This window comes from Nycticebus coucang, chromosome 10, assembly GCF_027406575.1.
Source record: "Nycticebus coucang isolate mNycCou1 chromosome 10, mNycCou1.pri, whole genome shotgun sequence".
Taxonomy (NCBI): Eukaryota; Metazoa; Chordata; class Mammalia; order Primates; family Lorisidae; genus Nycticebus; species Nycticebus coucang.
Window position 1 is genome coordinate 117,694,853 of NC_069789.1, and position 283,531 is coordinate 117,978,383.

At 48.0% G+C, this 283,531-nt stretch overlaps 9 protein-coding genes and 2 non-coding genes across 17 annotated transcripts in view; 5 read left to right on the forward strand and 6 right to left on the reverse strand.

Moving 5' to 3' along the window:
* Nucleotides 1–15,264: 15,264 nt before the first annotated feature.
* Nucleotides 15,265–21,251, reverse strand: SELENOW (selenoprotein W). Of its 3 annotated transcripts, none has more exons than XM_053604762.1 (7): nt 21,142–21,251; nt 20,749–20,868; nt 19,409–19,433; nt 19,244–19,297; nt 18,953–19,027; nt 18,752–18,850; nt 15,265–15,663 (listed from the first exon to the last, which is right to left on the reverse strand). In XM_053604762.1, the coding sequence occupies exons 2-6, from the start codon at nt 20,775–20,777 to the stop codon at nt 18,770–18,772; spliced, it is 264 nt and encodes an 87-aa protein (XP_053460737.1). In that variant the 5' UTR covers nt 20,778–20,868; nt 21,142–21,251; the 3' UTR covers nt 15,265–15,663; nt 18,752–18,769. The 3 variants fall into 3 exon arrangements, with proteins under 3 accessions (XP_053460737.1, XP_053460736.1, XP_053460735.1); XM_053604761.1 differs by having other exon boundaries at nt 21,021–21,156; XM_053604760.1 differs by lacking the exon at nt 21,142–21,251 and having other exon boundaries at nt 20,749–20,916.
* Nucleotides 21,252–42,710: 21,459 nt separating this feature from the next.
* LOC128597824 (U6 spliceosomal RNA) lies at nt 42,711–42,817 on the forward strand. Its single transcript, XR_008383382.1, has one exon. It is a non-coding gene; the product is annotated as a U6 spliceosomal RNA (small nuclear RNA).
* A 1,721-nt stretch (nt 42,818–44,538) lies between these two features.
* LOC128596569 (cysteine-rich PDZ-binding protein-like) lies at nt 44,539–44,994 on the forward strand (the record flags this gene model as incomplete). The annotated part of the gene is made up of 2 exons (XM_053606147.1): nt 44,539–44,766; nt 44,846–44,994. Coding segments are annotated over 2 exons (372 nt in total), but the record flags the coding sequence as incomplete, so codon positions are not given.
* Nucleotides 44,995–46,628: 1,634 nt separating this feature from the next.
* On the reverse strand, nt 46,629–54,496 carry NOP53 (NOP53 ribosome biogenesis factor). 3 transcript variants are annotated; one of them, XM_053604730.1, is made up of 13 exons: nt 53,898–54,496; nt 53,479–53,543; nt 52,728–52,836; nt 51,882–52,081; nt 51,403–51,473; nt 49,880–49,975; nt 48,854–48,958; nt 48,580–48,765; nt 48,291–48,466; nt 48,004–48,070; nt 47,237–47,313; nt 47,072–47,128; nt 46,629–46,775 (listed from the first exon to the last, which is right to left on the reverse strand). In XM_053604730.1, exons 1-13 carry the CDS (start codon nt 54,119–54,121, stop codon nt 46,769–46,771), a joined length of 1,440 nt encoding a protein of 479 aa, XP_053460705.1. In that variant the 5' UTR covers nt 54,122–54,496; the 3' UTR covers nt 46,629–46,768. The 3 variants fall into 3 exon arrangements, with proteins under 3 accessions (XP_053460705.1, XP_053460704.1, XP_053460706.1); XM_053604729.1 differs by lacking the exon at nt 46,629–46,775 and adding an exon at nt 46,805–46,975; XM_053604731.1 differs by lacking the exon at nt 46,629–46,775 and having other exon boundaries at nt 46,806–47,128.
* On the reverse strand, nt 47,854–47,965 carry LOC128598009 (small nucleolar RNA SNORD23). The gene has a single exon (XR_008383531.1). It is a non-coding gene; the product is annotated as a small nucleolar RNA SNORD23 (small nucleolar RNA).
* A 1,645-nt stretch (nt 54,497–56,141) lies between the features above and the next one.
* On the reverse strand, nt 56,142–77,193 carry EHD2 (EH domain containing 2). The gene is made up of 6 exons (XM_053604728.1): nt 77,017–77,193; nt 74,747–75,207; nt 73,363–73,460; nt 68,284–68,696; nt 61,282–61,446; nt 56,142–57,781 (listed from the first exon to the last, which is right to left on the reverse strand). The coding sequence occupies exons 2-6, from the start codon at nt 75,148–75,150 to the stop codon at nt 57,230–57,232; spliced, it is 1,632 nt and encodes a 543-aa protein (XP_053460703.1). The 5' UTR covers nt 75,151–75,207; nt 77,017–77,193; the 3' UTR covers nt 56,142–57,229.
* Nucleotides 77,194–83,493: 6,300 nt separating this feature from the next.
* Nucleotides 83,494–178,984, reverse strand: BICRA (BRD4 interacting chromatin remodeling complex associated protein). 3 transcript variants are annotated; one of them, XM_053604724.1, is made up of 15 exons: nt 178,822–178,984; nt 114,001–114,101; nt 111,889–111,934; nt 111,756–111,798; nt 109,447–109,512; nt 105,487–107,451; nt 104,842–105,003; nt 90,673–91,308; nt 90,329–90,509; nt 89,963–90,072; nt 89,024–89,085; nt 88,227–88,375; nt 87,978–88,072; nt 87,688–87,790; nt 83,494–86,243 (listed from the first exon to the last, which is right to left on the reverse strand). In XM_053604724.1, the coding sequence occupies exons 3-15, from the start codon at nt 111,927–111,929 to the stop codon at nt 85,159–85,161; spliced, it is 4,698 nt and encodes a 1,565-aa protein (XP_053460699.1). In that variant the 5' UTR covers nt 111,930–111,934; nt 114,001–114,101; nt 178,822–178,984; the 3' UTR covers nt 83,494–85,158. The 3 variants fall into 3 exon arrangements, with proteins under 3 accessions (XP_053460699.1, XP_053460701.1, XP_053460702.1); XM_053604726.1 differs by lacking the exon at nt 178,822–178,984 and adding an exon at nt 121,162–121,620; XM_053604727.1 differs by lacking the exon at nt 114,001–114,101.
* A 20,330-nt stretch (nt 178,985–199,314) lies between these two features.
* Nucleotides 199,315–201,770, reverse strand: LOC128596570 (nibrin-like). The gene is made up of 4 exons (XM_053606148.1): nt 201,732–201,770; nt 200,315–200,927; nt 199,635–200,034; nt 199,315–199,515 (listed from the first exon to the last, which is right to left on the reverse strand). Exons 1-4 carry the CDS (start codon nt 201,768–201,770, stop codon nt 199,365–199,367), a joined length of 1,203 nt encoding a protein of 400 aa, XP_053462123.1. The 3' UTR covers nt 199,315–199,364.
* Nucleotides 201,771–229,914: 28,144 nt separating this feature from the next.
* ZNF541 (zinc finger protein 541) lies at nt 229,915–254,355 on the forward strand. The gene is made up of 15 exons (XM_053607310.1): nt 229,915–230,221; nt 232,918–233,161; nt 235,575–237,429; nt 240,089–240,147; nt 240,415–240,574; nt 240,867–241,040; nt 241,932–242,256; nt 243,643–243,706; nt 244,305–244,447; nt 244,811–244,914; nt 246,934–247,009; nt 247,526–247,614; nt 253,124–253,264; nt 253,441–253,622; nt 253,741–254,355. The coding sequence occupies exons 1-15, from the start codon at nt 229,915–229,917 to the stop codon at nt 253,907–253,909; spliced, it is 4,092 nt and encodes a 1,363-aa protein (XP_053463285.1). The 3' UTR covers nt 253,910–254,355.
* Nucleotides 254,356–258,715: 4,360 nt separating this feature from the next.
* Nucleotides 258,716–283,531, forward strand: part of NAPA (NSF attachment protein alpha) — a 28,740-nt gene continuing 3,924 nt past the window's right edge. The window contains exons 1-7 of the mRNA XM_053605470.1: nt 258,716–259,043; nt 271,652–271,731; nt 275,727–275,843; nt 281,075–281,121; nt 282,344–282,421; nt 282,613–282,668; nt 282,755–282,839. Coding sequence (XP_053461445.1) covers nt 258,946–259,043; nt 271,652–271,731; nt 275,727–275,843; nt 281,075–281,121; nt 282,344–282,421; nt 282,613–282,668; nt 282,755–282,839 — 561 coding nt within the window. The 5' untranslated portion in view covers nt 258,716–258,945. The remainder of the gene's footprint in view (nt 259,044–271,651; nt 271,732–275,726; nt 275,844–281,074; nt 281,122–282,343; nt 282,422–282,612; nt 282,669–282,754; nt 282,840–283,531) is intronic.
* LOC128596091 (ubiquitin-conjugating enzyme E2 variant 2-like) lies at nt 261,735–262,911 on the forward strand. Its single transcript, XM_053605471.1, has one exon. It carries the CDS (start codon nt 261,750–261,752, stop codon nt 262,185–262,187), a length of 438 nt encoding a protein of 145 aa, XP_053461446.1. The 5' UTR covers nt 261,735–261,749; the 3' UTR covers nt 262,188–262,911.

The window sequence follows — 283,531 nt, forward strand, 5'->3', positions numbered from 1 at the left end:
AGGCAAGAGAATCACTTAAGCCCAGGAGTTGGAGGTTGCTGTGAGCTGTGATGCCACCGCACTCTACCCAGGGTCACAGCTTGAGGCTCTGTCTCAAAAAAAAAAAAAAAAATTATTTAACCAATTCTCTATTTTTTTAAATTTCTAATTAATATAAGGATACAATTAGGTTACACTATTTGCATTTATAAAATCTAAGTTTTAGCTGTGCCCTTTACCCAAGAAGCATGGCATACACTGTTCCCACTGGGAAGGATCACATGGACCTCCCCTCCCACCCTTGTCCCCCTTCTTGGATTTAATTGACTTTTTCTCTCAGGTGAACACTTGTTAATCTACAAGTTGCAAATTGGTATTGAGCACATGTGTTGCTTGTTTTCCCATTCTTGTGACATTTAGAAGAGTGTTTTCCAAATCCACCCAAGTTGTAATGAAGGATACAAAATTTTCATCTTTTTGTATCTGAATAATATCCCATGGTACACCCCTCTGCACACCCCAGCCATGCCCTCTCTATACCCCATTTTCTTTTTCTTTTTTTTTTTTTGTAGAGACAGAGTCTCACTTTATTGCCCTCGGTAGAGTGCCGTGGCCTCACACAGCTCACAGCAACCTCCAACTCCTGGACTTAAGCGATTCCCTTGCCTCAGCCTCCCAAGTAGCTGGGACTACAGGCGCCCGCCACAACACCCGGCTATTTTTTTGTTGCAGTTCAGCCGGGGCCGGGTTTGAACCCGCCACCCTTGGTATATGGGGCCGGCGCCCTACCGACTGAGCCACAGACGCCGCCCGAGACCCCCATCTCTTAAAACACACACAAAAAAAAGTCTAAAAGGTGTATCAAAAGAAGTTTTTTTTTCTTTTTACCGTGTGTGTGTGTGTGTGTGTGTGTAACAGGTTTGTGAGGAGTCAGTGAGTTCTTAGCACAATGACTAACAATGTCAAACTCCAACAATTTTCCTGTCTCTCAGTTCCTCCATCCCCATCTTCCTCACACCCTCTGCATTTATACTTTGTTTTATTTTATTTTTTAAATATGTGTGTGAAGCATATTCCCTCTTTCTATACCTCCCCCTTCCCCCTTCCCGCGTCCTCTGCCGCCCCCTACTGGCCACCCTGGCCCCCGCGGTCTCCCACAGCACAGTTCTCTGACCCTGTCCCGGTCCCATTTAGCAAATGTTCCAATCCTCTTAGGCTAGGCCAGCCTCAGCAGAGCAAAGAGAGAATTAGATCAGATTTGGAGGTGGGAGACACATGACAGGCTATGGGGGAGGGGGCGGGAACAGAAGGCTCGGACGAAACAAAAGCCCTTCTGCTAATCTGACAGACCCCAGTAGGGATAGAGCAGACACACTGAGCAGACCCGGGGCAAAGGCACACAGAGGGTTAGAATGAGTCTTCCACCCACAGAGGGGTGGACAGCGTTCTATCTCTCGACCACTGAGGGCCTGGGGATTCTGTTATGTCTCATCTAGATTTCTAGGTGCACAGATTATTGTTTCTAAAGAGCATTTCCCTCGGAAAGGAATCCGAGTTGCCTGGCACAAAGGCTGACTCACATCTTGCCTGGAACATCACATCAAGCCTGAAAATAGGAAGTTCCCAAAGTGGCCAGCACTCTGGATGGCTGAGGTGGGAGGATCACTTGAGGCCAGGAGTTCGAGACCAGCCTGAACAAGAGCAAGACCAAGTCTCTCCTAAAAATAGAAAAATTCAAACATACTGGTGGGAACCTGTAGTCCCTGCTACTTGAGAAGTGGAGGCAGGAGGATCACTTAAGCCCAGGAGTTTGAGGTTGCAGTGAGCTATGATGATGCCACAGCACTCTAGCCCAGATGACAGAGCAAGACTCTATCTCAAAAACAAAAACAAACAAACAAAAGGAGTAATGTCAGTATAATTCAGGTACCAACTTGAAGAAATCAAAGGTAGAACAATTTAAGCCTCAAAAGAAGAATAGCTGCAATGAATAGAAAGATATCAGATACATGGGTTCATGATGGTCCTCAGAAGAGAAAGGCCAGTAGAGGTGGCTCACACTTGTAATCCTAGCGCTTTGGGAGGCAGAGATGGATCACTTGAGGCCAGGAGTTCAAAACTAGCCTGAGCAACAGAGTAAGATCCCATCTTTATGAAAAATTAAAAACAAAAAATTCAAATTAGTTGGACATGATAGCATGTGCCTGTAGTCCCAGCTACTTAGAAGGCTGAGGTGGAAGGATTGCTTCAGCCAAAGAGGGAGGCTGCAGTGAGCTACTGTTATGTCACTGCATTCCAGTCTGGGTGACAGAGGAAGACCCTTGTATCTAAAAAAGAGAGACAGAAGGCCAAATGAGGTGGCTCATTCCTGTAATCCTAACACTCTGGGAGGCCAAGATGGGCAGATCCCTTGAGTTTAGAAGTTCAAGACCAGCCTGAGCAAGAGCAAGACTCCATGTCTACTAAAAATAGAAAAACTAGATGGGTGTTGTGGGAGGTGCCTGTAGTCCCAGCTATTTGTGAGGCTGAGGCAAGAGGATCACTTGAACTCAGGAATTTGAGGTTGCTGTGAGCTAGGCTGACATCACAGCATTCTACCCAGGGAGACAGAGTGAGATTGTCTCAAAAAAAAAAAAAGATGGGGGTTTGCTTCTGTTGATATGGTGAATAACGTTTATGGACTTGTGTAGTTAAACCAGCCTTGGATCCCTGGGATGAAACCTACTTGATCATGATGTATGACTTTTTTGATGATAAGCTGTAATTGATTGGCTAGGATTTTGTTGAGAATTTTTGCATCTATATTCATTAGTGAAATTGGTCTGAAATTCTCCTTTTTAGTTGGGTCTTTTCCTGGTTTTGGTATCAGGGTGATGTTTGCTGCATACAACATGTTGGGGAAGATTCCTTCCTCCTCAATTTTTTGCAATAATTTCTGCAGTATAGGAATAACCTCTTCTTTGAAAGTTTGATAGAATTCTGGTGTGAAGCCATCTGGACCAGGGCATTTTTTTGTTGGAAGATTTTTTTATTGTTTCTTTTATCTCATGCTTGAAATTGGTCTGTTCAGGAGATCTCTTTCATCTGGGCTAAGTCTAGGGAGAGGGTGTGATTCCAAATATTGATCCATTTTCTTCACATTGTCATATTTGGGGGAATAAAGTTTCTGGTAGTATTCAGAGATAGTCTCTTTTATCTCTGTGGCATCAGTTGTTATTTCCCCTTTATCATTTTTGATTGAGGTTACTGGAGATTTTACTTTTTTATTTCTAGTTAGTCTGGCCAAAGGTTTATCTGTTTTATTTATTTTTTCAAAAAATCAAATCCTTGTTTCATTAATTTTCTGAATGGTTCTTTTGTTTTCAATTTCATTAATCTCTGTTTTAATTTTGGATATTTCTTTTTTTCTGCTGGGTTTAGGCTTAGATTGTTCTTCTTTTTCCAATTCCATAAGATGGCTTGTGAGTTTGTTGATGCGCTGTCTTTCTGTTTTTCGAATGTAGCCTTCTAAAGCGATGTTTTCCACTCAGAACTGCTGCTGTATCCCACAGATTTTGGTAGCTTGTGTCTTCATTGTTGTTATACTTAAGGAAACCAATGATTTCCTTTTTTATTTCTTCCTGCACCCAATTGTGATTCAGCATAAGGTTGTTTAACTTGCATGCCTTTGTGTGAGGTTGAACGTTTTTGTTGGAGTTGAGTTCCACTTTTAGTGCCTTGTGGTCTGAGAAGATGCAAGGTAAAATTTCAATTCTTTTGATTCTGTTAAGGTTTGTTTTGTGTCCCAGGATATGATCAATTTTGGAGAATGTTCCATGGGACGATTAGAAGAAGGTATATTCTTTATCTTTGGGATGGAGTGTTCTATATACGTCTGTCAAACACAGTTGTTCTAGGGTGTCATTTAAACCAAAGCCCATATGATCCTCTCAATAGATGCAGAAAAAGCATTCGATAAAATCCAGCATCCTTTTCTAATTAGAACATTGAGGAGTACAGGCATAGGTGGGACATTTCTTAAACTGATTGAAGCTATCTATGACAAACCCCAGCTAATATTTTACTGAATGGAGTAAAACTGAAAGCTTTTCCTCTTAGAATTGGAACCAGACAAGGTTGTCCTCTGTCACTATTATTATTCAACATAGTGCTGGAAGTCCTAGCCAATACAATTAGGCAAGACAAGGAAATAAAGGGCATCCAAATGGGAGCAGTGAAGGTCAAACTCTCCTTCTTTGCTGATGATATGATCTTATACTTAGAGAACCCTAAAGACTCAACCACAAGACTCTTGGAAGTCATCAAAAAATACAGTAATGTCTCAGGATATAAAATCAATGTCTGCAAGTCAGTTGCCTTTGTATATGCCAACAACAGCCAAGATTAGAGGTTAATTAAGGACACAACTCCCTTCATCATAGCCCCAAAGAAAATTAAGTACTTAGGAATATATCTAATAAAAGAGGGGAAGAACCTCTATAAAGAAAATTATGAAACCCTAAGAAAGGAAATAGCAGAGGACTTTAACAAATGGAAGAACATACCATGCTCATGGCTGGGAAGAATCAACATTGTTAAAATATCTATACTTCCCAGAGCAATCTACCCACTCGAGGCTATCCCTATAAAAATACCAACATCCTATTTTCTTTTTTTTTTTTTTTTTTTTTTTTTTTTAGAGACAGAGTCTCACTTCATGGCCCTCGGTAGAGTGCCGTGGCCTCACACAGCTCACAGCAACCTCCAACTCCTGGGTTTAAGCGATTCTCCTGCCTCAGCCTCCCGAGTAGCTGGGACTACAGGCGCCCGCCACAACGCCCGGCTATTTTCTGGTTGCAGCTTGGCCGGGGCCGGGTTTGAACCCGCCACCCTCGGTATATGGGGCCGGCGCCCCACCGACTGAGCCACAGGCGCCGCCCCAACATCCTATTTTCAAGGATAGAAAAAATGGACTTGGAAAAAATGATTCTGCATTTTGTATGGAACGAGAAAAAAAACCCGTATAGATAAGGCAGTTCTTAGTAATAAAAACAAAGCCAGGGGTATCACCATACCACATGTTAGGCTGTACTATAAAGCCACAGTGGTCAGGACAGCATGGTACTGGCACAAAAATAGAGACATAGACATTTGGAATCGAATAGAAAACAGGAAATGAAATCAACAACCTTACGACCATTATTAATCTTCAATAAACCAAACAACAATGTCCACTGGGAGAAAGACTCCCTATTCAATAAATGGTGCTAGGACAACCAGATATCCACATATAAAAGACTGAAACTGGACCCGCACCTTTCTCCACTCACAAAAATTGATTCAAAATGGATAAAGGACTTAAATTTAAGGCATGAAATGATAAAAGTCCTCAAAGAAAGAATAGGAAAAACACTGGAAGATATCGGCCTGGGGAAAGACTTTATGACGAAGACAATAGCAACAACAGCTATAATAAACAAATGGGATTTCATTAAACTGTAAAGCTTCTGTACAGCCAAAGAGACAACAACCAAAGCAAATAGACAACCTACCCAATGGGAAAGGATATTTGCATATTTTTAATCAGACAAAAGCTTAATAACTAGGATCTATACAGAACTTAAATTAATTCACAAGAAAAAACCAACAATCCCATACATCAATGGGGAAGAGAGATGAACAGAACATTCTCTAAAGAAGACAAACGAATGGCTAGCAAACACATGAAAAAATGCTCATCATCCCTAATTATTAGAGAAATGCAAATTAAAACCACCCTGAGATATCATCTAACCCCAGCAAGAATGGCCCATATCACAAAATCTCAAAACTGCAGATGCTGGCACGAATGTGGAGAGAAAGGAGCACTTTCACACTGCTGATGGGACTGCAAACTAATACAACCTTTTTGGCAGGAAGTATGGAGAAACCTTAAAGAACTCGACCTAGACCTCTCATTTGATCCTGCAATTCCATTACTGGGCATCTATCCAGAAGGGAAAAAAAAATCTTTTATTATAAAGATACTTAAACTAGACTGTTTATCGCAGCTCAATGTGCAATTGCTAACATGTGGAAACAGCCTAAATGCCCCTCAACCCAGGAATGGATTGGCAAGCTGTGATATATGTATAACATGGAATACTATTCAGCCATTTAAACAAACGAAGATTTTGCAGCATTTGTATTAACCTGGATGGAGGTGGAACACCTTATTCTTAGTGAAGCATTACAGGAATGGCGAAGCATGAATCCAATGTATTCAACTTTGATATGAGGACAATTAATGACATGGTGGGGCATGGGGAAAGGGGAGAGCAGACAGAGAAGGAGGGAGAGGGTGAGAGAAAGGAAAAGAAAAAGAAAAGAAAATAGTGACTAATTCTCACATACATTGGATTTAATTTTGACCAAAGTATATTACTTGAACATTAATTTTTAATTCAACTTGTTAATATGTTGTTTAGAATATTGCATCCTCATTTATAAGTAAAACATGTTTGTAATTTCCCTTTATAATAATTTTTTTCCAATTTTAATATCAGGTGTATCCAGATAAAGTAGAATGATTTTGAAGTATTTCTCCTTTTTCTATTGTCTATAAGATTTGGCATGATCTGTTTTTTGAAATTATCTTTTATTTTTATTTATAAATATTAGTTGTCTATTTTTTGAGACTTTGGAAAGAAAATTAGAAGTTAATTGATGGCTCCATACTGAACCTCAGTCAAAGCATTCTATGATAGACATACTCTTATCTGACAATGTGAATGTTACTTTTTTTGCATTATTATTATTGCTCAATATTTCATTGCAGCAATTGTCTGATTTCTTTTCTGAATGAATTTATCTTCCTTCGTTCTTTACGAGGTTTTTGTTTCTAGTCCTTGTCTTAAACAGTTATTGTTATTAAATTTTAAGCCTTTTTAATTTTGTGAAGGCAAAAAGTGGAAACCAAATAATCACATGTATATGTACAGAGAAAATTTTTTTAAATAATTTTTTTGGTACTCAGTCAAATTATTTTTTGTTTGTATGAGAATGAATTAGAGGAGAACAGTAAGAGTGTAGGAGAGCTTCAGACAAGCTTCCCTCTCCGTCTTCCATTGCTTAAAGGAGTCAGGATTTCTTTTTGGAGTGATGAAATGTTTTGGAACTAAACAGTGATGATAGTTGCACAACACTGGGAATGTACTAAGTGATGCTGAATCAATCACACACTTTCGACCACTTGTATCTCTTTCTCTCTTTTATTTATTTATTTTTTTTAAGAGAGAGAGTCTCGTTTTATCGCCATCGGTAAAGTGCTGTAACCTCACAGCTCACAACAACCTCCAACTGCTGGGCTCAGGCGATTCTCTGGCCTCAGCCTCCCGAGTAGCTGGGACTATTAGCGCCCACCACAAAGCCCGGCTATTTTTTGTTGCAGTTTGGCCGGGGCCAAACTGCAACAAAAAATAGCCGGGCGTTGTGGCGGGCGCCTGTAGTTCCAGCTGCTTCGGAAGCTGAGAAAAGAGAATCGCCTGAGCCCGGGATTTGGAGGTTGCTGTGAGCTGTGTGACGCCACGGCACTCTACCAAGGGTGACAAAGTGAGACTCTGTCTCTACAAAAAAATAATAAAATAAAATAAAAGTGTCATGTCACCAAGTCAAAGACAGTGATATGATTCACTTGCCTATACTAAATCTCGACGGCCAGAAGTGGTTCCTGGTGACCCCCAACGACTCGTGGGGATCCACTGCGATTCCATAGTAATTCCGATCTGGGACGGTGATCTGACGGGAACTGAGAAGATGCAGTTCTCAGACTTGGCCACATGTCGTCGCCGTTAGAAAAGAATTTACTGTGTCGCCCAATTCCAGCTTTTTGTGACGTTCTAACCGAATTCTTCTCTTGAAGGTGTGAATTGGCTTGGTTAAGCCAAAATAGGGTCATGGCATTTTCAAGCATACGTTAAAATTGAAATCAAAGGTCCGTAGTAGATATATCTAGGGCGCACCAATTTTTCAAGTTCTCATTCGCCTCCTCGACATAAGAAGACCGGGTTTCCCAGCCAGGTTCTGCAGGTGGGCAGGGCTTTGTGGGAGGAGTTCCGCCACTGGGCGGGGCTGTGTAACATCCTGGCCAATGGACAATGACTAAAGGTGACTCGCTCACTCCCTGGCTGAGGCCTTTTTTTTTTTTTTTTTTGTAGAGACAGAGTCTCACTTTATGGCCCTCGGTAGAGTGCCGTGGCCTCAACCAGCTCACAGCAACCTCCAACTCCTGGGCCCAAGGGATTCTCTTGCCTCAGCCTCCCAAGTAGCTGGGACTACAGGCGCCCGCCACAACGCCCGGCTATTTTTTGGTTGCAGTTCAGCCGGGGCCGGGTTTGAACATGTCACCCTTAGTATATGGGGCCGGCGCCTTACCGACTGAGCCACAGGCGCCGCCCGCTGGCTGAGGCCTTTAAGAACCAAAGTAGGCTTCTCTAGTGTTCTTGCTTTGTCTACTGCAGATCCTGTGGGTCCAAGGACAGCCACAAGAGAATGATACCTCCATCATTGTACATCTGCTCTGTCCAATACGATGGCCACTAGCCACACATCACATACATTTGAATGTAAATTTAGATAAACTAAAATATATCATTCAGTTCCTCAGTCACACCACATTTCAAGTCCTCAGCAACAACAAGCCACTGGCTACCACGTTGGGCAGGGTAGATAGAAAAAATTTTCATCTCGCAGAAAGTTCTATTGGACAGCGTTGCTGAGTCTAGATCGCTCTGACCGGGTGACAGAGGACAGTTGCCCTGGAGAGGGCTTTGCCTGTGTTGTGTTAATCCATGGAGACTGGAGTTTGTTCTTGTTTCCACTGAAACATAGCCAACCTAACCTGGCCCTGCCAGATTTTTTTGTTTGAACAAAGAATCTAAGTCTTGTGTTATTTAAATTATCCACTGGTGCCAGGATGTGGCTTAGTTAACACATAGAATGAGCTGAGAATGATAATACCATACTGATCCCAAACATGAAACAAGCTGGCAAATGAGGTTATAGTCACCTTCTATTGAATTTCAATTGCTTGCGTGTCACTCTGTGATCTCTCTCTAGCTGACCTAGAACTACACCACCAAAGGATTTTTATACTAAGAGAGCCATCAGAATCGTTAAAAATAAAGACACTGTGGCATTTTCTTGTTGCTGTTGTGGACAGTCATCTTCTGGCTTTTCCTAGAAGTCATTGGGCATAGAGCCATGGAACACAGGTTTCATGGGTGACCAGCATTTGGCTGGGGGGGGAAATCATTTTATTTCTAGAACAGGTGGCTCAAAATTTGAAAATGAATCAGATTAGAATTGTATTTTATTTAACAAAAGTGTGTGCTTCATGGCTCTCGACAATTATAAAAACATTAAGTTCTTCAAACATTCAACTGTCTTCATGTGACCTTCTGCCAGATGTTATAACACATAGAAGTCACCCCTTATTTGAAGTTTCACTTTCCATAGTTTCAGTTACCCGTCATCAATCACGCTCAAAAATGTTCAAATAGAAAATTCCAGAAATAAAAAAAAAGGAAATTCCAGAAATAAACAATTTACAAGTTTTATTATTTTTTTGTGGGTTTTTTTTTTTTTTGTGGTTTTTGGCAGAGGCTGGGTTCGAACCTACCACCTCCAGCATATGGGACCGGCGCCCCATCCCTTTGAGCCACAGGCACCACCCAACAATTTACAAGTTTTAAATTACACACCACCCTGAGTAGCAAAATGAAATCTCCTACCTACCTTTCCGCTCCATCCTGCACAAATGGTGAATCCCCTCTTTGTCCAGCATATCCACATTCTATATGTCACCTGCCCATTAGTCACTTATTTGCTGTCTTGGTTATCAGATGAACTGCTACAGTATCGCAGTGCTTGTGTTCCAGTAACCCCTTTTTGTTTTTTTCTTTTTTTGTCACCTTTGGTAGAGTGCCGGGGCATCATAGCTCACAGCAACCTCAAAATCCTGGGCTCAAGCAATTCTCTTGCCTCAGCCTCCCAAGTAGCTGGGACTACAGGTGCCTGCCGCAACACCTGGCTATTTTTAGAGATGGGATCTCACTCTTGCTCAGGCTAGTCTTGAACCCGTGAGTTCAGGCAATCCACCCACCTCGGCCTCCCAGAGTGCTAGGATTATAGGCATGAGCCACCATGCCTGGCCTTAGTAACCCTTATTTTCATAATGTCCCCCAAAGCACAAAGGTAGTGATGCTGTCAACTTGGATGTGCTAAAGAGAAGCCATAAGTTTCATTTAAATGAAAAGGTGGGCCAGGTTCAGCGGCTCATGCTTATAACTCTAGCATTCTGGGAGGTCAAAGTCAGGGGGTCACTTGAGCTCAGGAGCTTGAGACCAACCTGAGCAAGAGTGAGACCCCCATCTCTACAAAAAACAGAAAAATAAGCCAGTGCGGTGGCATGTGCCTGTAGTCCCAACTACTCACAAGGTTGAGGCAGGAGGATTGCTTAAGCCCAAGAGTTTGAGACTACGGAGAGCTATGATGACACCACTGTACTACAGCCAGGGCAACAGAGTGAGACTTTGTCTCAAAAAAAAAAAAAAAAGTGAAAAGGTGAAAATTCTAAACTTAATAAGGAAAGGAAAAAAATCACATACTGGGGTTGCTAAGATCTACGGCAAGAAAAAATCTTATATCCTTGAAATTGTGAAGAAGAAAGAGAAATTTTACACTTAGTATACTCTATCTGCAGTTTCAGGCATCCACTGGGAGATCTTGAAATGTATCCCTGATGATAAGAGGGGACAATTGTGTTACTGTCGACCCAGCAATTCCACTCCTAGGTATATGTATGTCCAAAAGAACTGAAAACAGGTGTTCAAACAAAAACTTTCCCTTAAATGCGCATAAAAGCACTATTCACAATAGCCCATAGATGAAAACAATCTGAATAGCCATCAAATGAATAAAAACTGGAATTTTTGTTTTTTGAGACAGAGTCTCATTTTGTCACCCTTGGTAAAGTGTCATGGCATCATAGCTCACAGCAACCTCAAACTCCTGGGCTCAAGAGATTCTCTTGCCTCAGCCTCCCGAGTAGCCAGGACTACAGGTGCCCGCCACAACACCCAGCTATTTTTAGAGACAGGGTCTCGCTCTAGCTCAGGCTGGTCTCAAACCTGAGAGCTCAGGCAATCTTCCCACCTTGGCCTCCCAGAGTGCTAGGAATACAGGCATGAGCCACCACGCCTGGCCCAAGAATGGAATATTATTTAGCCATAAAAAATAATAAAACACTGATAGTTACCACATGGGTGAAACTTGAAGACACTGTGCAAAGTGAAAGAAGCCACAAAAGGCCATATATTGTATGACATCATCTATAGTGGTGGTTCTCAACCTTCCTAATGCCACGACCCTTTAATACAGTTCCTCACGTTGTGGTGACCCCCACACAAGAGGAGTGGTATCTCGGTTCCTAAGACCATGGGAAATATGTGTTTTCTGATGGTCTTGGGTGACCCCTGTGAGATGAGAAAGAATTGTTCGATCCCAAAGGGGTCGCAACCCAGCTTGAGAACCACTAAATAGGAGTTGCCTAGAATAGGCAAATCTGTAGAGAGAAAAAGTAGCAGTTTCATAGAGTTGGGAGGCTACAGGGATATGAAAGTTTCTCTTTGTGGTAATGAAGATGTTCTACGATTGATTGTGGATGATTGCATATATCTGTGATATACTAAAAACACATTAATTTGTGCACTTTAAATGGGTGAATCATATGGTATGTGAATTATAACTCATAAAGCTATTTTTAATTTCTATACTAACAAGGATCAATAAATCTTTTTTCTTTTTTTGAGACAGAATCTCACTCAGTTGCTCTAGGTAGAGTGCCGAGACATCATAGCTCACAGCAACCTCAAACTCTTGAGCTCAGGCAATCCTCTTACCTCAGCCTCCCAAGTAGCTAGGACTACAGGCACCCACCACCATGCCCAGCTAGTTTTTCTATTTTTAGTAGAGATGGGGTCTTGCTCTTGCTCAGGCTGGTCTCAAACTCCTAAGTTAAGCAATCCTCCGCTTCAGCCTCCCAACATGCTAGGACTACAGGCATGAGCCGCCATGCCTGGCTAATAAAGCTATTTTTAAAAGAAAAAGTATCATAGCTGAGGCTGTGACTTTTTCTTGTTTCCAGGCATATTCCCTCTCATCTTGATCATCTGACCAGTCTCTTCCAGACATGGTTTCATAGATGTTTCCAATCTAAACGCCTTAAAGACTGAGACCTTCACCTCACCTGGGCCACCCAATGGCCCACCTCAAACCATCAATCAGAGAGGAGAATTCGGGCACAATTTGACATGACTGTTTGACTGAAACTCTTTCCCAAGTTTTTCCAACAAGATTATTAGAATTCTCAATTTGTCAGTCAACAATTGGGTAGGAGATATCAAAACAAAACAGCAACGTCCTGGTGGATTTATACAGCTGCATTTTTGTTCACATATCTTAGTAATTTGAATCAGTTTTTTCAGGATCAGTAGATGCATGTAGGAGTTAACACAGTGGCCTGCAGTGAAAGGAGTTTTTGTTTTGTTTTGAGACAGTCTCACTTTGTAGCCCTCAGTAGAGTGCTGTGATGTCATAGCTCACAACAACCTCAAACTCCCAGGCTCAAGCGATTCTCTTACCTCAGCCTCTCACTCTTGCTCAGGCTGGTCTCGAACCCCCGAGCTCAGGAAATCCACCTGCCTCAGCCTCCCAGTGTGCTAGGACTACAGGCGTGAGCCACCATTCCCAGCTGTGAAAGTTTTTAAAGAAGTTGGTCCTGATTTTGAAATACCTTATTAATAGCCACCAGAACCCACTCTTTATACAATGTATTTTGAAGGAAGCATTTTATTGTTGTTGCAGTTTGGCTGGGGCTGGGTTTGAACCCACCACCCTCGGTATATGGGGCTGGCGTCCTACTCACTGAGCCACAGGTGCCACCCAAAGGAAGCATTTTAAACCTCAATGATTCACTCACATCTTTCTGGCCCACTTTGGAATCTACTTGAATAGTGAAATATCAAAATAGACTTCATAAAAAATAAACAGGCTGGGCGGCGCCTGTGGCTCAGGGAGCAGGGTGCCAGCCCCATATACCAATGGTGGTGGGTTCAAACCCAGCCCCAGCCAAACTGCAACAAAAAAAATAGCCGGGCGCTGTAGCAGGCGCCTGTAGTCCCAGCTACTGGGGAGGCTGAGGCAAGAGAATCGCCTAAACCCAGTAGTTGGAGGTTGCTGTGAGCTGTGATTTCATAGAACTCTAGCAAGGGTGATAAAGTGAGACTCTGTCTCTAAAAAAATAAATAAATAAATAAACAGGCTGAGCTTTGTACACAAGCAAGATGAAACTGAACAGACTACCATAGTTTTCACCATCTTGGCACATGAAATATTAATAGGTGGGCCTGTAAGACTTGCAGTCACTCCCCAGAGTCCTCCCACCAGTGAACTATTGATGTGATGGCTGGAGTTCCATTAGAGAATGACAGTGCAGTAAGAACTCCAACCTCAGCTGACACGGTATAGGAACAGCATAATGGCTTACAGCCAGCTTCTTGGAAGACTGTCCTTGAATCTTGGTAGAAGAGACTAATCAAACCCAACCAATTCCTAATCCACTTGTCAGGTGCTAAGGTCTCTGTAAGAGATCCATGCTACCCACTATAAGATGTCAATTCCCTGTTGCACCTGTCAGTTATTGCTGTGTAACAAACTACCCCCAAAGCTCAATGCCTACATCAGTTTGGTCTTTTGAGCTTTGGGGTGGGACAGGGTCTTACTCTTGTTACCTGGGCTACAGTGTGGTGGTATCAGGTGATCCTCCTGCCTCAGCCTCCCAAGTAGCTTGGACTACAGGACCACAGCACCACAACTGGCTAATTGGATTTTTTTTATTAGAGATGAGGTCTCCCTATTTTCCCTGTTGCCCAGGCTGGTCTTGAACTCCCAGCCTCAAGTGATGCTCCTGCCTCAAGCCTCCCAGAATGTTGGGATTACAAGCGTTTGAGTCACCTTACACAGCCAGTTCCTGCTTCGGACTGCCCATTCACCACAGTGGGGTAAATGAGGCTTGAAATTTGTCTAACACAAAGGTCTAGCCATGTTTCCTCAAAACTGAAAACAAACTGCCAATAACCTGCAGCTGACTGAACCGAAAGTCCTAATTCTTCACCGTCCCTGTCCCCACACACTTGGCCATGTGACTTTGCAATACCTCCCACCAAAATAAGGGCATGCATTAGCACATTTTACCATTCCTTGAATTTGGGTTCAGCTGTGTTACTTGGCCTATGAAATGTCAAGAGTGGAAAGGGCTCCATTGTAAGAACACACATGACCAAGGCTCAGTGTGCTCCCAGGACTCTCCAGAAAGCAAATGCTCTGAGACCCAAGGAGCTGCATGGCTTTTCGCAGCCCAAACCTTGGCAGTCTCATGGTACAAGTTCTGCCACATCCTCTTGTGGAAGAAATCACAAGCTGAGCCTGATTCAGGGGGAATAGAGTTGTTACAGGCTGACTGAGCCCCCTCCAAATTCTTACATTAAAACCCTAATTCCCAGGACCTTAGAACATGACTGTCCAGAGACAGGGCCTTTAAAGAGGTGAGGAAGTTTAAAACAAGGTCATGAGCATGGGCCCTAATCCAATCTGACTTGTGTCCTTATAAAAGGTCAAATAGACACCAGAGACGTGTGTACACACAGGAAGGGACCACGTGAGGACAGTGAGAACCAAGGAGGCCTCAGATGACACCAGCCCCTATAAGCACATTGAGCTCTGACTTCTGGCCTCCAAAACCCTGAGAAAATAAATTTCCCAGTCTGTGATATCTTGTTACAGCAGCCCTAGCTGACTAATATAAGTGTCAGAGGATTGGAGGGCATGGCAAAGTTTCTTATTTAAACAAAAGGTATGGAAAGTCAAGGTCTTCTTTATTTTTTTCAGATAGGGTCTCGTTCTGTTGTCCAGACGGGAAGGCAGTGGTCTCTAACTCCAGGGCTTAAATGATCTTCCTGCCTCAACCTCCGATTAGCTGGGACTACAGGCATCTACTGTCTCACTCAGCTGGGGTCTTTGCTTTAAGTTACAATCGCCGTGCCACCCGTTTCCTCCCTTGTACCTGTATGACCTCAGCATTGCTATAAGCGCTCACTTACCAGCAAAGGCACAGGTGAGCACACAACACGTGGTCACTGATTTCTGGGCCTGAAGCCTAAAGGGAGGTGGCTCTGAGAACACAGCAGGATACAATGGACATAGACACACTTGGCTAAACTCATCTGTTGTTTATTTTGACTGGAGAAGCACTGCAAACACTGCCAAAAACCCACCCTGATCCCTCTCTTGGCCTCCCTTTGAGCAGGAAGCCTGAGGCAAGACCTCCCACAGACTGGGGGGTTAGGGGGGGAGGGGCAAGAAAGGAGACATGGGGGGATGCAGGGAGAGATGGTGAAATCGGGGGACAGGGAAGGGGCAGGGTGGTGGGTAAAGGGATTCTGGGGGAAACACACACACTCTCCCACACAGGCAAAGACCAGGGGCCTCGATCTCCATCCCAAAACGGCAGCCACAGGAATGTCAAGGAAAGACCAGGCGTCCACGAGACATTTCAGTCCTTCCTGTCATGAAGCGTCTGCCACGAGGGGCTGGGTCAAGGTCCCTGAACTGTAGAAAGAAAAAGTGCAGGGGGGTCAGCTTGCTCAGACAGAGGCCAGCCAGGGGCCCAAGTACAAAGAGACAAGGAAGATAACAAAGGGAAATGCAGGCCCAGAGAGAAACTGAGGCACAAAGAAATGGGATGTCCCAGGAGGGCAAGAAATTGTAACCCAACAAAGCGAGCTGGGCTAAGACCTAGTCCTCAGCTGAGTCTGCAGTGAGGCACTGTGATGAGGAAAAGAGGCAGGTGGTTAGTACTGACCAGCAGCCAGCCACAAATGCCACAGAAAGCCCCATACCCACCCCACGGTAAAGCCTAGTGTCTAGAGAACCCAACAGTGGACGGTTTTCTTTGATACCTCGTCAGCCCGTTTGGGCCCAGAGTGTCCCATGCTGATGTCTGCTCCTTACCACTGACTGGTTTCCTTCCTGGGACAGGAGAGGATTCACCTTGCCCAGACCCTAGGAGGTCACTCTAAACTCCTGTAATGCTCTGCCTGAGTAAGAGAGTCTTGATCTACCTGGAGCCTTGGACCAGGCCAGATGGTCCATGCTAACAATATGATTCGTATCAGGGCTGCACATCACGCAGTATCAGCTTGATGTCTTGGGAGTGCAAATGTGGCTGGAGACTAAGGTCAGCCACACAGTGGGCAGCCATGTCTACGTGACCAATCTCCAATACAACCCTGGACATCAAGGCTCACATAAGCTTCCCTAATTAGCAAAATCTGATGCATGTTGTCACACATCACAACTGGGAGGATTCAGCACTATCCTCACCACACGCTGGAATACGGTAAGTGGAAGCACCTGGTCTCTCCCAGACTCTGCCCCATGAATTTCTCCCTTTGCTCAACTTAACCTGTACTTTTCACTGTAATAAACTATAACAACTTTGCCAAGTTTCCTGAGTCCTCGGTGGTCTTGGGGGTATCCTGAAACTGCACCCACAAAACATGCAAACAAGAATCAGACCATCTGGTTTTCTTCTCCTCTCCATTTTTTTTTTTTTTTTTTTTTTTTTTGAGACAGACAAGCTGTTGCCCTGGGTAGAGTACTGTGGCATCACAGCTCGCAGCAACCTCCAACTCTTGGGCTCAAGTGATTCTCCTGCCTCAGCCTCCCAAGTAGCTGGGACTACAGGCACCCGCCACAATGCCCAGCTATTTTTTTTTTTTTTTTGGTTGCAGCTGTCATTGTTGTTTGGCAGGCCCGGATTGAATTCAAACCCACCAGCTCAGGTGTATGTGGCTGGTGCCTTAGCTGCTTGAGCCTCAGCCACGGAGCCTTTTTTTTTTGGAGACAGAATGTCACTATGTCGCCCTTGGTAGAGTGCGGTGGTGTCACAGCTCACAGCAACCTCAAATTCTTGGGCTTAAGCGATTCTCTTGCCTCAGCCTCCCAAGTAGCTGGGACAACAGGCGCCCACCACAACGCGGGGCTATTTTTGTTGTCGTTGTCATTGTTTAGATGTCCAGGCCAGGATTGAACCCACCACCTTTGGTGTAGGTGGCTGGCACCGTAACCACTGTGCTAGGGGCACTGAGCCCCTCTCTCCCTTTTTCTTACATAAATCCCATTTTTGCTTACACTGGATGAAATCATCTATTGGTTAACCTTTTTGGAATCAAAGTAAATCTCTAGTTGAATTAAGACAAAGGTTTGAGCTATGGACAGGGTGGAATTGCCAGATGGTGCTTACAAAAGGGAGGTGCTCCATTTTATTTCTCAGGACTTCAAACCCTGCCATGGTGGCACCCGGCCCCACCCTCCTTATAGCAGTGGCCCACCATTTTTTCTGATATTGGGGGCAATTTACTTCCTCTCAGACTGCACATGAGGCAAGACATTATTTGTATTTCTGGACTATAAGACTTCCAATTTGCGTGTCCCAGCTGACATTGAACATGACCTCATTCTGCTCTGGTAAAGAATTCCAGGAAATGTAACTTCCGTTTAAAACATTTGAAACAAGTTTTCTGGCACAGAGCACGGTGGGAGCAGGTACACAGGTCCCCAGTGTACAGGGATGGCATTCTCCATCCTAGACCGCTAGGAGGTAGAAACTATACTGAAGTTCAGAGGAGGGTAGAATGTATGTTCTAGGTTCTCACGTCAGAAACCAGAACTTAGTTCTGGACTGGGCTAGGAACTGCAGCTTATCTGAAACATATTATTACAGCATCAAAACTGGAAAATCAGACTCAGAGGGTGCTGGAAAGCTGTTATATATTCCCATGGAAATTGCCACTTGTTCAGCAGTGATCAGGGTACAAACTAGTACTAGGCCTAGGGCGTAAGGACCTAGTCAGCTTCAGGAACAAGTCAACACCTGTGCTCAGGTGGGGCTGGTTCTCACTTCTCCAGTGCTGGGCTGGGAGAGGGCCTAGGTGTATGGTGTGCTGGGAGCTGGGAATGTAGTTCATTCTAGACCAGGCGTCCTCAAACTGCAGCCCCTAGGCCACATGAAGCGGTGTGAATTATATTTGTTCCCGTTTTGTTTTTTACTTCAAAATAAGATATGTGCAGTGTGCATAAGAATTTGTTCATAGTTTTGTTTTTCCAAACTATAGTCCGGCCCTCCAACGGTCTGAGGGACAGTGAATTGGCCCCCAGTTTAAAAAGTTTGAGGACACCTATTCTAGACTATGGGAATTAGGAGTCAGTTCTAGGGTAGTTTTGGAGCAGGTGATCAGTTTTAGAATTAGCTTTTGTTTCTATTCAGAGCCTGTTAACACTTAACAATCCAGACGAAAGTGCTGGACATGGGAATTCTGTCTCAAAAACATGCTGGGTCGTGGGCTGACACTCAGTCACATGGGTGCTGGGCTGGGTTCTGACAATGGGACAAAGCCAGGTTCTCAACTGTTGGGTCACTTCGACACTTTTCATTCCCAAATCAGATCTTCTTAGGGCAGTCCTCTGACCACGTTACCATCTCAGTTGTCATCCTGCACGACTCTAAGCCACTTACTCTGGGGACATAGCTGGTGTGTGCCCATCCTCCAGACCCTCCACCCTGGGCCAGGGAGTCACAGCATGAGGGGGCAAGTATCCAAAGAGTAGCATCCCCATCTCAGCAGGCACCCCTCACCTCTGCCTTTAGGGCACATTAGCCCCGAGCCAAGGCGGTTTTGATGGCAGCCACCAGTTTCAGAAATTTGCTCTCTGTGTCCACGTAGCCATCACCTCCCTAGGAAGGGGAGGAAGAAGGTAAGGGGTGAGCTAGAACCAAAACTTTAGCCCCAACCCCACACTAACCAAAAAATGAGGCAGGGCAGACAGATAGACATACCTTCTTGGAGTGAACCAACTTCCCTGCTACCATCACTTCGAAGAACCCAGTGGCCTGAGGAGTTCCCTCGCCGCACTGAGAAAAAGAGATACACTGAGAAAGGGAGAGATGTTGCAGGGGCTGAGATGTCCTCTTGGGGACACCCTCCTGCCTTCCCACAGAATGGACAACATAGGAGAAGGGGGCAGGGCCGACCTAACCCACCCACCCTGCTATCCAGGTCTGAGAAACAGACAAGCACCCCTGTTTGAGTCTTTCTGGGCTGTCTTGCTTTCCATCCCAGAAACTTACAATGTCCAGGCACCCAGGGAACTCATCTTCTAACTTCTTCTTGAGCTGAAGATACTAAGAACAGGGTGGGCAATCACAACAAAGTTCACACCAACCAGCCGCCCCGGGCATGCACTCTAGTCCTCCCCCCACCTCCAGGAATGCCTCCTGGTCATCCATCCTTACCTTGGACTTGTAGCCTCAAGCTCCACTGATAGGAGAGTCCAAGAGAGTGGGTCCAGGGGAGAGAGAAAGACAGGTGAGATAAAGAGGGACACAGGAGATAAAACAGAGGCAGTGATGGACACACCCCCAGGGAGGAGACAGATACCAGACCCATCAGGGGGTTGGGGAGGTGGGGGGCAGAGACACAATAAAGCGGAAGTCATCCAGACAGAGATACACAGATAAAGGAAACCCAAACCAAGCACAGGCGATGAGAGAGACAAGGGGAAGGCAGACAGAGATGAGCAAGTACAAGGAGACCAGAAGACAAAGAAGACAACAGGGATGGAAACAGAAGAACTAGATTAGATGTACAACGGGACAAATAAAACACCCAGCTCCCTCCCTGTGCCCTCGGCCCTAAGAAAAAGCCTGTTACTCCTGGACTCTAAACACCTTCCCAGTCCCAGGAGTGAAACACAAGCTTTCCCCAACCCCCAGTCAGGCTATTTAAGGACTGGAATCTGGTACACAGGCCTGGTGGGTGTCTCCAAATATCATTCCTGCCTCTGCTTTGTCAAGCAGGCAAAGACATTTCTAATGCTGGAACAGATCAGAATCCTGGGTGGGCATTACACATAGTACAGCCAAAGGACCCAGGTCCACGTTAGCCCTGGCTCCTGTGGTCTGGACCTCAAGCTACTAACCTGCCCCTCGCCCACTCCCAGCCTCAGTTTCCTAACCTGTAAGATGAAGCTAAAATTCCTCTCCCTGAAGGGGTTTCTGGGAAGGTAAATCCACCAAACATGTATTTATTAAGCACCTCCTGCATGCCAGTATAGTATGGGGGTGTGGTTTAAAGCACTTCATCCAAGACAGCTATTAAGGTCACCTCACCCACTACAGATGGGGAAATTGAGGCCAGAAATGGAGTGTGGTCAACAACCAAGGGAACCCACGGGGCAGAGGTCCAGAATATATCATTCAAGTCATTCTCGAACCTTCTCGCCCATGACTGTTCAGGCTATTGAGGGAGAGGAAATCTAAGGGTAGACGGAAGCTTAAGTCCCATCTCAGAACTGATCTCCACCCCCTTCCCCCACCCAAACCTCGGAGTTGGGTGTTTAAAACGGACACACACGCGTCTCAGTTCTACCTTTTACAATCTGAGATGCCCTGCATGTGACACTCCGGGAAAGGCGGCTCTGCAACCTCGGCACGCCACCACCCCCCACCCCACCCACGCTTGGCATCCCTCTTCTCGCCTCGGCGTCCCCAGGAGTCCTCCCAGCTACGCTAGCAGACCCGGACGCCAACACAGGCGGGGTCAAGGAAGAGGGACCTTTGGCCGCCGCACTTACCAATAAATAACTTGGACCTGGAGACCCATGGCTCCGGATAGCAGCCCCGCCACACAGTGGACACCTGCACCCACCGACCCGCCGCGCGAACCCGCGAGGTCTGCGCCCTCCGCCGCGCACCTGCGCAGAAAGGCCTGCGAGTCCGGGGTCGTGGCGCGAACCAAGGCGGGGAGGGGGGGTAGGAGCGGAGGGCGGAGAGGCGCCCAGGCAGGGACAACGGACCCTCAGTCCGTCCCGACAGACCCCCCCCTTGCCAGCATACTTCCTGTCACCTAGTTGAGCTAAGCACTCCGTCTCATAGAGGAAGTTCCTGGGAGAAGCCCTCCGCGCGGCCCTCCAGGTCTCCCCGGGTCGGAATGGTACGGCCCTGCCGGCAGGGTGCTCGGGACTAACCGCGCCCCGCCTCAAACCGAATTGGTCGCGGGCTTTTCCACGGCGTGGGCCTGCGGGGCGACGGGGCGGGAGTGCGAGGAGGCTGCGGTTCTTGGATCTCTCTCCCCGGGGGAGAGCGAGAGGGGCAAGGCCGCCCGGACGCGGGTTTTCCGCGGGCGCTCCTTGGCGCCCAACTGCCTTTTTTTTTTTTATTAAATCATAACTGTATACATTGATATGATCATGGGGCATCATACACTCGCTTCATAAACCATTTGACAGATTTTTATCACAGTGGTTAATATAGCCTTTCCGGCGTTATCTCAGTTACTGTGCCAAAACATTTACATTCTACATTTACCAAGTTTCGCAAATACCCCTGTAATATGCACCACAGGTGTGATCCAACTGCCTTATGAAGCCCGATGGTTGGACACGGCGCCGCTTTGTTGTTGCACAACTGGGTCTCTTACCCTGAACCCTCCTGCCGTCCCCGAAGGGAGGGGTTCGTGGAAACGGCTGGAACCAAGCAGCTGAGTTAAGGGGTTAGGGTGCGGCCGCCTCTCTCTGAGCTTCAGTTTCCTCCTCTGAAGATGGGCTTTATCGCCCACAAGAAAGGCTCGATCCGCCTGTACCGCATAACTACATGCAGGCCTGGTTCCCGGATACAGCGGTGGGGAAGTAGGCAAAGGCCCTGCTCTGGTGGGAGCGATTTGGCAGGTAGAGTTAAAGGGCGTGAAGCAGTGTAAGAATAGTACTTCCCTTCTGGGCTGATGTGAGCAAAGAGTGCATGCACCTAGAGAGAACCAGAACAGCGTCTGACACAATGAAAATTAACTCTGGGGCGGCGCCTGTGGCTCAGTGAGTAGGGCGCCAGCCCCATATGCCGAGGGTGGCGGGTTCAAACCCAGCCCCGGCCAAACTGCAACCAAAAAATAGCCGGGCGTTGTGGCGGGCGCCTGTAGTCCCAGCTGCTCGGGAGGCTGAGGCAAGAGAATCGCGTAAGCCCAAGAGTTAAGAGGTTGCTGTGAGCCGTGTGACGCCACGGCACTCTACCCGAGGGCGGTACAGTGAGACTCTGTCTCTACAAAAAAAAAAAAAAAGAAAATTAACTCTGGCTGGGGTCTTCCTGCCCCCCAACCTCCCGGCTTTTGTCTCCGGCCTCTCTGGGTCCTTAACCCGTTAGGATTGAGGGTAAGGCAAAGTTCAAGTTCCACTCCATCTTTGTCGCTGCCTGTGGACCTCTGAGCCCAGTCGTCTGGAGAGAATTTAATGAGTGAATTTATGCAGCGCACTTAACACAGGGCTGGGTAAAGAGTGGCCCATAAATAGAGTTCTCCTTCCTGGCTCCCAGGGCCCTGAGAACAAAAGCCCAAACGTTGGGCGGCACCTGTGTCTCAGTGGGTAGGGCACCAGCCCCATATATAGAGGGTGGCCGGTTTGAACCCGGCCCTGGCCAAACTGCAACAAAAAATAGCTGGGCGTTCTGGCGGGCGCCTGTAGTCCCAGCTACTGGGGAGGCTGAGGCAAGAGAGTCGCCTAAGCCCAGGAGTTGGATGTTGCTGTGAGTTGTGACGCCACAGCACTCTACGGACGGTGATAAAGTGAGACTCTGTCTCTTAAAAAAAAAAGCCCAAAACCCCCTTGCCTGGTCCCATGGTTCTGACCTTGCCCCATTTCTCCTTGCCCTAGCACCACTGCTCACTGTAGTTTCATCAAGGACCTCACCTGCTCTCCTTCCTGAGTCTAGGCTTTTGCATGTGCTGTTCCCACCCTCTCCTGCTGCCCTGACCTCCTCCAAGAATCAGCTCTAGTGCACTGTGGGGATTTCTGTGTATCAGTGGAAAACTATGCTTTGTCTAGAGTGCATGTGTATTAGTGTGCTCAGGATGTACACCAAAGTGCCACAGATTGAGTGGCCTAAGGATAAAGATGATCTGGAACCAGATCAAGGTGTGGACAGAGCTGGTTCCTTCTGTGGACCTTGAGACAGAATCTGTTCCATGCTTTCTGCCCAGCTACTCGTGTTTTGCTGGCAATCTTTTTTTTTTTTTTTTTTAGACAGAGTCTCACTTTGTCACTCTTGGTTGAGTTCTGTGGTATCATAGTTCACAGCAACCTCTTGGGCTCAAGCGATTCTCTTGTCTCACCCTCCCAAGTAACCAGGACTACAGGCGCCCACCATAACACCTGACTATTCTTTAGAGATGCGGTCTTGCTCTGGCTAAGACTGGTCTCAAACGTGTGAACTTAGGTGATCCGCCTACCTCAGTCTTCCGGAGTGCTGGGATTACAGGCGTGAGCCATCACGCCCAGCTGGCAATCTTTGATGTAAAGTCATCACCCTGATTTCGTCTGTCTACATGCAAGTTTCTAATTTTATGAGGACACCAGTCATGTTGGATTGGGAGTACACCCTACTCTATTTTGACTTCAACTAATTACATCTGCAGTGAGCCTGTTTCCAAATAAGATCACATTCTTAGGTATTGGGGGTTAAGACTTTTTTTTTTTTTTTGTCATCAGCAACCTTACCCCAACCTCAATACTCCTGTACTCAAGTGATACCCCTTGTCTCAACCTCACAAGTAGCTGGGACAACAGACACCTGCCACAATTCCCAGCTAGTTTTTCTATTTTTAGGAGTAATGGAAAAGCTGGTCAAGCTGGTCTTGAAATCCTGAGCTCAAACAGTCCATCTGCCTCAGCCTCTCAGAGTGCTAGGGCCACCACTCCCAGCCAGTATAGGCATTTTGGGAGGGTACACACCCAATTCAATCCATTTAGAGTGATTGATTCTATGGGATATATTTTGCAACTCTGTAAATTATAGATAAGCAACAACAGTGTAAAATAATTCTACAGACATGCTGGTGAGATGTATCTGGTGGAGGGACAACACTTTACCTCAAATATTTTCCCTACATTTGCACATTCATTTCAATATTTCTGATCTGTTGTGTCTTTTTTTTGTTGTTGTTGTTGTTGTGTCTTTTTTTTTTATTCTGTTCTGAATTTGTAACACTTGGCCAGATCCCTCACTAATAAGTTAAGTCAAATCTTTAACACATGGTAAATCTATAGGAGAGTCATGATTTTCCCTTTTTCCCTACTATTGTTAACAATACTGTCCTCCAGGAAACCTTCTCTGAGCCCCTTGAGCTGGGTCAGAGTCCCCTCTGTGGTCCTCCATCCCTGCCCCCACTACTCTGGTGGTCACAGGTCAGCGCCACCACTGATACCCCAGCACACCCAACAAGTGCCAGGCTCAATGTGGAAGATCAGAGGATGTTTTGTTGACCAGTGTCAGGGCTGAGAACTTGCCAGGGGCCTGGAGAGAAGGGACATTCACCCCTTCTGCCACTGGAAACAAAGAGGTATCTGTCACCCAGATGTGAGGGAAGTGGGAGGAATTAATGACCCTGGGCTGAGAATACATCTCTCTCTTTTCCTCTCTCTCTCTCATACACATACATACACACACAGATTAATGGTAACACACAAATGGTCACTTTCACCAGGCTACATAATGGCACATCCAGACTAACCCAACCCAGCCAGGGACACAAGACCACATGCACACACTGCAGTTTGGCCGGGGCTGGGTTTGAACCCATCACCATCAGTATATGGGGTCGGTGTCCTGCTCACTAAGCCACAGGCGCCGCCCTTTTTTTTGAGATGGGATCTTGCTCTGTCGCCCAGGCTAGAGTGCAGTGACATCATTGTAGCTCACCACAATCTCAAACTCCTCAATCCTCCTGCCTCAGCCCCCCAAGTAGCTGGGACTACAGGCGCCCACATAATGCCAGGCTAGGTTTTTCCTATTTTTTAGTAGAGATAGGGTCTCAATCTTGCTCAGGCTGGTCTTGAACTTCTAAGCTCAAATAATCCACCCCCCTTGGCTGCAGGCTGTTTTTTTTTGTTGTTGTTTGTTTGTTTGTTTTTGTTTTTATTTTTGAGACAGGGTCTCACTCACCCAGGCTGGAATGCAGTGTTGGGATCATAGCTCACTGTAGCCTTGAAATCCTGAGCTCACGGGATCTTCCTTCCTCAGCTTCCCAAGTACTTGGGACTGCAGGTACATGTCACAGTGCCTGCTTAATTTTTTGTGTGTAGAGGGGAGGTGTAGAGGTGAGGTCCCTGGCTACACCTCACCTCTACACACACAAAATTTTGTTGCATGTTAGGCAAAAGGTTTTAAGTGACCAGCCCCCAGTAAAGACTCTGGGTGCTCAGTTTCTAATGAACTTTGCTGGGCAGAAGCATGGCACACTGGCCAGAATCCCAGAGTGCTGGGATTGCAGATGTGAGCCACCATGCCCATGCCCAAGTTTTAAGAGTTCTTCACATGTTCTAGACATAAGTACTTTGTCTGACGGGTGGGATTTCTTTGGGTTTCATTTTTTTCAGGTATGCATTTTGTAAATATTCTTCCAGTCTGTGGCTTGCTTTTTCATTTTTGCAACAGTCTTTTCAAGAGCTAAAGATTTTTATTTTGGGGCGGCACCTGTGGCTCAACGAGTAAGGCACTGGCCCCATGCACCGAGAGTGGTGGGTTCAAACATGGCCCTGGCCAAACTGTAACAAAAAATAGACAGGCGTTGTGGTGGGTTCCTGTGGTCCCAGCTACTCAGCCCAGGAGTTGGAGATTGCTGTGAACTGTGACGCCACAGCATTCTACCGAGGGCAACAAAATAAGAGTCTGTCTCTAAAAAAAAAAAAAAGATTTTTATTTTGATGAAGTCCAATTTATTTTTTCTTTATTTAATTGTACTTGATGCTTTTTGTGTGTCACAGTTAAGGTGTCCATGTCAAAGTTTTGGTCACTAAGTCTTTCTCTTATGTTTTCTTTTTTTTTTTCTTTTCTTTTGTAGAGACAGAGTCTCACTGTACCGCCCTCGGGTAGAGTGCCGTGGCGTCACACGGCTCACAGCAACCTCTAACTCGGGCTTACGCGATTCTCTTGCCTCAGCCTCCCGAGTAGCTGGGACCACAGGCGCCCGCCACAACGCCCGGCTATTTTTTCTTTTTGTTGCAATTTGGCCGGGGCTGGGTTTGAACCCGCCACCCTCGGCATATGGGGCTGGCGCCCTACTCACTGAGCCACAGGCGCTGCCCTCTCTTATGTTTTCTAATAGAAGTTTTATAGTTTCAGTGCTTCTTTTAGATCTTACCTCCTTCCCAGCTTCCTATCTTATCTGATCAATTGCTGCCACATGGCCTCTTTGAGACAAAGATTCATGGGTATGGTGTTTCATTCCCATAATCCCAGCACTTTGGGAAGCCAAGACCAGAGGATTACTTGAGGCCAGGGAGTTTGAGACCAGCCTGAGTGACACAGCAAGACCTCACCTCTACACACACAAAAAATTAAGCAGGCACTGTGACATGTACCTGCAGTCCCAGGTACTTGGGAAGCTGAGGAAGAAAGATCCTGTGAGCTCAGGATTTCAAGGCTACAGCAAGCTATGATCTCAACACTGCACTCCAGCCTGGGTGAGTGAGATCCTGTCTCAAAAAAAAAAAAATTCAGCCTGCAGGTGCAGAGTAGGGGAGGCCTGAACAGTGTGCAGGATTGCCCCCCACCCCCACCCCCGCGGGCCACTTTTTATCTGGGAAATTAGCTGGTAAATAGCGCCCTCCTCTGGCACAAAACAATCCTAACTAATAAGTGGTTCAACATACCTAGACTATACAAAACAATGTGATTTTTGCTGAAGTCCCTAATTTCCTTTGGGAGCCTGAAATTTTGTTGCATGTTAGGCAAAGGGTTTTAAGTGACCAGCCCCCAGTAAAGACTCTGGGTGCTGAGTCTCTAATGAACTTTGCTGGGCAGAAACATGGCACACAGGCCAGGCACCCTGGCTCACATCTGTAATCCCAACATTCTGGGAGGCTGAGGTGGGTGGATCGATTGAGCTCAAAAGTTCAAGACCAACCTGAGCAAAAGTGAGACCCCATCTCTACTAAAAATAGAAACAGGCTGGGCACCCATGGCTCAGCGTCTAGGGCTCCAGGCACATACATCGGAGCTGGCAGGTTCCAACCCAGCCCGGGCCAGCAGAACAACAATGACAACTACAACAAAAAAATTGTTGTGGCGGGCGCCTGTAGTCCCAGTACTTGGGAGGCTGAGGCAAAAGAAATCACTTAAACCCAAGAGTTTGAAGTTGCTGTGAGCTGTGACACCACAGCTCTCTACCGAGGGCGACATAGTGAGATTCTGTCTTAAAAAATAAATAAGTAGGGAGAGGGAGGGGAGGAGAGGGGGGAGGATGGGTGGAGGGAGGGTAATCGGTGGGACCACACCTACATGCATCTTACAAGGGTACATGTGAAATTAACTAGGTGTAGAATATAAATGTCTTAACGCAATAACTAAGAAAATGCCGTGAAGGCTATGTTAACCAGTTTGATGAAAATATTTCAAATTGTATATAAGACCAGCACATTGTATCCCATGGTTGCATTAATGTACACAGCTATTGGCCGGGCGTGGTGGCTCACGCCTGTAGTCCCAGCGCTGTGGGAGGCCGAGGCGGGTGGATTGTCCGAGATCAGAGGTTCAAACCAGTATGAGCAGCAGTGAGCCAGAGTAAGACCCCGTCTCTACTAACAACATCAAAAACAGCCAGCACCGCCAGAGGAAGAAGAAAATGAACAAAAAAGGAGTACTTCAAACAAAGAAGAATGAACAAGCACACTGAAATTAAAAATAAAAAAATAAAATAAAAATAATAATGTAGGGCGGCGCCTGTGGCTCAGTGAGTAGGGCGCCGGCCCCATATGCTGAGGGTGGCGGGTTCAAACCCAGCCCCGGCCAAACTGCAACCAAAAAATGGCCGGGCGTTGTGGCTAGCGCCTGTGGTCCCAGCTACTCCGGAGGCTGAGGCAAGAGAATCGCTTCAGCCCAGGAGTTGGAGGTTGCTGTGAGCCGTGTGACGCCACGGCACTCTGCCCGAGGGCGGTACAGTGAGACTCTGTCTCTACAAAAAAAAAAAAATAATAATAATAATAATAATGTACACAGCTATGATTTAATAAAAATAAATAAATAAAAATAGAAACTCTAGCCAGGCATTATGGTAGGCTATAGTCCCAGCTGCTGGAGAGGCTGAGGCAGGAGGATCACTTGAGTCCAGGAGTTTGAGTTTGCTATGAGCTATGATGCCATGACACTTTACCCAGGTCATCAGAGCAAAACTCTGTCTCAAAAAAACAAACAAAAACAAAAACAAAACAAACAAAAAAAACCCATGGCACCCAAGTTGCTGTATTTTTGCTGCTGGGAAATTGCCCTATGTCACTCCTCAGGGGGTCATTTTTCCATGACCATCTGGTGTGCGTTCTTGCAATGTCACTGTAATAAATCAACCATATGCTGACTCCCATGAGTCCTCCCGGCAAATATCCCAATTTGGGGGTAGTTTGGGGTCCCTGATACACTGGGGACCCTGGTCAGGGCCAAGTGGAGAGGAGAAGATGGGAAAGGAAAAAATTAATAATAAACAACAAATCACTCCACACTGTTTCATTATTTGGAGGCTTGGGGGAGAAATGCTGGCAGGAATCATTTTATAAAATAAAAATTCTACCGCACTAGGTAAGGAAAGAATGGGCAGTTTTGACAGGCTTGGGATATAAGGCAAACTCCCATGTTTTAAAGGGTATGAATATAATGCAAACTCCAAGTGTACATTTCCATCTTAGGGATTTCCTCATTTTCCAGATTTTTACATGCAACTGTCTAATGGATGTCCGCACACGGGCATCTAAGGGGCCCTCAAAGCCAGGTTCTTGATTTCTCCCCTCCACTGCCCCTTACCCCAGAGCCCCATCTCAGGAAATGGCAACTCCGGACCAAGTCCAAAGACCCTGGAATCCCTCTGGTCTATATTTTCCCTCATACGTCCTCCAATTATGATGGACGTACTTAAAATATATTCCGGATGCTCCTCCCCGCCTCTACCTGCCACCTCAGGTGGGGCCGCCGTCACAGCTCACCTGGACTCGTCCGGCAGCCCTGCCTGTTCCCCACACGGCCGCCAGGGGACGCAGGTGCCCACGCACTGCCGCTGGCTCGCCCTCGCTGCGGGTGTGAATTGAACTCCTTGCCTTTTTGGGGGGAGGGAGGAGACAGTCTCACTCTGTTATCCGTACTGCTACAGTGCTGTGGCCTCACTGTAGCTCATAGCAACTTCAGCCTCCTGAGTTGAAGCGACTCCTCCTGCCTCAGCCTCCCAAGTAGCTAGGACTGCGGGCGCCCGCCACAACACCCGGCTAATTTTTCTATTTTTAATAGAGCTGGGGTCTTGCTCTTGGTCTCTAACTCCAGAGCACAAGAGATCCTCCCAGAGTGCTGGATCCTCCCAGAGTGAGACATAGTGTCCGGCCTGGCTCCTTGCTCTTCTGGGAACATAGCAGACATGCTTACAAACGTCTTTGTCCTTTTCCCCCACTTTTTTAAAAATTGAGGTAAAATTCACATAACATGAAATTAACCATGTTACAGCGTGTGTGATTCACAAAGTCTTTTCCTATTGGTCCTAAATCTTTTTTTTTTTTTTTTTTTTTTGAGACAGAGTCTCACTTTCTTGCTTGCCTTGAGTAGGGTACCATGGCATCAGCCTAACTCACAGCAACTTTAAATTCTTGGGCTCCAGCGATTCTCTTGCCTCAGCCTCCCCAGTAGTGGAACTACAGGCGCCCCCCTCCCCCAACACCTGGCTATTTTTAGAGATGGGAGTCTAGCTCTTGTTCAGGCTGGTCTTGAACTCCTGAGCTCAGGCAATCCTCTCTCCTTGGCCTCCCAGACTGCTAAGATCACAGGCATGAGTCACCAAACCCAGCCAGATAAATACATCTTTAAGAAATTATTTAGCAATCCTGGCTGGGTGTGGTCGCTCAGGCCTGCAATCCTAGCACTCTGGGAGACCAAGACGGGTGGATTGCTTGAGCTCAGGAGTTCCAGAGGAGCCTGAGCAAGAGCCAACCCCATGTCTACTAAAAATAGAAAAGGCAACTAGCATGGTGGCAAGTGCCTGTAGTCCGGAGGCTGAGACAGGAGGATCGCTTGAACCCGTAAGTTTGAGGTCGCTGTCAGCTAGGCTGAGGCCATGGCACTCTAGCCCAGAGGAAGAAAGGAAGAAAGGGAGGGTGGGAGGGAGGAAGGAAGGAAGGAAGGAGGGAAAGAAAGAAAAGAAATGATTTAGTAATCTTACTAAATGTCACTTAAATTAATGGATATTAATGATACAATTGTGAATATTATTTTCACAAAAACCATCTATAAAATGACATGCTCACAAGCATTTAAAACAATTGAATTGTGGGCAGCACCTGTGGCTCAAAGGAGCAGGGCACTGGCCCCATATGCTGGAGGTGGCGGGTTCAAACCCAGCCCCGGCCATAAAAACTGCAACAAAAAAAAAAAAACAATTGAATTGTGTAAAAACCTTATGTGAAACAGGAAAACAAATTCAGTTATATGTTAGCACTTATCTTTTTCTTTCTGAGATAATTCTTATCTCTCTCTGAGCAAGTACCAGGCAGCATAGAATTCAGGGGTGCTGGGGGTGGGGTTTCCATTTAATTTCCTGTTCAAACAAGCCTATGGCTGATAAGAAGCTAATTTACATTTGGCTTCTGAATGGAAAAGGGAAATGGCATATTTCAGATTTCAAGTTTTTTTTAAAGTAAGGCTTTGAGGCTCTTCTTCCAATGGGAGCAGGATTTTCCAAAACCCACTGAGTTCATTTGGTCAGGCTCCTTTATTTTGTAAGAGACATACTGCACCACCAACACAAGTGACAGGAATCTGTTGTGACTTATTCTGGTGAATGTGGTCCTCAAAGGAGCCATGACAAGTCATAATCACCCCAGACCAAGATGCAGGTCACTGGACCGGCGCAGTGGGTCACACCTATAATCCCAGCACTCTGGGAGGCTGAGGCAGGAGGATCTCTTAAACTCAGGAGTTTGAGACCAGCCTGAGCCAGAGTGAGACCCTGTCTCTACCCAAATAGGAAAACTATCTGGGCACTGTGGTAGACACCTGTAGTCCCAGCTACTTGGGAGGCTGAGGGAGGAAGATCAGTTGAACCCAGGAGTTTAAGGTGGCTATGAGCAAGGCTGAAGCCATAGCACTCTAGCCTGGGCAATAGAGTGAGACTCTGTCTCAAAAAAGAAAAGATGTATGTCAACGATGACAACTACAACTAAAAAATAGCCGGGCGTTGTGGCAGGTGCCTGTAGTCCCAGCTACTTGGGAGGCTGAGGCAAGAGAATCACTTAAGCCCAAGAGTTTGAGATTGCTGTGAGCTGTGATGCCACAGCCCTCTACCCAGGGCTACAGCTTGAGACTGTCTCAAACAAACAAACAAAAAAAGATGTAAATCATTTTCAGTTCCCCAAGTTTTTGCATGCATCCTCCCAGTCAATTAATCTCCCCACAAGGGTCACCATTGGCCTGAGTAACTTATCTCACCAAAGATTAGTTTGGCTTATTCTAGAAGTTTATGTACTTAGAATCATATAGTGTGTCCTCTTGATGTCTGGATTCTTTTTCTTCACTATAAAGCGAAGAATCTGTGGTGGATGTCTGAATGGATGGATGAGTGGATGAATAGAAGGAAGGCTAGATAGCCAGGCTGCAGAGATGAGAGGGTCAGCAGGTGGATGAGTGAGTGGATGGATAAATTGACAGATGTATAGATGGACCCATTGATGGATAAATTGGTGGATGGATAGATGGGAGGGTGATGGATGGGATCAGGCTTTGTCGCTTCTGCCTTGCTCTCTTGGAACACTTGCTGTGGAGTCAGCCCACTGCTGTGCCCTGGGGAAACTCAAGAGGACCATGTAAAGGGGCCCATTCAGAAAGAAGCTGTGACCTCCCACTCACAGGCAGCACCACCTTGCCAGATGTGGGTGAGAGCAGCCCGGCAGTAGATCCTCCAGTCCCACTCGAGTCTTCAGATGACTGCAGCTTCATGAGAAGCCCTGAGCCCAACCCAGCCACTGAGGACTTCCTGACCCAGAGAGAATATGAAAGAAAAGGGTTATTGTTGTTCTAAACCTCTAGGTTTTGAGATAATGTGTTACCAGCAAATGGATAGACAGATGGATACACAGAGAAACAGATAGATGAATGGATGGGCGGACGGACAGACAAATGAACAGACAGATGAATGGATGGATAAATGGGTTGATGGGTAAGTAGGTGAGTGGGGAGGAGTCCAGCCATGAGGAGCTTCCTCCAAGATGGAAAAAAAAAATTTTTTTTTTGAGACAGGGTCTCACTATGTTGCCCTGTAGAGTGTCATGGTGTCACAGCTCACAGCAACCTCAAACTCTTGGGCTTAAGCGATTCTCTTGCCTCAACCTCCCAAGTAACTGGGGCTACAGGTGTCCACCACAACACCTGGCTATTTTCATTGTTGTTGTTGTTGTCATTGTTGTTTAACAGGCTGGGCCAGGGTCGAATCCAGCAGCCCTGGTGCCTGTGGCCAGCGCCCTAACCACTGAACTACAGGCACCAAGCCAAGAGAGAAGAATTTTGAAATGGCAGCCACCCACTTTCTCTCTCTCGTCTCCTACCTTCCATAGCCCCTCCAGCTGTTCAGCACTCCCTGGACACCGGCAGCAACTGCTCCTGCCTCATGATTGATATTGGCTGGAGCTCCAGCTGGGGACAGTGAGACATGGTACTGCTCCTGGCAGCCACCCTGCGGCTTGGTGTCCACTGGGAAAGTGCCCAGACAGGGAGCTTCCCCCAAGTCAGAAGCAGCAGGAGGCTCCAATGATCAACTGCAAGGAGGCTGGAACTTATGACCTTCAGGTACCCAGAGCATCTCTGTCCACATGGGGCTGGGTATGGCCTGAACCCCAGTATAGTCATAGAGGTGCCTTCCGGTCTCCTAGGTATCTGTATCTTGACTTGAGAGAAGAGTGGAGAGAGTCACTCAGTTTTTAAATGCCATTCATTTGTTGAAGATATCAGGTTGGTTGAGTTCCTACAGTCTGGGATTGACTGATTTTATCCTGTGGTGTCATTTAACATACTTCTCTGTAAACTAGGAGTTAGATCTGGACTCTAGAATCTAGAAGCTTGATGAGACTCAGGTTCAATCAATCAGCTTGACTCCTTTGTGGGTGATGCTGTGTCCTTCTTAGGACGTCGCCTCCAGAGGCACCTGGCTTCTAGGTGTCCCTCTGTTAGTGACTGACCTGTGGGGGTCAGGTGGAGTCAGCCTGTTCCCTTCATTTAAAGTTCCCTGTTGAGGCTCGGTGCTCATAGCACAGTGGTTACAGCACCAGCCACATGCATGGAGGTTGGCAGGTTCGAACCTGGCCTGGGCCAGCTAAACAACAAAGACAACTGCAACAAAAAATAGCCAGGCGTTGTGGCAGGCGCCTGTAGTCCAAGATACTTGGGAAGCTGAGGCAAGAGAATCACTTAACCCCAAGAGTTTGAGGTTGCTGTGAGCAATGACGCCATTGCACTCTACGGAGGGCAACAAAGTGAGACTCTGTCTCTAAAAATAATAATAATAAAATTAAATTAAAAAATGAAGTTCCCTGTTGACCTTTCACCCCAGCTACTGATGACAGTTGCCCAAATCCATTATTTCATAATGTTTGAAAATGTTGATTTTCTAATTTTCTCATTCCTTCTGCATTTTTAGCTAGAATTCTTTTTTTTTTTTTTTTGTAGAGACAGAGTCTCACTTTATGGCCCTCAGTAAAGTGCCGTGGCATCACAGCTCACAGCAACCTCCAACTCCTGGGCTTAAGGGATTCTCTTGCCTCAGCCTCCCGAGTAGCTGAGACTACAGGCACCCGCCACAACGCCCGGCTATTTCTTTTTTGGTTGCAGTTTGGCCGGGGCCGGGTTTGAACCCACCACCCTCGGTATATGGGGCCGGCGCCTTACGGACTGAGCCACAGGCGCCGCCCTTAGAATTCTTTTATTAAAAAGATTTTCTAGGGTGGTGCCTGTGGCTCAAGGGGTAGGGCGCCAGTCCCATATGCCGGAGGTGGCGGGTTCAAACCCAGCCCCGGCCAAATAAACCAAAAAAAAAAAAAAAGATTTTCTAAGCCAGATATGATGGCACATGCCTATTGTCCCAGCTACTCTTGAGGCCGAGGTGGGAGGATCACTTAAGTTCAAGGCCATCCTGAGCAATGTAGGGAGACCCTGCCTCCAAAGGGATGGGAAAAATCTTCCTCTCATCAACTATTTGGTTTTCCACACATAGCAAGCACGAGATAAATTTTTTCAACTGACATTTGAACAGGTACACATTAGAGTATGTGGTAGTCTCCTCCCAGTTCCCACTGCCTTCCATCACCATGACAACCAGGAGGTGGGCTATCTCAGAAATAATGTAGTCCTCCCTGGGCATCTACTTTCTTTTCCTTTTTAACTCCTTATATAATAAACACTCATATAGCACTGCCAGTGTGCTGGGCACTGCTGTCAGCATTTACACACATTACCTCATTCAGTGCCAGACACTAATATTCTCTCTCCTGGGGCTCAGAGAGGTTACGTAAATTGCCCAAGGTCACCCAGCTGGTAAGAGGTGGAGTCAGGATTTGACTCTGGCTCAGAGGCCACACTATTAATCACTGTCCTGTATTGCCTGCCTCAGCAGAGTTTATTAAGTACCTTCTGTATGGAAGGTACATATCCTCCCCCTCCCCCCATTTAACAGTGAAGAGTGTTTAGAATATGAGAGGAAAATCATAGTTATCTGTTCATGGAGGACAGAGGGGAAAAACTGGATAAAGTAGACTTGGAAACAACCTCTCAGCTTTTTTTTTTTTTTTTTTTTAGACAGAGTCTCAAGCTATCACTCTGGCACTCAAGCTAGAGTGCTGTGGTATCACAGCTCACAGCAACCTCCAACTCCTAAGCTTAAGTGATTCTCTTGCCTCAGCCTCCTGAGTAGCTGGGCCTACAAGTGCTTGCCACAACACCCAGCTATTTTTTGGTCGTAGCTGTCATTGTTTGGCAGGCCCGGTCTGGATTCGACAGCTCAGGTGTATGTGGCTGGCGCCTTAGCCACTTGAGCTACAAGTGCCAAGCCAACCCCCCAGCTCTTAAGTGGGGAGTTGAGAATTGCTCTTAATTCTACTTCATATGGGTGGGAGAAGGAGGTAATCCTGGCTGATTTCCTGGAGTAGAGGGACTTGAGAGACAAAGGGGCAGGAACCAAGTGAGCTAAGGAAAGGGGAACAAGGCTGACATGCCAGGAAGAGAAAAGGCAAGGTGTCCAGACTTAAAGGCCAGGCTCAAGGTCCAGATGTGGTCTCACCTGACAGGGAGTAAAGGAGGAGTCTGGGGAGGACAATTGAGATGGGGCATCAGCCATGTTTTCTGAAACCAAGTTGTGATTGGTTTATACAATTGGCTCCAATAACTGAAAAGTCCAAGGGGAGGCTTCAGGCACAGCTGAATCTAGGTGCTCTGATGGCATCTCCCTGAGTCTGTCTCCCTCTATCTCCTGCCTCTTCTTCCTTAGGTTCCCTATAGCCAGCCACTGGCAGCTGGGGGCTAGAAGACCAGAGCCTCTATGTGGAATTCCAGGCCATCACAGCTGAGATTCTGACCCTAGGGTGGAATGATGCCTGGGTAAGGTCTCAACCTGGCAATTGTGGAAGAACAGGTGGAGGTATTCAGGGGTGAGTCCTGACACCCTTTGCCCACTGAAAAGCAACAATGGCTGTCCAGACAAACCTGTCTCAGCAACTTCTGGTCCCGCATAGCCAGAGACCCCTGCCCACCTCCAGACCTACTGACAGAACACATGTCCTTCTCTCCCACTAGCCCCTCCCCTTCAGCCCCCTCTCTCCCATCTCTCCAGGTTCAGGAGGCCTGCTCTCTGGTCCACCACCACCACCACCACAAGGTCCTGGTCAAGGCCAGATGGCAGGCATTTGTAGCCAGTGTGGACACCAGTCCACTCAAGCCTCATCAACTGACTCCAGACCACATCCCCCAGGTCCCCAGACACACTTCAAGGCAGACCTAGGAAGGGGTCCCCGGCCCATTCAGAAAGCAGCGCTACCCCTCTGATCCTCTCTAAGTCCCGCTGTCGTCCTGCTTGCTACCGCGTGGCCCTCTGAAGGGTCCTGAGCCAGGGGTGACAGGGGAATCAGGGCGCGCTAGAACCTCCCCGCCAATCTGGTTCCTGGTGTGGGCTCTCAGCGCCGCCTGGTGGCCACTTTCCACACCGCGATTCTCCTTGAACTTGGAAGACTGTTTCACAGTCCACACGACCCCTAGAGAATGGGTTGGTTAGAGTTCACGCAAAGGAGCAGGCAGCGCCAGGAGACTGCTCTCAGCACTGTCACCAGGGGCTCCTCTGCCCTGGATACCCTCCTCCCTCTACCTCCGGCCTTGTGGGATGGGGGAAAGGCGCATCCAGGTCCCCTCTGTGTGATTCTCTCCAGTACCTGCTGCCCCTTGCTCAGAGCCCAGTGCTGTGCCCTTGTCTCCCTCTCCTTCACTCCCCCAGCCCTCCCGCTTTTACCTTCCCCTCCGGTCCTCAGTCAAGTCCTCCAGTCCAACGCCACCTATTGACACTCCAGACCCTTCTAGCGGGTCCCCGGAGCTGACCCCTATGCCATCTTCCTGTGCAAGCTGAACAGGCGGCTCAGGCTTCATCCCGCCAAAGTTCAACCCGAGTTTCCCTGCGCCAAACCCTCTCTCAGTGGAGTGGTTCCTCCTGGGTTAACGTACCCAAACACTGTCTCACTCTGTCACCCTGGCTAGAGGGAAGTGGTGTCATCACAGCTTACTGCAACCCCAAACTTCTGGGTTCACACTATCCTCTTGCCTCAGCCTTCCAAGTAGCTGGGACTGCAGGTGCCCACCACCATGCCTGGCTAGTTTTTATACAGACGAGGTCTTGCTCTTGCTCAGGCTGATCTTGAACTTCTGAGTTCAAGGGATCTGCCTGCCTCAGGCTCCCGGAGTGCTGGGATTACAGGCGTGAGCCAGCGGCTGGCCCAAGGCCTTCTTTAATCCATTCATTCGCTTAGTTTTTGCTCATTCTCTCTCCGCCTCTGCATCTCTCCATTGGCCAAAAGGTGCTAGAGCTTTACTTTCTGGAATTTATGTTCTGGAAACCATCCATGCCCCGTGTCAGAACATCTCCAAATGTTCTGCCCAAAATATCCTTGCTCTCCTCCTGGTGCTCACCGCCATGTGCCAATCAGCGCATTCCAGAAGCAGATTACTCCTCCACTGAATGACCACCCTGGTCCAGTGGCCATCATCTCCCATTAGACTGTGGCAGTTGCTCCCCATTTCCCTTCCTATCTCCTGCTGTCTGTTCCCACCTGCTCAGCACCACCTTGCACAATGTGGCCTAGGTTGCATCATGGCCCTCACCTCCCACACTCTTGCCTTAGTTCACTTGGCTGTGGGCCTCCTGGCATCCCTGCCCTCTCCAAGCTTCCCAACCCCAGGGCCTTTGCACTTGCTATTCTTGCAACTCTGGGACCTCTTTCCTGCAATAGTCCCGTGGCTCCCTCCCTCATTTTATTAGTCTTTACACAAATGTCAACTCCTTGGAGAGGACACAGTATTTGGGTTGGTACCTGGGTGGACACAAATGGAAGGGATACTTCAAAGAAGCTGGATAGGACCTGGGTTAGAATCTCAAATCTAGGCAAGTCACTTTTCATCTCAGTCCTCAGGTTCCTCAGTTGTAAAATGGAACCACAAATTCTCCTATCTCACTGAAACTAGACGGACCTGCCACAGAGACAGTTTTCTACCTAGAGAACAAGGACTTTTTTAAATGACATTATTATTATAATCAAAGGAAAGGAATCCATGATGTTGCCACATTTCCAGCCTGGGGGACTTAATGTGAGTATTGTTGCAGAGTTTGGGTCACAGTCAACTCCTCACCCCCACCCTGCACAAGGGGCAGGCAAGGCACAAAGAGAGAGAGGCCTGTCTGTGCTCCTGCCTCATTCATGAAGGCTGCACCCACCTGATTCTTGGCAATTCTCTATGGCCTTGGATAAGCCCCTTACCCTCACTGAGCCACCATCATCTCTTTCAATAACAAATGCACATAGCAAATGTCAGCTTTTCACAGGAGCTTAGTTTTATTTTATATAGACCTTAGAAAGCTCTTAGAATTTTAAAAAATAATTTTCCTGATTATAAAATACATGGTTGTCTGGCTCGGCGCTTGTAGCTCAAGCGGCTAAGGCACCAGCCACATACACCAGAGTTGGTGGGTTCGAATCCAGCCCAGGCCTACCAAACAACAATGACAACTACAACCAAAAAATAGCCAGGTGTAGTGGCGGGATCCTGTAGTCCCAGCTACTTGAGAGGCTGAGGCAAGAGGATCACCTAAGCCCAGGAGTTGGAGGTTGCTGTGAGCTATGACACCACGGCACTCTACCCAGAGTGACAGCTTGAGGCTCTGTCTCAAAAAAAAAAAAAAAAATACATGATTGTCTCCAGCAGGGATCAGAGCCTAAAAAGAAACCACTCTGGGGTGTTTATTTATTTATAGACAGTCTCACTTTGTTGCCCTTTGTAGAGTGCTGTGGTGTCATCATAGCTCATAGCAACCTCAAACTCTTCAGCTCAAGTGATCCTCTTGCCTCAGCCTCCAGAGTAGCTGGGACTATGAGTGTCTGCCACACCACCAGGCCAGTTTTAGAGATAGGAGTCTCTCTCTTACTCAGGCAGGCAATCCACCCGCCTAGGCCTACCACAGCACTTGGCCCACTCCAGGTGGGGCTTTAAACAGGAGGGGCTTGAACACAGGGGCTTGAAAATTTTCAAAGACTGGAGGAGCAGGCCCTTAGGAATGACACCCAGGACAGCACAGAACCAGGAACGCTGCTGCCAGAACTGCTGGGCTCACAAAGGCCAGGACTGGGCCCACTCCTGCCATTCATGCCTCACGGGAGAACGTCTAATTGTGAGAACCTAATTCTCCACCCAGAATCCCAGATGCTAGGGAGTCTGGGGAAAATACTGCTGTTGCTTGTAGCCTCTGCTGAGAGGAGGATGGAAGTCAGCCCAGCCCACCCAGTGTCACTACAATCAACAACATGGTAGAAAATGGACAAATGCAGAGAAGCAGATGTGAGGGAGAAAAAAAATAATCCCCCATAGTCCACCAGCTGCAGGGTAGCCCCGTTAAGACTGTGGTGTGCATCCTCCCAAAATTATTTTCTATTTACTTAAAAACGTTTTCAAATTACACAGGATCATACCAAGTCCTTTTCCCCATTTAACATTCCTACGAGATAAAAGTATTTCCTCAGATCATTAAAAATCTTCCCAAAGGGGCGGCGCCTGTGGTTCAGTGAGTAGGGCGCCGGCCCCATATGCCGAGGGTGGCAGGTTCAAACCCAGCCCCGGCCAAACTGCAACCAAAAAATAGCCGGGCGTTGTGGCGGGCGCCTGTAGTCCCAGCTGCTCGGGAGGCTGAGGCAAGAGAATCGCGTAAGCCCAAGAGTTAAGAGGTTGCTGTGAGCCATGTGACGCCACGGCACTCTACCCGAGGGCGGTACAGTGAGACTCTGTCTCTACAAAAAAAAAAAAAAAATCTTCCCAAAGCTGTTTTTATAATGGCAGTGAAAAATATCCCATTGTACAGACACACCACTGACAAAAACGATTTTTCTATTAGTTTTGGGGCGTTTTTTGTTGTTGCAATTTGGCCAGGGCTGGGTTCAAACCCGCCACCCTCAGCATATGGGGCCAGCGCCCTACCTACTGAGCAACAGGCACCACCCTAGTTTTTGTTTTTAATGTTCCAGATAACACACCAGCAGACATCTTTGTGTATATGCCTTTTTCAAGAAATCTTTGTTCTAGCCGGGCGCAGTAGCTCACACCTGTAATCCTAGCACTCTGGGAGACCAAGGTGAGTGAATGACCTGAGCTCAGGAGTTCAAGACCAGCCTGAGCAAGAGCAAGACCCTATCTCTACTAAAAATAGAAAAATTAACCAGGTATGGTGGCAGGTGCCTGTAGTTCTAGCTACTCGGGAGGCTAAGGCAGGAGGATCACTTGAGCCCAGGAGTTTGAGATTACTGTGAGCTGGTTGATACCACAGCACTCTAGCCAGGATGACAGAGTAAGGCTGTCTAAAAATTAAAAAAAAAAAAGAAAAGAAAGAAAATTTTTGTCCATATTTTGAATTTCTATATTTTAGAATTTTTTTTTAATTTGTTGACTGACCCACTGCTAAGATGGATTTCTATTTTTTAAAAGGTTTGCTCCTTTATAGAAAATTTGGAAATGCTGGAAAACTATTAAGAAAAAGACTCCTCTGAGGGTGGCGCCTGTGGCTCAGTGAGTGGGGCTCCGGCCCCATATACCAAGGGTGGCTGGTACCCAGCCTCAGCTGAACTGCAACCAAAAAATAGCCGGGCGTTGTGGCAGGCGCCTGTAGTCCCAGCTGCTCGGGAGGCTGAGGCAGGAGAATCATGGAAGCCCAAGAGCTAGAGGTTGCTGTGAGTCCTGTGACATCATGGCATTCTACTGAAGGCAATAAAGTGAGACTCTGTCTCTACAAAAAAAAAAAAAAAAAGAAAGAAAGAAAGAAAGAAAAAGACTCCTCTGAAATCCCCCCACCCAACAGACTTTTGGCATTGGGCTTGGTCCAGTGAATGCCACCGTCCTGTTTGCTTTTTTCTACAAAGCACCAGAACATAAACACATGATGGGTATTTCCCATGCTTCTGACCCCTGTGTTAATGGCCGCAGAGGTCTTCCCTGAGTGGACAGGACCTGCCCTGTGTCTGTTACGACGTTTCCTCCCATTCTACAGAACAGACCTGCCTTTGCATTATGCCTTTCCCCAAATTTCCGGCCATTTCTGTAGGGCACATTCCCAAGAGTGCAGTCACTGGGCCAAAAAGTCAGAGCATTTGTGAAGAGTCTCTGGCACAAACTGCAAGTTTCCACATCTTTCTTCTCCCTCAACATAGTTAATAGCAAAAACTCACGAATGGCTTACTCTGTGCCAGGCCCTGTTCTGGTTGCTTTCATATGCAGACAGTGAGATAGGCACTATCTCTATGTCCATTTTAGAGATAGGGACGCTGAGGCAGACAAGGTCACACGGCCAGTATGTAATAGAGCTTGGAATTTAAAATCAGGAGGCCAGGATGCTAGCTCCTCATCCACGCTCTTCACGATCCTGAGCTGCTGCCTACAGGCGGTCTCCACTCCACAGCAGATGTCCCAACGTTCATTCAGCTACGACCCAACCGGTAGACAGTCTTTTCAATTTTTTTTTTTTTTTTTGGTTGCAGTTCGGCCGGGCCAGGTTTGAACCCGCCACCCTCGGTATATGGGGCCGGCACCTTACCGACCGAGCCACAGGTGCCACCCCCAAGTCTTTTCAATTTTTTCCTCACCATTGGAGGCAGATCCAGGTTTAGTGATGCCTGAAGCTTTTACAATTTGGGGGACCCTCTTTTGGAAAAATGTTACAAATCCAAAAGCAGATGCAGGGCCCTGGAAGGGATCCCAAAACCCCATTGTCCGTTATGCTCCATCAGCATCACAGTAAATCCCAATGTGCCTTTCCCCATTACTAGGAAAATCTTCAAACAACAAAGTAGAGGGAATTTTCCTATGAACATGCCTCTATCCCTCCACTTAGATTCTCCCTGAACCATTTCACTGCACTCGTTTCGTTGGACATGTGCCCATCCCCTATCGGCCCGTTTAATCCACCTTGTTTTCTGCATTCAAAGGAAGTTGCAGCCATGAGTGCACAGCAGCTTGCAAATCGTTAAGGAGTTCTCTACTGCTAAGTTGTCCTTTGGATGTAAAATTCAGATGTGAAACATAACTTAAGTGCACTAACACAAAGGTATCTTTGCTGTGGACACTGCTTTTGCACATGGGAACAGACGCATTTCCCCAAGCAGTTAAGGACCAAGAACTTCCTGAGGGCACTGCTAATGTATGTCCAAGCTGTAGAATTTGTCCTTGAGCAGCTGTGACCACCCTCACCCCCAAGTATCCATGTATCTGACAGCCAAATCTGGGCATCTCTCCATTTCCAGTAAGTTCCTCCACAGTCCCCAGCGTGGATTAACTGGGTCAGAGGCTGGAGGCTTATTGCTACTTGACAGGCGGCTTTCATTTTCACCTCTCCCTACTGGCCCTGTCATCCCTGTCCCCCACCCCCAAAACACATACACACATAAAGAGCTGTTTTCCTATCTGTAGGATATTTCTATTTTTATTTAAGATGGGAGAGGGGACAGAACAGCAGAAATAGCTCTTATAAAAGTCATGATGTTCTATGGGATATGGTGGGGAAAGCACTGACGTTAAAACGGCTCTCCCTGCACCCGTTTCTTTTATAAACTACTCACTCTATTTTTATCATCATATCCTAGAGAAACCTTCCCAAAGGCCATAATAAAAAATGAAGAAAAAAAAAACTAAAAACACTGAACACTTCTGCCTAGCAAAACACACCACATACAAAGTCAAAAGATAAAAACAACCTGGGAGAAATGCTTGTAACATCTATGACAGACATCAGATCCATAAAAAATAAAGAGTTAACGTGCTGGCTTCGGCAGCACATATACTAAAATTGGAACGATACAGAGAAGATTAGCATGGCCCATGCACAAGGATGACACACAAATTCGTGAAGCGTTCCATATTTAAAAATAAATAAATAAATAAAGAGCTAACACAAACAAGCAATAACAAAATGATAAAAAACCTAGGAGGAAAATGGCCAAAAGACTGGAACCAGTGCAGAAGAGGAATGTAGACATCCAGGCATATGAAAAGATGCTAAATCACACTGGTAACCAGGCACAATAAAATAAAAAGTGTCATCACTTAGTAGCATTTGTGAGGAATCAAGTGGGCTCCTGTGCTTCTGAGGAACAAAAATCAGCAGTGGCAGGCTCATGCCTATAATCCCAGCACTTTGGAAGGCCAAACCGGGATCACTTAAGGCCAGGAGTTTAGTACAGTAGTCTGGCAACATAGGGAGACCTCACCTCCACAAAGATTTTTTTTTTTTTTTTGTAGAGACAGAGTGTCACTTTATGGCCCTCGGTAGAGTGCCGTGGCCTCACACAGCTCACAGCAACCTCCAACTCTTGGGCTTAAGCGATACTCTTGCCTCAGCCTCCCGAGTAGCTGGGACTACAGGCGCCCGCCACAACGCCCGGCTATTTTTTGGTTGCAGTTTGGCCGGGGCCGGGTTTGAACCCGCCACCCTCGGTATATGGGGCCGGCGCCTTACGGACTGAGCCACAGGCGCCGCCCCACAAAGATATGTTTAAAATAGTGGGTGTGGCAATATGTACCTATAGTCTCAGCCACTCAGGAAGCTGAGGCAGGGGGACTGTCTGAGCCCAGGAGCTCAAGGTTACTGTCAGTGAGCTGTCATCAAGCCACTGTACCCCAGCCTAGGTGATAGAGCAAGATCCTACACCTCTAAAATCTAATCGAAATTTTTGTTGTTTTAAATCAATACAGCCTAGATAGAGAGCAATTTGGTTAAATCCACGTGCCTGCAGCCCAGACTCACTTTTCAGGTACTCATCCTATGGACACATGTGAAAGGCACATGGCCAAAGACATTTGTCCCAACACAAGAGCAGCAGCACAGGCCTGGGGAGGCATCACAGCACACTAACACAACAGTACTCTATACAGCTGTGAAAAAGGACAACTCTCTCTGTACTAACATAGAGTGAGCTCCAACAGGCACTAAAAAGTCAGCTATAGCACCACACATGGTGTGATCCTAAGAAACAGAAAAATCAAAATCATTCTATGTTCACAAGTACATGTAATTTACACACAGAATGCAACTATTCATACCAAACTGCAGTGCTAGGTCCCTGCTCAGAGATGGGTATGAATGGGAGGCAAAGGGCAAGGGTGACAGTCATATGTTTGGCAATGGATGATTTATAATAAGAACATAGTCCTTCATTTCTAATAAGGGTTTAAAAGATCTTTTAAAAACAGGTATAGGAGGCTCAGAACCTGTGGCTCAAGCAGCTAAGGTGCCAGCCACATGCACCTGAGCTGGCAGGTTCAAATCCAGCCCAGGCTTGCCAAGGATGGCTGCAACCAAAAAATAGCCGGGCGTCGTGGCAGGCGCCTGTAGTCCCAGCTATTTGGGAGGCAGAGGCAGAAGAATGGCTTGAGCCCTGGAGTTGGAGGTTGCTGTGAGCTGTGACGCCATGGCACTCTACCCAGGGTGACAGCTTGAGGCTCTGTCTCAAAAAAAAAAAAAAAAAATGGTACAGGGAAGGGAGGGAAGTAAATTTCATTTCCTCAACAGGCGAGAGGCAGGCTTCGAGGCAGAAAGTGGAGTGTCGTAACCCGGAAGTGGCCTCTTGCCCAGGCTGTAGTGTTGATGTTTCCAAGCGTTTGTTGCCTCTGCTGGTAGCGCGGAAGAATGGTGCGCAAAAAAACATGAAAAGAAACTTGGTACTGTTATCACTCCAGATACATGGAAGGATGGAGCTAGAAATACCACAGAAAGTGGTGGAAGAAAACTGAATGAAAATAAAGCCTTGACTTCAAAAAAAGCAAGATTTGATCCTTATGGAAAGAATAAGTTCTCGGGTGGCGCTTGTGGCTCAGTGAGTAGGGCGCCAGTCCCATATGCCGGAGGTGGCGGGTTCAAACCCAGCCCCGGCCAAAAAAAAAAAAAAGAATAAGTTCTCCACTTGCAAAATCTGTAAAACTTCTGTACACCAACCAGGTTCTCATTATTGCCAGGGCTGTGCCTACAAAAAGGCTATCTGCTCCATGTGTGGAAAAAAGGTTTTAGATACTAAAAACTTCAAGCAAACATCTGTCTAGACATATTGATGAAGTTTCTGGCTTTCTTTTTTTTTTTTTTTTTTTTTGGCCGGGGCTGGGCTTGAACCCGCCACCTCCGGCATATGGGACCGGCGCCCTACCCGTTGAGCCACAGGCGCCGCCAGTTTCTGGCTTTCTATGTGACTTTACTTTCTGCTTTGAATTTTCAAGGCGTAACATACATGTTCAACTTACAGAATAACATGTTTTTAGACAAATAATTAAGTTTAAACCAGAATGATTAGTATTCATTCTTTTGCTCTCAAGAACTTCTGAACAGCAGCAATGGAACTAGTCTTCTGCCTTAAGTGGTTCTTTTCTTTACAAGCATTTTATTGAACTAGAGTAAGTAGCAAATTTAATGAAAAAATTTCCCAATTCTGTAATGCATTTTTATTTAACATTATTGACATAATTCTTTTTTTTTTTTTTTTTTTGGTTTTTGGCCGGGGCTGGGTTTGAACCCGCCACCTCTGGCATATGGGACCGGCGCCCTACTCCTTGAGCCACAGGCACCGCCCTATTCACATAATTCTTATCCTCTCTCCCTTATTTATAAATAATACAAAAGTGAGAAGAAGATTACAGATATTTTGCTCCAAACTTGGTATACAGACTTGGAATTCTTCTCTCCTTTTGTTATTGGTGGCATAGTTCTTAGAATCAGTGGACTCTTAATTAATTGCAGTTTCACAGGATGATTAAAGGTTTGAAGCCATTATTCCTGAATGGCTCATTAATACTTAGCCCAAAACTAAATCAAAGACAAGTTGGATTTGTGATTTTTTAAATTTGTTCTTGAAGCCAAAGTGCCAGTTCTTCCCGTATATGAGTAAAAGCACAAATGAATACACTGAATTTCAGAAAAATATCCATGTGTAGTACACATATTATCTTGAATTTGTCATGAAAATCAAAAGAACATGTCTGTCCATATTGATGTATAATGAAAATGAATCATTACTCTTTAAAAAAAGCTCTTTGAAGCAAAACCAAACTTTTTTTACTTCCTCCCTTGTCTTCCAAAAAGAAATAAATAGAACAAAGCAAAAAAAAAAAAAGTGTTTCCTCATCTGTCTTTTTTTTTTTTTTTTTTTTTACAGACAGGGTCTCACTCTGTTGCCCTGGCTATAGGACAATGACACAATCACAGTGCACTGCGGCCTGCAATTCCCAGCCTCAACTGATCCTCTTGCCTTGGACTCCCCAAGAGCTGGGATCTCAGACCTGAGCCACAGCACCCAGCATTTCCTCAGCTTTTAATGAGAAATAACCATATTGTAAGGGTTCAATAGGCTGGTTAATCCATCTGCTTAAAAATACAGTAGAGACTTGGCCATGTCAGAGGCTGCCACCTTGCCTCTCCCCCCAGCAGTATGATGGGAGCTCTTTGTAACCTATGGCAGGAAGAAGTAGCTATCGCCGGAGTCAGAAATCCAGGGCAGATCTCGGCTTTGCCACTCCCTCACTCCCACTTCTGGACAGGCTGGGAGCCCTATCCCCCCAGCTTACTGTCCTTTTAGGATCTACCCACTCCGGCAATGGCCTGTCAGATGGGCCACAATTCAGTGAGTTGGCAGCCTTTCCACACACCCTGGGGTCCTTGCCAGGCCCTGGATGAAAAGAATGTTCTGGCACTTACATCCTTGTGCATCAAGGGAGATGTACAGAAACCTCAGAGAGAGAAGCTGCCTGTGGGAGGAAGATAAGGCACATACGCAGCCCATGGTATTGGTCAGAAGGTGCTTTATTGAAGGGAGGGGCTCCAGCATCCTGTAGTTATAACCTGGGGACAGAAGAAAGGGGTTGAGAGGAAGAGTACCCATGTCCTTGGCCACTTGACTCCCCTCTGCCCTTCAGTTTCCCTTTGGGGACCCCCCAGCCCGAATTCTGGGTTCAGGGCATCTGACTGTCACCTAGGCTGTGCCAAGGGAGCAATGCTCAATTGCTGGCCAAAACTGCTGCGTTTAGCAAAGACCCAGGGACCTGGTGGATGTCACAGAAGAGAAGGGGTCCTTTCTTTAGTTTGAGCTGGTCACAGCCAGCCCAGCCCACCCTGGCAGGGAAGGGGGTCCCACTCACTGGATCTCCCGGAATGCACGCTTCTCCACGAGCTTCACTTTGTACTTGCGCTTGAACCTGGAGAAGGGACAAGGAAGCAATCAGTGACTGATGACATCGCTAAGCTCAGCAGTAGATTCTGGATGCCCTCACCACCACCACCACAGTAGCCCTGGGGGCCCTCACTTGGCTCTTTCCCGAGGTTCGATCATATTCCTTCTCTGGAAACTCTTGAACCGGTCACAGAGGATGTTGCCCTCGGGCTGCAGGACAGAGAAGGAGGCCTCAGCAGGGCTGGCAGAAGCGCGATGGCCTTGGACTCCAAAGGGGTCCATGTGGGTCTCAGGCCCTGCAGCCTCCCTGGTGCTGCCTCCAGAGCAAAGCCTAGCCCTGAGCTCATGGCACTGACCCACAGCTGCCTCTGAACTGGGTATAGAGGAACCCACAGGACAGAGGCTGGTGAAGCATGGAAGAAGGAAGGCCAGGCAGAGGAACAACAATGCAAAGACCAGGTCAGAGGGAAAAGGCACACAGCCCATTAGACACAGCTGGCTGGAGCCCCCTGGCTGTGGGGAGGAGCTAGGCTTCATCCAGGGCACTGGGGAGTCATAGCAGGTTCTGAGCTGGGGAGGAACCAGGTCCTTACTGAGCTGTAAAATATCCCCTTAGTCCTGAAGAGATTGAGACAAGAACTGGGAGACCAGACTGTAGCAGAGACCAAGCTAGGAGGAAAGACCTTCTGAGGACCATAGGCCCAAACATCATCCAGCCCCTCATCCCAGGATCCCCAACTTAGGACCCTGTGCCCTCAGCCCCCAGGCCAATAGCCCAACCAGCCTGTCCCAGGGGCAGCCATGGTGTCACCCACAGCCCCTGGGGGGCACGGGGAGCAAGGATGGGTATCATCACTGGGCACAGGCCCCCCATAGCACAATGCCCTGGACAGCAAGTACCTTCAGGGTCCTGAGCGAGTCGGATAGCTCCGAGCTAAGCTGCACATCAATGTCAGGAGCCTGATACCTGGAGAGGAGAAGGGGGCATTTGGAGTAGGGTGAGTCAGCCCCTGACAGGTCAAGGACACCAAGTCCAAACCCTTCTCCTGGGGAATACTGGGCCTCTGAAAACCTAGGGCTTTGGGGTATCTCCCAGGAGAAGCCTCTTGGGCAAAGGCAGGAAGGCATTAGGATGTGGGGTCTGGGCTTTTCACCAGCCTCCCCCAGATCCCCAGCCCGGGCCTCACTTGAGCCGCCCCAGTCTGTGGGGCTTGTTGGCCTCAGCCAGCCGCTGGGCTTGCCGCCGCCTCCGCCGCAGCGCCAGCTCTTCCAGCCGCTGGGCCACTTGGGCCTTGATCCCTCGTAGCCGGAAGAGCTCCTGGTGCCGGATCCGGGCAGTTCGCATTGCAGCCTGCTGTGCCCGCTGTGGGACAGAATGGGGTCAAGGCCCAGCCAGTGCTACCCATCCCTGGAGGCTGCCAGCAAGACCCAGCAGGGATCAGAGGCAGCCCATGGGCAGCACGGCCAGGTGCTCACTAGGCTGCGGGCGGCCTTCTCCCGCCGCCGCTGCTGCTCTGTCTTCTTCTCAGCAGTGGCTAGGCGGATGGGTGGGGTACAGGCCTCAGCTTCTCCAGCCTCAGGGCTCTCACACATCTGGCCTGGCTCCCCCTCATCGTCAGACTCCTCCAATAGCCCCTGGCATAGCTCCCGGAATGTAGACTCCTGAGGGCAGAACAGCAGTGTCGGGGTGGGGGCGGATGGGGAGGAAAGGGGGTAGGCAGGTGCGAGGCTCACCTGGATGGCAGCTTACCTGGGTAGCAGCCTGCTCCCCAGCAGGCAGGGCCAGCTGCCGCTCCAGCTTCTCCACCTCCTTCTGCCGCTGCAGCTCCACCTCGTGGGCTGCAGAGAGAAGGGTCTGCACGGGAGGGTGGAGTTGGGTGAGGACTTCACAGACCTGACCCTCTTGCTCCCACCTGCCCTGGCCCCTTCTCTTCTCCCACCCTGCTCATGATGGCCAGAGGGAGCTTCTTAACTCTAATCCTCAGGGCTGTCCTGCTTGTCTCTGAGAAGCTGCCTGGTCTCCACCCTTTTGTTCCATATACATGAAGTATCCCAAATGGGCAAGTCCCTAGAGACAGGAAGCTTAGTGGTTGCCAAGGACTAAGGGAGATAGGGAATTGGGGAGCAATGGTGGATGGGCCTGAAGTTTCTCTAGGGGATGATTAAAACTCTAAAATTAACTGTGGTGTTTGCCAACTAGTCACTAAAAACCACTAGGTCACACATTTTTAGTGGGTGACTGCAAGGTTTATAAGTTGCAAAGCAGTTATGCAGACACAGAAACATAAAATAGACTGATCAGATGCCTCTTCCCACAGGGCCCACCCACGTCCGGTCCATGCTGAACAGACCAGAGTTAGTTGACCGCCCTTGGAATAGTGAGAGCCCTGTGACTGCTTCCTGTAGACACCACTGCCCAGAGGTGGCATGCTGCCCTCTACTGCCTGGCTAAGAGCCCTCTGCACCAACAACACTGAACCCTGCTTGAATCAGCATCCAGCCTCCACTGCTATCATCTCAATGTCTCCTCAGTAACCTGGCCGTGAGAACACATACTCCTCGTTCCCTCTGTTCACAACACCTGTGCTCAACATAGCCTGTTAATAAGAATAGGTCTGCTCCACACCAGACAATAAGCCTGTGAGGGCAGGCCTAAGGCTGTCTTGGTCATATCTGAGTCCCCAGCACCATCCAGCACAAGCCAAGCTCCTAGCAAGGGCATGCCAGCGAGTAGCAGAGCTCAACTGAGAAGGCTGGCCGGGCCTGGGCTGTGCACCTGGTGGTCTTCAAAGGATGGGTTGTAAGAGGCTCCAGCGGGCATCACCTCCACAGCGGGTGCCTGGGAGGGCTTGGTGTGGAGACGTGGTGGTCGCTAGGAAGACAGAGATAGGGCCTTTAGGAGATGATCAAGTAAAGTAATGAGAACTGTCCACTCCTGAATGGGATTAACACTAGATAAAAGACCCCTAGGAGACTTGAGCACACGTTTCACTTCCAGACTATCTGTATCCCTCCCTGTCTGGTCTCCACCCGAGCAAAGGCCCTGCTGGTCACTAACATAAGGCTGGGGGTCACCTGGATGTCCCCCAGGTTCTTGCCACACCAACTACCAGTAAGTCCTGGTGCTTCTGCCCTAGGATTTTGTCCCTGATTACCTCCAGCCCCACCCCAGCTGTCACAGGGCACTACCCTCATGCCCTTGACTCCCAGCATCTCTAGATCTATTCACCCACCTGGCCACAGTCCAACATCCTCAGTGGCCACCAAGATCCCACCACACCCCACTGAGAAAAACCCAGCCACTAGGCCTGCACTCCTTCCCCAACCACACTGGCCTCCCTCAGGGTTCTGAAAACATGCTCAGCCCTACCCTACATTTCTAGACTTGTTATGCCTCTAGACTGCAGGCTCTCTCCTCCGACCTCAGGGCGTGACTTGCTCCCTCAACCCTTCCCAGGTCTATAATCCCATAGGAAGTGTATTCTTTCTAGCTGAGGGCTCCCCTGTCCTCCCTAAATCATGTCCTGCTGACACATGGAACACTTTCCTGGAAGAAACAACTGCAGCCAAACCAATCTGCTGATAAGACAACCACCCCACCCCACCCCACCCCTTTATTCCTTGCTACATTCCAGTGCCCAGTAGGGAGAAGACCCCAATGCTCTAACACTTGGGATCCAGCAGCTCAAGATGAAGAAGGCTACACACAAATCAGAAACTGAAACAGACAATACACCTATCACAGGCCAGGCACTGTTTTCAGCCTTTTCATGCATCAACCCTTAAAATAGTCCTAACAGTCCCACAAGCCAAGCACAACTTTTTTTTTTTTTTTTTTTTGAGATAGAGTCTCACTTTATCACCCTCAATAGAGTGCTATGGCATCACAGCTCATAGCAACCTCCAGCAGCTCCTGGGCTTAGCCAATTCTCTTGCCTCAGCTTCCCGAGTAGCTACAAATACCCTCCATAACACTCCGCTATTTTTTTGTTGCGGTTTGGCTGGGGCTGGGTTCGAACCAGCCACCCTCAGTAGGCCAGTGCCCTACACACTGAGCCACAGATGCCACCCTGCCAAGCACAATTTCATCTGCATCTTACACAAGAAGGAACAGGACACAGACAAGTTGGGCCATTTTCCCAGATTAGCACCAGATTAGAGCTGGGACAGGAACCCAGGCCACCTGGCTCCCATATAGGGTTCTTGGTTACGGGAATGAGACCAAGCTCTGTGGCCCAAATGCAGAGCAGCTCCCATTGCCCCCAGCCCCTACGCAGCACCCCTACACACCATCCTCACCTTCACTCCTTTCTTCTTGGTCTGCTCCAGGAAAAACTCATCCTGGTCAACCAATGGCCTGTCCAGAGGATCTGTGGAGACAGAGAGGGCAGCTGCTGGGGGCTTTCTCAGCATGGGAGACAGCTATGGCCCCCTCCCTCCAATCCCTCTGCATTTCAAAAGGGTGGAACTAAAGCTCAGGAAAAGGAAGAACTGATTCTCAGACACCAAGGGGCCTTGAACAGCAGACAAAACCATGGCTGAACAGCATTCAGAAAGTAGAGATAGCCAAGGTTGAGGGCAGGAACCCTCAGAACTCAGGAAAGGAAGGCAGAAAGGGAGGAAAGTGCCCTTTCAGGATGTTCAACTCGGCTGGGAAATCATCAAAGCAATACCCGCATAGGACCCCGTTACACAGTGTGCTCTTATATAGTGCACAATACACACAAGTACATGTGACAGGCCTGTCCTTGTTCACAGGTGACAGCAGAATCACTCACTGTCTGGGGCCCAGAGATCGTAGAAGGGCCGCTCAACAGCATCCTGGGGGTCAGCCTTGACCTTGGCCACAGGTGGGTTGAGAATCCGGGCCTGGGCCCTGCGCACCTCCCGGGGCAGCTCGCCCTGCTTTGCCAGCTTCTCCCATAGCTGCTCCTTCCGCCTGAGCTTCTTGGAGTTGGGGACCTGGTGAACGAGGATGCTGGTTGGGGAGAGGTGGCACAGTGAGGTGGGTGGAATGGGTGAGGTGACAACCCAAGAAGCAGCCAGGTCTCCTTCTAATTGGGCTCCCCCACCATTCAGGCAGCTCCTTCTCCTGAAATCCCTCTCCAAAAGGCTGTACCTAGTCCCTTGTTCCGAGATCCCCCTCTCCCTAGGTCTGTTCCTAGCCTAGGCCTCTCTTCTGAGCTCCACACTTGCCTAGGCAATAGCCTTGTCCTAGGCATCCCTTAAGCACCTCACACCCACCACATCAAAACCAATGTTAGCATCACCTGAAAACCCATCCCTTTTCCCACATGTCCATCTCAGGGCAGCCTGGCTATGTCCTTGTTACCTGTCCACTCCCCCACCCCCGTGGCACTGAGCCTCTAGGCTCTGCCTGATGCACCTCCTAAACATGGCTCCCATCCATCCCCTCCTTTCTACCCTCAAAGTCCCCAGTTGGGTCCAGACCCATCCTTGCCTGCCTCAGCCCAAGAATCCTGGCGCCCAGTCTCACTCCCTCCAAAGCCCAAATCTGACCCCACTTTCCTCTCCCAATGACCCCCATCTATTGTCTGTCCCCAGAATCCTTTACAACCAGGATCTGGTGGGAAAGAAGGGCCTGAAAGTGTTGGCATACTCACTCTTTGGGGGCAGGGATCTTAGATGTGTTCTCAAGGATGAGATCAATCCGAAGAGGTTTCTTGAGAAGCAGAGACTTCTTCTGGACTTTGGTCCTCTTCTTTTTCAGTTCTGGGAGTGAGAGAAAGGAACAGTCAAGGCCTCAGGCCTTCCCACTACCAAGGATCAACAACCCCACACACCCCCACCCCCACCAACTTTCAGCTCCATTGGAGCCATGGTATCTATATCCCCAGTCATCTCAGTGCAGACTTGGGAGGTCCCAAGCCCTGACCCTCCATCACATCTATGTGCTGGGCCAGCAGGAGGGAGGTCCTATGCTATGGAGATCCTTCAAACTGTTGGGCTCAAGCGATCCTCCTGCCTCACCCTCCCAAGTAGCTGGGACTACAGGTGGCCACCACAATGCATTGCTAGTTTTAGAGGCAGAGTCTTGCACTTGTTCAGGCTGGTCTGGAACTCCTGAGCTCCAGCAACCCACCCGCCTCACCATCCCAGAATGCTAGGATCACTGATGTGAGCCACCACACCCAAGGCAGACACCTACCAAAACTTATCTGCACAAGGACATTACTGACACCTTAAAAAAAAAAAAAACCTTCCGTTTTAAAGTTAGTCTCTAGCTTGCTTTTTGTCCACCCGAGGTCTTCATGTTTATATTAAAGCTGGCCCTTTTTAGCAGGTTATTTGCCTTCCGAGCCATATCATTAACACAGATCTCAAAGGTTGCAGACCACGAAAGGTCCTCCTCACCTTTTTCCTTGAAGCCAGTGTCCACGAAGAAGAGTTTATCATCAGGGGCCTCTGACAACAAACCTCTGGGAGATGGAAACGCATTACATCAGCCAAAGATATTGGGGAGGAAACAGGTTTAACTTCACAGGGTCCAGCCTTCCTCGTAGGCTCACTAAGCCACCCTCTTCCCAACATGGGACTGTTCTAAGCTAAGGAATCGCCCCTCAGTTTACAGAGCTAGTACTTAAAATACATCAATTTCGCTAAATCTGCTGACTGTAGCTTCCCATCTTGAGTACCCAGCCAACACTGTCCATTTTCATGACAGTACCAGGGACAGATGCTTCTCAGCCTCCCGGAAGTCCCCCCAAGCTCGCTCTTCCAGCCCCAGGCAGCACAGAACTCGGTCCACCTTCCGGAAGTCCCGCCCCACGTACCCGCTTGTGCGTTCCTGCAACCGCACGTCCTCTAGGAACTGATCAACTTCCAGCCCCAGGGGCTCCTGAGCCAGCCGCCGCCAACCCCGCTTCTTATTTCTCGGGCCTCGCCGCCTCCGCCTTAGCGCCGGGTCCACCGAAGTAGGCCGCAGTCCCAGAAAGCCGGAATCTGCATTACTTTTCGAGCCGGGCCTACCACCGCCGCCGCTGCCCCCCGCCGCCATCTTGTCAGAGGAAGAAATCTGCCGCTGGTGCCTTTAAAAAGACCGTTTGAGGCGTGCGCGCGCAGATCTCCCAGCCTCTCTCGTGACGTACTTCCTGTGATAGCCATCTTGGTATAGTGGCGAAGAGGCAAGGAGGCTGCCATCTTGGCTAAGGATTAATGGCTCCTCCCTCCGTTCAACTTTCCAAGGTCTGCTGATTCCTTGCGCTAAGCGGCAGGGCGGTGGGGACTGAGGTTGTAAGTTCTTGGATCTCACCTAAGCAAAACACCTTTCCTTGCCTCCTCGGTCTTTGCGCAATCTGATTATTTTTTAATCTTTTTTTTTTTCCTTTTGAGACAGAGCCTCGCCCTGTCCTTCAAGTAGAGTGTGTGGGGTCAGCCTAGCTTACAGCAACCTCAAACTCCTGGGTTCAAGCGATCGTCCTCCCGAAAAGCTGGGACTAACGACGTGTGCCACCATGCCCGGCTAATTTTCCTGTTTTTTAGTAGAGACTCAAGGGATCCTATCCCCCTCGGCCATCCCAAAGAATCTCGTTTTCTTTTTTTTTTTTTTTTTTGTAGAGACAGAGTCTCACTTTATGGCCCTCGGTAGAGTGCCGTGGCCTCACACAGCTTACAGCAACCTCCAACTCCTGGGCTTAAGCGATTCTCTTGGCTCAGCCTCCCAAGTAGCTGGGACTACAGGCGCACGCAGCAACACCCAGCTATTTTTTGGTTGCAGTTTGGCCGGGGCCGGGTTTGAACCCGCCACCCTCGGTATACGGGGCCGGCGCCTTACCGACTGAGCCACAGGCGCCGCCCAGAATCTCGTTTTCTTAAAAGAGAAATAATCAGAACTATTAGTGGCAGATTCCGCACAAGACACGTTCCAATCTCAGCACGTTAGTCTTCTCAATGTTCAATCCCAGAATATTAACGATCGAAGAATTTAGGAATGTCGAAGTTGGAAGCACAGAGCATTATATTTGAGGGATGTTAGAAACATATTCTATTAGGACCCTAGAAGCGCTGACCGTGAATCTTTCATCTTGGACAAAATGCTTCACTGTGCCTCAGTTTCCTCGTTTGTATAATAAGGATGATAAAGGTACAGCTGCCCCACAGATTATTCTGAAGATTAAACCAAGATAATAAATGCAAAGCGCTGAAGGCTGTGTCGGGCATCTCAGTGTTAGCTATTGTTACCTCTTCGCCCCCTGAGACTCCATCTTAGAATCAACTTATCTTTGCTATTTACAAATAAGGAAGAAAACTCAGAGGCTCTTGGGTCCTGGCAACCATCCAAAGGGATGCAGGGCCTCAGAAAGGCCATTCTTAACTCACAAAGGAAAAAAGCACATGAGGGAAAGTGCCACACAGGTGGCACAGCGGAACTCAGCTGGATCCTGGAAATGACAAGCGCCAGAGAGATTTGGGCGCCTACCGCTTCAGGCAGGGTTTTCGACAAGCCTGCCGGGCATCTCAGTGTCCGCCAGAGGGCGCGGGGAGCCGCGAAACCGGGCTGGCGTGGGCGGGAAGAGCGCAAAGCCAGCGTGGCCCGGGCGCCTGGGTTGCTCCCTTGGGTGTGTGCGCGGGACGAGGCGCCGGTCCGCAGCATCACCTCCTCCCAGCTAGGAGCCCGCTTGTCTCTGGTGTTACGTGTCAGGGGTTGTGTACCCAGGTTGTATGAGTGCAGGATGAGGGGCAGGGCGGGGCGTGGGGAGGGGACCATGTGCTCAAGCTCACACTCACACCCCCCTCCTTCCCTATGCTTGGTTCCCAGGCCCCCGCGGTGGGAGGGGGGAGGGAGGGATGTCCCGGAGGGAGGGCCCCAGAGTAACTTTTCTTCGGAAAATATGCCGGCTGGCCCCTAGCCCGGGCCTGAGTCACCAGGCTCTGCTGCGTTGAGTCACGGACTCCACCCGGCCCTGAGAGCTCGGAGGGGACCTCCCCCCCACCCTAAGTCCTGGGCTAGGCTTCTCCTTCCCTGGTCCTGGGGGGAGAGGAGTTGATTCCTGACCCAAAAAAGCCTGACTGCGACACAGAAGCAGCCTTGGCTTTATTCGCTCTGTGGGGACTGTTCTGTTCACAGGCCTCTCCCAGGCATGGGGTGGGTCGGTGGTGGACGTGGGAATCCCAGGGAGAGGTATTGTCTCCACCCTTCTGCTCTTCCCCATCTTTTCCATGAGGTCCCCTGCCAGGGGGCAGTGAAGGCAGGAAAAGGCATGGGGCATCCCTTTAGGGATGGGGTGGGGGCTATAGCACCAAGAAAACCCCCTCCCCCATGACATCCCTGGAAAGGGGTCTAAAATAAAGCCCTGGGGCCTTCACATCTGGCAGAGGCTCCACTTAAATACGGACTGATGGCTGGTGGAGAGGACCACCAGCTGGGGGGGTGGGGGGTGGGCAGGCTGGGTGCTTCAATCCAGACACTTGGCCCCTTCAGTCCAAACAAGTGGCCCAGGACAGAAACACCTCCAAGCAGACTCAATCCTGGAGGAGCAAGGATGGAATAAGGTGGAAGAAGGGACTCTTGTGCCTGCTATGGGATCCCTAGCAGGGAAATGGGTGTGACCAGAATTGGGCTTTCCCGGAGGTGGGGTCTGAAGAGGGGTCCATTTGAGGAAGTAGGAGGTTGTGTCCCCCTTCTGAGCCCCCAGTGGTCCCAAGACCTGAGGATGTGATGGAGTTGGGCAGGAGGAAGTGGGGCAAGGGGACCTGCCCAGGATCAGCGTGTGTATGACTTTGTCCGTGCCCTCTACTGAGAATGTCCGCTCCACGATGGCACAACCATATCAGTTTTGTTCTCTGCTGCATCCCCAGTGCTCAGAACAGGGCTAGGCACATAGTAGGTGCTTAATAAATATCTGAGGACATGATGGATGGATGCGTGTGTGTATCAGTGTTGGCATGATGTGCCTGAGAGGTCAGAGGTGCGAAGCTTTGCCCCTCCTTTGTCCCCCACTAAACGCTTCAATTGGAGTGTGGCGGTAGCAGGAAGGGAAACCCCTGTCCTTACAGCTGGGTAGGGTGAGCGGGTAGGGTGTGCGTGAGCCAGGGCAGAGACATGCATGTAGCTGAGGGAGCCACAGAGGGGCCAGTGGGAGGAAATGCCCTCGATGGGGGTGGCTCACTCTGCAGAGCCCTTGTGGCGCCGCTTGGAGGGTGGCACAAGGCGACGGGGCAAGTTGGCAGGCAGCCCGTGGCCCTCAAGCTTGGCCTCAATGAGATGGCTGGCCAGAGCAAACTCCTCATCATCCAGCATGCCATCACGGTCAACGTCGCTCAGCTTCCAGATGCGCCCCAGCACTGAGTTGGGGAGCTTGGTACCCACCATCCAGGTCTTGGCCTTGGAGCCACTCAGCTTGCCATCAGCGGGCGCCAGGTTGTAGAAGATCTCGTCGTATTTGGACTTGTCCTTAGTCACCACCCACTCGATTTCGTCATCCGAGCCCTCCTCACCATCCTCCAGGGCCTCGTCGGGACCTCGCTCCACAAATGGGCCCATGTGGGTACCCTCGAAAGCACCCCCCTGCACACCCGCCTCGGTGCTCTCTAGCTCCTCCTGCCGCAGGAGGGGCATGAGCTTGGCGATGTCGTGTGTCAACATCTCATCCAGCGACTCCAGCAGCTTCGGCTTCAATGAATGAAACTTGGTGAAGTCGTGCGCCATCAGCATCTCCTGTGGTGGGGAGGGGGTGGAGACACCAAGAAGTCAGGGGTGCCGTCCTTGAGGCCCTCAGGCTGCAGGATGGCAGCTCTTTACCTACAGATGCAGAAATATTTGAATCTCTGAACAACCTGTATCATTTGGGCACCAACCACTCAGAAGACATTTAGGCAAAGCAGACTCGGAGGCCCTCCCCTGGGCCGCAGAATTTCTCGAGGGTAGGAAGGTCAGGGCCCTCTGATGACTCAGAGCAGCAGCTCTTTGCCAGCCAATAGAGAAAGATGTCTATATTTTAGCATCAGGTACAGCTTTCCCCTGCCCACACCTTCCACCTCACCCCAGCGCCTAGCCATTTTTCAGATTAAGAAAATTCATTTCTGGGTGGCGCCTGTGGCTCACTCGGTAAGGCGCCGGCCCCATATACCGAGGGTGGCGGGTTCAAACCCGGCCCCGGCCAAAACTGCAACCAAAAAATAGCCAGGCATTGTGGCGGGCGCCTGTAGTCCCAGCTACTCGGGAGGCTGAGGCAAGAGAATCGCTTAAGCCCAGGAGTTGGAGGTTGCTGTGAGCTGTGTGATGCCACGGCACTCTACCGAGGGCCATAAAGTGAGACTCTGCCTCTACAAAAAAAAAAGAAAATTCATTTCTAGCCGGGCGTTGTGGGGGGCGCCTGTAGTCCCAGCTACTCGGGAGGCTGAGGCAGGAGAATCGCTTAAGCCCAGGAGTTGGAGGTTGCTGTGAGCTGTGTCAGGCCACAGCACTCTACCGAGGGCCATAAAGTGAGACTCTATCTCTACAAAAAAAAAAAAAAATTCATTTCCGCAGGTTTCAGAAGAGGAACAAGAATCCATGACTGGAGTACAGGCAGATCTTCTAAAAGTATAAAAAGGGATTTTGTGACCACAGCAAGCTCGCAACTTAAAAAGGTGCTTTGGATGCTGATGGAAGATTAGACAGTGTCTTTGAATGTTAATAAATATCTGCAAATTAAAAAAAAAGAAAATTCATTTCCTGCTGGTGTTTCCAAACCACAAAGAGCACCGAGTGTCTGGCTGCCGTGTTAGGAGGTTATGCTTGGGAATGTCAGATCATTAGAGAATCCTAGGGTTACCCCCATCCCTGCCCCAACCAAGAAGTCATTTTGTGCTAGAGCAGCTATCAGAGTGGGTTGATGGCCAAACTGCTTCTGATATGGGCAACTCTGGGTCCCTTGTGCCAGGAGAGTCCCTGCAAGGGTGGCTTAATTTCACAGCTCCATGTGAATTTCCACTGCAGAGGCAGAGAGGCCATACCAGCTAGGGCGCGGGGCTCCCAGCTTCTACCCCAGCTCTGCCGTTAGGAGCTGTATGTCCTGAAGCAGGTGACTTCATCTCTCTGGGCCTTAGTTTCCACACTGGTAAAACAGGGGTGATAACCTTAGCACTCCTCTCATCTAAGGAACAGGGAAGCCCAAGCATTCATCTAGATCAGGCGTCCTCAAACTTTTTAAACAGGGGGCCAATTCACTGTCCCGCAGACCATCGGAGGGCCGAACTATAGTTTAAAAAAAAAAACAACTATGAACAAATTCCTATGCACACTGTACATATCCTATTTTGAAGTAAAAAACAAAACGGGAACAAATACAATTCACACCGCTTCATGTGGCCCGCACGCAGTTTGAGGACGCCTGATCTAAATAAAGTGCTCAATAAATGTCAGCGTAGTTAGCAGCTGCGATTCACCTAGCCCAGAAGTTCACAGCCAGTGTTAACGATGTTCCCCCAGGGGACTCTTGGCAATAGCCAAAGACATTTTTGATTCTCATGACTCAAGGGTGTTACTGCCACCCAGTAGGTAGAAGCCAGGGATGCTGCCAAACACCCCCAAATGCCAGGACAGTGCCCTCAAACCAAGGATTACAGACCTCAGGTGTCAGCACTACTGAGGTTGGGACTAGGTGCCAGGCTGTGCTGGGGGGTTGGAGTTAACTGATTCAGCACCCACGACAATACCTTATTGCTAATATAATTAATGCTCATTTTCCAACTGAAGAAACGGGCTCAGTAAAGCCATGACTTGTCCAACCTCACAGAGGCAGTAAGTGACTAAGGTGAAATTCACTCTACCAAAATCCCTCAGAGTCTGGGCTGAAAATATAGTTCAGATTTAAAAGTCACGTGCTGGCTGGGCAGGGTGGCTCATACCTAGTAATTCTAGCAAATCTGGGAGGCCGATGTGGGTGGATTGCTTGAACTCAGGAGTTCCAGCAAGACCCCATCTCTATTAAAAATGGACAAACTAGCTGTGCCCGATGGTTGGTGCCTGTAGTCCCAGCTCCTCAAGAGGCTGAGGCAAGCAGATCACTTGAGCCCAAGAGTTTGAGGTTGCTGTGAGCTATGATGCCACACTCTACCCAGGGTGACAGATTGAGACTGCCAAAAAAAAGAGTCGTGGGCTTTGGGCTGGGCACAGGGGCGCATATCTGTAGTCCAGGTCACTCAGGAAGGAGAGGTAGAGGACCACTTGTGGCCAAGAGTTGGAGGCTGCAGTGAGCTGTGGCCGCACTTGTGAACAGCCACTGCACTCCAGCCTGGGCAGCATAGTGAGACCTCATTCTAAGCAAATAAAAGTCACAGGCTGTAAATATCACCTTAACTCAAGAACAGAGGTCCAGCGTGGTGGTGGGGGGAGACTGGTCTCTGCCTGGACCTGTCCCCTCACTCATTTGGTCAGTCCTGCCCCTCTGACCTCTAGTGGCACTGTGTCTACTCTGTGCCACCACACTCAGATCCAGCTCTTTCTTTTCTTTTCTTTTCTTTTCTTTTCTTTTCTTTCTTTCTTTCTTTCTTTTCTTTTCTTTTCTTTTTCTTTCCTTCCTTCCTTCCTTCCTTCCTTCCTTCCTTCCTTCCTTCCTCCCTCCCTCCCTCCCTCCCTCCCTCTCTCTCTCTCTCTCTTCCTTTCCTTTCTTTCTTTCTCTCTCTCTCTTTCCTTCCTTCCTTCTTCTTTCCTTCTTCTTTCCTTCTTTCCTTCCTTCCTTCCTTCCTTTCCTTCCTTCTTTCCTTCCTTCCTTCCTCCCTCCCTTCCTTCCTTCCTTTCTTTCTTTCAAAAACAGTCTCACTCTGGGCCCTGGGTAGAGGCTGTGGCATCATAGCTCACAGCAACCTCAATCTACTGGACTTGACTGATCATCCTGCTCAGCCTCTCAAGTAGCAGAGACCACAGGCACCCATCACACCATTCAGCTGATTTTTCTATTTTTAGTAGAGATGGGGGTCTTGCTCTTGCTCAGGCTAGTCTCGAACTCCTGAGCTCAAACAATCCACCTTCCTCAGCCTCCCAGAGTCCTGGAATTACAGGCGGGAGCCATACTGCCTGCGCTGTTTCGGGTTTTTTCCTTCAGTCCCACATAAAACCATGCTCCTGAGGAACCATATGCAGGAAGTGCTTTCCATAATCTGCCATCCACCTTAGAGCTCACAGGAGTCTTCCTTCCCATCCCCACCCCTACTCCCTCCTGGGCAACCACCCACCTGCATCTTCTGGCAGTCAGGAAAATCCCCAGGAGATATGTGGTGCTCCAGCTGAATTTTAGCAAAGATGACGGGCAGTTTGAGGATCAGCTGTTTCTTCTTATTCTCCTTCCCGAACACAGAAGGCATCTCCTTCTTCAGGTAGCTGATGATGTAGGCATGAACCTGGGGGAGAAGAGGTCTCACCTGAGTCCCCTGGGGAGCTGGTTAAAACCCAGGGTGCCATGCACATCCCCAGAGTTTCTGATACACTTATCTGGGGTTGGGCTCGAGCGTTTGAACTTCTAACAAGTTCATAACTGTTGCTGCAAGTGGCAGGGCCACACTGTGCACCCCACCTCCTCACATGATGGGCCTCAACTGAGGCTCCTCCCATCTTCTAAGTGATCCCACCCCCTCCCAGTTTGAAACACCCCTCAAGCCACCCACTCCCAAATCTACACCCACTCCTCTCCTTGGAGTCCAAGACTCAGAGCTAATTGCCTCATCCATGTTCCTAGATATCTCCATGTCATGACCCCCTAAGTGGAATTTGGGCCCAGTCTCCAGAGCTGTGACACCCTCAGCTGGGCCCACCTCCAGAATCAGCACCCCTAGTCCTGCCTTCCCAGTTGAGGCCAGGAATCTGGAACTTATTCCTGCCTAGATTATTCTCTGTCCTCACTGGCCACATCCAACCTATCAATAAGCCCTTTTATTTTTGCCTCTTAAATCTCTGTCCTACTTCATTTTTCACCACCCCAGTGGCCACCACATTCATCCAGCCATCATCATCGCTTGCCTGGAGATACTCAAATGTCCCGATAGTGTCTCCTCTTGTCCAGACAGCCCTTCCTCCACTCAGCAGCAGCCCAAGCTAGGATTTTCAGGGATCAACGCCAAGCTCTGAGATGCTGCCGAGGCAGATGGATTGCCTGAGCTCACAGGTTCAATACCAGCCTTAGCAAGAGCAAGAACCCTGTCTCTAAAACAGCCAGACGTTGTGGGAGGTGCCTGTAGTCCCAGCTACTTGGGAGTCTGAGGCAAAAGGATCACTTAAACCCAAGAGTTTGAGACTGCTGTGAGCTATGACCCCACAGCACTCTATGAAGGGTGACCAAGTGAGACTCTGTCTCAAAAAAAAAAAAAACCTCCCAGTTTGCTTATCTAAGTTCAAAATTCCTACCATACCAACACAACCCTACAGCACCAATTCTCAAGATGTGGTCCAGGGAACCTCAGGGGTTCTCATGCTCGAAACGATTTTTATAATGACAACAATAGTAAGACTTGTTTGCCTTTTTCACTCTCATTTCTTCCCAAGCAGACAGACGGGAGTCTTTAAGAGGCAACAAGACCTGTGATACCACAATAGGCAAATAAAAAGACAGATATCAGAATCCAGAAGAAGCCAGACATTAAAGAGTTTTGCAGAAATGTAAAACAGATCCACTTCCCTTGCTTTTTTTTGAGGGGGGGGGAATTTGGAAAATTGTTAATTTTCATAAAATGTTATTTAGGTTAATAGGCAATAAGTTTATGACTGTTATTTATAAATTATCTTATACTATTATTACCATCTGTTCATTATAAATGAACATCAATAATTTGTTGATAACATTTATCATAAATCATTATATATTAATAATTATTGTTGATTAATATTATGATATTAAATAAATATGAAATGTTTTTAACTTTTAATACAATAAATATGCACATTTATTATTTAATCCATTTACATGCAAGCTCGTTAGAGTCTTCAATTGTTGTTTGTTTGTTTTTTTTTGAGACACAAACTCACTCTGTTGCCCTGGGTAGAGTGCTGTTGTGTCATAGCTCACAGCAACCTCAAACTCCTCTTGCCTCAGCCTCCTGAATAGATGGGACTACAGGTGTGCACCACTATGCCTAGCTATTTTTTCTATTTTTAATAGAGACAGGGTCTCTCTCTTGCTCAGGCTGATCTCGAACTCCTGAGCTCAAGCAATCCACCCAACCCACCCTGGCCTCCCAGAGTGCTAGGATTACAGGCATGGAACAATGAAACCAGCTAGTCTTCAATAATTTTTTGAGACAGAGTCTCACTTTGTTGCCCTTAGTAGGGTACCGGGGTGTCACAGCTCATAGCAACCTCTAGCTCTCTCAAGCGATTCTCTTGCCTCAGCCTCCTAAGTAACTGGGACTACAGGCACCCGCCACAACACCTGGCTATTTTACAGATGAAGTCTCACTCTGGCTCAGGCTGGTCTCGAACCTGTGAGCTCAGGCGATCCATCCACCTCAGCCTGCCAGAGTGCTAGGATTACGGGCATGTGCCACCATGCCCGGCCGTCATCGATAATTTTTAAGAGTATAAAGGGAGTAGGGAGTACTCCCAACTGTACTCCCAACTGCTTGGAGGCTAAGGTGTAAAGATCACCTGAGCCCATGAGTTTGAGACCAGCCCGGGCAGTACAGTGAGACCCTATCTCAAAAACAAACAAACAAACAAAAGGAAAAGGGGGTCTTGAGACCAAAAGGTTTGAATACTGCTGCTCTACACAGTCTGGCTTCTGCAGAATCATCCAACATCATCCCTCCCTATTCTACCTTCACTCACTAGGGCAGCTTCCTTACTCGCCCACCTTGCTTGCCCGGCACGCCAGTCTTCATCCCACCCCTGGATCTTTGCACACACCCCTTGCTTTGCCTGGAACTCTGCCCCAGTCTCCCCACAGTTGGCCCACTCAGCGTCCAAGAGTGTCATAGAAACTATCCTATGAGGACAAAGTGCCCCACACACCACCATCAGATTATTTTTAACTTTCACGTTTATTATTTTGTTCACAATTATTCTAACTCATCATTATTTTATTGTCAGTTTACTTATTCTGTCTCTCTCCATAGAAATATGAGCTCCATGAAGGCTAGGACCTTGTCTGTCCCCAATATCCAACAAAATGGGCAAGCAGCCAAGAAATGTTTCTGAAATAAACTAATGAACTTGGGAATTTTTGAGCCACAATCTCATAAGTTACTGAAAAAATAAACTAGGAGGGCAGAATAATTATTGGTATGTCTGTTTTTTGTAGGAAAACTCAACAATTAAATATACGTGCTTATATAAAAACAGAATATATCCAGAAAGAGATCCAAGAAACGACTTATGGGGGTTCCCTCTAGGGAAGAGAACCTTAGGGCTGGGGTGCCCACGGGTGGGAAAGAGCATGTCTGACACAGAATGAATGCTTTACCCTGAGATGGTCCTAAATGTTCAATAGAAAAGACTTGCTAAAAAAATTATTTTAGGCTCAGCGCTTATAGCTCAGCAGCCAGGGCGCCAGCCAGATACACTGGAGCAGGCAGGTCAGAACACGTCCCGGGCCTGCCAAACAACAATGACAACTACAACAAAAAAATAGCCGGGCGTTGTGGTGGGCGCCTATAGTCTCAGCTATTTGGGAGGCTGAGATAAGAGAATTGCTTACGCCCAAGAGTTTAAGGTTGCTGTGAGCTATGATGTCACAGCACTCTACCGAGGGCAACATAATGAGACTCTGTCTCAAAAAAAACAAAATTATTTTAGGGGCTGGGCATAAAAGCTAGACTCCTGTCTCTACTAAAAATGGAAAAACTAGTCAGGCGTTGTGGCAGATGCCTTTAGTCCCAGCTACTTGGGAGGCTGAGGCAAGAAGATCACTTGAGCCCAAGAGTTTGAGGTTGCTGAGAGTTAGGGTGATGCCACAGCTCTCTATCCACGGTGACAGAGAGAGACTGTCTCCAAAAACAAAAAAGAAAAAAAATTATTTTAAAGAGTCATAGGTTTAGAATGTTAATGCTAGTGGCCTCTGGCTGGTTCTGAATTCTTATCTCCTTCCACCCCTCAGTAGCCTGTCTCCTCCAGCCCTAGGCTCCTTGTTCAAGTGCATCACACATGTTGCTGCCTCAGGGCCTTTGCACTTGCTGTTCCCTTTGCATTGAACACTTTCCCACCAGATCTCCACACAGCTCTTCCCTGCCTCTCCTTTAGATCTCACTAAAATAGTCCCTCACCAGCCTCCCTTTGCTCTGCTTCATTTTCCTTCACAACCATTAATTTAATATCTGCTTCCCCAATAAAAAGTAATTCAAGCAGAGGAGCTTATCTGGTTTTGTGCCCTGCAGCATCCTCAGGGCCTAGAAGAGTATCAGAGCACGTTGTGAGAGCTCAGTGACTGTTGAATGAATGTCATTGGGCCACCTCAGAAAATTTTAGTCTGAAGGTTTAGGGCATCTGGGCCTCTTTAGAATCGGACCTTCCAGCCGGGTGCGGAGGCTCAAGCCTGTAATCCTAGCACTCTGGGAGGCTGAGGCAGGTGGATCACTTGAGTTTATGAGTTCGAAACCGGCTTGAGCAACAGCGAGATCCCATCTCTAAAAAATAGCAGATGCCTGTAGTCCCAGCCATTTGGGAGGCTGAGGCAAGAGGATCTCTTGAGTACAAGAGTTTGAGGTTGCTGTGAGGTATGACGCCACGGCACTCTACCAGGGGCAAGAAGGTGAGACTATGTCTCAAAATAAATAAATTAATTAATTAATTAAATAAAAATAAAAAATAGAATGGGACCTTCCCATGATCTTGGCCTTGTCTATCATAGCAACATGGAACTGCCCCTCTGGAAGTTATCACTTCAAGCAGAAGGGCAGAGTCAGAGGACATATCTATACCCTACATCATACAGATGGGGAAACCGAGGCCCAGAGGGATAGGGGTTAATGAGAATCCAGAAAGGCCCTGTACCGTTGGAGAACAAGAAGGGAGGTAAGCAGTGTGGCAGAAACATACGTGAGGTATGGGGAGGTATGACAAGAGGCAGGTGAAGGGCAGTGAGACTTGGTCACAGGGGACCCTGAATGTCATTCTCCCTTGTTCTGAGCGGCACTGGGGAGCCAGGGATGAATCTGCAGGAAGAGGGCGAAGGCGGGGCCTACAGGGCCAATCAGGGCAGGGGTGTGGTCAACCTGGTGGGTGGGGCCTGCAAGCAAGCCAATGGGGTAAAGGGACAGGGCCTAAAAGAGGCTTCATAGGGACCCCAGGAGAGAGAAGAGAGGAGGGAGGCTGGAGGGCGCTGATGGCTTTTCCAGAGAGGAAGCAGGAGAAGGTGCCAGGAAGAGATAAGGTGGGAGGGCCGGGGCGCGGGTCCCGGACTCCGGGGTTTGTCTGCGTTTCCGGAGCCGCCCCCCGCCTGGCGGGGGCACCAGGTGTCTGGCCCGGTCCCTCCCCTTTGTCCCGCAGCCCTGGGCTCTAGCTACTGTGGAGGAACGAAGCAGGGGGGACCCAGAAATGACCGGGAGGAAGACAGCGAAAGGAGAGAGAGAAGGAGGGAGAGGAGAGATAGAGAGAAATAGAGGAGGAGACACAGAGAAAGGAGAGAGAGAAGAAAAGGGAGTTAGAGAAAGAATAAGAGCCAGGGAAGGAAAGAAATAGAGAAAGGTAGTAAGGAGGGTAATTTGCGGGGGGGGTTCTCGTTCTCAAACACACACGAATGGGGAGGCGGGGCAGACACTCCTGAGCCTGCCTTGGCGAAGGAGAGAAAGGTGAATTCCACAGGTTCCAGGAGCAGCAGCCACAGTCCAGTCCACCCTGGGCAGCTCCCTCCCAAGAAGCATTCCTGGGGTGGGGGTGGGGGCTCTGACTCACTCCCTCTCCTCTGCTCCTCAAACCAATGCCTCAGGCTCCTCCACCCCCCAGAACCTTCTTGGCTTCTCAGCCTGCCCAGCTTCCTGCCCCACCTCCACCCTGGCAGCCTCCCCTGTGAATGTTCCATTCAGCCTCCCAAATCACTCTTAAACCAGTGCTCTTGTTTTCCTCTCCTGCCTCAAGTCCCACCCTGATCCAAGCGCCTCCTAGCACCACTGTCCTCTCCCTGGTCTCCAGCCCCTAGTCTCACGCACCTTGAATCTACCCTCCAGAAGGTAGATTTGAGTCTATTCCTGTCCTTCCCCTATGCTGACTCCTTCCATGGCTCCCCTTGCCCTGGAGACAAAACACAATCCTAGCCTCAAATTGAGTTACTTGCACTGTCTACCCTGGGTTCAACACTGACATTTTTCCTCAGGTGCCCTCTCCTTCAAGAAGCCCTCCATGACTCCCTATCCTCTACTTGGTCCCGGGCCTAACCAACATAGGTCATTATCATCTGGGGGTGAGTCTGTCTTCTCCCCAGGAGCCCCAGCAGGGCAAGGCCAGAATTGCCTTGGTCATTGCTGTGTCCCCAGCACCACCCAACAAAGAGCCGGGAACAGAGACGATTTTGTTAAATGTGAGTGTTTGTTTAATGTCATTCATTCAATAAATATTTACCGAGCACTCAATTCTGTTCCAGGCACTGAGAAAACAGCAATGAAAAAATTCAACAATCCCTCATTCTGTAGAACTTAAAATACAACTTAAGGAGGCAGACGGTAAATGCAGAAACCCCATGAATGGGTAACATCAGGCCAGGCAGCCATGATGCTATAAAGACAACTATAACAGAGTAAAGGATAAAGTGGGACTCACATGGGGGAAGTGACAGTCACAAAAAGGAAGGCAGGGTTGGCATTCCTGACAAGGGGACATTTGAGTAGAGGCTCAGCAGAAGTGAGAAGTGAGCCTTGTGGATAGCCAGCTGAGAGGGGCAAGGAGTGGGAAGAGGTTTCCAAGAGGAGGGAACAGCAAGTGCAAAGGCCCTGAGGTAGAATGGAGGTGGTCAGGGTGAAGTGCCCCGAATGATGGGAAGGGAATGGGAGGTGTGGACAGGTAAAGGAGTGGAGGAAGGAGACAACTTGTGGGCCACTGTGAGGACTTTTGCTCAGTGGCACTGGAGTCCTAAAGTACCCAAGGCATAATACAACCTGATGGTGGTAGGTGATGAGGGAAAGAATCCTAAGACAGAGGAGGCAGGGAGACACCAAGTAAACAGAAGCGCAAGGGCAGAGGAATGCATCGCCCTGAAGCAGGCCCTCCCACCTGGAAGAGAACTAATCTGGAAGGTAAATCCGGGCCGCAGTACAGCTTACCCGCACCAGCCTCGCCCTCTTCACCAGGTCATTGAGCTTGCGCAGGGCGGCGTGGCGGGGCAGGCCCTGGATGTCCCGGAAGAGGTCCTGCTCCTCCAGCTCAAAGAGGCGCCTGTTGTCCGGCACAAGGAGGGGCTGAGACCAGAAGGAGCCAATGTAGACTCGCAAAACCTCGGGTGTGCCCACCACCTTGCCCAGCGCCCACATGAGCGCCCCGTAGACCCGCATCAGCTGCTGCGTCTCCACCATGTCGGCCTTGTTCAGCACCACGCGGATCTTGTCCTCGTTGCCCCGCAGGGCATTGATGGCCTCGGAGAACTCGTCAGAGATCTCCAGCTTGTGCGCATCGAAGAGTAAGATGATGAGGTCCACGCGCTCCGCAAACCAGCGCAGCACGGCTGGGAAGTCGTAGCCTGGGGACGTGGGGGTAAGAGAGGCACCAGGGGCAGAAGTCAGACCCCACCCCCCTTCATTCCATCACCTGCGTTCCTTTGGACTGTACAGATGCTCAGGTTGTTAACTATTCAAATCCCCTAAAGGCGAAATGGCCGAGATCCCAAGTGTGTCACACTGCTCTGACTCCCTGGCACACAGAATTTGCCCCTCACTCTGGCTTCAGCCCCTCAAGCCATCTGGCTACAGGGGACAACACCCTCTCCACTTTTCATTCACTCATTGGACAGACATTAGTGGTGAGCATCCTTATGGGTGAAATAATGGAGTGTTTCCTATGAGACTTCCCTCCCTCAAACCTCCAAGGGCCTCTGTCACCCCAACTTCTCCCCTGGAACTGTCAGATCTCTCCCAAATCCAACACGGTCATGCTGGATAGCTATCTCCTTGCCGTGAGCAGATATTAAATAGTTTGAATTTATTTAATGATATTTACCAAGAAGAGTTATATGTGTGCCAGGCTCTGTCCTGGGAGCTGGAGATACCACAGAGAACACACAGACAAGGTTCTTGCCCTCTGGTACCCATCCCAGCAATTGGCTCCTGTGTCCCTTCGTTCATTCCTTTCACCATTCATTTCCTCATTCATCCACCTACCCATTTTTGCCTTTGCTTGTTCACTCATTCATTCAACAAGGGACACTTGCATGGACAGAGTAGAGTAATTGAGACCGCCTGCCTTAGCAGTCAAGAAGACCTACACGGGCGGCACCTGTGGCTCAAAGGGGTAGGACACCGGCCCCATATGCCGGAGGTGGCGGTTTGAAACCCAGCCCCGGCCAGAAACTGCAAAAAAAAAAAAAAAGAAGACCTACACTGTGGCCCAGTGGTTGTAGCTCAGTGGGTAGGACGGTGGCCACATTCACCGAGGCTGGCGTATGCTAAACAACATATGGGCCTGCTAAACAACAACACTGCAACCAAAAAATAGCAGGGGGTTGCGGAGGGTGCCTGTAGTCCCAGCTACTTGGGAGGCTGAGGCAAGAGAATCGCTTAAGCCCTAGAGTTTGAGGTTGCTGTGAGCTGTGACACCATGGGACTCTGTCTCAAAAAAAAAAAGACCTACACTGCAATCCCTGCAGTGGCCTCATCAGCTGTGTGGCCTTAGGCAAGTAGCTTAACCTCTCTGAACTTGCTTCCTCTTCTGGAAAATGGAAATTATAATAGAACCTATCTCATAGGACTGCTGTGCTGTGAATATTAAAAGAATATAAATGAGCTAATATATATCAAGAACTTAAAATAATGCCTGGCATTGAACCATACACCTAAAAAGGGTGAGCTTTGTGGTATGTAAATTATACCTCAACAAAACAGAGTTTTTCTTGTTTTTTTTTTTTGTTGTTTTTTGAGACAGAGCCTCAAGCTATCACCCTGGGTAGAGTGCTGTGGCATCACAGCTCATAGCAACCTCGAACTCTTGGGCTTAAGTGATTCTCTTGCCTCAGCCTCCCAAGTAGCTGGGACTACAGGCGCCCGCCACAATGCCCAGCTATTTTTTGGTTGTAGTTGTCATGGTTGTTTGGCGGGCCCCGGGCTGGATTCAAACCTGCCAGCTCTGGTGTATGTGGCTGGTGCCTCAACCGCTAGAGCTACAGGCGCTGAGCCTATTTTGTTTTTTTTTAAACAAACACCTGGGAGCTCTCAACAAGTATTAGTCATAGTGCATGGCAGACACTAGGCAGGATAGTCATTCAAGACTGTCCCCTGCATTGCCTGATCTGTGGTGGAGGCTGAGTAGCCCCAGCCCTATCCTTACAGGCTCACAGCCCACCGGGGACACAGACCAGTCCCTCAAGTGGCCTGGCTGCGAAGGGTTACCCAGGGAGCTGTGGGAGCCCAGAAGGGGTGTCTGACCCAGCCTGAGCAATCAGAGAAGGCTTCCCAGAGGAAAGAACATTGGGGGCCAGGGGTCATCATTGTGTTACCCCATGTCACATCGTCCAGGATGGAACTAATCTTTAGAACCCCAGAAGACAGACACTTTTATGACCCTATTTTTCAGATGAGGAAACTGAGGCACAGAAAGGTTAAAAAACTTACTCAAGACACACAGGGGGAAAGAGGTGACAGAGCAGGGACGCCATGCTCCATTGGGGAGCTGGTGCTCAGGCCCATCCTGCCTGGGAGGGAGCAGGCTCCTTGCTGGGGCTGCTGGGGATGGGGTGGGGGCATTGTTTGGGGGGAGGAAGGTCCAAGTCACTGGAGGGACAGCAGTCGGAGGCCTCCTTGCTCCCCAAAGTCTACACAAACACACACTCTGGCCTGGATTTGGAAAGTGTGTCTCATGGGGCAGGGAGGGGAGGTGAGAGGGAGGTTGAGTCAGCATAGGAATAAGAGACGTGGCAGAGAAACCCTGAGTGCACATAAGAAAAATAAGCATCGTTAGCTCTTATGTAGCACCTACTGTGCACCACATATTGTTCTAAGCGTTCTGCATGTTGTAACTAATTTAATCCTTATAGTAACCTGGGAGGCTAATATTAGTCCCATTTTACAGGTGAGAAAACTCAGGCACAGAGTGGTTAAGTGGCTTGCCTGCCCCAGGTCCCATCATTTAAAAGTAGCAGAGGACTGTGCTCTACTAAAGTCACACACACATGTGTTCATAGTTCTTCACACCGAGGCAGCCATACCTCTACACCAAGGCACACGTATGAGTACACAAAAAGACACATACAGCCACATCTAGCAGCACACATCTGGATACAACCCCGGCCAAGCACTACAAGACACAGGCTCTCAGACAGTTTATTCACAATCTGGGACCTGCATAGCTATTCGAGGCTGCACAATCACAAAGACACCATGAGATCCACACACAATCACAGTCACCAGCACGCACACACAGCACAGAGGCACACTTGCACATGCACCACCCTACAGGGACACACTCAGACTCACATAACCTTCAGGCTCTCCCAGACTCCAAGGCCCCCACATAGACATAAGCACACACAGAGTCACACAAAAGATACACTCCTGCACATACACGCTCACATCAGGGGCTGGAGATGCTGTCAGATGCAGTCACACTCAAAATCCCCTCAATCCTATCCTGCCCAATATTGCCACACACAGGTACAACCACACACACACACTATATCTGGGGCATCTCACACACAATGTCAGACTCATCCCCACAATTATATACCTTCCCAGACACACACCACATTACCCACACAGTTAGACAAAAGATATCCTTAGACACTGACACACACACACACATTTCACAATACAAGGTAGAGACACAATCAGTTGCACACAACCCCATGAAGTCCCTCTCAGTCCTACGATACAGTTCTTCACAGTCACATCCAGCCACAATTACAGGCACAAACAGACTTACACACACAAAGTCTCACATGCATAGACATACACACAATTCCACCAGGTCACACAGCCTCAGAGCCATGACCACGATTACACACATCCACCAATTCGTGCAGTCACACGCAAACACGTGGAGCCATCCACACCCAGCCATCCACTCACAACTTTCTCAGATATACACAGAGTGACACACACAGACACATCCACACCGAGAATAGGCCCTTTCCTCCTCTTCCTCTACCCTCAAGGCCAGGGTCCTAGACACCCACAGCCTTTGGATCCCCCCTCCTGGCACCCTTGCCCTGGCTTGGGGACCTGCTCCTTCTGGAAACCCCAGACTGAACCCCTGGGGTGGGAGCCCCAGGAATTCCTCCCGCTTCAGGCTGGCAGTGCAGCCTCCCAATCACTTCTGCAGCTGCCTCCTGCCTTTCTCCCATGGGGCCGCTGGACAACAGCCAAGGACACATAACCCTGGGCGCTCCTGCCCCGCCCCAGTCCCAGCCTCCCCACCAGTGCCTCCCAGTCCCCTCTGCCCCAAAATGCAGCCGCCTTTGCCCCAATTTCTGGCATCCAAGACCATGGGGGTGGAGGACAGAGATGTGGGGAGGAAATGGGGGGCGGAAGCATTGGTGCAGATTCTGAGCCCAGCTGGGTATGGGTGGGTGCGGCCAGCTCACCCAGAGGCCCCCCCTGGAATCCACCACCCCCCACCGCTGCCCCTGCACAGCTGTTTATAAATTCCAGGCCCTGCCTTGGCCTCTGCCCAGATTCCTCTCCCAGCCCCTTCTCAGCCCCATCTGCAACCCAGACTCAAAGCCAGGAGCTTGCATGGGCCCAGGGCCTCCCTGCCCAACTCTGCCTCATCCCTGGGTCTTGTGTCTCTCTGAATTGTGGCCTCGCCCTCCAAATCTCTGTCTCTTTTCATCTCTCTCTTTTCATCCTTACAACCAGCCCAGACATGCTGCTCCAGCCTGCTCCCACGTGCTCCCCCGCCTGCCTCCCCCACCCCTCAGTGAGTGCCAGCACCAAGCACTCATGGCCTTCCACTAGCTCCCTTCTGCTGCCCAGCCAGCTGGGTCACAGGCACAATTCCTAGCAGAGACCTGCCCCAGATCCAGAGGTCCAAGCCCCTAGTCCCTCCTCCCCCAGACCTAGGAGTCCAGGCCCAGCCCCTCCTCCCTCAGACCCAGGGTTTAGCCCCAGCCCCTTCTCCTTCAGAGCTGGGGTCCTGCCCCCCAGCCCCTTCCCCTCAGAGCCTCTTCTCCCCTAGACCCGGGAGTCCACCTCACTCACCTCGGCTCACTCTCTGTTTGGCACCAGATAGGATGCCTGGGGTGTCAATGATACTGATGCTCTCCAGGACCTGATTGGGGAGCTGAGCACACATGAACCTGGGGGCAGAGGGAAGGTCAGGGGTCAACCCAGGGAAGTGCAGAAGGACAGGTAATGTAAGAAGGGAAATCAGAACTACACAGCGGAGAACCAGATCCAGAGGAGAGGAGACTCTGGAAAGAGGAAGGGCAGATCAGGACAGAGAATTATTATATGTTTGTAAAAAATAATAGCTTATGTTCACTGAGCACCTACTTTGTGTTGGTACTAAGTCCTTATAACAACCCTATAGGCTGAGTGCAGTGGCTCAAACCTATAATCCTAACATTCTGGGAGGCTGAGGCAGGTGGATCATCTGAGCTCAGGAGTTCAAGACCAGCCTGCACAAGAGCCAGACCCCGTCTCTACTAAAAATAGAAAAACTATGTAGGTGTTGTGGTGGGTGCTGTAGTCCCAGTTACTTGGGAGGCTGAGGCAAGAGGATTGCTCAAGCCCAACAGTGTGAAGTTGCTGTGAGCTCATGGCACTCTACCCAGGGTGACAGAGTGAGACTCTGTCTCAAAAATAAATACACAAATGAATAAACAACCCAATAGAGTGGAGACTGTAGTTATCCCCATTTTCCAGACAAGGCTAAGAGAAGCACAAATAGGTTAAATCATTTGCCCAAGTCCACCCAGGTAGCCAGAAGCAGAGCCAGGATCTGAAGCCAGGCAGGTGGCTTCACTAGCTTAACTGCTCCACTAGAGAGGAGAGGAGAGCAGAGGCAGGAATGAGAAGAATCAGGTAGGTAGGGGTGTCCAATGTGCAGGTTTTGTAAGGACGTTTTATGCTTTTCTGTGGTATTAGATATAATGAAAAGTATGCACAGACTTTTCTTTTTTTTTGGCTAATCAGCTTTTGTTAGTGTTGGTGTATTTAATATATGACCTAAGACAACTCTTATTCTTTTTCTTTTCTTTTCTTTTTCTTTTTTTTTTGAGACACAGCCTCACTCTGTTGTCCTGGATACAGTACCATGGCATCATAGCTCACACCAACCTCGAACTATCCTGAGCTTGAGCAATCCTCTTGCCTCAGCCTCCCAAAGTAGCTGGGACTATAGATGCCTGCTACTATGCCTGGTTAGTCCCCCCCCCCACCATTTTTAGGGATTACCGGCGTGAGCAACCGCACTCACCTAACAATTCTTACACTTCCAATGTGTGACAGAGAAAAAATAAGGTTGGATACCCTGGCAGAGAGAAGGGAAATGGGGTTGAGAAGGAGAGAAACACAGTCAGGGATGGGACAGAGAGGGGGCTCTGGGATAGAAACATGTGCCTCTGGCTCATGGCTGCCACACCTGTTCAGGAAGGTGTTCCCAAAGGGGTTGAGCTTGCGGAAGGGCTTGTCCGGATCAACAACAAGGGCATTGCCGGGCACAGTGCCCTCAGTGTCACCATGCATAACAGCCACAAAGCAGTCGGTGGTGGGCTCTGGCCCCACGCGGGAGCCGGGCACCTCCTGCTCCAGCAGGTACTGGATAAAGCTGGTTTTGCCCGTGCTGTACTGGCCAGCCACGAGCACCATGGGCTTGCCATCAAAGTCGGCGTCCTCCAGGGCCGGCGAGTGGAAGGCCCCAAAGCGGTAGTGCTCCTCGAGGGGCAGCAGCTTTGTGCGGTACAGCTCCTTGAGGGCCGAGGTCACCGTGCGGATGGCCTCGGGCTGCTGGCCCCGGGCCCCACCCCGTTTCAGCCAGCTGAACATGGTGGCTACGTGCTGCCTGCTGGGCTCACAGGGAGAGATGCACAAGTGGAGAGCTGTCTGTGGGAAAAAGAAAGGGAATTGATGGTGGACTGCCTGGTGGAGGAGAAGGAAGGGGGGGCCAAAGGTAGAATGTCCTCCAGGTGGAGAGGAGGAGCAGAGAGCACCAATGGTGGTGGCAGAAGCAAGAGAAGAATTGTGGTGAACCAGCTACAGGAAGAGAAAGATTAATAGTGGTACGGGAGAAGGGGAATTGAGTGGAAGACCAACAGGGTGGACAAAAGGAAGGATGCAGAAACTGCCTGGAAGAAATGTGTTCCTTAATCTCTCATTTTCTTCTTCCCTTCTTCCATCATTTGACATATTTTCATTGAAATCATTCATTCCATTCTTCAGGAGCTGTAGACCCCCGGATGAGCCAGAGACCAGTCCTCACTCACCCAGAGTCCCAGTGAAAACCTGAGCGCCAAGCACTTAACGATGCCTGGGAAATACCAGACATCCAGAGGGGCCATGATAAAGCAACCACATGGTCAACAAGGCTCAGGGTAGGGCTGACTTCTGAGCTACTCCGTGAAATGCAGGAAAGGCAAGGGGATTTAGGCAGAGAGGATGGTGTGAGCAGCCAAAGCCTGCAGGTGAGGTCTTTGGGTGCTGGAAACTGTGAAATGTCTGGGTGGGTGGCTGGACACAGGAGCATGAGGAGGAGGGATGAGAAATGAATGGGGCTGAAGAGGTTGCCAGGGTGCACCCAAGTCATGAGCAGCTTTGGGCATTAACAAAAATAATCCAACATTTATGATCTGCATGCCAAACACTGTTTTAACTCATTTAATCTCATAAACTTGCAAAGTAGGTCTGTTATTATCTCCACTTTTCCTACAAGAAAATGGAGGCTCAGGAAAATAGCAATAACTTGCCCCAAATCACTTAGCTACAAAATGTTCAAGCTGGATCTTAAACTCAGGCAACCTGCCCTAAGAGCTTGTGTTCTTATTATAGGTCTAAGAAACTAAGTTAGTGAAGCAATAACCAACCCAGTGGCACTGTGCACCCCTAGCACCCAGACTGGGTTCTCTATAACCTTTTACTATCCTTTCATTCACTGTAGGATCTGTACTGATGTCCCCTCTTTCATTTCCAATAACGGTAACATATGTCTTTGCTCTTTAAAAAAAAGTCATGGACAGAGCTGGAAAAAAAAACCTCTTGATCAGCCTAAGTAGATGGTTATAATTTTATCCATCTTTTCAAAGGTCCAGCTTTCACTCTGATCAGTGTCTGCAGACACCATTCTATACTAAAAGAATCCAGGACTCTTTGGAGAAATGGCAGATTCCAGGGCTAGGGAAGGGAAGAATAAGTGAACCTGGATGGGATACTGGGGAAGTGCTCAAAGACTGACGGGCTGTGTCCCAGGGACCAACAGGCCCAGCTGGAAGGGGCTCCCACTGGCCAAAGACAGGATAATTTGAACATCAAAATAAGCCCAAATCATATGTGTTAACATCTGTAAAATCACAATGATACTCTTAAAAAGAGGGGAGAGATAAAGTAAAGGTAAGAGAGACAGGAGTGAGACCTGGGATATGGGCAGAGAGAGGAATCCCTGGGTAGTGTCCCAGGCAAACAGGGGTCTGGAGCGGAGTTGGGAAGGACTGGAGGAGACTGGAAAAGAGGGTAGCGCTGAGGATGGGGGTCACTGCCACAGACAGGGAGGGACTGGGGGAACACCGCAGGGAGGGGACGGTTACAGCCCGGGGGCGGGCAAGGACCGAGTTTTCGGCTAGCAGGGCAACACCTGGACCCCTGCAGGCTCGCGGGGTCCACGGAGCGGGTCGGGAACAGCTGCGGGCCAGGAGCACTCACCGACCGGGCGCGCTGGCGGCTGAGCGAGCGGGTGGGCTGGGCGGGGGTCCCGCAGGGATCCGAGGCGCCCACGGAGCGGCGTGTACTCGAGGTCGGGTCCGGAGCAGTCTCAGCCGGGTGGGGCTCGGGGCGGGGAGGATGGGAGGGAGCGGCTGGGGGGCGGATCGAGGCGCCCCCCCCAAATCAAGAGCCCGGCCTCTGGCGCCCCCTGGTGGGAACTGGTGAGGACGCCTCCGCGAGGCAGGCGGGAGGGAGGGCTTCCATTGGGTTCGAATTCGGCCTCCACCTCCGGCATTGGGCCCCTCCCCATCTCGATCTCCCTTCTTAACATGAATAACAACTGTTCCAGCAGCAGCAATAATAATAATAATAATAATTGTAAAACGTAAGTGAATTCATGAAACTCCTCTGCTCTCAACCCTCCCTGGCTCCCCTCTCTCTGAGTTAACAGCCACAGATTTCACCGTGGCCCACAAGGCCCAGCACGATCTGCCCACATCTCCCCATTTAGCCCTCTTCCCCTCCGGCCCCAGCCACGCTGGCCTTCTCTCTGTTCCTCGAAAATACCAGCAATCCTTCAACCCCAGGACCTCTGCACTTGCTGTCCCTCTGCACCTGTTCTGCTCCCGGCCTTCCGACCCAAGCAATACACATACCTCACTCCTTCCCCTCCCTCTGGCCTCTGCTCCAACATCACCTCCTTGGAGAAGCCCTCTCAGATCTCCCTGCCTGATCTAGGGTTCACCACCTAGCTGTGGCCCTGGGTAGAGTGCCGTAGCATCACAGCTCACAGCAATCTCCTACTCCTGGGCTCAAGCGATTCTCCTGCCTTTGCCTCCCAAGTAGCTGGGAAAACAGGCGCCTGCCACATTCCCGGCTATTTTTTGGTTGGAGCCGTCATTGTTGTTTGGCGGCCAGGCTGGATTCGAACCCGCCAGCTCAGGTGTATGTGGCTGGTGCTTTAGCCGCTTGAGCCACAGGCACCAAGCCACACCACCTAGCTCTTATTGCTGTTTTATTTTTCTCCACAGTCCTTACAACCACACAAGGCATTCTATATTTTTCTGCCTATTAGGTGACAGTCTCCCTCAGAAGAACACAAGCCCCGTCAGGGCAGGGATTTCCTGGTTCCCACTTCAGGGATTAAGTGGTTCCCTCTTGTGCCCTCAGCACCTACCAGGATGCCTGGCTTACCACAGGGCCAGTAAATATTTATGGAAAAAATCCCTAACATTGGTTGGCAGGGTGGCTCATGCCTGTAATCCTAGCACTCTGAGAGGCTGAGGCAGGAGGCTCATTTGAGCTCAGGAGTTCGAAACCAGCCTAAGCAAGAGAGAGACCTCGTCTCTACTAAAAACATAGAAAAATTAGGCAGGTATCATAGCAGGAGCCTGTATTCCCAGTTATTTGGGAGGATGAGGCAAGAGGATCATTTGAACCTAGAAGTTTGAGGTTGCTATGAGCTAGGCTGATGCCATAGCACTCTAGCCTGGGCAGAGTCAGACTCTGTCTCCAAATAAAATAAAATAAAAATAGAAAAACTAGCCAGGCATTGAGGCAGACATCTGTAGTCCCAACTACTTGGGAGACTGAGGCAGGAGGATCTCTTGAGCCCAGGAGTCTGAGGTTGCTGTGAGCTATGATGATGATGCCTCTCTTGACAGTACTCTACTCAAGGTGACAGAGTGAGACTGTCTCAAAAAAAAAAAAAAAAAAAAATCCCTGGCTAGGCACCTGGCGCCTGTAGCTCAAGCAGCTAAGGCGCCAGCCACATACATCAGAGCTGGCGGGTTCAAATCCAGCATGGGCCTGCCAAACAACGACAACTACCACCAACCAAAAAAAAAAAATAGCCGGGCGTTGTGGTGGGCGCCTGTAGTCCCACCTACTTGGGAGGCTAAGGCAAGAGAATCCCTTAAGCCCAGGAGTTGGAGGCTACTGTGAGCTGTGATGCCACTGCACTCTACCCAGGGTGAGAGCTTGAGGCTCTGTCTCAAAAAAAAATCCCTAACAATGACTGAGCTGTTCCTATTAGAGCAGACACCACTCTAAGCTCCTGGTACATATTATCTCAACAAATCATAATTTACCAAAGAACTAGGTACTGTTGTCCTCATTTTACAGATGAGACAGCTGAACCCAGAGCCTTGAATTCAGAAAACCCAGAGAGATTTTTCAGGGTTTACACTGCACCAGCCCATGTCAGGTACTTAAGAAATCAGTTCTTGGATTATACAGGTCTCTGAACCTCAGGGACTCAGAGCACACAAAAGCCTTAGGTCAAATCCTGCCCCTGATACTTGTGTGCTAGGGAAACCCAGGAAAGCAACTTTGCCTTTCTGCACCTCAGTTTCCCCATCTATAAAATGGGCCTTTATCTGTGCCCCACAAGAACACTTCCCTCGAGTCTTTGCTTGAATGGTGTCTCCTCAGAGAGCCCCCCTCTGATGCTCCCACTCAGCCTCCAACACGCCTGCCCTTGTTGCTACTTTATTTTCCTTCTTAGCACTTGTCACTATAGGACAGCTTACGTATGTTATTTACTTTTAACTTCCTCCAGAAGAATGTCAGCTTCCCAAGGGCAGCGATTTTTGTCTGTTTGGTTTACTGTTGTTGACCCAGTGCCTGGCACAAAGCAAAGACACATTCTTTTTTTTTTTTTTTTTTGGCCGGGGCTGGGTTTGAACCCACCACCTTTGGCATATGGGGCCGGTGCCCTACTCCTTGAGCCACAGGCGCTGCCCCAAAGACACATTCTTTTGTATTTATTCATTTATTTATTTTTGAGACAGAGTCTCTGTCACCAAGGCTAGAGTGCTATAGCATCACAGCTCACAGCAACCTCAAACTTAAGCTCAAGTGATTCTCTTACCTCAGACTCCCGAGTAGCTGGGACTACAGGCACCCACCACAATGCCCAGCTATTTTTTCTTTATTTAGTAGAGACAGGTCTTGCTCTTGCTCAGGTTGGTCTCTCTTGAAATCCTTGAGTTCAAGTGACACACGACCTCAGTCTCCCAGAGTGCTAGGATTGTGGGCATGAGCCACTGCACCTGGCCAAGAACCATTCTCTTTTTTAAAAATTTTATATAAAATATTTAATTAAAAAACTTTTTTTTTCAATAGAGTCTCAAGCTGTCACCCTGGGTAGAGTGCCATGGCGTCACAGTTCACAGCACCCTCAAACTCTTGGGCTTAAGCGATCCTCTTGCCTCAGCCTCCCAAGTAGCTGGGATTACAGGCACCCACCACAATGTCCGGCTATTATTATTTTTATTTTTTTTGTAGAGACAGAGTCTCACTGTACCGCCCTCTGGTAGGGTGCCGTGGCGTCACACTGCTCACAGCAACCTCTAACTCTTGGGCTTACGTGATTCTCCTGCCTCAGCCTCCCGAGCAGCTGGGACCACAGGCGCCCACCACAACGCCCGGCTATTTTTTTGTTGCAGTTTGGCCGGGGCTGGGTTTGAACCCGCCACCCTCGCCATATGGGGCCGGCGCCCTATTCACTGAGCCACAGGCACCGCCCATGTCCGGCTATTTTTTGGTTATGGTTGTCATTGTTGTTTGGCGGACCAGGGCTGGATTCAAACCCACCAGCTCCAGTGTATGTGGCTGGCACCTTAGCCGCTTGGGCTATAGGTGCTGAGCCTTAATTTAAAAACTTTTAATTTATTTTTTCTTGTAAGGAAATTATTATTCCAACTGGGTGGATCCCTGTTGTGTCCTCAGAGCCTACCAAGGTGCCTGACTCATTACAGGGGCTCAAACTCCTGGCCTCAAGCAATCTTCTTGCCTTTGCCTCAGCCTCCCAAAGTGCTGAGATTACCTTTTATGCTGCATTTAAATACATCATTCTAGGAAGGGGACTATGGAGTGAAAAAACACCTTGTCGACACCATCTTGCATCATTACATGCCATTTGAGCCCTGAATAACACTGGGGGACTGCCTGCTGTCTTGTCACGGGTCCCCCTGCTCTCTGAATTGGGGAGTCTCTAAGGTCCTGGGTTGTCATCAACTTTCCTGACGTCCTTGCAGCCACTGGTGCCACTTGCCCAAGGCACAATCTCATTTTTTCCCCCAGCTCCCTTCTTCCTCCTCTGTCAAAACTGAATGGAGAAATGCTTTTTTTTTTTTTTTTTTTATTCCTGGTACCACTACCACAATTTACAGGGCAACCTGATGTAATGAAAAGAAAAAGAGAAAAAGACAAAGCTACGACAGATAAAAGACCTCAGGAATGTACATCTAATTGACACTACATTGCATTAATCAATAGCTGCACTTTTTGCAAACTGTGGCTATGACAGTCCTGAACAAGTAGAGTTTCCTGTTTAAGCTGCAGTAACTTTTCTGACTACAGATCATCGTTCCTTCTGTGTGAAAGGAGAAATTCTGATATATGCTATAGCACAGAAGGACCTGGAAGATTATATGCCATGTGAAATAAGCCTCTCACAAAGGGATAAATACAACATGATGATTCCCCCTCATACAGGGTAGTCAAATTCATAGAGACAAAAAAGTAGAATGGCGGTTTCCAGAGGCTGGGGGAGGGAAGAATGGAGAGTTAGTATTTAATAGGTATAGAATTTCTCTTGGGGATCATGAGAAAGTTCTGGAGATGGATGGTGGTGATGGTTGCTGAGCAATGGACTTAACACGGTCCAACTGTACATTTAAAAGTGGCTAATATGGGGCAGCGCCTGTGGCTCAAAGGAGTAGGGCACTGGCCCCATATGCTGGAGGTGGCAGGTTCAAACCCAGCCCTGGCCAAAAACTGCAAAACAACAACAACAACAAAAAAAGTGGCTAATATGGAAACTTGCATATTATGCATGTTTTATGGCAATTTTTAAAAAAATAAATTTTAAAGGGTCAGTAGTCAAGTGGATAAAGCTTGGATGCGTTAGATTTGGGTCTGAGTTATGATCGGTGTCCAGGTGACTTGGTCAAGAGGTAACCATGAGCTGCTCTCTCATTTCTGGATGACGGGGAAATGAGCTGTGGGAAAGAAGAACCTACAGTCACAGAGCTGATGCTAGCATCTGGGAGCAGGCATCTCAGTCGGGCTCTGAGAGCTGTGTAGAAGCTCAGCTCAGTTTTGGCTTCCTCAGGGGCCCACTGGTCTCTGGCTGCTCCGTGCTCTGCTCGGAAAGGCCTTACTTTGGCGCTGTGCTCCCAGGAAGTGAGGTATGCTCCGGCCAGCCTGCCCTTACTATGTCTTCTGGGCCTCACTTTCCCCACCTGCAAGATGGGGTATCAGTTCCCACACAGGAACTGCCAAAGACCAAATAAGATAACCCACGTGGGGGCGGCGCCTGTGGCTCAGTGAGCAGGGAGCCGGCCCCATATACCGAGGGTGGCAGGTTCAAACCCAGCCCCGGCCAAACTGCAACAAAAAAATAGCCGGGCGTTGTGGCGCGCGCCTGTAGTCCCAGCTACTAGGGAGGCTGAGGCAGGAGAATCGCCTAAGCCCAGGAGTTGGAGGTTGCTGTGAGCCGTGTGACGCCACGGCACTCTACTGAGGGCAATAAAGTGAAACTCTGTCTCTACAAAAAAAAAAAAAAAAAAAGATAACCCACGTGGTTACGTGCTCAAAAACCTTATTCGGCGCCTTCCTTTCCTCCAAAGTCACCTTTCCAGAACCGAGGCCCAGGGTCTGTAAAAGTCATGAGCCAACCTTTGTGCATAGTTATAAGGAATCTATTGGGGCAGCGCCGCCGGGAGTTTGCCTTTTTCCTACCGTGTTTTATTTCACACTTAGGTCTGGAGCTGGGAAGGGAAATGGTCCATCCCTCTGCGACTCCGTATTTCAGCTTCCCACCCACAAATACTCCCGGGAGCCCGCAGAGAAACGGGGCACATCACCCAGGCCCACGCACTGTCACTACGCCCCTGGACTTGGTGCTGTGGCCTCCTCGCTGCGTTTGCTGTTTCCTCTCGCGTCCCTTGCCTGTTCCCCAGGCGGCCGCCAGAGGGCGCCAGCGAACCAACGTCAGCTCCGCACACTGGGTGGGTCCAGCCTCCCACAGATGAGAGCTAAATCATCGCTACAGGGAACACAAGGTCCTAACGATCAGGCTCCCTTTGTTCCCTCTGACCTTACCTCAGGACTTGTACCTCATCTCTCAGCCTCCACTCCCCCCCGCCCTCCCGCACTGGACTTTTCGCTGTTCCTCAGCACTCCCTGGGAAGCTCTCCTGCCTCCGGGCTTTGTACTGACTGTTCCTGCCCTTTGGATGCTCTTCCCCCAGAAACCCCCCATGTCTCCCTCCCTTTGTTCATGCATGTCTGTGCTCAAATGTCACCTTTCCTTTCTTTCTTTTTTTGTTTTGTAGAGACAGAGTCTCACTTTACCGCCCTCGGTAGAGTGCCATGACGTCACACGGCTCACAGCAACCTCCAGCTTTTGGGCTTACGTGATTCTCTTGTCTCAGCCTCCCGAGCAGCTGGGACTACAGGCGCCCGGCTGTTTTTTTGGTTGCAGTTTGGCCGAGGCCGGGTTTGAACCCTCTACCCTCGGTATATGGGGCCGGCGCCCTACTCACTGAGCCACAGGCGCCACCCTCGAATGTCACCTTTTCAAAGATACCTTCCCCTCCCATCTGATTCTGAAGGCCATAGTGTGCAGTTGTGCAGGTTGTTCACTGCACAAGGTGCTAACTGAAGGGAAGAGAGATGAGTAAACCCAGCTCAGGCTCTGCTCTCCAAATTCTCCGCCCAGGAGAAAGGGGTGATATTTCAAATGATGGTGTCCCAGGGATTAGCAGCTACCTTATCCACCCCCTTAGTATCATCAATTGTGTCCTCAAGAAAGGTATGTTCATGTCCTAACCCCTAGTACCTGTGAATGTGACCTCATTTGGAAATAAGGTCTCTGCAGATGTAACCAAGTCAGAACAAAGTCATGCTGGAGTAGAGTAGGCTGTGACCCAATATGGCTGGTGTTCTTAGAAGAGACAGAGGGGAAATGGCCAGATGCAGCCACAGTCAGGTACACTCGGGGCTACCAGAAACCGAGACAAGCTAGGGAAAATCCTCACCTGGGGTGTGGCCCTACCACCAAGCTGTTTCTATGCTTCAGGATTGGGAGAGAATAAATGTCTGTTGTCTTAAGCACCCTCCTCTTCCCCCATTTGTGGCACTTAGTTCTAGAAGCCCTAGGAGAGAGTAATAGAGCCCAAACACCAACCCTGAAATACTCAAAAGCAATGGGGCCAAGGGGGCATGAGTACAGTTTTAAAAAAAGGATCCATTTTTAATTTACAAGAGTTCTAAATGTACAGAATTCTCCTTTAAAAAAATTGTTATACACAATAAATACAGTACAAAAAAATTTATCTTACAGTACTAGTTTTGTCTCCAAGATTTCAAAATGTGGCGCAGGAGGCTGGAGGCAGGAAGAACACAGGGAAGACTGGCTGGGGAGGGGACCTGGTTTCTTGTTTTGCTCAGATTTCAAAGTAGAGGGGTAGGAGCTTAGGAAATCTCTCTCTCTCTCACTCACTCGAGCACAGTGTATGGAGACATAAGTCAGGCAGCTGGATGTGCACCCATGAAAACGACACAGGTGCCCCAGGGCACAGTGCTCCAAGAAGTTGGCTCCTACCATCCCTTCTCTGGTTTCCTTTTATAGCCCACCACCCCCTCTCTGATTTCCTTTAATAGCCCGTGGGGGCAGTGGGAAGAGGCTGAGCCTGTGTGGAAGGACCTGGCAGCTCCAAGTGCCCTTCCAATGTGACCCAGGAGCAACACGGACAAGACCATTACCTGGAGCAGTGAGAGCCACTAGGTGCCCCCACCCCTGGCAAACAAACACGTGTCCCCGGGACAGAGTGGTGGAGTGTGCCTGGAGGTGGGAAGAAACAGGAACTGACACACCAGATTGTCCCTCATTTGGCAAAGGGTACAGTTTACATGACAGCCCCTCCCCTAAATCCGACCCACCATCCCCAGCCCCCAACAACCCAGCTGAAGCAGGAGGCATGGAAAGAGGCCTTTGTGACTCAAATAACTTAGGCAAGAAAAACTGTCAGGGGATCCCCGGCTCGTGTCCCCAGGAGGCTGAGGTCAGATGCCCAGCTGCCCCTGGCGTCCGTGCAGAGCAAGTGATGGGGAAGGGAAGTCCAGCCGGGTGTTATCTGTTCAACGTCCTGGCGCCAAGGCCGCCGTTGTGACTGGAGGGCGGGTAGGCCTCGGGCCTGTGCAGGGGCGATGGGGAGGTGGGTGCGACTGCTGCCGGGGTGCCATGGGGATACGGGGGTGCGGGTGTCCGCCCAGGGGCCTGCTGGAGGTTCAGGATGCTGTCGATGGCACTCTGGAGGTGTTCCGTGAGCGTGTCGTCCTGCGGGCTGTCACTAGAGAAGCTGGCCTGGTCCACGTCGGGCGATTCAGACTTCCGCCGTTTGGCTGGGGGCAACGGGGGGGCCTCCCAGCCCGGATCCCCGCTACCCCCTCCCTGCCCGGCACTGGCCGTGGGCTCTGGTGGAGCCCCCTTCAGCACACGCTGGTATAGCTCGTCCTCCACTGCGGCCAGCTCACGGATGAGCCCACTGGTGGCTTCATCCACTTTGGTCGGCAGCGGTGCTGGGCTGCCGGCCCGGGCTCTGCCGCTCCCTGCACCTTCCAGGGCCCCGCTGCCTGGGGCCCCCACGTTCTCACGGTATGTCTTACGCAGGGGCAGGCGGGGGCAGTGGGGGGCCGGGGCAGACGGCCTGCGGTCAGTGGTGGCAGGCGGTGGATGGTCCACAGTGCCATTCATCTGGCCTGTGGGTGGGGGTGGTGGGGGCCGGGGCTGGGGCTCAGCCGCCTGCAGGGCCGGGGGTGGGTGGTGCACCGGGTCCAGCGCAGTGTTATGCACCACCTTGCTGCGCCCGGCCTCCTGCTTGATCTTGAGCTTGAGGCCGATGCGGCTCCGGGCCTCGTAGGTCTTGATGGGTGGGCGGCTGCGGGAGGGCATGGGCCCGTCCTCGTCGGTGTCCAGGGACCAGGCGGCAGAGGAGGATGAAGAGGACAGGGAGGACGATGCCCGGGCCCAGGTGACCGAAGGGGAACCGCCTGCCCCGCCATGCCGGATCACAAGCTTGGTGGGCAGGTGTGGAGGGGGCTGGGTGGAGGCACCGGGCGCTGAAGACGATGGGGGACCATGGCCTAGAAGCCGATGGCCCTCGGAAGAGGCTGCCACAGGGAGGCCCAGAGAGCGTGAGGAAGACACATACTCATCTGCCGAATCAGGGCACAGAAAACCCAGGGGGTTAGGAGGCAGCGGCGCACCTGCTGTGTTCCAGGCACTGAGCTGAGCAACCCCTCCTCAGATCCCCAGGATGCACTACTGGGTGACACCTTTATCTGCAATCCCCAACCAACACCCCACCCCCACTCTAAACCGCTTGCTTTAACATGCCACTGGCAATGAGAGGCTCATTTAGAAGATTCAATGAATTAGAAGAAAATAACAAGTTCAGTTCCTCAGTCATGCTGGCCACATTCCAGATGCTCAGTAGCCACACTAAGCACCAGTGGCTAGTGGCTCCTGTATGGAATGGCAGACACATAGGAGTTTCATCTCTGCAGAAAGCTCTGTTGGACAGTGCTAATTGTTTATATATATGAAAAAAATGGCGGAGGTATCTCATTTGATGACTTTATATAGTTTATATATATGAAAAAATGGGGGAAGTATCTCATTTGATGGCAAGACTTGGGGTGAAATGACATGAGGTTATTTATGGCCTTAATGTACCCCAGTCAGTCTGGATACCCATCTGTTTCACTGCAGAAATATCTAAGTGCCTGACCCCAGAGAGCTTCCCCAATGTTCCTAGACATTGTCTAGGGAGTGTATCACCTTTCTAAAAGCAAAAGAATTCCAGAATATGTAGGGCCTCAAAGGGTTTTAGGTCAAGGGATAATAAGCTGGTATAATCACCTCCATTTTACAGAGGAGGACACAGTGGCACAGAGAGGTTACTTCCCCAAGGCCACACAGTCAGTAAGCAGCAGAGCCAGGATTTGAACCAGAAGATCTGACTCAGAACTGTGCTTCTAACCACCAAACTGTCCCACCCTGCTGAAGACTACCCTGAGGCTTAAGAATTGCCCTGGGCCTCTCCTTTACCATGGCTAGCTTTTCACACCAATTTCTCCTTTAAGTACCAATGACTGCTTTAAAAAAATTAAGGTCCAGGGCTCAAGAACAAAGTAGAATGAAGGTATATGTGTGAGGACAGAAAGCAGGGACCATTCTTTTCTTAAGGGAAGCGCTGGACTTGATTGGCATTGAATGTGGGTCAGGACTGAGGGGATACTTTGGAAAATTGGCAGCTGGGATTTACATACTTTCCTGAAGATGGGAGACCAGGGTGAGGAACCTCAGGTGCAAAATTTAAGGAGATCCCCCTTCTGTCTTCTATCTATCCCCTGGAAATAGCAGAGTCTTCCCCCATCCCAGGATGGAGGGGGTGAAAGTAGAACAGGTGATGGAAGTACAAAACAGGGCTCTGGTCTGAAGCAAGAGGTCCCAGATGCTCCTACCGAAGGAAGGTGGAGCCCAGGCGCCACCTGGTGGTGGTGTAAGGTAAGGTCACACACCCCACTCCTGCCTCCAACCTAATTCTAGTGGTGTCCAGGAAGGGTGGGGACATCTCTCTCTCCCTTCCCTTCTCACCAGGCTTCTCCTTGGCCAGCTGTTTATCCAAGGCAAGGGTGGTCTTCTCCTCCTGAATGAACATTCGGTCGATCATTACCATCTCTGCCGAGGGGCTCACCCTCTGGGGGTGAGAGAAGAGAAATGGGCAAGTGAACAAGCAAGGAGGAGGGACACCAGAGACCCAGGGGGATGTGAGCAGCTTCCGAATAATCCTTGTGATCTGACTACATGCCTCCTTCCCAGCCTCCCTCCTGAAGCTAAGAGGAGGGCAAGGTCCCAACTGGGAAGGAAGGGGACTTTGACCCTACCCGGGACTCCTCCAGGAGCAAGAGACGGTATTTATTGAGCATGGCCTGGGTGCGTTTCAGCAGCTGCATGGAGACCGTCTCAAACTCCTCATCCACTGTGAGGAAGAGAAGAGATGCAGGGCTGGAGATATTGGGGTGCTGTGTTCTCCAAAGTCACAGAGCATGCACCCTTCCCCACCCCTTACAGTGCCCTGCTGGGCTGTATGGGGCCCTTCAGGACACATCGGGAGAGTCCTGGGGAGGCCTCACCTTTGTGGTAGTCATTGGGGGAGGGGAGGGCACCCTGGTAGACGTGGTAGGGCAGGAGGCGATGCAGGGCATCCTCGAAGGAGGGGAAGGCTGTCTTGTAGTCAGGGTGCAGGACTGAGCCCTGATGTTTGTGCAAATGCTCCAGGAAACTGAGGTTGGATGGGGAGAGACCACATACACACAGCTGGGGTTGAGGGCCAGGCAAAACCAGTGTCACTGACCCTTTGTCCCAGGCCACAGCTGAACACAACAACAAAGGGAAAAGGAATACTCCGAAGGCAAGTTAGCATGTGCTAAACGGGCTTGCTTGTCCCACTGAATCCCTGGCCAGGACCAAAGGAAGTAGATGCTGTCATTATCCTCCTTCTATAGAAGAAGAAACTGAGGCTGGGGGAAGTGAAGTGCAGTCACTCCCCACAGCACAGGAAAGAGGAAGAGAGAGAACGGGAGCCAGAGGCTCCCCGTGCTACTCTGCCTCCTGCCACTTGCTGAGTTTCCCTGTTATCATCTCCTCTCCCGGGAGACAAGCCCAACCCCACCTACCCCCTGCTAAAGACCAGCCGCCCCTGCGCACTGTGGGGCAGGGGCTCATTTACTGCTGTGTGCTCAACACGGACCACAGGCCTGGGCACTGAGCAAAGATACCCGTGCTGGGAGAAGGGGAGACTGAGGGTCTGAGGGAACTGCACAGCTACCCAGGGCTGCAGCTGGGACAGGCACTTAGGCCTGACCCCCTACTTCTGAAGGGTGCTCCACTCGACCCCCCAAAGCACAGGTGGAGACGTGTGGAGACTCACTTGGCTTCCTTGCTGGGCTGGAGCGTGGGGGGTTTCTTCAGGCTGCTCAACTTGCTCTCATACTTGTGGGGAGAGAGTCGGGTGAGAGGCATTGTGACAGGGAAGCCTTCCCCAGTGCCCTGACCCACTCTCTCCCTCCAGCATGGGACAAAGACTTCTCACCCGGGTGGGGGCCTAGCCCCAGCTTCGGGATCCCATGCCCATCAAACTAAATCTGCAGGGGAGGAGAGGGCGACAGGAAGGCAGGAGCCTCGACCTGGGTCCCCTCTGTCCCCTCGCAGGGGCTGCTTTCTAAGTATCTCACTCTCCATGACAGGTGGCTGGCTCCTCTCCCCCATGACAACTCCTCTGATCTACATGGTCTCTGTCCTCTTCGCACCCCTAGCTCATCTCATTTTGCCCCAGATTTCTTCATGGTCCCCCATCTTGGCCCAGGCACAGCTGGTCTCTGAGTCTCTCCCAATTTCTTGGGTCCTGTGCCCTCTGACCTTATGTTCTTTGCTTGCCTTCCCATCCCCTGCATACAACAGGTAGTCTCTGCCTTGTCTATTCTCAGTCTGGCCTCCCTGTCTCTCATCCACTGTCCCATCCAGTACTGACCTCTCCTGCCTGAGCTTGTAGCCTGGACCCTGCACCTCCTTCCTTGTCTCAGTGTTACCTGCTCCGCCCCTGGCAACCACCTCTTATACTGCCATCCAGCTGTCTGGGTGCCCCTCTGTCCCTGAGCAACTATCCTAGTGTTTCTGCCATCTCTAACCATCTGTCTGGGTCTCACACACCCCCTCCTGTCCCTGTCTGGCTGTTCTCAAGGTTTCAGCTGCTTCTCTCTGATGTTCCTATTTCATCCTATCCCCCTTATTCTTGGTGTCTCCCTGCCCTGTCGCAGTTTCCTGGCAACAACCAGGTCCTGCCCTTGCACTTGCTCTGGGGGCCTCTTACCTGCAGCCCGGAGGACTTCCCTGGCCCGGATGAAGCAGCCTTAGCCATACTCAGGGTTGGGAGGTTGCTGGCAAAAGCTTTATTCTCAGCAGGAAGCAGAGGAGGGAGGCCTGGGGGGTATAGGTGGAAGGATAGGGCCCAGGGTCACTGACACAAAGGCCCTTCCTCAAATGTGAGCCCCAATCCTGTATCCATTCCACTCTCCTCCTGCCCTTTGGCCTCCTCAGAGCTGGGGAGTCAGCCCTGCCTCCTACACCTTCCCTTGGTCCCCTGAGGTCTTAATGACACCCCCATTCATGGGACCCATAACTCTGCCCCAGCCCATCCTCCCTGCTCTCAGCCCCCACCCACACAACTCTCCCCTACCTGCAGTGGCCATGGGTGCCGGGGCAGTGGCATGGCTGGGGGCAGTGGGGGTCCCGGAGGGGGCCTGCCCGCTGACCAGCACAGAGGCAGTGGGGCTGGCGAGGGGCCCCAGATTGGCGGAGGTCTGTGGGGTGCTGGGCCCCCCCCCAGCCTTGTTCTGGAGAATGATTCCGGACGGCACCTGAGGAGGGATAGGTGGTTGAGGGGTGGGGGGCATAGGCTAGGAGTGGGGGCAGCCAGGGGGCCAGGGCTGGGGATGAACAGAAAACCATAAAGCAAGAGGGACTCCGATCTGACTGAGTGGGCAGGGGCAGGGGAAGTTAGTGGTTCCTGCCTGCGATTACCTGGTGAAATCTTTCGAGAAGAGCCTTCGGTTGGGGCAGCGCTGGGAAGGGGGTGGTCACCATCTGGAAGGTCCGAGGAGGCGGTGGGGGGGGCACTGCAGGCTCAGGGACAAGGTGAAGGGTCGGTGGGGGTGTGGGGGACTTGTGGGGCCCCTGGCTGGGTGGGAATTGGAGTTGGAAATCTGACGGTGTAGGGGCTGACAACCTGGTAGACGTCTCGGAGGAGGAGGCCACAGCAGAGGTGGTAGAGGTCTGAGGGAGGTGGGGGGCTGGGGGTAGCGGCGCCTCAGGTGGCTGGGATGGGGGGCGCAGAGGGGGTTGGGGTGGCCCTGGTGTGGTGGGGGCTGGGGTGCTGGCAGGTGTGGGGACACCCAGCTGGTTCTGAATGACAAAGATACCAGGCAGAGTAGGGGTGGCCTGGGGTGGAGGGCAAGGGTGCAGGGCTGGCTCTGAGGGTGGGCGGGACACACTCTGGGGTTGGGAGGGCGGGCGGGAGTGGGGGCGGGAAGGTGGGCGGGAAGGGGGCCTGGCAGGGTGTGGGGAGGGCATATGGGGGCTGTCTCCCAGAGGGGCCTGGTGAGGTAGTGACGGGGACGAGGACGGGCCTGGACCCTTCAGTGGAGCTGCTGCCGGGATCTGGGCATGGGAGGGAGGCAGAGGGAAGGGGGCAGGGGTCAGAACCAACCTTTGCACCCACTGCCCCAAGACACTGGAGGCCCAGTCATGCTCGCTACAAACCCCTTTCTCAGCCCAAGCTCATCCTAAGGACCTCTCCAGGGCTACCCACCCCTTCCCCTTTTCCCAAGGCCCAAGCCAATCCCCCTAAACACCCTTCTCCTACAGCCTCCAGTCCCGTCCCCGCCCCCCCCAACTCCCCAGAGGGCAAGCCCTGCAGGGTGGGGCGGCAGCAGCAGAGGAAGCAGCAGGGGTGGTGGTGGTGGCAGCAGTGGCAGCAGCAGCAGCAGCGGTGGCAGCGGCAGGGACACCACGCCAGCTGCCCAGCCAGAGGGCAAGAGGGCTGGGACAGCAATACAGCAGTAGGGAGGGAGGGGCAGGCAGGCCAGCATCAAGGAAGCTGGCCCCACCCGCCTATCCAGCTAAGTTAAGGCAAAGATAGCAGCATAGGGGCCTGTGCTGTGTACAGGGCCACAGGGGCTGCTGAGTAGGACAGCAACTGAGGGGGAAGGGCCAGGCCTGAGTTCACAACCGCAGGGTGGGTCGGGGGACTCCGAGTGCTGGCACAGCCTCTACATATCCAGGACACCTGCCTGCATGTGCCTGTGTAGCTGTGGCTGCAGGCCCGGCTGGGAGCCACACGAACTCACAGGTACAGGTGCGTGTGTGCACACATACCACACGTTGGAGAGGCCTGTGTCTGCATGCACATGCCAGCAATCCAGGAGCCAGCTCTGCAGAATGCACACAGCCACCTCACTAAGACACAGAGCAAGCACCTTGCTCCTCTGCACCCTCCTCCCCAGGAATCCTAACAGCAGCAGCCACTGTGTAACCAGTGAGCGCCACCACTGGGCTGGCACCATATGCTCGCTCGCTGCTACAGAACCAACATCTTAGTCACAGCTCATGCTGACCCAGTGCATAGGGCTGGCCACCTGCACTGGTCCACGTGATCCCTCCATGGCCTTAAGAGCAGTGATCACACTGGGCCCATTTCACAGACAATAAACTGAGGCCAAGGAGCCAAAATGTTCAGAGTCTCAGATGTTAGAAGTGGAGCTGGGACTGAAGCCTAACATTTGTGCTCATCTTGTCACCTTAATGCTACCCAATGACTTCTGGGCTGCTTCAAAAAGCTGATGGAAGAGGACCCAGGTGACCTACCCAAGGCCACAGTCCAAAGCTCGATCTCTTTGCATGATTTCTGAATTATCACTAGCTTTGACCTCCAAGTCCTGGGATCCTTCCAGCAGCTCCCTTTACAAACTTGGCCCTGAATAACTTCTAGCAGTTAAAAAAACAAAACAAGAACCCAATCTATTCATCCATTCTGACATCCCCGAAGGTTTACCATCTCCAAGGAGAAATCAGAGAATAGCCCTTGGTTCTTGTGCAAGACTGGTGGAATTGTCCCCTAGACAACACTTCTGGAAGACAGCTTGGCCTGGGGACTTGGAAAGAGTTACAACCTTTGATCTAATAATTTCCCCTTCAGGTATCTCTGATAAAGAACATTCAGATGGTCTGGCAAGGTGGCTCACTATAATCTCAGTGCTTTGAGAGACCAAGGTAAGAGTATATCACCTGAGACCAGGATTTGAGACCAGACTGGGCAACATAGAGAGATCTCATCTCTATAAAAAAAAAAAAAGTAAAAATAAAAAATTAGGCAAGCCTGGTGGTACAGACCTGCTGTCCCAGCTACTGAGGAGGGTAAGGCAGGAGGATCACTTTAGCCCAAGAGTTTAAGGCTCCAGTGAGTTATGACCTGGCCACTGCACTCCAGCCTGGACAAGAGAGTGAGACCCTGTCTCCAAGAGAAAAAGAAAAAAAGAAAAAGAATAGAAGCCAGGCACGGTGGCTCACCCCTGTAATCCTAGCACTCTGGAAGGCTGAGGCAGGTGGATTGCCTGAGCTCAGGAGTTCGAGACCAGCCTGAGCAAGAAAGAGACCCAGTCACTACTAAAAATAGAAAAATTAGTCAGGAGTAGTAGTTGTGGTATCTATAGCCACTTGGGATGCTGAGGCAAGAGCATAGCTTTGAGCTGAAGAGTTTGAGGTTTCTGTAAGCTATGATGCCATAGCACTCTACCAAGGGAGACAAAGTGAGATGCTGTCTCAATTAAAAAAAAAAAAAAAAAGAATAGAGAATGTCTTTGTTCTCAAGGGCTGAAATGTTATACCAAAATATTAAGGAATACAAGGACATAACAGGTGCAACTTACTCTTGAACAATTCAGAAAAAAATGTGTACACATGAGAGAGCTAATGATAAAGCTAATGTAGCAAAGGTTTACAATGAGTAAATGTGGGGTGGGACCAGCCTCCCAACAACCCCCAACAATCCCCACCTCCTTGTATTCAGTCTTCCATCCCCACATCGTTCTGGAGTTATTCCCTGTGGCCAACAGAATTGAGCAGAAGTGATTACATGTCACTTCCAAGACTAGGTTATAAAAAAAGACTATGGCTCCCACACTGAGCACTCTCCATCTCTTTCTGCTGGGTCATTCAATTTGAAGGAAGCAACATACACCCAGGCTGGTGGGTTCAAAACTGGCACTGGCCAGCTAAACTACAATGACAACTGCAACAAAAAATAGCCAGGCATTGTGGTGGGTGCCTGTAGTCCAAGCTACTTGAGAAACTGAGGCAGGAGGATCACTTGAGCCCAAGAGTTTGAGGTTGCTATGAGCTGTGATGCCACAGCACTCTACCTAGGGGGACAGAGTAAGACTCTGACTCAAAAAAAAAAAAATATATATATATATATATATATATAAAATTAATACATCTGGCTAAAATAAAGAGCTTGCTAAAGAGCAAACCACTCCCATGAAACTTTTTGTATATTTGAAATAAGAAATTTAAAAATGCCAAAAACAATATATATTTTTTGGGTGGCACCTGTGGCTCAGTGGGTAGGGCGCCGGCCCTATATACTGAGAGTGGCGGGTTCAAACCCAGCCCCGGCCAAACTGCAACAAAGAAATGGCCAGGTGTTCTGGCGGGCACCTGTAGTCCCAGCAACTCAGGAGGCTGAGGCAAGAGAATCGCCTAAGCCCAGGAGTTGGAGGTTGCTATGAGCTGTGATGCCACAGCACTCTAATGAGGGCAATAAAGTGAGACTCTGTCTCTAAAAAATATATATATACACATACATGTTTGTGTGTGTATCTCATTCTCACGAAAAATGCAGACATGCCCACACTTCAGAAACAAAGTCACAAGCCAAATGACACGGTGGGAGAAATGTCTACAACTCCCAGCACAGACAAAGCTCATCTTTCTCACACATAAAGAACCTCTAGAAATCACTCAGAACTGATGAGAGAAGGGAGCCAAAGGAGATGATCCCACAGTGCACAGAAAAGGAAACACAAAAGGCCTAAGTATTTGAAGGGATGTTCAACCTGACTATAACAAGAGAAATACATATTAAAAGCACCCTAGGGTACCATTTTTCACCCATCAGATTAGCAATACGCCAGATGTCTAGAAAAGACACTCAGACACATTGCCCCAAGGGTCTAAACCTGTGCAATTTGCTACAACTCTAGGAAAACGTCATTTAGCAGTAGCTATCCAAATTACAAACGCAGACCGCTTTGATTGAGCAAACAGCCTTTCAAGAAGTGACCAAATACATTGGCACATGTGAGAAATGGCAGGTGAATCAGTGGTTTCCTGCAGCTCTGTGTGGAAAGTCAAAAAAATGGCCTACTGTGGGAGATGAGTAATGGTCCCGCTACTCAGAGGGAAATTAACAGAGGAAGGAGGAAACTCTCCATTGCTGCTAAAGTACGTGTATAATGGGTTATCTTCTGGACATATCCATATTTGCACTCGGCTGTGTATGCACCAAGAGCCGGAAGGGTTGACAAAAGTAAGTTCCTGTAGTTACCTGCTGGGGTGGTGGGTAGAAATGAGGCAGCAATGGGCTGGAGACATAGAATGGTCCCTATACTTTGAAAAATATCTGTTTACTTTTTTTTTTTTTTGAGACAGAGCCTCAAGCTGTCACCCTGGGTAGAGTGCCATGGCATCACAGCTCACAGAACCTCCAACTCCTGGGCTCAAGCGATTCTCCTGCCTCTGCCTCCCAAGTAGCTGGGACTACAGGTGTCTCCCAAAATGCCTGGCTATTTTTTGGTTGCAGCTATCATTGTTGTTTGGCAGGCCCGGGCTGGGTTCGAACCCTCCAGCTCAGGTGTATGTGGCTGGCACCTTAGCCGCTTGAGCCATAGGCACTAAGCCTTTTTAATTTTTTTTTTTTTTTTTTTTTGAGGCAGAGTCTTACCCTGCTGCCTAGAGAACCATGGCATCAGCCTAGCTCACAGCAACCTTAATTCCTGGGCTCAAGCGATCTTCATGCCTCATCCTCCCAAATAGCTAAGAACTATAGGCACCCCTCACAACACCCACCTAATTTTTGTATTTTTAATAGAGACAGGGTCTCATTCTTGCTCAGGCTGGTCTTGAACTCCTGAGCTCAAGGGATCTTCCTGCCTGAGCCTCCCAGAGTGCTAGGATCACAGGCATGAGCCCTCACACCTGTCTTAAAAAATATTTTTTGATGATTAAAGCATGTGAATAAAATCCCTAATTTAAAAGGTTTTAACTAGACAAAGGGAAAAAGACCAAAAGAAAAGTCCATACCAAAATATTACCAATTGCTTGTACACAGTGGTATTACAAGTGATTGGTTTTTCTTAATTCTTTTCTGTATTTTCTAAATTCTCTAAATGAGCATGAAATTATTTTTATAATCTTTTTGAAAATAATCTTTAAAAAAAAAAAAAAAAAACTACCAGGCGGCGCCTGTGGCTCAAGGAGTAGGGCGCCAGTCCCATATGCTGGAGGTGGCGGGTTCAAACCCATCCCCGGCCTAAAAACACACACACACACACACACACACACACACACACACACAAAAAAAAAAAAAAACTACCACATGAATGTATGAGTGTATTATTTACCAAGAGTTTTTTTTTTTTTAAGTGATAGGGTCTTGCTATACTGCTCAGGCTACAACTGATTTTGCTACAACTCTAGGAAAACGTCATTTAGCAGTAGCTATTCAAATTACAAACGCAGACCTGCTTTGATTGAAAATTGTGGGCTCAAAATTGTGGGCTCAAGTGATCCTCCTGACTCAGCCTCCCTAGTAGCCACAGCATCCAGTTACCAAGAGATTTCAATTACCCTGTGTACAGATGGCAAGGTGCTCAACCTCATGCATAATTAGAGAAAAGCACAGGAGGTGTGTCACTTTCCAGGCTGGTGAAGATACAGGAAGAAGCCCTAGATTGGCCAAATTTTGAGGAGGATCCACTGGTCAGTGCTTTCCATAAAATTTTTGGATGTTACCCTCTAAATCCGGCAATTCTATTTCTAGAAATCTACCATACAAGCACTTTCACATGTGTGCAAAGCTTGGCGCAAGGATATTTGTAGGAATGCTGTTTGTTAACTATTTGTATTAGGAAACTATTTGTATTCATGAAAAAGGGAGTGAATAAATAAATAAATCATGGCGTGTTTGTATTATGAAATGCAGTAAAGACATCAAAAGAAAGAGGCATGGCTCATGCCTATAATCCCAGCACTCTGGGAGGCCGAGGCAGGTGGATTGCCTGAGCTCATGAGTTGGAGACCAGCCTGAGCCAGAGTGAGACCTCATCTCTAAAAACAGCCAGGAGTTGTGGTGGGCACTTATAGTCCCAGCTACTTCGGAGGCTGAGGCAAGAGAATCGCTCAAGCCCAAGAGTTTGAGTTTGCTGTGAGCTGTGATGCCACAGCACTCACTCTATCAAGGGCGACAAAGTGAGACTCTGTCTCAAAAAAAAAAAAAAAAAAAAAAAAAAAGAGGCAAATCTACAGCCCACAAGCTAAGAATAGTTTTTACATTTTTAAATAGTTGGGGGAAAAAACTGCCAAGAAGAATAACATTTTGTGACTCATGAAAACTATATGAAATTTAAATTTCTATGTCCATAAATAAAGTTTTATTGGCACATTCTCATGCTCATTCATTTACCTATGGTCTATAGTTGCTTCTGTCAAGAGACCATATGACTCACAAAGCCTAAAATGTTTGCTATTGGCTCTTTATAGAAAGTTGGCCTGCTCAAGACCAGCCTAAGCAAGAGCGAGACCCCATATGTGCCAAAAATAGAAAAATTAACCAGGTGCTGTGGTAGGCATCCCTAGTCTTAGCCTCCCTACCCTGGAGGCTGAGGCAGAAGGATCACTTGAATCTAGAAGTTTGGGGTTGCTGTGACCTAGGCTGACACCATGGCACCCTACCCCAGGTATCAAAGTGAGATTCTGTCTCTCTCTCTTTTTTTTTTTTTTTGTAGAGACAGAGTCTCACTTTATGGCCTTCAGTAGAGTGCCATGGCATCACACAGCTCACAGCAGCCTCCAACTCCTGGGCTTAAGCAATTCTCTTGCCTTAGCCTCCCAAGTAGCTGGGACTACAGGCACCTGCCACAACGCCTGGCTATTGAGATTCTGTCTCTCAAAAAAAAAAAAAAAAAAGTAACATAATAGTAATTGAAAAAAAAAGACACAAAATTACATAGCAAATATGCCGAGTATAAAAAATAAAAAAAAATAAAAAAATAAAAAGTCTGGGGCGGCACCTGTGGCTCAAAGGAGTAGGGTGCCAGCTCCATATATCGGAGGTGGTGGGTTCAAACCCCAGCCCTGGCCAAAAACTGCAAAAAAAAGTCTGTCTGGAAAAATTAATAAAAAAATAAAAATAAAGTCAGCCTGGCTTCTTTCTCTTCGTAGTTCTTCCAACATACCCAAAAGTTCTAACATAAAGGGTATCCCAAAAGTTGGCCATAAAGTTGCCATACATGGAGAAAATGGGAAATGATAGCTAATTGTACCTTTATTTACAAAATATCCATTATAAGGCGATTGCACTAATGTACACAGCTATGATTTAACAATAAAAAAAGGAAAAAAAATCCATTATAAAATTTTACAAAGAGTGGCCAAAAAGTAGAAAATGTTTTGTAAATATTCTGTAGAATTTTGTAATCAATATTTTGTAGATAGGCCCAGCGCCTGTGGCTCAAGCGGCTAAGGCACCAGCCACGTACACCTGAGCTGCCAGCCTGGGCCGCCAAACAACAATGTTGGCTGCAACCAAAAAATAGCTGGGCGTTGTGGCGGGCACCTGTAGTCCCAGCTACTTGGGCGGCAGCGGCAAGAGAATCGCTTAAGGCCAGGAGTTGGAGGTTGCTTTGAGCCGTGATGCCATGGCACTCTACCCAGGGCGACAGGTTGAGGCTCTGTCTCAAAAAAAAAATAATAATAATAAAATATTTCGTTGATAAAGACATACTGAGCTACAACTTCCCATTTTCCCTATGTATGGAGACTTCATGGGTAACTTTTGGGACACCCTCTTTATATACTTATTAATTGATTTAACCCCTAAAGCTGTACAAAGTAGCTACTGTGACTATCATCCTCGTTTTACAGGTAAGGAAACTGAGGCACAGAGAGGTAAGCAACTTGCCTAACGTCAAAGAGCCTGTATGTGGGAGGGCTGAGATTCCACTGTCCCCATGTCTAACTCTCACACCACAATGATCTCCCCAGATTGTGGTTTGCAAATTCCACAGCGTGCCCCTTAGCAATGGCTAGAGTCCTTCTAGTGGGCTGCAACCCACATTTAAAGAAAACAGAGGAAGCATGATAGTAAAGGCCAGTGTGCATCACATGGTAATGACAGGCATTAATTTTGTGAAACACAGAGGCTGTTGGATTTATCTGGGTCCAGAGTCCACTGAGTTCAAAGTGCGGAGTTCAGATAATCAGGGAGTGCCGCATATGCGCACAACAGTGGTTCTCAATCTGGGTGATTCTGTGCTCCCAGAGGACATGTGGCTGTCCACCCAGCCATCCACCCACTTGCTCACTGACATTCAGGGAGCACCTCTGGCATGCCAGGCATTGCTGTGGGCACAGCTGCTGCAGAGGAATGACCTGCCCTGAGTCTTGCCTGCACTGGCCTGCCTGTGACTAAGAATCTGTTCATGTGCACACCTGCCTGGCACACCGACCTTCCTTCTCAAAGGTCATCATGACCATCACTGCTCATGTTAGCTGAACAATGGCTCTGGGTGGGGCCACTGAGTGAGGTCTGCAGCCTTATTACCATTTCACAGGTAACTAAACCATGCCTGAGAGAGCTGGAATAAGTAGAGCCGGGAGTCACGCCCAAGTCTGCCATTCTCAAGACCTCAGTTTCTCCAGCAGCAAACTCTCAGAGTTGAACCCAGACCCTACCACTTAGCAGCTGAGTAACCTTGGGCAAGCTAATTACACAAGCATTTCTCTCTGTGCTTCTGTTTCCTCATCTGTAAAATGAGGATAATACTGCTACCTACTTCGTGGAGGCAGCTGTGAGACGTACATGAGAGAAAGCTTGCAGAGTGCTTAGAAAATAGCACTGAGAAATAGAAATGCCATTATTCATACCACAACCCCCTCCTCCTCATGCCTCCAGTCCATAAGGAAGTGCCAAACTGCCCCCTGATCCCTTCAATTTCTGTCATCACTGCTACCATCCTGGTCTTTTTTTTCTTTTTCAGACAGAGTCTCACTCTGTCACCCTGGGGTTGAGTGCCCTGGCATCAGAGCTCACAGAAACCTCAAACTCTTGGGCTCAAGTGATCCTCTTCCTTGGCCTCCCAAGGAGCTGGGACTGTAAGTGCCTGCCACCACACCTGGCTAGTTTTTATATTTTTAGTAGAGACAGGTCTTGCTCTGCTCAGGTTGGTCTTGAACTCCTGAGCTCGAGCAATCTACCCCGCGTGGCCTCCCAGAGTGCTTGGATTACAGGCATGAGCTGCCGCTCCTGGCCACCACCCTGGTTTTCCACTGCTCACCTTGTCCCTAAACGTCTGTACCAGCTACCGCACAGACTTCTACTTGTGCTTCCCACCAAACCATTTTCCAATGGCAACCAGAGGGGTCACTGAAAATCAAGTAACAGACCATGCCATGTCCTGACTGGAAACTCTGTTGGTTTCAAGGTCTGAACTCATGTACCACCCCCCTCCCCACCTCAGGGACTCCTGACATCTCCAACCCTCTCTCCTTCCTCCTCTCCAGCCTCTTTCCATTCCTTGAGCATCCCAAGCTCATCACTGCCTCAGGACCTTTGCATATACTGTCTGTCCCACCCCCAACCTTCCCTCGCAAGGCTCCTGCCCCATACTGTTCTCTACGAAGTTGTTCCTTCTTCCTTTAGGCCTCAGCTTAAATGCTTCCCCCTTCCAGAGGCCTTTCCACCAACACCCCCTAAGGTGGGCACCCTCTGCTGCACTCCTTGCCACAGTCAATGCTTCCATCTGTCAGGCTACTGGCCTGCGGGTCATTTATGTCTCTCCCTCTTTGATTTCACAATGGTGTCCTCGACAAAGAGCCAGCATGCAGAGGGCACCTGTATGATGGCTGAGCTGAGTTCACTCCCCCATTCACTTATTCAACAAATGCTCAGTGGGTGCCCACCAGGTGCCAGGCACTATCTGGCCACTGTGGAGACAGCAGGGACAGAAGGGACAACTCCGTCTCATGAGTTTACACTGCAGCGAGGAGAGCAGGGCAGTAAACCGGGAACACAAATAGGCAGCCAGATGGTGAGGGAGGAAATGGGTGGACTATTCATCCTGGTTGGTCTGGGACTGCCTGTTTTATTGTATTATTATTATTATCTTTTAAACCAAAAAGACAGGGTTTATTAACAGGAAGATTGATAAGCAAAAGAGAGGGAAGAGAACCACCTCTGACAACGGAAGGGAGGAATCCAAGTGAGAAGCCCCCACTGCTCAGTTTTAAAAGTGAAACCCTTGCACCTGAGAACCCCTTTAGTACTGGGTAAACTAGGACAGCTGGTCACCTTAGGAGGGAGCCTAGAAAAACACCTGGCACACAACGGGTGCTCAGTGACGCCTGCTGAATGTGCAACACTGAAATGGCAGCACCACAAAAACACCCTCACCCAGCTTGAACCACAGCACTTGAAGGAAGGGACTTGAACCATCCCTGCATTAAGCAGAGGATGGGAGGCTGAGAGAGAGGAAGTCACTAGCTGGGAGCACCCAGGCCTGCGTCTGACTCATCTTAGAAACAGTCTCTCAGGGGGGCGCCTGTGGCGCAGTGAGCAGGGTGCCGGCCCCATATACCGAGGGTGGCGGGTTCAAACCCAGACCCGGCCAAACTGCAACAACAACAAAAAAAGAAACAGTCTCTCAGAGGCCGGAGGGCTCCCTGCCTCTTGTGCCCCCCTACTCCTGCCTGTCTTTTTCCTCCATTTGGAGATGATCCGGCACCATCCTAAGCCCATGTCCCTCTGGATGACAAATCTGTGCTGGCCCCATAATAATAGTTAAAAATAGTAATAATATCAAACATTTCTCAAGTGCTTACTTCACGGTAAGTGTATACGGTCTGACAATTAAGTTCGTGAACTTATCACCGTACACTTATATTGGCAGCACAATATAAACAGCTCAATAAGGTTTTAATAACCTTGGCATATCAGCATTTCACAGCTGTGTTTGTGTTGATGTGTGGCAGTGTCTTACTGAGTGGTCTTCATTATTGTCATTGAATGCTTTGTGTACTATTAAGAGAATGTTAGAGCTTGAATTACAACAACAAACAAACATTGACTTTTTTTTTTTTTTTTTTGAGAAACAGTTTCACTTTGTCATCCTTGGTAGAGAGCTATGGCATCATAGATCACAGCAAACTCAAACTCTTGAGCTTGAGCAATCCTCCTGCCTCAGCCTCCCAAGTAGCTGGGACAAGAGGAGCCCACCACAACACCTGACTAGTTTTTCTATTTTTAGGAAAGACAAAGTCTTGCTCTTGCTTAGACTGGTCTCGAACTCCTGAGCTCAAGCAATTCACCTGCCTCAGCCTCTCAGAGTGCTGGGATTACAGGTGTGAGCCACTGCACTGGCCTCAACATTAACTTTCTTGTTAAACTTGATGACAGTGAAAGTGAAATCAGGGACATGTTAGTGCAAGTTTACGAGGATAATGCCATGAAGAAAACAGCAGTGTACAAATGGATTAAACATTTTTCTGAGGGGAGAGAAAGAGTCACTGATGAAGAGAGGTCAGGGTGGCCAATAACAAGCAGAACTGACAAAAACATTGCAAAAATTCATCAAACTACATTAAAATCTTTGGCTGACTGTGAAAAGCATAGCAGACCAAGTAAACGTCATTAGAGAAACAGGAAAACCTTAACTGAAAATCATGGCAGAAGAAAGGTGTGGCTCTCGGGCGGCGCCTGTGGCTCAGTGAGCAGGGCACCGGCCCCATATACCGAGGATGGCGGGTTCAAACCCAGCCCCGGCCAAACTGCAACAAAAAATAGCCGGGCGTTGTGGCGGCGCCTGTAGTCCCAGCTACTCGGGAGGCTGAGGCAGGGGAATCGCCTAAGCCCAGGAGTTGGAGGTTGCTGTGAGCTGTGTGACGCCACGGCACTCTACCGAGGGCAATAAAGTGAAACTCTGTCTCTACAAAAAAAATAAATAAATAAAAATAAAAAAAAAAGAAAGGTGTGGCTCTCCCATCATGACAATGCACCAGCTCAACAGCACTGCCTGTGAAAGAGTTTTTAGCCAAATAAAAACTGCATTGGAACACCCAGTAAACAAATAACTGCATTGGAACACCCTCCCTACTCACCTGATCTGGCCCCCAATGACGTTTTTCTTCACCCAAAGATAAAGGAAATACTAAAAGCAAAACATTTTGATGACATTCAGAACATCAAGGTAATATGATAACAGCTCTGATGGCTATTCCAGAAAAAGAGTTCCAAAATGGCTTTGAAGGGTGGACGAGGTGCCAGTGTCAATGTGTAACTTTCCAAGGAGTACTTCCAAACTGACCATAGTGATATTCAGCAATTCGGTATGTAGCACTTCGTTTTAGGATGAGTTCACAAACTTAATTGTGAGACCTAACCCTAACCCTACCAACTCTTTACTCCACTTAAGCACTACCCCACAACCCCAAAATATCTGTTGATGGAAATGAAGAAACTGGTTGCTCAAGATTATGTGGTACGTGGCAGAGCCTGCAAGTGAAATCTCGACTGTTCAAGGCCAGAGCCATGCTGGTTTTTGTCATCCTGGCCCTAACTGATGTTACTGTCTCCTCTTTCTGTCTATCCATCAGTCCTTTTTGAACAAGTACAACATCCACTGCTCCAGAATAGAAGGGTAGCCCTCCCTAACTTCCCATGTGCTTATGACTTACACAAGACAAAAGGCTAATTCTCCTAACATGCAAAAAGTTTCTACAAATCAACAAGAAAATGACCAGTAACCCAAATTTTAAAATGACAAGTTATGACCTGACAGTCAAATAGTACAGAAAGTACAAATAGCTCTTAAGGATATGAAAACCTGTCCCACTTGATTCACACTAAAAGAAATGCAAATTAAAACAAAAGAAAATACTATTTCTCATCCCTCCAGAATGGCCAAGTTCAAATACCAGCACGAGTATAGGAAAACAAGCACAAATTGTACATTGCTAATGAAGGTTAAGCCAATTCGTACTCTACAGAGAGCAATTTGGCAATATCTATCAAAAATAAATGCATATGCCTTTAGACCCATCAATTTCCTTTTTAAAAACTTATCCTAAAAAGTAACATATATAAAAAGTCATTCCTTATAGCTTTGTTCATAACAGCCAAAGATTGGGTGTGACTTATAAGCCTAACAAGGACTGATAAAATAACAGTACATCCATACAGTGGAATAACATGCAGCCATATAAAAGAATGAATCATGGTCCCCAAGATCAAATTTTAAACGTTAAAAGCAAAGTGCAAAACCGCAGAGTATGCTATTATTTTTATAAAAATGGAAGGAAAATAATCCGCACATGATTTTACTTGCCTATACACAGAAAAGGAATGTAAAAAACCACTCTAGAGGGTCCTCAGGAAGCTAAGATTCAGAAGAAGTGGGCTTTTCACTATGTACTTTTTTGTATCTTTTTGAAATATGAACTATCTGAACTTATAAAGATGAGAAAATTAGGGCGGCGCCTGTGGCTCAAAGGGGTAGAGTGCTAGCCCCATATGCCAGAGGTGGTTGGTTCAAACCCAGCCCTGGCCAAAAACTGTAAAAAACAAAACAAAACAAAAAAAAAAGATGAGAAAATTATCACTTTCAGAAATAATCAATTTCCTGTTGTTTCTTGTATCCCTGCCTAGAGTGTGGGCTCCCCCAGGGGTGGCCCTGGTCTCAAGTATCCACAATCATTAGGAGATACTCAGGGACTATCTGTGGAGCAGGGGGGCCTGAGAGAGAGCCATGGTCCTAGTCAGCGATACAAGGGTGCAGGCAGGACAGAGAGCAAGGAGGACAGCGGGCAGAGGGTGCAGCCAGGTCTGAGCTGAGGACAGAGGCTGCCAGGGGATTTGTCTACCTGGGGGGCCGGAGCTGGGGAGGCCTGGCTGTCGAGGCCAGCTCCTTTGGCGACGGGGGTGGCCAGGGCTGGGTCTTGGGCAGGAGGCGGGGCGCTGACTATGACCGAGGCGGGCACGGAGAGGTGGGGGCCCTCTGCGGAGAGGGGCTGCTGGCTCCTCTCCTGCAACACGCAGCCCGCACACGGTCAGAAGATTGCCCCACGGGCCCTCAGCCTCCCCACTTGAGACCAGTGCCCCTAGTGCCGTTCCCCGGACTCCAGAGAAGGGGGTTGTAAGCAGTGGGCAGGAGGGGTGCCGGGTGCTGGGCACAAACCAGCAGCACATTACATAAATGCCTGTCAGCCCCTCCCCCTTGTCTGCCTTTTCTTGCCCCACCCACCCAACCCTCTGTCCTTGGGCTGCCCACTCCCTCTCTGAGACCCCTCTTCTTGTCTGTCAGCTTGTCTCCCTTTGCCAGCTTGGCTGGCCCCTCACCCCTTGGGCTGCCTCCATGGGCCACCTGTGTCATCACTGAGATGCTCTCCCCAACCCACAAGACCATCTCTGCTGGCTGCCTCAGCAGCACCCAATTTCAGCTCCCGGCCCCTCTTGCGGCCTCCCCTCCCCTGGCACCTGCTTCCTTGGCCCCACCCAGCCCTGGTTACCTGGGGCAGGAACATCTGCAGAGAGTCCTGAGTGAGGATGGCCGTGGCTGTGGCAGAAGGTGGCTGCCCCAGGACAATCTTCTCTGGGCTGGATGCCAGGCCTGGGCTGGGCTGAGGGGTGGTGGCCTGGGGCGGGGCAGTGGCCTGTGGGGTGGGGGCCTGAGGGGGCTGCTGCACCTGTGGCTGTTGGAGGCCCAGGGGTAGTGGTGTACTGACTGCTGGGGGAACCTGAGGGGTGGGCTGCACCGTAAGGACAGGTGCAGCCTCCCCTGTGGTGGCAGTGGCAGGGGTGGCTGGCTGCACCAGCCCATCCGGGGTGTTGAGCATAGCCACAGCACTAGGGGGCAGCGTGACCCCCTGGAGGACGGTAGTGGCTGTGGGGCCGGCAGGGGCCGGTTGGCTCTGTGTGGGCAGGCTACCCGTGGCCAGCGACACGGGCATCTGGAAGAGTGCTGGCTGTCCCACCTGGATGGGGGCGGCCGAGAGGATGTGGGCTGCGCTGTGGGCCCCAGAGTGGGGGGCCAGCACGGGGCCCAGGCTCAGCGGGCCTGCCAGGTTCTGGTTGGTGAGGATGGGGTTTGCAATGAGCTGCCCACCCGCATGGGGGGCTGCAGCTGCCAGGATCTGCCCACCCACATTGGCAGGAAGGGCTGAGAGCGGCTGAGGGAGCTGAACTGCAGGCGTGCCTGGCAGCAGGAACTGGTTCTGGCCTGGCAGCATATGCTGGGCAGGGATGACGATGCTGCTGCCTTGATTAAGGAGGTGGACACTCATGGGCTTGCTCAGGGCTCCAGGGGGCTGAGGTGGAACAGCCCCTGTTGTGGTGGCTGGAGGCTGCTTGAAGACATTTGCCTGCAGAGCAGGTGCCGGGAAGCCCGATAGCACCACATTCTGGCCCGCTTTGCCCGCCGCCATGAAAGTCAGGTTCTGGGGGGCCTTGGGCTGCTGCGGGAGGCCCCCGGGCTCACCCTGGATGGTGAGTGTGGCACCTGTTGGGGTGAACGGCTTAGGTGTCAGCTGGTAGAGCTTGGGGGGCAGCACACCGGTGGGCTTGGGCTGGATGGGTGTGGGGGTACGATGAAGGATCACGTTAGGTGCAGGGACCAGCGGTGATGTGCCGAGGCCCGGGGCCACCGCCAGTGGCTGTCCTGAGGGCGCTCCAGTGGCTGCTGCTGTGGCAGCCCCTGCTCCTCCGAACATAGAGTTTCCATTGAGCGTGGTGGCCACAGCGGCTGAGAGGTTCTTCTGGATGACCAGGCCAGCCCCCTGTGGGGAGACACCAGCCGACGCCAAGGTCACTGGCTCCGAGGGGCCAGCTGCCGAGGCCAGGTAGCCACTGACAGGTACCTGTTTGGCCAAGAGCTGGGAGGTGGGTGTGTTGAGTGCCATAACAGGCTGGCCCACCACCTGGATTGGCGCCAGGCCGAGCGTAGCAGCAGTGGCACCCCCAGGGCTGCCATTGGGCAGGCCTTGGAGGCCTGGGATAGGCTGCAGGGTCACATTGCCCAGGCCCACAGGCTGCAGAAAGGGCTGGACGCTCAGGGCCTTGTTGACCACATCCTGGGGTGGCACTAGGGCCTGGTGGGTCAGCACAGTGGGTGGGGCCTGCAGCCCCAGGAGGTCAGTACTGCCTGGGAAGAGGGCCTGAGGCCCTGTGGCCACGGTGGCTGCTCCTCCAGCACCTGTTGGGCCTGCCCCGCCATCTGCGGGCTGCAATGTGGGCAGCTGGAAGGGGCCCAGGTCCAGCTCGGCCTCAGCCTCAAGCGTCTGCTCGGTGATGTTGGCCTCTTGGAGGCTTTGTTGTAGAATGTCACAGGGCTGGTCGGCTCCCCCGCTGCCCCCACTTCCACCCCCTGTTGCAGGAGAGCCCAGGATGTCATCTTCCAGAAAGTCTAGATCCACGCTGGGGGCTGGCTGGCTGGGCTCTGGGTTCAGGTGGTTGCCAGAAGCTTCTTGTACATGGAGCTGGAAGCCAGGTAGGGTGGGAAAGAAAGAGCTAAGGTTAGCAAAGGGTTGGGCTGCGGCCACTGCTGCAGCAAACAACACTCAGGTGGCAGGGCAGCCAAGTTCAAGAAAGAACATTCCATCTGCAGGTGGCTGGACCTGGGATCAAATCTCAGCTCTGCCAGGGCTTGGCTGTGCAACCTGAGGCTTGCTTATCTAACTCAGTTTCTTCATCTGTACCCATCAGAAGACTGTAACAAAAACAATTTTTTAAATAGCCATACAGGGCCTACAACACTTATTAGTGATTCCAAAACCTTAAAGCTCTAAAACCCAAGAATGTTTTCATAATTCTTTGGCAGCAAAACTTAACCCTAACTGACGTGGCCCTTTGGGTAGACCATATTTCTTCATGTCATATGACTTCATAAATTCAGCCATCAAAAGTGAGTGTGTAACGTTACATAGGGCATGAATACCATATCGCCTTTTCAGAATCTGGAAAATTCTGAAGTCTCAAACACACTGGACCTCCAAAGGTTTCTGATAAAGAATTGTAGTCGCTGGACTAAAAATCATGTTGGTGGCAACAGCTACCACCTGTAGGTTTATACGCCAACTGTGCCATAAATCCAATGCTTTTTAAATGTTTCCCATGCTGTCCCAGAGCACCCGGATAAGTATGTGCACACACATAATGAGCAATACTTCAGCTATGCCACCTAATCTCCACTGATATCTGACCAGATAATACATCAAAGCCTACAGTTTCAAAGAGTCTGATTAATCTAAGTGGAGGGCTCCTAGCAGTGCCTGGCAGGTACTTGGGAAACATCATCTATCATTGTTATTGTTATTATTATCGTGAGTGTTGTTAAAAACAATGCTGCTCTCTCCCTCATTTCACAGAGGGGACACTTCTTGGTGAGTGCAGAGGAGTGGCTAATGGGACAATACTCCAACTTAGCCCTAACTGAGGACTGCAGGCCCCCATGCCCCTCTGACTTTAACAACTAAATGCTCATAACCTGCCTCCCAGGATGGCTGTGAAAATTCCCTGACATCATGTATGGGGAATGCTCAGAACTGGACCAGGGACCATATGGGTGTGAAAACATGGTAATGATAAAAGTAAGTATCGCAAAATAACAACCATATAGGGTCATCGTGGCTATTGGGTCTATAAATGTGGTAACACTGACATGATACATAACTGGTATGTTTCTGGATTTAATCATTTATATTATGAAAGACAAATTATTTGTAATATACTATTAAAGTGTTGTGAGAACTACATAAAAATGACCATAAAGAGCCTAGCATATGATAATCGTTACCATGATGAAGAGGGAAGAAGGAGGGGAAGGAAAGGAGGGACAGACAGAGGGGGAGGGAGAGGGAGGGAGGGAGGGATGGGAGGAGAGCGGCATGGCTGGCACTTGGTGCAGGGATCGGCATAGCCAGGCACCGCAGGTGCTACTATTAAAAGCCTTCTGCATTCCCCATTCTGGAGCTTTGCTTCACTGTCCAAGTGGAGACGGTGGTCTGTGGGTGAGGAGGCCCCTCCCCTGGTCTCGCACAGCCCCATGGCTGAGTCAGGGCAGGACTCAGATCGCCCCTAACCGCCCCCCCCCCCAAGAGGAATGTCCCTGCTAGACCCTGAAGCTTGCATCTGCCTCACCTCTCCAGAACTGCTCTGCACCAGCTGGCCTTCAAGGCCCCAAGGCCTTGGGGACCCTCACCAGCTCCTTCTGCAAGGACTTGGCCACCTTTACCCACATCACTGACCCCCTACCAGGGTCTGCCACCTCTGCTCTCTCCTGCACAATCAGGGTACTCTTGCAGCCATGGTCCCAGCTGCCAACCATGAGCTTCCAGTGACTGTCCCCTGCCCTCCTCTTGCCCAAGCCTCTCAGGAAGACAAGCCCAAGCCTCCCCTCTGACCTCCAGGGCCTCCCTCCCACTGGCTGCCTTCACAGACTACTTGGGTAATGACTGGGAGCCATGGCCACTTACCCCAGGACCTTCATAGAAGGCACTTTGGGCCTCCCCAGGATTATCCAGGAGGTCATCACTGTCGAGCTGCAATGAGACCCACCCCCACCCAAGATCAAAGTCAGCAGTCTAGGTCCATGCTCTAGAGCAGAAATCAGTTTAGGGTTACTCAGGGCAAACAGACAAGGGGTAAAATGGAAAGGGTTGGAGGCACAGCAAACTCTGTCCCCAGAAAAAAGGCCCCAAAGAAAAACGGCCTCAAAGAAACCCAAGGTGCCCCCAACACCATGTCCCCTAGGCTGGTCTCTGAAGCTTGCCTGATGTGCCTGCCTTGAACTTGAGAATCCTGCCTCTATACCCTTGCCCAAGCTGCACCCTTTGCCTTGGCCCCTGTGTCTCTTTGGCAGCACATCCACACATGCCTCCTCCTCCCAACAACTGTTTGCCCCCACCTCTTTTTTTTTGTTGTTGTTTTGAGACAGAGTCTCACTATGTCACCCTCAGTAGAGGACCGCAGCGTCACAGCTCACAGCAACCTCAAACTCTTGGGCTTAAGCAATTCTCTTGCCTTAGCCTCCCAAGTAGCTGGGACTACAGGTACCCGCCACAATAACTGGCTATTTTGTTGTTGTTGTCGTTGTTTAGCAGGCCTGGGTGGGGTTCGTACTCACAAGCCTTGGTGTATGTGGCCGGTGCCCTAAACCACTAAGCTACAGGCACCGAGCCTGCTCACCCCTTCTTAATAACTGCTCTTCTCTCCACGCAGTCCAGCGCCTGGTATGCCTCTCCATCTAGGTGCCTAGCACACCCATACTGTGCCCATCTCTGGGAGGGCAGGGACCTGCTCTGACTTCCAGGGCACCTTCAACACCCAGAACAGACCCTGGACTGCACATATACACCCAGTGAACATCTGTCTGTGGCTGAGGCCTCCCTAATTTCTTCAACTGGATTTCTCTCCACAACCCCAATTTCTATCTCCAATATTACCACCTGGACTTCTGGCATCTGCCCCAAACTCTCAACCTCAGAAAATAGCACCATAATCCACTCAGTTGCTCAGGTCAAAATCCAGGAGTCATTCGGGACACACTCTCTCCCTCAACATCTAATCCATCAGCAAGTCTAGTTGATTCTACCTCTCAAACAGATCCCAAATCCAGTGTCTCACACATGATCCACTGCCTACACAGTGGCCCAGCCACCATCATCCTACCGCACTCACCTCTTACTCTACAAATTATTTGATACTCCTTGTGGAATTCAAGTCCCATTTGGAGGGCGGGACTAGGTCACTGAAGGCACTGTGGCTTCCACCTTGCTGGGAAGAACAGCTGCAATGTCGTGAGGACACTTCAGCAGCACTATAGACAGGCCCACATGGTGAGCAACTGAGGCTTTCTGCCAACAGCCACAGGAATGAGTCACCATAGAGGCACATCTGTCAGCTACAGACCTTCAGATGACTGCAGTCTCAGTCCACATCTTGACAACAACCTCAGAGTCCCTCAGCTGGAACCACTCAGCTAAGCTATTCCCAGATTCCTGACCCCCAGACGCTGTGAGAGCTGTGATAACTGTTTAAGTCAATACATGTTTGGAGACTCTCTTACACAGCCATAGATAATTAATACAACTCCTCAGAGCTCAATAGACTTCTTTCATTCCCCCACTTAGTGCCATTCTCCAGGGAACAAACTGAATATGACCTTCTCCTGCTTAAGAACCTATCAGAACTGCCTGATTTTGATTTTCACAATGAAAATCAAAACTCTTCTATCAAGGTCTTCCAGGGCTGCATAATCTGGTGACTTCTGTCTACTACTATCTCACCTCCTACTAGTTTCCCCTTCAGTTCAGCCCCACCAGCTTTCTTTCTGTTCCTTGTGCCTGCCAAACTCTTTTCCCTCTCTGCACTTGTTCTTCCTCCTACCGGAAACATTGTGGCATTTCGTTCTGCAGGTCTCACCTTCAGTGTTACCTCCTTAGGGTCACTCTTTCTGACCAAACTGCACCCCATGCATTTTTTTTAAACCTTTTTTTGTTGTGCAAGTGACATTATTATTTTTTACCATTCTCAGCATGGTGCTTTTCACCATTACCATTATCAGTTACTAGTTTCTTTGTTCACCAAAGAGACATATATGGTAATGAGGGCAGGGGCTGACCATCAGCTTTGCTCACTGCCATAACTTCAGTGCCTGGTTCATATAGAAGGCCCGGCACAGATGTCCACTGAATCAAGGTGATATATCTCTCACTATTTCTCACATCTAATCATGCCCCCCATACCCCCAGTGGGGAATGCCTCTCCCTGCTCCAGGACTTACCTTCTCAGATCCATGCAGGAAGTCATTGAGGGCCTGAGGGTCACTGGAAAAAAGACAAGAAGAGATACTGAGGAGGTAAGGAGCTGGGGAGGGGTGGGCAGGGAAGGGCGGGAGTGGGAAGCCCATTACTCACCAAATCACGTCTAGTAAGCATCTCCCATCCTCATCATCCATCGCCACTGGATGGGGTGGGGTCAGGAAGAGGGTGAGGGAGACAAGGTTAGATTTCTGCAGCTTGCCCAGCCCCCTCCCTTCAGGGGAGCCCCCTGGAGGGGTCAGAGTTTCTCCTCCCTTGAGTCCAAGGGGCGGATGGGGGTGAGGTACACCTCCCAGGTGTCTTCCCAAAAACTCCTGACTGGGGACAGCTTCCTTTCCCTCCCTTCCCCAACCCAAACTCCCCCAGCACTTGAAGATGATGCTAATGATGACGACGATGATGGTATCAACCAGGACTAAGTGAGCCTTGGTTGTGTGCTTCACACACATTTAACTAAATGGAGCCTCCTGGTACCCATGATGGGGGCCTGCCATCCCCATTTTGCAGATGAGTGACTAGAGGTACTGAAACAGTCACCCTCCATCTCCAGTAAGTAGGCAGCTGAGCCAGGTGTGAGCCGAGGGAGTGGCTCCTGAGCCCAAGCTCTTCACCACCAGGCTGCCCTGCCTCCCTGCACACAGGGCCCCACCCAGGCTGGGTGTGGTATGAGGGGTGGAGGGAAGGAAGGGACAAGCGAGCAAGAAAGGCCATATGGCTTAAGGCTCTGGGCTTCTCTGGAAGACGAGTATGGGGTGGTTCCTGAGAAGGAAGGGTGGGGGGGAGCTGAGGCAGAAGCAAAGGAGAGATACCATAAGGACAGGCACTCTGAACCTAGAAGCCACTGGCGGTGGGTGAGTCTCACTGTCAGAATGATGAGGATGAGGACGGCTAACGTTTGCTGAGTGCTTGCCATGTGCCAGGCACCATCTAAGCACCTCACCAACGTTAGCTTGTTTGACTCTCATGGAAGGGATATTGCCAGTCCCACTTCATACCCAAGGAAACTGATGCTCTTTACCATCTGCCCATTCAGGCTTCCCTCCCTCCATTCATTCATCTCTCCAACCTTCCAAACGTCCCTCCATCCATCTACCTACCCATCCCTCTCTTCCTCCAGCCTTACCACACCGCCATCCACCCATCTTTCCCTTCTGCCAAATACCCGAACCAATCCATCCTTCCATCCACCCATCCTCCCAATGATTCCCACACCCTCTCCCAACCTCTCCCCCAGCATACTCAGGTGTTTCCAAGCCCTTAGCCCCAGCTGAACTTCCCTAATAGGGACCTCCTAATTGCCACCCCTAACTCCCAAATCCTCAGGTGCTCTGTGACATAATGAAGAGTCTCACACAAGGACCTCCCACAGTAGGTTAGGGGTCTTTTCTAAGCAGTGCTGTGAGGAATCTGGTGAATATTGCTTTTTTTTTTGTAGAGACAGAGTCTCACTTTATGGCCCTAGGTAGAGTGCTGTGGCCTCACACAGCTCACAGGAACCTCCAACTCCTGGGGTTAAGGGATTCTCTTGCCTCAGCCTCCCGAGCAGCTGGGACTACAGGCGCCCGCCACAACGCCCGGCTATTTTTTGGTTGCAGTTTGGCCAGGTTCAGGTTTGAACCCGCCACCCTCGGTATATGGGGCCGGTGCCTTACCGACTGAGCCACGGGCGCCGCCCTGAATCTGGTGAATATTAAAGCACACAACCTCTTGCCAGAAATACACACATGGGTGAAGAATGTTACACACAGTTCCCCAGGGCACATGGATACCCCTCCTGTTTGTAGCAAAAACACTTATGTCCCTGGAGCCCCACACACCATGGGGACTGTCCCCAGAGAGGCCCCCCAGGCTCCTGCTGCTACATTGGAGGTGGTGAGGATGGGCTCTCATCTGCTCTGTTCCTCTGCCCTGCCATGCTTCCTTCTCCCTGTACTCCCAGGTCTGTAGCCTATGAGTCCCTGCCCTTCATAACCAGCCCACAGAAGGCACAAAAAGGTAAGATGAGCAAAGAATCTGGAGGAAAGGGGTAGGGGAGAGACCCTCCTGGCAGTGGCATGACCCAGAAGCCCAGGCAGGAGAGAGAAGAGCTGAACCAGGCTCTCCCAAAAAGGAATGTTCCTTCCTCATCCAAGGGCCAAGGGGAGTCCCAGGGAGGTGGGATGAGGACAACTGCCCTCCAGGAATGAACTGGGATCCTTCCCTGGTTACCTGCGCTACAAACGAATCATGAAGGGAAGGAGGGGCTGTCCACTCCAGGTCTATGCGGGGCCCCCAGCTGGGGACTTGAAGAGGGTCCTTTCGGGGGCCAGCTGCGGAGACAGAATGAGAAAGAGAGACTGTGAGTGAGAACACTGGTGATAAGGAAGAAGACATCAATGGCGGCGCCTGTGGCTCAAGGAGTAGGGCGCCGGTCCCATATGCCGGAGGTGGCGGGTTCAAACCCAGCCCCGGCCAAAAATCACAAAAAAAAAAAAAAAAAAAAGAAAAAGACATCAAGACAGAGATACACAGAGTCTCATGCCTGTAACCCTAGCATGCTGGGAGGCCAAGGCAGGTGGATCGCCTGAGCTCAGGAGTTTGAGACTAGCCTGAGCAAGTCTTACTAAAAATAGAAAAACTAGCCAGACATTGTGGTGGGTGCCTGTAGTCCCAGCTACTCAGGAGGCTGAGGCAAGAGGATCACTTTAGCCCAAGAGTTTGAGGTTACTGTGAGCTATGATGCCACAGTACTCTACCCAGGGCAACAGACTGAGACTCTTATCTCAAAATAAATAAACAAACAGATTAAAAAACAATTAAAAAAAAAAAGACACACTGGTTGGGTGCCTATAGCTCAGTAGTTAGGGTGCCGGCCACATACACCAGGGCTGGTGGGTTCAAATCCAGCCCGGGCCTGCTAAACAATAACAACTGCAACAAAAACAACAAAAAAAATAGCCAGGCGCCTGTAGTCCCAGCTACTTGGGAGGCTGAGGCAAGAGAATCGCTTAAGCCCAACAGTTAGAGTTTACTGTGATCTGTGATGCCACAGTACTCTACCGAGGGTGACAAAGTGAGACTCTCTCTCAAAATAAATAAATAAATAAAATAAAAGACACACGATATGGGGGGACACAGTGGGGAGGTGGACTAAGGGGAGAGGAGGAGAGAAGACAAAGAGAGGGTTGGAAAGACAATGTTAAAATGGAAGTAAGAAAGGAAAGGACAAAATGCAAGCTTGAAATCACACAGAACATGGTATATAGCACATGCATACAACATACTGCAGCATATAAATGACACTACATCGTTCACTGGCACTTCTGTCCAATAAAACACAGCCAATCATTGCTATTTGCAAAACCAATGGGAACACTGAGTCAGCCAATCCTGAGCCCCTGCTCCTAAGGAAATGCAGGGCTAGGTCCGGCCAACCTCTGGACACAATGTTCTCATCAACCAATCAATGCATTGCCTGGTTGTATGTGTATTTTGGTTTAAAGACACCTTTTTTAACACACATTGTTGATTCCTTTACAGTGAGCTCACAGCCAGCAGGACGATAATTCCCACCTGAATGACACTTCTCCAATACGCACATTTTCTCATGTGACAGCCTTCCTGCCCTTCCACACTATGCTTGCAAGCTATTTGGTTAAGTAACCAATGAAAAGCGCAAAGATGTGAAAAATGTGGTACGCAATAAATCAGTGATTTTCAACCACAGCATACTATGAAAATTTTTGAAGAGCATCAATTAAATTATTTTCTTTTCTTTTTTTTTGAGACAGAGTCTCACTTTATCATCCTTGGTACAGTGACGTGGTGTCACAGCTCACAGCAATCTCCAACTCTTGGGCTTAAGTGATTCTCCTGCCTCAGCCTCCCAACTAGCTGGGACTATAGGCGCCCGCCACAATGCCTGGTTATTTTTTTGTTGCAGTTTGGCCAGGGTGGGGTTTGAACCCACCACCTTCGGTATATGGGGCCGGCACCCTACCCACTGAGCCACAGGCACTGCTCAATTAAATTATTTTCAAAAGAAGTTCAAAGCACACTAAGTATATTCTTTTTATTACTCCTTTCTTGATCAACATAATTTAAGTGTGCTGCAGAAGTTTAACTATAGGTTCGAATGTGCTGTAAGATAAAAAGGCTGAAAACACTGCAATAGATTGTGAAAAGGACACTAGTTTGCAACATGAGCTGAAATGAGAAAACGGAGGGTCGCCTTGTTTCACCTTGGCTGGGAATGTGCAAGTTGGGCAGCCCAGTGTGTTTCACTGCTCTACATACTTCTGCAACTGACTAGGAAGGCATCATTTAGGAGTTACAAAGGTTAGTGAGTAGGTGAATTCGCAAATGCAGACTCTATGAAGCATAAGGATAATAAGGATAATCATGAGGTCACAGGCCCTCTATGTGCTGGGCATTGGCTTAAGTACTCCGTGTATTATTAACTCATTTCACCTCCGCTAAATCTCTACACAGCAGGTGCTTTTGTTATCAGTATTCTGTAGATAAGGAGCCAGGGCAGAGGTTAGTAATATGTCCAAGATCTCGCAAGCAGTATGGGGCCAGACTAGAATCTCAGCCTTAACAGGCCCACTCCAGAGGCCCCGCCTTTAACCACCACCCCACAGATGATCCTTTCATTGTGATATATATTTTTTCTCCATTTATTTATTTTTTAAGAGATGAGGTCTTCCTATGTTGTCCAAGCTGGTCTTCAATGCCTGGCCTCAAGTGATCCTCCCAACTTAGGCCTCCCAAAATACTGGGATTACAGGCCTGAGCCACTGTGCCTGCCCTTGTCGTGATAGTTCTTTTTTAAGATCTAAAGCAGGGCGGCACCTGTGGCTCAGTGAGTAGGGCGCTGGCCCCATATACCGAGGACGGTGGGTTAAAAAACCTGGCCCTGGCCAAACTGCAACAACAACAACAACAACAAAAAAAAGCCGAGCGTTGTGGCGGGCGCCTGTAGTCCCAGCTACTCAGGAGGCTGAGGCAAGAGAACTGCCTAGCCCAGGAGTTGGAGGTTGCTGTGAGCTGTTGACACCACGGCACTCTACCAAGTGAATGAAGGAGACTCTGTCTCAAAGAAAAAATAAAAAAAGATCTGAAGCAAATATGGCAAAAATGTTATAATACTATCAAGAGGCAAGGTGACAGGGGTGTGCATGTCTTTGTTATCATTTTATGAACGACTAGGGGGGGCTTCAGATTTGAAAAAGCAATAAAGAGACAGGTGTGGAAGAGGGAGGAAGGAATGGTGGCTGACACTGAAGAGCTCAAAAAAAAAGGAAATTTAAAAAAGGCAGGGTACAATGACTCATGCCTATAATTCTAGCACTTCTGGAGGCTGAGGTAGGAGGATCACTTGAGCTCAGGAATCCAAGACCAGCCAGTGCAGTATAGCAAGATGCCATCTCTACAAAAAAAAAAAAAAAAAAAGAAGAAAAGAAAAAGAAAGAAAGAAAAGAAAAGAAAAATTAGCCTTGCATGGTGGTTTTGTGCCCACAGTCTCAACTACTCCAGAGGCCAAGGCAGGGGTTTGTTTGAACCCAAGAGATTGAGGCCGCAGTGAGCTATGATGACTCCACTGCCCTCTAGGTCAGGCAACGGACTTCTCAAAACAAACGCACAAACTAAGAGGAAGGAACTGAAGTGGAGAGCAGCTTCCCCTCTTCCTCTCATGTCCCCAGACCCTAGAAAGATCTAGAAGGCCCTGGAACACAGGATTGTTTCCACCTGAAATCTGGGTGCACTGCTCCTGGCCTGGAAGCATTTACAGGCTCCCTACATGGCTTCAAGTTCATTCCTTCCTCCTCCCAGTCTGGGTGTGGTCCAACCTCTGTAAATTTCAGACCTGCAGAATTAGAAACAGGAGCGGTGTGTTTTCTGAACAGGGCTTCTCCAAACAGGATCGGAGGGAGAATTTTGAGGGTGAGGCTCTAGAGTTCTCTGTGAGAATTTTTTGTGTTTTCACCCTGATGGCAACATTAAAGAAATGAAAGGAGAACTTCCTGGGAAGAAGGAAAATGTTCTTCATTGTCACCCAGATGTGGGTTACTTGAGTGTCCAAAATTTAACACCTCAGATTTGTGTATTTCTTTTTCTTTTTTTTTTTTTTTTTTGTAGAGACAGAGTTTCACTTTATTGCCCTCCGTAGAGTGCTGTGGCGTCACACAGCTCATAGCAACCTCCAACTCCTGGGCTTAGGCGATTCTCTTGCCTCAGCCTCCCGAGCAGCTGGGACTACAGGCGCCCGCCACAACGCCCGGCTATTTTTTGGTTGCAGTTTGGCCGGGGCTGGGTTTGAACCCGCCACCCTCGGTATATGGGGCCGGCGCCCTGCTCACTGAGCCACAGGCGCCACCCAGATTTGTGTATTTCAATGCATATACATTTTACTTTAAAAATACAGTAAAAGGGCAGTGCCTGGTTCCTGTGACACCACAGCACTCTACCGAGGGTGACAAAGTAAGACTCTGTTTCAAAAAATAAATAAATAAAAATAAAAATAAAAATACAGTGAAAAAGATAATCCTGGAGAGGTAGTGAGTGGATGAAACAAGAACAGCAGGTTGTTGAAAACTGTTAAAGCAGGTGATAGGTACCTGGGGGCTTTGTTATACTGTTTTGTCTACTTGATATATTTTAGAAAGTTTCCACAATGAAAAGAAAAAAATATGTTAATAATAGTCCCCAGCTTCTCAACCTAATGCTGTTTGCCACTTGTCACCCCTTATGTGGTTTTGGAAGAGTTAATGGATCATATGCTTTAGCTAGGAGTTATGGACATGGTCCTAATGAAACTGATTCAAGGCACTGAGTCTCCTGAATCCTTCCAACTGCCCTGATATATATATAGTTTTTGACACATAGTTTCACTTGATGTCCCTTGGTAGAGTGCTGTGGCATCTTAGCTCACAGCAACCCCAAAACTCTTGGGTTCAAGAGATCCTCTTGCCTCAGCCTCCCAAGTAGCTGGGACTACAGGCGCCTGCCACAACACCCAGCTACTTTTTAGAGATGGGATCTTGCTCTGGCTCAGGCTGGTCTCAAACCTGTGACCTCAAGCAATCCACCCACTTCGATCTCCCAAGTGCTAGGATCACAGGAGTGAGCCACTGTGCCCAGCCCCCCAACTGCCCTGATATTACCCCATTTTCCAGATGCGATAAAGGAGACTTGAAAAGAGCAGGTGTGGGGACACTACAGAGCAAACTCCATGTGACTATGTGCACTGGGCTCACGACATGTTTTGCAGCTTCCAGCCAGTAGGCAAAGGGTGCCTTCAAAGACATAAATGGACCCACCAACTGTTGAAAGAGAATTCGAACACTGTCTGGGTAGCTAATGATACTAAGGAATCATGATTAAAGTTCTAAATATAATAACAACATCATTTTATATTTTTATTTAAAGGGTTCCTGCCCTTTACAGATACATCCTGAAATATTTAGTGGTGAAATTACAGACTACCTGCAATTTACTGCAAAACAATATAGTGAAGGGGGCACAACGACCTGTGCTGTCAAATATAGTTGCCACTAATCACATGTAGCTATGTACATTTAATTAAAGTTAATTAAAATTAAATGACATTGGGACAAAAGATTTGAAGAGACATTTCTCTAAAGAAGACACACCACAGTCAATAAGCATATAAAAAGATGCTCGGTATCACTAATCATTAGGGAAATACAATCAAAACTATAATGAATCAAGTAAAATGAAAACGTCAAACTCATTAGATGGCTATCATAAAAAAAAACCAACAACAAAAAACAGAAAACAGCAAATATTGGCAAGGAGATGGAGAAACTGGATCGCCTGTGCACTGCTGGTGGGAATACACAACATACGATGGAGTAGCCATCCGTGTTAATAGTAGAATTCCTCCATGATCCAACATGTCCAGAAAGCAGACTCCAAAAGAAATGCTGGTAGTAGCATTATTTTTTTACAATTACTAACCAGTAGAAGCAGGCCATGAGTGGTGGCTCACACCTATAAACCTAACGAGCGCTCTGGGAGGCCAGGCAGCTGGAGCCTAGCCTGAGCAAGATCAAAACCCCCATCTCTACTAAAAAATAGAAAAGTAGCTGGGCACTGTGGTGGGCGCCTATAGTCCCAGCTACTCAGGAGGCTGACGCAAGAGGATCTCTTGAGCCCAGGAATTTGAGGTTGCTGTTAGCTATGATGCCATAGCGCTCTACCCAGGGCAACAGCGTGAGATTGTCTGAAAAAAAAGGTAGAAGCAACTCAAATGTCCACTGACATAGGAAGAGATAAATGTGGCACATACATGCAACTCAATTAAGGAGGAAAGTTTTGGCTCATATTACAAGATGGATGAATTTTGAGGACATTATGCGAAGGGAAATAAGTCAGTCACAAAAAGACAAATCCTGTACCAGTGGTTCTCAACCTTCCTAATGCTGCTACCCTTTAATACATTCCTCATGTTGGCTTGTCGCCTGTGGCTCAAGTGGCTAAGGCGCCAGCCACGTACACCGGAGCTGACGGGTTCGAATCCAGCCCGGGCCTGCCAAACAACAGTGACAGCTACAACCGAAAAACAGCAGGGCGTTTTTCGGACTATAGCCTGTAGTCCCAGCTACTTGGGAGGCGGAGGCAGGAGAATCCCTTGAGCCCAGGAGTTGGAGGTTGCTGTGAGCTGTGATGCCACTGCACTCTACCTAGGGTGACAGCTTGAGGCTCTGTCTCAAAAAAAAAAAAAATACATTCCTCATGTTGTGGTGACCCCCCAACCATAAAATTATTTTCGTTGCTACTTCATAACTGTAATTTTGCTACTGTTACGAATCGTAATGTAAATATCTGATATGCAGGATGGGCTTAGGTGACCCCTGTGAAAGGGTCGTTCGACCCCTAAAGGGGTCGCGACCCACAGGTCGAGAACCACTGTCCTATACGATCTCACTTATATCATGTACCTAGAAACAGAAAACAGAATGGTAGTTGCCAGGGCCAGGGGCGAGGGGGAAACAGGGAATTAGTATTTAATGGGTACAGAGTTTCATTGGAAAAATGAAAAGAATTCTGGCGATAAATGATGGTGATGGCTGCCCAACAACATGAATTAACTACCATTGAACCACATGCTTAAAAATGAGTAAGCTGGTAAATTCTATGTTCTGTGTATTTTACCACAATAAAAAATGACTGGGGGAAAAGGGCAATTAGGAACATCAAAGTTAAAAAGGTACTTAAAGTTGAAAAATTTAATGAAATTAGACATTTAGTTCTCAGTCATGCTAGCCACATTCCAAGTGTTCAATAGCCACATGGGGCTGGTAGCTGCTGGAGTGGGTGAGTAGATCCGGGACATTTCTTCTTTTTTTTGAGACTGAGTCTCACCTTGTCACCCTCAGTAGAGTACCATGGCGTCACAGCTTACAGCAACTTCAAACACCTGGGCTCAAGCCATTCTCTTGCCTCAGGCTTCCAAGTAGCTGGGACTACAGGCACCTGACCCAATGCCTGGCTATTTTTAGAGACGGGGTCTCGCTCTTGCTCAAGCTGGTCTCGAACCTGTGAGCCCAGGCAATCCACGCCTCTCAGCTTCCCAGAGTGCTAGGATTACAGGCATGAGCCGCCACACCTGGCCTGATTTGGAACATTTCTATCAGGATAGGTAGTTCCACTGGACAGCATGGGTCTGCAAGAGTGGGGAGAAAATGAACAGTGGTGGGGTTGGTTCCTAGTGGGGCTGCGGGCACACGTGTTTTATTATTCTACTTATTGTACATTTGAAATTTTCTATAATAAAACAATTTTATTTAAATTCACTATTGGTCAGGTATGAGGGGGCTTATGCCTATAATCCTAGTACTCTGGGAGGCCTACGAGGGAGGATACATTGAACTTAGGAGTTTAAAGACTAGCCTGAGCAAAAGCAAGATCCTGTCCCTACTAAAAATAGAAAAAATAACTGGATATGTGGTGGGCGCCTATAGTCCCAGGTACTTGGGGCACTGAAGCAGGAGGATCACTTTAGCCTAGAAGTTTGAAGCTGCTATGAGGTATGATGCCAGGGCACTCTACCAAGGGCATAGTAGAATGAGACTCTCTCAAAAACAAACAGGCTTGGTGCCTGTAGCTCAGTGGTTAGGGTGCCAGCCACAAACACCAGGGCTGGCAGGTTCGAACCCGGCCCGGGCCTACTACACAACAATGACAACTACAACAAAAAAATAGCTGGGCATTGTGGCAGACACCTATAGTCCCAGCTACTTGGGTGGCTGAGGCAAGAGAATCGCTTAAGCACAAGAGTTAGAGGTTGCTGTAAGCTGTTACACCACAGCACTCTACCCAGGTCAACATAGTGAGACTCTGTCTCAAAAACAAACAAATAGGCTTGGTGCCTGTAGCTCAGTGGGGAGGGTGCCAGCCACATGCACTGGAGCTGGCGGGTTTGAATCCAGCCCAGGCCTGCCAAACAACAGTGACAACTACAACCAAAAAACAGCAGGGCATTGTGGAGGGCGCCTATAGTCCCAGCTACTTGGGAGGCTGAGGCAAGAGAATTGCTTAAGCCCAAGAGTTTGAGATGGCTGTGAGCTGTGATGCCATAGCACTCTACCAGAGGAGACAGCTTGAGACTCTGTCTCAAAAAAAAAAAATAAATAAATAACAACAAACAAACAAAACTTCACTATCAAATACCATTCATCTGTCTGATGGTTTAGTTGTGTACTGTCTGTCTCTCCTACCAGAATGTCAGCCCTACCAGGGCAAGGAATTCTGTCTGTTTTGTGCCCTGTGAGAGCTCCAGAGCCTGCATGGTGTGTGGCATACAGTAGATCAGCATTTCTGAAATGAATGAATGAATTCAAAGAGGAAGTTCAACAGATCCAGTCATTTATTCAAGAGGCAGCCTGCTGAAAGGGGCATTTATTAAGCCCCTACTGTGAGTGTGGTATGGGAGGCGCTAAGGATAGTCAACCACAAAAGCAGACCTAGTCCTTGGCCTTGGAGAGCATAGCCAGGGATGGCATTAGGGACCCTTCCTCTGTCCCCAGACATTTTTGAAAGCTTTTGAAAAAGTGGCTAGGCTGGGGGTGGGAGAGTCCGAAATTAGTGTACAGAGTTACCAATCCAAAACTGTCAAAGTACCCCTCAGCAAGCATTGGTAGGTCCCTTCCTGTGAAAGATTCTACTTCCTGCAGGCATGGCCACAGGAGTGGACATCCTGTATCCCTTCAGAGCAGAAGCTTTATGAGGCAACACATGGTCCACTCAAGTCCCAGAACAGGATGGACATAAGGACAGAGCCATAATCAATCCACAAGCAAGAAACAAACCTCTGTGAGCCACTGTGACCAGGCCCTGCTTGTTACTGCAGCATAAGGCAACCAACACTGATGGGGACACCCTGAAGAGCTCAGCACCCTGAATGCCAGATTCCTCTAGATCCCTGGCGAAGTGGAAATAATGGCACAGCACATTTCACAGAAACAGAGACTCAACACACTTGCTCCGAACCACAATGTGGGGCAAGAATTCGAACTCAGACCTTGTGTTTCTGAAAACCTCATTCTTCACCACCATGCTATAAAAAGCAGGGAAGGCTGGGCCTGAAAACCACAAGCAGCACTAGAGAACAGTGATGATGCAACAATGACACAGTGTCCTTCCAGAAAATCGTGTGAATTCCTCCTCCACTTATAATGCAATCAGAGTTTTGCGCTGTCATCAGGAGTTGTATGGAAGCCAGGCTGCCTAGCAGGATACAGAATTAAAAGTCTCTGCTAAGCTCCAGAAACAGGCTAATTTTAATTTCCCAATGCGAATTTGAGTAACCCTCAGGTTACTTGCAAGTAATCAAAATGAAAGTCTACAAAACCGTATCATTCACTGACAGGAAGTGAAGATGATGTGGCAAACTCTACTTGTTGCTTTCCCAAAGCGTTTCCCCATTTCTCCGCCTCCCTTGCTCACAGAAGCTTGATGCTGTGAGGGTAACACTTGCCAAGTCTAAGATGTAAACAAAGACAGTTCTGAGCCAGTCTTTTCCAAACTATGGGTTACGCCTCTGAAGTCTGTGAAATCAAATTAGCAGATTGTGACCAGGGATTTCTTTAGAAAAGTAAATACTACGGAGTAACATGGAATGAAAATATGAAAGTATATCACACACAGTAAGAGTAAGTATTATTTTGTGAAATTGATCTCAATGATGTGCATCTGTATACATAATATAAACAAACAAATATATTGTGTACTGTAAGCTGTGGTCAACTTAAGAGAGCCTTAAAATAATTAATTGCACTAAACCAAGGGCACTCCTATCTTCTTTATCAAAAACTCCCTTTTCCCCTATAATCCTAGCACTCTGGGAGGCTGAGCTGGGTGGATTACTTGAGCTCAGGAGTTCGAGACCAGACTGAGCAAGAGACTCCATCTCTAAAAACCAGCTGGGCGTTGTGGCAGGTGCCTGTAGTCTTAGCTACTCAGGAGGCTAAGGCAAGAGAAACGCTTGAGTCCAAGAGTTTGAGGTTGCTGTCAGCTATGATACCATAGTATTCTACAGAGGGCAACAAAGTGTGCCTCTGTAAAGAAAGAAAGAAAAGGAAGGGAGGGAGGGAGGGAAAGAAAGGAAAGAAAAGAAAAAGAAACGAAAGAAACTCACTTTCCTAGCCTCCCTTATAGCTAGCGCAGCCACAGTTCTGCATATAATAAAAGTCAAAGTATACAGACTCGGGTTCTGCTCAATGAGATTTTCTGGGAGAACTCTGGGAGACCTTTCCAGAAAACGAAAACACAGTTTCTCCAGAAAGAAAGTCTTTGGTCCCAGTTTCCAACTTAGAATATAATTGAGATGACTAGAGCTGTGGCAGCCATTTTGCAACCATGAGGCAACAACCCTGAGGCTGATAAGCCCACCTGCAGAGGAGGGATGTTGGGAGGAAAAAAGGCTGGGTTCTTAATAACTCTTCATGGGCTGCCGACCTTCAAACTTCTCAATCTTTACAGCTTAATCAACTATTTGTTTTTCTAGTATCTGCAGCCAAACACAACCAGACACAAAAGAGCTTCCATTTCTAGATATCTTTGCAACCCATCACAAGGATCATCACAGCGTATCATGGGTCAAAGATTGTACATTGCGAATCACTGATTGAGAAGAGAGGCCCAGCAAAATGGGAAAGGGCTGGTGAAAAGGGGATCTGAAACAAAGGCCATTGTGGTTGATTGCAAAAGCGACCAGCAATTCTTCTGCTTCCTGCTCCCATATTCTTTGTAGTTCTTTTTCTTTCTTTTCTTTCTTTTTTTTTTTTAGAGATAGAGTCTCACTTTATCGCTCTCTGTAGAGTGCCATGGTGTCACTGCGCACAGCAAACTCCAACTCCTGGGCTTAGGCGATTCTCTTGCCTCAGCCTCCCAAGTAGCTGGGACTACAGGAACCCGCTACATCCCCGGCTATTTTTTTGTTGCAGTTTGGCCTGGGCCGGGTTTGAACCCACCACCCTCGGTATATAGGGCCGGCACCCTACCCACTGAGCCACAGACACCGCCCCTTTGTAGCTCTTCTTATCAAGGGACAGGGTCTACTCTTCTACTCCTTGACTCTGGGCTGGCTTCTTGCCCTCCTTGGCTGACACAATGTGGTGGACATGATGTGTGTGTTTCTGAGCCTGGCACACTTCCACTCTTTGCCCAGTTGCCACATGAAGAAGCCCAGGCTAGCCTGCTGTGGACATGACCCTCATCCATGTCACCCCAGCTAACAGCCAGCCAAGACCTAGAAGCAGAGCCACCTAGCTGACCTAGGGCTCAGCACAGATTCCTCAGCCAAGAACAGAAGTACCCAGCTATGCCCAAGTCCAAATTCGAACCATTAGGACAAAGGTTTTGCTTTAAGTTGCTGTGGCAGACTCAATATTTTCCAAAGATGGCTACAACCATATATCTAATCCCACATGACCTTCTATAATGTGATCATGCTCATGGATTTTGTGAGTCAGGAATCTGACATGACACAGTGGGTCTCTGTACCTACTGTTAAAATACTTAGTCTTCCCTTGAAACGAGGAGCTTATGTGACTACTTCTATCAGTACAGTGCAACTGTGTGACTTCTGAGGCTAGGTCATTAAAGGAGATTCGAATTCAGTTTCTGCCCAACTTGCCCACCAAGACACTTACCTGCAAGCCTGGAGCTGCCATCCTAGAAGTCTGACTATTCTGAAGCTGCCCTGCTAGCCCTGGAGAAAACCACTAGGTGCTCTGGTTGACAGTCTTGCCTTCAGGTCACCCCAGCTCCAAAGCCAAGCATGTGTGTGAATGAGCTTTTACCCACAGCCTGAATCACCTCTAACCTTTGAGTCATCCCAACAAAGACCCCAGACATTGTGGAACAGAGACCCACTGTTTCATGTCAAACTCTTGACTCACAAAATCCATGCATGTAACACAATAGTTCCTTTAAGGCCTGCTACAATAATCTGTTAAACAGTAATAATAACCATAACAGCATCTAAGCGTTTGGGCTATTTATAATGTAGCAAGAGCTAACTGACACAGCTCTCTTTGATGACTAGGGACCAACCTTGATCCCACATCTGTTTCATCCAATTCTTACGCTTTCCCATCCTAAATCTCTGCAGGCTATCCCCTCCTCTCCATGACCACTATTCTAGCCCAAATGTAGGCCTCATCATTTCTCTTTTCACCTATCTATCCACCCAGCCTATGTTAACATTTACCTTGTTCACAAATGGCAGCAGCCATTGTTAAGCTACTCAAAAACATCTGGGCACGGTGGCGCATATCTGTAATTCCAGCAATTTGTGAGGCTGAGGTAGGAGGATCACTTGAGTCTAGGAGTTCAAAATCAGCCTGAACAATATAACAAGACCCTACCTCTACCTAAATAAAAAAAATTTAATGAGGGCGGCGCCTGTGACTCAGTCGGTAAGGCGCCGGCCCCATATACTGAGGCAAGAGAATCGCTTAAGCCCAGGAGTTGGAGGTTGCTATGAGCTGTGTGAGGCCACGGCATTCTACTGAGGGCCATAAAATGAGACTCTGTCTCTACAAAAAAAAAAAAAAAAAAAATTTAATGAAATGCTCAAAAATTCTTTACCAACAGGTAAAGAAATGCTATCCCAGGGTGGTGCCTGTGGCTCAGTGAGTAGGGCGCCGGCCCCATATACCAAGGGTGGTGGGTTTGAACCCGGCCCCAGCCAAAGTTCAACAAAAAATAGCTGGGCATTATGGTGGGCACCTGTAGTCCCAGCTATTCGGGAGGCTGAGGCAAGAGAATCATCTAGGCCCAGGAGTCAGAGGTTGCTGTGAGCTGTGACACCACGGCACTCTACTGAGGGCAATAAAGTGAGACTCAGTCTCTAAATAAATAAATTAAAATAATAAAACAGAAAAAAAAGAAATGCTCTCCCAAGCAGCCTTGGTACTTCTTTTTTTTTTTTTGAGACAGTCTTACTATATCACCCTTGGTAGAGTGCTATTGTGTCCCAGCTCACAGCAACCTCAAACTCTTGGGCTTAAGTGATTCTCTCGCCTCAGCCTCCCAAGTAGCTGGGACTACAGGTGTCTGCCACAGTGCCTGGTTATTTTTCTGTTGCAGTTGTCATTGTTGTTTAGCTGGACCGGGCCAGGTTCAAACCCGCCAGCGTGGGTGCATGTGACTGGTGCGGTAACCAGTGTGCTATGGGCGCAGAGCCGGTACTTCTTGTATTCCTGTCCCATGCTGGGCACTAAGATACAGCAGTGGTCAAAAGTAGGTGGCTACCTTCAATCAAAACATCAATCAAGCCACGCACAGAGTCTGTCTCCCCTGGCCTGTTCCCTGCAGGTTCTGTTCCTCTGTGCCAGCCACCAGGCTAACTCACCCAAAGCACAAGTCCAACCCCAGCATGGGAACCTTCCAAGGACTTCCTTGACATATGAGGTGGTCCAGGCTCTGTCCCATGTACCCTCAGCTTCCACCACCTCCCACTTCATCATCACAGCCAAGGTTGTTGAGCACTTACTAAGTGCCAGCTACTGTTTCAAGTGCTTCATCTTACTTCATTTTATTCTCGCAACAATGCTATAAGGCAAATGCCATTATTCTCATGGTCATTTCATAGATGAGGAAACTGAGGCAGAAAAGGGTCAAGTAACTTGCCCAAGGCCACCCGGTTAGCAGAATGGCCAAGCCAGGATTTGAACCCAGAATCAAATACCCAGGCCAGGAACTATATTGTGGTGCCAGCCTAGCCACCTCCCTGCCAGCCCACCCTACCAGGTATGTACTTCCTGCACTCCCCTTATGGGTACCCAGCTCCTCCAGTAGCCCAGCTGGGCCCTCTTCTCTTTTATTTATTTGTTTATTTATTTTGGTAGAGACAGAGTCTACTTTACCGCCCTCAGTAGAGTGCCATGACATCACAGGACTCACAGCAACCTCCAGCTCTTGGGCTTCTGCGATTCTCCTGCCTCAGCCTATAGAGCGGCTGGGACTACAGGCGCTTGCCACAACACCCAGCTATTTTTTTGTTGCAGTTCAGCCAGGGCTGGGTTTGAACCTGCCACCCTTGGTATATAGGGCCGGCACCCTACTCACTGAGCCACAGGCGCCACCCCCTCTTCTCTTACACTCTCCCAAAACACTGTAGATGAGTATGTTTCGTCTCTGCACCTTGGTCAGACAGGCAAATCCAATAATGCATTCCCGCCATGATATCTGGAAGTTAAGCTCTTATGATGCATTTCCAAGGTTATGTGTAGTGTGTTGAATGGTGGGCCCCCAAGACATTCCAGAACCTGAGGCCATTTTAATTTGGAAAGAAGGGTCTTTGAAGATGTAATTAAGTTAATAATGTTGAGATGAGATTGTCCTGAATTAGCGGGGTGGGCCCTAAATCCAATGGTAAGTGTCTTCTTTTTTTGAGACAGAATCTCACTCTGTCCCCCTGGATACAGTGTCGCAGCATCATAGCTAACAGCAACCTCAAATTCTTGGGCTCAAGAGATCCTCTTGCCTCAGTCTCCAAAGTAGCTAGGACTACAGGCACCTACCATGACACCCAGCTAGTTTTTTAATAGACGAGGCCTCGTTCTTATTCTGGCTGGTCTTGAACTCCGAAACTCAAGCAACCCACCCACCTCGACTTCCCAGAGTGCTAGGATTCCAGGCGTGAGCCACCACACCAAGCAGATAGTGTCCTTTTAACAGAACAGAAGACTAAGTGAAGGTGGTGGCAGAGATTAGCATTAGGCACCAAAGAGCCATGGAACACGTGAGACATCAGCAGCTAGACAAAGAAGGACTCTTCCCTCAAGCCTTCAGAGGAAGCACAGCTCTGATTACCCTGGTAGACCTGCTAACACCTTAATTTTGTAGTTTTTGAACTATTAGAGAATCAGCTCCCGTTTTAAGGCATCACATTTGGGGTATCTATTACAGCCACAACAGGAAATAATAGAGCACCTAAGTTTATAAGACAGAAGTACATAACACATACTGGGTGTAGAAGATGTGTGTGTGTGCCATCATATACAGTTGCACAGCTTGTTCACCGCAACCAGACAAAGGGGCAAGTGGGGTCTCAAATCCAATCTATGTTTTGCTCACACTTGAGAGAAGGATGGCATCTGCCTGACAAAAGGAGTCCCCTTTCCTAATTCATATAAAGGAGACTCCACAAGTTATGTCATGTGTTAATTGCATGCAAAGGCTGAGTAAGAGCTAGCTGGGCAGTGAATGTGGAGCCACTTACATGATGTGACTATTCTAAAGCCAGAAAAGGAAAACAAGAAAAAAATGTTGATTCTTCACCCACCCCACCCCCCCCCTTTTGGGGAAGACAGAGAAAGAGCAATTTGAAGAGCAATTAAAATCCACACCATCTTTGTTTTAAGTGACCTTTAGAGTTCTAAAATCACTGAATTAGTTTAACTACATAAAAGCGTGCTCCATAAAGCCTGAATTGCTCATAAAGTGACTGGTGCCTAGCTCCTAATAGCCCAGTTTATACAGGCAGTTACACAGCAGAAATGTTTCATGCATTTTCTCTTTTCCCTTTTTACCATTCGATGCTATTCTAAATACAGCTACAAACCTGCAGCCTTGCCAAGAAAACCAGGTATCACAAAAGGTTCTCAATTTTTCTCAACGCTGGCTTATGAGAAATGGAAAGACCCTGAGAAATAGTGAAACAATAGGCAGTCAGGGTGGGTGAAGGGAACACAAAAGAAATGATTATCCTCAATGGACCCAGCGCCTCCAGTGCCATCAAGCTATGGAGAAAGCTTCTGAGTTCCGGAAAAAAATAAAGCAAGAGAAGCAAAGGGAAACAAAACTCCCAGAGACAACCCACACATTTGTGGACCACTGGTTTCCAAACTCTAGTCTGCACCTGAATCACCAATACACACTAGATTCTGGAATGAGCAGGTCTGCGTTGGGGCCTTAGACTCTACGTCTCTAGCAAGTTTCCAGTGATGCTGATACTGCTGGCACATAGAACCCACTTGGAGAACCACTGCTCTAGAAGCATCTGTCTCTTTAGTCTTTTTCCTTCTGGGATTCTTGTTCTCATATCAAACACAAGCCACCAATTCCTGGACAACGTCCACACCCCTGACAAAGTGGCCTCGTGGAGACCTCTCTGAGGCTCAGGAGGGCTTAAGAAGTTGTCCAGGGTCCAATAACCACTCCCAAGCCTGCCAAACTGGTACACAGAACTGGGATTTGGTTTCACTCAAGATGCCCTCAAGAGGATGAATCACAATGACTGAAGGCCCTTGTCCCTTAGCCAGAAACTTCCTTTCTTAGACTCCTTTGCAGCTAAGTGTGGGCACAGGAAAAATCTTCAGTTAGATAAAAAGCAAGGCTCTTTGTCTTGGGACTGCTTGCCCCTGCTTCTTTGCTTCTTTGCTTCTTCCTCCTGCTTAAAAGGCAGTTGTGAGCATGATGACAATGACTGGTACCACAGCAGCCATTATGCACTCCTGAGAGGAGTCCAAGAGAAACAGGGACACGGACAGAGTGGCCTGGCAATCTTTAGCTGTCAGATATCGCCGGAATGGCCTGCTAAATGTCTTGCTCCAGAAGAGAATTAAAAGCCTGGATGACCAAATACACACCAACTCTACGATCCAACAATTCCACTCCAAGATATTTACTTGAGAGAAATGAAAACTGTCCACAAGAAAACACTTGCACAAAAATTGTCATAGCAGCCTTACTCACAAAAGTCCCCAACCAGAAACAGTTCAGACAATCATCAATTGATAAATAGATAAACAAACTGTGATAGAGCTACACAAAGGAATATTGTCTCAGCAATAAAAGGGAATGAACTTCTGCTAAGGGTAACAACACACATGGATCTCAAATGAACCCTGGTGACACAGGAAGACAGGAAGACCACACACTGTATGGGTCCATTTGTGTAAAGTGCTGAAACATGAAGAACTTATTTACAGCGGGGACGAAAAACAGAGGTAGTGGTTACCTTTAGGGAGAGGAAGAGAGTATCATTCACTGGGAAGGGCCGTGAAAGAAACTTTGTGATGATAGAAATGTTCTGTATCTACATTTGGGTGATGCTTACACAGGGAATATTTGTCAAAATCCATCAAGCTGTGCACTTAAGTTTTGTGCATTTTACTGTACATAAATTATATCCCAGTAAAGCACAGCTGGTGTGTAAAAAAGAAATCTGTGTGTGAGTGATTCTCGTTATTTGAGCTAGTTGTCTTTTCTAAAGTCACTGCAGACACTGAATTAGCAAATATTGACCCATTCTTCCTAGGGAAATACAAGGTTAGGTTCCTGTGAGCCACTGGTCACAATATTTTTATCAACTGATCAATACATAACCTTGCTTTATGTGTATTCCTGATTAAAGACAACTTATTTAATGTATATTGATGATTCATGTATACTGACCTCATGGCCAACAGCACATGACTCACACCTGAATGATGCTTCTCTAACACACATATTCTCTCCATCACAGCCTTCTCAAGCTTACAACACCAGACAGCACTCCAGCACCAAGCTGGGGACCTTTTAAACAGTGACATCATAAAGGACCAAAATATGAAAAATGTGCCACCAAACAGATCTTGGAAAGGACACTGTTTGCAGCATGAGATGGTAAGAAGCGGAGAGAGTGCTGGCTTGTTTGACTCAGCTGGGGACATATATGAGGGGATTCACATTTCCTGCCACCCTGGGCATGTCTGCAAATGAATGGGAAAGCGCTGCAAGTACTGGTTTGTGGGTCACAAATATGTTTTATGAGTACATAAATTTGCAAACATGGCACCCTTGAATAATGAGGGTCTGCCGTGAGTGGCAGATTACAATGCATTTTCCCTTTAGCCGGCTGCTTCATTTTGGGGAATGTAACCCCAGCTACAGTCGGCATGTCCAAAAGTATATATTTAGGAGGTTTTACAGCAGTATTTTTTACATCTCGTGCTACAAACTGTGTCCTTTCCAAGGTCTATTTAGTGGCACATTTTTTTGAGACAGAGTCTCACTCTGTCGCCCTGGGTAGAGTGCCATGGCATCATTATAGCTCACAGCAACCTCACACTCTTGGGCTCAAGTGATCCTGTTGCCTCAGCCTCCAGAGGAGCTAGGAGTACCAGCACAATGCCCAGCTAGTTTTTCTATGTTTTTAGTAGAAAGGGGGTCTCATTCTTGCTCAGACTGGTCTGGAACTCCCAAGCTCAAGAGATCTACCTGCCTTGGCCTCCCAGAGTGCTGGGATTACAGATGTGAGCCACCACGCCCAGCCTACAGCAGTATTTCTAGTAGCAAAGTATTGGAAACAACCCACTGGTCATCAGTAATAAACAGGTTAAAGAAGCTATGGTCACCTCCAAGGAGAGCACTCCGCAGCTGGAAGAAAGAGAACAGGTATACAAAGACCAGCGAGCACAGGAAGAGGCTCAGCATCATCAGCCACTAGAGAAATGCAAAACCAAACCATTAGATACTGCTTCACACCCATCAGGACGGCTACAGTCAGAAAGACAGAAAATAACAAGTGTTAGTGAGGACGCAGAGAAATCAGAACACTCCACTCTGTTGGTGAGGATGCAGCTCCTGTGGAAACCCATCTGGCAGATGCTCAAAAAATTAAATACAAAGTTACCATATGACCCAGCAATTCTAATCCCAAGAGAAAGGAAAACAGATGTCTACCTAAAAACTGATACCCAAATAACCAGAGCCACATTATTCGTAAAAGCCAAAAGGTGGAAATAATCCAGATGCCCATCAATGGGTGAAAGGACAGACAATATTTGCACATCCACAGAACGGAACCTCATCCAGCCATGAGAAGGAACGGAGTGCTCACGCGCGCTATGACACAGACGGCCCCCGAAAACACACCAAGTGAAGGAAGCCAGACACCAAAGGCCACACGTTCTATGATTCCATTTATATGAAATGTCCAGAATAGACAGATCCATAGAGACAGAAAGCAGATTAGCGGTTGCCAAGGGCTGCAGGAAGGGAAGAATTTGAAGCGATTGCTTACAGAGTACAGAGTTTCTTCTGGGATGATGAAAATATTCTAAAATTGATTGTGGTGACCGTTAGACAACTCTGTCAATATACTAAAAACCATTGAACTGTACACTTTTTTTCTTTGAGACATAGTCTCACTCTGACGCCCAGGATGGAATACCATGGTGTCATAGCTCACAGCAGCCTCAAGGTCCTGGGCTCAAGCAATCTTCCTGCCTCAGCCTACCTACTAGTTAGAACTACAGGTGCCACCACACCTGGCTAATTTTTCTATTTTTAGTAGAGACGGGGACTGGTTCTTGCTCAAGTTGGTCTAGAACTCCTGAGCTCAAGCAATCCTCCTGTCTCAGCCTTCTAGAGTGCTAGGATTACAGGCATGAGCCTGACCTTGAATTGTACACTTTCGATGGGTGAAGGTTATGGTATATAAATCACGTATCAATAAAGAGAAGTCATTAAAAAGGTGTGTGTGGGGGGTGTTCTCTGTTCTCTGTGTACTGAAAGGGAAAGATCTCCCAAAGTATTGTTTTGTTTTTTTTGTAGAGACAGAGTCTCACTTTATGGCCCTGGGTAGGGTGCCGTGGCATCACACAGCTCACAGCAACCTCCAACTCCTGGGCTTAAGCGATTCTCTTGCCTCAGCCTCCCGAGTAGCTGGGACTACAGGCGCCCGCCACAACGCCCAGCTATTTTTTTTTTGGTTGCAGTTCAGCCGGGGCCAGGTTTGAACCTGCCACCCTCGGTATATGGGGCCGGCGCCTTACCAACTGAGCCACAGACGCCGCCCTCCCAAAGTATTGTTAATATGGAAAAGTAAAATACAGGGTGGCACCTGTGGCTCAGCAGGTAGGGCGCCGGTCCCATATGCCGGAGGTGGCGGGTTCAAACCCAGCCCCGGCCAAATTAAAAAAAAAAAAAAAAAAGGAAAAGTAAAATACAGAACAGCCGTATAAAATGTTGCCATCTGCTTAGAGAGAGGGTGAAGGAGAAAGGATACATATTCTTTTTTTTTTGTAGAGACAGAGCCTTACTTTACCACCCTGGGTAGAGTGCCATGACATCACAGGACTCACAGCATCCTCCAGCTCTTCGGCTTACGTGATTCTCCTGCCTCAGCCTCCAGAGCAGCTGGGACTACAGGCGCCGGCCACAACGCCTGGCTATTTTTTTGTTGCAGTTTGGTTGGGGCTGGGTTTGAACGCGCCACCCTCAGTATGTGGGGCCGGTGCCCTACCCACTGAGCCACAGGCGCCGCCCAAGGATACATATTCTGAATGTTTTTATACGTGTAAAGAACTTCAGGAAGGATCTGGGTGACACCAAACACACTGATTAACTATGAGGGGACTTAGCAGATGGAAACAAAGAGAGGAGGGAGACATCTATAAAAATAGATGTCTGTCTTTCAAATTAATTTTTGCTTTTTCAGCTATGCGAATGCATTTGCCATTGCAAAAAGTAAATTTAAAAAAATTTTAGTGAAGGGTGGCGCCTGTGGCTCAAGGAGTAGGGCGCCGGTCCTATATGCCGGAGGTGGCGGGTTCAAACCCAGCCCTGGCCAAAAAAAAAATTTTATTGAAAATAATACAAGATTGGGTGGCGCCTGTGGCTCAAGGAGTGGGGTGCAGGTCCCATGTGCCAGAGGTGGCAGGTTCAAACCCAGCCCCGGCCAAAAACCAAAAAAAAAAAAAAAAGAAAATAATACAAGATTATTTAAGCCATCAGTACTGAGATCAACGGCAAAGCCATGCAGTGGTAAAATGTAGAACCCAGGTTCTGAGGACACAAAGCCTTCACTCCTTTCCAAGACACCCCACTGCCTCATTTCTGATGTCTACAACAACGCCGGACAACTTTCCTTCTCTCCACCCTTCAGTGCCAAAAACAGTTTCCTTCCTGGATTTGGCATGAGCCTTTCTAATTACTGCCCAATTTCTCCCACACACCACGCAAGACAGAAAAACCTGAGAGTCCAGAGAAGTGACAACAATCCAATATCTGTGCCAGAAGCTGGCAGGGAGTTGGGCTGGCAGAGCGCCAGGCTTAGAGCAGACACCTGCAGATGCAGATCTGGCGAAGTTCAAACATTCCAGTCCAAGAATGGACCCAAGCGAGCCATGGGCTTGTAAGTGCCTGAGAGACAAGAGTGGGGCCGTCTGCGGAATTAGCCAACTCCGGCTGACTCCAAGATGCCTTCATCCTCCAAGTTTCTTAATAACTCCACCCCACCCTTCTCTAGGTCTTAGAAGCAGCACAAACTGCCCAACCCTCTCTTGCTTGCTGCCTAGAGGACTGCAGGGACTCCTAACAGGCCTCTGCTTCCTGTCTGGCCCCTTCTTGTCCCCCGCTTGGCAATTGGGTGATCTTCCTTATTTAAGGTCATGTGTCCCCCTTCTCAGGACTCTCCACTGCTCCCTACTGCCTCATTGAGGAAAGCCAAATGCTATCCAGGCAGTGCTGGGGCAACAGCAGTGAGGAAGACAGACAACCCTGCCCTCCTGGAGCTCATATTCTGCTGGAGGGAGACAGAGGCCCTGTCCTGAAGATCAGACAATGGCAAAGAGGCAAAAACAACAGAAAAGCAGATAGGGAGACTGGGGGCTTTGAGCTAAAGCAGTCAGGATGGGGCCAGGCAAAGTGGCTCACACCTATAATCCCAGCATGTTGAGAGGCCAAGGTAGGAAGATTACTTTAGCCCAGGAGTTTGAGGCTGCAGTGAGCAATGACACCAGGGCACTCCAGCCAGGGCAACAAAGTGAGACTTGGTCTCAAAAAGAAAAAAAAGGCCGGGTGTGATGGGTCACTCTTGTAATCCCAGAACTCTGGGAGGCCGAGGTGGGTGGATTGCTTGAGCCCACAAATTGAAGTTCGAGACCAGCCTGAGGAAAAAGCGAGACCCTGTCTCTACTAAAAACAGAAAAACTGGTTCAGCGTCCATAGTAAAGTGGTTACGGTGCCAGCCACATGCACCGAGGCTGGTAGGTTCAAACCTGGCCCGGGCCTGCTAAACAACAATGACAACTGCAACAGAAAAATAGCTGGGCGTTGTGGCAGGTGCCTATTTTCTCAGCTACTTGGGAGGCTGAGGCAAGAGAATCGCTTAAGCCCAAGAGTTTGAGGTTGCTGTGAGCTGTGATGCCACAGCTCTCTACTGAGGGCAATATAGTGAGACTCTGTCTCAACAAAAAAATAAATAAATAAAAAATAGAAAAACTGAGGCAAGAGGATTGCTTGAGCCCAAGAGCTGGAGGTTGTTGTGAGCTATGATGCCATGGCACTCTACTCTACCCTGGGCAACAGCTTAAGACTCTGTCTAAAAAAAAAAAGTTAACACCAGCCAATACTGGGTAGAAGGCAGAGGGGACTGCTATACTAACTTTGCGACTTTTCTGTAAACCTAAGCTTATTCCAAAACAAAAAGTTTTTTGTTTTGTTTTGTTTTGTTTTTTTTTGAGATAGTCCTCAAGCTGTCACCCTGGGTAGAGCGCCATAGCGTCACAGCTCACAGCAACCTCCAACTCTTGGGCTTAAGCGATTCTCTTGCCTCAGCCTCCCAAGTACCTGGGACTACAGGCACCTGCTACAATGCTGGCTATTTTTTGTTGTTGTTGCAGTTGTCATAGTTGTTTTAGCTGGCCCAGACTGGGTTTAAACCCACCAGCCTCGATGTATGTGGCCGGCACCCTACCCAGTGAGTGACAGGCACAGCCAAAAAACAAAAAGTTTTAATTAAAAATAGGGCGGCGCCTGTGGCTCAGTGAGTAGGGCGCCGGCCCCATATGCCGAGGGTGGCGGGTTCAAACCCAGCCCCATATGCCGAGGGTGGCGGGTTCAAACCCAGCCCCGGCCAAACTGCAACAGAAAAATAGCCGGGCGTTGTGGTGGGCGCCTGTAGTCCCAGCTGCTCGGGAGGCTGAGGCAAGAGAATCGCGTAAGCCCAAGAGTTAGAGGTTGCTGTGAGCAGTGTGACGCCACGGCACTCTACCCGAGGGCGGTACAGTGAGACTCTGTCTCTACAAAAAAAAAAATAATAATAAAATAAAAAGCAGGCTTGGCGCCTGTGGCTCAAGCAGCTAAGGCGCCAGGCACATACACCTGAACTGGCAGGTTTGAATCCAGCCCAGGCCCGCCAAACAACAATGATGGCTGCAACCAAAAAATAACCAGGCATTGTGGCAGGTGCCTTTAGTCCCAGCTACTTGGGAGGCGGAGGCAGGAGAATCGCCTGAGCCCAGGAGTTGGAGGTTGCTGTGAGCTGTGATGTAACAGCACTCTACCCAGGGTGACAGAATGAGGCTCTGTCTCAAAAAACAATAATAATAATAATAAATAAAATAAAAAACAAAGCTCAACAATTTTGAATAAACCTAAAGAAAAAAAAAGTGTTGGAGACACAACTCTGACTTGCTGCCTCCTGGGAGGCACTGAGCTGGCCCCTGAGCCTGCCCTACATGGCTTTACAACAAGGCTGTATGTCCTGTGGCCTTCCTGTCGGACCCTACCAGGTTCTGCCCACTCTGTCTCCCTGATTCTGCCCTCATTCCACAATCTCATCCGCACACAGCAGCTAAAGACATCCTGTTAAAACCCAGGTCAGCTCGAGTCCCTCCTCTGCTCAGAGCCCTCCAATGGCTCCCACTCACTCAGATCAAATCCCAAGACATTGCCGCAGCCCCAGGTCCTGCATAATCTGCCCCCATCCCTTATCTGCCGCCCCCACCTGCCCTCTCCCCTTCATTCACTACCCTCCTATCACATTGACCTCCTTACTATTCCTTCCACACACCAGATACACACTTGCCTCAGGACCTTTGCACATGCTGCTGTATTTGCTTTTGCCCTCAGTTGTCACCAGGTCTGTGTGGCTAACCTGACTCCATCCACAATTAACAATCCTACTCCTCACCCAGCACTTTCATCCCCCTCTCCTGCTTTGCTTTCTTTGGAAGTACTGATCACTACTTGACAGGCCCCTGCCTATCTCCCTCAGGAGAAGCTGAGCTCCAGGTTTCTGTGGGTTTTGTTCACTTTGTGTAAATTTACTGACCACCCACAGGTGATGCTGAACAGAGGAGGTGCCTACCCCAAGGCTGGGAAGGGCTGGGGAGGACACATGCATAGGCTGGACAGACATCAAGGTCTGGGCTCAAAATGCAGAGTGAAACACACTGATGGGAGTAAGGCCCGAGGGACCCAGAGGGGACTTGTTAGCTGGAGGAGGAAGACCAGGTGAAAGATCTTAGGGGAGGGTCACAGCCCAGCTGGCCATTGCAGGGCTCAGAGAAGCCCAGTCCTTTGGGGAACGCTGTGAAATAGGGCTGTGCGCATATGCAAGCACATGCACATGTGTGTGTTGAGCTGAGCCGACCCCTTGCACTTGACTGAGAGCCTCCATGCTGAGCTCACCAGGAGCTCATTTCTGGAGATTTTTGTAGGCACTCTGGAGATTTAGGAGCTGAGCAGAAAGAAGGCAGTTCAGAGAGACAGAACATGCAGGAGCTCCACGAGGACTTATGCACCCTCCCCGCACTGCATACCAACGCCTGAGTAAATTAATCCACTCAGTCTATACCAGTGGTTCCTGCCCTGGAAATGCCAGGAGCTCCCTGCCAATAATGAAGACAACCCAAAATGCAAGGGCAAATGTGCAACCCCAGGGGACAACACCCCGTCCTCCATGAACCATGGTCTTCATGGCTAGACCCTCAAGCTCAACCAGACACCCGCCATGGTAGACAGGATCCCCACGTGCTGTGGACAAGGAGTGGACAAGTCTGGACTGAGGACCTGGACATCTCATCTGCAGGTCCCATGGAAGAGCACATTTCTCAAGACCACAGGGCAAGCGTTCAAGAGCCAGAACCAGCAGCAGAGATGCAAGAGTGGCTTCCAATCCTCATCTGAAAAGGAGGATTCTAGAACATAAAATCTAGGCCACACACATGCCCAGAAGGGTGGAGGGCCTGCGAGTAATTTTTACCTACTACTTAGCTTTGTCCAGACCCTGGGGCTACTCGCTGTGTAATTCCAACTTTATGAATAATGGGGTGGAGGTGGACCACAAAACATGTTCTAGAATGTTCATAGCACCCCAGAACTGGAAACAACCCAGATGCCTATTAACAGGAGAATGCACGAGTAATCAAGACGGTAGAAAAACTGGAGTCCTCACGCATTGCTGGTGGGAATGGAAAATAGTGCAGCCACCGAGACATGCCATAGCTTGTACCACCATCATGCTGAGTGGACAAGGCCAGATGCAAGAGGGCACATATTGTATGAATATGTTTTCATGAAACGTCTGAACTAGGCAAATCTACAGAAAGTAGATTCAGGGTTCTCCAGTGGCTGCGATGGAGGGGAGAATTGACTGGTGACAGCTAAGGGATAAAAATAATCTCAAATTGATTAGGGTGATGGTTACAACTCTGGGAACATACTATAAACCATGGAATTGTACACTTTGAGTGGGTGAGTTGTTGGTATGTAAATTATATCTCAATAAAGTTGTTTTAAAAAAGAGTACAAAGGCCAGACATGGTGGCTCACTCCTGTAATCCTAGCACTCTGGGAGGCTAAGGCAGGTAGACTGCCTGAGCTCAGGAGTTCAAGACCAGCCTGAGCAAGAGCAAGACCTCGTCTCTCCTAAAAATAGAAAAATTAGCCAGGAGTTGTGGTGTGTGCCTGTAGTCCCAGCTACTTGGGAGGCTGAGGCAAAAGCATCGCTTAAGCCCAAGAGTTTGGGGTTGCTGTGAGCTATGACAATACCACAGCACTCTACCCAGGGTGACAGAGTGAGACTCTGCCTTAAAAAAAAAAGAGGGAGGGTGGCACCTGTGGCTCAAAGGAGTAGGGCGCCAGCCCCATATGCTGGAGGTGGTGGGTTCAAACCCAGCCCTGGCCAAAAACGGCAAAAAAAATAAGAGGGTGGCGCCTATGGCTCAAAGGAGTAGGGCATGGGCCCCATATGCCGAGGTCACAGGTTCAAACCCAGCCCCAGCCAAAACTACAAAAAAAAAAAAAAAAAAAAAGACCCAGTTTAAAAAAAAAAAAGAAAAGAAAAGAGGATGGCGCCTGTGGCTCAGTGAGTAGGGCACCAGCCCCATATACCTAGGGTGACGGGTTCAAACCCAGCCCCGGCCAAACTGCAAGAACAACAACAAAAAAATTACTGGGCATTGTGATGGGCGCCTGTAGTCCCAGCTACTTGGGAGGCTGAGGCAGGAGAATAACCTAAGCCCAGGAGTTGGAGGTTGCTGTGAGCTGTGACGCCACAGCACTCTACCGAGGGCAACAAAGTGAGACTCTGTCTCTTAAAAAAAAGAAAGAAAAGAAAAGAAAGAGCGTAAGTGTTACTTTACAATTGCTAGATAGAACATACATATTTTACATTTTTCTGTATGAAACTTCAAGTTACTTCACCTCAATTTACCTCAGTTTCCACTTTGCCAGTAATCATGTCATCTTATCAGGATCATCAGGAGGATTAAATGAATTAATATGAGTGAAGTACATGATTTGAGGCTCCTGCGATGTGCTAGAGAAGTGAACACTATTACCAGGAGTGGCTGCTATTCTCAAATCCTCAGGCTCAAACCTTAAAAAAACACAGGGGAAAAAAATGTATACATGTACGTGTGTGCCGGTGTGCGTGTATGTGCAAGCACATGTGCATGTTGAGCCACGCCCTTGCACTTGACTGACAGCCTCTGTGCTGAGCTCACCAGGAGCAGGTGATTTCTGTAGATTTTTCAGGTGCTCTGGAGATCTAGGGATGTTTTTAGCAGGAACCCAGCTCTGCTCCTCCAGGACCCTGGTCCCCACATTGTGGGACAGAAACCCTCAGTGGGCAAAGCATTCCTCGTGTACCTGCTGGCCCCTGGCTGAGCTTTATCTCCCCTCAGTTTCCATCTCGCCTTCAGCTCTCAAAATATGTCTCTCTTGTCAACTGGGCAAGAATTAATGCCCGAGGGAGAGGGGAAGAACAAATCAATTCAGAGGACGTAGGCCCCTATGTTAGCACAGTTGCTCTCCGCCAGGGGTGGTCACTGCTGCCTGTTCTCTGCATTTTTGGAACTTTGTATGTTGCAGTTTCTTTCTAATCTCGCCACCCCCTCTGCCCTGCCCCCCTTTCCTTTTTTGTTCCTTGGAAGAATCTTCTACAATTTGTTTAAAGAGACTGCATTTTTCTTTAACCTTTTCTTGAAATGACATGTTCCCAAAATGCACATAAGTGCGATGGATTGTCAAAGTGAATACATCAGCCACCAGAACAAGAAGACGACCAGTCTGCCAGAATGTTCCTTTTTAAGGAAGAACCTCAGGGTGGTTAAGAATGCAGACTCTGAACATTACAAGCAGGGACACATAAACTGAATTTCACTGTGAAGAAACATCAGACAAACCCAAATTGAGGGATGTCCTACAAAATAACTGGCCTGGACCTTTCTAAGATGTCAATGTCACCAAACACAAAGAAAGACTGAGAAAGCATTCCAGAATGAAGGGAATGAAAGAGACAAGACAACTAAACCCAACTCGTGTGATCTCGAATCGCGTCCTATATTGGGGTGAGGGGGAGGACACAGCTCTAAAGGACAGTATTAGAAAGGACGAAACTGGAATAGGAAGAACAGGCCAGGCTGGGCACAGTGGCTCACTCCTTGCACTCTGGGAGGCTGAGGCAGGTGGATTGCTTGAGCTAAGGAGTTCAAAACCACCCTGAGTGAGAACGGACCCCTTCTCTACTAAAACTAGAAAAAAATTAGCCTGGTGTGTGGTGGGCCCCTGTAGTCCCAGGTACTGGGGAGGCTGAGCCAGGGGGTGTCGCTTGAGCCCAAGAGTTTGAGGTTGCTGTGAGCTAGACTGATGCCACTGCATTCTACCCAGGGAAACAGAGTGAGACTCTGTCTGAATTAAAAAAAAAAAAGAGAGTACGCTAGATAACAGTATTGTACAATTATTCAGAAATACACACTGAAGTGTCAAGGGGCAAAACAGCATGTGGTATGAATCCTCTACTCAAATAGGTTAGGAGAAATAAAGATGTGTGTGCTGTGTGTGCATGTGTAGAATTCAGGTAACTGGTCTATTTTCCACACAAGTAAACTGACTCATAGATAGAAAACCTTTTGCACTACTGATCTGTAGAGAAAAGGGCTGGAAATAAAAAGGTAACGTGGCAAATTGTTAAAAGTTGGTGAATATGGTAATCTTAGAACTCTGGGAGAGCAAGGAGAGTGGATTGCCTGAGAGCTCAGGAGTTTTAGACCAGTCTGAGCAAGAGCGAGACCTCATCTCTATGAAAAATAGAAAAACTAGCAGGGTGTTGTAGTGGGCACCTATAGTTCCAGTTACTGGAGAGGCTGAGGCAAGGCGGGGGGGGGGGGAATTGCTTGAGCCCGGGGGTTTGAGGTTGCTGTGAGCTATATAATCCACAGCACTCTACCCAGGGCGACAGGGTGAAACTCTATCTAAAAAATGTTGGTAAACGTAGATAAAGGTTGCTCTCTATCACACCATGTGCTTTGTGGCTTTGTAACCTGGAGTGAGTTGCTTTACCTCTCTGTGCCTCAGTTTTTAGGTCTATAAAACAGACATCAGGGGCAGCGCCTATGGCTCAGTCGGTAAGGCGCCAGCCCCATATACCGAGGGTGGCGGGTTCAAACCCGGCCCCGGCCAAACTGCAATCAAAAAATAGCCGGATGTTGTGGCGGGCGCCTGTAGTCCCAGCTACTCGGGAGGCTGAGGCAAGAGAATCACTTAAGCCCAGGAGTTGGAGGTTCCTGTGAGCTGTGTGAGGCCACGGCACTCTACCCAGGGCCATAAAGTGACACTGTCTCTACAAAAAATAAAAAAATAAAACAGACATCAGAATAAAATTTAATCACCTCCCAGGCGGGTGGTGTTCAGGCTGAACGTGCATGTGGGTGTTTCACAGCTGACCTGGCTTCTGACAAGGCTCTGGACGCTTAAGTATTCTCTACATCAGCCCTGCTTACAGGGCTATTTCAAGATTTAATGAGTCCATCAGCCTGATATGGAAAACACTCAATCAATGTTAACTGTTATTACCACTGCAAAGAAACCAAAACTATGAAAATTTATGCTTTGTTTTCTCAGCTAAAGCAAAGGCAGGTCAGAGTCAGATAATGTGGCTACTCCCAAGTGTGTCTGTTCACGGCCACCCAATGGGAGACTGGTCCCCAACCCCTTATCAGAGTCTACCTGATGCCAGAGACCTCAGTGACAGCACCACGAGCAGCCTTGGCATGAAGAATGGATTAGGGCTGGATGCTGGGGATACTGCGATAGGGCAAAATGTCACAGGCAATGGATGTCCCTCCACAGCTTGGGCTGAGTAGCCACGATGCAGAAAGAGCCACATTCAAAACCCATCACTTTGTCAGTCAGAGGTGGCAAACCAGAGACCCCAGATGTATTTGGGTTGGTTCACACAGAATTACTTTTGTTGGCAAAAGTTTAGCAATAGGAAAAAATGTTTTTAAAAAATAATCAGGTTTCTGGTTTTTCTTGGAAAATTAGAGTGTCTAACCTAAACTGAAAGGCAACTGACCCCTTTTGTCAGGGAGGGGGGTCTTCAGCCATCCTCAGCATTCCTCACTCTCAAAGTATAAGCATTCGTGCTACGCCCAGCCTGGTCCAGGCATCTCTGGACCCCCAGGACTCTGGGGCTGTAGCCCTGGCTTTCTGCACAGCTGTGAAATCTTGTGCCAATGGTGTTCTGTCTGAGATCCTCAGCTCTCCCACCTGAAAAATGGGCCAGTTGCACCTGAACCCTTGCAGGATTAACTCGAGGATAAAACCAAACTACCCAATGGGAAGCAGCTGGTGCAGAGGTGGCCCCTGACAACCCTAATTCCCACCTCACTGTGTAAGGAATCAAGCGTTATTTCTAGAAAGAGTAAAGGGGTCAAGGCTCTTACACTACTTCCTAAGATCAGAGCCCAAGAACATGGGAATAACCAGATGTCCACCAATGGATGAATGGGCCAGGAATGTCCAGACTTTTTTTTTTTTTTTGCTGCTGCACATCAGAAGAAGGGTTGCCTTTGGCCATGTATACTTGGGAGGCTGAGGCAAAGAGGATCACTTAAGCCCAAGAGTTTGAGATGAGCTATGACGCCTTAGCACTCTATCAAGGATATCTAAGATTCAAAGTGAGACTCTGGCTCACAAAATAAATAAATAAATACATAAACACGAATGAAAGCTGATGAGCAAAAAAAAAAAGGTATGGACATAATTTTCACAGTATCAACACCACAGATAAGCAAAACAGGTCTCGGGTGGCGCCTGTGGCTCAAGGAGTAGGGCGCCAGTCCCATATGCCGGAGGTGGCGGGTTCAAACCTAGGCCTGGCCAAAAATAATAATAATAATAATAATAAAAGCAAAACAGGTCTCAAATAATCTGTGTGTGGCCCAAGGGCTGCAGGTTGGACACCTCTGGAACAATATGTGGTATACCCATACTATGGAATATTATTTGGCCACGGAAAGGAATGAGACACTAATACAAGCTGCAACCTGGATGGCCCATGGAAACAGGATGCTAAATGAAAGCCAGCCACCAAGGACCACATACTGTATGATTCGATTTATATGGATGTCTAAAATAAACAAACGCATAGAGACAGAAAGCAGATTAGTGGTTGTCAGCAACCTGGACAGGAGGATTGGAGGTGAAGGCTAAGGGGTGTGGGGTTTCTTTTTGGGGGTGATGAAATGTTTGTAAACTGATTGTGGTGATGATTATACAACTCTGTGAATATAAAAAAGCCAGTGAAATGTATGCTTTCAAGGGGCGAATTTTATGATATGTGAATGCTATCTCAATAAAGCCATGGTTTTTAAAGTATCAGAGGAGGAAGAAATAAGTAGTGTTCAGAGACATCTGGGTTGGGACACAGGCTGGGAGCTGGCAAGCTGGCCAGGAATCGTGGCACCTTTACCTTAGCTAGGGCCTCAGTTGCTGCCTACCACTTGGGAAAACCAGCAGAATCTCCCAAAAGGACCTGGCATGTGTCTTTCCAACTTTAAAGAACATACTTACTGTGAATAATGAGAATTGACTCTTAATAGGCAAACCAAACAAAGTGGAAGAAAATGTTTGCAACATGTTTACCAGAAAAAGGATATATTCAGTATATATCCTACAGCTCAATAAAAACAACAAACAACCCAATTTAAAAATGAGCAAAAGAAGATAAACAAATGGCCCATAAGCCAATGGGATATTCAACATTTTTAGTTATCAGGGATATTAAAACCACAACCATGAAATACCACTGCATGCATACCCCTTAGAATATCTAACATTCAAAAGACTGGCAACAGCAAGTGGTGGGGAAGATGTGGAGCAACCAGATTGCTCATACGTTGCTGGAGGGAATGTAAAATGCGACAACCCCTTTGGAAAACAGTTTGGCAGTTCCTAACAAAGTTAAACATACCCTTGCCACCCAATCCTGTCTACTCCTGGTATTTACCCAAGAAAAACAACAGTGTATGTTCACACAAAGACTTGGACAAACATTCAAGCAGTATCATTTTCAGCAGCCAAACAATACAAACAACCCAAAGATCCATCAACAGGTAAATGAATTAACAAATTGTGACATATCCATGCAATGGAATATTGCTCAGCAATAAGGAACTAATCACTAGTACACACAACATGGGTGAATCTTAAAATTATGCTTCGTGATAGAAGCTAGACACGAAAGAGTACATTCTGTGTGATTATACTTGTAATAACTCTAGAAAAGACAAATTGAAATTCAGTAAAGTTGAAGTATATGAGATTAACGTATAAAAATCATTACATTTCTATACATGTACAGAATTTATAGATGAGAACTCTTATGACAATGAACTATACAAAAAAGAAACTGAGAAACAATCCCAGCTGGGTGTGGTGGTTCACACCTGTAAACCTAGCACTTTGAGGACTGAGGTGGAAGGATGGTTTGAGGTCAGGAGTTTGAGGTTGCAATGAGCTATGATTATGCCACCACCCTCTAGTCCAGATGAGAACCTATCTCAAAAAAAAAATTCACAACAGCACAAAAAGAATGAAATAGGCTGGGCGTGGTGGCTCACACCTGTAACCCTAGCAGTCTGGGAAGCCAAGGCGAGTAAACTGCTTGAGCTCAGAAGTTCGATACCAGCCTGAGCAAGGCTGATACCCCCATCTCTAAAAAATAGCTGGGTGTTGTGGCAGGCACCTGTAGTCCCAGCTACTCAGGAGGCTGAGACAAGAGAATTGCTTGAGCCCAAGAATTTGAGGTTGCTGTGAACTACGACACCAAGGCATTCCACCAAGGGCAACAAAGTTAGACTCTGCCTCAAAAGAAAAAGAAAGAAATTTAACCAAGAAGGTGAAAGATCTGTACAATAAAAGCTATAACACATGATGAAAGAAAATGTAGGAAAACACAAATAAATGTAAAGATATCCCATGGTCATAGATTGGAATACTTAATGTTGTTAGAAAGTACATATCACTGAAAGCAATCCATAGAGTCAATGTAATCCCTATCAAAATTCCGATGGTATTTTTCACAGAAATAGAGAAACAAATCCTAATATTTGCATGAAGCCACAGAAGATCCTGAAGAGCTGAAGCAATTATGAGAGAAAAGAACAAAGCTGTAGGCATCACACACCCTGAATTTATTACAAAAGACAAATTAAATCTACAGTTACAGAAATCACATTATATTGCCTGAACTGGAGGTAGGCAGGACTGATTGCCTATACCCCTTTGGGGTGACAGAAATTTTTTTATCTTGATAGTGGTAATGGTTACACACTTATCAAATTGCATCCAATAATACTTTTTAAATGGATGCATCACACAAATTATACTTAAGTAAAGTTCACTTTAAATAAAATAATGACTCCAGGCTCAGCGCCCGTAGCACAGTGGTTACGGCATCAGCCACATACACCGAGGATGGCAGGCTCGAACCTGGCCTGGGCCAGCTAAACAACAATGACAATTGCAACAAAAAATAGCCAGGCATTGTGGCAGGCGCCTATAGTCCCACCTACTTGGGAGGCTGAGGCAAGAGAATCACTTATGCCCAAGAGTTTGAGGTTGCTGCAAGCTATGATGCCTGGCACTCTACTAAGGGTGACATAGTGAGACTCTGTCTCAAAAAAAAAAAAAAAAAAAAGACTCCATACCTGCCAGCTCAAATCCTGGCTCTCATGCTTACTGGCTGTGATATTGGGCAAGTATTTTCACTTGCTGTCCTTTCTGCTAGAAACACTCTTCCTGACTCCCTCATCTCCTATAAGTCTTCGTTCAAATGTCACCTTTTCAGCAAAGACTGGTTTATTAAAATGACCGCTTGTTCTGCCACCCCTCTCCACCCTATTCCCTCTCTTTTTCTCCACAGCACTCAGCACTTTGACAGATCCTATCATGAATCTTCCCCCATCAGCAGGTCAACTCCTCAAAGGCAGAGATCTTTGGCTTGGTTGTTACATATCCCCCACTCCTAAAACAGGCCTGGCATTCAGCAAGTCACTGTTGAATAAGTTGACAAAGGGATATATGTTACTCCCATTTCAGAATGTGAATTGTTAAAATGCTCAATAATGGATCCTTGTTGATAACAGACTGGTGCTAACCTAAGTGTCCAGCAAAGGGGGATTGGTTCACTGGGTTAGGGCCTTCTAATGGAATACTATGCAGCTGTGAAAGAGACCAAACTTAATAAATTAGAACCTCCTAGATAGAATTATCAAAAGAAAAAGACAAAGGGCAGAACAGTGTTAGAGTATCCTTCAGTGAGAGAGAGAGAGAGACTTCTACATGCATAGAACATCTCTTTGGAAAGGGGCCCAAAAATTCTAACCATGTTGCCTCTGGGAGGGAGGAGACTTGTCATTAGAAATCTTTGGTACCATCTGAGTTTTGTACTTGGGCATGTGTTCCCTAGTCCAAAAATAAAAAATAAAATAGATGCATACAATTGTAAAAGCCCCCAAGAAAAGCTGTTTTCCTATCACGGGGCCTATCCCCACATCTTCCCTCAAGCTAGATTAGAAGATCAGGCTGTCCCTTCTGCCCTCTCCCCTGGGGTGGGTGGGCAGGACAGGCTGAGGCCTCCCTGAAGCTGGGAACAGAGGCCTCCCACAGGCCTGCCCAGAGCTCCCTGGAAATTACTTCCAGACTCATGGTCCAGGGCTGGCTAAGGCTGGGGGAGGGGGGATTCACAAAGAATGAACAGGAGGAGGAAAGGAGTGCAGAGGAGGGGGAAGAGGCTTGGCATGCGTGTGGGAACACAATGGAGTGACAGATCTGGGCAGGGGGAAGCTGGAAATGCCATCTTAAACCTTGGCTGAAGAAATGGTCACTAAGCAGCTTTATTCATTAACAGCCAAAGGGGAAAACCATGCAAATATCCACTGATGGTGGATTCCATTGGCCAATGAAATATTACTCAGCCACAAAAAGGAATGAGGCAGTGACATACAGGGGGCAAGGGACAGACCTAGAAATGAGATGCAGTGCTGAAGACGCCAGGCACAAAACATACTATGATCACATTTCTATGAAATATCCAGGATAGGAAAATCCATGTAGATAGAAAACGGATTCATGTTGCCAGGGTAGAGGGGCAGGGGAGAATGCAGAGTGACTACTTATTACAGAGTAATTTTTAGGGTCATAAAAATTTTCTAGAACTAGATAGAAGTGAAGGATGCACAACTCTCCAGATACATTAAAAACCGCTGAATTATATACTCAAAATGGGTAAATTTTATGGTACACAAAATATGTCTCAATAAAGCTGTTTAAAAAATTTAAGCAGGGAGCTAGGGGGATGGAAGAGCCTGTCACAAGGCCCACTCCACCACCCACACCCCAACTCTCAACTCCCACCTATGTGTTCACTCGGGGCATCTCCCCTGGACACGCACCCCACAGGCCATGCCCCCACCCCAACACACAGAGGTGTGATCATCAGGCAGCACCAGGGGCCCCAGTCTCCAATCTTGGTTGTATGTATCTCCTGGGTGTCCCCTACACAATTCAGGTGGGTCTCCCAGTTCATCGTGGGCTGCTTTTCTTCTATGCCCACCACTGGCTAAGAACAGTAAGAGGGGAGCAAGCTTCGGACTCCTGTTCCATCCACCACATACCCCCCACCCAAAGCCAAAAAAGGCCCAACGAGATGTAGAAAATGCGATGTGCCAGTTTGCAGAGTGTCCTAAGTATGTAAAGTGCTGACCTGAGAAGCACAGATATCTTTACACTTAGAAAAAAATAAAAGCCCAGGCTCAGTGCTTTGGGTGGTTACAAAGCAGCCAGCCACATATACTGGCGGGTTCTAACCTGGCTGGGGCCAGCTAAACAACAATGACAACTGCAACAAAAAACAGCCGGGCATTGTGGTGGGCGCCTGTAGTCTCAACTACTTGGGAGGCTGAGGCAAGAGAATTGCTTAAGCCCAGGAGTTGGAGGTTGCTGTGAGCTGTGACACCACGGCATGACAGACGTAGTGAGACTCTGTCTCAAAAAAACACACCCAAACCAGAAATCTTTACACACTAATAAAAAGTAAACAGAAAGAGAGAAAACCAGACTCAGGCCAGTGCAGTGGTTCATACCTTGTAATCCCAGCACTCTGGAAAGCTGAGGCGGGTGGATTGCTTGAGCTCAGGAGTTTGATATCAGCCTGAGCAAGAGCAAGAGACCCAGTCTCTACTAAAAATAGAAAAACTAGCCGGGAGTTGTGGCAAACACGTTGTAGTCCCAGCTACTCAGAAGGCTGAGGCAAGGGCATCACTTGAGCCCAAGAGTTCAAGATTGCTGTGAGCTGATGCCACAGCACTCTACCAAAGGCAACAGAATAAGACTCTTGTCTCAAAAAAAAAAAAAAAACAGACTCACACTTGAGAGACTGAAGTAGGGAAAGGATTGGAGGGGACCCCAACCTGTGCTCTGTGGTCCTTCAGGTGGTTGAGCTGATTGTGAGTTAAGATTTAACACAGGTATTAAACAGGGAAGAGACAAAAACCCGTGTTGTTCCTAGCAACTCTTTTATGAAATAATCTATCTGTAGACTATCAGATAGATTATTTCATAATTTAGAAATCGAATAGATAGAATGTTCCCACTTTCAAGCAAGTAAGCTACTGATTCTACCCAATCCTGGGAAAGGTTCCAGCTTCTCTCCCTCCCACCTCACCTGCCCCTCTAATACCACAGCCCATCCATGTTCAATTCACCTTCCCCAAATGCTGACTTATGGAAACTGCTTTCCAGGTGAGCAAGGGGAAAAAAATACAAAACCTTTGATTCATTCACTCAGCAAATATTTAGTGGGCACCTACTAAAGAAAGACTCAGGCTCTTAGGAGACCCCTCATGTAGCTGAATTCTCCTATAAGAATCAAACCATACATTAGGAAACAAATTCCTCTTGACTAATACTGGCTGGTGGTATGTGGTGAGGAGAATATAACATAAGATAAAGAAATGGGTTATGGGGAAGTTTCAATTTTAAATTTACGCTATTTAAAATGTACATATTATTAGGGCCCACAAGTCAAAAAGTCAGGAAATAGCTGACCCTGATGCTCCCACCCAGAACTGAGTTCTTTAAGTAAGGTATTGAGGGAAGCTGCCTCAGCAAAGGTTAACACTGATAAACAGAGACCACAACAAAGTGAAAGAGACTCAAGTAAATATGTGGGAGAAAGACTCTCAGGTTGAGGGAAGAGCCTGTGGAAAGGCCCTGAGGCAGGAGTGTACCCAGAGGGTTCCCAGAGCAACTAGAAGATCACTGCAAGGTGGGGAGTGTTGGAAGTGACACCACAGAGGCTCTGTGTGGGTGGGTGGGGGGGCGTTTGTTGGGGGATGGGGTCTGGGCAGAGACCACTGTAGGATGAATGGATTTTGTTCCATGTTCAAACCTTCTGTACTGTCTCAATGACTCTAATGTGCTTCCCAAACTGGGTCTGGGACCCGTGGAGAATTAAAGTTGTATTCTCAGGAGCCCAGAAGTTGCTGAAGTTGCTCATATAGTTCAAATTCTCTCAAATTTCCATTTCTATTCCTAGAGTTTTTTAAACTGCAAACTGCAGTAGCAACCTTTGAGGAGTATGGAAATCAATGTAGCAGGTCTCAGCCATCACTTGAGCAAACAAAGAAAAAAATAAAATTTGAAAATTGTATTGCTGAAGGACTCAAAGGCCAACTGGGCTAAGCAAAACTTTTGCTTCAGGTGTGCCTGTTTGCATCCATCCCTCCTGGGTTGTAGTATAAAATGTACAACAAACACCCCCCCCACCCACCCACACAGAGCCTCTGTGGTGTCACTTCCAACACTCCCCACCTTGCAGTGATCTTCTAGTTGCTCTGGGAACCCTCTGGGTACACTCCTGCCTCAGGGCCTTTCCACAGGCTCTTCCCTCAACCTGAGAGTCTTTCTCCCACATATTTACTTGAGTCTCTTTCACTTTGTTGTGGTCTCTGTTTATCAGTGTTAACCTTTGCTGAGGTAGCTTCCCTCAATACCTTACTTACTATTACTGGGGGCTGCAAGTCAAAAAGTCAGGAAAACAGCTGGTCCAGATGTCCCACACAGACTGAGTCCTTCCCATCCACCACACTGGCCCTGTCAGAGTTTACAAACTTGTGCCCACTGTGGAGAACTGCCATTCCTTCTTAGGCGCACTGCTGGACTTCGATTCCCAGCGTTCCTTGCAATCAGGGCAGTAATATGGCCTCTGGCCAAAGGAACCCAGGTGGAAGTGATTTCCTTCCTCCCTACTCTTTCCTCATCTACAATGGACTCCACAGACTCAGGGGAGGGCAGGGCCACAAAAAGGAAGACGTCTGCTTCCCTCAGTGAGTTCCCATGAGGCCTCCCAAACAGGAGCACCCTCACTGGTCGATGACATACACAAGAACTTTCACCATTTTTGTCACAGCAGCTAGCATGGCCTGTGCCCGCAGGAGTCCCCACAAGAAGGCTGGATGAGTCAGCAGTTGGCTATATGGAGAACTTTTTATAGAAGTTTCAGGAAGAGAGGAAAGGAAACAGTTTCCCCATGCCTCAAGGTACAAGTACAATAGGATGCCAAACTCAGCGGAAGCTCTGGTGATACTCAGAGCTACATCCAAAGCTAGAGGCTTAGTGTCCACAAAGCGTTCTAGCCACATCAAATTTGTATTTTGTAAAGAGATGTAAGCCACAATCAAGGCCTGACCTGTGTCTCCAGCCCAATTCCACACCAATAATAAGAGTCTCCATTTATGAACCGCCATTACAATGAACAAGGAACGAAGACTGGGCACCTTCATCATCTTTCTAGGACAGCCCTGCAGAGTAGGTACTTCTATTCCCATCTTACAGATGAGAAGGGCTGAGGCTTACAGGGGCTGCCCTGACAAGAACTACACTTCACCAGGGGCCTGTATACTTTTTCTTTTTTTTTTGAGACAGAGTAGAATGCCATGGCATCATCATAGCTCTCAGCAGCCTCAAGCTCCTCAGCTCAAGTGATCCTCTTGCCTCAGCCTCCCAAGCAGTTAGGCCTACAGATGCCCCACCACCACCACCACATTCAGCTAGTTTTTCTATTTTTAGTAGAGACAGTGTCTTGCTCAGGATGGTCTCAAACTCCTGAGCTCAAGCAATCCAGCCACCTTGACCTCCCAGAGTGCTAGGATTACAGATGTGAGCCACCACAACTGGCCCCAGCCTGCCATGCTTTTAAATGCTCAATTCACACATCAGCCTAGAACAGAAGGAGCCTAGAATAGAAGCTCAAGGAGGGGAAGAACGACGCCCACTTCATCTGCATGTGGTAGGTATGCAATAAATATTTGTCAAATTAATGAACAAACAGCCCCTTTTTATTCCTTTTTATAGACAAGGCAATGAGGATCAGAGAAAGTCACCGACGCAAGGTCACCCAGGAACTGAGTGACAGAACCGGGTTTCAGTCAAGATCTGACCCTACCCCTCCACCCCACCCCCACCCACCCCCACCAAGCACTCAGCCAGCCTACTCTGCCAGCTGGTCCCTGTAGCTCCCCACACCCACCTAAAGCCTGCAGACTAGCCCAAGCTCTTAAACTTCTGGGCCTTTTTTCGGATGTTCCAAACTTCCCTTCACCCCCACACAGTTCCTTTTGGCTCACTCAAATCCTTCAAAGTTCCTCGTTGAATAAATATTCATACATTTAGTAATTAAGTACTGAGGCCCTGCTATATGCCAGGCTTTGTTCTAAAAGCTAAGGGGATAGCTATAACAAAACAAAGATCCCTGTTCAGTTAGAGCTCACATTATTTTGTGGAGGCAGAGAAGAACAATAACAACATATATTAAGTATTTATAAGTACTTAATTTACATGTATTTGATTTATATCTATTGAATAAAAATGTTATACAGGAGTGGCCAAAATATGTATACACATTTTAAGAAAGGAAAAAACTATCATGTGGAGCACCTCTTATAATTGTAGAAGTTAGATGTGACTTGAGTATTACAAACTTATTACAGTTTTTTCCTTTCTTAAAATATGTACACATTTTTCTGGCACTGTCTGTATATGATGATTTATAAGTACTACAGCTTTTTTCCTTTCTTAAAATGTGTATACAGTTTTTTGGCACTCTCATATGATATGCTACATTAAATTATCTTATAAATATTTTAAAATATGGTTATATGTAAAATCAATATAAATGTAAAATAGATGGCATGTCAGAAATTAAGTGCTATGAAGTACGAGCAGTCAGAGAGAAGAGTTAAGGGAACAGCAATTTTAAACAGGGAGACAAGAGTGGGCTTGGCTGAGGAACGGGGAGGGAAGATCACCAGACATGGAAACAGCAAGTGCAAAGGCCCTGAGGTGGGATACATGTCTGGCTTGAGAAAGGTCAGTGTGACTGAAACAGAATGGGTGAGGGAAGAAGAGTCAGTGGAAGACAAAGTTAGAGGGAAAGTGAAAAGCCAGACCGTGCATTAAAAATAAAAATACAGGGCGGCGCCTGTGGCTCAAGAAGTAGGGCGCCGGTCCCATATGCCGGAGGTGGCAGGTTCAAACCCAGCCCAGGCCAAAAACCACACACACACACAAAAAAAATAAAAATACAAGTTGAGTATCCCTTATCCAAAATGCTGGACGAGAGGTCTTTTAGATTTCTGATATTTTTTTTAGATTCTGAAATATCTTCATACATAATGAAATATCTTGGGGATGGGAACCAAGTTTAAACATGAAATTCACATATACGTATTATACAGTATAAGTAATCTTTTTTTTTTGTAGAGACAGAGTTTCACTCTACCGCCCTCAGTAGAGTGCTGTGGCGTCACACAGCTCACAGCAACCTCCAACTCCTGGGCTTAGGCGATTCTCCTGCCTCAGCCTCCCGAGCAGCTGGGACTACAGGCGCCCACCACAACGCCCAGCTATTTTTTTTTATTTTTTTTTCAGTATAAGTAATCTTATACAATTTTTTTTAATGATTTTATGCCTGAAACAAGGTTTGTGTACAGTGAACCATCAGAAAGCAAAGGTGTCAGGCCAGCTGGCCCGTTGGTTCACATCTATAATCCTAACACTCTGGGAGACCAAGGCAGATGGATCACCTGAGTTCAAGAGTTTGAGACCAGTCTGAGCAAGAGTGAGACCCCCTCTCTACTAAAAATAGAAAAATTAGCCAGGCATAGTGGCGGGCACCTGTAATCCCAGATACTTGGGAGGCTGAGGCAGGAGCATCACTTATGCCCAAGAGTTTGAGGTTGCTGTGAGCTATAATAATGCCACAGCACTCTACGCAAGGCAACAGAGTGAAACTCTGTCTCAAAAAAAAAGCAAGCCATAATTGTACAGGGGTTTTCAATTAAAAAAAAAAAAAGGTTCAGCACCTGTAGCTCAAGCGGCTAAGGTGTCAGGCACATACACCAGAGCTGGTGGATTCAAATCCAGCCCAGGACTGTCAAACAACAATGACAACTACAACAAAAAAATAGCCAGGAGTTGTGGCGGGCACCTATAATCCCAGCTACTTTGGAGGCTGAGGCAAGAGAATCGCTTAAGCCCAGGAGTCTGAGGTTCCTGTGAGCTGTGATGCCATAGCACTCTACCCAGGGCGATAGCTTGAGGTTCTGTCTCAAAAAAAAAACAACAAGAGCAAGAGTTGACAGGCAGAATCAAGAGTGTTGCCAAATTATTTGGCCAGATAGCCGGGAGAATGAACCCAGCATTTACTAAGATGGTGACAAGGTGGAGCAGAGTGGGCTTTATTTTTGTTTTTGTGTATGTGAGGTATAGCAGATCAGGAGCTCAGGATTGAACGCATTAAGTTTGAGGAGTTTGGCAAAGTGGTAGAGCCTGGAGTCAAAAGGCAAGTAACCCAGGGAAACATGAAGATCCCTGCCTATCTGTTTTTCCTGAATGCCTCCCCTCAAGCCACTCAGAAGGCCCAGGCCTCCCTCTTGGTTCCTACCAAACTGGGTCTGGCCAACGTGGCTTCTTCCTGGTCCCACAGGAGCACCTTGTGTCCAGGGCAGGCCCTGTCTAGCCCATAATCACATTCTCCCTCCCCCTCATCACCAGCTTGGGTCTGGCTCAGACTCCAGGCTCTGAGCCTTCAGGGAATAGGCTTCCAGAAACCATCCTGCCCAGTCCTACCACCCAGCCTGCAGAATTGATCGAAGTCTAACTCCATTGCTTGTTCTAAATTGTCTGGCAGGGGCCGGAGAACTGAGTAGTAAACACAATAGAACACAGGGCTGGGAGATACCGAACAGTGTGTTCAATATGCAACCAGGGTGTACAAAGAGGAAAAATAGAATTTATATTCGTACAGGTCAACAATCTTTTATTTGAAACCATTAAAGTGAGAAGTGTTCTGAAATGTAGCTTTCCAAACTTTGCAGGATAATAGGGTGTGTTCATGTTGTTTACAAAACACCCCAGCAGACTCCAGGGTAGCACCCTGCAATCAAATGGTAATATTTCTGCAGCCAAACATACAAATATTCACGTGGTGCTGGATAAAGACAGACCATAAATAGCCTGGCATCAGGGCTGGTCTTGTAGCCTGATGAGTCACTGTGGGTGAGCTGCCGTTATCATTACTGATGCTGCTGCTGGCACACCGACACCGGGTCCTGTCCCTGCTGTTATATTAATCACAGGGAAAGAGTCTTTGTTCACTAAACTGGGTGCTTTCCAAAGACCTGGGATGGGGAAGCCCCTTGAGCTCTGTCTGGGTCAGACAAAGTTGGCTTCAAATTCCTACTTGGCTATTTCCTGACCCCGGGGAACTGTCCTCACTTCTCCAGAGTACACCCCTAAGAGACGAGGAAGGATTTGCTTGTTGCCTATAAATGAAAAATATTAACAAAAAAAATAAGAGCAATAATAATAAGAATAGCTAACCTTTTTCAACCCTTAACTGTGGTCCAGGAAGAATGCTAAACACTCTGCTGCCATCAGTCCTCCTCTACGGGAGGATCATTTGTCTGAGGAAGGAGAGACTTGGGGATTCAAGCACAAGTTTTTCCTGACACAGGTAAGCCAAACCCAAAACGTGGTCAAGCCTGCCCCTAATGCTAGGCGGACCCGTTCCTAAAGTTGAGATCACCTCGCACCGTGCTGATAAATTTTAATTGTCAAACATTGCCGATCCCTTAAGTTCTGCCCCTCACTGAGTCCTCCCAAACAAGCCCCGTGAGGGAGGCACTATTATTTTACTCCTCAACTCGACCCCAGCATGTCCCACGGTGATGGGACATGGGTCCCTAGACCAATAATGTCCACCTCTTGATCACCCTTCCTGCAGTGGATTAATCGGATACAGCCAACTCTCACATCATCCAGCGTGGGCCAGGCCTCCTTCTGCCACCCAGAATATTCTCTTGCTTTTGTTTTGTTCCCTCTGAAAACCTCACCTTCTTTTGAGACCAGAGATAGGCCTCAAAGACTGAAAGTTATTAAGCAGCTGAACCCAAGCTGATTCCTGCCAGTGTCCCTGGAGTCCAACACAGGTCGCTGAAAAACTCTGGATGCTGTGTGCCAGGGGTGAGAATGGTGAAGCCTTTCTGGAATGCAACTTCACAGGGCCTACCAAAGTCTAAGTGCATGCTCCCCTTTGCTTTAGCAATTCCTCTTCCAGGAATCTGGCTGGTAGAAACACTCTTGCATAAGCGGCCCAAGGTATGGATATAAAAATGTCAGGCTGGGTCACTCCCCAGCTCAAAACCCTCCTGTGACTCCCATCTCACTCAGAATCAAATCTGAAGTCCTAGTCAAAGACACAGAATGGAAACTCTAAAGCACTAAAGTGGTATTGCTACCAAACTAAAAGAGGAGATAAAATGGAATAGTAAAATATTCAATTTAGGGCCAGGTGCAGCAGCTCACGCCTATAATCCTAGCACTCCAGGAGGTCGAGGCAGGAGGATCCCTTGAGCTCAGGAGTTTGAGATTAGCCTGAGCAAGAGTGAGACCCCCATCTCTACTAAAATAGAAAAATTAGCCAGGTGTTGTGGTGGGTGCCTGTAGTCCCAGCTACTCTGGAGGCTGAGGCAAGAGGATCGCTTGAGCCCAAGAGTTTGAAGCTGCTATGAGCTATAACACCACAGCACTCCAGCCTGGGCAACAGAGTGAGACTGTGTCTCAAAAAACAAATCAATTTAAAGGAGGCAGGAAAAGAGAAAAAAAAATGAACAAAGAGATAAACAGAAAACAAATAGCAAAGTTGGACATTTAAACACAACTACATCAATAATTCATCAAACTCACTGTCCACTATGAGCAGGCTCACACAACATTTGAGCATTTCAAATATAGCGAGTCTAAACCAAGATGTGCCGCAGTGTAAAACACACACCAGATTTTGAAAACTTAGTGTGAAAAAAGAAAAAAAACTATATAACAAGTGTTGGCAAGGATGTGGAGAAATTGGAACACACGGAAATGGAAGGTGGGAATGTAAAACAACGCAGTCGCTGCGGAAAACTGTGTCATGGTTCCTCAGAAAGTTAAACATGTAACTACCATATGACCTAGTAACTCCCCTCTTAGATATATACCCAACAAACAGAGAGCAAGGAGTCAAACAAATATTTAAACAACAGTGTTCACAGCAGCATTGTTCCCAATAGCCAAAGAGTAGACACAACTCCTGTATCCACTAAGAAATGAACGATCCATTCAGTGGAATATTACTTAGCCATAAAAGGAAATTCTAATGCACGCTACAATGTGGATGGACCTTGAAGACATTATGTTAAGTGAAAGCAGCCAGACGAGAAAGGACAGATAGTGTACAATTCCTCTTATATGAGGTACTTGGAACAGATCAATATAGAGTAGAATAGGAGTTACCAGGGAGCGGAAGGAAGTGACGATACAGAGTTATTATTTAATAGGCACAGAATTTCTGTTTGGAATGATGAACAAATTCCGGGAAGGAATGGTGGTTATGGTTGCAAAACACTGTGAATGTTTGTAATGTACTTAATTATACACTTAAAAAATCATCAAAATGGTACATTTTAAGTCATGGGGTTTTTACCACAATGAAGAGACTGTATAATATCACATCAATGACTTCTACATTGATTACATGTTGAAATGGTAACATTTTTGATATACTGGGTTACATAAACTACATCAGTTTTCCCTGTTTTGGCCGGGAGCAGTGGCTCACACCTGTAATCCTAGCACTCCAGGAAGCCAAGGTGGGTGGATTGCCTAAGCTCCCAAGTTCAAGACCACCTTGAGCTAGAGCAAGACCTCATCTCTAAAAAATAGCCAGGCGTTGTGCCAGGCACCTGTAGTTCCAGCTACTTGGGAGGCCAAGGCAAGAAAATTGCTTAAGCCCAAGAGTTTGAGGTTGCTGTGAGCTGTGACGCCATAGCACTCAACCAATGGTGACAAAGTGAGACTCCGTTTCAAAAAAAATTTTTTCCCTGTTTCTTTTTACTGTAGCTACTAGAAAATTGTAAATAATATATAAGTGGCTCAAATTTTATTTCTATTGGACAGCACTGGTCTCAACATTCCAATCATCAAGAACAGATTATTAAACTATATGTTTCTACACTCAAAGGCGAGGCAAGGTAGCTCACCCCTGTAATCCTAGCACTCTGGGAGGCCAACGTGAGTGGATCACCTGAGGTTGAGAGTTCAAGACCAAACTGAGCAAGAGCAAGACCCATCTCTAAAATCTAGCTGAGTGTCTTGGCAGGCACCTGTAGTCTCACCTGCTTGGGAGGCTGAGGCAAGAGAATCACTTGAGTCCAAGAGTATGAGGTTGCTGTAAGCTATGATGCCACACACTTTACTGAGGACAACAAACTGAGACTCTGTCTCAAAACAAACAAACAAAAAGTCCCAAACATAAACTACAATTTCGAAAACAGAAATAAGGAAAGGCCCGGTGGCTGCCACCTGAAATTTTAGCCCTCTGGAAGACCAAGGTGGAAGAATCCCTTGAGCTCAGGAGTTTGAAACTCACCTGAGCAAGAACGAGACCCCGTCTCTACTAAAAATAGAAAAATTAGCCCGGTTTTGCGATGGCACTCTACCTAGGGTGACAGAGTGAGACTCTGTCTCAAAAACAAACAAAGAAAAAATATCAAGTAATGAGTGTCAGTGAGGAAGCAGAAACTGAAACCCTTATACCCTGATAGGAATGTAAAATGGTACAACCACTGGGGTAAAATTAGCAAGGCACGGTGGTTCTTATAGTTCCAGCTACTTGGCAGTTGAGGCAAGAGATCTGGAAATCTGTTATGCAATGATACAAAGGAGTTTAATGCTACCAAACCATATACTCAAAAATGATGGTAAATTTTATGTTATGTTTTTTTTTAATCACAATTTTAAAAAAAGATACAAAGGTTGGGCGGCACCTGTGGCTCAAGGAGTAGGGTGCCAGCCCCATATACCAGGGGTGGTGAGTTCAAGCCTAGCCCAAAACTGCAAAAAAATAAAAAATAAAAAAGATACAAAGCTCACAGCAAAAATTGGAGTGAAACCTAAAATACATCCATGTTTGTTTGTTTTTTGTAGAGACAGAGTCTCACTTTACCGCCCTCAGTAGAGTGCCATGACGTCACAGGACTCACAGCAACCTCCAGCTCTTGGGCTTTCACTATTCTCCTGCCTCAGCCTCCCGAGCAGCTGGGACTACAGGCACCCACCACAACACTCGGCTATTTTTTTGGTTGCAGTTCAGCCGGACTGGGTTTGAACCCGCCACCCTCGGTATATGGGGCTGGCGCCCTACTCACTGAGCCACAGCGCCACCCACATCCATGTATTTTAACTACGGAATATTCCACAGCTGCTACAAGAATGGGGTTCTAGATTGTGGACCTGGAAATAACTCTAATACATTTGTTCAGTTTTAAAAAACAAGGTGTAGAAGAATTTGTAGAGTATGATTTTGTGATCAACAGGAAAAAATAGGCTGGGAGAGGTGGCTCATGCCATGGTGTCTGGATTTTTTTTTTTTTTTGGTAGAGACAGAGTCTCACTTTATGGCCCTCGGTAGAGTGCCATGGCCTCACACAGCTCACAGCAACCTCCAACTCCTGGGCTTAAGCGATTCTCTTGCCTCAGCTTCCCAAGTAGCTGGGACTACAGGCGCCCGCCACAACGCCTGGCTATTTTTTGTTTGCAGTTTGGCCGGGGCCGGGCTTGAACCCGTCACCCTCGGTATATGGGGCCGGCGCCCTACCAACTGAGCCACAGGCGCCGCCCGGCTCATGCCATTAATCCCAGCACATTGGGAAGTCAAGGGAGGAGGATCACATAAGACCATCATGGGCAAGATAATAAGACTCAAAACTTTAAACATTAGCCAGCCATAATGGAATACAACTGTAATCCCAGCTATTAAGGAGGCTGAGGCAAGAAGATTCCTTAAGTCCAAGAGTTGGAGCCTGCAGTGAGCTATGATCACGCCACTGTGGCAGTGATCTAACTCTGTCTCTAATATTAAAAAAAAAGAGAGTAAAAAATTTAGTCATAAAGAGGGGAGGCTGACGAATATACTCCAAACTCCCCACAGAAGTCACGTTTGAGAAAGTGAGGAAGATGGGATGGTGAAAAGACCATTCACAGTAAGCATTACATGATTTTTTTCTAAGTATAATAATGAATACAGACCTGACCTCAAATTGGCAAACCCCAAAGCAACAAGCTAAGGAATCGTATTTTAATATTTTAAAATATATTAAATCATGTTTAATCCAATGTCCCATCTGCTTTTGCAGAACTATTGAAGCAACTCAGAAATGGCTGGAAAACCACTCCATACCTTGCTACTCAAACTGTGGTCACAACTGCAACCTCACCTGAGAGCTTGCTAGAAATGCAGAGACTGACTTCGAAGCTGCATTTTAACAGCATCCCCAAGGAATTCATGTGCACATTCAAGTTTGAGAAACTGCTTACAGCACAGCCCCATTTATCAACACCAGCAGGGGTCCTCAAACTACGACCTGGCCCGCGGGCCACATGAGGCGGTGTGATTGTATTTGTTCTCGTTTTGCTTTTTTACTTCAAAATAAGATATGTGCAGTGTGTATAGGAATTTGTTCATATATATTTTTTTAAACTATAGTCCGGCCCTCCAACGGTCTGAGGGACAGTGAACTGGCCCCGTTTAAAAAGTTTGAGGACCCCAATAACAGTGACCACAGTTGATAGTAATAGCAATCAGCATTTACAAAATCAACATTATGTGCTGGTCACTACACAATACATCACCTCAATGAAACTCCACAACCTGGGCGGTGCCTGTGGCTCAGTGAGTAGGGAGCCGGCCCCCATACCCTAGGTGGCGGGTTCGAACCCAGCCCCGGCCCAAACTGCAACAAAAAAATAGCCGGGCGTTGTGGTGGGTGCCTGTAGTTCCAGCTGTTCAGGGGGTTGAGGCAAGAGAATTGCCTAAGCCCAGAAGTTCAAGGTTGCTGTGAGCTATGACACCATGGCACTCTACCGAGGGCAACAAAATGAGACTCTGTCTCTTAAAAAAAGAAAAAAACAGAAACTCCACAACCATCCCTACCAGGTATGTGTTTCAAGTCTGTGGTGGCCAATCCGTAATCCCAACCTCCAAAATCTTATTGTTTTTCTTTGTTTGGACAGAGTCTCACTCTGTTGCCTCCACCTAGCTCACAACAACCTCAGACTCCTGGGCTCAAATGATCCTCCTGCCTCAGCCTCCCAAGTAGCTGGGACTACAGGTGCTCACCACAATGGCCAGCTAATTTTTCTTTTTTTTTTTTGTAGAGACAGAGTCTCGCTGTACCGCCCTCGGTAGAGTGCCGTGGCGTCACACGGCTCACAGCAACCTCTAACTCTTGGGCTTACGCAATTCTCTTGCCTCAGCCTCCCGAGCAGCTGGGACTACAGGCGCCCGCCACAACGCCCAGCTATTTTTTTGTTGCAGTTTGTCCGGGGCTGGGTTTGAACCCGCCACCCTCGGCATATGGGGCCGGCGCCCTACTCACTGAGCCACAGGCGCCGCCTAATTTTTCTATTTTTAGTAGAGACGGGGTCTTGTTTTTGCTCAGGCTAGTCTCTAACGCCCACCCTCAAACAATCCTACCTACCACCTTGGCCTCCCAGAGCGCTAGGAAAAGAGGTGTCAGCCACCTGACCCAGAATTCTTTTTTTTTTTTTTTTTTTTGCAGTTTTTGGCCGGGGCTGGGTTTGAACCCACAACCTCCGATATATGGGACCGGTGCCCTACTCCTTGAGCCACAGGCGCTGCCCTCCGGCTCAGACTTCTAAAAATCTTTAGAGGAAAAAGAAGTCATCCTTTTTTTCTCTCCAAATTGCTGTGAGGCAAAGCTGAACTGCAACGAGTGTCCTTAGGTATCCCCTTTAGTGTCAACAGCCACGGATATGTAATTTACTATAGAAATGCTGGTGTATTTGTGGATGGGAAGTTTCTCCTCCTTGCCAGGGATGTTCCACATTGTCCTGTGTGTGCTCCAGTCTGCAACTGGCTGAACTCTGAAACACCTATGAGGCCAGTTACTGCCATAAATGCAGCTCTTCCATTGGCACATGGATGTCATCTATTTAATCTCCAGGAAGGCAGGGAGCTTCTCTAGCTGACTAGGGAGATTGAGGCTGAGGGAGGTGGGGTCCTTGCTCCAAGGCAGATGGACTTCCTGAGTCCAGAACCTACACCCCAGCGTCTTCACTGACTCACCCTAGTGCATCACCCAACCTCTTGAGCTCATCAACATATCCATCATCTGCAGGAAGCTGGGTGGCCACAGTTACACCAAAGGAACAAAGAAGGAGCAGAGCCTTGGCCATCACTCAGCAACAACCTGGGTGGGCTCCAGGGCAAGGGGCAGGAGGGCAGCTTCCTGCCTGCAGGCTATGGGCTTTCTTGTCTTGGTCCCTATACCAAAGAGGCAGCCAAGCTTGATGAATACAAACCCAGACTCTGAGGCCAGACCCCCCAGTGGGAGTTCCCACCCTGCCACCAAGCTGCTGTGAGACACTGGGCAAGTCACTTAACTGCTCTGTGCCTCAGTTTCCTCATTTGTAAAATGGAGATGCTTAGTGCATGCCTCCTGTACATGGATGCATCTCCTACACAAGAGCCTGGGCTGGGGTGAGCCAACGGAAGTGCTGGCTGCTGTCACAATCTGTGGAAGGATCTTAACAGGATCCATAATCCTTCCCCAAGTATGTGTTTCTTTTTTTTTTTGGTAGAGACAGAGTCTCACTTTATGGCCCTCGGTAGAGTGCCGTGGCGTCACACGGCTCACAGCAACCTCCAACTCCTGGGCTTAAGCGATTCTCTTGCCTCTGCCTCCCGAGTAGCTGGGCCAAGTGTGTGTTTCTCTAGGGAAATGTCTATGGCCTCTGAGCACATTCCTAAAAAGACCTGAGCTCCTCCTTCCCCTAAATTAAGAACCACCACATGCTCATAGGACCCAGGGCCCAAAAGACACAAAAGGCACCTCTCCAAGCACAGGCAGGCTGCCCACCAAACGTCTCCTGTCCAACAGCTCCAATGCTGCAGTCCGCACAGCCCCCTCTCCTCCAGGGTCTTCCAGCAGGCCCAGGCTGGCCTCCTGATGGCACAAACGCACCCTCTCTTCCTTACCTCTTTTTCTTTTTTTTTTTTTTTTTTATTGCAGTTTGGCCGGGGCTGGGTTTGAACCCACCATCCTCAGTATATGGGGTCGGCACCCTACTGACTGAGCCACAGGCGCTGCCCCTTCCTTACCTCTTGACCTGTGAGGAAATTTCACTCCTGAGCCCAACCCAGCATCACTCATTTCTGCCTCTTCTAGAATCTTTCCTCAAATTCTTTCCTTTTCTCTCCTAAGCCTCAAAGTCTGCTCAGTTCCTATCCTTCAAAGTCCAATCTCAAGTGCTCCTGCCCTCACACCCTGTGTAAAGCCACTCAGTCCCTCATTCATTTAGTAAATATTGATTATGAGGTAATTTGGAGTCAGAGCCTGGGATGTGTCCTAAGCTGAGTAGAATGAAAGAAATTGGACAGGGGAGTCAGGAAAGGCTGTCCAGAAGAGGGGGCATTGGAGACCTGGGAGATGAGGGGCCTAGAGGCAGGAAGTCTAAGCACGCTTCCTTTGTGCTTCAAAGATACTGTATTTTTTCTTATTATTAAATCATAGCTGTGTACATTAATGCGATCATGGGCAAAGATACTGTATTTTTTACAAATGAAAGGTTTGTGTCCACTGTTTCTGGTAGGTCTATCTGCTGCAAGTCACTTTCCAACAGCCTACGCTCACCTCGTGTCTCTGTTAGCATTTCTTAGTAATAAAGTACCTTTTATTTAAAGTATGTATATTGTTTCGGGTTTTTGTTTTTGTTTTGAGACAGAGTCTTACTATGTGGACCTCAATAGGGCACTGTGGTGTCACAGCTCACAGCAACCTCAAACTCTTGGGCTTAAGCTATTCTCTTGCCTCAGCCTCCTGAGTAGCTTTTTTGGTTGCAGTTGTCATTGTTGTTTAGCTGGCCCTGGCCAGGGTTGAACCCACCAGCTTCGGTGTATGTGGCTGGCGCCCTACTCACTGAGTTACGGGCACCCAGCCTATATATATATATATATATATATATATTTTTTTTTTTTTTTTTTTAATACATAATGCTGGCCGTGTGGTGGCTCACGCCTATAATCCTGGCACTACTGAGAGGTCAAGGAGGGTGGATCATGTGAGCTCAGGAGATCAAAACCAGCCTAAGCAAGAGCAAGACCCCCGTCTCTACTAAAAACAGAAAAACTAGCTGAGGGTTGTGATGGGTGCCTATAGTCCCAGCTACTAGGGAGACTGAGGTAGGAGGATCACTTTACCCCGAGTTTGAGATTGCTATGATTTGGGATCACACCACAGCACTCCACCCAGGGTGACAGAGTGAGACTCTGTCTCAAAAAAAAACAGACATAATGATACTGCACTCTTACACAGACATAATGGTACCATGTAAACATAACTTTTACGTGTACTACGGAAGACACTTGTTTGACAGCCCAGGATAAGGTGGGGAGGCAGGACCAAGTTTGGTGTGAGGAAGGGAAGAGGGAAGCAGAGGAGGTCGTAAAGTAGGGAGGTAAGTCCAGGCTGAGCTGATTCCACAGGGCAAGATGAGAAGTTTTTACCTGAGGGCACCAGGGAGTCACAGAGGGTGACAAGATTGTTTTTGTATCGCCCTCAGTGCTATGGTGTCACAGCTCACAGCAACCTCCAAATCCTGGGCTTACGCGATTCCCCTGACTCAGCCTCCCCAGCAGCTGGGACTACAGGTGCCCACCACAACACCTGGCTATTTTTTGTTGCAGTTTGGTTGGGGCTGGGTTCAAACCGCCACTCTCAGTATATGGGGCCGGTGCCCTACCTACTGAGCCACAGGCACCGCACAAGATTGTTTTTTAAAAATCACTGGCTGCCTCTGGTTGGCCTGTCTTCCTTCTAGAAGCCATCCCTTGTCCACAGCTCACCACACTCCAGTCTAGCTCCACCCTAACATAACCATCAAACTTAGGAGATTTTGCTTCCAGAACACCTGCATCCAGCCCACGAAACCTGACTTGAGTCCATCTAAGCTAAGGCCTTTTTGGAAACTACCCCTTTTGCTCCTGAGAGGCTGACCTCTACTTACTGCCAGGCAGCCACCTGGGTGGATTCTCAATCCTCCTTCCTTCTTCCTCTGTTCTTGGGACATCACTTATCACTCACTGGGGATCCCTACAATTCATTCGCTCATCCTCTCTCTCCACTCTGCATCTCTCCCTCCACCACTCTCTGGGGTCTGTGTTCCCCACACCTGTCTCAAGAAAGAGCACATCCTTCCACCACTGGCTTAGGCCAATAACCTTGGATCATGCAACTCCCTTTCTCTTACCACCATCAACAGAACCTGAGCATTCCCTGTCCCAGCCCCAATGTCTCAGGCCCAGGAAACATCAGCTGGTCTTTGTGCAAAGCATCTCAGGCTCTACATGACTTCTCTCTCCTAGGAATAATCTTGAGCCCAAAGCCTGCCCCGGATGCCCCCTCCTCCAAGAAGTCTTCTCAGATGTCACAACGTACTTCAAAAGTGATGCCTCCTTCCAGCCACCTGGGGCTGAGTGTCTTAGGAGGAAGGGAGTGTTCCTGCCTTATCTGCTTCCTAGCTGCAAAGGGCAGAGCTCTGAATATTTAAGCCCAAGGGGGAAGCACAGGCCTCAGGCCAAGCAGACGGAGGCCTGCAATAAGGGTGTGAGTCTGCATTACCCAATAGAAGCCTGCATAAACCATTAACCAGCAGCATGCAAATCCCTGCTAGGCTGTGTGACCTTGAATGAGTCACTTTACTTCTCCACCTCTTAGACAGGGAGATGATGACAACCTGGGGGTCTGCCCTGGGGGTGGGGGGGGAGAATTTTCAGTAAACATTGCTGACTGCAGCCCATAGAACACCAAAGCAAAGAGAAAAGCAACAGATACAGAGACAAGTAACAACATGAGTGGTACCTACAAAGCACTGAGCAAAAAAGCAGCAGGAGGAATATAAGAAATACCCTTTGTATAAAGCAAAACCCTACCACACAACTGGCGGGTGCAGGTAAACAAAGAAGATACATACTAAATACCATGGCAGGTTGCCAAGAGGGAGGAGGAGAGAATGGGAGTAAAAGGGAATCTTATCAATATAAATATCTATTTTCATATATACAGTTTTATTACATATTATTATATAATAATATATGAGTAAATACACATAAACATCCCAACACACACTTTTTTAAAGCAAACTTGTGTTACAAACTAGGCCTGTGAGGCCTATAATTGTAGCACTCTGGGAGGCCTGAGGTAGAGGGCCTCCCATCGCTTGAGGTCAAGAGTTCAAGACCAGCCTGAACAAGACCCCACACACACACTCCACCTCCAACTCTACTAAAAATTTAAAAATTAGCCAGGCATTATGGCATGTGCCTGTGGTCCTAGCTACTTGGGATTCTGAGGCAGGAGGATTGCTTGAGCCCAAGAGTTTAAGACCAGCATGAGACAAGAGCCAAGACTCCGTCTCTACTAAAAATAGAAGAATTGACTGGGCATTGTAGTGAGCATCTGTAGTCAGAGCTACTGGGAGGCTGAGGTAGGAGGATCACTTCAGCCCAGGCGTCTGAGGTTGCTGTGAGCTGGGCTGTTGCTACAGCACTCTAGCCAGGTTGAAACAGGGAGACCCTATCTCAAAAAGTAGTAACAATAAAAAGGAGACTTTTGTTAGAAACTGAATTAAATAAATCTCAATTATGCTACAGTCTGGCCAAAGGCTCTTTATTCCCAAAAGCTGGCTCGGTGTCCTCTGAGGTATGGCTTCTTGCTTCTTAAAAGTATAAATTAAAAAACAGGATTACAGAAGGGGACGTGCTCAGAAAGGAACAAAAGGCTAGGCAGATGTCAAGGAATTCTGTCTTTCAGCTAAGGAAACAGAAATGTGACTAAGGGGCACAGAATAGCCATAAGACTGAGGTAGCCAACCGCAGTGGGGGTGAAGACTCCTACTGCACTGTATCCTGAGATGCACATTTTTCACATTTTACCACCTCTGAAAAGGAGGGTCAATCTTCCAACTGACGGCTGCTAAGTCCATAAAATACACCATGTCTGGCTTCTGCTCACAGCTGAACTGCTGGAGAAGCGCCTGGACCCAGAGAGTCTCAGTTTTCCCGCTAACAGTGGGCCTGCCACCAATCCTGACCTGCCTCGAAGGTTCTGGTTCATTCCCTCTTTGAACAACATTCAAGGAACAGGCACTGAACTCCAGGCTCACACTGAGGCACTGGGGAGGAGGCCAGGGTTGGGGTGGGCAGTATCCATGGACAGAAGGCCGAGTGTTGCTCCGACATCCACAGCTGCCTTCACAGGGTTCTGGGCCTGCTAGTGGCACTTTACTGGTACAAGGAGACTTTGAGGGGTGGACTGTCTGTGCAGTGATGGGGCTTAATCAAATGCTGACTCCTGGGCCCACACACAGGATTCCCAGAAGGTGGGTCTGGGTGGAGCCCAGGATGAGCATTTTTCACAAACATTTCTGGTCATTTGGAAGCAAGTGGGTCAGTTTTTGAGAAATAGAAAGGGACTCCAAAGATAAGTGTCCTGCTCCCCTTTCTCTACTCCTGTGACACATCTATCATTCATCCAACAAACATCTACAGAGCTCCCACTGCATCCCAGAAGAATGTAGAACACGGGAGCGTACCCCTCCTTACTCATCTTCTGCAGTTTACAGGCTTGTGAGAAAGCCAACCTTGAAGAAATAAATGCTCGCAGGAAAGAATCTTTCTTTTCTCTTTCTTTTTTTTTTTTTTTTTTGACACAGAGTGTCACTCTATCACCTTGGGTAGAGTGCCCTGGCGTCATAGCTCACAGCAACCTCAAACTCCTAGGCTCAAGTGATCCTCCTGCCTCAGCCTCCCAAATAGCTGGGACTATAGGCACCTTCCATAATGTCCAGTTAGTTTTTCTTTATTTACTGGAGATGAGGTCTCATCTTGCTTAGTTTGGTCTTGAATGCCTAAGCTCAGGCAATCCACCTGCCTCAGCCTCTCAGAGCACTAGGATTACAGGTATGAGCCAATGCACCAGGCTAGGGAAGAAATTTTTTCTGTTGTTTTGTTTTGTTTTCTTGAGACAGAGTCTCACTATGTTGCAAAGGGCAGAGCTGGGTGTGTTTAAGGACTCTCAGCAGAGTGCCAGTGCCATGGCGTTACAGCTCACAGCAACCTCAAACTCTTGGGCTTAAGTGATTCTCTTGGCTCAGCCTCCCAAATAGCTGGGACTACCGGTGCCCACCACAACACCAGCATTTTTTGGTTGTAGTTGTCGTTGTTTAGCAGGCCCAGGCCAGGTTTGAACCCATCAGTCCCAGTACATGTGGCTGCCGCCCTAACCACTGAGCTATGGGTGCCGAGCTTCTTTTTTTTTTCCCCCAGAGTCTCACTTTGTCACCCTCAGTAGAGTGCTGTAGCATCATAACTCACAGCAACCTCAAACTCTTAGTCAAGCAATCCTCTTGCCTCAGGCTCCCAAGTAGCTGGGACTACAGGCATTCATCACAACGATGAGCTAGTTTTGGGTCTCACTTTTGTTCAGGATGATCTCAACTCGTGAGCTCAGTCCACCCGCCTCGGCCTCCCAGAGTACTGGAATTACAGGCATAAGCCACCACGCTCAGGAAGAATTTTTGAAAGGTGGCCACTCCTAATACCCCAAAACATTAGTGAATTGCAAAGGATGATGCTGAGCCCAAGGCGTTCAACCCAGAGAACGACACACCATAGGATCCCAGGTCTCTGAACTTCTAGAAAGGCAAACCAGACCCACAGTGTCACAGCAGGTCCGTGACTGCTTCCAGGAGAGGGTGCTAACTGGGAAGGGACACACGGGAACATTCTGGCAGTGATGCGAACATGCTTCACCTATAGCAGTCACGACTCATGGAAGGCATACTTAAACCCGGTGCGTGTCACTGTATATAAATCACCCCAACAAGGGCGGGGGGGGGGAATATATAAATAAACTTTCCATGAGAAGGGACGTTTACACACAAAAGCAAGACATCATTGAGCACGTTCTATGGAAAGAAATAAGGCCAGTGTGGCAAGGACTCACAAAGCTAGACCATCTTCACTGAAGTTGGGCACTGGGTGTGTTTAAGGACAGTGAAGCACCATGTAGGCTGGTTGACAGGGAGGAGGGAAGTCATAGTCTGGGGAACTGTCACAAGCCATCCCCCAAGGTAAGGGGCTATGGGCAATGAGAGGCAGCATCTATCCTCTAGAAAGGTGGTCCCAGGGAGCTTCACCCACTTCCTTGGACACTGGGTCAACTTCCAGCTCCAGCCTATTGAAGCCACCAAGGGCTCCCTCAAGGGCCCCCGGGGTCATTAACAAGAGTCCCACAGCCTTAGATGGATACTCCTGCTCAACCCAGCTCTCAAGGTTGCCAGGCTGGGCCACAGGGGACATAAGAAGCTGGGAGGAGGTTACCTGGAAGTTAGCAGCCTCCTCCAAGCTCAGAAGCACTCTGAAGAGAGCATGTGGGAAGAGTGAGCCTCGCAAGGGGGTATCAACCCATTCTCCACCCTCTTAAACCCTATAAAGAATGTTTCTGTCCCCCACCTGAGGAGTATACCCAGAAGCAATAACTAACAACATTAACAATAACAACCACTTACTCTGAGCCAGGTACCTACAGAACATTTTCCACAGGAGACCCTTTTTGTCCCCCTTGGTAGAATGCTGTGGTGTCACAGCTCACAGCAACCTCAAACTCTTGGGCTCAAGCAATTCTCTTGCCTCAACCTCTTGAGTAGCTGGGACTACAGGCACCTACCACAATGCCTGGCTATTTTTAGAGATGAGGTTTTGCTCTTGCTTAGGCTGGTCTCAAACCCATGAGCTCAGGGCAATCCACCGCCTCGGCCTCCCAGAGTGCTAGGATTACAGGCATGAGCCACCGTGCCCGGCCACAAGACCCTTATTTAATAATAAGCTTCTCAAAAGAAGTGTCTGTTATTACTCCTGTACTTCTGGTTCTCTAATCTGGACTTAGAGTCCACTGAGTCCATTGCCACTGAGTCACAAGGTCAGAAGGGACAGAAATGGTACTTGAACCCAGGCAGCTGACCTAGGTGTCCATCACTCTGGGTCATCCCATTGGTCCACCCCCTGCTGCCGGCCCCACTCTGACTTCCCCTTTATGAGAACAATTTCTGCACATCACAGCAGAACCTATACCCCATGTTCCACATATCTAAGCATGAACTCCCGAACCTGTGTAATCAGAAACAACCCCCAGAGTTTGAGGCCTGGGGGAACTCACCAAGGTCCCTAGAGGGAAAACAAAGCCCACTCCCTGTGGCCTCGGTTTCCCCAACCAATCTGTGAATAGGCTTAATGTCACCTCCCTCACAGAACAGGACAGACTCTGGAGACGGTAAAGCAGATTCTAGATCCCAGAAATAGTAACATCATTAATAACAATAGTAATAAAGTTGAAATGACACATATCTGAAATTTGCTTTAAAAGATTAAAGCAAAATAGAAAAGAATGTATGTGCAGCATACGGGAGGGGATAATGGAGGAAAAAAGATCAGAAGAAAATTGTTGCAAAAGCTGGTGATGGTTACACAGGGGTTGGTTATGCTATTCTCTCAACTCTTACAGGTGCTTTCAAATTTCCATAAGGCCTGGCACAGTGGCTCATGCCTATAATCCCAGCATTTTGGGAGGCCAAGATAGAAGGACTGCTTGAGGCAAAGAGTTTGAGACCAGCCTGTGCAATACAGCAAGGTCCTGTCTCTACTAAAAATTAGCAGGGTGTGACAGCATGAGCCTGTAGTCCCAGCTGTTCTGGAGGCTGAAGTGGGAACATCACTTGAGGCCAGGAATTAAGGTTACAGTGAACTATGATCGCTCCATTGCACCCCCGCCTAGATGACAGACTAAGACCCTGTCTCTAAAAATAAAAAATAAAAGGCCAGGCACAGTGCCTGACGCCTGTAATCCTAGCACTCGGGGAGGCCAAGGTGGGTGGATTGCTTGAGCTCAGAAGTTCAATACCAGCCTGAACAAGAGTGAGACACCATCTCTACTAAAAATAGAAAAACTAGCTGGGCATTGTGACATGTGCCTATAGTCCCAGCTACTCAGGAGGCTGAGGCCAGAGGATCACTTGAGCCCAAGACTTTGAGGTTACTATAAGATATGACGCCAGTATACTCTACTGAGGGTGACAAAATGAGACTCTGTCTCTAAATAAATAAATAAAATTTCCATGATAAAAAGTTGAAAAAAATAATAAGCAAAGTGAATCTTCAATGAGCACGCCTTCCAGTTAAGTCCTGTCCTAAAAGCTTTTGGCATCTTTACTCATTGAAGGAAGCTTCAGAAACACCCAACCAAAGAGGGAAGTTTTGTTACAGAAGAGGAAAAGAGGAAACTGAGGCCCACAAGGGCATTTGATTGCTTTGGATGTTACCCTCTGTTTAAAATGCCAACATTGATTGTCCAGGGTTTGGGGGAAAGGCAACAGGACCTTGGGTATCTGATCTCACAGGGGACATTGTTATTTGATAATAATAACAATGATAATAACGGCCACTAACATTCTTTGAGCCCTTTCTCTACACCAGGCTTTGTGTTAAACACTGAATATCCATGAGCATGCCTGAGGCAGGTTTCCTCTCATGCCCATTCTTCTTGTTGAGGAAACTGAGGCACAGAACAGGGAAGCCCTGTCTATGCCCAATGCCAGAGAAGCCTGCTATATGCCCTCTGCTGCCATGAAGATTAGAATGCCAACACTGGGGTGGCGCCTGTGGCTCAAGGAGTAGGGCACCGGTCCCATATGCTGGAGGTGGCGGGTTCAAACCCAGCCCCGGCCAAAAACCACAAAAAAAAAAAAAAAAAAAAAAGAATGCCAACATTGTTCCTCATGTGCCTTTCAGAAACACAATGGGGAACTTTCAGAGTGGAGGAGTCTGCATGGGTCCCATGGGAGAACAGTAATCATAGTGAAAACAACAGCAACAGCATTTGCTAGCTCCTGAGAGCCTACTGTATGCACAGCTTAGGATGCATTGCTTTGTGCGGCCCTCACAACAGACTCTACAAGGGAGACATGAGGGGTCCATTTCACAGACAAGGAAACCAAACCCTGAAAAGGGATCACTTGCTGAAGGACACACTGCAATTAAGAAAAAAAGGCAGCCTTCAGTCTAGTTGGGGGGTTCATGGCCAGTTGGGGGGTTCATGGCCCAGTAGGCTGAAAAGACTCCAGGAGAAAGAACTCCCTAAGGACAGATGACACGACAGGACCCATGCACTTTATGGTTGTTACTGAAGCCTTACTCCAACCTTCCAAAGTGGTATGAGAGGAATCCTTTTGATAGCAGGGGGAACCGAGGCCCAGAGCCAGCAAACTCCCTTGTCCACAGCCACTCAGACAGCAAGTGGCAGAGCCAGAATTCAAAATGACAGTCAAGTTCCAGAGCTCATGCTCCTGACCTCTACATCAAGTGGCAAGCACGTGACGCAGGCTATGGGCAAAAGGAAGAGGTAAGGGGTCAATGGAGGCAAAGACACACAGCGATGGGAGATGCAGCCCAGCAGACAGGTTGCATGAGAGTGAACGGGAGACACACCGACACCTTCCTCTAAGATGCAGCACCACAGGTGCCTCCTAAGAGCTGCCAAAAGACAAATCACATTCCCTTGGTCCAGCAACCCCACTTCCAGGAGTCCTTCCCACAGGCATGACCATTTCCCAGTAAGACATGTGGACACGTGCCTTTCAGCTCTACATGTAGAAATGTCCAGAAACATGTCTAAGTTCCTTATAGTGAACGAGGACCTATGGGTAGGGTCTCCCAGGGAGATGAAGCAGAAAATCAACATGCAGAGCAATTGCAGAGCATGCTACCATCTATATAAATGAATAGCTGTGAAGACATACATGTACATGCATATAAAGGTGTGGCCCTGGCAAGGGGAACTGGGGGACTAGGGCTGCTTGGGAGGGTGAAGGGGGACACTTATTATCTTGGGTATTTTGAATCTGTCCCATGTGCATGTATCACTTAGAAAAAAAGAAAGAGGGAAAGGCAGAGAGAGAAAGAAGTTGCTTCTTCCTTGGAGTCTTTTCAGACCACCCAGACAGAATTAATCAAACCCCACAATAGCTAATCCAAGGCTTCTCCTTCTCCTGGACTGGGTCCCAGTGTCATAACTGATCCCTAGACACAGGACAGCACACAGTAGGCCCTCAGGAAGTTTAATTGGGAACAATTAAAGAAACAAGGACGCCCTCTGCTTTTGCCAACAGCCATGCAACATCCCCAAATGAATACATACACTCATACACAAAACTAATTGTCACCAAACTAGAAATGCCTCAGAAAACTCTCCCTTTCCACTGGGGGAACCCACATGTCATTGAGACACAAAGGCTTCAGTCAACTGGGACAAAACTCTAATGGTGGTATCGGGCAGGAGAGAGTGCTAGGGAAGGAACTAGAGGTAATCCCTGTGGACCATTCACTCTAACACTTCCCATGCGTCTCTGGTGTGGCACAGGACCCATCCTATGGGGAGATAACTCAGGCAGGGATATGAAGGGGTGAATGGAGGGGCAATTCATTTTGGGGGAGAGAGCCGCTTACACCATGGATGCAGCTCAGATGACTGTTCTTGTTCCCATTAAATGAGGGTGCCTAGAATACGGGGTAGGAGGGGGGGAAGACTCAGAAAATACCAAGGCAAGATAACCATGCTCCCCACCCCTCTCCCCTGCAGGGGCGGGAGAGGGGAAAAGGCAGCCCCTTGCTGCCTTCCAAGCCCAGGCTGGCTGGAAAGGAATGCCATGTTTTCCTGTTTCCAATTAACTTCCCCCACCAGCAGCCCTCTGCATTCTTGAAACCAGGATTCAAGGCAGCCTTCTGGGTGGAGCTGCAGGGTGGGGTGAGGGGATGGGTGGCTGGGGGGGACCCTTGTGGCTGGACCTGGGGCTAAAAGGCAGCCCACAGGAACCTGGGGAAGCACACACACCCCAGGACCTCCCCCATCCTAGGTCTCTTGACAGCTGAACCCCTGACCTTTCCACAGCCTGAGGCAGACCCCACATCCTGAGGGAAGGTTAGAGAAGGTCTGGAGGCCTCTGGGAAGGAAGTCAGCAGGAAGGGGTGGGGCACAGGACTGCCCCCCTTTGGCCTTACTCAGGCTGCTCCCACCTCACCCCAAAAGATCAGTTCTGGCTTTCAGCGAAGGCTCAACCTTAAAGGATCTGTGTCTTCCCTAAAACCCCTCTTCTCCTTTTCCCCCATCTCCAAGAATTATCACTTATCATGCCTGTCATCCCATCAAGGAAGATATCTGCACATAGAGGAGCAAAGGCCACACCTCAAAACCCCTGAGACTAGATCCTAACAGGCACCATCTCCCCAGCTCTGTTGACAAACATGGACTGCCACGCAACCCCTGCAGTTGGGATTAGAACACATTTCTCCAGGCCTCAATTTCCTCATCTGTAAAATGGCAACATCTGTATTATTTCCCTCCATGGGTGAGCTGGGCCCTCACCAGTCCCTCTCCCTCAGCCCTCAGACTCCACAGCTATATGGGGACTCAGCAACTCGTGCTGAAGAGGTAGGGTCCCTGTCCCCAGGGTCTTCAAGGAGGAAGTGTCACTCAAGTGGAAGTATTTGTTTATAGGTGGCCTTCTCCCAATACAGAGAATTCTGAGGCAGAAACTTCAGCCTTTATACTTAAATGCTCAGCACCAAACATTCCTCCCCCAAGCCTGTAGACGCTCACTGCCTACCCTGTCTGCTGAATGATAAATACAAATAATTATTTGGATAATACTTTCTTTCACCTTGAGGTCAGTTACAGGAACTGTAATTATCTCCATTTGTAGATGAGGAAACTAAGAACTAGCCAGTTAAATGACCTAAGGTTACAGACTGGATCAGGCCAAGGGGAAAAGGAAGAAAGTTCTCAACCAGCTGCATTAGAGTCATGGTGGGTCACAAAGAAACAGCAGGTCATAGGGCAGAGGAACAGCAACAACAATCCCAAACAGTTCAGCTTTTCTCTGAGCAGGGCTGAGTAACAGCAAATGGAGCCAGGCACCCACTCAGATGAAGTGGAGAGGATGACAGTGGGGCCAGCTCCCAGGGGACCACTGGCCAAGCCTGGGGGACCACTGGCCAAGCCCTCACTTGACTCACAAACCTCTACTCTCAGCTCCAGCAGGCACATGCTATGTTCTAGACACAAGTGAAAGGATCCTGCCCTTACCTCAGCTCCCAGCTGCTCCTCATCTCTTCCCCAAACCAAATCTCAGAGGGAAAAAATCTGGCAGCTCCTTACAGCTATTAATCTGTATCTGAGACCCAGGTTAACTGAAGTCAAAGGGACAAAGTGCCAAAGGAGGGGACAGAAGAGCCTAACGGTTCTGAGCTAAATTTGGAGAAATTCCAGGTGGTTACAGATTGGGGCACTCACTGTATGATTCAGGACTGTGTGATCCTGGGAAAGCCCTTTAACCTCTCCCAGCCTCCATTAACCTGTCTGGTAAATGGGAATAATAATTGTCTCTACTTTTCTTCCTCCTTGGATTGTGGCCAGTGTATAATGCACCTAGCAGAAGCAACGCTCCCTGGGTAGGGAGATACTGTTATTTCCGCCTGTGGGGGGAGGTTGTGGGAAAGCAGGGGAGGTAAACATGCCCCATAAGTCCCCCCAGTGCATGGGAAGAAGGAGGTTCCTGAGCTGTCCGCCTCCCATATTTCACATCACCCAGGGTAGGTCAGAGTTGACAAAAACCCCCACCCCCACCCCAGCTGCAGGGAGAAGTTAAAAGCACAGAGAGTTTATCATAAATCTCGGGCCTTGGAGCCTTGGGTGTTTCTACAGTTTCCCTGACAAGTGCCCCCAGTAAGAAGGTGTAAGGGAAATAAAAACACTCAATACATCCCCAGATTTTTATTATATTATGCGGCGGTGACAAAAGGGGATGACGGTCTAGATATTATGATTGTCATGAACTGCAGCCCAGCACCAGAGGACTGGGACCTGTCACCCAGGCCTCCCCCACGGAGCTGACACGCCAGCCTCTGACCCCACCTCCCGGGAAGTTCAGCTGCTCAGAACCACAAAGCAAAACAAAGGGGCGCGGAGAGGAAGGAGGCATAGAGCCTTCCAATCACCGCTGGCGCCCGAGCCGAGTCCGAGCCCAAGCCCTCCCGCGGCACCTCGCCCGACTCTCGGCGGCTCGCGGCTCGCGGTGGCCCAAGGCCCGGGCAACCTCTGGTCCCTTGTCTCCCCGCGGCTGCCCGTGACAGGAGTCGGGGAAGCAGCCGAGGGGCAGCTAGGGATGGGAAAACCAGATGGCTCCATCCCTCCTCCCTCCTCCTCCATCCCTCCCTCCGGGTGCCCACGGCCAGGCCGCCCTCCGCAGGGGCCCGGGGAGGCCGCGGGCCCAGCTCGTTCCAGCTCACCCCAGGGAAAGGGTTGCCTTTGTCTAAAGGTCACCACCCGAGCGCGGTGCCCGGGCTGGGCCTGGTGCCTCCCATTCCCAGGCCGAGGGGGTGGAGATGGGGGGCCGCCCCAAATCTCGGGAGGTGACAGAAGTGGCTCACCTTCCCCCCTACCCCCCCTCGTAACGGCCCCCTCTGGGATTAGCCAGCTGGGGGTGGGGGAGGGGGTCAACTTCTTTCATTGCTGGGGGCTGGGGGCCAAGTCAACTCTTTTCATTGTTAAGGGGCGGTGAGGAGGGGGACACCCAGTGGCCTCTTCCCCCATCCATCCCTCCTCAGCTTGCCAGAGGCCCCGTATCTCCTCGGCACCCACGGGAAGGATTTGGGGAGGGGGCGCAGGGGACGCGCTGAAGGGGGAGATGAAGGCTCGCCGCCTCTAGCCGGGAAATCACCACCCGCTGCCCCGTTGCACTCGTCTTCCCCGTAAGGCGGGGAGCAGGGCGAGGGGAGGGGGCACAGAGGCCGGGGGGGGTCTCCCCGCCCCTCCCCCCGTGGAACGTTAGGTCTCGTTTTTCCGCCGCTCCATTGTATCCCCGGCAGCCGGCGGGAGGGCCGGGGAGACACCGGGCGCCGGGTTTGGGCAAGGAAGCCGGGAGTGGGGGGGGTCCCCACAGGATCGGGGCGGCGGTGACGGTGGGAGAGACGCGGAGTGGGGGGGACGCCGGTGGTGGTGGGCGCCGAGCAGAAAAAAAAAGAGGCAGCGGGCGCTGCGCCCCGGTTGGGGGGCTGAGTGTGAGTGTCGGGGGGGTGGGTTCGGCCCTGGCTCCGGCTCCCCCCACACACACCCTCGCCGCCAACCCCCACTCCCCCTTCGCTTTTGCGCCCTGTCACAGCCCCGACTCGCAGGTAGAGAGAGTTAAGAGATTTAAAGAGAAATTGCTACATTGTGAGAAACTCACCCTGATGTTTGAGCAGCCGTCCGCGCGGGGTCTCCGAGACGGCCCCGCACGGGCTGCAAAGGGAGGACCCAGAAGGGGCCGACCGGCCGGGCCGGTCAGCGCACTGCCTGATCGCATGGCGGCCGCTCGGCAGCTGCCGCCGGGCCCCTGCCGCCGCCCCGCGCCGCGGCCCGCGCGCCCCGGGCCCGCGCCCGCTCCGGGGAGCGCCCCTCGGGTGTGCAAAAAAAAAAAATTTTTTTTTAATTAAATGTAAAAGAAAAAAATCCTTGCAGGTTTTGTGTTCCGCCCCCCCTTCCTCCTTCTCCTCCTCCTCCCTCCGCCCTCGCCGGGGGATGGGCTTGAGGAGGCCCCACCCCACGCCTCAGCGAACCAGCCCCAGCCGGGCTAGGCCGAGCGGCGGGCCTGGGAGCGAATGGGAGGCTGCGGGCGTCCGGGGAGGGTGCCCTTCTCACCAGCGCCGCCCCCTCCCCCAGCCCCAGTCCTGAGGGTTTGGGGGCGCGCCAGCCCAGACTCCGGGGTAGTAGGTCGACGGCTTCGAGCAGTGCTCTGGGTGTTGGGGATGGGGAAGCTAAAAGGACTCGAGCTTCCAGACCCCCGACGCCCATTCTGCCTGGGGAGGGGGCGCCGTGCGCCCTGGGCGCTCCCCCGACGCGGGGGCGGTCGCCCAGCAGGACTAGTCCAGCCGGAGCAGTGAATGTTCGAAAAGATAGCGGGAGTCAAGGATGGACGAGGAGGGAAGTCCCTCGGAGGTGGGACCGCGAAGGAGCCTGGAGGCCGAGCTGACAGGGAGAAAGGCGACGGCTGGGACTTTGGGGCGACAGACCGGTCCCCGGGCGTGGCTTGATCACTCACCCCAGTACGTCTCTGCCGAGCCGCGATGCGGCAAGCTAAGCAGGTCGCTCCAGCTTCTGAGGCTCCTCGAGGCCTCTACGGCGCGCAGGCCTATCCGGCGCGCAGACGGGATTCCCAGAAGCCCCAGGACGCCTTGGTAGTGTTGGGTCCGCTTCCGCCCCACCAGGCCCGTGAACGCCCTGCCGGCGGGACACTGCGATTCAGGTGTTGATTCAGAGAACAGTCAGTGCCCCTGTGTGTGCTGCGCTGTGCTGGGGTCTCAGTGGGCACCCAGACCACTGGGTCTGTCCCTCCGGGGCGCACAGGCCAGGGGGATTTATGTTCTGGTCTCTTTATTCCTTCCAGAGCCCGGCAAAACCCTGGCACACAGTAGTGCCCGATAAATGTGTATTGAATAAATGAGTCATTGGGATGTATCTGTTTGCATTTATCCTATTCTTTTGGCGGTGTTACCCATAATGTTTTCTTGAAGTAGATTTCTTTCTTGCTTTTTTATAAATATAATTGTGGGAGACTACAGAGGGTAGGGACCCAGGGAGCCCCTGGTTCATTCACATCCTGCCTTTGTGACTTAACTTGCCGTGTGAGTTGGGCAAAGTACTTCACCTCTCTGCTTCCATTTCCTCATTAGGAGGAATGAGCTTCGGAGAGTGGCACCTGACAGGAAGCGTCAGATAACTGCTGGCTGGGTTTTTTTTTGGGGGGGGGGGTTTGAGACAGAGTCTCACTATGTCGCCCTCGGTAGAGTGCGGTTACATCACAGCTCACAACAACCTCAAACTCTTGGGCTTAAGCGATTCTCTTGCCTTAGCCTTATAAGTAGCTGGGACTACAGGCACCCGCCGTAACGCCCGGCTCGAACCCGCCAACCTAGTATATGTGGCTGGCGCCGTAACCACTGGGCTACGGGCGCCAAGCCAATGCAGGCTGTTATTAATACTATTGATGATTATTATGTAAGAAGGAAGTATTAATTCCGGAAGTGAACACACGCTTTACCTCAAACTCTAAATACGTTGCTCATTCACTGCCCACTGGAGGCATGCAGACCCCTCTGGAAAACAGCAATATAAACATGACTTTTTTTTTTTTTTTTTTTTGCAGTTTTCGCTGGGGTCGGGCTTGAACCTGCGACCCCCGTATATGGGGCTGGCGCCCTACTCCTTGAGCCACAGGTGCCACCCCCACCTCTTTTTTTTTTTTTTACTATTTTTTTTTTTTTTTTGTAGAGACAGAGTCTCACTGTACCGCCCTCGGGTAGAGTGCCATGGCGTCACACGGCTTACAGCAACCTCTAACTCTTGGGCTTATGCGATTCTCTTGCCTCAGCCTCCCAAGTAGCTGGGACTACACGTAATGACTATTTTTATGTTGTCTCCCTTTCTTATCTCTGCACTTCTCTTTCCCACAGTTGATTGAGCTGCACTTGTAAGTGTTAACTTTCAGTGAGCACAGTGTTTCTTTGCGGGGCAGGGCAGAGTCTCCATTGCCCTGGTAGAGGGCCATGGTGTCATACCTCACAACAACCTCAAACTCTTGGGCTCAAGCAATCCTCTTGCCTTAGTCTCCCGAGTAGGTGGGTCAACAGGCAGCCACCAATACGCCTGGCTAGTTTTTCTATTTTCAGTAGAGACAGTCTCACTTTTGATCAGGCTGGTCTCAAACTCCTAAGCTCAGTCAATCCACCCAACTTGGTCTCCCAGGATTACAGGCATGAGCATGGTGTTTCTTTTTTATTATTATTATTATTATTATTTTCCAGTTTTTGGCTGGGGCTGGGTTTGAACCCTCCACCTCTGGCATATGGGACCGGCGCCCTACTCCTTTGAGCCACAGGCACCGCCTGAGCATGGTGTTTCTAACCAGAACTGCCCACAGGGGAGAGACCATTAGTTAACTGCCATCTTACAATATAAAAAACTAAATTGGCTGGAGAGGAGAAGTGGTTTGCCTAAGGTCATGAGACCAGGAAGTGAACCCAAGCCTGAAGGCTTCACTGCAACAGCCATCCAGAATGAAGGCAGGTAGCACTTGTATATCTGTCATAGCTGCCAGTCCCTAGGGACTCAGAACTTGGGTTGCTGACTTTGTTTTTATTCGTAGGAGAAGTATTTTTTGAATAGTGTGCACCAAGGATCCAGTGATACTGCCACTAACCTGGTCCCTGCATCCCACACAGCTAGCTCACAGTCTATTAGGCAAAACAGACAATGAACAAGTAAGCAAATAAGTCACTTAGCCTCAGTTTACCACCCTAGTCATGCCCTGTGTGACATGACCCAGGTGTCTTTGGTGCATTATAGTATATCCCCCACTGCTAGAACAGTACCTGACACTTAGTCAATGCTCAAGAAAGGTTTACTAGGGCTTGGCACTTATAGCTCAGTGGTGAGGGCGCCAGCCACATGCAATGGAGCTGGTTTAGTAGGCCTGGGCCTACTAAAACAAAAACTAGCTGGTCATTGTGGTGGTGTGGCCAGTGCCTGTAGACACAGCTACTCGGGAGGCTGAGGCCAGAGAATCGCTTGAACCCAAGAGTTTGAGGTTGCTGTGAGCTGTGACATCACAGCTCGCTACTGAGGGCGACATAGTGAGACTCTGTCTCCAAAAACAAAAAAAGGTTTACTAGGTCAGGCACAGTGGCTCACACCTCTAATCCTAGCATTCTGGGAGGCCCAGGCAGGTAGATTGCTTGAGCTCACGAGTTAGAGACCAGCCTGAGCAAAAGCAAGACCCCGCCTCTACTAAAATAGAAAAACGGAGGCAAGAGATTCGCTTGAGCCCAGGAGTTGGATATTGCTATGAGCTGTGACTCCACAGCACTCCAGGGTGACAGCTTGAGACTCTGTCTCAAAAATAAAAAAAGAAAGGTTTACTAAACAGAGATAATACCCACCCTCTTCATGCAAATACCTAATCTCTTAGGAAGCTGGTCTCTAGGCCACTGCCACTTGGAATGGCCCTGATCTAGGTATGGAGAAAACAAACAAAAAGCAGCCCCAAATCTAGCCATGGCTAACAAAGCCCTGGGAGACTAAACATGTCTTTCCTGTTCTCCTGTGGCCTGTGGCATCCTGGACGTCCTGTCCAACCTTCAGAGTTTATGGTGAGTGTTGTCCCCATTGCTCTAGAATAGGTGGGCAAGGTCAGGAAATGCCTCCTGGTCAGAGGCAGCAAAAGGATGACTAAAAGCCAGTGCTGGGGGTCAATATAAGCCCCAATGGAAAGAGACCTGCTGTCCTTTGGGAGAATATGTCCCTTCCCTTAGAGAATCAATGCAACTTGTGAGTCCCAGGTTAAGGATTGAGTTGGACACTGAGACCCAGACAAATTCCTCGACTTGTCTTAGGGCCATGCAGGCAGGATGGGGACTAACCCAGTACACTCAGGTGTTATGTCGCTGAGTCACCAGGTGAGCCTAGGGCAAGTCACTTCTCTAGTGCCATAATTTTCTCATCTGTTCAATGGGAGTATAATCCCCCCCCCCATTTTATTATGAAAGTATTCAAACATGGAAAAGCAAAAGAAATATCATGTTACTTACTCTACTTGCCTTATCACACTCCTTTGCATCTATCCATCCACCAAATCCATCTTATTGTTTTATGCATTTCAAAGTAAGTTGCAGATATCTCTTTACTTCTCCCTCAACACATCAATATGTGCATATCATTAACCAGGCAATTGTTTTTCTGTTTTTTTGTTTTTTTGTAGAGACAGAGTCTCACTTTATCGCCCTTGGTAGAGTGCCGTGGCCTCACACAGCTCACAGCAACCTCCAACTCCTGGGCTTAAGCGATTCTCTTGCCTCAGCCTCCCGAGTAGCTGGGACTACAGGCGCTCGCCACAGCGCCCAGCTATTTTTTGGTTGCAGTTTGGCCGGGGCCGGGTTTGAACCCGCCACCCTCGGTATATGGGGCCGGCGCCTTACCGACTGAGCCACAGGCGCCACCCTAACCAGGCAATTGTAACTCCTCAATCTGATGAATACTCCAAAGACTGTAATAACAAACTTCTGGGCCAGGTACTGGTTTTCATTTAAATCTCAGTTCTATCCTGACCCCATTTGTGATGGAGAAACCTAAGAAACTTATGTTCAGAAAAAGTAAGGACCTAGATCACAGACATAAAACCCAGCTCTCTTTGTCCCCAGTGTCCAGACTTTCTGATAAGATTCAATGGGACAATGGTCATTGAAGCTATTTTGAGAAAAGGACAAAGCAGCATCCAGATGTGAGGAAATTAGGACTAGAGAAGACACACCTACCCTTTCTCCACCAGCAAAGATGCTGCATCCTGTGTTCAGCAGGGCTCTTGGCACAGAGCCCTTGCCTGCCAATTGGGGGTTTAATCCCATTCAAGGTCACCATTATTTCCTTTCTCCTAACACAAGGCTGGACAGGTGAAGGACAACTCACAAATGTTTGCTGAATGAATAAAGGGATCCAGAAGGGGTTGCTGTAAAGCAAATGACTTCAATAGGTCCCTGGAGCCACTCAACCCTAGACATTGGGCCTGGGGTTACGAAAACCCCATGGTCTCAGCCCCAATATGAGCTTGGATTTCTGGGCCATTCATCTCAACGTTTAGTGGAGTGTTTTAATTATAGTGCAACTGAAAAGGAAAGGCAGGAAACTCATTTTTCATGGAAGGGTCCAGTATATTGGAAAATGGTCCTTTCATTTCCCAGGGGTCTAATGCTCTTTCCCACATCCTGGCCTCTGACTCCAAGTTCCTCTTCCTCTTCTAGCCAGCCAGCTCGGAGAAAGCTCCACTTCCCACCACATACAACAGCATCTTCTGTCCACTTGCACTTCTAGCTCAGGTTCTCCCAACCAGGTACTGTTACCTTCACCCCTAACTGAGCCCAGTAGCCTTGCCCATATCCAGCAGGACACTAATCAATGTCTGGCTTCACGGCAATCTCTCTAGGGATGATGGGAAAGGGATGTTTTTTCCTTTCTTCCTTTCTTTTTATATTATTTATTTATTTGAGACAGAGTCTCAAGCTGTTGCCCTGGGTAGAGTGCCGTGGTGGCATCACAGCTCACAGCAACTCAATTCTCTTGCCTCAGCCTCCCAAGTAGATGGGACTACAGGCGCTCACCACAACGCCCAGCTATTTTTTGTTGAAGTTGTCATTGTTGTTTTAGCTGGCCCAGGCCAGGTTTGAACCCACCAGCCTGGGCGTATGTGGCTGGCACCCTACCCACTGAGCTACAAGCGCTGCCTTATTTATTTATTTTTTTGAGACAGAGTCTCACTTTATCGCCCTTGGTAGAGTGCCGTTACATCACAACTCACAGCAACCTCCAATTCTTGGGCTTAAGTGATTCTCTTGCCTCAGCCTCCCAAGTAGCTGCGACCACAGGCACCCACCACAATGCCCCGCTATTTTTTGGTTGCAGTTGTCACTGTGGTTTAACAGGCCTAGGCCAGACTCAAACGTGCCAGCCTCATGCATGTGGCCAATGCCCACCCACTGAGCTACGGGCCCCGAGCCTCTTCCTTTCTTTTTAAATAAGTGGTTGAGCCTAGAAAAGTCAAAACAATGCCCTTTGTGGCTCCTCTGAGCTCTGGAGGCTGTAAAGTTGAAAACTTTGCCAAGTTGTTTCTCTCCATTTGGGAGGTAGTGTTCCCAGGTGCTACAGGTAGTTCTAGTTTTCAACTGAGTAGCACACATCATGCATGCATTTTCCCATATGTATTTAACACTTCGATAACAAGGGGAAATAAATGAAAGCCTTGTCCAATCCTAAAACACACCTGTAGACCCATACAGGTTTCGTTAAATGGGGGTGAAGACAGAAAGTTTTCATCAAAACCTTCACCGGATCTGGGTTTTAGCAGCCAGGCAGGGGAAGGAAGGGGGAACCAGAGGGCATGGATTCCGAAGCGATTGCTGCCCTCTGGCCACACACTTCAAATGTGGCTGGTACTGCGTAACGTTCTGACCTGGGCCTGCGCGGAGCGCCAAGACCCAGAGCAGAGGCAAAATCAGGCAGCTGCGCGCCCAGCCCCGCCTCGGGTCCTCAGCGTGGCAAGTGCGGGGAAGAAATCTGGGCGCCTATTGGCCCAAGTGCAGAGGCGGGGCCACGGCTCCGTCCCGCCCCTACCCCCTCCGCCGGGTTAAATGGGCCTTGCGCTTGCCGGAGGGGGAGAATTATTCATTGAGAGGCGGGGCCTCGGTTTGTTTACACACTACGATTGGCTGAATTTGAATCAGGCCTACTGCGGGCTGGCTGCGGGGCGGGGCTCTAGAGGGCTGTGGCCACTGCCTGACAGCTTCGAGGAGGCCGGGCTGGTCCAGGATACACCACTCAAGAGCTGGACATCGCTCAAGAGCTGGGCGACTCAGGAGATGGGGTATATTTGACAGATTCAGGGAGAGGAGACAGGTTGAGGATTTCTCCAGTTTCATGATAAAGGCTAACCAAGGGGGGTGGGGGTAAGTAGTATCGTTTTTGTTTGTTTTCATGAAAAGAAAAACCTAAAAATCTGGAAACAACCTAGTTGTCCCTCATTAAATAAGCTGTGTTCGGGCCCACAGTGGGACACGAAGTTGCCAAGTAGGCAGGGACACATGAACTGACCGGCAACGAGCTCTGTATTTAGATATGGCGGGGGTGGGGGCAGCAAAGGGAGCAAAATGTATAAAATTTTAAAAGGTAGGGCAGTGCCTGTGGCTCAGTGAGTAGGGCGTCAGCGCTCATATACCGAGGGTGGCGGGTTCAAACCCGACCCCGGCCAAACTACAACAAAAAAATAGCCGGGCGTTGTGGCGAGTGCCTGCACTCCCAGCTCCTCGGGAGGCTGAGGTAAAAGAATCACCTACGCCCAAGAGCTGGAGCTTGCTGTGAGCTGTGACGCCACAGCTCTCTAAAGTGAGACTCTGTCTCAAAAAAAAAAAATTAAAAGGTAGGGATGAAAAAAGTCAGGCTTTTGCTTATTAAATGCACAGAACCGCTTCAAAAGCAGAAACAAACTGGTAACAGCAGCTGCCTGTGGTTGAGTGAGACATCAATATATGGATGGTATATCTTTTTGTGCCTTTGTAAAATTTGAGTCTTTTTATCCCCTATTAAAAGAAAAACACATAAAGTACATTTAAAATTAGGTTCTGAGAACTCTCTCCTTTCAACCACGTGCCGCGCTGCTACTCCCCCAGGAAGACTCTTGATCCTACTGTAGAGACTGTGCTCACACACACACACCTGCACCCTCTGAACCTCGCAATGGTATTGGAGGTTGGAAACCCGCTGAGAGTAAGTTTTTTCATCTACAGGATATTATTACTTATGCACCACCAGAGAGATATCCTGACCCAACTAAAAGTGGCTTTATTTATTTGTTGCTTTAAGGGATTTAGTAATCACTGCACATTCGACATTCCAACTTCTGGGGAGGGACCCTTCCTTGCTGATGCTTGGGGAAGGGTGAGCAGGAGAAAGGCTCCCAGGCCATCTTTGGAAAAAGAAGAGAATGTCAGAACTCGGAGAGTTCCTTTAAGAATGGAAGCCTGGCCCGGCGCGGTGGCTCAAGCCTGTAATACTAGCACTCTGTGAGGCTGAAGCCGAGGGGAGTGGAGAGTGGATTGCCTGAGCTCACAGGTTCGAGACCAGCCTGACCCAGAGAGATACCTCATCTCTAAAAAATAGCCGGGGGTTGTGGCAGGCACCTGTAGTCCCAGCTACTGAAGAGTCTGAGGCAAGAGAATTGTTTTTTATTTATTAAAGTACTTTTGAGGTTGCTGTGAGCTATGATGCCACAGCACTCTACTGAGAGACACAAGTGAGTCTCTGTCTCCAAAGATAGAAAGGAAGCCAGTTTCAGCCACTCAACAAGACTGGCTGAAGAATATAGTTGGCCAAGTTTTGACTTCTATTACTCTGCACCTGGAGATGAGAATGAGAAGACTGCCTGCCACCTGGGGCACTGAAGTCAGGACTTTTGGTCTGTTACAAATCTCACTTGTAAAGACCCCATCCCTCACCTCTGCCCCCTAAAGATTGGCTGTGGGATTTGTGAAAGCTTGTTGGGATGGCTATGAAAGTCACCCATGACTAGAGTGAACATTTGGCAGGCTGTGATATTCTTATTCTTCTTCTTCTTTTTTTTTTTTTTTTGAGACAGAGTCTCACTGTTTTGGCCAAGAGAGAGTGTTGTGGCATCAGCCAGCCTAGTTCACAGCAACCTCGAACTCCTAATTTTCTACATTTTTTTCCTTTCTTTCAGACAGAGTCACTCTGTCACCCAGGCTAGAATGCTATAGCATCATCACTCACAGCAACCTCAAACTCCTGGGTTTAAGAGATCCTCTTGTTTCAGCCTGCCAAGTAGCTGGGACTACAGGTGCCCGCCACAACGCCCAGCTACTTTTTGTTGCAGTTTGGCAACAGAGGCAAGAGAATCGCTTAAGCCCAAGAGCTGGAGGTTGCTGTGATCTGTGATGCCATGGCACTCTACCGAGGGCAACAAAGTGAAACTCTGTCTCAAAAAAAAAAAAAATGGAATTAAGTATTGATATTTGCTACAGCATATATGGACCTTGAAAATATTATGCTGAGTGAAAAAAGCTAGGCACAAGCCAGGTGCGGTGGCTCACTCATGTAATCCTAGCACTTGGGAGGCCAAGGCAGGTGGCTTGCGTGAGCTCATGGGTTCGAGACCAGCGTGAGCCAGAGAGAGACCTTGTCTCTAAAAAAAGAAAATAAATAGCCGGGCATTGTGGTGGGTGCCTGTAGTCCCAGCAACTTGAGAGGCTGAGGAAAGAGAATCACTTGAGCCCATGAATTTGAGGTTGCTGTGACCTATCACACCACAGCACTCTACGAAGGGTGACAAAGTGAGACTCTGTCTCAAAAAATAAAAAAAATTAAAAAAACCCAGGCACAAAAGGCCATGTATATCCTATGATTCCATTTATATGAAAGGTCCAGAATAGGCAAACCCATAGAAACAGAAAGCAGATGGGTGGTTGGAGGTGGGGGGCTGGAGAGAGGCTAGGTGGCTTCCTTTTGTAGTAAGGGAGAAGTTGTGTAATTAGAAAGTGGTTATGGCTGTACAGTTTTCTGAATATACTTAATGCCACAGAATTGTGCACTTTAAAAATAGTTAAGATGGCTCATTCACTAGCGCAGTAGCTCACACCTGTAATCCTAGCACTCTGGCAGGCCGAGGCTGGTGTATTGCTTGAGCTCCTGAGTTGGAGATCAGCCTGAGCAAGAGAGACCCCATCTCTAGTAAAAATATAAAAATAAGGCAAGAGTCATGGCAGGCACCTGTAGTCCCAGCTACTCAGAAGGCTGAGGCAAGAGGATCGCTTGAGCCCAGGATTATGAGGTTGCTGTAAGGTATGATGCCACGGCATTCTATCCAGGGCTACAGAGTGAGAGTCTCTCTCTCTCTCTCTCTCTCTCTCTCTCTCTCTCTCTCCTCTTTCACAGTTAAGATGGTAAATTTTATGTGTACTTTCAGAATTTTAAAAACATTTTTACAAAGGTGGTGAAAAAGCAGAGGTATTGCATGTATATAATTTTCAAAATAATACCTATGCTAGAAGAGTCAAATATAGCTAGGAGGGGCTGGTGGAGGGCAAGAATGGAAAGATCTAGGGAGATAATGGTAGAATGAGGTCTGGTGAACAAAATAAATGTTTGCACTCTGTGGGAGTTACTGAGGGACCCTGGGCATGGGGGAGTCCTGGGGCTATGGGAACCCAGAGCAGGCACCTGACCCAGCTTCTCCAGGTTCTCAGAAGGTTTCCTGAAGGAGGAGAAGGATAAGAGAGACTTTGACAGGCAGAGGTGGTGCGAAGAGGTGTGAGAACATAGCAATAGACAAACCCAGTTTCTCCCAGTACACTTTCAGAACAAACTTCTTCCCCACACGTTAAAAAAGCAGTCACTTCCGCATGGACACCAGCTAAGGTAGCCTCTGATTCAATTCAATTCTGATGCTACCTGGAAGGAGTCTCAGATCCCAGGGTGAAGGGCTCAGTCCCACAAGGCTGTCACCTATTCCAGTGCCCATCACAAGCTCCAGGTTGGTTCACCTGTGCTTCTGACTATAAGCCAGGCTTCCCATATCTTCCCCCTTGGGTTCAATTAATTTTCTGGAGCACCTCAATAGAACTCAGAGAAACACGTTTATCATTTTATTATAAAGGATTTTACAAAGGATACATGTGAAGAGAGGCACAGAGGAACTGTGGGATATGGGCACGGAGCTTCCATGCCCTCTCTGGGCAATCCACCCTCCGGGAACATCCACTTCTTCAAGTCTCTGGAGATCTTTTGGGTTTTATGAGGGCTTCATTATGTAGGCATGATTGATTAAACCATTGGTCATTGGTGATCCACTTAACTTTTAGCCCCTCTTTCTTCCCAGGAGTTTGAGGGGTAGGGCTGAAAGTCCAAACCCTCTAACTGTCATTCTGGTAACTGTCATTCTGGTCCCTATCTTGAAGCTATCTAGAGGTGGCCAGCCATTAGCCAAATTATTAACATACAAAGACACTTATCACTTTGGTGATTCCAGGGCTTTTAAGGAAATTTATACCAGGAAATAGTAAAAACCACATTCTGTCTATATGTCACAGTATCACGGGTGTGTGTGTTTAGGTGTGTGTTGGTTTTCTGGGCCCAGAAGAGAGAGGGAGGCTAGGGTTTCTAAACACTTGACACTCCCCTGATTAAAACCCTGTTTGGCTCCCCAGCGCTCTCAGGGGAAAGTCCACACTTTGGTAGCTTGGCATCTGTTCATTAACTCATATTTCCTGGGTACCTGCTCTAAGCCTGCCCTGCAGAGGTAGTGCCAGGGACACAGCAGTGACCAAGACAGGCTTAGCCCTGTCCTTGTGGAGTTCACATCCCAGTAGGGGAGGCAAACACAAGGCAAATTATTCCCCTGTGATGGGTACAAGCCCAGGGGCTGCTACCAGTGGTCAGGCAAAATTAGCATCCCCTCCCCAGGGCTTCCCAACTTCTATTAACATTATTTCTAAAGGACCTAAAGGTCTATTTCACAATTTTGCAGAGCTCTGCCTTTACTACCCATACCTTTAATTTGTTCTTTCAACCAATGTATTCTTTTTTCCTTAAATGGGTTCCCACAGGGCTACCTTAGACTCACCCTAATCAACGAGAGCCATAAAATCACAGATGTGATGGGCTAGTTCCTTTTTAAAATTTTTTTTTGCTAATATGCATTAAAAGACACGCACAACTATTAAAATGAGCCACCTCAATCATTTCAAATACTACTTTGAGAACCAGTGACCTAGACTAGGGGTTGGGGGAACTTCCTAGAGGAAGTCAATTGTAAGTTGAGACTTTCGAGATGAATAGTTAGTCCAGCAAGAGTGAAAGTCTGAGCAAGTACAGGAAGGCAGGCCCGGGGCTGGAACATCAGCAGCTTGGTGGAGAAGGAGTGAGGGACAGGGTATCCTTGCAGGTTCACCACAGATTTGGGGTTGACCTCAAAGGCAATACACAGTCATTAAGGTATTTGCTGTTGTCGTTGTTTTCTTGTTTGAGACAGAGTCTCACTCTGTCACCCTAGGCAGAGTGCCATGGTGACATCACAGCTCACAGCAACCTCAAACTCTTGGGCTCAAACCATTCTCTTACTTTAGCCTCTTGAGGAGGTGGCACTACAGGCACCTGCTAGTTTTTCTATTATTAGTGGAGATGGAGTCTTGCTCAGGTTGGTCTTGAACTCCTGAGCACAAGCAATCCAGCCTTGGCCTCCCAGAGTGCTGGGATTACAGGTCTGAGCCACCGACAACCTATTGGAAAAACAGCCCATTGTTGTTTTTTAATCGGAATGTAATTTGCATACTATAGGATTTATTATTTTAAAGTGTATAATTCAATGGTTTTTCATATATTCACAATACTGTGTACCCATCATCACTATGTTGTTTCAGCACCTCGGAAGACCGTGTACCCATTAGCAGTCATAGTTCACAGCAACCTCAAACTCTTGGGCTCAATGGATCCTCTGGCCTCAGCTTCTGAGGACCTGTAGCCAGGACTATAGGCGCCTGCCACAACTGCCTAGCAATTTTTTTTTTAAATAAACATGGGGTCTCACTGTTGCTCAGGCTGCTCTCAAACTCCTGGGCTCAAGCAATCCTCCAGCCTCAGCCTCCCAGAGTGCTAGGATTATAGGAGTGAGCCACTATACCCGGCCTAGCAGTCACTTGCTATCTTGCCTCCTGTCAGCGTAGGTAGCCCCTAATCTACTTTCTGCCTCTACTTATTTGCCTGTTTTAGACACTTAATATAAATGGAGTCATATAATATGTGGTCTTCTGTGTCTGTCTTCTTTCACCTAGCACAATGTTTTCATCCATGTTGTAGCATGTACCACTACTCATTTCTTTTTTTTTTTTATTTCTTTTCTTTTCTTTTTTTTTTTTGAGATCAGGGTCTTGCTGTTTGCCCAGGCTAAAGTGCAGCAGCCTCCAATTTCTGGATTCAAGTGATCCTCCTGCCTCAGCTTCCTGAGTACCTGTAGCTGGGACTACAGATGCCCAACACCCACCTGGCTAATTTTGCTATTTTTTTCTAGAGATGGAGTCTTACTCTTGCTCAGACTGGTCTCGAACTCCTGGCCTCAGGCAATCTTCCTGCCTTGGCCTCCCAAAGTACTAGGATTACAGGCATGAGCCACCGAGTCTGGTTACTCATTCCTTTTTATGGCTGAATAATATCTCATCACCTGGCTACACCACATTTTGTTTATCCATTCATTTGCTGATGGACATTTGGTTTATATCTACTTTGACTATTATGAGCATGCTGCTATGAACATGTATTAATAGGTTTTTGGGTGACCATATGTTGTCATTTCCCTTGGGTATCTACCTAGGAGTGGAATGAATGGTTTATTTATATTATTGCTTTTGCCAGCAATAATTTCATATACTTACAGAAAACTAACAAAAAGGGTAAAAAGAGGTAGATTCACCAGCAAGTAATATTCTCATTCTTTCCTGAATGTCTGAGAGGTAGTTGAAGACATCATGTTCCTCGATCTCTAAATCCTTTGGCATGAACAAAGACATTCTCTTTAAAAACCCCAGAGCAAGTATCAAAATAAGGAAATGTAACACTGATACAATAATACTATTGTTTGAACTACAAATTCAAATCCATTTGTCTCAATAAAGTTCTTTATAGCAATGTTTTCCCCAGTCCAGGATTCAATTCAGGATCATACATTGCTTCGAATCACATGGCTGAAGGAGCTTAGGAAGGGGAAACTGGTAATCAGCTTTACCCTTTCCTGGAATTCCTTTGGTTGATACTGGTAGAATAGATTGGAGGGAGAATAAGAGGTGACTAAAGGGGCCAGGGAGAAAGCTGGTGCTCAAAATCAGAAAGAGAAACTTAGGAGTCAGAAGCAATTCAGTTCAAATCTTGGCCAAATTATTCAAGAACTGTGGCCTTGGGCAGGTGATTGAAGCCTCAGTTGTCTCATCAGAAAAATGGGACTGGGGTGGCGCCTGTAGCTCAAAGGAGTAGGGCACCAGCCCCATATGCCAGAGGTGGTGGGTTCAAACCCAGCCCCGGCCAAAAACTGTAAAAAAAAAAAAAAAAGAAAGAAAGAAAAATGGGACTAATCCCTGGGGTTGCTGTGAGATTAGATATGCTGAGCATAGACCATGCACATGGCATGGAAATAATTTCCCAGCCAGGCACAGTGGCTCATGCCTGTAATCCTACCACTTTGGGAGTCTAAGGCGGGTGGGTTGCTTGAACTGAACAGTTTAGGAGACTAGCCTGAACAAGAGTGAGACCCTAGCTCTACTAAAAACAGAAAAACTAGCCAGGTGTTGTGGCCTGTAGTCCCAGCTACTCAGGAGGCTTAGGCAAGAGGATTGCTAGAACCCAAGAGTTTTGCTGTGAACTATGATACTATGGTCCTCAACCCAGGGCAACAGAGTAAGACTGTTTAAAACAAAAACAAAAACAATTTCCCGACACTATCCTGTCCTTGCCATTTATTCTGGTCAATTACCACACCCCAGAATACATTTTTGATCCTCACAACAAACACTTACAGGTGAGTATGATTATCATCTCTACTTTATGGAGGAGGAAACTGAGGCATAGAGAGGTAAAGTCACTCCTCTGAGGCCACCAGCTAGTTCGCAACAGAACTAGGAGGGAGACCCAGGGCCTCCTCCCAATCCCCCGTCTGGATGAGAGGTGATTGTGGTCTAGACCAGCATAGAGATGTGGGGATGGAAACAAGAGGACTGGCCCACAAAAAGGTAAAACAGTGACTGACTGGGAAGATGGAAGAAGTCCAGGTTGAACTTTTCATGAGTACTGAAGAAAGAGCACTTTCTGGCTCAGTGCCCATAGCACAGTGTTTACAGCACCGACCACATGCACTGAGGGTGGTTCAAACCGGGCCTGGGCCTGCTAAACAACAATGACAACTGCAACAACAACAAAAAAATAGCCAGGCGTTCTGGCAGGTGCCTGTAGTCCCAGCTACTTGGGAGGCTGAGGTAAGAGAATTTCTTAAGTCCAAGAGTTGGAGATTTCTGTGAGTTGTGACACCATGGCACTCTACCAAGGGCAACATAGTGAGACAAAGTCTCACAAAAAAGAGAAAGAAAAAGTACTTTTTTTGAGGCAGGCCCTTTGCCCTGTTGCTTTGCTGCTCCTCCCAATAAGAAATGGAGTCTGGTTAAGGCTCAATGGCTGGCACCTGTAATCCCAGCACTCTAGGAGGTTGAAGTGGGTAGATTGCTTAAGCTCAGGAGTTGAAGACCAGCCTGAGCAAGATCAAGAACCTGTCTCTACTAAAAATAGAATAACTAAGTAGGTGTTGTGGGACATGCCTATAGTCCTAGCTACTCCAGAGGCTGACACAAGAGGATTGCTCAAGCCCAAGAGTTTGAGGTTGCTGTCAGCTATGATGCTACAGCACACTACCCAATGTGACAGAGTGAGACTCTGTCTCAAAAAAGAAAGAAAAAATGCAAAAAAATTAAAAAAACAGAAATGAAGTCTGTTTCCCCCTCTTCTAAACCCAGGCCAGCCTTGCACCTTGCTTTGGCTAGTAGAACACAGCAGAAGTGAGAATGTACCAGCTCCAAGACGAAACCTTGGCCTTTTCATACTTCTCTTCTCTCTCTTATTCCTCTGTCTTTGCCTTGAGAACATGCCTGGGCCAGTTGACAGAGGAATGTAAAAGAAAGGCAAAGAAAGATTGAGTCATTCCAACTGAAACCATTCTAAACCAGCCAGTCTATAGTTAACCTTCCAGAGGACCACAGAGCCATGAACAAACCTAGCCAAGGTCTGCTGAACCTGACCCAGGTCAGCAGGACTATCCTGATGAAATTCATGTGAGAAAAAAAATTATTTAATGGTTGATTTACATCTCTATGTTTTAGGATATCTTGTTACACAGCTGTAGCTAACTAATACAAAAGAGATATGATGATCAGAGATCATCACGACATGGCCAACACATAACAGCCTGGGAGCTCATGCCATGGAGTAAGTGAGAGCTATTATTATCATTTGAGAAAAGAGATCACAGCTCAATTTATAATCACCAAGATGTGGAAACAACCTAAACGCCCATCAATGCAGGGATGAATTAATAAACTGTGGTATATGTATACCATGGACTATAATTCAGGCATAAAAAGATGGGGACTTTACATCTTTTGTATTAACCTGGGTGGAGTTGAAACAAGTTCCTCTTAGTAAAGTATCACAAAGATGAAAAAGCAAGTATCCGATGTACTCAATTCTAATATGAAGCCACTAGACAAACTAATACACGCTCACGTAAGAGAAAAACTCAATTCAATTCAAGCTAGGAGGAGAGGAAGGAGGAAGAGGGAACCGGGAGCAGGGAGGGGATTGGTGTGCTCCCACTTAATGGGCAAAAGGTAAGGGTAATGTGGCCTATCTCTTGGGTGGGGGACACAACTACAATAGGGACTCTACCAAAAAATGCAAACATTGTAACCTCTTTTTACCCTCACAGTAATCTAAAATTTAAAAAAAGAACAACAACAAAAAAATGCCCTGCCAAGCATGGTGGCTCACACCTATAATCCTAGCATGCTGGGAGGCTGAGGCAGAAGGATGGCTTGAGGTCAGGAGTTTGAAACCAGCCTGAGCAAGAGCAAGACCCTGTCCCCACTAAAAATAGAAAAGCTAGCTGGGCACTGTGGCAGGCACTTGTAGTCCCAGTTACTCAGGAGGCTGAGGCATGAGGATCACTTGAGCCCAAGAATTTGAGGTGGCTGTGAGCTAAGATGCCCCAGCCTCTACCCTGAGTGACAGAGTGAGATTTTATTAAAAAAAAAAAAAAAATACAGACCGGGCATGGTGCCTCATGCCTGTAATCCTAGCATTCTGGGAGACAGAGGCAGGTGGATCACTTGAGCTCAGGAGTTCAAGACCAGTCTGAGCAAGAGCAAGACTCCATCTCTAGCCGGGTATTGTGGCAGGTGCCTAGTAGTCCCAGCTACTCAGGAGGCTGAGGCAAGAGGATTGCTCAAGCCCAAGAGTTTAAGGTTGCTGTGAGTTATGACACCACAGCACTCTACCAAGTGTGACAAAGTGAGACTCTGTCTCAAATAAACAAACAAAATACTTGCACAATGTATTGTGCACAATGGCACAAAAAGCATTGACACATGCTACAACACTGGGAGCCTTGAAAACATGTGAAGCAAAAGAAGGCAGACAGAAAAGGCCACATATGATTCTGTGTATATGAAATGTTCAGAATAGGCAAATCTAAAGAGACAGATAGCAGATTAGTGGTTGTCAGGGACTGAGGGAGGATGGGCAGAGGCAGGGAGAGGATGTGACGGCTGACCAGCCACGAAGTGTCCTTTTGGAGTGATGAAAATATTTTGTGACTAGGTAGATGTGATAATGATGTGAATGTACTACGTGGCACTGAATCATCCACTTCAGAATGGTGCATTTTATGTTATGTGAACTTTATGTCAAGATTAACAATAATGGTCATAAGTAAGAGTTTGCTTTTGAGACGTTGCCTTTGAGATACCTGTGGGATATCTATGTGGAGAAGCCAGTGGGCAGTTGTATCTACCTGTGAAGAATTCTGAGTCTAGCCATATATATTTGGGAGTGGACAGAGAAGAGACCCTCAAACTGAGCCTTGAAAAACTCTTAGTATTTCAATGTCAAGTGGGGAAGGAAACTGCAAAGGATACTTGGAATCTGAGCCCAGATTTCCTGGAAGCTGAGACCTAGTTAGAGATTCGATGTGGTTTTTTGAGGGTGAGCTCCTGGGCAACAGCTGAGGAAAGTTGGGTCAAGTATCTCCTATTTCTATGGGGAGTTTGAGCTTGAGGCCAGTCAGCCATACCTGGTCAGTCAGACATTGGCCATGGGCGACCCAGGGGCACCTCCTCGGGGAGGGGGTTTGTCTGAGAGTGATTTTTTCTGCAGAGCGACAGCTTCGAGCCATCAGAAGCCAGAGGGTAGGAGAGCAGGGCAGGGTAGGGTGCCAACAGTGACTTCTCACTAGGAGAATAGGCTAGTGAGGCACCAAGGCAACCAGAGGGGACCAATGAACACTCAGACTGCTGAGGGTCTCCTAAGATGTCCTAGAACCTGTCCTTCAGACATAGCAACATGGAGGAACTGCACAAAAAGCCACATGGAGAGAGCTGAAGAAGGAAGAGAGTGTTTTATTTGTATGTTCTGATGATATCTGAAGCATCTATCACCAAACAAGATTTGTCAGAGACTAGCAGTTTTGAATTCATTTATTTATTTCAAAAGTGTTGATTGATGCCTATAGTCCCAGCTACCAGGGAGGCTAAGGCAAGAGGATTACTTGAGCCCAGGAATTTGAAGTTGCAATGAGCCATGATCCACCTAAAAAAAAATGCACCATAATCCCTTCATCTCCTTGAACATTGCACTTAGAGTTCACACTGCTCTTCTTGTTTCACGATTTTTAAAAAACATTGATTTCCGTCTTTCCTTCCTTCCTTCTTTCCCTTTTACTTTTCTCCCTCCTTCCTTCCTTTTTTTGTTGTTAGGATCAGTATCCACACAAAATCCTTGAATTGTTGCTAAAGTCTCTTTTAGTCTATAGGTTTCCTCAAGGAAGGGATTCATTAAAAGGGGGTGGCGAGGAGAGGCAGGAGCATTGGGGATAGTGATGGGCATGATTTAGGGATAGTGATGAGCGTGGTCTGGTAGAGGAGAAAAAGATGGATGATAAAGGTAGGAGAGAGAAGGAGGAGGGGGAGGAATAGGAGGAGCTATAGAAGCAGAAGGAGGGAGAAAGATAGAAGGGAAGGAGCAAAAGAGTGAAGGAAGGAAGGAAAACCTCAGTTTTTGAGGGGGGGAATGGGACCCAGGGTTTGGAGGATTGAAAAGGCTTCCTTTGGGAGGGGACAATGAAATGGAAGACAAGAGGGGGCATGTACCCCGAAGATGGGTTACAAGGGGGTTCTCCTCCGATGGTTTCTATTTGCACAGGGAAGTGTGGGATGTGCTTATCAGGTGGAGGGCAGTCAGGGTGGGAAACACAAGCACACTGTAGATGATGTGGAGAGATTGCCATGTGCCTGCTTGAGGTCTGTGCTTTCTCCAATTCAGGTAAAACCCGTCAGGCTGGCTGGGTGGTTTCTTCCTGTTGCTGTTTAGCTGGCAGAGAAGACAGTGATGGCAGGAGTTTGGCCAGATGAATTCTTTGGAGGACAAGAGGAGTGAGGAGTTTGAAAGTGCTTGAGGGAAGTGATTCAAAGATGAATCATGGAAAACAGGGCTGAGGAAAGGGAATAGGTGAAGACGACAAAAAGGGGTGGTGGAGAGGAGGATCTTGAGGCCAGGGTGGAACCTCTCTGAAGAGCCTCTTCTCCCTTAGCTTGGCTGGGCCTTTCCTTTTATTGGTTTTCTTTCCACTCCCCTGGTTCCTCCTTTTTGGTGCACTTGCTGGTTGACTTCTCCTCTGATGCCTATACTTCTCAGAGTGCCAATCTGGGCCCCCTTGAACTCTCTTTCTGCAGTTCACAGACCCTACCAAACCTCAGTTTAAAATGCTCAGATAGTTTTCCAGGCTCTCAGGAAGGTGAGTGCAGCATGAGCAGCAGTGTCCCAATCTGCCGAAAAGCTCAGGTGGTCTGCATGCAGGTGGCGGGGAGAGGGAGAAAATAGAGAGGATCCCAGGCAGCTTCAACCACCACTGTCCCAGGGAGAGCAGGTGGGGATTGCACTTCTGAAAGGGCAGGTTTTCCTACAGCTGTAGTGGTTAGTCCCCAACCTGAGAACATACAAGCATCGCCAGGGTAGCTTTAAATCAAAACAATGCCTGGGACACATGGCTGATCTTCTTTTTTTTTTTTTTTTTTGAGACAGAGTCTCACTCTGTCACCCTGGGTAGAGTGCTATGGTGTCATAGCTCACAGCAACCTCAAACTCCTAGGCTCAAGCAATCATTCTTGCATCCTGAGTAGCTGGGACTGCAAGTGCCTGCCACTACATCTTGGCTAATTTCTCTCTCTCTCTTTTTTTTTTTCTGAGTTTTGTGCATTTTATTTAACAAATTTAGGCAATAAAATATTTGTAACTCAAATCTCCTTTATATGCTATATTTATATCCCAGGAATCCTTGCTAGGAAAGGTTTTTCCAAGGCTTCTTCCTAAAATCCTCAGTTATCTTTTCCTTCTTATATTAGGATTATATCTAAAAAGATCATCAGCAAGAGACTCTTCTTTTGCATGTTGATTTTGCACCTCCATTTCCTGCCTTAACCACTCTTCTAATTCTGTATTCTTTCCAGCATGATGAGCTATAAGATCTGATTCTTCTGGAAAACTTAACCTTTTGTATTTGTATGTTTTGTTATGGGTTGGTTCTTTTGCTGCCTGTTTGTGGTCTATATGTAGGATAGTTTAGTTCCAAAAAAAAAAAAAAGATCTGATCCTCCAATGATGTGTGGAAGTCTTCCTGCCCCAGGAAAATTGACCTTCTTGAATTTATTGAAATTCTTTAGTTGACCATAATCATTATTTATACCAGATAGATTGCTGCAAGGATAGTCTTTAACCAGTGATCTAAATTCAGTTAATAACACGTTTCTTGGAAGCATCTCACTTCTGTCCTGCAGTACAATATTGTTAGATACTTCTTCTTTTTTCATTGACCATGGTGATTCTTTCTTGAGCTCACATTTCTTCCTGACTTCATTTTCTTGGGATATTTTGTTATTTTCTGATATTGCTTTCTCATTAAAAGTGTCATTTGTTTCTATATCCATTTTTGGCCTTTTTCTAATACTGACATCTTCCTCTTGTTTTTGAACTTTCATTTCAATTTGTAACTCTGGTTTTGTGTTTTTTTTTGTTGTTGTTGTTGTTGTTTTTTGTAGAGACAGAGTCTCATTTTATGGCCCTCGGTAGAGGGCCGTGGCCTCATACAGCTCACAGCAACCTCCAACTCCTGGGCTTAAGCGATTCTCTTGCCTCAGCCTCCCGAGTAGCTGGGACTACAGGCGCCCGCCACAACGCCCGGCTATTTTTTGGTTGCAGTTTTGGCCGGGGCCGGATTTGAACCCTCCACCCTCGGTATATGGGGCCGGCGCCTTACCGACTGAGCCACAGGCGCCACCCAGGTTTTGTGTTTTTGAATAACTCTTCCAATACTTCATCTTCTATAGCCAAATCATCAATTTCTTTTCTTTTATTTAATCTTAGCTTTTCTGTAGAACAGGATATATTGGCAGAATTTTTCACACTGAATTTTAAATCTGCTTCTGTAAATAAATTATCAGATTTTTTGTCCACAGATTCATTCTGAGATAAATGCTGCTCCTTATTTTTCCATATTAAGGGTATAGTAGGTTGTGTTTCTTCTAAAAGAGAACAAGACATCTCTATTCTTGCTGATTTGCATGAAGATATTTCTTGATTTTCTTCATCCCTTTTCCTTTTTTTGGTAAGTGGCCGAAAGTAGTTTATGACGGAGTTGTTCTGCTGCTGCTGCGAAGCTTGATCTCTTCCATTTATAGCTGGAAATTTAGTTGGTGAAAGCTGATAGTTCAGGATTTTCACCTTAGCTTGAGTATTTGAAAGTACAATATTATTATAATTATTATTATTATTATTATTAGTTGTTTTGGAAGGTTCCTTCATAGTGGGGCATTCTTGTGAAAGCATTCTGAGATACTGTTCCTTTCTGCTGATTTTGATTTCTTTCGACCTTTCCCTGTCTCTCTCCTTTTTTTTTTTTTTTTTGCAGTTTTTGGCCAGGGCCGGGTTTGAACCCTCCATCTCTGGTATATGGGGCCATCGCCCTACTCCTAGAGCCACAGGCACCACCCTAATTTTTCTATTTTTAATAGGGACGGGGGTCTCACTCTTACTTAGGCTGTTCTCGAACTCCTGAGCTCAAGCAATCCATCCGCCTCAGCCTCCCAGAGTGCTAGGATTACAGGCGTCAGCCACAGCACTGGCTCACAGGCCTGATCTATTAATTCAGAGTCTCTGGGGATGAGGCTAGGCTAGCTGGCCCTTGGAAGGTGCATTTTCCACTACACCATTATCTTGGGAGCTAGTTGTGTAAAATTTGGTCACACCAAGGGGAGAAGCTGTTGGAAGATGGTGAGTCTGTCCCCCCAGCAGAGTCTCTGTCTTTGCAATTTCCTATAATCAACCTTGAAACAGCTCTAATTGTCTTCTGGAATATTACTGAAGTGAGACTTTGGGGTACAGTTGGGGAAGTCTGAATATATGCTGTGTATTAAATAACATCACTGAATGAATCCCAGTGTTATGTGGGCTTCTATTCTAGCCAAACCTAAGTGGGAACCATACATGGAAGGGAGTTCTTTGAAAGGTGGTTCCAGCTTTATATTCCTTGATTATATAAAGCCATGGCAGGCCCACAGGGACATTTGTGTGGATGTCGATCAGAGTGTGTCTCTTCCTTGCAAAGGACCCTTTTGTGGATTTCATCAACTTCATATATACCACCCATGCTCCTTCCCAGGGCCCACCAACCTCTGGCTAGCCCTCACCTACCATGCCTGCCTCAACCTTCAGCTTGCTTGCCCTGGCCATGCCAACTCTCTTTGAGCTCCTCAGGCCTCCTTTTGGCATCATGACCTTGGTATTTGAAATTCCTTTTGCTGTAATTCTCACAGTAGACCTCTGTGTGACCAGCATCTCTCAACCTTTAGGTCTGAGATAGAGCATGGTGGCTCACACCTGTAATCCTAGCACTCTGAGAGGCTGAAGGCAGGTGGATCGCTTGAGCTCAAGAGTTAAGACCAGCTTGTGCAGGCCAGGCATGGTGGCTCATGCTGTAATCCCAGCACTCTGGGAGGCTGAGGCGGGTGGATTGCCTGAGCTTATAGATTCAAGACCAGCCTGAGCAAAAGCGAAACCCCATCTCTAAAAATAGCCAGGTGTTGTGGCAGGTGCCTATAGTCTCAGCTACTTGGGAGGCTGAGGCAAGAGAATCACATAAACCCAAGAGTTTGAGGTTGCTGTGAGCTATGAGGTATAGAAATGGCAGAGTGAGACCCCATCTCTACTAAAAATAGAAAAATTAGTTGGGTATCATGGCAGGTGCTAGTCAGGCGCTGTGGGGTACACCTGTAGTTCCAGCTATCGGAAGGCTGAGACAGGATGGCTTGAGTTCAAGAGTTTGAGGTTGCTATGAGCTATGAGGCAAGGAAGGGCATTCAACCCAGGGTGAGAGTTTTTTTGTCTCACAAAAAGAATTAAAAGAACCTTACATATGTTAATTCACTAAATCCTTAAAAACACCCTATGAGGCAGATACCATAATTACCCCCTTTCCCATATGCGTATACCAAGGCTGGGAGAGACTAAGTTACTGATGGAGAAGTCAGGACTGTAAGATCTAGGTTTGAATTCTGGCTCCCAACTCATTAGCTGCATGGCGGTATGGAGTGAGTCAGGCAATTTCTTCCAAACTGCCATTTCTATACCTCAGATGGGGACAATGACCCATCTGACTGAGAGGACACAAAGAGACAATGGGAAGACTTTCAAGAAAACCCTTGCTGAATAGTGAACTGTAGATCATATGCTAATGATTAAACAGCTGGGAGGGAAGCCAGCAGTCTGGGCAGGGAACACAGCTGAGGCAAAGGCCCAGCTGCCTCACATGGGGACAGGAAGAGTGTGGCTTGTTTGTGACCTGAATCCTGGAGGCCTCAGGGAGCAGCCTTTCTCATTATGGTCCTTAGTATATGTGCTGTAGTACTCAGCAAAGGGACCCCTAAAGGCCCCTAACTGTCTCAGCCTGAGTGCCCGCACGTCTCAACATCCCCCCACCTTGGGTTAATTCTGAGAACAGGTTTCAGAACAAGGAAGTTCCCTGAGTTCTCAAAAACTCCTAGCTACAGGTAAAACAATGGTAGAACTTACTCCAACCCCCTAGCAATGGCTAAACAATGGTGGAAAGCTTACTCAAGCAAAAGTTCCCAAGCCAAGTTTGTTCCCATGCCAGCTGCCAAGATGTAACCCCCTGAGCCAACCAGCCCCCCTGACTGTAACCCCACCCCAGCTACCCCCTGAGCCAGCTAACTGCCATGTTTTGCTTCTGTTTCTGGTTGCTTGCATGGCAAAAAAAGTAGTATAAAAGTCAGCCTGCTCCTTATTTTGGGGCCGTTTGCCCTTCGGGCGGTGACCCACCTGCACAGCTATAATAAATCACTGCAGTCCCCTGCACCATCTGATTTATACCTGAAGTGGGGTCCAAGTTTTTCTTCCAGGTGGCAAATGAGTACAACAGTGCCATGACTTGGTGGCCACCTGGCAAGAGACTCCTCTGATCGTCCTGGCTCACCTGGATGGGGCAGAAGACACTGACAGAGTCAGCTCCCTGGAGCAGGTCTTTCCACCACTAAGACGTGTCCTATTAGCTCTAATAGAGCCTCAGAAGCCCCCAAATCCTCCAGAGAAAACTCACCTCAATTTAGGAAAGTGCAACAGGATGCTAGAACTGCAAAGGACCAGAGACATCATGTGATCCAACCCTTTCAATGTTTCCAAATTGGGAAATTGAGGCCCTGAGAGGGCAAGGGACTTGCCCAAAGTCACACAGCAAGTCAGTGGCAGAAACAGGGCCAGAGTCAACTCTCCTACTTCCCAGACCTGCGCTTCCCCCCCCTCCTCTTGGGTTTGGATATGGAGTGATCTGGTTGAGTGTGCATTGGGCAGGCTGGGGGAAACAGGGACTGCCAGCCACCATGCACTAAAAAGAGGATTAGGTGCTATTTGCCTTGACAATGAACAACCACCACCATGCTACTAATTCTTTTCAACTTTGACATTTGGCCATTTTAATAAATAACTGCTTCAACTAAGTATTTACTAAGTTGCCATTATGTCCCCAGTGATGAACTGCAGACCTGGAGAGTTTACAGAAAAGGCCCCAAGAAATAGCCCCATCTTTTGTAGTTGTATGTGAGATTGGAGAGATAAGAGACTTAAAATAACAAAGATCAACTGTTAAGGTTAGGAATTAGCCATCCTTAAAAACAAGGCATGAGGGCGGCGCCTGTGGCTCAGCGGGTAGGGCGCCGGCCCCACATGCCGAGGGTGGTGGGTTCAAACCCGGCCCCGGCCAAACTGCAACAAAAAAATAGCTGGGCGTTGTGGCGGGCGCCTGTAATCCCAGCTACTTGGGAGGCTGAGGCAAGAGAATCACCTAAGCCTAGGAGTTGGAGGTTGCTGTGAGCTGTGTGACGCCACGGCACTCTACCAAGGGTGATAAAGTGAGACTCTGTCTCTACAAAAAAAAAAACAAAAAACAAGGCATGAAGGTAATTCTCTGCCACACCTCCATTATCTTATCATAAACTCCTGTTTGTCCTTAGGGATCCTCTCTAGACTATTTCTTTTTGTCCTCCAGTAAGACATTTAACACACATTCCTTTTACAAATATCGAATGCCTGCTCTGTGCGTGTGCCCAGCAGTGAACAAGCAGACACCTTCCCTGATCTCAAGGAGTTTCCCTTCTCCTGAGGAAGACAGGCAATAAATAAGGAAAGAAACAACAAGTTAATTTCGGAGAGATATGGGCTATAAAAAGAGAGAAAGAGAAAAGAGATAATATGATAGAGAAGATGTGGGTGCTGTAGAAGGTTGTGTGGCTCCCCAGACCAGCGGCCCTGGCAGCTTGTCAGCAATGCAGAAGCACTGGTCCCATTCCAGACCTCCTCAATCAGCTCTGCATTTTAGCAAGATCCCACATGCCCCTTAAGGGTTGAGAAAGAATGCCTGAGATAATGTGACCCATGAAGGCTTCTTGGAGGAGGTGGCATTTGGATTGAGACTGGACTTTTTTTCCTTTTCTTTGAGACTGAGTCTCACTCTGCCCCAGGCTACAGTGCTGTGTTGTGTTTTTAGCCTAGCTCATAGCAGCTTCAAATTCGTAGGCTCAAGTGATGTTCCTGCCTCAGCCTCCTGAGTAGCTGGGACTATTGGCACCCAATAGTGATGCCAAGTTCACATGGCACCCATGATGCCTAGTGAACTTTTCTATTTTTGGTAGAGAAGGGGTCTCACTCTTGCCCAGGCTGGTCTCAAACTCCTGAGCAAAAGTGATCCACCAGCCTCAGCTTCCCAGAGTGCTAGGATTATACTCATATGTAAAGTTCATAAAACATTACCCAAGCACACAGTACGGGTGAGTCTGAGGCTGCTTTTGCTGAATGTCTGACTCCAGATCTCAGGCTACTTCCTTCCACGGCATGCTCTGGGCTCTGGCAAGACGCTGGTCTTCCCTACCTTTATTTAACTGACCCATCCAAATATCTCCTGTTTCCTTCCTTCCTTCCTTCCTTCCTTCCTTCCTTTTCTTCTTTCCTTTCGAAACGGTTTCACTATGTCACCCTTGGTAGAGTGCCGTGGTGTCACAGTTCACAGCAACCTCAAACTCTTGGGCTTAAGCAATTCTCTTGCCTCAGTGTCCCAAATAGCTGGGACTACAAGCCCCTGTCACAACGCCTGGCTCTTTTTTGTTGCAATTGTCATTGTTGTTTTAGCTGAACTGGGCCAGGTTTGAACCCACCAGCCCCGGTGTCTATGACCTGCACTGTAACCACTGTGCTATGGGCGCAAAGACCTTTCTTTCCTTTCTTTTCTTTCTTTCCCTCCTTCCCTCCCTCCCTCTCTCTCTCTTTCTTTCTTTGACAGAGTCTCACTCTGTTACCCTGGGATTGGGCCATGGTGTCATAGCTCACAGCAGCCTCAAACTCCTGTGTTTCCATGATCCTCTTGCCTTAGCCTCCTGAGTAGCTGGGACTACAGGCGCTGTCCACGATGCCTGGCCAGTTTTTTCTATTTTTAATAGAGATGAGGTCTTGGCGCTTGCTCAGGTCTCGAACTCTTGAGCTCAGGCAAGCCGCTAGACTCCGTCTCCCAAAGTGTTAAAACTATAGGCGTGAGCCACCATGGCCAGCCTATAGTTGGTACTTTCACATACGTTTTGCATGAATATCCCTTTACTTGCAGAATTATAATTGTAGAACACAATCTTCAGGCAGAAAAAGTTAATTTAATGAATATATTTTAATTTAATTTTAATCAATACACTTTAATTAACATATCTTATATTAATTTAATTTAATTTTATTTTATTGTTTTTTTATTTTTCCACCATACACTGGTTTTATATACCATTTGACAAATTTTCATCACACTGGTTAACATAGCCTTCCTGGCATTTTCTTAGGTATTGTGTTCAGACATTTATATTCTACATTTAGTAAATTTCACATGTACCCTTATAAGATGCACTGTAGATGTGGTCCCACCAATTACCCTCCCCTTATATTAATTTTAATCAGCACATTTTAATTTACCTTTAATCACTAAGCTTTCATTTAATTAATACATTTTCATTTAATTAAAAAGTTGTTTTTTTTTCAGTGACAGTGGTCTTACTGTGTTACCCTGGTTAGAATTCAGTAGCACTGTCATAGCTTACTGCGGCCTCCAACTCCTGACCTCCAAAGATCCTTCTGCCTCAGCTTCCTGAGTAGCTAGAATTATAGGAATGCACCTATAATTTTTATTTTTATGTTCTGTAGAGATGGGGGGTCTTGCTATGTTGCATAGGCTGGTATCGAACTCCTGATCTCAAGTGATATTCCTGCTTAAGCCTCAGAAAGCGCTGTGCCTTCATTTAGTTTTAATGGATACTTTTTTTTTTTTTTTTTTGAGACAGAGCCTCAAGCTGTTGCCCTGGGTAGAGCGCAGTGGCATCACAGCTCACAGCAACCTCCAACTCCTGGGCTCAAGCGATTCTCCTGCTCCACCTCCCAAGTAGCTGGGACTACAAGCGCCCACCACAACGCTGTTTTTTGGTTGCAGCCAAGTTTGTTGTCTGGCAGGCCCAGGCTGGATTCGAACCTGCCAGCTCTGGTCTATGTGGCTGGCTCCTTAGCTGCTTGAGCCATAGGCGCCCAGCCAAATGGATACTTTTTTTTTTTTTTTGAGACAGAGTCTCAAGCTGTTGCCCTCAGTAGAGTGCCATGGTGTCATAGTTCACAGCAACCTCCAAACTCCAGGGCTCAAGCGATTCTTTTGCCTCAGCCTCCCAAATAGCTGGGACTATAGGCATCCGCCACAATGCCTGGCTATTTTTTGGTTGTAGTTGTCATTGTTGTTTGTTGTTTGGCAGGCCAGGGCTGGATTTGAAGCCGCCAGCTCTGGTGTATGTGGCTGGTGCCCTACCCGTTTGAGCTACAGGTGCGGAGGTATCACCCTAGCTCACAGCAACCTCAAACTCCTGGGTTCAAGTGATCCTCCTGTCTCAGCTTCCCAAGTAACTACAGGCACCTGCCACTATGCTCGGCTAATTTTTTCTATTTTCAGTAGAGACAGGGTCTCAGTCTTATTGAGACTGGTCTTGAACTCCTGAACTCAAATGATCCTCTTGCCTTGGCCTCCCAGAATATTAGGATTGCAGCCATAAGACAGTGCGCCCAACCAATATGTACCTTTTCAGATTGGATTCTTTCTCTTAGTAATATGCATCTAATGTTCTCCTTTGTCTTTTTATGGCTTGATAGCTCATTTTTCTTAACACTGAGTAATGTTCCTGTGTCTGGATGTACTACAGTTATGTATTATTTACCTACTGAGGGACATCTTGGTTGCATCCAAGTTTTGGCCGTTATGAATAAGGACTGCTGTAAATACCCATGTGCAGGGTTTGGTGTGGACAGAAGTTTTCCATTCCTTTGGGTAAATACCAATGAACAGATTGCCGGACTGTATGGTAAGAGCATGTTTAGTTTTGTCAGAAACTGCCAAACTGTCTTCCAAAGGGGCTGTACCATTCTGCATCCCCTCTAGCAATGAACGAGGGCTCCTGTTGTTCCACATCCTCGCTGGGATTTTTTGTAGTTGTCAGTGTTCTGGATTTTGGCCATGCTAATAAGTAGTTAGTGGTACCTCATTGTTGTTTCAATTTGCATTTTCCTGATGACCTGTGGAGTATATTTTCATATGCTTATTTGCCATCTGTGCATCTTCTTTGGTGAGGTATCTATCACCAAAGAAGAATATACTCCACAGGTATCTATGACCTGTGGAGTATATTTTCATATGCTTATTTGCCATCTGTGCATCTTCTTTGGTGAGGTCTTTGGCCCATTTAAAAAAATGTTTTGAGACAGAATCTCACTTTGTCACCCCTGGTAGAGTACTGTGGTGTCATAGTTCATAGCAACCTCAAACTCTTGGGCTCAAGTGATCTTCCTTTCCTGCCTCTGCTTCCTGAGTACCTGGGATTACAGGCAACTGCCACCACACCCAGGTGATTTTTCTATTTTTCTTTTTTTTTCTTTTTTTATTTTTCTATTTTTCATAAAGATGGAGTCCTGCTCTTGCTGAAGTTGGTCCCAAACTCCTGAGCTCAAGTGATTCTTCTACCTTGGCCTCCCAGAGTGCTAGGATTACAGGTATGAACCACTGTGCCCACCCAGTCTCAGTTTTGTTTGAGGTGGTAACGTGACCAGTTCCCAGGGATCTGTCGTGATTGGCCCAAGCCTGTTCTATCAATCCTTTTCTCTTGACAATTACTTGCTCTACCAGTCTCCCTTGCAGCTGTGGTTGGGTATGTGACACTTTGCTTGTGGATAGCAATGTGTGGAGAATTTCTGAAAAACACTGAATTCGTTTTTCACTGTGTCACTAGCAAGCATCAGAGCTCAGTGGACTATCATAATAGGCATTTATTGCTCATGCATCTGGAATCAACTGGAGGGGCACCAGGCAGCCCTGTTGATCTTGGTGGGACTTGCTCCCATGCTGACACTCAGTGGCTGTCAGTGGCTGTCAAGTGATCTAGGCTGGCCTAGGTGACTAAAGCAACTAGAGTCTGCTCCACGTGTGTCTCTCTCATCCTCTAGCAGACCAGCCTGGGCATGTTCTCAGGGTGACGGCAGAAACCCAGGAGTGAGCAATCCCAATTGCACAAGCCCAACTGAAACGTCTGCTGCCGCCAGATCTGCTAAGAATCCATTGGCCAAGGAAAGTCCTGTGGCTAAGCCCAGAGCCAGAATATGAGGCCACAGCAAAGTCATAAGTCAGGGGCTGTGGATGGAGGGATGGAAGAAAAGGGACATTTTTGCATCCCATCACAGAAAACTTCTCTTTTTGGATAAAGACATTGAACTCGTAAGAGGAAAGTCTTTTGTATTGCTCTCCTGTTTTCCCACTTGGAACAATGGAGCAAACATATGATCCTTGAAACTGCAGCAGTAGACCCAAAGAAAAGGACCATGACGTGGCTAAGCTGCAGAACCCACCCTAAGCTGCTCATCTCCAGCCATTGTTATTAGCTGAGTGTTCTTTTTTTTTTTTTTTTGAGACAGAGCCTCAAGCTGTTGCCCTGGGTAGAGTGCTGCGGCATCACAGCTCACAGCAACCTCCAACTCCTGGGCTTAAGTGATTCTCTTGCCTCAGCCTCCCAAGTAGCTGGTACTACAGGCACCCGCCACAACACCCAGCTATTTTTTTTGTTGTAGTTGTTGGGTAAATATCAATGAACAGATTGCTGGAGTGTATGGTAAGAGCACGTTCAGTTTTGTCAGAAACTGCCAAACTGTCTTCCAAAAGGGCTGTAAGATTCTGTCATTGTTGTTTTGGCAGGCCCAGGCTGGATTTGAACCCGCCAGCTCTGTCGTATGTGGCTGGTGCCTTAGCCGCTTGAGCTACATGCACTGAACCTGAGTGTTCATTTTTCTTGTAGTTGAACTCATCTTTGTGGATATACTATAATTTCAGACCGGTTGAGCAGGCATCTTGTCCAGAAATGCCTACCCTTTCCCCAGGCTCTACTGCAGCCCTTGATATTGGTCTTTTCCAAGTGCAGTGACAGCTCCATTACGCATCTTAAGAGCTGGAGTTCTAGGCCAGGCGCAGTGGCTCATGCCTGTAATCCTAGCACTCTGGGAGGCCAACGCAGGTGGATTGCCTGAGCTCAGAAGTTCGAGACCAGCCTGAACTAGAGCGAGACCTGGTCTCTAGAAATAGCTGGGTGTGGTGGTGGGTGCCTACAGTCCCAGCTACTCAGGAGGCTGAGCAAGAGGATTAGTTGAGCCCAAGAGTTTGGTTGCTATGAGCTATGATGCCACAGCCCTCTACTGAGGGTGAAACTCTGTCTCAAAACAAACAAAAAGAGTTGAGGTTCTGTGTCCTCCTTGAATCCCAGCAGGCTTGTGACTATAGTAGAAGTGACCAGTGATGGTTTGAATTTTGTTCCCCATCCCCAATTCCTACCTTGAAGTCCTAACTCCCAGGACTTTCCTGACTTTCTTAGGAAATGAGGCTGTTGCAGTGAAGTTGAGGTCCTATCAGAGTAGGGTGGTCCTCTAATCTAACGACACTGGTGTCCTTACATATGAAGAGGAAATTCGCACACAGATATGCACACAGGGAGAATACCATGTAAAGATGAGATCAGGGTGCTATTTCTATAAGGCAAGAAATGCCAAAGAGAGCTAGCAAGTCATCGGAAACTGGAAGAGAGGCCAGCTTCTCCTTCATACCCCTCAGGAGGAATGAAGTCAGCTGACATGTTCTTGTTGCAGCTGTAACCTCCAGAACTGTAAGACACTAAATTTCTTTATTGTGAGACAATAAAGTACCCAATGGTTGTACTTTGTTAACTCCAGCCCTGGGAAAAGAACATGACTCCATGTGACTTTTGAAGCAAGGTCATAAAAAGGCAATATAGTTTCTGTTTTGCTTTCTTGGCACACTCACCTTTGGATCTCTGAAGTCCTGTGCAAGAAGTTGCGGTGCCTTGAGGCTGCTATGTTGGGAGGAAGCCCAGGCCATGCAGAAATGCCATGTATTGGTGTTCTAGACAATAGCCCCAGTCTCACTCTGTTGCCCAGGCTGGAATGCTGTGGCACCAGCCTAGCTCACAACAACCTCAAATCCTGAGCTGGAGTTATGCTCCTGAGTCTCCAGAGTAGCTGGGACTAGAGGTGCCTGCCCCAACATCCAGCTAGTTTTTCTATTTTTAGTGTGTGTGGGGTGTCTCACTATTGCATAGGCTGGTGTCAACTCCTGAGCTAAAACAATCCTCCTGCCTCAGACTCTCAGAGTGCTAGGGTTAGAGGCATGAGCCACCACACCCAGCCTAGGACTATACATTTGTTGAAACTACAGAAACGTGGATATATTTCCATTAACTAAATTCTGGTCTTTGTTGAGTTTTTCACTAGTTTTTTCACTAATGTCCTTTTAATTTTTCCCCCGTTCTAGGATCATTCAATCCAGGATCCAGAATCCAATCCAGGATTTTTTTCTATTACAAATGTTGCTGCTCATGACTATTGCTTTTTTTTTTTTTTTGAGACAGAGCCCGAAGCTATCACCCTGGGGAGTGCGGTGGCGTCACAGCTCACAGCAACCTCCAACTCCTGGGCTCAAGCGATTCTCCTGCCTCCACCTCCCAAGTAGCTGGGACTACAAGCAACTGCCACAACGCCCGGCTATTTTTTGGTTGCAGCCATCATTGTTTGACTGGCCTGGGCTGGATTTGAACCCGCCAGCTCAGGTGTATGTGGCTGGCTCCTTAGCCGCTTGAGCCACAGGCGCTAAGCCGCTCATGACTATTCTTGGGTACATCTCCTTGTGCACATGATCAGGAATTTCTGTGAAGTCAACTCCTGGGTGTGCAATTTGCCAATGTGATGGTACCCATTTTACCAGTACCGTATGAGTTCCTCTTGCTTCACTAAACAGAAAACATTTAAAAATTTACCAAATTGGTGTGCGTACCACAGTATCTATGGTATTAAATGTGCATTCCCTGGTTTTTGTGGCTCTCATTTCATGTTTCCTTTTGTCTGAAGTGACTCTTCACGTCTTTTATTCTTTTTTTATTGGCTTGTCATATTTGTAGGCCTTTAAAATAGATTCTGAATGCTATTTGTGTGTGCGTTGTGTTGCAACTGACTTCTTTGTCCATAAACTGTTCATTGTTTATCAAAGGATAGAAAAATGCTAATTTATTTCAGGAGCTTGAATCCTGGCTTTTTTTCACTAAACTCTTACCTATCCAGTGGCTAGGGTCCTTATTTCCTCCATGAAGGAATAGCTTACATGGTTGAAACTAAGTATTTTCCTAAATGCGTGCTAACTAAAGGAAGAATTCCTCCTAAATTGTTTCTGGGTGTTTAATTCTTACCTTAGCATGACCCTACAGGGCTCTATAGGATCTATCCCTACTTTCTTCTTTCCTTTATTCACATGGTTCTAGCCACACTGGTGTCTTTTTATTTTTATTTTTCAGGGTAACAAAGATAGATTTTATTTAGGAAAAACAAAGAGAAAGTTTAGAGCACTTTCAAAGGGAGTTGGAAGTGGGTCCCTCTCCCTGAAGGAGAAAAGGTGAGAGAGACCCACACTGGCGTCTTTTAAAGGGATCTCCCATCTTCCTGCCTCAGGACCTTTGAACTTGCTATTCTCCTATTCCCTCAGATATTTTTGTAGTTCCTTCCTCATTTCCTGCAAGTCTCTGCTCAATACAATCTAACCAGAGGCCTATACTAACCTGTCTAAAATAGCACCCTCTGATACTCTCTATCTTCTTTCCTTTATTTTTCTTCAAAGTATACCACATTGTATTATAGATGTATGCTTATAGAAGTATACTTGTAGTCCCCCCAGGTATGCTGTCCATTACCAGAGCCATTAGTTACATGCCTGGAAATGGCACTGCTTTGGATTTAGATGTCCTGTTCATGTAAAATACTGTCTACACTGGATTATTTTTTTTTTGACACAGAGTTTCACTGTGCCCTCAGTAGAGTGCTGTAGTATCATAGCTCACAGCATCCTCAAATTCCTAGGCTCAAGTGATTCTCCGGTCTCAGCCTCCTAAGTAGCTGGGACTACAGGCACCTACCACAATGCCCAGCTAGTTTTTTAGAGATGGAGTCTTGCTTTTCTTTTTTTTTCCACCTTGTTGCCCTTGGTTGAGTGCCATAGTGTCATAGCTCACAGCAACCTCAAACTCTTGGGTTCAAGTGATTCTCTTGCTTCAGCCTCCCAAATAGCAGAGGTGCCCGCCACAATGCCCGGCTATTTTTAGAGATGGGGGTCTCACTCTTGCTCAGGCTAGGGTCTTCCTCTTGCTCAGGCTGGTCTCAAACTCCTCAGCTCAAGCAATCCACCCATCTCGGCCTCCCAAAGACTACACTGGATTTTACACAGAGGTGTAAATTATCTTATTAACAACTTTAATAATGATACCATGTTGAAATAATATTTGGGGTAAAATATACTATTAAAATTAATGTCACCTATTTACTTTTTTTAAAAAACACAGCTGCTACAAAATGTAACACTACGAATGGGACTGGTGCTTGAAGCTTGAAGCTCTGTATTTCCATCAGACGATACTGCTCTAGTTTGTCTGACCCAGACACTGTATACAGCTCAGCACCTAGTACATATTTGCTAAATGAAGAAAACCAAAAGCAGAATGGCAGACTTTCTTCTGTCCTGTTTTTCTCCCATAAATCAATTTTCAAGAAAACTTTATTAAGGTGTAATTCACATAAAATCACCCATTTAAGACGTGTAATTCCACACTCTGTAGTCCCAGCTACTTGGGAGGCTGAGGCAGGAGGATCTCTTGAGCCCAGGAGTCTGAGTTTATGATCCCTGACACTACTGCACTCTACCCAGGGTGACAGAGTGAATTGTATAATTAACTACACTAGAACTTTTGCAAATTGACCACCCAAAAGACTGTAACAAACTAGTCAATATAAGGAACTAGACCTACTGTACTGATAGGTCCATGTGTTGCGTGTTAGTCTATGAAAATTAGGTCACCTTAAGGAGGTGGTCAATGTAGGAAGGTGATCACCTATAGAGGTTCTACTATATTTTTAGTCCACTTACTGAGTTGTGCAACCAGCACCAAAACCCAGTTTCAGACTACTTCCATCACCCAAGAAGATCCATTTTAGGATAACGGTTAGTGCCTCCCCACCAGTAAGCACCAATCTGCTTTCAGTCTCCATAGATCTTTGGAGTTCAATTTCTTCTCTTTTCTCTCTCTCTTTTTTTTGGACACAAAGTCTCACCTTGTCCCCTTGGAGTAGGTGCTTTGGGGTCATAGCTCACAGCAACCTCAAACTCTTGGGCTCAAACAATCCTCTTGTCTCAGCCTCCCCAGTAGCTAGGACTGCAGGTGCCCTCCACCACGTCCCATGTCCTGGCTAGTTTTTTTTTTTTTTTGGCAGTTTTTGGCCGGGGCTGGGTTTGAACCTGCCACCTCCGGCACATGGGGCCGGCGCCCTACTCCTTTGAGCCACAGGCACCGCCTTAGTTTTTCTATTTTTATTGTTTTCGTTTGTTTGTTTGTTTTTTGAGACAGTCTCACTATGTAGCCCTTGGTAAAACGCTGTATCGTCACAGCTCACAGCAACCTCAAACTCTTGGGCTTAAGCGATTCTCTTGCCTCAGCACCCCAGGTAGCTGGGGCTACCGGCGCCCGCCACAATATCCGGCTATTTTCTTGTTGCAGCTGTCATTGTTGTTTAGCTGGCCCAGGGCCCAGCTCAAACCCACCAGCTTCAGTGCATGGGGCTGGCACGGAACCACTGTGCTAGAGTCAAGTTTTTCTATTTTTAGTACAGACTGGGTCTCGAACTCCTGAGCTCCTCGGATCCTCCTACCTCAGCCTCCCAGAGTGCTGGGATTACAGGTGTGAGCCACGGCGCCCGGCCTAAGACTCCCTGACTCAGTTGCCCAGAATTCAAGCTCTTTGGCCAGTCGCTCACCGGTCCACTCTCCCTCAACACAGAACAGGGCCCACAGACCACCCGCGTTTGCTCAGAGACGGGAGGAGCAGCTCGCGTCCCCGCCTACCGCTTTCAAACCGCAGCACGCTGGGGCAGGACAGGGCAGGGCTCCGAGACTCCCGCGCCCGCCCCCTCGGAAACACGCGGGGCGGAGTTCCGGGCTCCGCGATGCCGCGGGCCCGGCCACCCCTGCGGGCGTGCGGGGAGCTAAGGACGCTACCACCGCGTTCTAACACCGCCCTCCAGAAACAATGGCCAGAGCCGCGGAACTCTCAAACTCGTGGTACGGGTCAAGTGGAGCTATCCCCGTTTCCCCGCCCGGTAGCCTCCTCCCCTCCAGGCCCTTCCCGGGCACCGCCTTCACCCTCTCCCGCCCTCAACCGCCCCCTTGCCAAAATGGCGACCAACCGCCTCCTTTCCCGCCCGCGCAGGCCCCGCCCCTCGCTCGGCCCCGCCCCCCAGAGAGCCGCTGAGCCTGCGCGGCTGGGCGGCACGCGCCGGGAGCCCGGGCGGCGCGCGGCGGGCGCGAGGGCCCTCTGGGCTGTGCGAGGCTGCCCGCAGCCTCGTTCACTGGCCCGCGCCACAAGTGAGCAAGGCCTCCGGGAGCGGACCTGGCTACGCGTGCGCGCCGGGCGGGCTGGCAGCGCGGAGGAGGCCGGGGAGGGGGCAGCTGGGAGCCCCGCAGGCGCGAGGCACGAGGCTCGAGGCCCGGCGCGCGAGCCCCCGGGGGCGGGTAAAACCCGGTTGCTGCTGCCCCTGCCCCCTCCTTTTCCTCCCTATGCCCCCTTTCCTGCCCTTTCCTCTTTTTTTATCCCCTCCCCCTTTTACAATCTCATTCGTTTCTGTATTTCTGTTTTAGGGGGTCCATCGCCCTTTCGAGGGGCGCAGCAGGCGCGGCAGGCGCCCGGCTCCCCGCGTCACGCACGCACCTTGTGCACCCCAACAGCTCCGGGCCCCGCTGCAGCCCCGCAGCCCCTTCCTTCTTGGAGAAGACTCTCCTCAGGGGCCCTTGGTCCGCTGCACCCCCTTTTCTTTCCCATCCCGCCCCCCAGGCCCCAACTGCCCCCTCGCAGCCCCCCAGCTCGCGCCGCAGGCCCTACCCGACCTCCGCACTTTCTGCATCGCGGCCTTGCATTCGCTGCCCCCTTCCAGGCCCCTTCTGCTAAAAATCCTCCTCGGTAGTCCCACTTTAGGGGACCTAGATTTGTCACATTTTAGAATCTTTCAGGAAAACCAAAAATCTCTCCTATCTTCCTCGATTACATCCCTCTCCCTCCTTTTAGGAACTTCCTCTAGCAAAAAAATTACTATTTTTTTAACCAAGATTTTTTTCCCCTCCATTCGGTATCACTACCAGCAAAATTTTTTTCTTACCAACTAAAGTCTCACTTTTTGGAATATCTTTCCACTTACAACAAATCAACTCAATCCTCCCACTTTCTCTCTTGTCTAGTATTTATGTTTCCAATCCCCAGCCCCAACTTTGCAACGAAAATCCCTTTTCATCACCAATTCCATCCTAATTAAGTTGCTCCCATTAAAACCTTCCCAGCATTGAGGAAATAAGGAAAAAAGAATTCATTTTCCTCTTACCAAAAACACCTTTCCTTCCCACTTTGATCTCTCGTTTGTATTACTTTCTTCCTTCTTCCAAAAAAATTACCCCTCTCCCTAATTTCACACTTGTGTCTCCTATCTTTTGGGACCCAACTTCTGACTGTACCTCCCTTTCCACCACCTGATTTCAGGGCAAAAGAAATTGAATGTGTTCTGAATTTACCACCCAGTGTTCCAGGAGGAAATATCCAATGGTCTGATTGTCACCTGAACCCCCTTCCTGTGGGGCCTAAACTGGGCTCTTCTATTCCCCGGAGAGTCACTCACTTATTCTTCTCCTGGTGAGTTTCCCCACTTTGTTTCTATCCAGACACCTACTTTGTCAGGTGGATCCCTTTCTTTTTCAGAAGGGTTTCTGATCAATCTGAGAGTTTCTGTACCAATGGTGAGACAATGTAAGTTGAAGTTTTGGGATGTCAGATAAGGAAAATGGTTATTTATTATTGACTTCTTTGAAAGAAAGCAGACATATATTAAGATTGATGTATGTTTCATTGTTCGTGTTTGTTGCAAAGGAGGTTTTTCCTTCTCTAGCTTAGGGTAGCAGCTCAGATACTTACAGGGGATGGGCAGATAAAGGAGGGTAGTAGTAGAAATTGTGGCAATTGTGTGAACCATCTAAATGATGTCAGCCAGTGGAAATGGCCAAGTGGAATTGCATGCCCGCTGGCCACCAGTTTGGAATTTTAGATTTAGCTTTTCCTTCTGTGTTTGATACATAACTGCTCAGGGACATGCATACACATACGATTTTTTCTCTTCAGAGCAGCAGTTCTCAAACTTTCGCTCTTAAGACTAAAAAATTTCCACTAAAAAATTATTGAGGAACCTGAAGAGTTTTTGTTTATGTGAACTGTACTGATTTTTGTTTTCTGCATTAGACGTTTAAAATAATAAGCTTTCCAAATATTTATTAATTGATTTTAAAAGAGTAACAATAAACCAATTCTATATGAACACAATTGACTTTTTAATTAAAAAGCTGTTTTGGGAAAAAAATGTGGAAAAAATGGCATTGATTTACATTCTCACAATTACCTGGTTCTCATATCTGCTTCTTGGTATCTCTTGAAATACCATGTCTTGTAGTGTCTAGAAAACCTCACTAGAAAATGAAAAAGGCAAGATGGCTAGATATTATTATGAAAATACTTTTGGGCGGTGCCTGTGCTCAGTGGGCAGGGCATTGGCCCCATATACCAAGAATGGCGCATTCGGACCCGCCCCGGCCAAACTGCAACAAAAAATAGCCCGGCGTTGTGGTGGGCGCCTGTAGTCCCAGCTACTCAGGAGGTTGAGGCCAGAGAATCACCTAAGCCCAGGAGTTGGAGGTTGCTGTGAGCTTTGACGCTTCAGCACTCTACTGAGGGCAATAAAGTGAGACTTCGTCTCTAAAAAGAAAAGAAAGAAAAAGAAAATACTTTTGACCTTGCAGACCTCCCAAAAGACTCCTGAGGACCCCAAAGTGTTCCCCCATCCACCTCTCTATGAAAATTGCTATTTTAGATTTTAATGCTTGCTTGCATTTTCTGTTAGAATCACCTTTGGGGGGAGGCAAGAAATGTTGATGACTATATTCTTATTTAACTTTAGTTAAGTCTGTGTAAGGATTTTTTGTTGTAAATATTCCTTTGATTCCTTCATATGTTTTCTCTTTCCCATCCTAAGCTTTAAATCTACTCTTAATGTGCAATCAGAGAAAATGAGTTAACTTTCCAGTTAAAATTTTATATTGGTTACACTGCATAGGAGGAATTCTTTCTTGATTGTTCAACTTAAGAATGTAAGTGCAGGGCGGCGCCTGTGGCTCAGTGAGTAGGGCGCCGGCCCCATATGCCGAGGGTGGCGGGTTCGGACCCAGCCCCGGCCAAACTGCAACAGAAAAATAGCCGGGCGTTGTGGCGGGCGCCTGTAGTCCCAGCTACTCGGGAGGCTGAGGCAAGAGAATCGCTTAAGCCCAGGAGTTGGAGGTTGCTGTGAGCCGTGTGATGCCACGGCACTCTACCCGAGGGCGGTACAGTGAGACTCTGTCTCCACAAAAAAAAAAAAAAAAAAAAGAATGTAAGTGCAAAGTGTAAGGCAGGACTTTCAAGCTGAAGTGTGTAATAGCAGAATGGAGTGGTTAAGTGGAAGAACTTTGTAATTAGACTATCTGAGGTGGTCTTAATTCTTTTTATTGTTGTTGAGACAGAGTCTCAATGTCGCCTTCAGTAGACTATGGTAGCATCACAGCTCACAGCAACCTCAAACTTCTGGACTTAAGCGATTCTCTGGCCTCAGCTTCCAAAGTAGCTGGGACTACAGGCTCCTGCCACAATGCCTGGCTATTTTTTGTTGCAGTTGTCATTGTTGTTTTAGCTGCCCCGGGCTGGGTTCAAACCTGCCACCCTCACTGTATGTGGCTGGCGCTGTAAGCACTGCTGTGGCCGCTGAGCCAGGTCTTAACTCTTGATTTTGGACAAGTTACTTAACTTCTTTGAACTTTATTTACTCATCCATGAAATAGGGTTAATAATACAGTATATGCCTCAAGGTGGTGGTGTGTAAATTAAATAAGATGATATGTAAGTGATTACAGTAGTACCTAGCATATAATAAAACTTCAATAAATCTTTGCTGTTATTATTGTTATAATGATATTATAAGGGTCAGGCAGGAAGTGAGAACTGGAGGCCACAGCCCTGTCCAGAGATGACATTTTTCCCCAGCTCTAGCTTATTATTAACTGTTAGGAAATACCAAATCGAATAATTTTCAAGAAAACCCAGAAATACACAAATAGATCGGTGAAATCTTCTCATTTAAAAAAAGTTTTGGTGACTAATCCAAATACTATGTAGGCCAAACAGAATGGGTCTAGAGTTTACGATAATATTTAGAATAAGAAATTAAGGAAAGAAATTGCATAGCTAGAGTAAAAGCTGCAAGTATCCCTCTGAGTTCCCAGCAACCTCACATTACTCAGACTCTCCTGGGTAATGTGGGTACAGAGAGGGAAATGAGAAGCTAGTGCTTAGGGTGGGGTAGAAAAGGCTGGCAGAACAATAGCTTGGAGCTTTTCAAAAAGAGAAGAGGTGGCACAATGGAATCCTGTCATCAATGGAAAAGATGCTAAGATCCTTCTGTGCTCAGAGTTCTGTGCCAGGCAAGATGCTATGAGAAGTATAGACACAAAAGGCAGAGTCCCAGATATTCTAGAGCTTATAGTCTGGCGAAAATAGAAGAATCTGAAAGATAATTAACTTCTGAGGCCATGTAGAATAAGCGTTAAGCAGAATGTCAGACGTGTTTGTCAGAATTCAGAGAAAGTGGAAACAGTCTTAAAACTTTGTTATGTTGTGATATTGAAGCCTGAGTTTGGAGAGTTTCATTTAGTAGGCTTAAGGGGGGTTGGGCAAGGGAAACTGCACAAATTGGAGTCACAAACTCAGATGCCTCCAGGGGCTTGGCAGGCCATATAAATGAAGTGGGAGGGTGTGAGGAATAAGGAGTGGTGGAGACGGTGGCAAACTAGAGTCACATGCCCTGTGTAGAGGTAGCTGCAACTTCAAAGATTCAGCCACTTGTTGCCTTGCAGAAATACAGACTTGATATTGACAGAGCCTCATATATTTTACCTTTCAGATTTTTAAATAAAAGTTGGATGGCTGGGCATGGTGGTTATGCCTATAATCCCAGCACTCTGGGAGACCGAGGCCGGTGGATTTCTTGAATTGAGGAGTTCATGACCAGCCTGAGCAAGAGTGAGACCCTGTCTCTAAAAATAGCCAGGCATTGTAGTGGGCACCTTGTAATCCCAGCGACTCAGGAAGCTGAAGCAAGAAAATCACTTGAGCCCAAGAGTTTGAGGTTAATGTGAGCTATGATGCTGAGGTACTTGACCCCGGGGTGACTGAATGAGACTATCTCAAAAAAATAAAAAGTCAGAAAGTTTAGGCTGGGTGCGGTGGCTCACAGCTGTAATACCAGCACTTTGGGAGGTCAAGGTGGAGGATTGCTTGAGGTCAGGAGTTGAGGACCTGTTTGAGAGCAAGTGAGGCCCCATCTCTACAAAAAGATAGAAAAGTTTGCTGGTGTGTACCTATATAGTCCCAGCTACTCAGGAGATTGAGGCAGGAGGATCCCTTGAGCCCAGGAGTGTGAAAGTTACAGTGACCTACCATGACACTACTGCACTCTAGCCTGGGCAATAGTGTAAGACCTGTCTCCAAAAAAAATGTTAGAAAGCCTAACTTTAATGAGAAATCTCTAGATCTGCAGTGTCCAATGCAGTAGCTGTTTAGTCACTTACAGTTATTTAGATTTAAATTTCATTAAAATTAAATAGTTTAATTTCTCAGTGGTTTTAGCTGCATTTCTAAGTGCTCAACAGGAATATGAAGCTGGTGACTATAATATTAGTGAGGGTTTGGAACATTTCTACCAGCACAAGAAGTTCTTTTGGACAATGTTGGTCTGTATTTTTCATCTGGATAACTAATTGAAAATTTTAAATAGGCTGCAGGCTAAATAAAATATCTTTGTAGACCAAGTGTGCATTCAGATTATTCCCTTCCCTTCTCTCTACCCTCAAACAATATCACAGTAAATATTATTTGCCATTTGTGGACTTACTTCTACAGTCTATAACCATGTGGTAGGTTACTGTACTGGTCCCAAAAAGTTATAGCATTTCATGGGAGATCCTTTTGTCCCCTTTCCCCCAGAAGTCATGGAATGATGGGCCTTTTCTTGGTTTGTTTTTGTTTTTGTTTTTGTTTTTTGTAGAGACAGAGTTTCACTTTATTGCCCTCGGTAGAGTGCCGTGGCATCACACAACTCATACAACCTCCAACTCCTGGGCTTAGGCGATTCTCCTGTCTCAGCCTCCCGAGTAGCTGGGACTACAGGTGCCCGCCACAACGCCCGGCTATTTTTTGGTTTGGTTTTGTTTTTTAGAGTCAGACTCACACTATATTGCCTAGCCTAAAGTGCAGTGGTTACTCATAGGCACAGTCATCATGCACTATAGCTTTGACTCCTGAGCTCAAGCAGTCCTTCCACCTCAGCCTTCTTTTTTTTTTTTTTTTTTGTGGAGACAGAGTCTCACTTTACCGCCCTCGGTAGAGTGCCATGACGTCACAGGACTCACAGCAAAACTCCAGCTCTTGGGCTTACGTGATTTTCTTCCGTCCGCCTCCTGAGCAGCTGGGACTATAGGCGCCCGCCACAACACCCGGCTATTTTTTTTGTTGTTGCAGTTTGTCCGGGGCTGGGTTTGAACCTGGCACCCTCAGTATATGGGGCCGGCGCCCTACTCACTGAGCCACAGACACCACCCCCACCTCAGCCTTCTTGAGTAGGCTGGGACTACGGGCACACACCACTGTGCCTGTCTGGTGAGCCTTATCGATTGATTGATTGATTGATTGATTGATTAATTGAGACAGGGTTGAGTGATGGGGTGTCATAGCTCACAGCAACCTCAAACTCTTGGCTCAAGCGATTCTCTTACCTCAGCTCCTGAGTGGCTGGGACTACAAGTGCCCACCACCACATCTGGCTAGTTTTTTTTTTTTTTTTTTTTTTTTTTTAAGAGATGGGGTCTTGTTCTTGCTCAGGCTTGTCTCCAACTCCTGAGCTCAGGCAGTCCACCCATCGTGGTTTCCCAGAGTGCTAGGATTACAGGCATGAGCCACTGCCGCCACCACCACCACACCTGGTGGTGGGCCTTTTTTAAAAGAAATGAATTAAAATTGCTGCAGATCCCCAGTGTTGACTTTAATTGATTTTTAAACTAGTAAGGCATAAATGATGATAAAAGAACATAAGTTTCTAAAACTTATAGCTCTTGTACAGCTATAAAGTCAAAATTAATTTGCAAATTAAATGCAAAGCAACCAAACTGATGTAATTCAAATTACTCTAATGAGAGGGATGCTATTTCTTAAAATTTAACTGCTCCTTGAAACAGTTACTTTGTTGACTGCCCTGTTTGGCCCTTTTGCATTTGGCAGGCCTTGTTATGTCTCAATTCCCCATCCCTTTTCTCAATTTGAACTGCAGCAAAACCTTCCTTTGTACCATGTCAGTTGGCCTCTAGTTGAGCCCAAAGACATGGTGATGTGCCAAATCCACCTCTGTGCTCTTCTCATTAGCCTTTAGCAGTTGAAGTAGGCCTTTTTGGTGTGAATATAGTCAAAAACACATGCAGGTATTGAAACCATGTGGTGGTACTCAGGTATGAGTTAGTCATCTAATGATCCAGATACACTGTTTTTTTTTCCTTTGAGGTTCTCAAAGTGAAAACAGAATTATAAAATTCTTAGAAAGAGTATCTTATTTGCATTTTTTAAAATTTTATTATTTTATTTTATTTTATTTTTGAGACAGAGTCTCACTCTTGTTACCCTGACTAGAGTGCCTTGGCATCATAGCTCACAGCAATCTCCAACTCCTGGGATCAAGTGATCCCCTTGCCTCAGCCTCCTGAGTAGCTGGGACTACAGGCACCTACCATCACACCCAGCTAGTTTTTCTATTTTTAGTAGAGACAGGGTCTCAGTCTTGCTCAGAGTTGTCTCAAACTCCTGAGCTCAAGCACTCCCCCTGCCTTGGCCTCCCAGAGTGCTAGCATTACAGGTGCCGGCCCTACATTTATTTATTTTAGAGTCTGGGTGTCTCTCTATCACCTAGGCTGGAGCGCAGTGGCCCAATCCATGGTCATAGGTCACTGTAGCCTTGAACTCCTGGGTTAAAGCAAGCCTCTGGAGTAACTGGGACTAGAGGCATGTACCAGCACACGCAACTAATTTTTTATATTTTTAGTAAAGGTAGGGTCTATATTGCCTAGGCTGACTTCGAACTCCTGGCCTCAAGTGATCCTTCCACTTCAGCTTCCCAAAGTACTGGGATTATAGGCATGTGCCACCACACCAGGCCTGGAAATAATATTCAGACCCTTGGAAATGTCTACCAGGTAGCAGAGGGCCACAAATTCTGCTTTACAGGGACTAGTAGGGTGCTTTGTACTTAGAAGGTGCTAGAACTCTTAACTAAATCTAATTGATTTGTCAACAGAACAAGAGCAAGTTCAGTATCAGCTGAGAGGGTTTACTGGAAAAGCATGTAGATATCAAAGCATGGCCTTTGGACTCGTGGCTTGCCTGCCTGAGGTTATAACTAGACCAGTTTGTTCTACAAACTATAAAATATGGTGGTATCTTGGAAAGCAGGTGATTCAGCCTTCTGGGAATGGAAAGACATTCTCTCTTCCCTCCACTCTAGTGTCTTATGTGTTTTCAAGTTTAACTGGAGCAGCGCAATATACAGTTTAGGTAATAGGGAATTAGTACTGTGTAGTGTGTAACACTACCAGTGCTGAAGTCAAAATATCTGGGTTTAGATCTGGTTCAACTACCTGTTAGGTATGTGACTTTGGACAAAGTAGTCTCTTTTCTCATCTGTAAAATGGAAATAACAGAACTTACCTTCAGATTGTTGTGAGGAGTAAGTTAATGCATAGTAAAGCACTTGGTATGATACCTGAGATGGAGAAATTGCTTAAGAAATAAGATTTTTTTTTTTTTTGCAGTTTTTGGCCAGGGCTGGGTTTGAACCCACCACCTCAGCATATGGGGCCAGCGCCTTACTCCTTTAGCCACAGGTGCCACCCAAAAATACGATTTTTATTAGCTTACTTTTACTATAGAGATTTGAGGGAGGAGATGAGTTCTTTCTTCCATGGAGTACTAAAAACAAGTTTGTAGCAACACTGCAGAAGAAACTTTGGAACTGGTGGAGAAATTCATTTTGACTACCAATCCATACTCCGTTCTCTGCTTTTTGGAAACTCCCAAAGCTCTGAGAATCTTGAGGCATCTCAAATCTCATTTGGTGGCCAAACCTGAACTCATACATGGTTTACTTTGAGTAGTCATAGGTGTTGATGCAGAAATAATGATTTGGTTACCAGGTACTGCCCCAGGTACTGCTGTGGGTTAGTTAGCATGGGATATATGCATTGATTTACCTTTCTAAAATTCTGAATTCTGAAACTCAGCAGGGTCCCAGGATTATAGACTTGTATTCAACTTTTAATTTCTGTTTCCTCAGTATGCTACATACACATAGACAAGCAAGTAGGCATGTAATGTGAAATACAGACATTGCGAGTTCCACTCTTCTTTTATATATCAACATGAAACGTTTTTAAAAAATAGAAACTAGTGGCCTAGAAATCTAGGCCAAACTCCAGTTATTTCAGGATGCACTAGATTTGTTATCAATGAATCGTCAAGCATTTATTAAACCTCTAGATGAGAGCAGTCAGAAATGTAAATAACCCAAATATTTATTGGCAAGTGAATGGATAAACAAAATGTGTTATATCCAGGCAGTGGAACATGATGCAGCCATAGAAATAAATGAAGTTCTGACACATGCTGCAACATGGATAAACCCTGGAAATGCTATGTTCAGTGAAAGAAGCCAGACACAAACATCCATGTATCATATGATTTCATTTGTGAAGTGGGTGGCCCTCCGAATGGGCCATAAATGTTGCTGAAAAACTGGACATTTTGAGTATTATAATCTGTTGACTCTGAGAATAAGATTCTTCTCCCCATTCCTGCCCTCAAGGATGGTTGGTTCTGCTTGTGGTGGGTTATAATCATTTGGTGGCTTTTCCAAACTATTTTTGTAAAGACTGTGTTCTTTGTTGGGCATGGCTGGGGAAGTCTTTTCTGTTGTTTAGTGGTCATCTAGTGACCTAACCCAGGTTTACTTAAACTGGAGCAAAAAATTAAAAAATCTCTTAGTCTTTGTGGCTGGGCATGCCTTCAGTGCTCAGCCAGGCAGTGTGCAGCCCTGCCTTTGCCTGAACTTCCTGCTCACACAGAGAGAAAGTCAGCCAGAGGGGAGAGCGTAGAGCCTTCTCAGGTCTTTTCTGAGCAAGCACCCACCCTGAATGTGGTGAGTGTGTGGCCTTTTTAATTCCCAGCAGTTTGTGAAAGTAACTAAAGTCCATGGTTTATATTAGACTTCACACTTTGTATTATGTAGTTCTGTGCATGTTGACTCACACATAAGGTCTTGTATCCACCATTAGACTATCACACAGAGGGATATTTTGTTGTGTATAATGTGCTCCCATGTCTAATGTACACCCACGTTTTGGGCCCAAACTTTCAGGAAAAAAAGTCTTTCATTTAATTTTGTGTGTGTGTGGCTTGATAGCATACTGTTTTTTACTCCATTGCTTGGATATTCTAGTGTGTTTATCCATTCACCTATTCTGGGACATCTTTTTTTTATTTTATTTTATTTATTTTTTTTTTTGTAGAGACAGAGTCTCACTTTATGGCCCTCGGTAGAGTGCCGTGGCCTCACACAGCTCACAGCAACCTCCAACTCCTGGGCTTAAGCAATTCTCTTGCCTCAGCCTCCTGAGTAGCTGGGACTACAGGCACCTGCCACAACGCCCGGCTGTTTTTTGGTTGCAGTTTTGGCCGGGGCTGGGTTTGAACCTGCCACCCTTGGTATATGGGGCCGGCACCTTACCGACTGAGCCACAGGCGCCACCCTCTGGGACATCTTGGTTGCTTTTAGTTTGGGGCAGTTATAAATAAAGCTGCTGTAAACATTTATGTGCAGGTTTTTGTGTGGGGCCTAAGTATTAACTCAGTTGAGTAGACGCCTGGGAGTGCCATTGCTGGATTGCATGATAAGATGATATTTAGCCTTCTAAGAAATTCCAGTGTGGAAGTTTTTCTTTCTTTTTCCTTTTTGCCTTTTTTGTTTTCTTTTTCTTTTTTTGAGACAGAGTCTCACCCTGTTGCCCAGGCTAGAGTAGAGTGCCATGGGGTCAGCCCAGTTCAACAGCAACCTCAAACTCCTGGGCTTAAGTGATCTCTTGCCTCTGCCTCCTGAGTAGCTGATACTACAGGCACCTGCCACAGGAGTCTCTATGTTTAGTAGAGACAGACTCTTGCTCTTGCTCAGATTGTTCTTAAATTCCTGAGCACAGGGGATCCACTTGTCTTGGTCTCCCAGAATGCTAGCATTACAGGTGTGAGCCACCATGACTGGACACCGTGTGGAAATTTTTCCAAAGCCCTTATTCCTCAAAGCACTGAACTTCCCCCCTCACTCCCTAGCTTTTGGCATGTCAGTTATTTACCCCAATTAATATCCTTTGTCCCAGACTGCAGGGGCCTTTAACGTGTTTGACAAATGCTCTCTCCATAGCCACTCTCCATCCCCAAGAGTTTGAGAGTTCCAATTTAGGCACAATAAAGGCAAGACCTCTGTGTCAGGTTCAGAAGCCACACAGAGAGACAGCTACCGTTCTTTGAGAACAGGATCTTCTGCTCCCTCCAGCCCCAAGAACCCACACCAGAAAGGTGGGCTGCTTCCTTCAAGACCACTGCTGAGTCAGGGCATGAGGAGGGGACAAGGATAAGTTAAAATGCTACAAAGCTTTCCTTCTTGGTTTCAGCAGCCATTTTCTTGGTAAGAGTTTGCTTGATTGCTGTAAACCTTTGTTTTACAGTTTTTTTTTTTTTTTGAGACAGAGTCTCACTTTGTTGCCCTCAGTAGCGTGCAGTTGTTACACCAGAGAATCGGGGTCCCCAGTGACCACATGAGAGAGCCAGACACCAATCCAATCACACGAGGGCGTTTATTCAAGCTTGAGCCTGGGCTGTCGGCTCTCCCAGACGCAGCTGGGACCAAGAGCCCCGTGCTCACAGGGGGCAGGGTTTTTATGAGGAGGATATGGGGTGAGGGGTGTGGAAAGCAAAGTGTGGCCCTTGGATTGGTTATTTCTTGTGCCTATACTAGAGTTCAAAGCTGATTGGGTCAGGGGGTGGTGGTGGAGGCACTTCAGGAGATAGGGACACATTCCGGGAGATAGGGAGGGGTGTGGTTTACTAAGAAACGAAACTAGGAAAAACGAAACTGGGAGACAGGGACGCATTCCGGGAGATAGGGAGCTTTCAGGTTTTCTAAAAATGGAGGATGAAAGCCAAAAAAAAGCCCAAAATGGCATCACGGCGTCACTGGGTCCTTCACTGTGGTGTCACAGCTCATAGCAAGCTCCAGCTCTTGGGCTTAAGAGATTCTCTTGCCTCAGCCTCCTGAGTAGCTGAGACTACAGGTGCCTGCCACAATGCCCGGCTACATTTTTGTTGCACTTTGTCTGGGCTGGGTTTGAACCTGCTACCCTCGGTATCTGAGCCACAGGCGCTGCCCTGTTTTATAGAGTTTTGATAAAGTTGATTTTTTCCCCTGTGTGTCTGTGGTGGGGTGGGTGGGAAGCTTTTGCAATTACTAATTCAATCTCTTTACTTCTTATAGGTCTATTCAGATATTCTATTTCTTCTTGAGTCAGTTTTGGTAATTTACATTTTTCTAGGAATTTGCCATTTTAATCTAAGTTATTTAATTTAGATAACTAATTAATTTGTCTAAGTTAACTGATTTGTTAATATATTATCTAAATACAATTGTTCAAAGTTCCTTTATGATTCTTTTTATTTTTCTAAGGTCATAATGATGTATCTCCTCTTTAATTTCTAACTTTAATCATTTGAGACTTTTCTTTCTCTCTTTCTTCTTCCTTCAGTATTTTACTTTATTTATTTTTTTGAGACAGAGTCTCACTCTGTTGCCCTGGGTAGAGGGCTCTGGCATCATCATAGTTCACAGCAACCTCAAACTCTTGGGCTTGAGCAATCCTCTTGCCTCAGCTTCCCAGGTAGCTGGGACTATAGGCACTTCCCATAACACCTAATTTTTCTATCTTTAGTAGAAACAGAGTCTCGCTCTTGTTCAGGCTGGTCTCAAACTCCTGAGCTTAAGAAATCCACTTGCCTCAGCCTCCCGGAGCACTAGGATTACAGATGTAAGGCACCACACCTGGCCCATTTGCTTCTTTTTAAAAATGTTCTCCCATAGTGACGTATTATTTTATTATGTTCAGTTTTGTCATGTCTCATTGTCCTATTTTTTTCTACTTCTTGGGGTGCTTTTCTAAGCTTATGCAGAGTTTTTCTTTTGATTTATTTAGTTCCCTGTGGATAGTCATCAAGGGTCCCAGGTCTCCATCTCCTGTGAAGTCAAGGCCCTGTTTCCTTTTCTCATGTGTTTTTTATGGCTCTAGGTCCCAACCTTCAGGGTAGCATTCTTTTACAGAAACATAATATGAGCCATATATATAATTTAAAATTTTCTAGAAGCCTCATGACAAAACAAGAAATAGATGAAATTAATTTTAATAACATTATATTTAACCCACTATATCTACAATACTATCATTCCAACATTTAATCTCTATATAAAAATTAAATTTATCTATATTTTTTGTACTCAGTCTTTCAAATCCAAGTTGTATTTTACACTCAACAGCATGTCTGAGTTTGGACCAGTCACATTTCAAGTGCTTCGCAGCCCCGTGGGACTGGTGGCCACCATACTGAATGATACAGCCCTAGGCCCTCTTTGTGAATCTGATTTTCCCCTTAGGCCAACCTGAGCTTAAACCTTGGAATTTTACCTATATTTTAAGGTTGGCTATGTGTTAAAAATAATCTTTTGTTGGCTCGGCACCTGTGGCCCAAGCAGCTAAGTTGCCAGCCACATACACCTGAGCTGGGGAGTTGGAACCCAGCCTGGCCCACCAAACAACAATGATGGCGGCAACCAAAAAATAGCCAGGTGTTGTGGTGGGTGCCTGTAGTACCAGCTACTTGGGAGGCGGAGGCAGGAGAATCGCTTGAGCCCAGGAGTTGGAGGTTGCTGTGAGCTTTGACGCCAGGGCACTCTACCCAGGGCAACAGCTTGAGGCTCTATCTCCAAAACAAAATAATAATAATAATAATAATAATCTTTTGTCACATTTGTATGTGTTTATAACTGGGAATGAGATCAGTTCAGTCCACTATGAAACTGGAAATCCTTTCATTTATTTCTTACAACAACCTTATGATGGGGGTACTCTGTGCCCATTTTACAGATGAGGAAACTGGGGCTTGTGGATCTTAAATTACTTGCCCAAGGGCTTGTGGCTAGTCAGTAGCAGACTATTGGTAAACCCAGATAAAGTCTGTTTGGATTGCCAGTCTGTGTTCTAGCCACCATGTTGGATCGCCACCTCATAACTTTGATTCCTCCTTCTTCATTTTCAGGAATTAACTGACATCAAGGGGACTCTCCTCTCTGACTTCTTACACATCTTTGCTTGTCTGGAGAGTAGCTCTTGGCCAAGACTTGGCAGTGGTGAGCCATGGACCAGTACAGCCTTGGGGATGAGGGTGCCCTACCATCAGAAATGCACCTCCCTTCGTTTTCAGAGAGCCAAGGGCTCAACTGCAGTGATACCCTCAACCGAGATCTGGGTCCCAACACACGAGACCTGCTGTATGCTGGCCTGAGTGGTTTGGACCTGGACCCTAGCCTCCCAACGCCTGACATGCCCAGTGAGGCACTAGAGGATAACTTAGATGCCTTGTCCCTGTATTCAGGGAAGGACAGTGATTCCGTGAAACTGCTGGAGGAGTATGCAGATTCAGAATCTCAGACTTCCTTGCAAGGTGAGACAGCCCGGTTGGGTAGAAGGGCCTGGCTAGATGTTTGACAGTTCCTGTGGCCAGCTAGGGATTGATTTTTTTTTTTTTTAGAGAAAGAGTCTTACTTTATTGCTGTAGGTAGAGTGCCATGGTGCCACAGCTCACAGCAATCTCCAACTCCTGGGCTTAGGTAATTCTCTTGCCTCAGCCTCCCGAGTAGCTGGGCCTAAAGGCATAGGGATTGATTCTTAATGGATTGATTAAGAAAATTTTTCTCTTCTACAGAGGAAGAGACTGTTTCTAACTTAGGAAATAGTCACTTTTTTTCCTACTTGGAAATTGTTCCCCACTTCAATTAAAGGAAACAGAATACTAACTTTAGGGAATAATGTTGAGAAACTTAGATGTTTTAGGATATCCTAATCTATGTGGCGTGTGGGTGGACTTTAGTGATTATGGGACCCATTACCACATCTCAGAGACTTTTCACTTGATCAGAATGAGCTGAGTCCTGTTCGTTCTGATTCTTGGTTGTCTAACCTCCCTAGGCCTCAGTATCTTTATAAAGTAGGGGGGACTATAATATCCTCTCTGCATTCCCCCAGAGTAACAGTAGTAAGAAGCAAAAGAAAGAACTGTTATGAAGCCCTGGACACATAGGGTTTTTTTTTTTTTTCTTTCAGTTTTTGGCCAGGACTGGGTTTGAACCTGCCACCTCTGGCATGTGGGGCCGGTGCCCTACCCCTTTGAACCACAGGCGCTGCCCAACATACAGGGTTTTTTTAAATAAATGTCATTATATTTTATTTTAGGCAGGCCCTTGATTCAGTTTTAAGTCTTTCAGCAGTAGATGAATGAAGGGAGAACTTTATTTGGTTAAATCTCCTTTTAGTTTGCCAGAAGACAAATTTGTTTTTCTTTTTTTAACCCTCTTTTATGGGTTCTAGAATAGGTCACTTAGATGGGTTGGCTGAGCTAGGGCTTTTGGGTATTTATATTCACACTGTGTTCATGGAAGGCCACATTTAAAACAGCCCCACAATGCAGATGCTAATGTTAATTGAGATGAACAGTCAAGAAACATGTGAAGAACTTGCTAAAATGAAAAACTTCTGATGGCCCCTACTCCACAGAAGATGAAGCAGACAAGGCATGAGCCTTGTCACTGTGCTGGAAACCCTAGCAACATGAGACATCATTACAGGACATCTGCAGTGTTTCATGCACTGGGCCAGGCCTGGGGTATAGTAATTAGGATTTTCAACTAGGACCACAGAAATTACCTGAAAAATTCTGATAGTGTGAATGTTTGTGCATTTTGCTGGGTAGTGAAATTGTAGCTTTCATAGATGTTTCACAGGGGTATGCACCCCAGAATATTTTATTTTCTGAGACAGAGTCTCACTCTGCCACTCTGCTGTGGCACCATAGCTCACAGCAACCTCAAACCTCTCGGGCTCAACCAATCCTCTTGTCTCAGCCTCCTGAGTACCTGGGACTACAGGTGCCCGACACTACGCCCAGATAGTTTTTTTCTATTTTTAGTCGAGACTGGGTCTCATCCTTGCTCAGGCTGGTTTTGAACTCCTGAGTTCAAATAGTCCTCCTGCCTTGGCCTGCCAGAGTGCTAGGACTACAGGCATGAGCCATCACACTCAACCTGTCCCCTAAAACATTATAAACCAATAATATACTTCAATTTCCCCTGGTTTGTTTTGAACTTGAGGTCTTTTTTCACCTTACAGGAAAAAAAGAATCCACTAACCATTAAATTTCAACTTTTCACTTTTCTAACTTTAGTTCAGGTCCACATAATGTATGATATATAAATGCATATGCTTACATTAATTTTTGTTTTTTTTAGAGACAAGAGTTTCACTCCGTTGCCCTCTGTAGAGTGCTGTAGCGTCACAGCTCACAGCAACCTCCAGCTCTTAGGCTTAGGTGATTCTCTTGCCTCAGCCTCCCAGTAGCTGGGACTACAGGCGCCAGCCACAATGCCCGGCTATTTTTTTGTTGTCATTGTTGTAGTTTGGCTGGGGCCGGGTTTGAACCCACCACCCTCAGTATATGGGGCCAGCGCCCTACTCACTGAGCCACAGGCGCCGCCCTGCTTACATTAATTTTTTAAATTAAGAAAGTAATGTATGTTTAAAAAAATTAGAAAATAAAAAAAGTAATAAGAAAAATCAGGGCCAGGCACAGTGGCTCATGCCTGTAATCCCAGCACTGGGGAGGCTGAGGTGGGTGGATTGCCTGAGCTCACTGCTTAACTCTCTTGCAGCTGGATCTTTGTACAAAGCTACATTTATTTCCTTATGTTAAAAACTCCAAAGTAGAATTGGGTGGATGTGTGCAAGAATTTATACTTTTCCAAGGTTTTGGATACTGTATTTCTGGATTGCCCTTCCGAGAGTACTGTGTGATGATACAGTCATAAAGTCCTGCCTGTCTAGATCACACTGTCCTAGAAGTGTTTCCGTCTGCCACCATCTCTCTGCATGTGGTACTGAGTCTGGGTGCTGTGCCCAGGGTGTGGTCTGACCAGGACCCCTGCTCCTAAACCATGTTCTCTCTGCATGTAATGCTGCTGAAGTTGGAGTAAGAGTATTTGACTAAGTCTTACAAGGCTGCCATGGTTCTAAGAGTTTTAGAGTGCTGTAGCTGTGCTCTTTGATTTCCCCAGCTGTTTGTAACCTGTGCTTTCTCCCTCCATTTAGACCTGGGGCTAAGTGCTCTTAAGGTGCCTAAAGAGGCTGACGAAGGAGGCAGGGCCACCTCTGGGAGTGCCAGGAAAGGAAAGCGGCAGCACAGTTCCCCTCAAAACCCACTTCTGGACTGCAGCCTCTGTGGGAAGGTGTTCAGCAGCGCCAGTTCTCTTAGCAAGCACTACCTGACGCACAGCCAGGAAAGGAAGCACGTTTGCAAAATCTGCAGCAAGGCCTTTAAGCGTCAGGACCACCTGTATGTAGGAGTCTGATCAGGACAATGTCTGTTTGGGGGCTGGTGGGTGTGGGTATGTTCCTGGGTCTTCGTCCTACCCTCCCAGATCAACCTCTATCATTCTCTGTTCAGTTTTTCCACCCCCTTATTCCCTGGATGTGTGTAACCTGTTCTCAGATGCAGAGTCCGTTCTTCTCACACTGCCAGTGCGCCAGGAACCCCAAATTTTCACCAGGGAAGGAAGTAGCTGCTTCACTTTGCAGGTGGAGCCTAGTGATTTAAAACACTCAGTGGTTTCCTCCTGAGACAATTATGTCACAGAGGGAGTTTGGCTAACTCTGTAGAGTAGTGTCCTGAGTCCCTGGTAATTGTCTGAAGAGAACGGATCTGTGTTCCATGAGGAATATGTGTTGGAATAACATGAATGGCACAAAAAGTTGGATATCTGTTTCCAGAACATGACAATGGAGCATTAATGCTTGTTTAAAAAAAAAAAAAAAAAGGTCCTTTTGTTTTTAAACTCTTGATTTAGAAAAAAAATCTTGATTTTAAGATAAAAACCAAATTTAAGAGTTACGAGCAAAATTGAATAATTTCTTTTCTCTTTCTTTCTTTTTTTTGTTTTTTTGTAAGAGACAGGTCTTACAATGTTGCTCAGGCTGACTCCCACTCCTGGGCTCAAGGGATCCTTTCCTGAGGGAAAGGGATACCTGAGGGAAAGGGATACCACTTCCTGAGTAGCTGGGACTATATTAGGTGCATGCCGTAGCACCCACAGAATATCCCTCTTTTTTTTTTTTTGAGACAGAGTCTCACTTTGTTGCCCTGGGTAGAGTGCTGTGGTGTCATAGCTCACAGCAACCTCAAATTCCTGGGATCAACCGATCCTACTGCCTCAGCCTCCCCGTAGCTGGGACTACAGATGCCTGCCACAATACCCGGCTAGTTTTTCTATTTTTAGGAGAGATGAGGTCTCGCTCTTGCTCAGGCTGGTCTAAAACTCATGAGTTCAAGGAATTCACCCACCTCGACCTCCCAGAGTACTGGGATTACAAGCGTGAGCCACCACAGCTGACCCATTTCTCATTCTTAATGTCCCAGAAATGATAAGCTGTTCTTGCCTTTGAAAGAATTTTTTCAAATCAAGAGACTTGCAAGTGGGAGACAGCAATGTCTTCATTCTCATGGCGCTCCTAACTTTGATTAATCCTTCTTCCAGTTTGTCTTCTCACCCACCCCTACCCCAGGGAAGGGAAGTCATTTGCCTCTGTCACAAGTTGGTAACAGCTGGGGCTAGAACTTAGGTCTCCTGATCCTTCCCTGTTGCTTCTCTCAGATGGAGGGTAGGGGTAAACATTTGGGGGAAGACTTTATTATTTATTAGATTTATCCCATGGGCTACATTTACTAGGATTGTTCAGAGCAGGACTGTTGGGACCCCAGAGCTGATTTACTCAGTGGTTTATATTTATAATATCTTTTTTGTTGTTTTTGTTTGTTTGTTTGTAGAGACAGTCTCACTTCATTGCCCTTGGTAGCATAATGTGGTGTCACACAGCTCACAGCAACTTCCAGCTCCTGGGCTTAGGCGATTCTCTTGCCTCAGCCTCCCAAGTAGCTGGGACTACGGGAACCCGCCACAATGCCCGGCTATTTTTTTGTTGCAGTTTGGCCGGGGCTGGGTTCAAACCCACCACCCTTGGTATATGGGGCCGGTGCCCTACTCACTGAGCTACAGGCCCTGCCCTGTATTTAATGTAAATGTAGCTGTGTATATGCATTTGTGTTTGCAGAAATTACAGGCACATTTGGCTGTTTGGCTCTAGGGAGTTTTATTGATTGGCCAGCCATAAATTGGTTTCTTTGCTGGAGAGTTCCAGATAGCTGTCCTTAGAGAAATCCTGTGGGTAAGCCATAGACTTCTTGTTAGAGGAAGAGTAATCCCCAAGTTGGCATCTCCTCTGGTTCTCAGGAATGCTAATAGGTGCTATTTGAAACAAAACAAAAACAGTTTTATGGGGAAATACATTTGTGAGAGACAGAAAATTAGCCAGATCTCTCTCTTTTTCTATGTAGCTTTTAAATTTGTTACTGTGCATTATGCATCTCCAGGGGGTGAAGGGTATTTTTTCACAACTTGCTTGTCAATTGTACCCGAGTCCTGAGAGAGCAGGGAACCTACTTTGGGAAAATCTGATTTGGCTTCAGTGGATTTTTGTTTTCTTGTTTTTTTTCAGATAAAGTTTGTTTAAGGGTGAGAGAGAGGCACTCCCCACTAGATTGCTTTGACTGAAGCAGCGTTTGCTTGGTAGTCTTTCCCCATAAGGGCTGAGTACAGATTCTGACTGCATTGCTGACCCTCGGGGCCTCTGGGGCCCTGTGTGGAAGGCTCATCCAAGATAACCCTGACCTCCCTCCCTGTGTCTGGCTCCAGGACTGGGCACATGCTCACCCACCAGAAGACCAAGCCCTTCGTGTGCATAGAGCAGGGCTGCAGCAAGAGCTACTGTGACTACCGCTCTCTGCGGCGGCACTACGAGGTCCAGCATGGCCTGTGCATCCTGAAGGAAGCCCCCCCGGAAGAGGAAGCCTGTGGGGACTCCCCCCATGCCCATGAGACGGCCAGCCAGCCACCGCCCAGTGGCCTGCGCTCCCTGATGCCCCCGGAAGCCAGGTCCCCTGGCTCCCTCTTGCCCAACAGAGACCTCCTGCGCTGTATTGTAAGCAGCATTGTCCACCAGAAGATCCCTTCTCCTGGCCCAGCCCCGGCAGGATCTTCAGACAGTGAAGGGAGGAACCCAGCCTGCCCCTGCCCAACTCCATCAGGGTCTTCCTCCTGCACCCCAGCTGGCACCCCAGTACCCCCAGGAACACTGGGCACTGAGGTTCCTGAGGAACCTCATCTCTCACAGAAGGAGCCAGCCACTGATGTGTTCACAGCCATCCACTCAAGGGTGGCAGAGAACGGTGCCTCTGACCCACTAGAGTCAGAGCCCCCAATGCTTCAGCTCCCATCCACTGCTGAGGGCTGGCCTGAGGGCAACTCCCTGCCTGCCTGCCTGCCTCTCTTCCGAGGCCAGACGGTCCCTGCAAGCTCCCAGTCATCGAGCCACAATTTCCAGTGGCTCCGGAACCTGCCGGGCTGCCCCAAGGGCAAAGGCAACAATGTGTTTGTTGTCCACAAGCCCCCTGTGCCATCACGTGAGGGCTCTGAGTCTGGCCCTGGGCCCAGCAGTGCCTCCCCCTCGATGGAGCCCTCGTCCAGCTCGGGTAGCAGCCTGGAGGATGTGCTGCCCTTCCCTCCCACACTCCTAAAGGCGCCTGGGGAGGCCTCAAGTGACCCTAGGTATGCCAGTGGGGATGATGACTTCTGGGCTTCCAAGAAGAGGTTTGACTGCGACTCCTTCTCATGGCAGAACCCCGGGGAGCCTAGCCTCCAGGATGTGCAGAAACCAGGTGGGCTCCCGTCAGATGCCACTCCACTCTTCCGGCAGTTGTTCCTGAAGTCACAGGAGTCTCTGGTGAGCCACGAGCAGATGCAAGTGTTCCAGATGATCACCAAGTCCCAGCGGATTTTCTCCCATACCCAGGTGGCAGCAGCCTCCTCCCAGCTCCCCGGGCCCGAGGGTAAGCAGGCCACCCTAAAGCCGCTGCAGGGGCCATGGCCACAGCAGTCCACAGCACTGGGACCCACTGCTGACTCTCTCCAAACTGACTCTGGAAACTTGGAGCCAGAGGGATCCCCAGCCCGCAGGAGAAAAACCACACCCACAGCTCCTCGAGAGGCCTCCCCTGGCAGCACAAGACGAGACTCAAAGGGAGGACTGAAAGTGTCTACTGCTCTGCCACCCCTCACAGGGACGTCTCTAGACCCCTCTGGGAATCCAGACATCTCTTCTCTAGCCAAGCAGTTGCGATCCTCGAAAGGGACCTTGGACCTGGGGGACATCTTCCCTCCCACAGGCCCACGGCAGGCACATTTAGGTGGGGATGAGCCACCTGGAGCCCAGCTGTCTGGGAAGCAGCCTCAGTCTGAGAACGGCACAATTTCAGGGTCCACAAAAGGTGATAAGGGCCCAGGCTGCTCCCGGGGTGGAGGCTACAGGCTCTTCTCTGGCAACTCCAGAGCCCAGCGATTTTCAGGCTTCCGGAAAGAGAAGATGAAGATGGATATGTGCTGCACAGCTTCCCCCAGCCAGGTGGCCATGGCCTCCTTCGCCTCTGCCGGACCTCCTACAGATGTCCCTCGTGACCCCAAGTCCAAGCTGACAATATTCAACAGAATCCAGGTACCAATTTCTCTTGCATGTGGCCTGACCATAGCAAGGCAAGGGTTTCATTTGGTATTTGTGTCAGCATTTGTTAGTTGTCCATGCATTTATTTCAGTGAATCCTTAGATGTAACTTTTTTTTTTTTTTTTTGAGACAGAGTCTTACTTGGTCACCCTCGGTAGAATGCCATGGAATCTTAGCTCACAGCAAGCTTAAACTGTTGGGTTCAAGTGATCCTCTTGTCTCAGCCTCCCAAATAGCTGGGATTACAGGTGTCTGCCACAATGCCTGGCTATTTTTTAGAGATGGGGTCTAGCTCTTGCTAGGCTGGTCTCAATTCTCATCAGTTCAGGCAATCCACCTGCCTTGGCCTCCCAAGTTCTGGGATTATAGGCATGAGCCACTGTGCCTGGCCAGATACAGCTTTTTGTTGAGACAGTGTTTCATTCTGTCACCCCTGGGTAGAGTGCTGTGGCATCATCATAGGTCACAGCAACATAAAACTCTTGGGCTCAAGTGATTCACTTGCTTCAGCCTCCTGAGTAGCTGGGACTATAGGCACCCGCCACAACACTGTCTAATTTTTTCTATTTTTAGTAGAGACAGGGTTTCACTGTTGGTCTTGCTCATGTTGGTCCTTTGATGCAATTTTATAGAGGAAGAAATTAAGGTTCCAAGAGAATGAGGACATTCCAGAGTTGTTCAGAACACTTTCTGGCATTTTGTGTTCTTCACCAAGCTATCCCTGCTTGCTTTCTTTTCCTCTTCACTTCTTTTTGGATTTGCCTCCTAAAATTCTTCAAAGGATATAAAGGTAGATGCCCTCTTTCCCTTAAATGTTCTTGCATGAAGTGGCCGTATATTTTCTGATTGTGAGTCATGGTTTCCACCAGTACAAGTGGGTGGCTGCTGTATGCCCCCTGCTGCTCAGTACACATATGGGTGTTGGCTGATTCCTTCATACCTGGTACCCATAAGCTCCTGGTCTAGAGAGGTTAGCCACTTGTCATACCACAGTGATCTCTCTGTTTTAAAAAACAGCTTTATCATTCAAATGTTATGTAATTCACCACTTGAAGGTATACAATTAGTAATGTTTTTAGTATAGTCACAAGATCATGCAATCATTAGCACTATTTGCCAGAACAGTTACATTGCCCCCAAAAGAAACCTCACATCCTTTAGCTGCACCACCTATCTCTCCAGCCCCCAGGAACTGTGAATCTACTTTCCGTCTATGGGTTTGCCTACCTGGACATGTTCTATAGTAGAATCATGGGATATGTGGCCTTTGTGTCTACCTTCTATCACTTAGCATGGTGTTTTCAAGGTTCATCCATGTCGTAGCATGTGTCAGCTTCCTTTCTACAGCTGAGGAACGTTCCATTGTATAGACATTAGATTTCACTTGTCCACTCATCAGCCAGTAAACATTTGGGTTGTACTTTGGGGCTATTGTGAATAGTGCTGTTAATGACCATTCACTCATGGACAAATTTCTACATGGATATGCATTCTCATTTCTCTTGAGTAGGTACTTGGGAGTGGAATTGCTGGGTCCTACGACAACTCTTATATTTAACATTTGAGGAACTGCCAGGCTGTTTTATGAAGCAGCTGCTTCGTTTTAGATTCCCACCCATAGTGGCTTCAAATTTTCCATGTCCTCACCAACACTTGTTATTTTCCGTTTTTTCCCCCAGAGATGATGTCACACTATGTTTCCCAGGCTGGGAATGGGCTCAAGCAATCCTCCTGCCTTAGCCTACCAGGTGGTGGGAACTATAGGCATGCCTGGCTCATTTTTTTATCATCATGATAATCATCCTAGTGGGTGTGAAATGTGTTTTTGATTTACATTTTGCCTGATGACCACTGATGCTAAGCACCTTTTCAAAGATGGGTTTTTTTGGCCATTTGTGTATCTTAGAAGAAATGTCTGTTCAGATCCTTTGCCCATTAAAAAAAATGAGTTATGGGCGGCGCCTGTAGCTCAGTGAGTGGGGCGCTGGCCTCATATGCCGAGGGTGGTGGGTTCGGACCCAGCCCCAGCCAAGCTGCAACAGAAAAATAGCCGGGCACTGTGGCGGGCGCCTGTAGTCCCAGCTGCTTGGGAGGCTGAGGCAAGAGAATTGCGTAGGCCCAAGAGTTGGAGGTTGCTGTGAGCCATGTGACGCCACGGCACTCTACCCGAGGGCGGTACAGTGAGACTCTGTTGCTACAAAAAAAAAAAAAAAAAATGAGTTATTATCTTTTTCTTACTGAGTGTCAGAGTTTCCTTATATATTCTGGTTGCAAGTCCATCTTTTCAGATTCAAGATGTGCAAATATTCTCTCTGATGTTATGGTCTGGATTTTAATTTTATTGTATCATTTGTAGGGCAGAAGTTTTTTTAATTTTAATGATGTCCAGTTTGCTTGTCTTTTGCTTTGCTTTGGTGTCAACCCTAAGAAACCTTATCTAATCCAAGGTGATGAAGACTTACTCCAGTGTCTTTTTCTAAGAGTCTTAGAGCTTTAGGGTGGCGCCTGTGGCTCAAGGAGTAGGGTGCTGGTCCCATGCCGGAGGTGGCGGGTTCAAACCCAGCCCCGGCCAAAAAAAAAGAGTCTTAGAGCTTTAGCTCATCCCTTCCTCTCATTTCTGATGTGTTGGCTCAGAAATATTTTCATCTTCAGGGTGGAAACATCTACAGGCTCCCTCATCCAGTGAAGGAAGAGAACACGGCAGGTGGATGGTAAGTTACGAAGCCCCTTCTGCCCTGCTTTGTAGTCCTCTGTGGCTTTCACACATTGGCACTGGGTGAGTGAACTGGATGCCCTCAGCTCTGAAAGTGATGTTTTAGCCCAGGAAGAATTTGGGTATAGCCTCTGTTTGTTAAGGTTTCTCAAAGAGTTGTCAGTGGATTGGAGTTGAAAACAAAAAAGAAAAAAACAAAAACAAATCAGTGATCAGGGACAGATTCCCAATCTCCATTCTTCCCTCCTGCCATGTCTCCCTGCAGTAACCAGCAAAATGGGGGTCCTGCAGAATGGACAGAGCCAAGGAACACTTTTATCTGCAAGAATTGCAGCCAGATGTTTTATACCGAGAAAGGGCTGAACAGCCACATGTGTTTTCACAGCCACCAGTGGCCATCACCTCGAGGGAAGCAGGAGCCACAGGTGAAGGGGCATGAGCAGTGGCTTCTGAGGTTGTGGGGTTTCTGACAGGCCTGGGGGGAGCAGACAACTGGGTGTTGCTTATCTCAGGATAGAAATGTCATCCTGGACAGTGGGCCCAGACTCAAGGCTGTGCTGCTCTCAGGGGCAGTAGCAGCTCTTCAGCTCAGTGCTTACCCCCAGCCTCACTGCCAGCAAGTTTGCAACAGCTGTCCTCAGGGTCCTCACTGTCCTCTGGAGCCCCTCTTCTTTCCTCTACCTACTGTTTCTCTTAAAGAGCCATCTCCTCTCTTAGGTATTTGGCACAGAGTTCTACAAGCCACCGAGACAGGTGCTGAGGTCAGAAGGGGATGGACAGAGTCCCCCAGGAGCCAAGAAGCCCTTGGACATCACAGCTGCAGCCCCTGTGGTGATCCCTATATCAGTCCCTGTGACTCCAGTGAACCGACATGGGGGGAGCATGGCCAAGGTGAGTCTTGTCTATCTGCCTTCTTCCTGCTGCTGGAAAAACCCAAACAAAGCAACACAGAAAATCATGACTCCAGAATGTGGTTTGTATATTCATTCAATCATTCAGCATTTGCTGAGCCCCTCTGAGCCAAGCTCTGTGCTAGGTGGTGCTGGGGACGCAATCGAGCTCTGCCTCCCAGAGCTCCCAGTCCATTGGAGGAGACAGACCTGTCCCCATACCTATCCCCAGATGGAGCCTCAGACCTGGATAGACAGGGCTGAGGGAGAGCAGAGGGAGCTAGGAGTTCTGAGGGGGCTCCAGACCCAGCCTGAGGAGGTCAGGGAGGGAGGGCTTCCTGGAAGAGGGGGTGTGAGAGCTGAAACCTGGAGGGTGAGGCTAGAAGAGGGGAGAGGCTTGTCTGTTCAGCCTGTACTGGATACCCTGCCTGGAGAAGCTCCTGCTGGACTTGGGGACAGGGTGCAAGGACCCAAATGTCCCGAGTCAGTGATTAGATAACATTTTTGGTCTCATGGGAGCTGTTGTGGTTTGAGAGGAACAGTTTTGTTTTGTCACAGTCATACTCTATCTCTAGCCCGCACTCTTTTTAACAATTGAAGCTGTCCTCACACATTTCCAGAGTCTTCTGAGTTAGGGGCTTTCTTGGGGGCCATGGGTACATGAGAAAGGCTCCATCCAGCCTTAGAATTGCCAGGCTTAGTATCTGGCCCAGGTGTGGTCGGGATCCCTCTTTTGCTGAGGCCTTTGGGGGTGGCCACACAGGGGGTGTATGCCATGGTCCTGCGTATCTATGGCCAGTCTCTTTTCCCCACTCTGACGACATCCTGAAGACTGAATGTTGCAGTAGTTGGCCTCAAGTGACAATCTGTGGTTCTGAACTCTCTTCTCCAGGGACAAGAGAAAGATGGGGAAGAGAGAGACAGCAAGGAGAGTAGCCAACATAGAAAGCGGAAGAAGCGCCCCCAGCCCAAGGCATTGTTCATCCCTTCTCCGTCCTCCACTTTTGGGGAGCTGGGCTCCGGAAGATGCCACCAGAGCTGTCTGCGGTCCCCAGTATTCCTGGTTGACCGCCTCCTGAAGGGCTTATTCCAGTGTTCCCCCTATACACCGCCACCCATGCTCAGTCCCATCCGGGAGGGCTCGGGGCTGTACTTCAACACTCTCTGCTCCACGTCCTCTCAGGCCAGTCCCGACCAGCTCATCAGCTCCATGCTTGGTGAGTGAGGCAGGGGCGCTCAAGCTGTAATCAATCAATCACACGGTGGATCTCCTGTGGACACAACCACTCTCTCGTGGTTCACTTTTGGCTATTATGAATAATGCTGCTATGAAGATTCACATACAGGTTTTTGTGTGGATGTATATTATCATTTCTCTTGGGTAGATACCTAAGAGTGGAATGGTTGGTCATATAGTAACTCTATATTTAACTATTTAAAGAACTGCCACTGTTTTCCACAATGACTGCAGGGCCAGCATGGTGGCTCATGCCTATCATCCTAGCACTCTTTGAGGCCAAGTCAGGTGGATTGCCTGAGCTCAGGAGTTCTAGACCAGCCTGAGCAAGAGCAAGACCCTGTCTCTACTAAAAATAGAAAAACTAGCTGGGCATTGTGGCAGGCACCTACAGTCCCAGCTACTCAGGAGGCTGAGGCAAGAGGATTGCTCAAGCCTAAGAGTCTGAGGTTGCTGTGAGCTATGATACCACCTCACCTACCCTGCTGGACAGAGTGAGACTGTCTCAAAAAAAAAAAAAATTCCCACCAGCAGTATATGAGAGTCTCATTTTGCCACATCCTTGTCAACACTTACTATTGTCTGTCTTTTTATTATAACAGTCCTGGTAGATGTAAATGGTATCTGATTGCAGTTTTGATTTTCTTCTTAGTGATACAGTAAAATATATATTTAGTCTTCAGCCCATTTCCTGGCATACAATTCCTAAAATCTTTAGAATGTCCACGGTGATGTCTTTATGTATGCTAACGATTGACAGATTGCTGACATCCCCTAGGACAGTGTTTTTCAACCTTTTTCTCTCTTGGCACACTTGAACCTATAAACTCCATGGCACATTTAAGTTACATTGATCAAAAAACGAGAGTAAAAAAAAAAAAAGAATACTTTAACTTATTGTTTTTATACACACGCGCGCGCACACACACACACACATATATAAATCAATATATTGTTTGCTGAGTTTCTTCCTCTGCCTTTTAAGAAGTCCTTCCTGCTCCCAGGGGATTTTTTTTTTTCCTTTTTTTGAGACAAGAGTCTCAGGCTGTCACCCTGGGTAGAGTGCTCTGGAGTCATAGCTCACAGCAACCTCCAAGTCTCAAGCTATCCTCTTGCCTCAGTTTTTTTCTTTTTTAGTAGAGACTGGGTCTTGCTTTTGCTCAGGCTGGTCTCGAACTCATGAGCTCAAGCAATCCACCCAGCTCGGCCTCCCAGAGTGCTAGGATTACAGGCATGAGCCACCATGCTTGGCCTCCGGGGGATCTTAAAGAGCCTGTGTTCAGCTCTGTCCACACAAGCAGGCAAAGGGGGCCTTTGGGTCACTTTCAGTCAGTTTTCTTGAGGCTTTTCACTGTGTGTCTTTTAGATCAAGTGGATGGCTCCTTTGGTATCTGTGTGGTGAAAGACAACACCAAGATCAGCATTGAACCGTAAGTTGGAACAGACTTAGAACTTGAGTCCTCACAAATTAGGACAACTTTTCTCCCCCTTTGGGTTCCAGTGTTAGTTTTCCCCAAGGGTCACTTCTTCACAGAGGGGTCACTCACGTTTAGCTGCAGAGGCTCCCTAGGAGAGAAGCAGCAGACTTCTCCAGGTGTGTGTGGGAAGGCCCTCCAGTATTCATTGTGTTCACACATACAGATTGGGCGCTTGGGGATCTAGGTGAGATGGGTGATGGCATGAGCAGGACTCAGAGTACCTGTGGGCTTTGGCTGTAGTGTGGCTGTAAGAGAGTGCCAGGCATCAGCACATGCCCCTACCTTGACCCCAGGGAAAACACCCACGGCCAGAAGTGTCATGATGAGGGAAAACAGAGGAAGGAGGGGTCCTTAGAGAAATTTCTGAACCACTTGTGTGTGTGTGTGTGTGTGTGTGTGTGTTGAGCGTGGCACATATCTGATACAGCTGGGAGGTGGCAGAGGGTTTCTCCAGAGCAGCTGTGGCTGGCACACAGAGCATCTACCTCTACCTCATCTCCCTCTCAGTCACATTTGTTCTCCCATGTCTGTGTGTGTGGCCTTATTTCAGACACATCAATATAGGGAGCCGGTTTCAGGCTGAGATCCCGGAGCTCCAGGAGAGGACCCTGGCTGGAATTGATGAGCATGTAGCTTCTCTGGTCTGGAAGCCATGGGGAGATGTGACGACCAACCCGGAGACACAGGACAGAGGTGGCTGAGGCTTGAGAGTCAGATTCCTAAGACCCCTTTCTTCCTTCTCCATCTCCAAAGCATTTCTCCTCCCAATTCTCACCTCAGGGGGTGGGAGAGAGCCAGCCATGGCCAAGAATTGCTTCTCCCCTGCTACATCTCCTACCCTCACCCTTGCTCTCACACAGCGGTTGCTCAGGCTGTCCGACTCGGGTACCAGGGGAGGGTCTCTGCTCTTCCTCCTTGTCTTTCCCTTTCTCAGCCTGCCCTCGATCAAGATGTGAGGAGTGAAGGTGAGGAGGAGCCCCTCTCTGTGCTGTCCGGGAAGGTTTCCTCCTTGGCACCTGCTGACTCCCTCGTGTCTCCTCTTCCTAACAAACGCAGTAACTGAGCTCTGCAATGTGGCGTGCTCCAGCGTGATGCCGGGAGGGGGCACCAACCTGGAGCTGGCTCTGCACTGCCTGCACGAGGCCCAGGGCAACGTTCAGGTGAGGCAGAGCCAGGGACAGAGCTTGGGGCCCGGCGTGAGAAACACCCTGCTCTCCTGGGGCTGGGGGTCCCTGGTGCATGATGTGCCATATGCTTGGGGTTCACAGCTAATGGAAACTGAGAAAGGCTGCTTGCTCGCTCTCCTTGGGGATTGATGTAGTCCTTGTAGGGGACATTCAGATAGAGCTCAGTTCTTCAATTCCTTCATCTGGGTATCAACTGAGCACTGGGGTTCCTCTGAGAAATCTCAGGGGCACCAGGAGAGGGAAGCCCAATGGACCCTCTTCAGGTCCTGTGTTAATCTGTATTATTCATTGGATTATAGGTTTGTTTGTTGTTGTTTTTTTTTTTTTTTTTTTTTTATGACAGAGTCTCACTACAATGCCCAGCCTAGGGTGCTGTGATGTCATCACAGCTCACAGCAACCTCAGTCTCCTGGGTTCAAGTGATCTTCCTGCCTCAGCCTCCTGTGTAGCTGAAACTATAGGCACCCACCACAATACCCAGCTAGTTTTTCTATTTGTAATAGAGACAGAATCTCACTCTTGCTTAGGCTGATCTCAAACTCCTGAGCTCAAGGGATCCACTCACTTCAGCCTTCCAGAGTGCTAGGATTATAGGTATAAGCCATTAGGCCCAGCCTGGATGGCTTTGGATTAAAAACTCTCATACAAAAACCTTTTGTACAGCACAAATGCCTACTCCAAGAATACTACTCATAATGCTGACTGTTAGAAAATAAACAAAGGGGCCGGTGTGGCTCACACCTGTAATACTAGCACTCTGGGAAGCCAAGGCGGATGGATAGCCCTGAGCTCAGGAGTTCAAGATCAGCCTAAAACAGAGGGAGACCTCATCTCTAAAAAAAAAAAACAAAAACAAAAAACAGATGTTGTGGCAGGCGCCTGTAGGTAGTCCCGGCTACTTGGGAGGCTGAGACAAGAGAATTGCTTAAGCCCAAGAGTTTGAGGTTGCTGTGAGCTGTGATGCCACGGCACTCTACCAGAGGGTGACACAGTGAGACTGTCTCAAAGAGAAAAGGAGAGGAGAGGAGGGGAGTGGAGGAATTAAAAAACACTTTACACTAAAACAATTAAATACAAAATTAAAAAAAGAAAATAAAAAAAATTTAAAAACAAAATAAAGGGGAATCACCTGTAGTCCCAGCTATTCATGAGGCTGAGGCAAGAGGATCTCTTGAGCCTAGGAGTTTGAGTTTGCAGTGAGCTATGACACCGCGGCACTCTATCCAGGGCAACAGAGTAAGACTCTGTCTCAAAACAAACAAACAAACAAATGAAAAGTCTAACTGAGTAGTGGGAGAGGAAGAGTCACAGTGCCCATGTCAGAGACCCAAGAGTCAAGCTGCAGTCTTGCTTTTTATAGTATCAAGCTGAGAGGTGATGTCCGGCACACAATGTATCCTCCGCAAGTAGTTAGGACATATTTATTGAGTACCTGCTGGGTACCTATCCTGTAGGCACTGAGGGCCAAGGCTGGCTCAGGGACTCCACTCTTGGTTTAGTGCTCTGCTCTTTCCTGAAATTCTTACTACTTTTTGGGCAGGGAGCCCTGTATGTTTTCACTGTGCACTGGGCCCTGCAAATTATGCAGCCAGTCCTCAACTGGTGTCTATACAAAATCCCTGCCCTCATTCCCTACATTTTAGGAAAGTCAAAATAGGAAATATATTTTAAACTTGTTAGAAAATAAATCGGGTCAAGGGAAGTGCTCCTCAAAACACTAGTCTCCAGCAGACTAAGGAGCTTGTACTGGAATAAGTCCACACAGTGTTTCCTTCATTGAGATGCTCTTTCTGTGAAAAAAGTGGTATCAGCTACACTCAGTGGTTTGCTTAGTACATAGCTGATGTGCCTACAGACAGTGCACAGGCTCGTGGCTGGTCCAGGGCTACTTTGGCCCCAGGAGAGGGTGTGACTTTAGAGACAGCTGTAGTGTTTTTCTTCCAACTGCCCATCCCAGCCTCTTTGAGTAGCCTGCAACTCCTCTTGTTCCAGGTTGCCTTGGAAACTCTCTTACTCAAAGGACCCCAGAAGCCACGGAGTCACCCACTCGCTGATTATCGCTACACAGGTGATTGGAGAGAAGCTGCTAGGATGGTTTTGGCCTGATACCACTCCCTGTGAACCAGTCACATCGGTTGGCAACCTGTGCCTCTTGCCTCCTGCCTTTCTAGATGGCTTGTCCTCCCTGGAATAACTCAGTGGACACTACTTTCTGCTACTTTGATCCTACCTTCACCCTTGCCTACTGGTTTCCTAACCAAGAGGGGATACTTCTAGCTAGGGATAGGGGGAGGTAGACTCAGGTTTAGTAGTTGAGCCAATCTGCCCTTCAGTCAGGCTGCCTGGGGCCCCCAACTATCTTTAGCAAGTGACTGCAGCCTCAGTTGTCATATCTGTAAAGTGGGGATAATGGTCCCTGTCTTCCAGAGTCTTTTTTGAGGATTGTGTAAAATTAAGATTGGTACATGATTGGTACTTAGTAATGAATGGCAACTTTAAAGGGGAAGGTGGTCTGCAATTCAGCAATGGTTGTGGCCCCAGAAGGAGAAATGTCCTTCCCCCAATTGGCTGTATTCATTGACAGGTTCAGACATCTGGACACCTATGGAGAAGAGGCTCTTTAAGAAAGCATTCTGTGCCCACAAGAAGGATTTTTTCTTGATACATAAGACGGTAAGGTGAATATGACCTGGTGGCAGTGACCTTACTTCATATAGCTGAGACAAGCTAGAGGTGAAGAATGACTGGGGGTCCAAGGTCCCCACCCTCCTGCTGTTGGTCTGAGACACCCCCCACCCCCACCTGCCTATGGCGACACTCACACCATAAAAAGTATAATGTCCTTGTGAGCATCTGAAGGCTACCTGCTCAGAACAAAGTCCTCCACACTGTTCCCCATGGTCCTGCTTCTCTTTGGTGATCTCTGTTAACTGTTTAGCTAGACACTTACAGGCATCTCTCTGTACAAAAAGATTTTTTTTAAAACAGGCTGTGGTTTTGTTGCCTGGGCTGGAGTGCAGTGGCATCATCCTAGCTCACTGCAACCCAACTCAAACTCCCGGACTCAAGCAATCCTCCTGCCTCAACCTCCTCGTTAGCTGAGACTACAGGCCCATGCCACCACACCTGGCTATTTTTCTATTTTTCCAGTAGGGGGTCTTGCTCTTACTCAGGCTGGTCTTGCTCCTGACCTCAAGCAGTGCTCCTATCTCAGCCTCCTAAAGTGTTAGGATTACAGGTATGAGCCGCTGTACCCAGCCTGCATCTATTTGAGATGCTCAAACACTTGTTCTTTTTCAGTTTTGCATGGTAAAATACATCTTAATTTTTTAAGGAGACAGAGCTTTACTGTGTTGCCCAGGCTGGAGTACAGTGACTATTCATAGACACAATTCTAGCGCACTGTAGCCTTAAACTCTTAGCCTCAAGGGATCCTCTTTCCTTAGCCTACTATGTAGCTAGGATGACAGGTACACACCACAGTGCCCAACTACAGTGATTTTTTGTTTTGAGAGTCTTACTTTGTCACCCTCGGCAGAGTGCTGTGCTATCACAGCTCACAGCAACCTCAAACTATTGGGCTTAAGTGATTCTCTTGGCTGAGCCTCCCAAGTAGCTGGGACTACAGGCTCCCACCACAGTGGCCAGCTATTTTTAGAGACAAGCTCTCACCCTGACTCAGATATCTCACTGGCTGGTCTTGAACTCATGAGCTCAGGCAATCCACCTGCCTTGGCCTCCCAGAGTGCTTACAGGCGTGAGCCACTGCTGTGGCAGCCAACAATGATTTTTGATTAAAGAACCAGCCTTGCATCTCTGCTATGAGCTCTACTTGGTCATGATATATATTATCCTTTTTTATAAATTGTTATAGTCTATTTATTAAAATTTTATTAAGAATTTTTCTCCTATGTTCATGAAGGGTACTGGTATGTAGTTTTCTTGTAATATCTTTGTCTGGCTTTGGTGTCAGGTAATGCTGACCTCATAGAATCAGTTGGGAAATAGTCCTTCATCTTCAAAATTTTTGGAAGAATTTATTTATAGTTGGTTTTATTTCTTCCTTAAAGTGAAGCCATTTGGGCCTGGGATTTTCTTTGTGGGAAAGTTTTGAACTACAATTATTTAATAGATACAGGGCAGTTCAGGTTATCAATATCTTCTTAAGTGAGACTTGATTATTTTTGTCGTTTGAGGAATTTATACATTTCATTAAGTGTGTCTGATATATTAGCATAAAGTTGTTCATAATATTCTCATTCTTTTGGTATCTGCAGATTCTATAGCGATACCACCTCTCTTATTCTTGATATTAGTGGTTGCATCTCTTTATTCTGATCAGTCTAGCTATACGTTTATTAATTTAATTGATTTTCTCAAAGAACCAGATTTTGATTTCATTAATTTTTCTATTTGATTTCTGCTCTATTTATTTTATTTTATTTTATCTCCTCTTGTCTTATCTTTTTTTTTTTTTTGAGACAGAGTCGTCTCACTTTGTTCCCCTGGGTAGAGTACGTGGCATCACAGCTCACAGCAACCTCAAACTCTTGGGCTTAAGCAATTCTCTTGCCTCAGCCTCCCACATAGCTGGGACTACAGGAACCTACCACAATACTCGGCTATTTTGGGTTGTAGTTGTCATTGTTATTTGGCAGGCCCGGCTGGATTTGAACCCGCCAGCTCCCGTGTATGTGGCTGGTGTCTAGCCGCTGAGCTAGAGGCACCGAGCCTCTTGTCTTGTCTTATTTTATTTGAGACAGAATCTTACTTTGTTACCCTGAATAGAGTGCTTTGACATAGCTCACAGCAACCTCAAACTCTTGGGCTCAAGTGATCATCTTGCGTCAGTCTCCCAAGTAGCTGGGACTACAGGCACCCGCCACAATGACTGGCTGTTTTTAGAGTCTCCAATGCCTGAGCTCAGGCAATCTACCCACATAGGCCTCTGAGAGTCCTAGGATTACAAGCCAGAGCCACTGCGCCAGGCCTCTGCTATTTATTAGTTGCTTTCTTCTGCTTGCTTTGGGTTTAATTTGCTTGTCTCTTCTTTCTCTAGTTTTTTAAGGTGGAAGTTGAGATCATTTGAAACATTTATTCTTCCCTTTTAAATATTTTATTTATTTATTTATTTATGTATTTATTTATTTATTTTTTGTAGAGACAGAGTTTCCCTTTATTGCCCTCGGTAGAGTGCCGTGGCGTCACACAGCTCACAGTAACCTCCAACTCCTGGGCTTAGGTGATTCTCCTGCCTCAGCCTCCCGAGTGGCTGGGACTACAGGTGCCTGCCACAACGCCCGGCTATTTTTTTTGTTGCAGTTTGGCCGGGGCCGGGTTTGAACCCGCCACCCTCGGTATATGGGGCCGGTGCCCTGCTCACTGAGCCACAGGTGCCACCCATTTTTATTAGAGACAGATGGGGTCTTGCTTTTGCTCAGGCTGGTCTTGAAATCTTTTTTTTTTTTTAAGACAGAGTCTTACTATGTCACCCTTGGTAGAGTGCCGTGGTGTCACAACTCACAGCAACCTCCAACTCTTGGGCTTAAGTGATTCTCTTGCCTCAGCCTCCCAGTAGCTGGCACTATAGGCTCCCATCATAATGCCTGACTATTTTCTTTTTATTGTTGTCATTGTTGTTTAGCAGGCCCTGGCCGGGTTCAAACCTACCAGCCCTGGTGCATGTGGTTGGCGCCCTAACCACTGAGATGGGTGCCAAGCCTTGAAGTCTAGAGTTCAAGTGATCCTCCTGCCTCAACCTCCCAAATAGCTGGGACTACAGGTGCCCACCATAACACCTGGATAATTTTTCTATTTTTAGTAGAGATGGGGTCTCACTCTTGCTCAAGCTGATCTCAGACTGCTGAGCTCAAGTGATCCTCCCACCTCAGCCTCCCAGAGTGCTAGGATTAGAGGCAGGAGCCACCATATCCAGCCTCTTCCTTCCTAATATAGGTATTTATTGCTATAAATTTTTCTCAAAATACTGCTTTGACAAATTTTTGTATGTTAGGTTTTCATTTTTTATTTTTATTTTTTTTTGAGACAGAGTCTCACTATGTTACCCTCAGTAGAGTGCTGTGGCGTCACAGCTTACAGCAACCTCAAACTCTTGGGCTTAAGCGATTCTCTTGCCTTACCCTCCCAAGAGCTGGGACTACAGGCGCCCACCATAACGGCCGGCTATTTTTTTGGTTGTAGTTGCCATTGTTGTTTGGCAGGCCCGGGCTGGGTTCGAACCTGCCAGTTCTAGGGGGTAGTTGGTTCCCTAGCTGCATGAGCTATAGGCACTGAGCCTAGGTTTTCATTTTTATTCAGTTCAAAATACGTTATTTCCCTTTTGATTTCTGTTTTAACTTATGAGTTATTTAGAAGTGATATCATTTGTTCCCAACATATTTGAGATTTTCCAGAACTCTTTTATTATTGATTTCTAATTTTTTGTGTGTGTGTGACATAGTCTCACTTTGTCGCCCCCGGTAGAGTGCTGTGATGTCATAGCTCACCGCAACCTCAAACTCTTGGGCTCAAGCAATTCTCTTGCCTCAGCCTCCCAAGTAGCTGGGACTACAGGCACCTGCCACAGTGCCCAGCTATTTTTAGTGATGAGGTCTCACTCTGCCTCAGGCTGGTCTTGAACCTGTGAGCTCAGGCAGTCCATCTACCTCAGCTTCCCAGACTGCTAGGATTACAGGCGTGAGCCATTGCACCTGGCCTGATTTCTAATTTAATGTCCTTTTGGTCAGAGAAATAGTTATTTTCACTTGAGTCCTTTTTAATTGATTGGTATTTGTTTGTGGCCCAAAGAATGATCCATCTTGATAAATATTCTGAGCACATAGAAAGAAAGTGTGTTCTGCTGTTTGGGATGGCGCTCCATAAATATCAATTATTTCAAGATGGTGGGTATTGCCGTATGCCCTTCAGGTCTCCTATGCCTTTGTCGATTTTCTGTTATTCTCAGTTACTGAGAATGGGATATTAAAATCTCTGAGTATAATTGTGGTTTTGTTTTCCCCTGCAAGTCTGCCAATTTTGAGCTCATGTATTTTGAAGTTTTGATTTAGATGCATAAACATTTAGGGCTGTTTTGTCCCCTTGATTAATTGACTCTTTTATTGTTAATGAAATGAACTTTCTTATCCCTTATTCTTAGCTCTGAAATCTACTTTTTCTGATATTTATATAACTAACTACTCAGTTTTTCTTTTAAAATTTCGTATTTATTTACTTTGTGTTTTTAGAGACAGGGTCTTGCTCTTCACCCAGGCTGGAGCTCAGTGATGTCATCATAGCTCACTGCATCCTTTCCTGGGCTCAAGTGATCCTACTGCCCCAAAGTGCAGGGATTACAGGCATGAGCCACCGTGCCTAAGGATGTACTGTTTTGACTCCTAGTGTGTGAAGACATACATAGCTGAGAAAAATTAGGGTGGGGACATATTTTCTGGAGTGAGATTAATTAGCCAACTTAATTTCCTGGAAAATTTTCTCTCTTAGAGCAGTTAAACTTTTCCATTTTGCTTTTACAGATACTGTTTTTAATGGGGTCCCTTCTTAGTGGGGAGAATAGAAAATGATGCCCTAGGTTCAAACTGTGTACTTGAAACATCCCCTGCTTCTGGAGGGACCATTTTTCTTTTTTTTTTCCTCTCTTTTTTTTTTTTTTTTATTGTCGGGGATTCATTGAGGGTACAATAAGCCAGGATACACTGATTGCAATTGTTAGGTAAAGTCCCTCTTGCAATCATGTCTTGCCCCCATAAAGTGGAGGGACCATTTTTCTATCAGGACTCTAGAGGCCCTGCCAGCTGTAAGACTGTGTGGTGTCCCATCACATGGAGTCATTCGGTTTTAATTAGTCCCAGTTGGTAAACATGAAGCCAGTAGCATGGCAGGGTACATCCTCGTTTGTGTATCTTCCAGCATTTTCCTATAGGGAAGAATTCCTGGACTGGGATTGCTGCTGCTCAGAGTATACCAGACTTAGATGTTGGCAGCTACTGTGTGGTTTCACTTTGGACCCCTCATCATCCGGAAGGACTTGTGGTCCTCTGCCCTTGTGGGGAAGGGGCATGCCAAGCCAAAGGAAGAGGCATTTAAAAGGCTTTCCAGAACTGCCAGCTGGCCTGGTGGGAGGCATGCACTCACCGGCTAGCCTGCTTCTGTTTTCTGTCACTAGATCCAGACAAAGACAGTAGCCCAGTGTGTTGAGTATTATTACATCTGGAAAAAAATGATCAAGTTTGACTGTGGCCGAGCCCCTGGGCTAGAAAAGAGGGTCAAGCGAGAGCCAGATGAGGTGGAAAGGACAGAAGAGAAGGTAGAGGATCCGGGGGTGGGGTGTGTGGGCTCCTCTCTGATCTGGATGTCCACTGCCCATCTGTGTCAGAGGGTTGGGGGTAGGTTTCCTGTAGAAGACACAATGCCCTTAGATTTCTGTCTCCCTTCGAAGGAGGAAGATTAGCACCCTTATGTCACCTTTTGCCCCCTCTGCAGGTCACTTGCAGCCCTCGAGAGAGACCCAGCCACCGTCCAACTCCTGAGTTAAAAATCAAGACCAAGAATTATAGGAGGGAGTCCATCCTCAACTCCAGCCCAAATGCAGGTCCCAAGCGGACCCCAGAGCCCCCAGGCAGTGTGGAGAGTCAGGGAGTTTTTCCGTGCAGAGAGTGTGAGAGGTACCCAGCTTTTTCTTGGAGGTGCTCACACAGCCTTGGCCTCAGCCCCATGATCCGATCCTTGGGGAGGCCCATGTCCCTCCCTGCTCTTACCTGATGTCCTCTGGCAACCCCTCAGGGTATTTGACAAGATCAAGAGTCGAAATGCCCACATGAAGCGGCACCGCCTGCAGGACCACGTGGAGCCCATCGTCAGGGTGAAGTGGCCAGTGAAGCCCTTCCAGCTGAAGGAGGAGGAGGAGGAAGAGGAGGAGCTAGGGGCTGACATTGGCCCCCTACAGTGGTGATTCCAGGAGGCAGCAAGATTAGATGGGGCTTCCAGCAGCTTCACACCTCTCTGCAGCCTCTCCAGGGTGTTTGGGGGCACCCCTCTGCCTCTGGGCACCCTCCCTGTCCCCTATTGGCCAGCCCAGCTAGCAAACTGGGTGGGCATTTGGCTACAATTAGGCAGGAGAAGCATAGTCATTGGACATCTGAAGCCCATGTCCAGTGGTGACAAAGGCTCCACTTATATTAGGTTAATAGTCTCTCCCCTTCTTTCAATTCCATCTCTAGAGCAGGAAGGCTTGGGGAGAGAACACGTTAGGTCTGAGTAGCTCTTAAATCTTAGCCTCAGTTGTGGGGTTTGGTTACATTTGTTGATAAGGCCAAGATGTAGAGAATCAGTGGGAAAATACCTTGAGATCACCAACATGTTGGGGCCCCCTTCCCGGGACAGGGGTCGGTCTTTCTGCATTCTGGATTCAGTCCCTTGTCTTACAATGACTTGTACATTGTTAGGTGTTTTTTTTGTACGTGTCTACTTGTAAATCTTATTAAATTGGATTCTTGAGTAGCTGTCTTCCGACTGCCCTGCTTCTTGAGCCAATAAAGGCTTTTGAGCCCTAGCCACTTGCTAGGGCCAGAAGGTAAGAAAGCTGAGTGACTGCTCTGAGGAGCTGGGGTCCTCATGGAGAAGGTGGGCATAGTAATTTGTATACTCATTAGCAAAAGTCTAGTAAGCATCTGCAGTAGTATATATGCTAATCAGTCAATGGGGACACAGTGAAGCAAGAGAAACAGAGCTGTCTTTATGGAGCTTCTGTCGTAGGAGTGAAAAGTAACAGTAATAAATAAGTGAACAAGGTGGTTTTAGATCATGATGGTGAATATGCTTGTGGCCATAAGTAACAGAAGAGTTGGTATAGGTTTAAACTGGACGTTTCATGGTTCCAGTGGCTCAGTCTTGAAGTTAAGGACACCTGGTGGCAGCCAGCGTCAGTACAGAGGATGCAGCAGAGCCAAGAATAACCTCTCATTCCAGCATCCATTATCTACAGAGGGGCAGGGAGGAAAGAGAGCATGGCCCTCCCTTCCTTGTATCCCTTTTAAGAGTGAGGAAAATGTTACAGCTTCCAACAGACCATGCCTTAGGCCTGATGGGCTGGGATGGTAGCCTGTGTTTGTTTTTAAACTGATCCCTAGCAAAAGTTATCCTGGGCCTCTCAAGATTTATCAACAGGACTGGGGAAAACCAAGGTGTTCCCTTAAGTTTGTTGCCATCCAGACTTTTAAACTGGAATTCTGTTAGCCAGGAAAGAAGAGGAAACACAAATGCTGAATTGGCAGTCCGTTGTGTCTCCCGCAAAGTGACATTATGAGAATTAAACAGATCTAAGTCTTAGGGCAGCACCCGTGGCTCAGTGAATGGAGTGCCAGCCCCATATACCAAGGGTGGTGGGTTCAAGCCTGGCCCCGGCCAAACTCCAGCAAAGAAAAAAATAGCCCGGCGTTGTGGTGGGTGCCTGTAGTCCCAGCTACTTAGGAGGCTGAGGCAGGAAAATTGCTTGAGCCCAGGAGTTTGAGGTTGCTGTGAGCTGTGATGTCACAGCTCTACTGAGGGCGACATAGTGAGACTCTCAAAAAAAATCTCTTAAGTCTAGCCTGCAGGCATCCTCAAACTTTTTAAACAGGGGGCCAATTCACTGTCCCTCAGACCATTGGAGGACCAGACTATAGTTTAAAAAAAACTATGAACAAATTCCTATGCACACTGCACATACCTTATTTTGAAGTAAAAAATCAAAACAGGAACAAATATAATCACACCGCCTTATGTGGCCTGTGGGCTGCAGTTTGAGGACCCCTGTGACCTAGAGAGTGAGCAGGGTGCGTCAGATGGTGTTAGATGGAGGACCAGAGGAGGCCAAGATCAAGAACCCAGGTCATGGCATGGCAGAAGTGCAAACTTCAGGGAAGGGAAACTGTCAAGAGTGTGTCGAGTAGGGAAGTGACATCTGATTGTGCCTCGTTAAAAAGCTCCCTGCCGGGGTGGCCCCTGTGGCTCAAGGAGTAGGGCGCCGGTCCCATATGCCGGAGGTGGCAGGTTCAAACCTAGCCCTGGCCAAAAACCACAAAAAAAAAAAAAAAAGCTCCCTGCCATGTGAAGATTGTAGGGGGCAAGATTGGAAGCTGGGAAGTGGATAGAAGGCTATGAGATGAGATGATGGCTGAGGCTGGGCAGCAGTGAAGGTCAGGAACACCGGGTCATTTTAGAACAGACTCCACTGTCTCATTGATGGGTCACAGGGAGGTGTTAAGGGAAAGGGTAGCTCCAGGCTGGCCTAGTAGGTTTGGCCTCTGAGCAGCTGAGTTGATCACATTAACTCACATGGGAAAGAGGGACTTCTCAGAGGGTTGGTTGTGCCATGTTGTGATCATGTCTGATACTGTAGTAGCGTGTCCTGAGAGACCAGTAGGGAGAACACAGTAGATGGTAATGTCAGTAGTTTTCACAGAGAGACCATATATCAGCTAAGTCTTAAAGAGGGAGGGAGGAGGAGCAGAGCGGGGAGTTGAGTTTAAAGCAGCTTGGGCAGTGGGATTAAGGGAAAGGGCTCAGGGGTCAGGTGAACCTGAATTTTCACCCTGGCTCTCCTTTGTTGTGACTAAGGGCAAACTATTTTCCTTATTTGAGCTTAAGTTTTCTTCATCTGTAAAATGGGATGAAAAATGCCTCTCACCACCCCCTGCCATGGATTTGTTAAATGACAAAATGTAAATTAAGTACTTGGCAGGGTATGCACTATAAGAACCCAACAGCTCCTATTTAATGAGCACTGAAGTTGTTGCTAATATTGTTTTGGTCCCACGCTAAGTAAATCTGATGACCCTGGAAATGAAAGAGTGGTTCAAAGGATTGGGAAGCATATTAGTTATCTATTGCTGCATAACAAATTATCCTAAAATGTAACAGCTTGAATGGAAGCTTTTATAATAGTTCCACTTTGACAGAGGGAAACTGCTTGTGGTAATCCAGACCTGCCCCCCATCTGATCTGTGGTCAAGATACAGTGGCAACCACAGTGGGTGGTCCAGGACAGTCTATTTAATGTAAGAAAAAAGTTGGTCTAAGTTTTCTTACACCTTACTGGAGTCAGCCAACCCCCAACCCAGATAAGTGTTTCCTCCAATGGCAGCCCCTGATTATCTGCCCCCAATCATACTCAGTTCCATTTAAAAATGAAGATTCCTGTGCTTGACTACAGACTTTAATGATTGTAATAATTGGAGGTAGGACCTTGGAACCCAATTTTATTTAAAGAAGCTTTTAAGGATAGTTTTAGATTTACAGAAAAATTGCAAAGATAGTACCAAAAATCCCCGTATACCCCATACCTGTTTCCCCTCTGAACATTTTATGTTAGTATGATACGTTTGTTACAATTAATGGACCCATACGATATAAAATTAATAACTGAAGTCCATACTTTATTTAGGTTTCCTTGTGTTTTAACCTAATGTCCTTCTGTTCCAGGATCCCTCCCAGTTACATTGTGTTTAGTAGTCATGTCTCCTTTGGTTCCTATTGGCTGTGATGATTTCTCAGACTTGCCTTGTTTTGAGGACTTAATGGTTGTGAGGAGTACTGTCAGGTACTTTGTGGCTCAGTTGGAATCTGGCTAATGTTTTTTCATGATAGACTGAGGGGAAGACCACAGAGGGAAAGCGCCATATTAGTCACGTGATTTTAATGACATGGCTTATCACTGTTGATATTAACCTTAGTCACCTGACAAAGTCAGGTTTCTCCACTGTGAACTTTTCCTCCCTTTCCTATAATTTGGAAGGAGGTCGCTATGCACAGTCCACACTTAAAGAGTGGTGAGTTATCATCCATCTTCTCGGGGATAGTGTATGTATATTAATTATTTGAAATTCTTTTGGACAAATTATTTATCCTCCCCCCATTTATTTTCTCAGTATGTATTTATTCATTTATATGCTCATGGGCTCACTGATACTTTTATAGGGTTTAGGGTTATAATCCAATAGTATCGTTCCAGTTTTGACCATTGGGAGCTCTTTCAGCTGGCTCCTGTGTCCCTTATGGGGACTTCCATATCCCATTAAAGCATTAAAAAGCATTAAAAGAAAGTTTAATGCTTCCTTCCTTTCTGGCACTACAAGATGCTAAAGGCTCATCTTGTATAATCTCCTGCCGGGCTCTAGAACCAGCCATTTCTCCAGGAACCCTGATTCCTTTTATTGTAAAATGGTATTAGAAACCAAAATCTGGGCCCTAGATGCAGTCCAATGTGAACTTTTAACACGCTTTCTCCAGCTATTTTTTACAAAACCAGTGTTGGAGAACCTCTAAGTTTTGTTTCCAGTCTTTGAAGTACTTGGTCTTCCCAAACCAGTTCCAGCATAGGTCGGCAGAGGGCGCAAGAGAAAGCAGATCGGTTTCCCTTTCACCACACAGGTTTTTCCAAGTGAAGGGCGACGCAACAACAATCGCGAAGGTGGAACTAAGAGAACTGTCAAAAGCTGGCAGGTACCCCAAGCTGTCACTTGCGGGTCTGCGGTCAGCGGATTGATCACTTCTCAAGGTCTGCCGGGAGGGGCGACCCGAGCCAAGGGCTGCTGATGATTGGCAGAGGAGGATCAAGCGCAGCACCTTGGGGCGGGTCCTTGGGGAAGCGGCCTACGATTGCCTTATGCAGTCACGTGTGAGGTGTTGTACCAAGCACCAGGAAGAGACAGAGCGTGCTGTTCGTGGGTGTCTGCGCATGCGTTGAGATCTCGGGATGCCCATTGGGGGTCGAGAGTCACGCGGCAGCTTGCAACTCCTAGCGGGGGCGTGACCGGCGGGGCGCGAGCCGTGCTGCGAGGCCGTGGTTGGCTAGTATGAGTCACGTGTTGCCGGGCAGCAGGCTGCGCGCGCGGGTGCGACGTCAACACAGCCTGCTGAGCTCTCCTGACTTGTCTACCGCGGCCTGGCCGCGGCTGAGTCCTCCCAGGGCCAGGGTTGGGCGGTTTGCTGAGTACCTTTGCGGCCGCCATGGACAATTCCGGGAAGGAAGCGGAGGCGATTGCGCTGTTGGCCGAGGCGGAGCGCAAAGTGAAGAACTCACAGTCCTTCTTTTCGGGCCTCTTTGGGTAAGAACTGGGCCGAGTGGTCGGCCGAAACCTAGGCTGGGAGGACGAAGGAGTCACGGCCTGAGGTCGCGAGTTAGGCTCGCAGGGCTCAGGTTGAGGGACAGAGAGGATTCCAGAAGGAGGTGACATGGTCCAGGCAGCTGAGGGGACAGATTGAGGCCAAAGAGCCTGAGCCGTGGCAACGCAATGTGAGGAGAGACAGTCTAAGGTGGCGGAAGGGACTTGAGTTTAGGACACACCGGGTCGAGGTGACACCATCTTGACGGGAGGAAGAGAACTGAAGACGGACCGGAGGGCCAGAGGACATATGGCCTGAAGCCTTGACGGCTACTGGCCTGAGGGACCTGAGAGAGAACCAGGGCCTGAAGCCATTTGGAATCTTGGGGAGTCTATTTGAAAGTTCTTGGACCGCGTGATGGGGCCTGGGGCTGAGGACATCTGCCCGAGGAACTCTTTTGGAAGACTCAGGGCAGGGATTTACATGGGCCCTGGGTAATGGGGGTGAGGCCGAAGGAGTCTTGACAGCAGGCCAAGGGGTTTAGGGCTTCGGTGATCCTGGAAGTGGTGAGCCAAAGAGGACTTGGAAGGGAGTTAAGCCTGAAGAGGCTTGGGCTGGGAGCTGGAGACTAATGCTTTTGGAGGGGGATGACAGTGCTGGCTTAGCCAAGGAGATGGAGGGATGGAAGGGAGAGATGGGGGAACCAAGAGGACCAAAAAGGGGATCAAAGGGCTGCTGCATGATTTTCCAGTAATGACCGGGAATCTGAAGGGGATGACTGGCATGCTGAGAAATCTGAGAAGGAGATCCAAAGGGAGGTGGGAGACAGAACTGACTCCTATGGTGTGTCAGACATTTCACATAAAGTTCATCATGTCAGCTCATAAAACCTGACCATCCTTTGGGGGATCTTAGTGGTTTAGGAGTCTTAGAAGCCCGGGTTGGAAATGAAGTTCTGCTACTTTATGACCTTAGGTAAGTTTTTTAGCTTCCCTATTAAAGGAGATCACTAGTAAAGCCTACATCAGAGGTTTGCTGAGAGTATCAAAAGTGTGCATGAAGTGCTTAGAATTGACCTTGGCATGTAGGTAAAGCTCTGGAAGTGTTAACTGTGGGAGCTTGTAGGGAGCTTCTGGGGGGTCAAGGTGGGAGTCAAAGGGGAGAGGACTGGAAGAAGGAGAGTCTAGGAAGCCTGCAATGAGGGAGCATGGACCTGAAAGGAAATGGGGAAAGGGCTGTGGACCATGGGCACTTAGAAGGGTTGGCTGAAAGGGCTTCAGGCTCTGAGTAGGGCAAGTAGAAGGAAGCCGGGGAGGATAGGGGGAAGGGGATGCTGAGGGAGGGATCTGAAAGAGTCAAGGGGAGGCTGTCCAAACAGAAAGGACTGGTGGGTCTGTAGAGAGGTCTGTGTGGTAGGGTGGGGCACAGAGTCTGGGAACCAGAGAGACACAGAGACTGGGGAAGGTAGTGGGACTGGAGAGTTTGCCAGAAGGCTGAGGAAATGAATTTGGAAGGGGCTATATTAAGAGCTCAGCAGAGGTTGGTAAGAAACAGAGGGAAGGGATCCTTCCAGGAGAGGAGATGGAGTCACTGGGTGGACAGAGCCGCCCCTTGTTGTTTGAGGTTAGATAATGTTTAGCAAAAGAACTTGCAGAACATGACCAAGAATTGCCTGATGAGGAAAATACCCGGGCCTGTTGGATTGGATTAATTAGACGAGGAATGTCAGAGCAGTGGTTCTCAACCTTCCTAATGCTGCGACCCTTTAATTACTCCCAACCATAAAATTATTTTTGTTGCTACTTCATAACTGTAAGTTTTGCACTGTTATGAATCATAATGTAAATATCTGACATTAGGCGACCCCTGTGAAAGGGTCGTTCAACCCCCAAAAGGGTCCCGACGCACAGGTTGAGAACAGCTGTTTTAGAGGCTAGGAGTGGAGGGAAGGTGTGTGTTTCTTCTTGACAAGGGAAAAAGTTCAAGTGCAATGTTTTGAGGCTGGAAACAAGCTTGGTTTGGGGTGATAGTTATGTTGGATGGCTCCTGGTGTCTGGTCTCTTTGGACCAGGGATTAGTAGACTAGGGCTGTGCTTGGAGGGAGCAGCTAAGTCAGCTCCTAAGGTACTTGATACCTGGTTAGAAAGGGAAGATTAACACTTGCCAAACACTATAAAAGCAAAATTGTCAAATGAAAGAAGGGCTAGGATTATGACATTTACGTGAAGTTCCTGAGCTGGGAGGAAAGTGGTGTGAACTGGAGGGGGTGAGAAGTAAACCCCAGTAACCTTGGATATGCTGAGGGAGCCAGGGCCTGCAGAGTGTTCTAGACAATAGGGACAGTGCAAACAAGTCGCTAGCATGAAGGAAGTTCTACCTGAATGACGGGAGAACCAGGATCCAGAGGGACCAAGGATGGCTTTCTGGTAGAGAGGCCTCCATCTGGGGGGATGAACAAGAGTTTTGGGGGTGCTGTTAGTGAGGAGCAGCACTCCAGGCAGATAGGACAGCTTGAGCAATGGCCTATAGGTGTGAAGATCATGAAGTTAGAAGGGAGAAGTAAGGCCAGACAAGGGTGAGGCCTTGCAAGCAGGGTTGGGGCTTGAGGAAGTACTGAGAGCACTGAGGGTTTGGTGGGGGGACAGTCCTGGAGGGTTCCCATTTGCCTTTTAGAAAGGACTGCTGCAGGCGTCGGCCTGTAGGATAAGATGGCGGTCTCCACAGGAGTTAAAGTTCCTCGTAATTTTCGCTTGTTGGAAGAACTTGAAGAAGGACAAAAAGGAGTAGGTGATGGTACAGTTAGCTGGGGCCTTGAAGATGACGAAGATATGATGCTTACAAGGTGGACAGGCATGATTATTGGGCCACCAAGGACAAATTATGAAAACAGAATATATAGCTTGAAAGTAGAATGTGGACCTAAATACCCAGAAGCTCCTCCGTCAGTTAGATTTGTAACAAAAATTAATATGAATGGAATAAATAATTCCAGTGGCATGGTGGATGCACGTAGCATACCAGTTTTAGCAAAATGGCAAAATTCATATAGCATTAAAGTTGTACTTCAAGAGCTAAGACGTCTAATGATGTCCAAAGAAAATATGAAGCTTCCACAGCCACCAGAAGGACAAACATACAACAATTAATTTTAGTGGATCTCAAACTTGTCTTAAATCAACAACCTTTTACTCATGTTAATGTCTTGATTAAATATCACAATGCAAAATACCCACACATTAAGTAAAGGAATTTCACCTGGTAAACATGACCTGGACATTTGTAAGAATATATTTAATATATGTACACCCAGTATGTTTTCAGGTAACAAGAGGAAAAATAAAGCACATTTTTTTTCTCTTATTAAGGCACTGTCATTTAAACATAAACCTGGAATATACTCTAAATAGAATTCAGGTTTACAAGATGAAAGTGTGAAGAGGGGTATCAGATGGCAGTGGAAGCATGTGTGTTTCTGAAAAGTAAAAAATCTCCAGAAGGAAAAACAGAAATGGCATGCTTTATCCATCTTGCTTAGTGAAAGAGCTGCAGTTGAAATTGTTTAAAGTAGCAGGTATAATGAATATTGTCGCAAATTGTGTTAATTTTTGAAGCAGTGTGGGTGCTGACTACTAGTAGTATGAAAAATATGTTCAGGATTGTTTTGATACCTGTATTTATAATAAAATGTTGGTGGGGGGGTGATGAGTTTCTGTTAAGAGCTGTTCCTGTGTGTTACATGTAACAGACATGGTAAATATTTGTTTACAGTCTTTGTTTAACAAACCATGCATTTAAGTTTAAGTGAAGTCAACAAAAAGGAAATAGGTGTATGGAGATGTGATTTTGAGATTAAAGTTAGTCTTAAAATGTGGAACGTTAAAAAAAAAAAAGAAAGAAAGGACTGCTGCAGCTGGTGTTGGGGAGAGCATCAGACAGGAGTCACAATGGTACTAGCAGATAATGTTTCTTAAATCCTTGCTCTGAGTCAGGCCTGCGCCAGACACATAACTGGTGTTCTCTTATTTAGTCTTCACCAAATCCCTGTGGAGGTAGATAAACTGGGGCTCATAGAAGTAGACTTGTTGGCCTGTCCCTCAGTCATAGGAAAGGTGCCATTCAAATTCCAGCCTGAGTTGGAAGCTCTCTCACTCAGCCACTGTGCTGACTGCCACAGTCTTTTCTCCTTGAGGCTCATGCCCGTTTCTGGGTGCTCACATTTAGGAAGGATGTGTGCTGAGGGCCGCGCCTGTGGCTCAAGGAGTAGGGCGCCGGTCCCATATGCTGGAGGTGGCGGGTTCAAACCCAGCCCCGGCCAAGAAAAAAAAAAAAGAAAAGAAAAGGAAGGATGTGTGCTGGGGGAGCTGCCTCCCTCTAAATGCCCCTTCTTCCCCATGGCAGTTTTCTTCAAATATTTGAAAGAAAGAGTTGGTGTGTTCATCCCAGTTCCTTTCAACTCCAAGGGGAGTTGAGGTGGTGCTGACAGAGGAGTGAGCAAGGTGAGAGCAGAGGGCAGAGAGCAAGGACGTTGGGAGATGAGCCTGACTGGAACTTGTGTGCCTGGGAGCTGGGTAGTGCAGCCAGCATCAGCTCAGGAGGACCCACATTATGGGCAGGAACCATTACTGGCAGCTCCAGATCTGGGTTTGATTGTGTTAAACATGTCATAATTCACCTTCACTCAGAGCCTTCCGTGGCTTCGGGGAACTGGACAAGGAAGTGTTGGGGCTCAGCTTGCACTGGTGCTTCTCTGTCCCCTTTGGGGAACCTCAGTGTTGACAGCTTTCCACATTGAGAGGTCTCTATCCTGTCAAAGGGTCAAGTAGAATAACTGTCACCTAGGATGTGGGATGCCCCTGCGGATGTCTCTGGAGATTTGTGTTAGTTGGCCTGCCTAAGACTGCTGCCTTTGCACTTCATTATTTCTGGGCTGCCAGATGCTAGGGGGCTTTGCACACCAGCAGCCAGTGAGGTGGCAGCACCAGCCAGTTAATAGAAGCTCAAAGCCGGGGCAGCGCCTGTGGCTCAGTGAGTGGGGCGCCGGCCCCATATGCCGAGGGTGGCGGGTTTGAACCCAGCCCCGGCCAAACTGCAACCAAAAAATAGCCGGGCGTTGTGGCGGATGCCTGTAGTCCCAGCTGCTCGGGAGGCTGAGGCAAGAGAATCGCGTAAGCCCGAGAGTTAGAGGTTGCTGTGAGCCGTGTGACGTCATGGCACTCTACCCGAGGGTGGTACAGTGAGACTCTGTCTCTACAAAAAAAAAAAAAAACTCAAAGCCATTTCTGTACCTTCCCTTGGTGGTGGAGGGTAGGAGCAGCCCAAACTTCTGCTCTGGAAGGAAAAAGATAGAGGTTTCCTAAGTAAAGAACAATGAGCCAACAGAAAAAGGAGAGGGGTGGATCTGGGCACACTTTTTCCTCTTTCCTGCTCCATGTTTGCCTCCTGATGGACCCACAGGCTTCCCTGCTGTCCCTCTTTGGGATTGTGCAGGTTCTGAATGGGGTTTTGTTCCCCTGGGCTTTTCCTCATTCCTAACTTCTTCCCACCACATCCCCTTCCCCCCAAAAGCCAAGATAAAAACTTCTTTCGTCTTGGATACCACTGTGTATAGGGAGTTTCTTCATCTGTGAAATGAAAATCATAGTAATCTCTGCTTCCTAGGGTGGCCCTAAGGAGTAAATGAGATGATTGCGTGGAACACAGTGCCTGGCCCTGGTAATGCTTATTAAGTGCTCAGTGTTAGCAGTATTATTAGATATTGTCATTGGAAGTTGAGCAGGAGGTGCTGGGGAAATAGAGGTGGCATGGTATTCTGCACATAAACAGCATGTTCCTAAGATCAAATGCTGACATATCAGTTCCTATTTGAACTGCCCGTCGGCATCAGCAGCCCCAGGAGCCCTGAAGGGCCAGCTTTTGTAAGGGAAGAATTGCTGCCAAAGTCAGAGAGGGTGTCCCTGCCTGGGGTCTTAGCTGAGCCTGGTGGGCACAAGCTTCCAGCTTTGCTTCCAGATCGCCTTCCACCTGCAGAGCACATAGAAACCCTAGTGCCATTTCCAGTGGACACAGTGGTGAATCACAGTACCTTGCCAGCTGCCAAGATCCACAACTGAAAGCTTGGCATCTCTTGCCCAGGCTCAGAGAGCAGTCTTTCCTAAGGGTATGCAAGGTTCCTGGGGAATCCTCACTGGATGGGACTTTGTTGCCTGGTTGTGCAGCTGTTTCCATGCTCCTTCTATTGGGATGAAGCTACTCAGAGACAAGGGTATTTCAGAACCTCTTTTAAGAAAAGGAAATGCATTTCATGCTTGGGCTGTGATAAAGTATAATTGGGATGCAAGGGGGCATCAGTATAAGAAAGGAGCACATGCCAGCTTTTGTGGCAGGCGAGGTTGCTGCCTCTGAGCATATCGTCTAGAAGGGCAGGGGAGCCAAAAGTTCTGTCAGCATCATGGAGTGAGGAGTAGGGTAGTGGGAGACCCAGGCCTCCATGAAACTTAACGAAGTAGTAGCTAATCAGGAGGAGAGGAGAGGAAGCCCTTGCTGGAGAAGCTCTAGCATTTCTGGAATTTGTGCTCTCTGTGGGGCCTAATGACAACCTGTGACATGCCAGGCACTCTGCTGGTCACTCTGCTTGGTGCTAACTGTGAGATTGCTCATGCTTCCAGCCACCCTGCAAGGTGTAGAGTCTCATCCCTAGTTACAGATGAGCAAACTAAGCCTTGAAAGCGATGAGCTGGCATCAAAACAAGGCCTGACTACCATCAGCAATTTTTTTGCCACCACAAGCGACTCTAGCTAGAATTCCCATTCCTAAGTGGCTGGCACCCCTTTGATTGTAGTCCACCTCCTTTGTATAGTAACAACCATTTGAGCACTTGTTCTGTGCTTCACTCTGTGCCAGATGTTGAGTGTCGAGTGTCCCTCATCTCTAATCCCCACAAAGAGTCCTCCCAGGTCAGGTTCATTGTCTTTGTTTTACAGATAAAGAAACTGAAGCTCAAGGATTAGTGACCCAAGGTCGTACATTTAACAAAGTGCCTGAAACATATTTCAGCCCACATCTCTCTATTCCGAAGTCATTTTTTCTACTTCTTGCCCTTGCCTGGCTAGGCATGTCACAAGAGGGTTCTGTGATGATTTCAGAGCTGGACAGTTAGCACGTGAAGCTTTATTCTTTTGTTGTTGTTACCAGGGCCTGTGCAAGCACTGTGGGGAGAGGGTAAGACAGCAAGGTACCCAACCATGCCTACAGGAGCACAAACCCCATTAGGCCAGACCAGGCACCCTGCAGAGCTGAGGGAGGCACTTACAGTTGGTGCCAGTGGAGAAGCTTCCGGATCCTGAGGCTCTGACAACTTCAGTGCAGTCAGTGGAGGAGTAAGGCTGGTGGCCACCTGCTCCCTGTGCTGGGGTGGACACTGACAGCCTTTACTTTTTCTAATGTTCTTTCTGCTTGTCAGGTTGGCTCAGTGGGGGGCTGGCTTAATTAATCCCTCCCTTGCCCATGGAAGAAAGCTCAGTGCAGCTCCAGTAGAGAGCAGAGTCTGCTTGTCTAAGCTGAGGGAAACCTGAGCGGTGTAGGCTCTTTTAATCTAGAGGAGGAGGAGAGCAGGCAGGAACCTTGCTTTTCAGATTACTGGAAAGGGCACACAGAAGGAAGCCTTCCTGATCACTGGGACAAAGGCCAAGATGGTTCTGGATCCCCAGGGTCCCAGTCCTCTTTCCTGGCCCTACTGCTGTGTGGTAATATAAACCTGGGCAAGTTCCTCACCCTCTCTGTAGAGCCGGGCCAATACCCAAAGGGTTCTTGCAGGGATCTGTCAGATAGTGTTGCCTGGGGACAGTAAGCAAAGACAAGTAGCATGTTGTGAGTTGTGTTTTGTAACGAAGGTAAGGGCCTTTGACAGTCCCTCCTTCCCTGCTGTGGATACGTCTGAGGAGGGAACCATGGGCCAGTGGCTGTGGCTACTGCAGAGAGACAGGAAGGATAGAATGAGTCCAGGGCCATCTGCCCTAACTTTTGAGGTCCTAAGGGAACTGCAGGTGGGCAGTAGGGGGATGGCATGTTTCTGGCAGCCAGGAAGTACCCAGGGGATGGAGGAAGGAGAGCGAGAGGTTGATACTCTGTCCTGCAGAAACCCCTGGCCTGAATCCCATCAGGCATCTGTGCACTCCTGGTAGTGCATACCCCTCCATATGGCAGTTGCTGGAGGTTGGTGGCTGTGCTTGGGAGACCTGAGAATGCTTCCTCCGCCTTGGGAGAGGAGAGAGCAAAGCCGAGTGGGTAATTATAGAGAGCTGTGCATCAGGCTGGCCCAAATCAGTTCCCTTTATTCCCTGTGTGGCTCAGAGCCGTGGGATGGGAAGAGTGAAGCAGCTTGGGAGAGGTCAGTGGGGGAGGGACAGTCAGCTGTCATATTCACTGCCACCCAGGCCCTCAGGAGAAGGGGCATTCTGGACCTTGTGCAGTGGCAGAGGGAGGAGGCCTGGTTTCTTCCCCTAGGAGAGTTTGCAGTTTTAGTTAGGATGTGATCCTAGATAGATGTCATAAGCCCACCAGACCTGGAAGAGATAATCCTGTAGTAAACCATGTGGAGGGACAGCTTGGTAGAGCAGGGGAGCTGGGACTTCTTCCTTCCAGTCACAGACCTTCCTAGTATGTTAGAAAAGCCTTATCCTGGCCCCCAGTGCAGGGTGTCCTCTGCCTGCCTCTCCACCCTTGTTTCCTGGTGCCATCTGCACCGTAGCTATTCTGTCTGCTTCTTGAATTCCCAAGCTTATTTCTGTCTCAGGGCCTTTGTACATGCTGTGACTGCTGCCTGAAATGTTCTTCCTTTTCGTAGATGACTCCTCAGTTATCATTGATGCCGAAGCACAAGTCTCCAATCCTCAAAAGCAGCTTTCTCTGACTTGTCCCAAGAACGACCCCCTCCCCAGTCCCAGTACTACTTTATTCCCTGCAGAGGGCCAACCCCTCTCCTTTGGTTACTGCCGTTATCTCTAGTACCTGGACGGTAAGAAATAAGCTCAGATATTTGTTTCCCAGGCGAATAAACGTTTATGTGAATGTCTTCTCCTAGAGCTGCCAGCAAAACCTAGACAAGCCATTTTCCACCTTGGGGACTTCCCTCCTATCTCTAGAGATCCTGTCAGCCTCCAGCTGGCAGGGGCAATGGCCAGGACCAGATAATGCAGAGGAAGGTGGAGGCAGGCCTGGGAGGCCAAGCTAGCATTAACCCCTGTAGCTTTTTCACCCCACAGTTAGAATCACAGACCCTGTGCAGGGTTGCCCGGCTTATTCTGGGATTGTCGGATTTCAGCCTGGGCAGCTGATACAAACCCAGCTGGGGCTGACTTTGCTGTTTGTTGATCACCCACGTAGCCTCTCAGCAAGATGGGCCATTTCTGTTCATCCAGGCATGTGAGCTTTCTCAGAGGAAGGAAAGGATAGAATTTAGTGTAAGTCACAAGAAGGGCATCTGTGGGGTGGGCACATCTGTGATTAAAGTCTGTGAACATGTCCCTTTAAGAGAACATTCCAGAGACAGTCCTCCTGAGGTTTTTCTGCAGTCAAGCCCCAAGGGACCCTTCTGAATTCTCCCCTGCCAAAAGCTTGTGAAAGTTCCTCACTTCTCACAGCCAGGGGTAGGGTCTAAAGAAGTCACTCCAAACTAGCTCAGAGGCCCAGTGTGTGTTGAGTCAGCTGGTGTGAATTTGGTGGGGGAAGGCAGCAGGGCCCAGAGGGATGAATGTGGGAAGAGCACATTGCCCAGGGCCACTTCCCAGGGAGAGTAGAGTATGGGGGACAGCATCAGCACAACCCCAGAAAGCAGAGGGTAGACTTTTCCTCTAAAAAGGAATTTACCTAGTGCAATTTGGGATTCAAGAAGCGGGGATTTCAGTCCCAGCCAGCCTGCTTGCCCTGGAGTTATTTGCCATACCTGGGACAGGTGACTGGTGGCTGCTTTCCATGTGGTCAGTCTCAGTTTTTCCTTCCCAAAATCACCTGATTATCTAAATCACTTGGGTCCCCTTATTAAAGTTCTCAGTTCCAGTCTCTGCCCAGATCTGTTGAGTGGAAACTCCAAGAGGTGTGGCTGTGGGCTCTGGTTTGAGTCCACACTTCATGTGGTTCTCAGTGATGGGCAGGTTGGGCAGACTGCACCCACAATGCAGGGGGAAGGAATGCTGGGACTCCAGCTCCCCAAATTACCTAAGAGTCCCTGCATATCTGGTTGGTGTGGGCAAGTTTCTAAGCTGCAGTATGGGGCCATTTGACATGGGGCAAGGGTCAGAAGACTGAGGTCAATTTGTGTGGCTTTTAATTGGGAAAATACCCCCTTTTGTTCTCTTAAAAAAACAAAAAATAAACAAACACTGGTTATTTCAGTGACGAGAGAATCTGAAACTCCTTGGTGGGACTCCTGAGTGTGTGGTTATGTGGGTGATGGGAGATTGAACAATTATAGAGACCACAGACCTCATGCACTCCATCTGTTTGGATTATTGAGGTGGAAGGACAAAAGGATGCAGTGGGGACATACAGGTTGGAGGGGCTAATAAAGAGTCCTCCAAATCAGGAGGAGGTTCAGTATGTACTGTGTGGAGGTTGAGAAGCCAGAACAAAGCTGCCCAGACAGGATGCCTTTTTTTATTTTTAAATCCTGTATATTTCCCAAGCCCTTACTGTTGTTTGTTGTTGTTGTTGTTGTTGTTTGTTTGTTTTGAGACAGAGTCTCACTGTGTCACCATCAGTAGAGTGATGTGGCATCACAGCTCACAGCAACCTCCAACTCTTGGGCTTAAGTGATTCTCTTGCCTCAGCTTCCCAAGTAGCTGAGACTACAGGCACCCGCCACAAGGCCCACTATTTTTTTGTTGTAGTTGTCATTGTTGTTTAGTAGGCCCGGGCCAGGTTCAAACCCACCAGCCCTGGTGTATGTGGCCGGCTCCCTATTCCTAACCACTGATCTATGGATGCTGAGCATTTTTTTTTTTTATTGTTAAATCATAGCTGTGTACATTAGTGCAATCGCCTGTACCCATTCTAAAATGCACCTTTTTTTTTTTAATACAGAGTCTCACTCTGTCGCCCTGGGTAGAGTGCCAGTGGCATCATAGCTCACAGCAATCTCAAACTCCTGGGTCAAGCAGTCCTCCTACCTTTCCTCCCGAGTATCTGGGACTCAATTCCAGGTTCTACCCAGATCTGCTGAGTGAAATTATTCAGAGAACATTCCAGAGAAGGTCCTTCTGAGGTTTTTTTTTTTTGCAGCCAAGCCCCAAGGGACCCTTGTGAATTCTGGGATTGTGCTGATGCTGTCCCCCCTAGCTGGGCCTGCCACAATGCCCTACTAGTTTTTCTATTTTTAGTAGAAATGGGGTCTCACTCTTGCTCAGGCTAGCTTTGAATTCCTGAGCACAGATAATTCACCTCCCTTGGCCTCCAGAGTGCTAGGATTACAGGTGAGAGCCACCATGCCCAGCCTTCTGATTAGTTTCTTAGGATAAATTGCTAGAAATATAATTCATTGCTAGACCACAGGGCCAAATATAAATTCTGATATTAAATATATGTATTATTCTTGAACATAGAAAATGTGCAGCTGGTAAAAACATTCAGACAGTACGGAGGAGGGATGTACAATGAGTAAGTCTGCCTCCCACACCTGGCCTAGTGCTTTTTCTGAAGATTCTACCTTAGAGAAAAATGCTCTAGTTACTAGGTTTTTATGTTATTTTCTTGGAAATGTTCTTTGTTTATATAAACATATATGTTGCCATTCTTTTCACTCTTTTTTTAAAACACAAATGGAACATTGTATATCTATACATAACTTTTTTTTTTGAGACAGAATCTCCCTTGGTAGAGTGCTATGCCATCATAGCTCACAGCAGTCTCAAACTCCTCAGCTCATGTGATCCTCTTTCCTCAGCATCCCAAGTAGTTGGGACTACAGGTGCCCAGCACAAGGCCCAGCTAGTTTTTTTATTTTTACTAGAGATAGGGTCTCACTCTTGCTCAGGCTGGTCTCAGACTCCTGAGCTCAACCAGTCTACCTACCTCAGCCTCCCAGAGTGCTAGGATTACAGACATGAGCCACTGCACCTGGCATATATATACATATATATGTGTGTGTGTGTGTGTTGAATAATGTTTCTTTGTATGGCTGCATTATGGCATATCTGTCTAATCCTGAATTTGTAATGAGGTATTTGGGTTTCAAGGTCTTTATGGATTGATTTCAGTGTGCAAGGCACTTTGTCTAAAGCTAGGCTGATTCCCAGAATGCCTTGTCGTCTCCTGAGGGAAAGGAATGTATAGAATGTCTGAGACCCTGTGGTCACAGAAAGCAGAAGAGGCTGTCAGAGACAGGGGTTGTGCAGACATCAGAAAGACCCCCTCCACCAGATGTATACCCAGGGTGATACAGTCTGCCTGAGCAAGTGGGCCTTGTATGTGAGGTGGAAGCTGGCTACACAGAGAAATTGGGGGACAGGAGGTGAGGGTGGGAACACATCTTTACTGGGACTGGAACAGAGTGCTTGCTTTCTGTTTGACAACGAACTAGATGTTCTCCTCATCTTTTTCCCTTTCCTTTTTCCCCAGAGGCTCATCTAAAATAGAGGAAGCATGTGAAATCTACGCCAGAGCAGCAAATATGTTCAAAATGGCCAAAAACTGGAGTGGTAAGTGATCTCTGCTAGAGCTCTTCTGCAGCTCTTTCTCCTCTTTCCCCTCAGCTTTCCGGTCCTGGAGGCCTAGCTGAGAGGTTGGCCTTGCAGGCCCTTTTTCTTTTTATGCCATCTCTGGCATCAGAAACTGATTGGTTTGGTATCTGTGGAGTTACTTCATGCTTTGGGTAACATGGCCTTGGAGAAAGGTTAAGGATAAATAGATTATTGCATCCAGTTAGACCCACATGTATTGACAAGCTCTTTGAGCTCTAAATTTCTCTATAAATTTAGAATTTTAGGTGTCTGGAAATTGTTCCCTAGTACTTCCTTCATTCAGAGTCTGAATTCTGGGCGAGGGAACATTTGACTGGTTTCAATAATAATATTAATCACAGCACAGCTACCATTTATTGAGTACTAAGTGCCAAGCATACATCATTTAATGAATCACCACAGCAGTGTTATGAAGATCAATCCATTAATGTCCTAATTTTACTATTCAAAAACTGAGGTTTGGTTCAGCTTCTTTTCCACAGTGCCATGACTAGTGAGTGACCGTACCAGGGTTCAAAAAGCAGGGTTCTGACTGCAGAGCCTGAGCAGTTAACCTGCACCAACACAGCAAGAGAGCTTAACTGAGGAAAGGAGGTGGGGAGGGGCTACTGGAGGTCAGAGAGGTGGGGGGATTGGTGAGAGGCTGCCAGTAGGCTGATGGAGAGCTTAAAGAGCCATTGTGATGAGCCCGTTTGGGGCTGATTTCGTAACATGGCTTTCAGCATCAACAGGGTTGGATCAAGAAAATCAAGCAAGAGACACAGTTCTGGAGCCCAGGAAAGAACTTTCTGACCACTGAAAAGATGAAACTCAGGGATGGGACTGGGACCATGGAAGCAGGGTACAGAAGCACAGGATAAACAGTTGTCTACATTTTCTGATAATTTCAGTTTCCCAAAAGTTGGAAGAATTTTTTTTTTTTTTTTTCTGAGATAAAGTCTCACTTTGTCGCCCTTGGTAGAGTGCCGTGGTATCACGGTTCACAGCAACCTCAAACTCTTGAGCTTAAGCAATTCTCTTGCCTCAGCCTTCCAAGATAGGCACCCACCACACCATCCAGCTATGTTTTAGAGAGGAGGTCTCGCTCTGGCACTGGCTCAGGCTGTTCTCTAACTCCTGAGCTAAGGCAATTCACCTGCCTCAGCCTCCCAGAGTGCTAGGATTACAGGCATGAGCCACCACACCCAGTCTAGTTGGAAGAATTTTTCCTGAGCTTTCACGAAATACACTGTGCACAAAGTCAAATGCTATTTGTACTTTTATGCTCCCACACTGAGAAAATTCCTTTAGAGAAGTGCTTATTTTTTAATCACATAGATGTTGCCCAGGCTGGTCTTAAATTCCTGGTCTCAAGAGATTCTCCTGCCTCATCCTCCCAAAGTGTCAGGATTACAGGCATAAGCCATCTATTTATTAAACCCCTGTCCATCTATTCTAAGATGTCTTAGGCCTGGAGGGAGGGGGGTGGGGCCTTGGTGTGTGCCACACCTTTTGGGGGCAAGACACGATTGTAAGAGGGACTTTACCTAACAAATGCAATCAGTATAACCTGGTTTCTTGTACCCTCAATGAATCCCCAACAATATAAAAAAAAAAAAAAGTCTTAGGCCTGATATTTTCCCTTTTTCTGGAAATTTTACACTCAAATTTGGAGCTCTTAAAAATAATAAGAGCCATTGTGATGAGCCCGTTTGGGGCTGATTGGCTTATGCCTATAATCCTGACAATTTGGGAGGATGAGGCAGGAGAATCTCTTGAGGCCAAGAATTTAAGACCAGCCTGGGCAACATAACAAGATGCTAGCTCTACAGAAAATTTAAAAATTTTATAGCTCACACCTACCTATAGTCACAGCTAGTTGGAAGGCTGAGGTAGGAGGATCGCTTGAGCCCAGGCGTTTGAGGCTACTGTGGGCTATGGTTGTGACACTGCACTCCAGCCTGGGTGACAGAGTAAGACCCTGTCTCTAAAAAAGTAATGAAGTCATATAGTGAAATCCTGGAAGGCTTTGTCCCACTACTCAAAAGTTAAGAGGATGGGGCTAGGCCTTAAGGTCCTCTGCCAGCATAGGAATTCTGTGATTGAGCAGCAGACAATGAAGGGAAGAAGCCTCAGAACAGAAGGAGAGATGCTGTTGCCTCCCAAAAGTTAGGTTAGAAGGTACATAGACACACGCGACAAGATGGCCGTGCCAGGGGTGGAGACTAAGGCGGGAAGGTGGTAGGCCCGTGGGTCCTCGCTGGCCTTTCTTCCAGGACCCTGCCAGTTCTGCGGAAGGAACACACGTCTATAGCCAACAAATGCACCTGGGCTTTTCTCACTTTGGACATGAAGACATCCAGATAAAGCCTGTGCCCTGAGAGGCAACCCCAGCATTTTGTAGCGGGACCCTGGAACCTCCAGAAGGACTGCACAGTAAGGGAGTCATGAGGCCAGACAGAGCAGGTCCCCTCTGTTCCGACCTGTGTGACACAGCCTGCGGGCATGGGGAGGCGTAGACTCCCTCTAAGCCACCACCGCCATCTCTGCTGTTTGCTCTCCGCTCTCTCCTTAAAACTCTTCAAGCACCTCAAATTTGCCATGCTGGCTGGTGGAAGAGTTTATGGTAGAAGAATGTACTCCATGTTCTAATTTCCAGACTAAAACTATCCCTGAGTATGGTTCCACAGGGTATGTAGAGAAAATCACATGTAGCTCATCTAAGAGGAATGAGTTCAAAAGTTGCCACTCAGCTCTGATGGAGAAATGCTTACTTTGGAAGTTTGGAGGGGTTGTCGTGGGCGTGGCCTTGGTCTTTGCTTACCTTGTCATCATTCATCAGTGACAACTGGACAGAAAGGCCCTGGAAAAGGTCTGGAAGCAAATTGAGTCCATATAGCTACATTCTACCCTTTGATCCTGGATCTCAGAGACCCTATCTGACAGAGAAAGTAAGATGGACTAATTTGCACCGTTGGTTCTTTGGAGCCTTGTGGTGGTGTCCCCTTGCCCCATATTCCTCTTTCAGATCATTAATGAGTGACTAGAAAGAGTAAAATGGAAAGAAAAATAAAAAAAGAAGACACATGGATAGAATGACATGGTACCACAGAAGATGACTGTGGGCAGATAAGCACAGGATAGACTGGGCTTCAGGTGCAACTTCTACTGCTCTGTGTCCATGGGCACTTGTCTGCATGTACTTGAATTTTGGTGTTCATGTCCTATTTTCTTTTCTGGATGTGATGCTCCTGGAAGAGGCAGACCTATGTTGTTCCCTCACCCCCCACACCATGTGTCTCACAGTTAGCACAGAGCCTGAGCCTGCAGTGACTGTACAAAGGAATAGAATCTGGACAGAGGCAGACGAGTCTGAATTAGGAAGTTTGGGGGAGTGGTGATGGAAAGAAATACGACTTGGGAAAGGGGAGTAAATGGAAAGGTGTTATTGTGGTTTAATCTTGATTGCCCCTTCCCAAGGCACCTCCTCTTGAGCCCACCCCAAGATTCAGCTTCCACTTTGCCTTCTGGCTCCTCTGGTCCAAGGTTCCCCTAAGGAGGACTGCCAGAAGGTACAGGAGGCTCCTCACTTTCTTTATATCCTTTGCAGCTCTTGGCTCTGGTTTCTCTTTGGTTCTTTAGAAGTGGTGGCTCCAGAAATATTGGCACAGGCTGGGATTAGGGACAGGGATTTAGCTGGGTTCACACTGGCTCTTGCATATACCTGGATCTTCCTCCTCTTCCCACTGAATTAGCCTCCTGCCTCTCAGGTAGACCAGCAGGAGCCTCAGCCTGAGGGTTAGCAAACCTGAGGTCTAGGCCTCACCCTGGGCTCACTCAGGCCACTCTTGTCCTCTCTTGCAGACTTTTCTGTGTTCCTGAGAGTCCCACCCACCACCCAGGGAAGTGTTTATATGGCTTTAAAAAGTATGGAGCCCCACTGAGGCCAAGATCTCTCTTCTTTTCTGTTCCAGCTGCTGGAAATGCTTTCTGCCAGGCAGCCCAGCTGCACTTGCAGCTCCAGAGCAAGCATGATGCGGCCACCTCCTTTGTGGATGCCGGTAATGCATTCAAGAAAGCTGATCCCCAAGGTGAGGGCCTCTGTGGGCCACCCGGCTAACTGACAAGAGCACCATCTCAGCCCTCTGCCCAGAAGCCCTCAGGTTTCCACTCAAGCTGTTTTTTTCCAGTGGCCAGCATGTGATAGGCTGGTAGGGAAATGCCTGAGGCAAAGCAAGCGGTGACTTCAGAATTGGCTCCAGTCCTTCTGGTTGGCATTCACACCCTGCTCTGAGTCTCCGCCTCCCTCCCCCCCCCATACTTTGTATGTGCAGCTAATCACTGCCCCCAAACCTGGGAGCATTTGGGAGTGGGAGTTATATTTCAGACCCACTGCCTGCCAAGGAGAGAGGAAAATCTGTTCTGTTGTCAGAATTAACACGCAGAAGGGAGTAGGGGGAGATCTAAGGCCAGCCAGGTAGGAGTCGCTGCCGAAAAAGGAGCGGAAATTATCTTAACCTGGCTTCCCTACACCCTGGGGAAAAATTAGAGAGAACAGAGCCTGAGATACAGTTGCCAAAGAACAAGTTACTTAAAATGAGAGCATGTTAGGGACAGAAGCCCAGTTTGGGACTGACTCATGGTGAGAAAACAGTTTCTGCCCCACTGGGCTCATCCCGAAGTGGAAGCACAGTCTAATGAGTATCACACTCTTAGATTTCATGGGGCGGGAATTTTAATTTATTTTTTAAATCTTAGTCCCAGACATAAGTTGCTAACTTTTAATTTTACCAAGGGAGTATATTTTTCTTTTAAAAAATGACCATTTACTGTTACTTTCTTTAGGGGAATGGTAAATATATGAATTTTGTTAAAAAGGAATATATAATCTTGGAATAAAGGCCTGTCCCTCTCAAGAGGGGACAATTAGAAACAGTGTTGGGATATTTCTTCCAGAATCAGTGAGCACTGGTTCATACACCAGCATCTGGGAATTCCTGACATACCCTGTTGTCATGATTGAGGACAGATAATTGCAAGTTAAGGTTTTGAGTTCTGTGTTGACCAGCAGCTTTTCCCCAGACTGACCATTTGTTCCTTTCCAGGTGGCCATCTCACAGATGTCAGTGATCACATGGTGGGACTCAGGCCTGGCAAAAACCAGGCTGTTGAGTGAGTCTAGCAGGTGACACTGGGCCACAGCAGGGCCACATGGGTTACATGACGATGACTCAGGTCAACCCTGGGTTTGTGTTAAGCTTGAATCATCCTGGGTAGTCTACACACCCACCAGGGAGCCTCCACCCCCCACCCAAGCCTTTCCTTCTGCTTCCGGGAGAACCGGTTGGCCTAGAGATGCTGCCTTAGCATCTGTGATGTTCAGCTGCTGCTCCATCCCGAGTGACTGAACGGACTTGTTTCTGGGGCACCACTGAGTGCCAGGGTGGGGACATGTACACAGTGCCATTTGCTCTTTCAGCAGACACCTGCACTTCCTGAAGACAGGCCTTACTTGGCACTGTGACGTCTTTCCCTTGGCTTTCCATCTGAGCTTTTTCAAGCTGTACAGCAAGACTGCAGGCTAGGGACCTGAGGTCTTTATGCAGCCCATCCATGGCCTTAGGAACCTCAGAGTGTAGCTGAGGAGTCCCAGACCAATGGGAAGGTGTAATGATGATGCCACATTGAAGGTACAAGTGCTGGCTTGGCTCAGGACTGGCTTAAGTTGGCCACCTCAGAAGCTGAGGCAGGAGATGGGTGGATTTAGCCGGGGGAGACTTTGAGGAGGAGGAGGCAGTTGTGAGAAGAGAGCTTGTCTGATTAGAGCCCTGGGAACTTGGTGCTGACCAGGGAGGGCTATTAGCACAGCATTCTGTGCCATGGCCTCTAGGTGCTTACTCAGTCTCCACTCTCAGCACGGGTCAGCAACTCCTTTGTGTCTGGGGCTGCTCAGGCCTTGCAGAAAAGGCAGAGGCAGCTCTGTGTGGCTCAGCAGGGCAGGAGCTTCATGGCCTCAGAAGTCTGGGCAGCCCCTGCCCCTGCTGTGTGACTGTTGCCTCATCTGTTAAAGCAGAAATTTCCCTGCAAGGTAACGCTCATGTCCAGTGTGGCACCTGGCATGTGAGAAGCGTGCAGTAGGGGTGGCCCTTGGCTCCCTCAGCCATGATGCCTCTGCCTGGCCTGGCTTCCCCACAGCCTCCACTCCCTGGGCTTTTTTCTTTTTTTGAGACAGAGTCTCACTTTGTCACCCTTGGTAGAGTACCCTAGCATCACAGCTCACAGCAACCTCAAACTCTTGGGCTCAAGTGATCCTCTTGCCTCAGCCTCCCAAGTAGCTGGGACTATAGGTGCCCGCCACACAACCCAGCTATTTTTTTAGAGACAGGGTCTCACTCTTGCTCAGGGTGGTCTCAAACTCCTGAGCTCAGGTGATCCACCCACCTTGGCCTCCCAGAGTGCTAGGCGTGAGCCTCCCTACTTGGCCTCCCCCTGGGCTCTTGTCACTGGTCTCCTTAGCAGCCTTGAAGGGTTCTGTCTAGGTCAACACTTCCTATAGTAGTCTCTTCTAGAGAGTGTTCCCCTCGAGGAAGAGCTGGTGTACACTTGAAGCCTGCCCTAGCTCCCATCATTGCCCTCTCCCCCTGCAGAAGATGGCTTGCTGCCCTTTGGTGACACTGGGTGGCAGGGTACAGGGGATGGGGAGGTTGGTGCCCATATCTGTCATTAGTTCCTTAGATTTTCCCCATCACTGCTGGCTACTCTGGGCAGGCCTCTTCCCTAGCCTGGCTCATAGCTGGGGCTAGGAGCACAGGTATATATGTGTATCTGGGACAGGGAAATAGCCCAGCCCTCATTTGTCCCTCCACCCCCCTCTGCCATTTACTGAGTACCTATTGTGTACCACATGCCTAGCATCTTTTTTTTTTTTTGTAGAGACAGAGTCTCACTTTATTGCCCTTGGTAGAGTGCTGTGCCATCACAGCTCACAGCAACCTCCAGCTCCTGGCCTTAGGCGATTCTCTTGCCTCAGCCTCCCCAGTAGCTGGGACCACAGGCGCCCGTCACAACACCCGGCTATTTTTTGTTGCAGTTTGGCTGGGACCGGGTTTGAACCCACCACCCTCGGTGTATGGGGTCAGCGCCCTACTCACTGAGCCACAGGTGCCACCCTGCCTAGCATCTTTTAACCCATTTGACTTCTTTGTATGATTCTGCAATTCACCCCCGTTTTACCGAGGGGACAACTGAGTACTAGATGCGATCAAGGAAAGCATTAGTGAGAGGCAGAAGCTGAGTTGAGTGGCACTGCTAGTGGAAGTGATTGAAGTGGGGGTGGCATGGTGGCTGGCTCATTTCCAAAGTTCCTTTCCAGCTCTCTTTGGGTGGACAGAGGAGGAGGAGGGGACCAGGTGAGCTGCCACCCAGAGGGCCAAACCAGGGAACTGGGTTTTGCTCTGCTTGCCTTGGGTACACTGACAGGCCATCCTCTGAGCACTAGGTGACGTGGAACCGGCCTGGTGGTTGTGAGTATGTTAGGAGCTCACCCAGGAGTCAGCTGGCTATGCTGTCAGGTGGCAGCCTGCAGCTTCCAGGCATGAAGGACACTTAGCCACCTGAATCAATGTTGCTGCCTGGGGGTAAGCCTGTCTCTCCCGCTGCTACTTCAAGAGCTAGGGTGGCAGCTGCTAATCTTGTCCAGAGTGGCTCTGTGGACCCAAGATGGCACATTGAGTATCCCAGGCGTTCCAGCTGGGAGAGAGAACATATGAGTAGCCCTGGGCCTCCTGTGGAAGCTGGAGTGGGTGGGTGGGCTGGCTTGGCATCTTGGCCCTTCTGTTGCTTCTGGATCTGTTCTGTTATAAAATGTGTAACTGTGTATGAGGGTGACACTTGGTCAGGCTACTGGGTTTTGATTGTGTTCTCTTTCCTTCCTCTGCCCCTTTTTATCTTCTCTTCCTCTTACTTCAGTTTCTGTCTTGTCAACCTCCAAACCTTGCCTGAATGATGTCCATCCCCTGAATGTGGGGGAGGGGGCCTAGAGGCCTCTCTGAATTAGTCAAAACATAGACTTCCCTCCGCCAGAGTAGCATTCACGGACACCTAATTTTGCATGTCAATTAAGAGGGTGGGCTATAGACTCCCTGAGAGCTCAGCGACAGGCCTGAGCTAAGAGCTTCTGTTCAGCAGTCTCCTCAGGGAGTGAGCTTGGTGTCCCATGCAGACTGTAAGCCCCTTGAGAGCAGGCACCAGGCCTTGAGTTTCTTGGTAGCAACACCTTCCCAGGCGGTCTCAGCGCAGCAGGAGCCTTCAAATGCCTCATACCCATGCTCAGCCCACACCCTGTCCAGGCTCTGTGCCCTTCCCTCCTTCCCCTCAACACCCCTCTCTTCCTGAGATGCACGAAAATGGAGTTTAAAAAAAAAAAAAAAAATACCTGCTCTAGAGCTTATTTCTATCTGCTAGAAAATGCCTCCCACTCACGCTTTCTCTCTCCAAATAACTTGTCAAAAAAAAAAAAAAAAAAAAACCCTTTCCCAAATTTAAAATCTTGCAAGAGATATTACAACAAAGGTAGCCCAATTCCTCCTTCCAGTGCCATCCTGGTGTGTTAGGGGTTTTAGTAAAACTTGTCGCTAGGCTCTCAGGGAGTCTATAGCCCACCCTCAGTGTGAGGAACCAGTGGGTGGCAGGCTGGGTTAATGGGAATGGGAGCAGAGTGGGGTGTGGAAAGAGGGAGTAGGGGAGAATCCACAATGAGAGGTGACAGTGCTCACAGCATCCAGCCTCCTTGTGCCAGAAATCCAGGCCAGACGAGTACAGGGACTACAACCTGTTCAGGGTCCTGCAGGTAAAATTTGGGCATTCCTGCTGCCTCTAAGCCTGCCTCAGATGTCAGGCTTGGCTTTCTCTGGTACCTCCTTGGTACCCTTGCCAGCAGCTCTGTCCTATGAAAGCAGGGACTTGGACTTAGCAGGTGTCCAAAACAACTATGGGATTCTGGCCATCAGCCAGGCCCAGCACTGCTGTGACCTGTCCCTGGGGTTGCTGGGAAGCCAGCAGCAGCTCAGCGGCCCTCAGGCAAAGGCCTCCCCCCCGAAGCATGTGCTCAGCAAGTCACAGTCTGCAGAGTCATCAGTCTGATGAGGTTTCTGAGGCTCAGGGATTCCCTCACCTTCCTCTCAGCCCCTGGAGAATAGGATCATAGCCCCAGCAACTGAGTGCCTCTTGGTCCCGGGATTGCTGCCTCTGCCTCCTCTCTTGGGTCCTGCTGAAATGACCACTGTCTTATTTCTTCTCCCTACTTCCCTTTTTCTCTCCCCAGAGGCCATTAACTGTTTGATGAGAGCAATTGAGATCTACACAGACATGGTAAGAGTCAAAAGCATCCTATCTCCACCTCTTAAGTCCTGTGGTATTGCCCCAGCCTTGCCTCCCCACCCTCTATACCCCCAGCAATGTTCCTTGTTCTGCCGAAGCAGGGGAGGGGGAAGAGGGAGCTGGCAGGGTCCTCACCAGCTCCCCAGCAGCCTGGCTCCTGGCAGCAGCTCCTACCACAACACAGGAGCCTGATGGCCCCTCTCAGCACACCCTGCCTCCATCTCGGTCCCTCCATGGGCCATCGAGGTTTTCATTCATAGCAGTTACAGTTATTAGAGCGTGTGTATCTGTCCAGCACTCTTTCTCTTAGCCTCTGCCCCACCCCAGGTAGCATTTCCATTGGCATATGCAGCCCAGAGAGGCAGCTGCCAAGCTGAGGCCAGGGAGCAGGATGAGGGACGCAAACTTGGCCTGGGCTCCTGTTGGCTTTTCACCTTTTGCCTCCTCTTCACCCTTGCTTCTCGAATCTCATTGAACCCCCTCTCCCAGCATGGGCCTTGCCCTCTTGCTGTATTTGGGGTAGTGCTGCAGTGATAATTATAACAATCACAGCAGCTTCCAATTTTTTACAAGGCACTCATTCAAAAGTGGTCGAAGTGGTTTTACTCTCCAGTCATGACAACACAATGAGGTCAGCATTATTATTCCTGTTCAACAGTTGAAGAAAGGGGGCTTAGACAGGTGACATGACTTGCCCAGGGACACAGGAGTTGTTGAGACCCAAAACTAGGTCTGGCTGAACCCAGGGCCTTGTTCTTTCCTACTTCCCTTGGCAAGAGGGGCAGCCTTGGACCAGCATCTGTGTACGGAGTGGCAGGGCAGGCACCTGGACCTGATGAAGAAAGCTGCACAGCCCCTCAGAGTTTGAAGCCTCCTTGGGGAGCTCTGAGTGCACAGGGAGGCTGAAGGGCAGGTATTGGCCTGCAAGAATGGCCAGCTCCATAGCTACCCAAGGTGGGGCCCTTGGGCAGGGGACTGTCAAGCTCTCTGTCCTGGTTTCTCCAAGGCCTTTTACCAAGTTACTCTGAATAAAAGGGCTGATCCTTCTGCCACCCCTGACCCTCAATGCTTCCTGAGGGCCAAGGCCTCTGCCAAGTACCTTTACATACGTTCTCTTATGTTCATACTGTCTGTGCCCTCTTGGATGGGATGGGTAGGGGTGGGGCACAAGGACATCACTGATCATGGGTGGCCCCTTCCTGTATCCCCCCAGGGCCGATTCACCATCGCAGCCAAGCACCACATCTCAATTGCTGAGATCTATGAGACAGAGCTGGTGGACATTGAGAAGGTGAGTGGGTAGTCAGGGCCTGGCCAGGGCTGGATTTCTCTTGCCCCTTCTACCCAGGGAATCCTCTGGTGTCTTGAGTACCAGGAAGGGAGGTGGGGCCGCTGGCAGAGCTTGGGGAACCAGGGCAGAGGGAGATACAGGCTGCATGGAGGCCTGCTTTCTCCTGCCACCCCCTCCTCGTGTCTCCCCAGGCCATCGCCCACTATGAGCAGTCTGCAGACTACTACAAAGGCGAGGAGTCCAACAGGTAGCCCCTCTTCCTGCCTGCCCCTAGGTCCCTCAGTGACTTGCAGGACCTGCCACCACCCACCCTCACTCCTCCTCCCTACACAGCTCAGCCAACAAGTGTCTGCTGAAGGTGGCTGGCTATGCCGCACAGCTGGAGCAGTATCAGAAGGCCATTGACATCTATGAACAGGTGAGATGAGGCAGTCCCCAGCCTTGCACCTTGCTCCAGGCATTGTACCCCCTCAACCCAGTGCTGTGTTCTAGAGCCTGTGTACCCTGCCCCTGTCTCACCCTTCTAGCTTCCCCTCCCCTCCCTGTCTCTCCACTTCTCTCATCATGCCATCTCCCTCACCTTCACTTTGTCCTTAACCTGGCTAAACTCCTCCTCCACTCACAACCCCATGACATGTCCCCATCCTTCTCACACCCCTCAGAGAGCTTCCTGGAGGGCCCAAGAGTGAGGCAGACTCTGAAGAACCAGAGTTGGGCAGGGAATGGAAAGAATTACTGAGGAGGCCTGAGGCAGTCATGAGTCCCTCATCCACAATGGGAAGGAGGGTCACGTGGGCTTCCCTGTGCTGTGCAGGGAGGGCTGGGTCGTGGCCAAGAGAAGGGCAGGCAGCTGGGCCCGAGGAGAGCAGGGTGGGCACCACCTCTCATGTTCTTGCAGTCTGCCACCCCTCTGCCCATCAACATGCCAGCCTCCCGTTGGTCCTGACAACAGAGCCGCCTCCCCATGTTGGGTGCTTCAGGGGCCCACAGACACCTGGCTTCAGCCTCCACTACCCCACCCCCTGCCACTGTCATGCCCTGGTCACTCACACACCAGTTGCTGAACTCCTGGGTTAGGGCCTAGCAGTGACCCCTGGCCTCTGGCTGCCT

Bases quoted from the DNA above. Each gene is read 5' to 3' on its own strand.
- LOC128596091 (XM_053605471.1), top strand. From the start codon at position 261,750: ATGGCGGTCTCCACAGGAGTTAAAGTTCCTCGTAATTTTCGCTTGTTG.
- EHD2 (XM_053604728.1), bottom strand. From the start codon at position 75,150: ATGTTCAGCTGGCTGAAACGGGGTGGGGCCCGGGGCCAGCAGCCCGAG. The intron at 73,461-74,746 runs GTGTGGCAGCCA...CTCTGCCCCCAG, and splicing joins GGGAACACCTTCCTGAACAG to GTTCATGTGTGCTCAGCTCC. The intron at 68,697-73,362 runs GTGAGTGAGGTG...CCACGTCCCCAG, and splicing joins CAAACAGAGAGTGAGCCGAG to GCTACGACTTCCCAGCCGTG.
- ZNF541 (XM_053607310.1), top strand. From the start codon at position 229,915: ATGGACCAGTACAGCCTTGGGGATGAGGGTGCCCTACCATCAGAAATG. The intron at 230,222-232,917 runs GTGAGACAGCCC...CCCTCCATTTAG, and splicing joins ATCTCAGACTTCCTTGCAAG to ACCTGGGGCTAAGTGCTCTT. The intron at 240,148-240,414 runs GTAAGTTACGAA...GTCTCCCTGCAG, and splicing joins GAGAACACGGCAGGTGGATG to TAACCAGCAAAATGGGGGTC.
- LOC128596570 (XM_053606148.1), bottom strand. From the start codon at position 201,770: ATGGCCAGGGCAAGCAAGCTGAAGGTTGAGGCAGGCATG. The intron at 200,035-200,314 runs GCCTGTGGCTCA...ACACAAAACCAG, and splicing joins AAACACAAAACCTGGGTGGC to AGTTACAAATTGAAATGAAA. The intron at 199,516-199,634 runs ATCAGATCTTTT...TTTTCCAGAAGA, and splicing joins CTTCCACACATCATTGGAGG to ATCAGATCTTATAGCTCATC.
- BICRA (XM_053604727.1), bottom strand. From the start codon at position 111,929: ATGGATGATGAGGATGGGAGATGCTTACTAGACGTGATTTG. The intron at 109,513-111,755 runs GTAAGTCCTGGA...GTCTCATTGCAG, and splicing joins TCCTGCATGGATCTGAGAAG to CTCGACAGTGATGACCTCCT. The intron at 89,086-89,962 runs GTAAGAGGCCCC...TCTCCCCACAAG, and splicing joins GGAAGTCCTCCGGGCTGCAG to TATGAGAGCAAGTTGAGCAG.
- NOP53 (XM_053604729.1), bottom strand. From the start codon at position 54,121: ATGGCGGCGGGGGGCAGCGGCGGCGGTGGTAGGCCCGGCTCGAAAAGT. The intron at 48,766-48,853 runs GTAAGCTGCCAT...TTCTGCCCTCAG, and splicing joins GGGAGCAGGCTGCTACCCAG to GAGTCTACATTCCGGGAGCT. The intron at 48,467-48,579 runs GTGAGCACCTGG...TCTGTCCCACAG, and splicing joins AGAAGGCCGCCCGCAGCCTA to CGGGCACAGCAGGCTGCAAT.